This window comes from Dermochelys coriacea, chromosome 9 (assembly GCF_009764565.3).
Source record: "Dermochelys coriacea isolate rDerCor1 chromosome 9, rDerCor1.pri.v4, whole genome shotgun sequence".
Taxonomy (NCBI): Eukaryota; Metazoa; Chordata; order Testudines; family Dermochelyidae; genus Dermochelys; species Dermochelys coriacea.
Genome location: NC_050076.1, coordinates 80230705 through 80519062, shown reverse-complemented (window position 1 = coordinate 80519062; position 288358 = coordinate 80230705). Strand labels below are relative to the sequence as shown.

The 288358-nt window shown below is 43.1% G+C and overlaps 3 protein-coding genes and 1 long non-coding RNA gene across 9 annotated transcripts in view; 2 read left to right on the top strand and 2 right to left on the bottom strand.

Moving 5' to 3' along the window:
• The window catches only part of AR (androgen receptor), a 116056-nt gene extending 20250 nt beyond the window's left edge, over positions 1-95806 (top strand). The window contains exons 2-8 of the mRNA XM_038417556.2: positions 38786-38937; positions 59244-59360; positions 72405-72692; positions 82428-82572; positions 85497-85627; positions 86214-86371; positions 87821-95806. Coding sequence (XP_038273484.1) covers positions 38786-38937; positions 59244-59360; positions 72405-72692; positions 82428-82572; positions 85497-85627; positions 86214-86371; positions 87821-87976 — 1147 coding nt within the window. The 3' untranslated portion in view covers positions 87977-95806. The remainder of the gene's footprint in view (positions 1-38785; positions 38938-59243; positions 59361-72404; positions 72693-82427; positions 82573-85496; positions 85628-86213; positions 86372-87820) is intronic.
• A 9799-nt stretch (positions 95807-105605) lies between these two features.
• LOC122455739 lies at positions 105606-133531 on the bottom strand. Its single transcript, XR_006274190.1, has 4 exons — positions 133516-133531; positions 124362-124365; positions 123567-123570; positions 105606-105785 (listed from the first exon to the last, which is right to left on the bottom strand). It is a non-coding gene; the product is annotated as an uncharacterized LOC122455739 (long non-coding RNA).
• A 7252-nt stretch (positions 133532-140783) lies between these two features.
• Positions 140784-274004, bottom strand: OPHN1 (oligophrenin 1). Of its 6 annotated transcripts, none has more exons than XM_038416333.2 (26): positions 273542-274004; positions 272935-273032; positions 272676-272833; positions 221667-221762; positions 214816-214877; positions 209264-209335; positions 198533-198634; positions 197650-197760; positions 196455-196559; positions 195205-195334; positions 189278-189378; positions 179492-179583; positions 176979-177057; positions 173464-173497; positions 170710-170772; positions 167986-168060; positions 161873-161957; positions 161512-161570; positions 159509-159614; positions 157553-157712; positions 150712-150859; positions 148800-149111; positions 145824-145989; positions 144264-144314; positions 143277-143327; positions 140784-142744 (listed from the first exon to the last, which is right to left on the bottom strand). In XM_038416333.2, exons 3-25 carry the CDS (start codon positions 272827-272829, stop codon positions 143285-143287), a joined length of 2406 nt encoding a protein of 801 aa, XP_038272261.1. In that variant the 5' UTR covers positions 272830-272833; positions 272935-273032; positions 273542-274004; the 3' UTR covers positions 140784-142744; positions 143277-143284. The 6 variants fall into 6 exon arrangements, with proteins under 6 accessions (XP_038272261.1, XP_043347967.1, XP_043347969.1 ...); XM_043492032.1 differs by having other exon boundaries at positions 273612-273969; XM_043492034.1 differs by lacking the exons at positions 272935-273032; positions 273542-274004 and adding exons at positions 221310-221354; positions 250427-250494 and having other exon boundaries at positions 272676-272779.
• Positions 274005-276716: 2712 nt separating this feature from the next.
• Positions 276717-287821, top strand: YIPF6 (Yip1 domain family member 6). The gene is made up of 7 exons (XM_038417681.2): positions 276717-276916; positions 278055-278183; positions 278865-278943; positions 279359-279401; positions 282246-282371; positions 282489-282646; positions 283344-287821. Exons 1-7 carry the CDS (start codon positions 276791-276793, stop codon positions 283460-283462), a joined length of 780 nt encoding a protein of 259 aa, XP_038273609.1. The 5' UTR covers positions 276717-276790; the 3' UTR covers positions 283463-287821.
• The last annotated feature ends 537 nt before the right edge of the window (positions 287822-288358 follow it).

The window sequence follows — 288358 nt, the reverse complement described above, 5'->3', positions numbered from 1 at the left end:
ACAGAAATTCCAGATCCTCTGAACCAACAGTAGTGTACCCCAGTTTTACCTTAAACCGTACTTGTGAGCATTCACAACAAAACAAAAGGAGGGTTATTTAAAAAAGAATAAGGAATTAAGTAGAAATTAGAGTGTGGTGCAAACAAATACAAAACAAAATAATAAACAAAAACCTGGGTCTACACTTATCAATAGTTACCTTTCCTAGCTAGTAAAGTAGGTTCTCCCTCCCCCCAAAGTTCAACCTGTTGCAGAGCTGGCTGGTTTTGAAAAACCAGGAACCAAACATGGGTGAAAGCCCCTGTGCTCCACAGGGTGTTTGCTCAGTAAATGGATACAGAGTGCTTCCCCCTCCAATGTGTTACACTGAAAACAGCCTTTTGTTTCTAGTCAGACAGACTGTCTTGTAAAGTTTCTTTTTTTAATCTTTATGTTGTGTGACAAAGCTCTGTCCTTGCCTCCGTGGGTCCCGCGTTTCCTGGTGGATTTCGCTAGCCTCAGAGGCTCACTGTGACCCTCCACGTAACCCTTCTTGCTCTAGAGACAAGGGTCACAGTCTACTGAGCCATTTTCATCATAAGCCAGCAAGGGAGGTGAGGAGAAGTTATCCTTCCTTACACAGTCTCTGTTGTTTCCCAGTCTCAGTGATTAATCAGGGGGCAAAGGTGTGTGGGGGGGGAAGCCCGGCCCACCCTCTACTCCGGGCTCCAGCCCAGGGACACTAATAGTATCAACTATGGTAGCTGACCTTTTAGAAACATGACATATACAATTCCCTGAGCCACTTCTCCCACAGCAGCCTTACCTCAGGGCCTCCTTCCTTGTACCTGATATGGTGTGTACTACTCAGCCTTTCCAACCGCCCAACTTCTTCCCACAGCTCCTGACATGCCCTCCCACCTGACTAACTGGGAGGCTTTTAACTAGTTTCAGCCAGCCCCTGATTGGCTTCAGCTGTCCCAATCAACCTAGCCTTCTCCCTGCCTTCTGGAAAGTTCTTAATTGGCCCCAGGTGTCTTAATTGACCTGGAGCAGCTGCCATTTCACTTATCCTGGTACCAGGGATTTGTTTAGCCTGGAGCTAATATATCTATCTCCCACTACTCTTCCATCGCCATCTGGCCTTGCCCCGTCACATATCCCCCGCCTCTGCTCAATACCATAGAGTTGGGCAACTTGGGACGCCAGGCAGTATGCTCGTGACAGACCATCAGCGTTGCCATGGTGGCATCCAGCCCTGTGCCATATGCGGAACTGAATGGTTGGAGGGATAAGAACCACCTGGTGACTCTTGCATTCTTTTCCTTATTCCGCTGCATCCGCTGGAGGGGTGCATGGTCCGTCACAAGAGTAAATCGCTGGCCTAAGAGGTAATAACGCAGTGTCTCCATAGCCCATTTGACACCAAGGCATTCTCTCTCGACTACTGCATATTTCTGTTCTCTTGGGAGAAGCTTTCTGCTTAGACAGAGGATTGGGTGTTCCTCTTCTCCCACCATTTGCGACAGAACTGCTCCAACCCTACCTCAGAAGCGTCTGTTTGTAAACTAAATTCCCTGTTAAAGTCCGGGGCTATGAGTATGGGGTCATTACAGAGGGGTGTCCGAAGGTCGCTTTACCAATCCACTTTACCATGTCTGGACCTCAGGCCTTCACCAGGTCCGTTAAGGGACTTGCCCTAGTGGCGAAGTGGGGAATAAACTGTCGGTAGTAGCCTACCATGCCTAGGAACGCATGGACCTGCTTCTTTCGGGTTGGCCGGGGCCAGTTTTGAATTGCCTCTAGCTTATTCGTTTGGGGCTTCACTATGCCTCTTCCCACAATATATCCCAGGTACCTAGCCTCTGCTAGCCCTATGGTGCATTTAGCGGGATTAGCAGTAAGGCCAGCCCACCTTAAGGTGCGCAGTACTGCCTCAACTTTCTCCAAGTGGGTTCCCCAATCTGGCGTATGGATGATGATATCATCTATGTATGCAGCTGCATAACTAGTATGGGGGCGCAACAGCTTATCCATGAGGTGCTGGAATGTGGCTGGGGCCCCATGTAGCCCAAAAGGGAGGACGGTGCACTGGAATAGCTCATCCGGGGTAGAGAATGCTGTCTTTTCTTTAGCTTCTTTGGTCAGAGGAATCTTCCAATATCCTTTTGTCAGATCCAGTGTAGTCAAGTGTAGTCAAGAATCAGGTACTACCCAGTCGGTCAACCAGTTCGTCGATGCGTGGTATGGGGTATGTATCAAACTGGGATATTTCATTCAGTCAGCGAAAGTCATTACAGAATCTCATGGTACTGTCAGGTTTAGAGACTAGAACAATTGGACTGGACCACTGACTGTAAGATTCTTCAATAACCCCTAATTCTAACATTTTCTTTACTTTGGCCTTGATTTCCTCTCTTTTGGCTGCTGGGATTCGGTAGGGTCTCAATGTTACCTTGGCCCCGGGAATCGTGCGGATATGGTGATAGGTCTCAGTTGTCCGCCCTGGTTTTGTAGAGAACACATCTCTGTTGCGATTAATCATGTCGGCTGCCTTGATCTTTTGGATCGGCATCAAGTCGGATGATATCCTCACTTGCTCGTGTAAGTTATCCTCCTGGGGAAGGATCTCCTGCATGACTAAGCATGTCTCTCGATCGTGCCAAGGTTTTAGAAGATTGATGTGGTAAATTTGCTCCGATTTCCGGCGGCCTGGCTGCCGCACCTTATAGTTCACCTCTCTCATGGCTTTGATTATATCGTAGGGTCCCTGCCACTGGGCCAACAGTTTACTTTCTGCTGTGAGCACCAATACCATCACCTGATCCCCTGGTTGGAACCGTTGAAACTTCGCTTGGTGGTTATAATGGGCTCATTGGGTCTCCTGTGCTCTCTCCAAGTGTTCCCATGCAAAGGGCGTAACTCGGGCTATCCGATCTCTCATCTGCAGTACATGCTCAACTATGTTTCTTCCAGGATTTGGCTCCTCTTCCCAGGCTTCTCTGGCTATATCCAATATGCCCCGAGGGTGGCGCCCATATAGTAGTTCGAATGGAGAGAAACCCGTGGAGGCTTGCGGAACCTCCCGGATGGCGAACATGAGATAAGGTAATAGAGTATCCCAATCTTTCCTATCCTGGCTTACCACTTTCCTGATCATGGCCTTGAGTGTCCTATTGAAGCTTTCCACAAGGCCATCCGTTTGCGGGTGGTATACAGAGGTCCGTAGGGCTTGTACATGGAGCAATGAACAGAGATCTTTCATCAACTTGGACATGAAAGGTGTCCCTTGATCAGTCAATATCTTCTTGGGTAGCCCAACCCAGGCAAAGATCTATACTTGCTCCTTAGCTATTGTCTTGGAAACTGTGTTGCGCAGGGGAACAGCTTCTGGGTACCGGGTTGCATAATCCAGTACAACAAGCACGTTGGTGGCCCCGAGCTGTCTTCTCTAGTGGCCCTACCAGATCCATGGCTATCCGTTCAAAAGGAACCTCTATTATTGGAAGAGGTATCAAAGGAGCCCACAAGTGCGGGCGAGGGCTATGTAACTGACACTCCAGAGAAGAGGTGCAGTATCACCGGACATCTTCATGTACTCCTGGCCAGAAGAACCTCCGCAGGATCCGTGCCTGGGTTTTCTCTACCCTTAGGTGTCCTCCAAACAGGTGACTGTGGGCGAGACTCAATATGGCTTTTTGATGTTTTTGTGGCACCAGAAATTGTTGTATCTCTTGCTCCTGCATTTGCACTACGCGGTATAGGAGATCTTTCTTCACTATAAAGTAAGGTCCGGGACCCCGGACCTTCCCATCCACAGGTATCCCATCGATCTCGGCCACCTCTTTCTTATCATATCTGGGGTCCTCCGCCTGGTCCGCCCAAAAGTCTCTCTCCCGGGACTAACCTGCCCAAGCTCCCAGAGGCCGGCTTCTGCTTCATCCAATGGCTCGCTGCCGTCATGGCTGGGGGCAGCTTCTGGCTCACCTTCTGTGGTGGAAGTTTCTCTGTTGGCTGCTCGCATCCATCTGCCTACTAAGGAGGTCTTCTGGCCCTGGGTCAGGATCCGGGTTCCCAAGGCCTTCAGGGCCTTCCTCTCCTTTTTTTGTCTTCCGGCTCTTTCTGGGGGCTGAGAACAGATCCTGAGAAATCTCAGCGAACACCGGGGGTTGACATTCCCCCGGTGACGAGTCGCTGTCCTCAGGGTCTCCAGCCTCTCCGGGGGGAGTAAATTATCAAACCCTGGATAGTCCCTCCCAATGACTACAGGATATGGGAGTTTAGGAACTATGCCCATGGTCACCTCAATGGGGTTTTCCTGAACCTCTGTCTCCACTGGGATGGTGGGGTAATGGCTCACGGCCCCATGCACGCACGTCACTGCTACGCGTTTAGCTTGTAGCAGCTGACTATTTTTTACCCGATATGAGGGTGATAGCACTCCCAGAGTCCACAAGCGCTGTAGTCTCTGCTCCATTTATCCTCACTGGCCTGGTGTAATTATGCGGGGCTAATGCAACCCCTGCGAGGTGGATAAGGGAGCATGGGACCTCCCAATCCCCCAAGTTACATTGCAAAAGCTCCTTGATGCTGGGACACTGTGCTGCTATGTGTCCCCACTCCCCACATGCATAACATCTATAATTGCTTTTAATCACTCCCCTATCCCGGGGGCTTGGGGGTTTAGTCCCGGGGCTCCCCCCACTCAGGCCAATCCCTTCCTTCTGGGATCCCCGCTGGTTTTCGGCCCCCCCCTTCTTCCACCTAGGACTCCCCAGGGATTTGGCTGCCCAGCCTTCCAGGGTTGGGGTCGGGTGCTTGCTTCGAAAGGGGCCTTCATTGGGTAGTCAGGTCAGTCCCCTGGCTATCATCCATCTTTCTACCAGTGCGATCATCTCGTCGTACATGGATGGATCGTTCTGGCCTACCCATTTGCGGAGATCTGGCAGCAGTCCCCGCATGTAATGGTCTATGACCAGGGTTTCCAAAATCTCCTCCGGCCTGCACACCTTGGGCTGTAACCCCTTCTGTGCGAGGTGTATGAGGTCGAATAGCTGGGACCTCTGGGGTTTGTTCTCCTGGTATTTCCACTCATGGAACCTCTGGGCCCTTACCGCTGCCGTTACCCCTGCTCGTACTAGGATCTCTGCCTTCAGACGGGTATAGTCAGTGGCATCTGTGGCAGGGAAGTCAAAGTAGGCCTTCTGGGCCTCTCCACACAAAAAAGGGGCGAGGATGCTGGCCCACTGCTCCTGGGGCCACATCTCAGACTGAGCAGTCCTTTCGAATGAGGGGAGATATGCCTCTACGTCATCTCTTGACGTCATCTGTGGCAGACAACCAGTGGCCCTCAGGATTTGCATCCCATCGGACCTCTGGGCCTGGGTGGTGAGGATCTTCAGCTGGTCCACCACCTCTCTCAAGAGAGCATGATCTTGAGTCTCCTGGTTCATCAATAATTGATTGGTTTCCTGCTGTAGCCGCATAGACTATTGTTGTGCCATTGCCTGAACCCAGGTGGCCTCCTGCTGGGCTGCTGTGGCTTGTACCAGAGCTCTTACCACCTCCTCCATTGTGGTACAAAGCAAACAAACAAACAAACAAAAAATCCAAACCCCCAGTGCACTTTTTTTTAAACCTCTTTCTTCTGCCACGCTGTGAAAGAAATCCCACTGTTGACACCAGTTGTGACAAAGCTCTGTCCTTGCCTCCGTGGATCCCGCGATTCCTGGTGGATTTCGCTAGCCTCAGAGGCTCACTGTGAGCCTCCACGTAACCCTTCTTTCTCTAGAGACAAGGGTCACAGTCTACTGAGCCATTTTCATCATAAGCCAGCGAGGGAGGTGAGGAGAAGCTATCCTTCCTTACACAGTCTCTGTTGTCTCCCAGTCTCAGTGGTTAATCAGGGGGCAAAGGTGGGGGGTGCGGGGGAGCCCGGGCCCACCCTCTACTCTGGGCTCCAGCCCAGGGACCCTAATAGTATCACCTATGGTAGCTGACCTTTTAGAAACATGACATGTACAATTCCCTGAGCTACTTCCCCCACAGCAGCCCTCACTTCCTCAAGCTCCACTTCACCCTTACCTCAGGGCCTCCTTCCTTGTGCCTGATATGGTGTGTACTACTCAGCCTCTCCAACCGTGCAACTTCTTCCCACGGCTCCTGACATGCACACCCACCTGACTGACTGAGAGGCTTTCAACTAGTTTCAGCCAGCCCCTGATTGGCTTCAGGTGTCCCAATCAACCTAGCCTTCTCCCTGCCTTCTGGAAAGTTCTTAATTGGCCCCAGGTGTCATAATTGACCTGGAGCAGCTGCCATTTCACTTATCCTGGTACCAGGGATTTGTTTAGCCTGGAGCTCATATATCTATCTCCCACTACTCTTCCATAGCCATCTGGCCTTGCCCCATCACAGTTGTTAAAATATTTGTCATCTCTGATGGTTTCTCGTTCAAAGTCTTAGTATTTCACAAGGCTAAACTATTGCACCATATATTACATCACCAGCCAAACAGGGTGGGGCGACAACACTCCCTTGCCTAACTGGGCCATCACCAAGACACAATATCTCTTGGTGACTCCAAGTCCATAAAGAATGCTTTCAATAAAATACATCATTCCTTAAATATGATCTGTTCATATATCTCACAGTGATTATGAACCTTGACAAGTCATGAGCTTTCTGTAGGTACCTTACCTGCTACTCTTTATGGATAAATATCGTGTAAGACATGGGTTTGGTACAGTTAGTTTGTCAGGTCTGAGGTGAGAGATGTTTGCAAACAACAGAGACCACTTTGCCAACTGGTCTGTGTCACACTCTCAAATGGTTCCATAAAATCAATGAAGTTAAAAAGCATCTTCTGCTGGTATTCTAAGCCTTTCTCAATGTGCCTTCTCAGGGTGAAAATCTGGTCGGAATATGACCAACCATCTTGAAAGCCAACCTGTTCTTCCCTGACTGTTTTCTCAACATCAGATTTAATGCTATTCAGAATGGTAATGGGATTCACAGAATATTGTGCTTTATAAATAGAGCGAGTGTGCGAGCAGGCTTTTAAAGAGAGGACAGGTTTTTTTTATAACTATTCAAACTGCACTGGTCATTCCAAAACCCTTATTCCAGTAATGTGCTCTTATGAAATCCTCCCCAACGTTTACCATCCCAGGAAGAAAAATCTAATATCTTGCTCTACATATGCTGCTAAACTTTATGAGGCCTGTGAGGGATGGGTAGGGAATAGCAGGGAAAAGTTCTGGCTGAGGTGAGGGAAGAAAGAATGTGCTGCCTCTGGCTGTGTTGATGAGAGAGCTGGAGATATTAAAAGGAAGAGTCTGGCTGGTCTTCTTCACCTCCTCTGACCGGGATCGGACTGTAGGATGCTACTAGGTGGTCTCTCAAGTGTCCTCCTCTCTTGGTCTGCAGCTTCTTTTTGCATGACATGGCAAGATTACTAGAGGCATTCTAATGTGTCTCCAAAAGATGGCTGGGAGACTAGGGGTGTATTATCCTAGCAGCACCAGACTAAAAAGGTTAATTTCCATTCACCTTAGGAGCACCAGGGGTGTGGAAATTAGCAAGGCTGTAGTAATATTTAACAATGCTTAGAGTGAAAGAAAAGTGACAGCAATGTAGAAATCAACTCAATCTCTGTAGGTGTAAAAATTCAGTAAAGGCCAAATCTTGCCCTGTCTTTCACCTTGCTTAAGCCCAATGAATAAATGATCTTGCGCAGAGTCTACCAGTCATGGCACAGTTGGGTCTGACAGCTGCAAAATTAATAACAGAATGATTCTTCATTATAATGTTAAATATGAGAAATGCCTCCTTCTTACTGTGTCTGTTAATCTGTCTCTTTTGTGGTATAACTCTGTGTGTGTCACTGTGTGCGAATATATATGTTGTATCCATGTGCTAGTGGTTATTTTAGATGTTACACATATTTTTATTATCTATTTAAATGAACGCATGAGTTCAAACATTTTTTTTAAACCCTCTCATCCACTCCTGGATTTGATAATGGAATGACAGATAAAATAAAACCGCAGCAGTGTTTTCTTTTAGTCAAAGAAAACAATTACATTCGGGTTTAAAGTCAAAACCATAATTGACTTTGGCTTGAATAATTAGAAACACATTATGGAATTTAATTGTAGGTATTAGTTCTAATGATGACATGATTAAGCACATTAAAATAGGAGGAACCTGACAAGGCTGACATGGCAAAAGGCTTCTCTCAAGGGTTCTTGATATAAATTTTATTTCACCATATCCCTCTGCTACCTCTGTTTTAGCCTTTAGTACCACTCTGTGCTTGCTGTGTGACATGCCCATTCCGAACTCAACTTTCTCTCATCTAAGGACTCTTGATTTGGGACAGGTAAGTGTCAAAGAAAAGGGAGAGAGCCATTAAGGATCCACTTGTTTTTACTTCACTCATTTTATAAGGCATTTGTGACTCTTGCTGTTGGAGGAACCTATAAAGGTAGTGTTGGTTATAGCTACAGAATACGTTTATGTTTTGTTCCACTAACAAATAAACTCAAGTTCCTCTTGGTTAAAACTGCACATTTTTAAATGAAGTATTAGTTTCAACACAACATGTAATAAGTATAGTAATAATCCTTTGTATTTATACGGCATTTTTCTTTAAAGATTTCAAAACACTTAGCAAACATTCATTCATTTAGCATCAGAATATCACTGCAAAGTAGATATTCGCCTTTTTCCAGATGGAGGAAACGGAGGATTACAGAGAGTAGGTGACTTCCCCCTGGTTCCTGTAGTTCATCATTTAGAGTTCAGTCCTTACACATGTGCTTGACTTTAGGCACTGTGACTTCACAGTGTGTAAAATTAAGCATATGTGTATCGGTTTTGCAGGGTCAGGCCTTAGACTGAACAATGTTGGAGTAGCGAGACCTGTATTTTCTGTGAAGCACCTTGTGGGTGCTATAAAATAAATTATAGCAATTGTAATGCCTGAAGCCATGCGATATGGCAATGATAGAGCTGGGAACAGAGCCCATGAATCTTGAAGACTCTCTGCTCTAATGTTATATATGCACCTTTCCCACACTCCCTTACATAATCATTTCCCAATCACCTTTCATGAGACTAAAACTATTTCTGATCTTATTCGAGAATGAGTCAAAAGCCTATGTTTGAAAAGTTAAAAAAAAAACTTACAATGCTCCTGCTCCTGAAAATCCTGCCAGAACTAACTGAGATGTTTAAAAATGTCCAGACTTGCTCTGTTTTATTAGTAACAACTCAGGATACTTATGACATGAAAACGCTACACAACCAGTTCTTGACACTGTCCAGCCCTTGAACACCATTCCAGCAGTATATAAGGCCTAGAAAGGTGCCACAACCAGCTATGGGAGAATTACTCCACCACAGGAGTTGTCCTTCATTGTCTAGTGGAGGGTGTATGTGTGGAGTTGGGAAGGGGAGTGTCTGGATCCAAGGGCTGCTCTAATTTACACTGAGCACTTCATTGGCCCCAAGCTGGCCCAGAATCTGGGCAGCACAGAAGTGTCTTAAAGCCACCTTTGCCCTCTTTCCCCTTGGGCTGTGCCATCTGCCAGGTGGAGCACAGAGTATCTCCCCATATTATATCGAACATTCAGTTTTACCAAGTTTTCAGCCTGATGAGAAGAAACCTGCAAGAGCAGGCTTAGCCATATAGCTCCTGAATTGGTTAGAAATCACTGAACTTTCCATCTTGGAAAACATTGTTAAATAATGAGAGCCAGCAAGGTAGAGTTTTAACAAACCCTAATCAGCAGTAAAGATAAATCATCCAGAGAAAGCAAACCGAACGGAAGTAACATTTATGCCTAATTGCTCGTGTGTAAAAAAAAACAACCCCAAAACAAAACAAAAAAAACAAGAAAAAAAAGAGGCACAGTAGGGTATTTATTAATTGTTAACGCCCCACTGTACTCAGCAACCTCCCCTCCCACACAACAGGCACCAGTCCGATCCCGACTGAAGTTCTCATGTGGCTTGCCACATAAACCCACAGGATCAAATTCTGCCTTCCAGTGCATAAATATTGCACTCCCTGTGATTGCTGTGTGAGATCCCCATCTAAGGGCAGAATTAGGCCCGCTGCAGAAAATGAGTACTAGGGATCTAGTTTATGGCTCTTTTCCCAGGATGGGAGGGTCCCAGTTAGGTACCCAAAACTGACTGATCAAGTGCCGGGAGTGAGTAAGAGGGATCACACAGAGCAATGATATGAGGAGCCACAGTGCAGCCTATAGTGGGATGGCATCATAAAGAGGCAGCCTTGGGAGCCAAAATTATGTATTAATAAGCCCCTGAAAAACAGTCCAAAGGAGTAAGTGTCAGAGCATCATCCAAGACAAATGCCGAGGTCACCTCTGCTGAGCTCCTGCTCAGCCCTCTTGTGGGTTAGCCAGGGAGGACAGGCAGTCTATGTCTGTGAATATAAGACAACTCCAATGACTTCAGCAGAGTTACACCAAGCATGACTTTGCCCCTTTGAGCTGGATAAATACATCGTGTAATACAAATATGTATTCTGAATACACTGAAGATACCAGAACCCAGACTACACCACCTGTTATTGGTGTTGCACCTCGCACCCTCTGAACAGTGCCTGGTGCACCTATCATGTGCTGTATAAGTGTACTGGGAATTACATCTGTCTGCACCCTCTTTTAAATCAGGGGCATCTGTGGCAGAGGGGGATTCACCCCAGAGAGAGCGAGATTGACTGCACTAGTGGAATTCAGCTATAAATTCTGTCTGGGGTTCTGCAAGTGCTAGTGCATCCCTTTACCTGTCTGAGCTAGCCTCACCCACTGTATGGTCTCTGGCAGCCAACTGCAGCATCTCCAGTACTGCAGGGCTTGTGCTGTTGCACTCTCCCTTCCCCACAGACAGTCCGTTGTTGGGGGCTAAGTACATGGGTTCTTCCGGCTTGCACTGAGAGAATCCATGGGTGAATCCAGCCCTGGGATTATCTCCCCTCCCCCACTCAAACTGCCAGGCCACCAGTGCTGTCACATTTTCTGTAAAGTGGCCGTCATCAGCAGAACCTGATCAAAGCAATGCCAGTTGGGAAAATACAGTTTTCCATTCACACATTAGGTGCTCCTTGCTGGGGAACTTTTAGAACAAAAGGCTGGGGTGAGGAGCTTCCCAGGAAAATCATCAGCCTTTCACTTTCTTTTTTTCCCTTGTCAGAGTGAAATACCTTCCTCCTTAGAAGGCCTGGTGTTGTTATTGTCTTTTTAAAAATGATATTTTAATGTTATCTGGTGTTTTCTTGCAAACCCTTCAAGAGCCAGGCGTTACATATTTTAGCTGCATTGGCTGCTTTGCCAGGTCCAAATGCTAGAAAAAAAACATAGTGACCTTGGCACTTGTGCTGAGAACAGAGTACAGGAATGTTTTCTTGTATCAGTAATTTACCATTTAAGTTTCTCCCTGCCGCCACTCTGTATATGTGGAACGAAAGATCAGAATTTGCACACTTTCTAGAATGCTGCTGGGGAGGGGTTGAACTAAATATCTTTCCTGTTCTATTGTGCCTTTTTGAGAGAGAGAGAGAGAGAGAGAGAGAGAAGTAACCTGTAAAACTGTTCAGGTTAATTTCTTTCCTTTGGCCTACATGATTAGAAGGATTAACTAGAGAAATCTGACCACTTTTGCTGAGTTTTTTCAAACCATTAACAATATTTTCTTGAGTTGTGTGTGTGCATGCACAAACAATACATGTGTACACATATTTGTGTTCCTTTCCTGTACTAACAACATCTGCTAAATGTCTGACAGCCAAGGAAAGACATTGGACTCCCTCAGTTGCTGACTGCTAAAGTGGAAGGAGGAGACAATCCATGGGACACTGGCTCTTGAGGTATAATGGCAGACCTGTGTGGAAGTTAGAACTTTGAAGCAGAAACATATTTTGTTTGAGGTATAATTTGATGCAGAGCTAAGGTTTTAGGGGGCCATGATTAAAGGGATAGGAAGGTGTAAGGATTAGGGAGCCAAGGGTAGGGAGATCCTGCAGAGAAGCCAAAGGGAACTCCACGGAAGTCAGTGAAGAAGTTGGCCCTGTGTATTTAATTTTGAAAGGATATTGACAGGTCTGCTAAACTTTCAGAGGGAATGGCAATGTTTTGACACCCCCCACCCCTTTATGCAAAGTTCATATATTCCCCCCAGCGCCTCACCCAGCACACATAGCAACTGATCTTCCTCTCTTCTCCACCGCTCACAACCCAAACAATACCTTAACAATGGAAATTGAACCTCATTGTTACTGTAGAGGTATCTACTTTTTCAGAAAATGTTTCCAGAAGTTATACAATCCTGTTAAATATTAGCGGTCTCCTATCTAGTGGGTGGATTTGATGTATGTACATCCAGCACACTAACCCAGCTGCCATGCCAATTGGGACCTTGATGGTCACATACAGTGGTTACACCTTGTCAGAAAAAGGGAGTCTCCTCCAGGCCACTCTGATAGGGTCTGTTGTAAACTGGTCTATTGCATTTGATATTACCCTTCTTTTTTGGGGCTGGGGTGGATCAGGGAGATTGGGGGAGTGCAGTCCTTGTGTGGTCATAGCTCATGGACATTATTTAGTATCTCTACAGTGCTTTGAAAATGTGAAGTTCTGTATGAATGCAAAGCATTATCCTTACTGCCCTATTACCCAAGTAAATAAGTATATGAAGAGTATAAAAATATGAAGTTTTATTAAGTTTATGTAAAATGTGCTACTGTTCCATAAGGGATGTCATACTTGGGAGGGATTTATCAGTGATGGAAGATGGATCATTTCCCTCTGTGTGTATTTTCACCATATCCCTTGTGAATTGATTGGGAAAAGATGCTGTATTTTCAACAATTTTGTCCTTGATTGGTCTCTCCCGTGTCTTCCTTTCAGTTTAAAGGTGAAACCACCATTTTCTCCAGAGGCAGTGTCCCATAGATTGGTCACCATCTTTCTTTCTTTGGTGACAGGTTTCAGAGCGGTAGTCTTGTTAGTCTGTATCAGCAAAAAGAATGAGGAGTACTTGTCAGACCTTAGAGACTAACAAATTTATTTGAGCATAAGCTTAAGTGGGCTAAAACCCACTTCATCAGATGCATGCAATGGAAAATACAGTAGGAAGATATATATACACAGAGAACATGAAAAAATGGGTGTTACCATACCCACTATAACAAGAGTGATCTGTTAAGGTGAGCTATTATCAGCAGGAGGAAAAAAACCTTTTGTAGAGATAATCAGGATGGCCCATTTCCAACAGTTGACAAGCAGGTGAGAGTGATAGTAGGGGGAAAAAAATAAGCAAGGGGAAATAGTTTTACTTTGTGTAATGACCCATCCACTCCCAGTCTTTATTCAAGCCTAATTTAATGGTGTCCAGTTTGCAAATTAATTCCAATTCAGCAGTTTGTTTGTTTCAGGAGTTTGTTTTTGAAGTTTTTTTGTTGTACTATTGTGACTTTTAGGTCTGTAATCGAGAGACCAAAGAGACTGAAGTGTTCTCTAAGTGGTTTTTGAATGTTATAATTCTTGACATCTGATTTACGTCCATTTTTTCTTTTACTTAGAGACTGTCCAGTTTGGCCAATGTACATGGCAGAGGGGCATTGCTGGCAAATGATGGCATATATCACATTGGTAGATGTGCAGGTGAATGAGCCTCTGATAATGCGGCCGATGTGATTAGGTCCTATGATGGTGTCCCCTGAATAGATATGTGGACAGAGTTGTCAGTGGGCTTTGTTGCAAGGATAGGTTCCTGGGTTAGTATTTTTTGTTGTGTGGTGTGTGGTTGCTGGTGAGTATTTGCTTCAGGTTGGGGGACTGTCTGTAAGCAAGTCCTTCCATTCAATGCATTAGCTACTGTGGTCTTTTTTGAAAAAGTAAATACCCAGATCCTTATCGGTAGGCACAAGTCCAGGCTAGAATTAGCCTCCAAGTAAGCCATATAATCATCTTTTCTGTTGCATTTTGCAAAGTGTTTGTATCACACAGCATAGAAATTAGGTTTTATAGCGCACTTTACACATTTAGACCTGAATTTAAGGAAGTCTGAAATAATTTAGAGCTGTCTAAGTTGGTGTAATACACTTTTTTCCAGACCTCTCTATGTGTACATCACAGCAAATAAAGCTTCCATAGACTTATTTAGAACTCTTTAGTTAGACTCATACCTATTAACCAGTAGAGCTGGTTAGAAAATAGAATTTCCATCCCCTGGGAAATTCTGACATTTTGAAATTTGTTTTCATTCTGAATCAAAATGAAAAGCCAAAATGTCTGGCAGAATGAAAAATTTAGATTCAGAAACATCAGAATGTTTCCCGTTATATGGTAAAAGTGTTTAGGGGTTGTTTGTTTTTTTGATGATTTGAAACATTCTAATATAATATACTTTATATGTTATATAACCTATAACATTGAAATTAATAATTAATATGTCACAACAAAATGATGTAGATGACAAAGTCAAAACAAAACATTTTTACCTTATAGAAATGTTTCGATATTATTAAAATGAAACTAGAAAGTCAAAACTATTTGCTTTGGTAATTTACATGTTCCAATGGAAAGTTTCGATTTCAGTGAAGCTGCATTCTCTGATGCAAAACTGTTCTGTTGAAAAGTTTTTAACTAGCATGTAATTTACACCCCTTTTATCCTTATGTCTAATCTGGGGATTTGGCCCAGAGACTCTTCACACGCATACCAAGTGCCCAGAAGGAAGGAGTGTAGTGAGAGAAGCAGCTAAAAAGAGAGTGCAATGACGTAAGTATCCACCCCCTTCTGCAACAAAGCCCTTCTTCCTGCTTCTCAGCCTGTAAATTAAACCAGCTGAGACTGCTTAGCCCTCCCTATGAATAGTAACTATGGCTATGTCTACACTACAGCCGGGATCCATGCTCTGAGATCGATCCACCAGTGGTCGATTTAGCAGGTCTCGTGAAGACCCACCAAATGGATTGCAGATCGCTCTCCAGTTGACCCCTGTACTCTACCCCCCAACGAGAAGAGTAAGGTAAGTCGACGGGAGAGTTTCTCCCATTGACCCCCCGCGGTGTAGAGCCCGCGGTAACTCGACCTAAAGTACGTCGACTCCAGCTACGTTATTCACGTAGCTTGAGTTGCATAGCATAGGTCAACTTACCTCGGTAGTGTAGACATAGCCTCAGTGTTAGTAGATCTAAGGGAGTTCATCTGAAAGAGGAGGCTCTGATTTACACCACCTTACACATCACCTGTGGATTTGCTCCAGAGAATCTCCGAGCACTTAGCATGCTTGAGTTAGATATCAGCACTGTAGGTAACCATGGGATCTCTTTTGCATTCTGCATCAGTTCACAAGCAGCCTCCAATACTAGAATCTGCTTTACAGTCAGAGGGTATGTTGGCCAGGACCCCAGGTCACCCCTACTCTTTTTTTTTTTAAAAAGTGCTTGTGTATCTTAACTGCCCCTTGAGATGGGGAAGAAGCGCCTTAGTTTAACATGCTGTCTTTATGACAGCATCTTTGGCAGAGCATTAGGCTCCCCACCCATTCCTTCCATATGTCACCCCACTGTCTTCATTGGTTAGGAACCTATGTCCTTGGATAGAACTTCAGCCAACCTTCTGTAGTATCTGAACAAAAATGCAAATGTTTTCATCGTTGCTGGAGATGGTTTGAGTATGTTTTCAATATTTCACTTGACTGCTGTTGTTGTGTGTCCCTTGGGACAAAAGCAGAAAGTCTCTCACTCATGATTTTATCTCATACTTGTAAAGAAAATTCAGATTTCCAGGGCTGCCGGAAAATCCACACCAACATCTTAAAAGGACAGGATTGGACAAAAAAGAGCAATGAATGGATTTGCACTCTCTTGTTTATAGAAGAATTTGAGCCAAAACTCTGACTCTAATCTTTGGCTATAGCTGAGACCACCTGGCACAGCTCATAGGGAGGTGCAAAATTCACTTGATCCTGCGCTGGCTGTGTGTAGGCCTGGTCCTTCAGGCTGCTCTAGAATAGACCAACAGCTCAAAGGGGATGAAATGGCAGTCTGGGATTAGCAGGCTGGAGGGTCAACCCATCCATGTGCCTATTCCCATCTTAATTTAAGATGAGGGATGGCCAGTAGGTCAGCTCCATGCCACAGGAGAATTCCCCTGTGCTGGGAGGATCATCTGGGCACCAGCTATACCAGGTTTGCACCACAAATCCACTGGTGGGGTGGTGCAAAGCAGCTATACTGCAGCTGCAAAAGAGAATCGGGCTCAATATCTAAGGAACCTCAGGCTTTAAGAGGATTTGATTTGGGACAGAACTTTGTGGCTTTTGCCTAGCTCTACTTTTATTCTAAACTTTCAACAGGTGTGTCCTAAGATGACTATCTTGTTACTGTCTTAAAAGAGAATGAAGGGAACAGTCTCAGAGCTGGGAGGCCTAAAATTAGACCTAACAACTGTGTTTTGGTTTGCAGGCCAGCTTCAGAGAAAACAATTTCTGTCTGCTTCAGTTCTCTGCCTCTCATAAGAAGGAAGCAGACAGGCAGAGCAGGGGGATGGTGTGCCTATAAAGACATTCAAAGCCCATGGTCTCCTGCAGTGTTGCTACCCTGCAGAAATGAAGTGTATCAGAATGCCAGTATTTGTTTAAATACATGGGACTTGATTTACATCTCACACAGGTGTAAATCAGGAATGAGCCAGTTGAGATCAATGGAGTGAATCCATTGGTCCCATCCTATTTTTCACCAGGGCCTCTATCTGTCCTAATACCAAAGGCAAAATTACACACTACATGTGTGTCTGTACACCCACATTCATTATTCCAACATTTAAGTGTGAGCAAAGCATTAGAATTTGCATCCTACCAACCCCTCTTTATCCCAATGAGTTTTCCAAGTGCAACAATGTTGGATCACACACAGGTGTTAGAATTTTTAAATCGACCATGCAGACATTTACAGCTGTAAATTAAGGGCACACACATGTGCATGCATAGTATTGTGGGTTGATGACAGTTTTGCAAAGTTACAAGTCAGATAGTGATCTAGCTGAAAAGTTGGCAATAACTCTGAGATGCTTGGGTGTTTGCAACTGTGACCGCCACAGATAATGAAATGTGCTCATCATAATTGATAATACCCTCTTTTATAAATTAACTCAAAGAAAGTTGTGCCCCAAGAGCCTAAGTTCTTATTGCTGTATAAGTTGTCTATACTAGAGAGAATTTGCCAGCATTGCTATGCCAGTTGACAGGCCTAGTGAAGATGCAGTTTATAATGGCAAAAGAGTGCTTTGCAGGTATAGTTTATGCTAGTTCTCAGAGCAAAATAAACCATATGAGCAAAATAACTATACCAGCAAAAGTTTCTAATGTAAACCAGGTCTAAAATACTAATGGCAGGCTTGTGGCAGCTGTCTATTCCCTTCTTTTTTTGTTTTGAAGATTTGCAACATTGTAGCTGCAATGTTTTTGTTTGTAACTCCCAGTCTTGGACCTGCCTTAATTCCATCCCTTCAGTCTTCAAGTGTTGCAAGTGTTTTTCCTGATTTTCTTTACCACATTTCTCCAGCTTTTGATGACACGTGTTTAAACGGAGGCTTTGCTCCTACTCAGTCCACTTTCATCGTGTGCCTTACCCAGCAGTCAACATGCTGACGTGTTTGTGGCGTTTATTTCTTCACCAACAATTGAATTGTCCACTGAAATGGAGAAATCCTCCACGTTTGGAATTTTCAGGTCTATGTGTAAATCCTGGCATCCCCTCAAAGCTTTACAAACCCTCCAAACACATGCTATAGGCTCCAGTTCTCTCTTCTGTGGAAGTTTGTACATGTGCTTGAGGACAGAGTGTGGCACTGGGTGGCCCATTTCTGTAGCCCTTACTCATGCTGAGTAGATGTAAAGTACACATGTTGCAGAACTGGGGGTCTAAGGCCAGATTCTCAGGGAACTGACCAACTGAGAATTTCTGTGGTGGAGGGGTGGAGTTGCACTCAGCTGGTATAAATCTATCCCCCAGGAACTCAACAGAGGGTGCATGTTGGTGGGAGGAACGAGTGGGGCGGACTCATCACCCATGATTAGGACAGCAGAATGGGGGGAAACCCCTTTAACGGAAATATTCTGGGGGCTTCACCCCCACATAAACTTGCTTATCCCCTGGGAGGGGGGGAAGTATGCAGAGGTGAGAGCAGGATCCAGGGGGAATGGAGTGGCTGCTGCAAGACCCAGGATTGGGGCCGAGAGTGGGACCCAGAGGGGCTAGTGCAACCATCACAGCACCCAAGATTGAGCCAGGGAGCAAGGAGTGGGACTTGGAGAGGCTGGAATGGGCCCAGAATCAGGACCCTCTTTCCCAGCCAACAGCCAGCTGTCTTCCCAATCCCAAGGTTTCAGTACCTCCCCTTAACTCTCCCTCCTATCCCTCCACCCCTACATTTGCAGGGCACTTTTCTCCTTCCCCTCCTACTCCCTAACTGGCATATAGTCCCTTGGGGATCTTAGTGCTAGTGTAAATTTAGAGAGCCTTCGTAGGCTGTACTGGGTCTGGGGCCAGACCACACAGAAGCATGGAGCTCTAATGGGTCCCTGCTATCTCACACTCACTCTTGCAAGCTGAGCTTCACCTCTTGGAGCCTGCAGATCAAATGCCCTGTAATGTTTATCGTCTAGCTCTCTGGCCTTTCCAGTGACAGGCAACTAGCCAGCACTATTCTAATGTCATGCGTGAGGCTGGTTACAAACAAAGATGACCTGATAAGACATGCACTACCTGAATCAAAATGATCACAAACAGAAAACCAGCCACAGTAATTTCACTATGATTGAACCAACAGGGTAATAATCCGTGTTTGACACCTGGGGAGGACACTATCAGGAAAGAAAAACATCAATTAAACTAACCCCCCCCCCCAAAATCTAAACTGAAAACTATAGACCAGATCATCCACTGGGTAAATCAACCTAGCTTCATTGGTTTCAATGGAGGGTGTGGCTTTGTCTATGAAAAACAAATGACAGTCCTTTTAAAATCAAACTATCAATACCTGCAGCACGCTCTATAGCACCTATCATGGAGTTGTCAACTCTGTAAATGATACTGAACAACTGATTTTCTAAACTTACAATAATTGCTAATTTAAATACTGTACAAGCATTTAGCACCGTTGTGCTGTATGCGTGAATAATACTGCACTGAATTAAATTTCCAGTAGTCTGGATACTTATCAAGCATTTTGCTTGTCTGACAGGGAAGTCGTACCCGCGTCTGTATAGTAGCTGAATGTATTTGATTTTATACATAGACAAGGAAAAGAGTCTATAATAGTAGTAAGTCACTCAATATCATGCATTTCATGGTGATTTGTGCATTTTTTGTGTTGTTCACTCAATATTTGAACTAGGGCTGTCAAACGATTAAAAAAATTAATCGTGATTAATCGCAGTTTTAATCACATTGTTAAAACAATAATAGAATACCAATTGAAAATTATAATTTTTGGATGTTTTTCTACATTTTCAAATATGTTGATTTCAATTACAAGACAGAATACAAAGTGTACAGTGTTCACTTTATAGTATTATTTTGATTACAAATATTTACACGGTAAAAATGATAAACAAAATAGTATTTTTCAGTTCACCTCATACAAGCACTATAGCACGATCTCTATCATGAAAGTGCAACTTAAAAAAAATCTACGTGTGTTACATAACTGCACTCAAAAACAAAACGATTTCAAACTTTAGAGACCACAAGTCCATTCCACCTACTTATTTTTCAGCCAGTTGCTAAAGCAAACAAGTTTGTTCATATTTATGGGAGATAATGCTGCCCACTTCTTATTTACAATGTCTCCTGAAAGTGAAAACAGGAGTTCACATGACACTTTCGTAGCTGGCATTGCAAGGGATTTATGTGCCAGATATGCTAAACATCCATATGCCCCTTCATGGTATAGATACCAGTCAGAGGGCTTGTGGTCTCTAAAGGTTGACATTATGTTGTTTTTGAGTGCAGTGATACAACAACAACAAAAAAAATCTACATTTGTAAGTTGCACTTTCATGATACAGATGCTCCCCGGGTTATGCAAGACCTGACTAATGCAAATTCACACTTACGGAAAAAGTTCCGTAAGCTAGAAATAGGAGGGTTTTTTTTCCTCCATAATATTCGGGTATATATTTGAGTACAACTTATGCAAAAATTGAGTTACTCAAGGCTTTCCGAGACGGAATGATTGCGTAAGTCGGGGAGCATCTGTAAAGAGATCGCACTACAGTGCTTGTATGAGGTGAATTGAAAAATAGTATTTCTTTTGTTTATCATTTTTACAGTGCATATATTTGTAATCAAAATAATAAAGTGAGCACTGTACTTTTTGTATTCTGTCTTGTAATTGAAATCAATATATTTGAAAATGTAGAAAAAGATCCAAAAATGGATAATAAATTTCAGTTGGTATTCTATTATTGTTTAACAGGGCAATTAAAATGGTGATTATTCGCTCATTTTTTAAATCATGATTAATTTTTTTTAGTTAATCGCATGAGTTTGCTATTAATTGACAGCCCTAATTTGAACTTAAAACACCTCTGCAAACCATAATTGAATTTAACATTCTGTTAGGGGGGAAAATACCAAAGAAACTCAGCACAGAAGCATTTAACTTCAAAAAGGGGCACTGCACAAATGTGAGGAAACTAGTTATATGGAAATTAAAAGGAACAGTCACAGGAGCAAAATGCCTGCCAGCTGTATGGAAACTTTTTAAAAACACCATAATGGAGGCCCAAATTAAAACAAAAAACAAAACAGTAAGAGGACCAATAAAATGCCACTATGGCTAAACAGCAAACTAAAAAAGGCAATTAGAGGGAAAAAGGCATCCTTTAAAACTTGGAAGTCATATCCCAGTGAGGAAAATAGAAAGGAGCATACATTTTGGCAAATCAAGTGTAAAATATTAAAGGCAAGCCAAAAAAGAATTTGAAGAGAAAACTAGCAGAAGAAACAAAAAGTAATGCAATTTTTTTTTTAAAGTACATGAGAAGCAGGAAGCCTTCAAAACAATCAGTGGGGCCACTAAGGTGCGAAAGGAGTACTCAAAGACGACAAGACTATTAGAGAATCTAAATTAATTCTTTGCATTGGTCTTCACTGCCGATGATGTGAGGGAGATTCCAGCACGAGCCATACTTTTTAGATAACAAATCTGAAGAATTGTCTCAGACTGAGGGGTCAGTAGAGGAGGTTTTGGAACAAATTGATAAATTAAACAGTAAAAAGGCACCAGGACTGGATGATATTCACCCTAGAGTTCTAAAGGAACTCAAATATGAAATTGCAGAATTGCTAACTGTGGTATGTAACCTATCACTTAAATCATCCTCTGTACCAGATAATGGGAGGCTAGCTAATGTAATGCTAATTTTTAAAAAAGGCTTTAGAGGTGATCCTGGGAATTACAGGCCGGTAAACGTAACTTCAGTACCAGGTTGAAAACTATCGAAAAAAACAGAATTATCAGACACACAGAAGAACACAATATATTGGGGAAAGTCAACACAGCTTTTGTAAAGGGAAATCATGCCTCACCAATTAGAATTCTTTGAGGATGTCAAGAAACGTGGACAAGGTTGATACAGTGGATATAGTACACTTGGACGTTCAGAAAGCCTTGGACAAGGTACTTCACCAAAGACTCTTAAGCAAAATAAGCAGTCATGGGGTAGGAGGGAAGGTCCACTCAAGTAACAGTAACTTTTAACCGTGGATAAAAGGCAGGAAACAAAGGGTAGGAATAAATGGTTAATTTTCACAATGGAAAGAAATAAATAGCAGGGTCCCTCAGGGATCTACCAGGACCAGTGCTATTCAATGTATTCGTAAACAATCTGAAGAAGGGGGTAAACAATGTGGTGGCAAAGTTTGCAGATGCTACTAAATTACTCAAGATAATTAAGTCCAAAGTTGGCTGCAAAGAGTTACAAAGGGATCTCACAAAACTGGGTGACTGGGCAACAAAATCATCAATTAAATTCAGTGTTGATGAGCGCACATTAATGCACATTAGAAAACATAATCCCAGTTATACATACAAAATGATGAGGTCTAAATTAGCTGTTACCACTCAAGAAAGATCTTGGAATCATTGCGGATAGTTCTCTGAAAACATCCACTCGATGTACACCAGCAGTCAAAAAAGCTAACAGAATGTTAGGAACCATTATGAAAGGGATAGATAATAAGACAGAAAGTATCATAATGCCACTATGTAAATCCATGGAATGCCCACACCTTGAATACTGCATGCAGTTCTGATTGTCCCATCTCAGAAAAAGATATATTAGAATTGGGAAAGGTATCGAAAAGAGCAACAAAAATGATGAGGGTATGAAACAGCATCTATATGAGGAAAGATTTAAAAGACTGGGACTTTTCAGTTTAGAAAAGAGGCGAAAGTGTGTGGGGGGGTATGATAGAAGACAATAAAAACATGAATGGTGTGGAGAAAAAATGAATAAGGAAGAGGTATTTACCCCTTCATATTACACAAGAACCAAGGGTCAACCAATGAAATTAATAGGCAGCAGACTTAAAGCAAATATAGGGAAGTATTTCTTCACACAATGCACAGTCAACCTGCGGAACTCATTGTCAGGGGATGTTGTGAAGGCCAAAAGTATAACTGGGTTTTAAAAAGAATCAGATAAGTTCATGGAGGACAGGTCCATCAGTGTCTATTAGCAAGATGGTCAGGGACACAATCCTATGCTCGGGGTGTCCCTAAATCTATGACTGCCAGAAGATTGGACAGGACAATAGGGAATAGATCACTCAAGAATTGCCTTGTTCTATTCATTCCTTGTGAAGCATCTGGCAGGATCCTGGGTTAGATGGACCACTGGTCTGATCCAGTGTGTCGTTCTTATGACTAGGGCCCTACCAATTTCATGGCCATGAAAAACACATCACGGACTGTGAAATCTAGTCTCCCGCAATGAAATCTGGTCTTTTGTGTGCTTTTACCCTACACTATACAGATTTCATTGGGGAGACCAGTGTTTCTCAAACTGGGGATCCTGACCCAAAAGGGGTTTGCAGAGGGGTTCGCAAGGTTATTTTAGGATGGTATTGCCATCAGAGCTGGGCAGCCGGAAGTTAGCAGCAGTTGACTGGGCACCCAGCTCTGAAGGCAGCACCCCATCAGCAACAGTGCAGAAATAAGGGTGGCAATACCATGTCATGCCAGCCTCACTTCTGTGCTGCTGCTGGCAGTGGCTCTGCCTTCAGAGCTGGGCTCCTGGCCCGTAGCTGCCGCTCTCTGGCCGCCCAGCTCTGAAGGTAGCACCGCCACCAGCAGCAGCACAGAAGTGAGGGTAACAGTATTGCAACCTTGTGACCTTGTTGGGGTAGGACCCCTACAATTACAACAGTGTGAAAAATCAGATTTAAATTACTGACATCATGAAATTTATTATTTTTAAAATCCTATGACTATGAAATTGACCAAAATGGACCGTGAATTTAGTAGGGTCCTACTTATGACTTATTGCTAATTTGTATCCATTTTTGGAGTACACAAGGTTTTAAAGAGATACAACTAACCTAAAACATTTGAAATTAATTAATTTTGAAATCATCGCATTTCTGAGTGAGCACATTTTAAATCGTATATCCTGAAAATATTTTTTAGACAATTCTAATATTTTTATAAGGATTTTTAAAATTGCTCTGTGATAAGGGTTTTTTTTTCCAGCAAGAAAGAAACTGCTTAAATGCTTGCACAGAAAAAAAGAGCAAAATCGACAGTGCACAGAGTGTGTCCAATACACAAAGGTAACACATTGCAAAGGGAGATTGATTTTATTTTGCAGACTTTTTAACTGTTAATCACTTGGGTGACTTGTTTAGCTCTTAGTCACTTGGGTGTTACTTGTAACTATAATAATGTAACCTTTTCATACAGAAACATAATTTTTCAAGTTGACTGTGTCTTTTTAAGGAACTGTTTTTTGAAAAGTTTGGACCAATAGCTGAATCCATTTGGCTGGAATTGATTTGCTTTGGAGGGATAGGTTGGGGGGATGCCTTAGAGCTAAAAGGTATTTGACATTACACTTGGTTGTTGATCTGTCAGTCTGCATGCTTCCAAGTGGACTGTGAGCATCTATCCCTCTTGCTTGAAAACTGAAATACAGTTTGGAATAATTTTGCCAAAGTTAGCAATGACTGGTCATTTCAGTTTTCTGTCTCTTTCTTTCTACAGAACCCTAGCAAGTTTTTCCTGTGCTAGTTTTTCTGACCATATATCAGGGTATATCCCCCCAAATCTGAACTCTGGGGTACAGCTGTGGGGACCCACATGAAAGACCCCCTAAGCTTATCTTCTAGCAGTGTAGGTTAAAACTCTTCCAAGGCACAATCTTCTGTCTTGGACAGATATTGCTGCCACCATCAAGTGATTTTTCACCAATATTCAGGGAAGGGTCACTTGGACTTCCTATCCCCCCAAAGTATCCGCCCAAGCCTCTTCACCCCTTTTCCTGGGGAGGCTTGAGAATAAAATACCAACCAGTTGCCTTAGCAATGTGAGCACAGACCAATCCCTTGTCTAAGAACTTTGGAATCAAAGGATTCTTTTTAAAAAGGTACATTTTATTAAAAAAGAAAGAAACATCTGAAAACTCAGGCTTTAGGGACTAAACACCAAAAATAACTTTCTTGGGGTTCATCTTAAAGATTACAAGCAAAACAAAAGCACCTGGGATTAGCACAGAGGAATCCACAAACCAAAACAACCAAAAAGGTTCCTAATCACATCTGTCTTAACTTTTCCTGTGCTACTTACATAGCTGGGGTTCCAAATGAGGAGTTTCTAGGTATGATGCTGATGATTTCCCATACCTGGCTTAAAGCTTACAGCTTGCTGCTGCCTTCCCCTCTCTCCAGCCCGAGAGACAAAAAAAAGACCCCCACCCCCAGCAGTTTTTCCAATTTGAAAGGTTACAGCCTCCCTATTGGTTCCCTGGTCAGGCGCCAACTCAGGTTAAGCTTCTCCTAACCCTTTACAGTTAAGGCAGTTAGGGTACAGCTGCTAAGGAGTATTCTATAGCTACTGACTGGCTGGGTGTCCATAAAAGGGAGCTACTCCTCACTCCCTCATTTATCACACCATATGAGAGAGAGAAAGAGAAAGCTTTGTAAACATTAAATAGTATGTGTTCTGCATAGGGCTGCAACCTACAAGGAAATATTTATCCATCAAAAGGAGATCTCAGGAGAGAAATACAGAGGATTAAACTCCCAAAAGAACAAGGGCAGCCTTTAGACGGACAATTTATGACTAATTTGGCTGTTGCTTCTTCCAAAAAAATATGCCTTGCTTTCTCTACATGTAGGTTGTAAATACCAATAAGAATTTTAGTAGGGGCCCTTTTCCCCTTGGCAAACCTGACAGCAATTTAATCAGAAGATGGAACTCAGAGCACCTGTTTTCTACCAATTATCATTCAAGATTGCTATCTTTAATGTATTGTATTAGCAGCCCAAATTGAACTGAGTAGACTCCATCATTTTCACATTAATATGGTGTTTCAAGAAAGAGAGTCAGTGATTTAGTAAGGAGCATGCTCCTTGCAGAATAAAGGAGTTAGCACAGGGATTGGCAACCTTTGGCACGTGGCCCATCAGGAAAATCCGCTGGCAGGCCGGGACGGTTTGTTTACTTGCAGCATCTGCAGATTTGGCTGATCCCGGCTCCCACTGACTGCGGTTCGCTGTTCCAGGCCAATGGGGGCTGCGGGAAGTGGCGGCCCGCACATCCCTCAGCCCGCGCCACTCCCCACAGATCTCATTGGCCTGGAGCGGCGAACCGTGGCCTGTGGGAGCTGCGATCAGCCGAACCTGCAGATACTGCAGGTAAACAAACAATCCTAGCCTGCCAGTGGATTTCCCTGATGGGCTGCGTGCCAGAGGTTGCCCAACCCCAAGTTAGCATATTACCCCCTTCAGTTCCAAATTGGGTATGCTATTTATACCATTTTTCTTCACTTCTTGTTCTGAACTATTGGGTAATAATGCTGTTACTCCCTTAAACAGCTGCTGTGTTTCACCCAAGAGGTGGCTGCACTTCACTGGTTGGCAAAGTGAGTTGTGTACATACTTACAGTATTAATCTTCAGCTGATGTAAATTTGCCTTGCTCCGTTGAGGTCAATAAGATTAGACCAGTTTACAGCAGCTGAGGATCTGACCTATGGCATTTATAATGCTAAATGCTACTTTGTACTTCTGCTACATGGAAAAGGTCACATGGTGATAAGCATCTTACAGATACCTAAAGCAGACAGATGTGTGAAGTTATTGTCCATAATAATAATTATTCCTCTGGATCAGTTGAGTTTCTCCTATGAGATAATGTTGGATTAAACAGCAGAGTAGAGATGATCACTCAGCACATTACAGTCAGGATTCTGCTAATCACTTGGGCAGATTTTGATGGGAAAATATGAGCATAAGTAACAATATTTCACAATTGACACAATCTGCTCTGCAGCATGACAGGGGTTTGGCAGATACCTGCACCTTAAGCTGGAATCTTACCTTCACCTTACTGGCAGGGGCTGTTTTCCTGTTTGGCTCCACTGAGGTTCCTCCATCAAGCATATCTCCATTAACTTGGAGAACATGTCTGGTGCAAGCTTGCCCATTACCTAGAGTCCCAGCTGTTCCAGAACATAACTTTCCTGAGCTGGTATGACTGCTTCTCACTATTATGAACAGAGGCCATTTTGACTAATTTACGGGTGCAGCCATGCCCCAAGTCACATTTACATGCAGGTGGAATATATGTGCAGGGCAAGCTTTGGTCACAGGGTTATTTCCACACACACATCAGCCTGAATCACAGAGATCCTCCCTACAGCAAAACTAAGGTAATTATTGGCACAGCCAGCCAGCGAAAGTTTGCAAAATGCATTATAACACATCTAGTTGGTTTCAGAGTAGCAGCCGTGTTAGTCTGTATTCGCAAAAAGAAAAGCAGTACTTGTGGCACCTTAGAGACTAACAAATTTATTAGAGCATAAGCTTTCGTGAGCTACAGCTCACTTCATCGGATGCATTTCCGCCAAATGCTTCCGATGAAGTGAGCTGTAGCTCACGAAAGCTTATGCTCTAATAAATTTGTTAGTCTCTAAGGTGCCACAAGTACTGCTTTTCTTTTTACATCTAGTTGGAAGGCACTCGTTATATAAATGTAACATGCACAGATCAGTATTCCACTTCCAGCACTGCATTTCCTTTACATTTTTGGCATTCTTTTCTCCCTCCCTCAACCCCAGTTCTCTTGTGCACATTTTCCAATGTGGAATTTTCTTCTGTGCAATGTGTGATCAGGGAGGCTGGATGGTCACAGTGCTGAAAGTAACAAAATGCAGTGTGAGTCTGTTTTTTAGGGAGAGTTTTAAGTTTAAGAACAGTAGAAATCTGGGCCCCTATCATCAAGATGCAGGTAACACCTATTCAGCTCCACGCGTATCATTCATATCCTGCGAGGGAGCAAATCATGCTCATGCACTTGCTTAAAAGAAAAAAGAGCAATTCTGCAGGATGCTTGGGGCATAGGGTGAAAATTTGCTCCCAGTCATGCCCTTGCATTGCTATTGGCCCAAATGGACTGTGGAGATGGAACAAGAGTCAGAATTTGTCTCATTGAATGCAGTTTTCAGGGCTACTGATTACAGCTGAAATAAGATTGCCAAGTTCCCCATTAATTTGCTCACTGATATAAATTATATTTATTTTCCCAAGGTATATTTCAGGAAAGGACTCTCTTGTCTAGGAAGCATTTTGAGAATGTCTCTATATACATGTGCAAAGACAGCCCAAAAAAGGGAGTGGCACAGACTGTCACAGCATTCACTCACTGCTAGCAGCACCTCCTGCTGGCCATCCTGGGAATTAGCTCTGTGAGACATTGCACTTCCCCTCCAGCAGTGCCTTCTCCATGTCATCTCACCCTGCAGCCCGTCTTGCTCCGGGGCTGGAGTCTCCTCTTCCATGGCTAGGCCCTCCAGCCAGGTTGCTAAGGTCCTTCCTTTCTGGGGAATTCAGTTCCTTCCAGACCCGCCGGCTAGCTGGCATCTCCAACACCCTTGCGACTTCCCAGTGACTGGAAGGGGAACCCAGGCCCACCCTCTACACTAGGTTTCAGCCCAGGGACCCTATAACAAGCAACCAAAGTCTCTGCACGGTCCTGCCCCTGGTTGCTCTTTCCCTGGGCTTCTTTCCACTTTCTTCCTACATATCCTTCTCTCTCAGTTTGCCAGCCTCCCAACTCTCTCCACTCAGGGAGTGGCTGCAGTTTACTTCCCTACCTTCTTGCATCACCCTGTCTGTAGCGACCTTACTGGCTTTACAGGCCCCACCTGTTCCTGTACAGCTGAGCCAACTTGCAATCAGTTAGTTCCCTGCTCTCTGGCTCCTCCTCCAGGTGCAGCCTGGGGAATTAATTGGCCAGCCTGATGGTCTTAACCCCTTCAATCCTGTGTGGGGTGGACACCCCATCACACAGACATTCAGGTGGTGTTCTAAGCTAAATTGTTCCTTCCAAGCATGACTGTAGAACCTTGATTTCCCATCTACACACAGCAATGAAAACAGAATGTGTCATAACATCAGATGCCCTTACTCACGGCAGAGAGCCATAGGCTAGCACAGTTCTTGTAGTGTAGATGGGTCCTCAGAAGTGGCTGGGGTCCAGTAGAGGTTGGATAATAAATGGCCAAATGTTTGTAAATGGAGTATTAAGGGTAAAAGCAATACTCGAGTTAGGGTGTTTGATAATAGATGAATGCCAGTACTTCCTACAGAGTGCATTATAAAGAAACAAGACCAAACCAGGTAAGGAAGGGGGCTCTGAATCCAGTGATAGAAATGTATACCATGTGTAGACATGAGTGCCATGTCAGCTGCAAAGCCTGATGCTTCCACTGTTACTTAGAGGACCTTCATTAGGAAGTTGTGCTAGATCTGTTTGCCCTCTGTCTTCTTGCCAGAGCAGTTTGGAACTTCCTTAGTATCATACTGATGTTTAATAATATCAAAATGAAGATGGAGTTCTGTTTTGTGTTCACCACAGACATGAATCTATTGTTCGCCATACTTATTGCTCTCACAGGGATGCTATCTTCCACCTCCGCCCCCTGTAGCCACACATGAAAACAAGAGATGGTCAGTCTGGAAACAAACTCAAGGCTATTTAGAAAAGGGAAACAAAAGTCAGTGTTCAAGACTGTGTTTACAGATTAAACTACTCAAAGCAGTTTAAAGAATGGGATGCATTGAAGGTCCTAGGCAAAATTTGCAATTTAAATCAGTGCAGCTCAGACAATGACTACAAATTAAGGACTCAATTAATGTCAATCAAATATCAATGTACAAAAGTGCATAGATCATTCATGCTTGAAGTACATGGAATAGGCAAGAGGATTCAAAACTATGCATGTTCCTTGGATTTTGATTTGAATCATAATCCTTGCATGCCTTGCCTTATCCATGCATGAGCCTTGCACTTTCATTGACATGACATTGCTTATTCAAGTACTGTTTTTTTAAAGTGTAATGCACGGCGGTTACCATTTTAGAGCCAATGTTTACTACCAGTGACCACATCATGGTACCTCAGACACAGCAATACTTAAGCTGGGGCAGGAGCGCTGTGTCCTCTCACTTTGAGAATAAGTGCATTTTCAGTTCATGGCTTGGTTGCTAATCCAAAACAATCAGCCAGATTTTCAGAAGTGGCAGCGCAACGGGGCTAAAAAGCAGCCAAATTTCCCTAGGCATGTTGGGGCGAAAAGGTCTGTGACTAAAGTGCTACTGCACGCTGATGATCCCCTGCTGGTAAACCACCCAATGGTGTAGAGCACCCCTGAAATACGCAGTCAGAACCAGCTCAGCTGTGCCCACTGCAGACTTGGCACTGGTAAGAATCTGGCTCAGTGTGCTTTTCCACTGACATGATCCCTGTCATCCAGAAAGGCTTAATCTTTCAACAGGCACTTTTAAATAATATTACACTGCAGTTAGAGTGCTTGGCTGATGAAATAATGGGAAAATCAGCACGCGTTCATTACTTCTCATTTAAGATCCCTAGACAGTTATTGGTGGTGGTGGCTGTAGTGAAGGATTAAGCCACTTCCCCAAATGTGGGGGTCTGGAAGGTTTGTTCACTTGATAGAGCATGTTACTGAAGTGTGTAGTGTCTGATTAATATGCTGGTATGCTTAGTGATCAAACTGCTAGCAATAAAACAGTCATGAGACACTTTCTAATAAGGAGTGACCTGCAGGAGCCTAATAGTTATGGAAGAGAAGAAAATCTGCTATTTCCTGCTCCATTTTAATGATCACAAGATCCGGAGCATTGCAGGAAAGACAGTGTATGAGGAGTTTTGAAGTTACATAAGATGAAATGCAGAGTTTAGTGCCTTGGCTCTCTTGAAAAGGATATACATTTTATTACTCAGGTGGAAATTTAGTGTGAGCAATGGGAGAGTGGTTGGATGTTCTTCTTGTCAGACGTCAAGAATTATAACATTCAAAAACCAGTCGGAGAACACTTCAGTCTCTCCGGTCACATGATTACAGACCTCAAAGTGGCTATCCTTCAACAAAAAAATTTCAAAAACAGACTCCAAGGAGAGACTGCTGAATTGGAATTAATTTGCAAACTGGATACAATTAACTTAGGCTTGAATAGAGACTGGGAGTGAATGGGTCATTACATAAAGTAAAACTATTTCCCCATGTTATTTCTCCCCCCACCCCACCCCCTACTGTTCCTCAGATGTTCTTGTTAACTCCTGGAAATGGCCCACCTTGATTATCACCACAAAAGGTTTTCCTCCTTTCCCCCCCTCCTTCCTGCTGGTAATAGCTCATCTTAAGTGATCACTCTCCTTACAGTGTGTATGATAAAACCCATTGTTTCATGTTCTCTGTGTGTGTAGATAAATCTCCCCACTGCATTTTCCACCGAATGCATCCGATGAAGTGAGCTGTAGCTCATGAAAGCTTATGCTCAAATAAATTTGTTAGTCTCTAAGGTGCCACAAGTCCTCCTTTTCTTTTTTGCAAATGCAGACTAACACGGCTGCTACTCTGAAACTTCTTCTCTATGGTTGTGCTTGGCATTTTGAGTGTGCTATTAAAGTCAGGCTATTTGGAGAAATTAACTGTTGATAAACAGATGCTTACTATGAAAGATAAACAGCTCTCAATCGAGGAAGTTATCTATATGCTGAATGAGCGACAGCTTGATGTGTTATTCTTCCTACAGTGTCCTGCCAGCATCATACTAAAAGTCCTCCTCCTGTGCCAAGAAGCAAGAGAGAGGTTGTTTTTTTATTCCTCCTCTGAAAGCTGTTTTGCTCCCTTGTGAGCAGTTCTGACCTTGGCCTTCTAGTCATGAACCGAGTTTGGAATCTCTGTCCCACGTCATTACTACACAAGTTGTGTCTGCTTGCACGGCGCTATCTTCATTCTTTGAATTTGCAAGTTACTGTGACATTTGCCACACATTTTTTCAAACTCCATTTGTGTGCTTTGGAGTCCACAGCAAGGATCTCTTTGTTTATACCTGGAGGAGGACAGCAGTGTGCAGTGGGTGAAACCAGAGGACTTTAAAAAGAAGTGGAAATACCTATTTATATAGAGGAAAAGTCTTAAGTAACACAGCATGTACTTGCTGCTTGCCAATTCATTCTGTTCAGAGATTTAGGAACTACAACTGCTATTGGTTATTCATGGTCTTGCTAGTGGTAGGGTCCACTTAGAACAATGTCTAGCAGATCTGGGCTCACCACACTGCCTTCCATCCCAAGGTGCCAAGAGGGTGAGGCTCCCTTTTGGCACAGCTAGAATAGTTGCTACCTACATACCACAGAGCCTGTTTAAAGCATTGGCTGCAGTAATCTGAAGGTTCCATTTGCTCATGTGCATATAAAGGCACATACATCTTGCCTAGACGCTAGATGTGGTCTTGGCAGGTAGGTTAAGCCTAGTCTAGAGTCTGGCCCCAGCTGGCAGGAACAACACTAATTTCCACCTTTGCTATGGAGTTACAGATTTAAATATGTCCTTATAGCGTGCCAGCCTCATTTCTGAACTGGGCACTCATTGATGTTTGGCTCACAGTTAGACCCACTTTCTGTTGCACTGCTGTATAAAGTAACTCTTCAAAAGCAGCATGTTGTTATCCTAGTTCTGTCTCACTAACTCATTCATGTACATTTTATAATAACTTCATCTTACAAGTAAAAATAAAAAAACAACTGCTCTCCCTCTAAGATCAAGGGCGTACCAGAAAAATTAAGTAGAATTCATTCTGCTTCATAGCAGAATGGCTATTGACAATGGCTTCCAGCAATAAAGATCCTGGAATAGGAACTTGGTTAACAGTTTGGTTGATGATGCAGGACATAATCTTTTGAAGCTCTGTTGGCTTTGCAGATCTGATAGCAATAAGGCTGTATTGACGTTAAACTAAACAAATGGAGGAGCCATGGGGGCCAAATTCTTCCATGATATAAATTCATTGAAGGTAGTGGCATTACACCAGGGATGAATTTGGCCCAGTGAGCCTTACTATCTTTCTACATATGGCAAGACCTCTAATTCTGTATCTACAGTTGGAAATCTAACCCTCTGTTTGTGCCCGCAAATCAAGTGGTTAAGCATCTAAATGCTAGTATTTGTACAAAACTAGGTGTGCAAAATTAGAGACTGGACTGAGGCTCTTTTATCAATAGAGATACCCGTCTGCACATGCACACATACATGTACATACAAATTTGTTGCCAAGAATTATTTTAAAATCTGCCATGTCAGTGTTGGGCCTGACAAGCTTTAATTATTATCTTGCCTTGAAGCTTTAAGCAATTAAGCTACAAAAATTGCTCATTCCAGGGTTGCACATGCATGCTGATATCACCAAAACAGCTGCTGCAGAAATGGAGAGGTAAACAATAGGGAGGCATATTTACTTCTTTTCCATAATAAATAGATAGGATAAGGGGAGGAAGAATTTAAGATTTGCAATGTGGAAAGGAATAAATTAAGGAATTTTCAGATTTCAGAAAGAAAAATGTGGCAGACCATGAAAGGAGAGGTACGTAGTGTGTCTAGGACAGCAGCAAGTCCTGCAGTGTGAGGACATTTGCAACAAAACTGTTATTTTTTATTTATTATTTATTATTATGATCTGAGTTACGATAGTGTCTAGGAACCTCAGTTGAGGACCCTGTTGTGCTAGCTGCTATACAGACATGCTCCAAAGAAGACAATCTTTGCCCCCAGAGAGTTCACATCCCTATAACAGCTGGGATGCAAAGGGTGGACAAAACAGACAAGTTGGGGAAGGGCCAGAGGACAATGTAATAAAATGTTTATGGCATTAGCACATGCATAGTATATAGCAGTTATATTGCAGTAAGCATATATCTCCTTCCATTTAATCTACCTGTCAAATAAAATAGAACATAAATTTACAGCCTTGTAAATTTAGATCATCAGGAAAGGAGAGTTCAGTGTCCTATGACTGTGCAATGGAATATTCCCCAGAAGTGTGGCTCCTTATTCTTTAATAAAAAGGACATGGACAACCATTGTAGGCTCAAACTTTTCTCTAAAGGCAACTTCCAGTGTAACTTAGCATTTATTTTGACCACCACATCTAATTACAAAGAAGAGAAAATTGCTCCCAAAATACAGTCTACCTTTGGACTGTAGAATTAAATTGTTGGTCTTGATCTTCAGCTGCAGCTTGGCAGGACTCTGTATAGCTATGGGGTGAGGAGCATAAAGGTGGGAACATTACAGGATGATGCAGCTGATAGCTAGATCAGGTAGGTAAATGTAGAGACAATGCCAAGCCTGATTCTCATCTCACTTACACCCTCTAACTCCATTGACTTCATTGGAGTTGTCCCTGATTTACAGTAGTGCAAGTGAATGCAGAATTAGACCCTTGAACTATTAGGTGAAATCCTGCCCCCATTGAAGTGAATGGCAAACTCCCATTCACTTCAATAAGTCCAGGATTTTATCTTCTATCTTTAAAGGTGAAATTTTAAAAAGTGTGCACATGCTTCTGAAAATCTTGCCCTAAACTAGTTGAAAGGCAAACGACAGTGATACTATCCTTTAAGGAAGGTCTGTTTTGTGTCTGATAGTAAACGTCCTTTTTAGATTTTTGACTCTATGTTCACAGACTACGAGGCCTTGTCTACATGGGAAAGTTTTTTTCAGTATGAGCTAATATGTGAACTTAAACTGATATAGTTATATGGACCCATCCACCTCTCCCCGAAGTGGACACTCTTATTCTGGTATAAGAGTGGCCTTTTTTCAATTTAGCTTATGTCTTGGGAAGGGAGGGGTTTAAGCTAAACTAAAAAAATGTACTCATACCAGAGTAAGTGTGTCCAGAATAAGGGAAGTCTAGAGGTACGACTACATTGGTGCACCTGGTAAAACTTTCCTATGTAGACAAGGCCTAAGAGTTTGACCCTGCAGCCCTTATTCATGTGAGTAGTCTCACTGGGACTACTCGTGTGACTAGGGATGCAGGACCTAGCCCTACATTTTAAAGAAGCTTTTAATAACCTGCTTTGCCTAATTAATTGTGAAACTCACACAAAGAAAAGTACAACAGACAGCACTCCCGTTTCATGTGACAATGCTATCAGTTTGGAGTAGCAAAAATATAAATCCGTTGGAACTCAAGTGGGAAAAGTTGGGAACTGGGACCTGCAAATAATGCATGTGCATTTGTTTAATTAAGCCTGATTTTCACAGGCAGCTCCTCCTGAGTGCACAGGCTTCCTCTTGAATCATATGCCAGAGTGCAGAAATGCCTGTGATCCTGCAGAGCACACAGGCACACTGGGCAAAGGCTAACGGGAACCAGTCCAATGGCAGATAAATATAGACTGAATCCATGATAGATTACAGTTGTGGGTGGGGCCATAGGGAACCACCAGGAAGCGTCACTATGCTCTGAGGTCTATGTAAGTGACAGGAGCACTGGACAGTGAAAATAGAAAACTCAAGGAAGTTTTCAGAACATTTTCCTCACTGTTTGTAATCAGCTCCCTGGAAGCTTGAAACTGTCATCTGTTTTCTTGGTAATTTTGTTTGGTTTTCTCCATCATTTGTTCACATTAAGAGTGCAATCCTGCAACATTGCTTCTTGTGTGTAAGGATTATTCGACTGAGTAAGGATTGCAGGATTTGTTATTGCAGGGTTGCTCACTCCTAGTATAATTTGATTTTCAGAAGCACATCTATTAAAGTACGTGCAGGGTTAAACTAGATCTAGAGGTTATATGGATTTTGCAAACAGATACTAGAAGAAAGGCAGGTTAAAATTTGAGCCAAACAGATGTTAGTGTCCCTTTCCATATTACGTGATATTAAGCATTATTTGCCTAGCACTTTGTAGGTGTTACTGCAAACAAATCATAAATAACAACTAACAATAAAATATGATCAAAATTCCCAGTGTCACTGCCAGTACATGCATTATCTACTAACTCTGATAAACAGTCTTTGTGCCATGTCTTCTTGAAAATCAGCTGCTGAACATACGTGATTTAGTGAGCTACACAGCCGCACACAGTGTATATCAGAGATCAGGTTAAAGGTATAAGTTTTCATGTCAGAGAAAAGGCTCTGAATTGTAGATTTATAGGTATAAGATGACAGTTAAGTGGCTAGATAAGAAGAAAAACATTTACTGTGTATTACTGTTCTGAATGAATGCCATTTGGGTATACCCCATGGTGGGGTGGGGTGCAGTGCTACCCTGAGGAAACAGGAGGCATTCTGCTTTTGGGAGGTAATATGCTTTCCAGAGCTCCCCCTGCACACAGAGGCAGCTCATCTGCTACTACATCTTTATGCGGGGTGCAGACTGCTCCTCTCACTCCACACAGCCAGCTGGCTCTGCTGGCCAGTGCATTGGGAGGAGATGAGCTATTACTTTACCTCCTGCCCACTCCTCCATGCCACCTTAGTTCTGGGTTTCTGCTTGGCACTTACGTGGGCTGTATGGTGAACAGGGGAGGCTCTTATGCCCTGCATTGCACTCAGTGAGGGCCAGCAGATTCTGGCCCATATTGAGCAATGACATGACCCCTGCCCCAAAGAATTGATAGTCCAAAATGATTTCGACAGAACTGGCAATTGGAGCAAACAAATAAGGGGGTTACTGCATCATCCAAGTGCACACCCATGCTCTGTCCATCCCAGTCTCTGCTCTGTATTAGCGTGTTACAAACCCAGGTTTGATTCACCATCCCTGTCTCCTGCTTGCTGGGCTGACAGATGGTGACAATGCTGCGCGAGCAGCATACTCCCCCATGGCACGGGAATGTGCAATCCCCCTGGATGTTTAATAAGTATCACTGGTGGGCTGGACTGCAAAGAGCTTTCTGGCCGATTACAACATCTTGAAGGTGGTCATGCATTCCAAATGGGTTAGAGATATTGGGGGGCGCGGAGGAGAGATATTGTCCTCAGGGCTGCACTGGGGATATGAGAGAGTGCTCCTTTGGAGGAGGAAAGGTTCAGGCAAAATATCTGACTCGGTGGGGGTGGGTAGAGGGTCCCATCCCCACAGCCTGTTAGACAGTTTTGCATGAGTTGATAGACTTGTTTAAAAGAAGTCCTTCTGTCAGCCTGAGTGTTTTACCAGTCAGCACAGCACGTCTGCTCATAATCGAGTCCTGCTGTTTCACTGGCAGTTGTAATGGTGGCTAGCTCACCTATGGTTGGAATTAATTCAAAGGGAAGTCCTGTGGCAGGGCTTCGCACTCTGCTGTTTTCTTTATGCAGTTGAGGGCCGCGGGGCCTTGTCTGGGAGGAATTTGAGTGCTGGATTGACAGCTCTGGTGACTGAAGTCCAAGGGGGTACCACACACATGGGGTGCAGCAGCAGCATCATTCACTCTCTCTGCATGTCAGGGATCTTAGCCCTGACAGGTGGAACCATCTCTAGGTCTGAGAAAGGAGTTCATTCTCCTTGGCCTGGTCAGTCTTTGGCCTGTCAGCTGAACAGCCAGTGGTGGTGATTGTAGCTGAGGTTTTGAGGTGTGTTTTGTGATGCCTGCTAGGAATTAGATTGATTCCACAATGAACTTTGATCACTGCTGATACCAGTGACCTTGTAATGAAATGCTCTATAGCCCATTGCTGGTCACTGAGCTATCCAGTTCCCTCTTGGGCTATGTTTTTGATACACGACTGAAGAGAGTTGTGGAGCCAAATCTTTCCATTTCAGGTATCAGTGCAGTGGCATGGATGTTGTGCAGCTCTTGGGGTATGAATGGAAACATCACTCTTTCATAAAATATGATTATTATTATTATTTACGATTTGCATTGCCTGGTGCATAGGAGCCCCATTCACAGAACAGGACCCCCCTCCCCTTGTCTTAGGCACTGTACAAAGACAGAAAATGAAGATGGTCCCTGGCCCAGTTCTAGCTATTAGTCCTTATTGTTACTGCATGGGAGATCACAGGGTTAATTTTTGGATCTGGACTTTGGCTCTATAGGCCAGTAGATACAGGGAGCACAGCAGAGATTGCACTCTCGAACCTGGTGTGAGGGAAGCAAGTGCCTCCTGTTTTCAGCAGGGACTTCTCCATCTGCACTGGATCAGTGATAGAAGGAGTCCTTTCAGAGTAGCAGCCATGTTAGTCTGTATCCGTAAAAAGAAAAGGAGGACTTGTGGCACCTTAGAGACTAACATTTATTAGAGCATAAGCTTTCATGAGCTACAGCTCACTTCATCGGAAGGAGTCCTGCCTGCCCATCCTTCACTGAAAGAAGGTCTATGCAGTTGCCACTGGGTCTCCAGAGAGGGATGTGTTGGAAACCTGGCAGGGAGAAAGAGAGAGGAGAGGAGCAGCTTGCAAGAGGCTTGATGGTGTTGTAAAAATTAAATTGTTCAGATTAAAAATCAAACGGCCAAATTAATCCTCAGCGAAACAGCGCTGACTTCGATGCATTTGGCCCAAATAGCCGACTGAAAATGCGGGGTCTTTGCAGTGCTATACTGCATTTGGGCTTGAGTCTGATGCCACAGCGAAGTTGGCAGTACAATAGCCTCTTCCAAAGAGGCACCTTACAGATCTATCCCCAGTATGCCCTCAGCAAGACAGGACTGAGTTATGAATGCTGGGCCTGATGCTGCTCTCACTCATACTGTAAACTAAGATAATTACAGGTTTCAGAGTAGCAGCTGTGTTAGTCTGTATTCACAAAAAGAAAAGGAGTACTTGTGGCACCTTAGAGACTAACAAATTTATTTGAGCATAAGCTTTCGTGAGCTACAGCTCACTTCATCGGATGCACGTGCATTCCGATGAAGTGAGCTGTAGCTCACGAAAGCTTATGCTCAAATAAATTTGTTAGTCTCTAAGGTGCCACAAGTCTTCCTTTTCTTTTTGTAAACTAAGAGTAATCCCCCCGTCAAAGTCAACTGGGTGACACTGGTGTGAAACTAGTGTATTGTTAGAGTGGAGCCTCAGCTCTATTGTTTCCTGCCTTCATAAGTGTGACCCCTCCTGTTTCTCGAGTCCATTGTTTTAAAATGAGATGTCTCCCAAGCGCTGCACGCTGAGCTCGCCAACAGCTCACCTAGACCGTGTTAGTTGACTCTCTTTATCTTGCTCCTTTTCTCTTTTATCCCTTAAGGTTGGAGGCTGGCAGGGACCACGTTTTGCCCATTGACTATTACTTTCCACCGCAGAAGACTTGCCTGATTTGCGGCGATGAAGCTTCTGGGTGCCACTACGGAGCTCTTACCTGCGGCAGCTGCAAAGTCTTCTTCAAAAGGGCAGCTGAAGGTAATTCACCTCTGTTCAGATCACACACAGACACCAGAGAACAAGAAGATCTGACATCTCCTATTTCCCAGGGCAGGGCTGCCTGAGGGCCTTGTACTTCACTCACAGAACACATTTTTTCATTAGAAACAAATGCCTTAATTACATACAATGTCCATGGGCATTAGCAGCATCGTTAAATGTCTGACACCTTCTTAGGAATCAGATGTTTCAGAGTAGCAGCCGTGTTAGTCTGTATTCGCAAAAAGAAAAGGAGTACTTGTGGCACCTTAGAGACTAACAAATTTATTAGAGCATAAGCTTTCGTGAGCTACAGCTCACTTCATCGGATGCATTTGGTGGAAAAAACAGAGGAGAGATTTATGCTTCACTCCTGGCTCTGAGGAGCCTGTGGCACAGAGGGAAGCAGAGACCTGAGGGATGGGCAGAGAACGCTGAGGGACCCTGAACTCCTTAATGCAGAAAAGAAAATTGGTTTCCTTATTGTACTTCTGTCATTCCATATTACAGACCAGTCACAGAAAAAAATACCCATAACCAAAGCCTGGGCCAGCTCTCCGTCCTTTCCAACACGTGCTGCTGGGAGTGGGCTAAGGAGCAGAGTCAGTTAGTTCTCCCTCGCCCATCTGACTTTTACACACTGCCTTGGGGTCACCATATTGCCATATGCCCATCTGTGGTCTAAAATCCCACTATCATAATCCAGTATTTTCCCCCTATTCCCTTTCCTGTTTCCCATTTCCTAATATCCCCTCCATCAATATGGGCACTCATGACTGTCCCATTATCAGTCCCATTAACATCCTGAGAATGATAGTGCTTCCATGGTCCCCGTAACACTTGTTCAGGAGCAGTGCTTTGTCCTCCTCTGTGCCTTTCCCACTCCTCCCCAGCCTGAAGGTTCTATAACCAGCGCCGCCTTCATGCCCTAGGCCTCAGTCCAAGACCCTCCAGGATTAAATATGGACCCAGATGTTCCCATGCACTGGTCGAATTTTTACACTGTTGTCCTTTACATTTAAAATGAAAATAAACTAGTCAGGCAGGTTTTTAGGCTGGATGGTAAGAAATGCCAGGGTTTTAAAATTGCAGATCAAAAGCATGCTCTCTTGCCAGCAGTTCAAGGCTGTCTATAGACCAGGCCCATATATTTGGTACCATAAGCTCTCCTGTCAATTAGAGAAGGGTTAACTTTGACTTTTGGAGAGCATTTAACTGCATTGATCATGATTTTTCCTTAATGCTAACATCTATTCAATGCACCAGCTGATAATGGTAATAAATCAAATGCTGGTTTTTATAATATTATTGTAACAGGAAGGCATTTCAGTTTATCAGCTAGTAGTGCATGGTATTAGGAGTCAGTACTCTCTGGCTTCTGTCTTTGGCTGCATTCAGAGTGTGACCTTGGGCTTTCACCTCTCTGTACCTCAACTTTACCAATCTGTGAAATGGGAAAAGTAACTCTTAACAGAGGACATGATCAACTCACGCTGTGAAATGGAAGCCTTCATTGCACTGTCACATCGTCTGTCGCACGTGGGCTAATAGGAGCATGAAAAACAATGGACAGGTCTACACTACCGCTTACGTCGATCTAACTAACGTTGCTCAGAGGTATGAAAGAGACACCCTTCTGAGCAATGCAAGTTACAGAGATCTAAGCACTGTCGACACCTGTGCTATGTCTTGTGGAGGTGGAGTAATTGTGCCGCTGTCGGCATAGAGCGTCTTCACCAGACACACTACAGCAGCACAGCTATGCCAATGTAGCGCTTCCAATGTAGATCTGCCCCAATGTTATAATTATGTAGACTGGGAGAAGAAAGAGCAGTTTAGGTGGTGAATAGTACTCTTATAGTTCAGTTAATTCTTCACAGCACACGGATGGAAACTCATCCCATCTGCCACCCCTAACCCAGCCCCAGTTATACCAACTAGCCCATTGCCTTCATCCGCATAGAATAATCATAATGAACAATCTGTGCAATTACAGAGTCTGAGTCTCCTCTCACATGGTGCACATCAGAAATAACTCCATTTATTTCACTGCTGGGAGAGGCCAAATCATCTGCTCCCTTTCAGTCAAGGATCTCCAAATTCTTGTACTACAGCTGGTCAAGTAGTATTTTCACATAGCATATTTGACATTTGGGGGGACAAATTGTAGAATAAATCAGCTTCATATACATTTTTTCACTGTTTCACTTGATGTCTAGATGCTCAAATGCAATGGGTCAGATCCTCAGGTGATGTACATTGGCACATATCTATTGAAGTCAATGGAACTGTGTTGATTAACACCAGCTAACGATCTGGTCTAATTTTTCAGATGCATCATTCAGAATTTGTCCCATCACCAACTGGTGAATAATTCATTCAGGAGGAGAGTCTGGAATCATTTAACAAGCTCTGCTGTCACAAAGCTGGGCAGGTCCCATTTCTCTGCGTATGACAGAAGGGAAACTGAAGCATCGGGCACTAAACCTACTTGCCATTGTCAAACAGTGAGCAATTGCAGAGTGAGGTGTGGGATCTGGAGTCTGTAGATCCCCATTTTGGTATGCCTGTGTGTTTGGGCTGCTTGGTCCTTTCTGGTTGATTTTGTATTGCTTAGTTGCTTTGTGATAGGTGCCTTTCCAATGGGGTATGTAACAAAAATGAACAAATCAGTAGTATGGTACGTAATAGTTTAACATTTCAAAGCAACACCGAAGTTTTTTCTTACCATCAGGTATAACTACCATCTGGATATTTTATTTGAAATTTATCTGGATCATTATTTGAAAGAACATTTGAGAAATAGCTCAAGTAAAAGGGAACTAAAATGATCTGTTAATAGACACTGTCCCCATTCAGCATCTTCAGCCACAATGAAGGTGACTGACCTCGCTTCCTGGAGTGCCTCCCAATCTATTTGCTTCATCCTACAAGGCAAGTGATAAGGTCTCCTTCAGATCCAGGGGCTTTCTCAGTCTAACCCCCAGGTATCTTCATTGCAAAACCATCACGCAAGTTTGCACAATTGGACTTGTTTGCCAGAGTCAGAACAGAAATAGCAGAGTTGTTGTAACTTGGCATTGAGTTATGCTGGCAGAGCTGGGGGGGGAACCCAGGACTGGAATAACAGGGGGGTGCTGCACGTCAGGAGTGAGTTGCTTGGGAAGCCGATACCCTGGCCTATCTGCACTATGCTTTATAATAAACAGTGCTGTCATCCCTTCATGGAGTAAATTCACAGATTCCTTTAAAAAGGGATTTACTGTTGTTCCAAGGTCTGGGCTTAGGGTGTGTGTGGAGTGTCAGAAATATTTTATTGTTTTATTTATAAATTAGGATCATATGACATTTACCAGGGTCATAATTCTTCTTGCAACAGGTTCTTTCCTTTCCCTTGACAGAGTAATTAGAATAAAATATGTTTGCCTGATGCACTAAATTACAAGACAGGGGAGGGGGGAAGAGCAATGGTCTCCAACTGGAAAACCTCGTTGGTATGTTGTTCTATTTTCAGCTACCAAGCAATGTTGTCTCTATGTGTTAAGGATGAGAGTATAAATGAAAACTTTCTTTTGCTGTATCAGATTCTGATCCATTTTGTTTTGCAGGGCAAGGCTTTGTGTGCAATATCAATACTGCAGCCGTAATTAAAAGCCTGCTAACTCTTCCATTAGAACCCCCCTGCTCCTTTTACCTCCAGGAGTTAGTAACTTGAAACCTCCTATTCCCCTCTCATATGGACACTTTGGGCAAAGTTCTGTGCTGGTGTCAATTGGTAAAGCTCCATTGACCTTAATGGAGTTTCACCCAATTACACCAGCAGAGAACTTGGCTCCTTAAAATGCTTCATTTGAGCCCAGACAGATATTTATGGTTGTGACATAATCATGAAAATAGGGAACTTTTTCTAGTTGAGGATCAGAATTGGCAGGTATTTGCTGCCTCTTTACAAATGGGAAAACATGTGTAGATCCAACATTGGTGAGAATCATGCACCAGGAAGAAGGCCTGGTCCATTAACGTGGAGAATGAATGCAGGTCTGGCAAACACAGAGTTAATAGATTGGATTAGGGTTTTGTTTTTAGCTATCTAGATGAACACAGATGAAAACTCTTAATGGGGAAGAGAGGAAATGAGAAACCAAGTGCAGGTGAAAGCAAATAATCCCTGTTGATTTTGATTGGTCAAACGGAGAGACCAGAGGGCTAGAAAAGCCAAGAGGTGGTTGCACTAATCTAATGCTGTTTGGTTCTGTTCTCTAGTTTCTTTGCTATCTTAGACTAGGGCTTCTGTATGACTTTGTTTATACATGTTGCAGCCACTCTCTGTTCTCCCACTTGGGTGTGAGAGGTAGAGATTTTCCAACTGGAAAGTGATTTGAGGGTGTGTTACATAGGAACTAGTGGGAGGCAATTAGGTCACCTAAATCAAGATTTTTAACCTAGATAATCAGAAGTGAAAGTGTAAGGCAGAAATTCAGTGTGCTACTCAGCCCTTAAGTATATAAGCTATATAACTATAGCCCTTTATACTAAATCACACAGTAATGCATTTTATTTAACAAATAATTGAAACAAGGAGAACTTTGTGTTTTTGCTTTACCTTGCAGGGCACGGGTATAGTCTGAGGTGTCTTTATTTTGGGAAGGGGGTGGTAAATGAGGATTCTTATCACTTTCTACCCTTGATTCCATATTTGTAATGGTTTTTTGTATTCCCTTTGGGTAACTTTCCATGGACAGTCCCTTTGCTTCTTGGACAGATGTAAACTTGAAATCTGGGATTCCCCACCCTCCAATACATTTTTACTTCTTTAGATTTCTACAGGCACTTTTTTAGGACTATCTGAAAAGCTCTAGGCAGGTTCCTTTGGTATACTCTAAAAATACAGACCAACAAAACCAAACACAGCAGCTTTCCCAAACCAGAAAAATAATCTCTTTACCACTGATTCATACCAGCAGCTTGCAGCAAACTCCTCCCTCTCCAAAAACTAGAAGAAGTGGGTTGTTTAGTGTGCTGTGAAGATCAACACATTCAGGCTGTTTGGGGGTGGGGGGTACCTAGATGTCTAGGTACTTCTTTGGCCCTCATCACAGTATCTGGGTATCAATTAAGTATTGTACATACCTGCAAAGATTTCAAAACTGTAAGCAGGCGTTGGGGCAGAAAACTTCATAGAAATTCATTGCATTGGGAGAGACAGAAGGGCAAAAGATGTTTTTCCAAAGAACAATAATCAATACCTTGGGTCTGTCACTCCTTTATAAATAGGGCTAGTTGGTCTGCACAGTACTTTGTGCTTCAAGGAAAGAAGCTCACTCTCCTCTTAGTAAAAACCGTGACCAACTCTTTCCACCTAGGACTTGCGATCTTGACCACAAGATGCTGGAACAGTGGCAAAAAGGCATAAATCCTTCCTCCTCACTAGCCCATCAGCAGTCTGGATTTATGAACATTCTAAGGCACATGTAGGGCCAGGTTAAATACAGGCTGGTTCCAAAACTTGTGCATACAAATTCTTCAGCCCTGACGTGGGCTTCCTCATTGCAAGATGGACAGGCTGGGATTAATTAATTTTTTAATTCAAATCTGACATTTGTTTTGTTCAGAATGTGGTCCCATTCTGCATCCTGAATGCTAAGGAATCCAGATAGACTAGTTTTTATTTTTCCTCTTTCCTGGTGGAAGGTTCTGCTATAACTGTTCCACTTGGCATGTTCTCTGCTTCCAAAGAAAAATAATAATTCTTGCTTTTAATGCCTCCGCAATATGCAGAGAGGAAAAAAACAAGAAGCCCTTCCATCTGAGCAATTTTTTTATGCTTTCATTTTACGTGGCCAGAACGGATTCAGGCAATGAGTTATGGCTGCAGATCTTTGGCATTCACAGTAGCATTCTTGTACCTTGTCAGGGTAGTGATCAGAATAGCATGTTATTTTAAAAGTCATCTAATCCTGAGAGAAGATTCATGATCCTGATTGCTCCTTCCCACAGAAAAATCCGCAAAGGAACCAGAGTGTGTGCATGTGGAGGGATCTGTCAGGTTCTGTTCTATTTTGATCCCTTCCCTCTCCTGCTGTGTTCAACTCCCAAAACCTGCAGATCTCCTGAGATCTCATGAAAGCTTGGGGGCCCTCTGGGACAGTTCTGGGGCTCTCTGGGACAGTTCTGGGGCCCTCTGTCCCCAATGCTCCCTAGCAGAAGGGCACTGGAGCCACACTGCCAGAAAGTTCACTGCCTGCAATTGCCTCTGGACCCGTTCCTCAGAGGACTCTCATGGTGCAGAGGGTGCTCAATGGAAAAGTGAATGCAGCCTGAGACTGAGTTAACATTTTGGCAGATTCCCTTCAGGGTCCGTGTGTGGCCCTTTTGGCCCCCTCCCCACTTCTGGGACTAGGGTGATAGTGCATTGCAGGCTGCTGACTCCCATTTCTGAACTCAGGCAGTGTGCCCGATCCAGCCTGGCTTGATGATTTTTCCATCCGGCAAGTAAAAGCAGTTTATTTTCCATTACTTTTCTTGATGCTCCTGTGACATTCTATACCTTGGGGGAGCATGGTGTAACCCCCATATTCCTCATTTTCATATAATCGTGATCTTCCGTATAAAGCAGGCCTTGTAAGGTATCAGGGGAAAGGTTATGATCTGCTGAAAGTCACTTCTCTATCCATATATGTATGTCATTCATGCATATAAAGTTATGAGAATTGTGTGGTATGGTTGTCACTAAATCATGCTGTAAGTTGGGGGAATCAGCCAGATATTAGCTCCCCAGAGGCAACAGCAAGGAAAGTAACCAATGCCAAACAACCCATCAATAGCCATGGTCCAGCAAGGGAGCTACAATGCAATGATTCACCTGCATGAGGCCACACCTGGGCAGCAATGACCATGAGATGGTTGAGTTCAGGATCCTGACAAAAGAAAGACAGGAGAGTAGCAAAATATGGACCCTGCACTTCAGAAAAGCAGACTTTGATTTCCTTAGGGAACTGATGGGCAGGATCCCCTGGGAGGCTAATATGAGTGGGGAAAGGAGTCCAGGAAAGCTGGCTGTATTTTAAAGAAACCTTATTGAGAGCGCAGGAACAAACCATCCTGATGTGCAGAAAATATCAGAGGAGTAGCCATGTTAGTCTGCATCCACAAAAACAATAAGGAGTTCAGTGACACCTTAAAGACTAACAGATTTGACTAATCTGTTAGTCTTTAAGGTGCCACCGGACTCCTCGATGTGCAGAAAGAATAGCAAATATGGCAGGCGACCAGCTTGGCTTAACAGAGAAATCTTCGGTGAGCTTGAACACAAAAACGAAGCTTACAAGAAGTAGAAACTTGGTCAGATGACTAGGGAGGAGTATAAAAATATTGCTTGAGCATGCCGGGGTGTAATCAAGAAGGCCAAAAAACAACTGGAGTTGCAGCTAGCAAGGGATGTGAAGGGTAACAAGAAGGGTTTCTACAGGTGTGTTAGCAACAAGAAAAAGGTCAGGGAAAGTGTGGGACCCTTAGTAAATGGGGAAGGCTACCTAGTGACAGATGATGTAGAAAAAGCTGAAATACTCAATGCTTTTTTTTGCCTCAATCGTCACAGACAAGGTCAGCTCCTACACTGCTGTTCTGGGCAACACAGTATGGGGAGAAGGTGAGCAGCCCTCAGTGGTGAAAAAACAGGTTAAGGACTGTTTTGAAAAGCTCTACATACACAAGTCCACGGGTCCAGATCTAATGCATCCAAGGATGTTGAGGGAACTGGCTGATGTGGTTGCAGAGCCATTGGACATTATTTTTGAAAACTTGTGGTGATTGGGGGAGGTCCCAGATGATTGGAAAAAGGCAAATAGAGTGCCCATCTTTTAAAAAAGGGAAGAAGAAGAACCCGGGGAACTACACACCGGTCAGCCTCACCTCAGTCCCTGGAAAAATCATGGAGCAGGTCCTCAAGGAAACCATTTTGAAGCACTTGGAGGAGAGGAAAGTGATCAGGAACAGTCAACATGGATTCACCAAGGGAAAGTCATAGCTGACCAACCTGATTGCCTTCTATGATGATAAATGTGGCTCTGTGGATATGGGGAAAGTGGTGGATGTGATATATCTGGACTTCAACAAAGTTTTTGATATGGTCTCCCACAGTATTCTTGCCAGCAAGTTATAAAAGTATGGATTGAATGAGTGGACTATAAAGTGGATAGAAAGCTGGCTAGATTGCTGGGCTCAACAGGTAGTGATCAACAGCTTGATGTCTAGTTGACAGCCAGTATCAAGCGGAGTGCCCCAGGGGTCAGTTTTGTTCAACATCTTTATTAATGATCTGGATGATGGGATAGATTGCACCCTCAGCAAGATTGCAGATGACACTAAGCTGGGGGGAAAGGTAGATATGCTGGAGGGTAGGGATAGGGTCCAGAGTGTTCTAGACAAATTGAAGGATTTGGCCAAAAGAAATCTGATGAGGTTCAACAAGGATAAGTGCAGAGTCCTGCACTTAGGACGTAAGAATCCCATGCACTGCTACAGGCTGGGAACCGACTGGCTAAGCAGCAGTTCTTCAGAAAAGGACCTGGGGTTTACAGTGGATGAGAAGCTGGATATGAGTCAACAGTGTGCCCTTGTTGCCAAGTAAGCTAATGACATATTGGGCTGCATTAGTAGGAGCATTGCCAGAAGATCGAGGGAAGTGATTATTCCCGTCTATTTGGCACTGGTGAGGCCACATCTGGAGTATTGTGTCCAGTTTTGGGTCCCCCACTACAGAAAGGATGTGGAAAAATTGGAGAGAGTCCAGCGGAGGGCAACGGAAATGATCAGGGGGCTGGGGCACATGACTTATGAGGAGAGGCTGAGGGAACTGGGCTTGTTTAATCTGCAAAAAACAGGAGTGAGGGGGGATTTGATAGCAGCCTTCAACTACCTGACGGAGAGTTCCAAAGAGGATGGAGGTCAGCTGTTCTCAGTGGTGGCAGATGAAAGAACAAGAAGCAATGGTCTCAAGTTGCAGTGGGGGAGGTCTAGGTTGGATATTAGGAAAAACTATTTCACTAGGAGGGTAGTGAAGCACTGGAATGGGTTACCTAGGGAGGTGGTGGAATCTCCATCCTTAGAGGTTTTTAAGGCCCAGCTTGACAAAGCCCTGGCTGGGATGATTTAATTGGTGTTGGTCCTGCTTTGAGCAGGGGGTTGGACTAAATGACCTCCTGAGGTCTCTTCCAACCCTGATCTTCTATGATTCTATGAACCTTGCTTGGAGAGACTCAGCAATGCCCTCCAGACATGCCTGGACTTGTGCTTGCCAAGCACATGGACTGAGGGCATAAAACAGAGTGGACACATACTGGGCCCTTCTCCTGCCCCCACCTATGCTGCAAGCAACCAAGACACTGAGAAGAAGACAAGGCTCCAACATAGGAGATTGGCCCAGGTTTAAGGAACAAACCTGTATATTAAGGACTGCAATATCCAGTGGAGTGCAAAAAACTGCTTAATCTAGTTGCTGTCCAGTCTAATAGGGTTGAGAGTTTATACTGAGTGCTTATATTTTGTTTTATTTTGGTAACCACTCTGACTTGTTATGCTTAGATTTTAAGTGATTATAAGTCAATCTTTATAGTTAATAAATCGGTTTGTTTATTCTATCTGAAGCAGTGTGTTTGGTTTGAAGTGTGTCAGAGTCTTCCCTTGGGAGAACAAGCCTGGTGTATATCAATTTCTTTGTTAAATTGACAAAGCATATAAGCTTGCAGTGTCTAGCGGGCATAACTGGACACTGCAAGACGGAGGTTCCCAGGGTGTATCTGGGACCGGAGATATTGGCTAGTGTCATTCAGTTGCAAGTAGCTGGGAGCAGCTTACATGCCAGAGGCTGTGTGTGAACAGTCCAGGAGTGGGGGTTCTCACAGCAAAGCGGGGTAAGACTGTCTCCCAGAGTCAAGGATTGACTAGCAGATCACCGGTCAAGATAACTCCAGAGGGGAATGTCACAGCTCCTCATTCCCATCCTAGAGCAGGAGCCATGATATCATGGTCATCATGGGACCTTTCAAGGCTGCCATCTCACTGTGCAACTCCCATACCATTACCCATGAATAAAAAAAGGGACTAAAGTTTCCTGACTCCCTTTCCTAGGGTATATCAGAGAACAGATCTTTCTTTGGTCTACATTCTGATCTGCCAAGAGTTAGCTATTTGCCAGAAACAAAGTATTTGGGCTAGACTGCTGGTTGCTGCCAGCAATAATTTGAAATAAAGCATTTCCAGGTCCTGTCCCTGTGGTTTAAAATTCCACTCCCCTGTGTTGGGTGATCAGATGGTTGACTGAAGAACCTGCAAAAGATCCCTTCACAGAATTTCAAAATAAATTCATCTGCCCCCTCTACCACTTGGTTTCTCTTGTTCAGTTTTCTACCGTTGGACTTCTTTAGCAGACTCAGGGTTGAAATGACCGGGTGGCTTAATTGGGAGTGAAGATATGTTGACGGAGTCCTGGAAATTGCAGGATTGGAATAGTTGAGGGTGTTGCAGATCAAGAATGAAGTGCCATGGCAGAGCTGTACAGGCAGCTCAGGACTGAAATAGCAGCGATTGCTACAGGTGGGGTCCATTGAACTGTGTAGGAGAAGTTTGCACACTGCCTTGTCTGTATCATTCAGTATTGCTGTCCCCTTTTTGCTGCAGTCCTTACTCAGGCAGGGCACCCGCTGACTGCTATGTAGATACGGGAGGATCAGACATTACGTCATCTGAAGTTTGAAGCAGTCATTTTGATTTTAAGAAACCTAGCGAACTAAAACGTTATACAGTTTTTTACTATAAAAATGTAAAATGATTAAAGTGTTCCCATTCACTGGACTTGAACTTCTTTAAAAAACAACCTCTTAAACTTAACTGTTTCCATAGTTATTTGTGTTTATAGCTTGCCATGCAGGTTTTCTTGGCTTGCTCTGCCCCTCTAATAATTCTTTGTCCTCCCACACAGTGCTCTTCACCTGCATGTAGCACTGTTAGAACTCCAGTGTCTGGAGCCGCTTTATCATTTGCATGGCAGGGGGTGACACTGGGTAACATTCCATAGAATCATAGGACCGGAAGGGACCGCAAAAGGTCATCTAGTCCAGTTCCCTGCACTCACGGCAGGACTAAGTGTTATCTAGACCAGTGCTTCTCAAGCTATCTGATGTGGGGGATTGGCTATTTTTTTTCCCAATGTGCACGCAGACCGGCAGCTGATGGCTCACGGACCCGTGCCGGTCCACGGACCATCACTTTGAGTAGCACTGATCTAGACCATCCCTCAAAGGTGTTTTTCTAACCTGCTCTTAAACATCTCAAATGATGGCGATTCCACAACCTCCGTAGGCAGTTTATTCCAGTGCTTAACCACCCGTTTGCATTTGAGGTGAAACATTCTTGGTTCCCCTGATAGTTCCCCTTTTGTTCTCCCAACATCCAAGCTCCCGCATTGAGCTAAGCTCTCCTTCTAGCTCCAGCAGGCTGTTGCAATATTTGTCTCAAAGGAGCAGAAACGTAGTGGCCAGGGCTAACCCTGGGGTTGTGTGCCCCATGCTTGGGACAGGCTTTATTGAAAGATGTTCCTTCATTTCCATCACTTGCATTAAAATGGTGCCTCACGCACACATGGCAGTTACCAAAGTCGCTCTGCGAGATAATCAGCTGCCAATGACAGATTACTGGATCCTGAAAACTAATTTGTTGTGTCTTGCTGATAACTTTCTAATGGGAGTAATAGGTTAGGAACACAGAAGCATAGAAATTGCCAGACTGGATCAGACCAGTTGTCTCATCTAGTGCAGTATCTTGTCTCTAACAATAGTCAGTTCTGGATCTTTCAGAGGAAAGTGTGAGAAACCCTGTAGCAGGCAGTTATAGGATAACTGATCCCCAGGGAACGTTTTCTCCTTGTAATTAAAGATTGGTATATGCTCTGAAAGATGAGGATTTATATTCCATCCAAAATTGATTTAATGTTTTTTAGCATTTTCTATTATAAACAGTATTCCAGACGTACTTATAGATTGATTTGCTTCTGGAGGAAGCTGCTGCATCAGGCACAGCAATAAATGGTGATTGACAGGCTTTTAGTTGAATAATTTCTGCTGCTTGCATGGCTAGCCGGTTGACATTAATCTTTGTTCTCAGATGAGACTGGAGAATTGTTCTCTCTCTTTGCCCTTCATTTTTTATTTTAATTATAATCTTAGCTAATGAGCCAAGAGGAATCCAGTGATAGTGACAATTATATTATCATTCTCTCTGTGCCATGCTAAAGTGATATGGAGGAAACCCACTAGAAAGAGACGGTGTCTCACTAGCACCTAGAGGGGAGGCCCTGAGCTGAAAGATCTTTCCTCTGAAAGATCCCTTGCTGAAAGTAGGGAGGGCTAGAGGGAGATTCTGCATTGCACAAGAGGATGTCTATTAGGAAAAGAGGGGTTGGAATCTTCAGGTAAATTGAGCAATAAAGATGCCAGAACAGTCATAAGTGCCTTATAAGAGTTGTCCTCTTCTGATCATTTCTTACCTATACCTAAAACCAAACTGTGTGGAGCAGTTTCTTTTCTTAGGTCTACATTTAAGAGCACTATCTGTTGGCATTGTATCATTGCAGAAGGAACTGGAATCTCAAGACAGTCCACGCTTTTATGTCAGGGGGCTAAATGGAAAAATAGTCTTTCCAGTGCATTACTGCATCGGAAGTGCAGGGATATGTGGTACTACAGAGGAGTGTTACTCTAATAAATTATAAAATAGTATTTAGCAGAGGCTATGGAAACACTCAATTCTCCTACAGAGAGGAAAGGTGGTCTTGTGAAGTTACTGAGCTGTGACTCAGGAGACCTGGGTTAAAATCCTAGACTTGCTGTGTAACCTTGGGCAAGTCATTTAATCCCTCTGAACCTCAGTTCTCTACTGTAAAATTTGATGATGATAATTCTTCCTCCTCCCCCTCCTCCCCGTTTTGTCTCTTTTGGTTGTTTAGAGTTCTTCAGGGAAGGGACTGTCTCTTACTATGTGCACATACAGCACTTAGCACTATGGGACCTGATCTGGGTTGGAACCTCAAGGCATTACTTTAATACAAACAATAAACAATAGTTAACAGCTACTTATCACATGTATAATAGCAACAATAATTAACTCTTTGACATCCTCTAGCGCTTTCAAGCCAAAGATCTTAGAAAACTTTACAAACATTCATTCCTATAATGTCACGAAGTCCCCTAAATTGGGAAGAATCATTTTCTACATTTTACAGAAGGAGAGACGGCGAGACTTGCCTAAGACCATATACGGGATTATTGCCAGAACTTGGAAGTTAATATTGTGGTCTTATTACTTATGTTACCTATAAAATCCAACCTCAGGAAAGGGGTAAAGTATAGATGATAGATGGTGTCTTTCTACTCTGTTGAAACCCCAGTTGGGCACCATATGCCTTAATGTTAGCATACATTTTGTCTGGTGCAGTGTCTTCCTGTTTAATATTAAATTTCTTTTAGAATCCCTTATTCTATGACCTGTGTGAGTGTGTAACATGTTAAATGGCTATTATTGTGGGAATAACAAAAAATGGTGGGTGCTCCCTCTGCAGATATAGCTATTAAATGAAAACCATTGTTCGTAGGTCTTCAGTAACACCCTTGGTGAAGTCATTGCATCATCGAGAAGGTAAACAATGAGTTCCATAAATTCCAGGACTTAGAAGATACATTGTCATTTGCTAAATGGAAAAAAGACACAGCCATTCCAGAATGAAACCCTACCTTCAAGTTCTTGAGAAGTTTTACAAACAATGGAAAATAGAAAAAAAGAACAGTAAAAATTACACTATTTACAGTTTGTTTTGTTGTTTATTTTTTGTTACTTTTTAGTTGACTGCAAATTTGTCAATTTTTCTGAAACAGGGAAGGGAATGAATCACCCTGAAAAGAGTTAGATATAATGCAGAAGAAGAAAAGGAGTACTTGTGGCACCTTAGAGACTAACAAATTTATTTGAGCATAAGCTTTCGTGAGCTACAGTTCACTTCATCAGATGCATTCGGAAGCTCACGAAAGCTTATGCTCAAATAAATTTGTTAGTCTCTAAGGTGCCACAAGTACTCCTTTTCTTTTTGCGAATACAGACTAACACGGCTGCTACTCTGAAATGCAGAAGAAGGCACATAAAGCTGTGAGATCCTTTTTGTATTAAAACGTCTCTTCATTATTTCCTGTGCTTCATTCAAGGATATACTAACATCCCCACATATCAGATCAATGATCAGAATATCCAGAGATTCATGTCTAAGTCATCAATTACTTTATTTCTGTTCTCATCACTACTTGTGGGAGTAGGAAAAGAAAAACAAGTGCTGTTAGGACATTATTAATACACACACACAGGAGATTCCCCAGGTTGGCATCTATCTCAATAAGATCAACAAGTAAATACGTAATATCTCAGTTATCGCCATCCTCTATCCAGCCAAGGAGGACTGGACTGTAGTCAGTTCAGAACCTGCAAGGTTTGCTTTTAACTAGGCTGAGACGATGACATGAAACATGGTCTCTCTCCCACTGTCTGAGCTCAAAGTATAAGCAATAATCTTAGCCCCGGCACTCCCAGGTATGAGAAGTCTAGGCTGCCCCAGTAATTTAAAAAAAAAAAACCTTTTGCCTTCCAAAATGACACAGGCAGCTTATTTTCACAGTGAAAAGTAACAGGAGTGTGAACATCAATCCCTATTATTTGTTTAGTGATAAAGGCTAGAAATCAAAGCTCCATTGTGACATATACATAACAAAATGACAGCCACAGAGACCTTTACAATCCAAATAAAAAAGAGAGAACCTTCCCTGACTGGGAATTGAACCCAGTTGTCACAAGTTTCAGAGAAGCAGCCATGTTAGTCTGTATTTGCAAAAAGAAAAGGAGTACTTGTGGCACCTTAGAGACTAACAAATTTATTTGAGCATAAGCTTTCGTGAGCTACAGCTCACTTCATCAGATGCATTCAGTGGAAAATACAGTGGGGAGTTTTATATACACAGCTGTCACAGTGAGAGCACTACCTCCTGACCACTAGATCAACAATTGACTTGAGATTCAGAGCCCATGGGTCCACTTAAATCCACTGGCAGGAAAGCATACTCTAGTAGAGGTGCATTTTAAAAAGTGCACAGTTGTATATAATTATATAGCTAGATGAGAGACAGAACACTCCCAACTGTAGGTGGGAGAAGATTATTCAGTCTTTGAGACCCTTTAATGTTTTAGCCTTTCTACAGAGTCTGCCAGCAATGAGTGACCATTAGTGACAGCTGGTGATGTTAATATATTTTGAAGTGAAACTATTTCCCTAAGGGGCTGGGTTGATACCACTGATTCATTTCAAGTAGACCACTGAAACATCATCAGACTGCAGGTGGCCTGGAGGCAGAAAGCTCCGTATTCCACTTCCAGTCTCCTGAGCCCTCCTACCGCCCCCAGTGGTATTACCTCACACATACACGTAGAGCCCCACCGATGCTACGTGAGGAAAGCAAGAGCACTTGTAACAGAAAAAACTGCCTCGGAAGCTATTCATGTGTTTAGATTAAAGAAAGGGTAGTGCTGTGGTGGTGTCTGGTTAGCCTCAGAAAGTTCTGATAATGATATATTTGACCCTGGAACGTCCTTGTATGTCTTGAGCAGTTATCTTGTTGCATTTCTTTGCTTATGTCCCTCTTGGGAGCGGCAATTGGCTTTTCTATGGTTTTGAGCTGTTATTTTAGCAAAGACACTGTAGTTTAGACTAGGGAAACGAGATAGGGAAGGAGCAGGAGCCAAACCGTGAAGAGGTGGAGCCAGATAATGCTTTAGATGGAGCTGCCCAGCTGCCCTCAGGCGACTCCTTCAAGGCGACATCCCGCCTCTAGCAAACACAGGTAGGAAGTTCTGGGTTGGCCCTGAATATCTGTCATGTGGTTCCTGCCGCTCCCAGTTCCACCTTTCTTTCTGTCTATAGTAACATTGGTGAGTTCCAGGGGGGTCTTGTGTGCCCAGCTTCACCAGAGGAAAGGAATTGTACAATTGAAAATGAATGTGGCAGGGAAGAGAGCAAGATGTCCACATGGGCTGTTCTGTTACTCCCCACATCAATGCTTTGGGAAGCAAAGCGTCCATTCTTGTTTGATACACACTTATAAGCAGGTCCAGCAGAGAAAGTATGGACTCATGCCTGGTGCCCTTATCTCACACATACACATATAATGCTAACTAACCCATTTTCTACTGAGGCTGTATGTTATCCAGCCTTCTCAGTTAATTGCTAGAAAGGGGTTGGTATTGGAGTTCTGTGGGATTTTACATGGTCTCTGCTTCTGTGGGGTTTTTTTAGATGTCTTTTAAAGCTGATTGATGGGCAAGAGATAGAGAAGTGTGGGGAATGAGAGGGGGAGCTGATGAAAGTTTGTGGCGTTAAAAGGATTGAGTGAAATATCACATGCTGTAAGTAATGCACTCTAGCCCCATTATGTTTCCATTCTTGGCAGCCAAGCACATGGGGTGTTATAACCAAGTGCTAATAAGGGCAGTTACAAGGAGCTTAACCGTATGGTAGTTTTCAGCCCTGTGCTACAGACTCATGCCAGGCATCATGAGAGAGATTATTATTATTATAACAGAAAGCCTCATCATTACTCTTACGTGGCACCTTGATTACAGGTTGTTGGTGTGATTTTGCTGATGGGGGTCAACAATGTCAGACAAAGAGTACAGTTGTATAATGTTAGGAGGAGGCTCAGGCGGTGGGAAGAAGACTGAGAATTCTTAGCGTGAGCTCAGCAGTCACCTAGGACACAGAAGGCAAGTAATTGACTTGGAATTTGGAGGTTTCTGATGAAACCAGAGGTGTCGCAACCTGCAGTGTGACACCCTCACACCCATGCACTAACAAATTAGCCTGGCCTTTTGGGGGGTTTTCTGTGAAGAAATACCAATATACTGAAGTGTGTGTTGTTTTTTTTCATTCAGTGCAACGAAAGTGAATGCTTTGATAAAACTGTTAGGTTAGACTTATGCTTAGATGGATCAAAAGGTTGGTTCCTTGAGCAGTATTGAAAGCCGAAGCTTGTGGGATTTCAGGGAAAACCACTATAGGTAGAATTTGGACAGGTATAATTTTCCATGGCTTCACAACATCAGATTACATTGGGTGTGTGGCGTCTTCATTTGTTGAGGCTAGTCCGGGTTTGAGTGCTCAGAGTCTGATGTGTATAGGGTAAATCTTGATCTACTCAATGTGTCCAGACTTGACAAGAAAGCAAAATGTGAAGCAATAGATAATACACTGCAACTGAGGAAAAGTTGATTCTCGGTGTGTCTTGAGATTGAGACATCAAGGATGATAAGGTAAAAGCAGGCTAAATAATACCATTTGCAACTACTTTCCTTTCCTCTGAATTTGAAGAATTATGCTTTTAAGATGCTAGCTATAAATTACAATAAATAATGGCCTCTCAGCTCTGTGCAGGTGTACATAAACTCACTGCTTCACAGAAATCCTACATTAAGCAAGGCCAGTTAGAAGATGGGTTCAGGTAAAATACTGCATTGGGCTGCAAATGCTGCACAAACAACGTAATCAGCCCCTAGGGATGTGGGAGAACTTTGCATCACTGAGCAGTTACTTTCCTGACATCTTGCCCTCAGTCTCAAGATCAGTAGCTATGGCTCATGGACTGAAGGGCAGGTTAAAGTAAGTGGGTGGAACAAATCATTTCTAATATAAAATGCACTGTAAGCAGAAGGATATATATGTAGGGACAGGCAGTGCCTGGGGACATATTCCACAATCCATAGAATAGAGACATGCATTTATATCAAAGGAATTATATTGGCTTTAAGGGAGATGAATTGAATATCCTAATACTCCAATGAGAACACAGAATGTTGGAGCTGTGGGAATGAAAAGGTACATGATACTATATGGTATAGATGCCACAAAGTACTAGAGGAGTGTGGGGCAATTTGCTTGCACTGAGTCTCTCTTGCTTGTTGGTAGTTCCTCGCTATCTCTAAGAAGTATCTTTGTAGCCCTATAGTGTGTTTCCTATTACCTATTTCACATGCCTTTATAGACGTGTCATTTTATTAAGAGTCAAGAATAAACTTGAGAGACAAATTCTGCAGCCCTCACTCAAGCTGCATTTGGCACATAGTGATTAGAGATGGAAAGACCTATTAGATCTCATCCAGGTCATCCCCAGTTAGCGCAGACTTGTTCTCCACAATCTGTTTCCTAGTGTTCTGTTCAGTCTAGCTTTAAATGTGCTATTTTAAATGCAAAGTCTACCACGTGGGCGGTGCTGTTAATTCTGTCACTGAAAATCAACAGGCCCACAACACATCCAGGCTGAATCAGCTACATGTCTTCATCTGCACCAGGCTCCATAGCAATAAAGAGTTAATGGAAAAATGGAAGTGCCAAGTATTTGGTGTGTTGGTGGTGCTGAGGAACCACGGGAATGTGGTATAACTGTTACTCAACCCAAGGCTGCAGGGAGGAGACCCAGCCAGACCGTTTCCCCTTCCTATGACCACAGTATTTCACAGAGGCTGAGGAAGTAACACAGGAGCTGCACAGCTGTTGCCTCATTCTATCCCAGTTCTTTGGTTATCTTTTTTTTTTAACTTTCTTTTTATTCTTATTAATTTGCTGATTGCTAATGACATTCTGCACAAGACAAAATATGGACTCTCTGTGACCCAAAGAACTTACTGTCTAAAAGACAGCATTGAAAGTGGGTCTTTAGACAGATACTTGATGACAGGTATCTTCGGGTGGTACACCCAAAGAAAAGGGCTGTTTTAGGATAGCAAAATCAGTTTAGATCAGAGGTGGGCAAACTACAGCCCAAGGGCCACATCCGGCCCGCAGGACCGTACTGCCTGGCCCTTGAGCTCCCGGCCAGGGAGACTAGTCACCAGCCCCTCCCCTGTTGTCTCCCCTCCCCCGCAGCCACGCTGCCGCAGGGACAGCACTCTGGGCAGCATGGCGCGTGTCTGGCACCAGGTGGTGCGGCTGCCAGACATGCTGCTTTGAGCGGCATGGTAAGGGGGCGGGGAGTGAGGGGGTTGGATAAGGGGCAGGGAGTTCCAGGGAGCAGTCAGGGAGCGGGGAGGGGGAAAGGGGGCAGGGCAGTCAGAGGACAGGGAATGGGGGGGTTGGATAGGGAGTTTTTTAGGGATTCCAGGGGGAGTGGTTAGGGGTGGGGGTCCCAGGAGGGGGCAGTCAGGGGACAAGGAGCGGGGGGCGGGGTTGGATGGGTCGGAGGTTCTGAGGGGGGGCAGTCAGGGGGCAGGAAGTGGGAGGGGCGGATAGGAGGCAGTGGCCAGACTGTTTGGGGAGGCACAGCCTTCCCTACCCAGCCCTCCATACAGTTTTGCAACCCCGATGTGGCCCTCGGGCCAAAAAGTTTGCCCACCCCTGGTTTAGATATATATATAGAGAGAGAGAGAGAGATTGCCACTGGCCAATTCCCGTACAAAATTCCCATATCTAGCAATGGAGATTGCTAACATCGTAAGTGAAGAATCATGTTTAGAATTTTCAATAGCAAGTTAACAGAAAGCATCACTGCTTCACTGGGAGGAGATGAGGTCCACGCCAATCTGGTTTAGATTTTATCAGAAAGCAGCTCTATCTGTCCAGTGTCCTGATGGAGATACAGATTGTGTTTGCCTTGCCAGCAGCTCTCCTTTTATGTGGAGGAATGATCACAGTTCCCAAGGTCCTAGCGGGATGGCTAATGGGAGATAAAAGCACTGCCCTCTTGGGTTTCCTTTTCCAGATTTCATTCTCCAGATCAGAGATGTTTCATCCAGACAATATGGCATTTGGATCACGTAACGTTACATTGTGCTGGCCTCCAGACTATATTGCTGCTGCCACAACGTCTCATGCAACCTGCTTGCCAGATGAGGGAAAGACCCATTTAAATACAGAAACTGTCAGTGCTAGGAGCCCTTTCTTGCTCAAAATGGTATCCTTTCTGTTTAATATGCATCCTTCATATGCAGTGGCTTTCAGCCTCCAAAATGAGCTGCAATGCTCTGAAAACTGTATTCTTTTTGGAAGACCCACACTAAACTAAACTAGGAATGTGAATTTTCAAAACTCCCATTGACTTCAGTGGGAACAGCGTCAGGCCCATACAGCGATGCTATCGGAAAACATGAGAGCTAGTCCTGATTGTACCTTCTGTCTGATCTGTGGAAATGCAGGAACCATTGTCCATCTTCTTTTTCTTTAATGTTTCTAGGTAAACAGAAATATCTGTGTGCCAGCCGGAATGACTGCACCATCGATAAATTCAGAAGAAAAAACTGCCCTTCCTGTCGCCTGCGAAAGTGCTATGAAGCAGGGATGACCCTGGGAGGTAGTGTGTGCTCAGTAGCACCCTTTGATGCTTTCATATGCATCTGTATGATTTATATATGGAATGCACACCTGTGGCGCTTTTTTAGATCTCTCCCTAGATTAATCTATTGGCATCTCTGATGACAGAGTCTGTACATTGCCCTGTACTAAATTCTTGCAATTAACTGATAAGCGTATTATGGACACAATGCACTCTTTTTACAGATCTCTTCTTCCAGTTACCCCTGCAGGATCTCTGATGTGTGGGATACATGCCTCTGACACTACCTAGGCCCATCTGGCCCATTGGGAATAGCATGTAGCCCTACAGTTTAAAGATAACAAGTAGTTCCATGTCATGGCAGGCAACAGGTTAAGAGGACTCCCTTGTTTTATAAAGCTGGGCAGTAGGGCCTCTTTAATCCATGCTTTGCCAATCCCCACACTTGGTAACGCACACAAATAATGGTTCTCTCTATCCCCACCTCTCAGCAAAGATTTAACAGAAGAGCGCCATATCTTGTATCACTGAGCTTTCATTGTTTCCCCCCAAATTTCTGCAGCCCACACTTGTGGATTATAAAAGTTATCATAACACTCACATATTGTCAAAGTCAATGATCATTATTGCAGCTTGTAATTGCAGACCTCTCCCTCTTGTTTTTCTGTTGCATTTGTTTTCACTAATTTCCCAAGTTCAGTCCTCCCCAAAAGGGTTTTCCCCATTCCTATGCACTGTGTTGAAGTTGTACTGTGGTTCCCTTTGAATAACAGGAAATATTTTCACAGCCTTCTCTTGGAGGAACTTTGTCCCTACTGCCGTTTAACCTTTCTATACCAAAATATTTTTTATCTCCTGGTCTTTTAAAAGCTATTCATAATATGGGCATTTTATTGTTTGTCTGTGTGTGAAGTGGCTTGACATGCATTGCTTATGATCCTTTAATAGCTCTGGTCTTTTAAGTGGACTGATCCTTTAAAAGGTGCAGTAAATAGGGAAAGACTTTAGGCTCCAATTTAATTCTCTCTCATTTCACAGCTCTCCCCTTTGCAATCATATAATTCTCCAGCTATTTTGCTGACTCCCTAACATGCCTTCTTAAAACCTCTTTAAGTCCTGAGAAGCTCTAGCTAATTGGTGACCTTTCCTCCTTCTTTAAAATAACTGGGTGAGATGATTGTTATGTGTGAGCCGTAATTGTGGTGCTTGCACCTTATTATTAGTTATGTATTAGTTTGGAAAATAAAAGAACAAGTCACTAAAATATTGGCTTTTCCTTAACCCCATTGGGGCTGATTCACATTGGTCTGTGCTGTCCGCGGCTGTTGCGGAATTGTGTTGTTAATGCTTTCATTTGAGGTGTCAAATGTATTGTATGTCGATTGCATTTATTTTCTGGAACATGATGGATATGGATTAATCCCATCTAGAAAGCAACAGAGCTTAGTGCTTTTCATCTTCAGAGTGCTTTATAAACACGTCCATCGGGTCTACGCTACAGACCTATATCGGTATAACTACAGTGCTTAGGGGTGTGAAAAATCTACACCCCTGAGCGACGTAGTTATACTGACTAACCATTCCTCCCCACCCTGTGTAGACAGCACTCTGTTGGTGGTAGAGTTTCTCCTGGCAACATAGCTACTGCCTCTCAAGGAAGTGGATTCACTATGCCGATGAGAGAAGCTCTTGCGTCAGCATAGGAGTGTCTTCACTAAAGCACTACAACGGCACAGCTGTACCAGTGCAGCCATGGAAGTAGTAGCATCAGGATGCCATGGAAGTGGTAGCATCCTGATTTTACAGGTAGGAAAACAGGCACAGAGAAGTGAAGGGTCTCACAGTAAGTCAGCGTCAGAGCTAGCTGAGAACTCCCATATTACTGGTTCTCTGCTCTGTCCTTGACATCATCACTTGGTCAATAAGGGGAGAGCAAGGGTTTGGTTTTCAATAAACAGCTTGATCCCTGGCTTCCCCTGTGGCTGCATCATCAAATTTCACTTGAATATTTGTGGAAGGCCTTGAAGTTAATTAAAAGTGACAGGCCGTAGAGCTCTCTGTCCACATCAGCAGTTTTCTTTGCAGGCCTTTAAGCTTTTGTGTTCACTAGGGGAAAAAACTGTTGTGGTCTTATCTCAAGTTAGCTAACACAAGGTAAAATTCTAGTGAAAACAAGGCAGTTTGTAGCTTTCAGCTGAGTTAGCAGATCATGGTAAGCCCTAGACTCTCCTTTGGTCTCTAAGGGTATGTCTACAGGGCTGTGTGTCTCAGAGCCCAGGTCAACTGACTCAGGCACACTGTTCTCACTCTATGGGGCTAAAAATAGGAGTGTAGACGTTCTCGCTTGGGCTGGAGCCCAGGCTCTGAGATGCAGCCTGAGCAGGAACATCTCCATTGCTATTTTTAGCCCTGTAATATGAGCCTGAGTCAATTGACCCAGGCTCTGAGACTTGCTACCACTGGGCTTTTTTTTTTTTCAGTGTAGATGTATCCTAATTTGACCTGCTCACCCTCGTGAAAGCTACAGACTGCCTTGTCTTCACTAGGATTCTATTACATGTTAGTTAACTCGAGCTGAGAACACACCTCTTTCCTAGAAGAGAACACTTTTTTGTTTTTCCTGTGTGGGCTGATGGAAACAACAGATCAGAAAAAAAGGGGGTCAGAATAGTTACAGTCCACTCTCCCTGGTGAGCACCAGCTCCAGTGTGTCCCTCGGCATTCCTGACGTTCCATTGGGTTGTTAGCACTTCAGAGGGGGCCATGCTGGATCCAAGTGTCACCTGACGTACCAGGTATGTCAGTTAGTAGTGAAGCCATTACTACAAATCCCCACCAAAACTTCCAAGTACACTGAAATGTGCAGCTCTGCGTGGACAACCAAAATGTCCTTAGAATATCACAGAAGAGACATTGTATTAGGCAGATGTTTTTAAAACTCAAGCTGATGCCCCGTAGCTAGCTGGGAATAAGATTCTGGGGGCATCACAGGAAACACGAAGGTTTCTTTTGCTGCAGTTGGCTTGTTTCCAGGTCACCATGCTCCTCTTTTAGTGTGCAAGCAGCTATCGTTCAATGAAGGAATGAAGCACAACAGACAGGCCATTTGGGTCAATTTAACCCCCATTGGGTGGTGTTTTAGGGCATGAGGCTAACAAATCAGCCATTTTGACCATTTGAGAAGTATTGTACAAATGGGTTTGTAAGTGAGGGAGTCAGGCTTGCCCATTTACTGGATCAGCTGCTGAAGTTTTCTGATTGGTTGGCAGCTCTGCACTCCCCATTGTATTTGAGTCCTAATGCCATTTCATTATCTATATTAATAAAAGCTTTTCTGGCATTGTCTTCCTGGGATTTTAAGGTGCTTTCATTAACTGGTTGGGCAATTCCAAGGACCTTGAACCTCAGGTTTTAGCCCAAATATTCCCTGAGAGCAGTTGGGAATGCCAGAAAAAGATGCATCAGAGCCCTAATAAAAGTATCTGAAAGGTCTTAAATGAATCCGCATGTTCCATAGAATCGCTATGGATAGTAATTCCATGCTCTAATAAGAATATAACAGTAGGGATCTATTATCGACCACCTGACCAGGACCGTGATAGTGACAATGAAATGCAAATGGAGAGGCTATCAAAATAAAGAACTCAATAATAGTGGGGGATTTCAGTTATCCCCATATTGACTGGGTACGTGTCACCTCAGGACGAAATGCAGAGACAAAATTTCTCGGTACTTTAAATGACTGCTTCTTGGAGTAGCTGGTACAGGAATCCACAAGGGGAGAGGCAACTCTCGATTTAGTCCTGAATGGAGCGCAGGATTTGGTCCAAGAGGTAACTATAACAGGACCATTTGGAAAGAGTGACCATAATATAACAACATTTAACATTCCTGTGGTGGAAAGAACACCTCAACAGCCCAACACTGTGGCATTTAATTTCAGAAAGGGAACTATGAAAAAATGAGGAGGTTAGTTAAGCAGAAATTAAAAGGTAGAGTGACTAGAGTGAAATCCCTGCAAGCTGCATGGACACTTTTACTTAAATGTACACCCCAAATTAAAAAACACAATAAAAGAACTAAAAAAGAACCACTATGGCTTAACAACCATGTAAAAGAAGCAGTGAGAGATAAAAAGGCATCTTTTAAAAAGTGGAAGTCAAATCCTAGTGAGGTAAATAGAAAGGAGCATAAACACTGCCAAATCAAGTGTAAAAATGTAATAAGAAAAGCCAAAAAGTAGTTTGAAGAACAGCTAGCCAAAAACTCAAAAGGTAATAACAAAATGTTTTTTAAGTATATCAGAAGCAGGAAGCCTGCTAAACAACCAGTGGGGGCCCTGGACGATCGAGATACAAAAGAAGCACTTAAAGACTATAAAGTCATTGCAGAGAAACTAAATTAATTCTGGCATTAGAAAAGGTTCATAAAAGAGCAACTAAAATGATGAGGGGTTTGGAACTGATCCCATATGAGGAGAGATTAAAGAGGCTAGAACTTTTCAGCTTGGAAAAGAGGAGACTAAGGGGGGATATGATAGAGGTATATAAAATCATGAGTGGTGTGGAGAAAGTGAATAAGGAAAAGTAATTTACTTGTTCCCATAATATAAGAACTAGGGGCCACCAAATTAAATTAATGGGCAGCAGGTTTAAAACAAATAAAAGGAAGTTCTTCTTCACAAAGTGCACAGTCAACCTGTGGAACTCCTTGCCTGAAGAGGTTATGAAGGCTAGGACTATAACAGGGTTTAAAAGAGAACTGAATAAATTCCTGGAGGCTAAGTCCATTAATGGCTATTAGCCAGGATGCATAAGGAATGGTGTCCCTAGCCTCTGTTTGTCAGAGGGTGGAGATGGATGGCAGGAGAGAGATCACTGATCGTTATCTGTTAGGTTCACTTTCTCTCTGGGGCACCTGGCATTCGCCACTGTTGGTAGACAGGATACTGGGCTGTTTGGACCTTTGGTCTGACCCAGTATGGCCATTCTTATGTCTGAAACACAGACACACATGTGACTTGAGATAAACGTATCTCTGTGAACATGGACGAAGAGAGAGCCTCAGCACCTAGATATTATTGGTGCTCAGTAAATACCAGGAAAAGAGAGAGAGAAGTCCTACTTCCTCTGCCTTTTCTGTCATATGAAATTTCTGGAGCATGTGACAACAGATTTCTGGAGACAAAGACATGCCTTATCTTCCGCTGTGACCTGCAGGATGGGCTTTTCTATTTTATGCTCTAGTTATGAGAACAGCCTTAGGGCTTGTCATCACTAGAAAATTAGGTTGATGTTAGCAGTCAGCAGACAAGGGCCATTGTGTTTAACATCCAGTTAGCTGGTCATGGTTATCCTTCTAGTTCCAGTAAGAGTAGCCCACTACCAGCTGACACAACATTAAACATAGTTTGGCCCTGTCTGCTCTGATTGCTGAGTTGTTAGTTAATATATCTCTTCAAGGCTGCGTTGTTAAACTAACCACTTAATTTTCTGGTTCTGCCTGAAAGCGCCATATGGGACGTCTACATCAGTTTTTGGAGTAGCTAATGTTGATCATGTAGCCAGTTAACCAAGTCATTGTACCAGTTAGTAACCAGTAAATGGGTAAGTGGGCCTCATGGGAACCCAGGTCATGTTGAGTTTCATGAAATATCTGGAATGTTTTAATTTAAGTTCTGAGATTTATTGAGCCTTTTGTTAGAGTTTCAAGAAACATTCCTTCCCTTAATTTAAACTCTTGTTAATCCAGGGAAATTTAATAAAAACTGTGGGGGCCAGATTTTCAGTTATACCAAAGCACCTTTACACCACTCACTCCCACTTTCGGGTGACTTTACACTACCTGAGTGATGTAAAAGGCTTAGTGTAAAGGAATATCTGGTCCTGTCTTTTAGACTAACTAGAAGCCTGTGCTGTTTTGATCCATGTTTGAAAGTCATTTTTGCCAGGTCTCCAGGTCAACTACCGTAGAAGAATAAAAGATGCAAAACATGCGATGCAGTTTTGTCAAAACCAACTTGAACCCAAACTTTCAAAGTCTGAGGTTTGAAATCTAGAAACAATAGCTTAATTGGCCAAACCTACTCTTTTGTCCCTACAAGCAGGCACTTTACCAACCTCAACTACCACATCTCCATGTACAAGTATCAACATGCCCAAGAGCTGCCAAGTTTCCTCTCAGATTCATACTCTTTATATGTTAAAATACTGTTATTTAAAAGTACCATTGGTGACTCATCTATGGTGAACTTTGATGTTTATTTGACGTGAGCACGGGGCAGAAAATACCCAGAAAACTGGGCTGATGGAATATCTAACAGCCAGAGCAAAGGAGTTGCCAGTTAGGCTACCTATGGTATAGTATAATGAAAATGAAAGAGACTGGCAGCATTAAACACAGCACAAAATGAGGTGTAGGAGCCTTCATTAATGATTGTTAGCAACACAAACATGCTAATTTTGCAATGTTTTCCATTGCTGAGCTGGATAATATGTGATGGGGATTGTTAGGCTGCTGTGAAATACTCAAGGAACTTCTCAGTGAAACGGCTGCGTTTTGTTGGTCTCTGGGGAGTAAGGGTTGAGATTAGTTTTTTTCCCCATCCCCAAGATTATTCTCACCACTCCCCTTTCCCCATCATGCCCACACACTCAGTAGAGCAGCAAGTGCACTGCCTGACTCTTCCACTTTTGTACCAGAAATTTCTATCCTTTCCTTTCACCACCATCCATTCCTTCCAGACAAGAAGTAGGGAAAATAAATTTCCGAATGTAAACGTGCTTTCTCGCTCTCATGCTCGCTCCCTGCTGGATTAGTGCACAAGGTCTGGATAGCTGATCAATCACACTGTGCCAGGTGGGGGAGAGGCGGGCTGCATAACCTGAAAGCTGCCTCTTTCATAGATTAAGATGTCCAATCGACACTGCCTCTCATTCACAATCAAGCATCACTGCATGAGCAAGATGTGGGAGAGACCCAAAGTGCAGGAAGCAAAAATGGATGGGTTCTGCCTCACCTGATATAAGGAAATCAACAGTCCTTGTAAGGTGAAAACATACCTCAGTGGGTTCACAAATGAATGTTCAGAACATTCAGTTGATTTGAATTTGTCATTCAAAGCTCAGTTCTGCTCTAAAATGTGATTGTAAAAATGGAATAGTGGGGCTCTCTTTTTTGTCTCTATGAGTCCAGATCAGATTTGTTCTTTTACAAGTAGAAGACGGGGGCTGTTCTTACTGTCTACCAGCTCTGGAAACTCACTTTGGCGCCTGTGAGTCAAGTTGAGGTTTTTCCTGCTCGCTCTTTGGCAACAAGGAACATTTCATAGTCAGAACTTCACTATCAATTTCGGTTGATAGTGCATAGTTCAGAATGGAATGTTGCTTGTTCCTCCAGAGTTTAGTTGACCATGAAGGTCTAGCAGAAGTAAGACCGACCAGAGAAAGATTTAGCCAGCAAATTGAGCAAATCTGACTGAATCCATATGGGGAGAAGATCAGTAGAGTTAAGAAGACACCATTTGGAGCACGTTTCAGAGCAGAAATGCATCATGAAAGAAAACCCTACAAGCCCTGATGGGTCGTGACGTTTGAACAATCCTTTTTTTACTGCTGAACATGGCCAACCCACTGTAAAAAAAGACACAGGACGTTTTGAATAATTCTGCCATCCGATGGGCTGAAATTTCTGTGGCACTTGATAATACAGGGCAGGAGGAAGTTCATAGCTTCACCCTCCAGTCTTGTGATATCTCCTACCACCAGTGTAAAGGATGTGCTTGGGAGGAACTCCATTACATTCCGAAGGCTTGCATTGTTTCCTGCTTTATAGCCTTGACTGTCACTGAAGTTAACGGCAAAACTCCCATTGATTATAATAGTGCAGGATCAATACATATATCCCCTGGAGGCTCATCATAGCCACCTTTGGAATGAGGAATACTAGAGTGGGACTCCTTTGGGAATGGATCTGCACTTCCCTACTTGGCCAGAGGGGTCGCTGTTCAACAGGGCACTGTCTGTATTACTTCTGGCCCTTGCCAGCCTGGGAAGGACAGAGACAAGGAATCAAACCTAGATCTCCAGCACAACAGTGTGGAGCGCTAAGCCCGTGACCAACAGAGCAGCCTTTTGTTATGTTTGCAAAAGCTAACATGCCTTTATTTTTAAGCTCTTTTTCTTTTTACTTGAAGATTCATAGTGAAGTTTCCTTGAATAAAAGCAGCCATACATCATTGCTACGTTCTCACATAGGACAGACTGACAATTAATGCTACTAACGATGGGGCGTAGTTTTCACTCTCCTGGTCACCCTGACCTGTTCTGCCTCGTCTGTTTTACATTACTTTTTAATGCTGGTTTAAAAGTAATTCTAAAGCTTGTATGCTGTGAATTCACGCACTGCTATTTTTCCCCCCAGTAGAAAGACAAAGCATTCAAGAATGCTTCCAGGCTCAAAGTGTTTGTATTAACTGTTTATTAATCACCAGTCACTTCTGGGTAGAGAGCTGTGTGTGACCGTGAACCTGCAGCTTTAAGTATTTATAGTGCTATAAGGAAGAGACCAAGCAAATGTCTTATTTTAAACTCTCTCTTCTTTGGCACAGAATGGCAGTTTTGAAGCCTTCATTATTGATTTAGTTCACTCTGACACAAGAGCTGAAATCCATTAAACAGGATCTTCTCATGACCCATACCATCAAACCAAAAAAAGGGGACAATGGAAGAAGTGAAGCAGTTATAGCACTTGGTAATGTTCATAATTTTTCAGCAAGAGTCTCCAATGCACTTCACTCCTGCCCTATAGTCTCCCTTGTTATTGCAGACTTGGACACCTATACACCTGTGCTGATGCATCTCAGTCCTGACCTGTAGTAACCCTTCTGTTCCACTCGTAAGCAACCAAACATCTCTGCTAATGCACCTTACACAGCCCTCTTCCGGTTTTGGCCATGCACCAATCTATTAGAATTCTTTGATGGTGTCAACAAACATGTGGACAAGGGAGATGCAGTAGATTTAGTGAACTTGGACATTCAGAAAGCCTTGGACAAGGTCCCTCATCAAAGGCTCTTAAGCAAAGTAGGCAGTCAGGATAAGAGGGAAGGTCCTCTCATGGATCTTTACCTTTATCTTTACCTTTACCAACCACATTTGTTATCAAAAATGATATTAAGGTAGTTTGACTTATATTACCTTATTTTTGCAGTCATTCCATTATTTATCCTAGGTTTGAAATCAGGCAGACAGATCTGTAATTACTTTAGTGATCCCATTGACCCTTTTTAAGTATTGGCACATTAGCTTTCTTCTGGTGCTCTAGAACTTCCCCAGTGTTCCAAGACTTATTAAAAATCAAAATTAGTGGTCCACAGAGCTCTTCGGCAAACTCTTTTAAAACTCTTGGAAGCATCTTATCCAGACCTGCTCATTTAAAGATGCCTCTCTTTAGTAGCTGGTGTTTAACATCCTCCTTAGTTACTGTTGGAATGAAAAGTATTTCATCATTATCATCATCATATGATGTGAATACATTATCTGGCTTGTCCCCAAACTCAACAGAAATGTTTATTGAATAAAGAGTAAAGTTAGAATATCAAACTCATCTCACTTGTAATTTATGGTAAATAGGTGGAAGACCAGTGCATTTAACCCAGCATATTGTGAGGTTCCCAGATTTTTCATATTTCAATCAACAGCAAAAGAAGTTAATATATTTTTCATTATCATTATTCATCTAATTATTTTGCCAGGGTGTTTGTAATGATGGCAGTGCATTATTTACAGATTGAGGGAGGGGAGCCAAAAACCTCCTCTTCTATCTTCACAGTAGATCTTGACTCTAATTATTTTTGTTCCTCTGTATGTGCAGAGTGACAGTTGCCATCAGTGGGAATGCTGTGCACATAAGCAAAGCAAAATACCAGTCAAGAGGAGCTGTGCTAATTTGAAGGGGGTGGGGAGGAAGGTTAGGTGTTTCCCTCGATGCTGTGTTTGTCCAAATGTCTGAATGCTTCACCCGTGCTTTCACTGAAACAACCTCTCATGTTTTTAGATTAAAAAATAAAAAAAGTAAAACACTGAAAAGGACCAGATAGGTAACATGATATGGATGGGGGTATATACAGTCCTGGAGAAGTACCCACCCAATGCCATAGAAATAACAATACCTTTGAGAAAGCTGCTCGTTTTTCAGGCTGAATACAATATAATTCCTCCACTGAGAAAAAATCTGAAATTCTTCTGGATCTAATAAATCAGATTTTCATTGGGAAGAATCAAACTTCTCCATCCCTGGCAATAAAAATAAAGACAAATGCTTATATTTTCCTTCTCTGTGAAATGGGAATTATTCATATCACTGACACTCCTTTTGAACAGAAACATATATAACCTATATATTCTCATGAGAGTTGGGGTGATTATTTCAACTTGTTTTCTTTCTTCACATTGATCTTTTTCACCACTAGTAATTCAATTTTTTTAAATTAATATAGCACTTACTGTAGGTCTCAGATCCATGCACATATATGTTATATCATACAATAACACATACCTCTTTGTAGATGCAGGACCTATAATGGATGACACTTTTCTTGGTTTATTTGTCCTCATTATTCAACTCTGAAAGCACTGATTTAAAATTTCTCTCTCTCATTAAAGTGGAAGGACCTTGTTCCCTATAAGCACATAGATTTTTAAAAGTACAGCAAGGGGCTGAACTGAAGGACATCAGCAGTCACCATGACATTGACTGCTCAATCATGCCTCCAGCCTTGCCAGATTTTTTATTGATTATGGTGGGATTTCTAGTAACCTGGAATCGGCACTTTGTACTCATGTCTCTCCTTGTTTGTCCAAAATCCAATCACCTATTGACTTAAAGTGTACAGTTCTCCTGTTCTGCCCTGATGATAGATTGTTTTAGGGAAGGTATCTCAAGGTTACTAACTGGGGGCGAGCTACATCACTCTGAGTCCTGATGGTATGGCTGCCATCAGAGTTGTGGAGGAGTTTGAGAGGAGTGATTTCTTGGTTTTTGTTTTGCTTGTGACCCACACAAATAATTGCAGGACTATGTCATGCTGCACTTTGGTCTTGTTTTCCATGCTACTTTCTGATTTTTATTTCCATGTTCTCATTTTCTCAAAGCAGCCTCCCTTAATTGCTATTACTGTAGATCATCCAGAGTATATTATTTAAAGATCAGCCTTTGCATTGATTTACACAGCTGCACTTTGCCTTGACATTTTTACGTTTCAGGGCTTATTTTTCTAATTACAGCCAAAAGGAAGTTTCAGATGAGTATCATATAATGTAGGAGCCAGAACCCCAAGGACAACAGTTTTTGTGTTATTTTCTGTGCTTGAACTAAGCAATCAGCTTTTTATCATGATTGATTAATTTTCATTGGTACTGTTGGGGATAAAAGATTTACCATCTAGAGTAACATGCTCAGCTCAGTAGATTTCATACATATGAACCAGTCAGCCATTGATGTAAACATCAGAACATTATAAATTAAACTGAACACTAAATACCCAATCTCAAAGCATTTCTAAATTTTACACATGAAGTTCCTGGTATTTTGTTCATGGACTGTATAATTTGTATGTGAGATCTAACCATCTGTCAATCTATCTAATGCAGTAGTTCTCAACCAGAGGTACGGTATCCCTTGGGGTATGCAGAGGTCTTCCAGGGGGTACATCAACTCATCTAGATATTTACCTAGTTTTACAACAGGTACATAAAAAGCACTAGCAAAGTCAGTACAAACTAAAATTTCATACAGACATACTTGTTTGTACTGCTCTATGTACTGTACACTGAAATTTAAGTACAATATTTATATTCCAGTTGATTAATTTTATAATTATTTGGTAAAAATGAGAGTGAGAAATTTTTCAGTAATAGTGTGCTGTGACACTTGTAGTTTATGTCTGATTTTGTAAGCAAGTCGTTTTTAAGTAAGATGTAACATGGGGGTATGCAAGACAAATCAGACTCCTGAAATGGGTACAGTAGTCTGGAAGGGTTGAGAGCCACTGATCTAATGTATCTGTCTGTCTAATCTATGAGGTCTGTCACTGTAGTGTGTAGGTGTTGGCTTCTAGGATATCGTCATTGTGGCATCCTGTGCACTGCAATTTGCCAACAGTATGCTAACATCACACATCCACAAGGTTGCAGCTCCACCTGATCCCGGCTAATTGCCATCTTGTCTTGAGTGTTGCCTGTTTTGAACTGAGATGGTTGTGGTGAAGCAGCTCTGGTGCCATCTAGTCTTTTGATTTCCTTGATCCATTTTTAGAGGGAATGCTTGAGTAGGAATGCTTGAGTCCTCCAATGTTTGGCTTAGATTCGACCTGCTGTTCATGGCTTATTTTCTCCCTCTGGTTAATCCTGTAATAAAGTTACAGTATTGGATTTATGATGTCACAATAATTTGCATGGCAATAGTGCCTAGATACCACAGTGATGGGTGTAATATAAATTTCCAGCAAGATAACTACTATGTAGAGATTGTGCTATGTTGTGGTGCCAGAGGGTGATGGGCTTCTGTGCTTCAGAGTCGCATGGTGCAGTGATTTATTTGCTGTTGGTCGTATGTTAGGTTATCTATGTATTTTACTTGAACAGTTGTTTGGATCAATACATGCTCCCCCCCCTTCCTCAACACACACATGCAGTCATATTCTTCTTCTCTCCCCAATCCTTCCAAAATAAATGTATCTGAAAGTAACACCATGCAGATGGGACTGATCGCTCTTGAGGTCAAGCAGCCTCGTCCTTGTCTCAGTAACACTGCTTGCCATGTATGAATGAATGGGTTGAACACTTTCTCTGTATAATAGACCTCCATCCTTATTCTTACACAGTGCCCCCATCACCATGGCACCTGGATAACTTTCCAGGCTGCGGCTGTTGCTAGACTAAATGTTAGGATGCAGCTCTCTTTCAGCTTCACCCTCCTTGTGGGTGGTGGGGCTGGAATTGTAAGAAGCCTTGAGATTGTTTTATATTTAACCATCATGCCAAGCTGTGTCATTCTCCACAGCCCGCAAGCTGAAGAAACTGGGCAACCTGAAGCTGCAAGAGGATGGCGAGGGAGCCAGCTCATCCAGCCCAACAGATGAGCAGGCCTCCAAGATGGTGATGACATGCATCGATGGGTTTGAGTGCCAGCCCATTTTCCTCAATGTCCTGGAAGCCATTGAGCCTGGTGTGGTGTGTGCAGGCCATGACAACAACCAGGCCGACTCCTTTGCTGCCCTGCTGACCAGCCTGAATGAGCTTGGGGAGAGGCAGCTGGTGCACGTGGTGAAGTGGGCAAAGGCCTTGCCAGGTGAGGAGAAAAATGACAAATTCCAGCACCTTCCCCCACCTCCCTAAAACCATCACACTCAAATCATGGCAAGGACATGTTTCAGTAGGAGAATCGTAATAATCTAGGCCCCAAAACCACAGCATTTGTAGGGGTGCATTTTCAGAATGTTTTCTTCTGTGAGCACAAATTACATCCACAAAAATCTGAGTGTAACCCACATTGCCGTAGTGTGGCATTTGTGCCCCTCTAATGGCTGGTACATGAGAGGTTAATGAGTCTGCTGCAGCTGCAGGTGTTTACTCCTTTAGCTCGAGCAGAAGAGACTTGTGCTTTTAAAATGAAAACTCTTGGGTTCAGTCCCTTGGCAGGTGGTTGTCACATGGGTATGGTATTGGCCACAATTGAATAGCTTCTGCAAATCTAAACACATCTAAATATCTGAATGTTTTCTAGACCAGCAAGGATGGAAGTTGCTGTAAAGAAGAGAAGCTTCTCTATTTTTCTCTGTGCAATGATCTCTGTCTGCTTTAGGAGGAATGTTAAGTTCAGGCAGGAGCTACAGTATTCCTTCTTAAAATGAAGGACCAACACCGTTTCACACTCCTGTGAGAGGGTGGAAGGAGTGAATCCTCTGAGGGAAAGAATGAAAACAATGCTGTTCGATAATGTAGGAGGTGGAAGATGGACAAAACCAGGCTGAAAGTAGCTGGGGAAAAGAACACATTGGCATGAAAGAATCTACGCCCTCCCAGCCTTTTTCACACTGTATCTCCTCCAAGTGCTGGAATTTCATCTTAATATAATTTGTCAAAGAATTTTAAATGCAGAAGTCCCTCTGTGTCTCTCTCTGTCACATAAAACTACAGGACAATCATGCCCGGAAGTGTAAGTGTGCCAAAAATTGATTGGAGTTTGGATTATTTAGCACAAATTATAATTATTTAGCACAAATTAATGCAATGTTATCATAAGTAACAATATTAAATTAATTTGTTATTAGCAGATTAACACTATTTCACAGTTTATCGCATACTGCAAGAGAGAGCTACAGGAGAGGAGTAAGCTTCAGAAAGGGTTATCCTGTGGCAAACATCAACCAAACCTACATTCTAGACATGCTCTCTGACTTCATTAACCCTCTGGCTTCCAAAGATGCCTGAAGATGTCCTATTTCATGCATTTGATTCTTAGAGTGCACAACTGCTAACAGGCTAATGGCCAGTGATTGTATTCCTGTGTGCCCAGAGCAGAGGACAGGCTGATGGTGACACCTATAAAATGTGGTATTTATTATGGAAGCACCTGGTAATGACTCCATAGTTAGGGTTGCATTCTAAAATGGGCTTAAAATGAGGCATTTATTCTTGTTTTCTCCTAAAGTAAGTGGCCAGTCAATGTGGCCCAGTTTCACATCAGGTAGGTTTTCTGCCCTTTGAATTTTCTGTATCATATTTGTTTGGTTTCCCTTCATATATGTTTAATAAGAACCCTTTGAAATTGGGCTCTAGTTAAAATTTTACCTTGGCAGCCCTACTTCTCACTGTCTGTTTTTAAAAAAAGTCTATCTACACGACACTTGGTAAAGAGATTGATCCTGTATAGAATGGTTTCAATAGGTCGGTTTTATTTTTTCTCCAGGGGTTTTCAGGTTGGATTTTGGGTCACTTTTAGCCATGGACAAGGAGGATGAGCATGCCTCATTCTCTCCGCAGTGACAGAGTGTTCATGCACCCACATCAGAGGCACCTGTCAAATTGATGGTTTCTAAAATAGATACTTACATGTTAAAAAGAAAAGGAGTACTTGTGGCACCTTAGAGACTAACAAATTTATTAGAGCATAAGCTTTCGTGAGCTACAGCTCACTTTTGCTGTAGCTCACGAAAGCTTATGCTCTAATAAATTTGTTAGTCTCTAAGGTGCCACAAGTACTCCTTTTCTTTTTGCGAATACACACTAACACGGCTGCTACTCTGTTACATGTTAAAGTATTGCAAGATTTCTGCACATTGGCCCTTTGAGTTAAAACTCTATGGCTACTCCAGTGTTTGTTATTTGGAGTTTATTAGAAATCTTTTATCTAATAATGTATTTATACAAGGTCATTCATTTGCTGTAGGGGTGCTAACTTAATTGGGAGTGTTTACCATTGTCAGGGTTCCTTCCCCACTCTGAACTCTGGGGTACAGATGTGGGGACCCGCATGAAAGACCCTCTAAGCTTATTTCTACCAGCTTAGGTTAAAAACTTCCCCAAAGCACAAATCCTTCCTTGTCCTTGGATGGGTACTGCTGCCACCATCAAGTGAGTTAGACAGAGATTCAGGAAAAGGACCACTTGAAGTTCCTGTTTCCCCAAAATATCTCCCCAAGACCCTTCACCCCCTTTCCTGGGGAGGCTTGAGAATAATCTACCAACCAACTAGGTAAACCAGGTGAGCACAGACCAGACCCTTGGGTTTTAGGATACTAAAAACCAATCAGATTCTTTAAAAAAAAACACAGAAACTTTATAATAAAGAAAACAAAGTAAAAGAAGCACTTTTGTAAAATCAGGATGGAAGGTAATGTACAGGGTAATAAGATTCAAAACAGAGGATTCCCTTCTACGCAAAACTTCAAAGTTACAAAAACAGGGATAAACCTCCCTCTTAGCACAGGGAAAATTCACAAGCTAAAACAAAAGATAGTCTAACGCATTTCCTTGCTATTACTTACTATTTCTGTAATTTTAGATGTATCATTCAGTAGGAGCTGGATTACTTGCTTGGTCTCTCTCTCTGTCTCCCGAGAGAGCAACAACAGCCCAAAACAAAAACCTTCCCACACAGATTTGAAAGTATCTTCTCCCCTTATTGGTCCTTTTGGTCAGATGCCAACCAGGTTATCTGAGCTTCTTAACCCTTTACAGGTAGGAGGGATTTTAGGCTACCCTTACCTGTATGTTTATGACACCCCCCCCCAAATCATAAACTGTGCTGGACAGCCTGCTCCATGCTGTCTGTGATTTCTTCCTGGAGCTCTAGGATAAATTTTGCTTTCCACTTTCTGAGTAGACATTGTTTTCCACTGTCTAGACAATATGGCTTCCAGAATAGAAAGTGGGTATTCAGTTATATTAGAAACCTCAATTTAATATAATGTGTCAGTAATCAGTGATGGAATGTAAACACTAAAATTTAATAAATTAAAATAACTGATTTTCATGAGAAGGGAACTAAAATTTCCAATTTTTGTTATTAAGGAAACTCATAAGCTGCCAATCTTGTAAAAATAAAAATGTCTAGTAGACAAATAAAAATGTTTATTAAGAGAAGCAAAAAGCATCTCTCCATAAAACTGTATTGTGTTCACATTAATTGCAAGAAACTGTCTATGCTTTCAGCTCTTTAAAATTAAAATGAACAATGACTTGAATCTTATTAAGATTTAACTTTGCAGGTGTTGGGCTAGATTCACAAAAGGACTTAGGTATCGAAGTACCACTTTAGGCCCCTAAATCCCAGAATCAGGCCCCACTGGGATTCACAAAACTCCTGTTCAGCTGCCCTCAAAACTTGTAGGTACCTAAAATCATTTTGTGCTTACATTTTTGCAGTAAAAGTTCACTTATGAGCACTGTAGTGTCCAGGAAGTGGATTTCTTATATGGACTGGTCCAGGCTGAGGTTGATGGTGGGATAGAAATTGTTGAAATCATGGTGGAATTTCTCAAGGGCTTCTTTTCCCTGGGTCCAGATCAAGAAGATGTCATCAATGTAGCGCAAGTAGAGTAGGGGCATTAGGGGACAAGAGCTGAGGAAGCGTTGTTCTAAGTCAGCCATAAAAATGTTGGCATACTGTGAGGCCATGCGGGTACCCATAGCAGTGCCGCTGATTTGAAGGTAAACATTGTCCCCAAATGTGAAATAGTTATGGGTGAGGACAAAGTCACAAAGTTCAGCCACCAGGTTTGCCGTGACATTATCAGGGATACTGTTCCTGACAGCTTGTAGTCCATCTTTGTGTGGAATGTTGGTATAGAGGGCTTCTACATCCATAGTGGCTAGGACAGCGTTTTCAAGAAGATCACGGATGGATTGTAGTTTCCTCAGGAAGTCAGTGGTGTCTCGAAGATAGCTGGGAGTGCCCACCTTGATTATCACTACAAAAGGTCCCCTCCCCCGCCCCTGCTCCCTGCTGGTAAAAGCTCACCTTACCTGATCACTCTAGTTACAGTGTGTATGGTAACACCCATTGTTTCATTTTATCTGTGTATACAAATCTCCCCACTGTATTTTCCACTGAATGAATCCGATGAAGTGAGCTCACGAAAGCTTATGCTCAAATAAATTTGTTAGTCTCTAAGGTGCCACAAGTCCTCCTTTTCTTTTTGCGGATACAGGCTAACACGGCTGCTACTCTGAAACCTATTAAATTAATGGTCATGAATCATCTGATGAACAGAGAAAACCTCTGTTCACATCTGAATGAACTCTCATTCATATGAATAAGAGCCAAGAATTGAAATAAACAGAATAGGTTTTTTAAATGAAATCCAAATCAGATTGAATATGTCCTTCACATTTTGTATTCGGGAACAAAATCTAGTCTAATCTTACAAGAAGTGAGAAACTGCCAAAGTATTACTCAGATTATATTAGTGTAAATATGCTTAAAAATGTGGGAGGAAATACTGAATCTGATGCTTTTAAAAGTAAGGGGCAGTATGTTGAACATTATTTAAACAATTAGCAATACGTATTGGCCTAGATTTTCAAAAATGACTATGGATTTGGTGCATCTAGATTTTGAGATACCTTAAAGGGGCTTCATTTTCAGAAAAATCAGGCCTCTTGAAGGTGTCTTGAGTTGGATATCCAAAATCATTAGTTACTTTTGAAATATAGGCCACTGTGTTCATTGAAACACAGTAAAGCTGTCTTTTAGGCTAAAAGGCATTGAGAAATTTTATTTTAAAGAATGTTCTTTAAGTTTTAATCATAAAGATAATAGTAACAGAAGCAGAAGCCATATAGTTTCAGAGAACATACTCAATAGATAATGAACAAAGGTGGCAGAGAAAATGTTATATTAAAGATCGGGTGAAACATTTAATTAGAACGTTGAAAAGCTAATATTAAATCTTTAAGGGAAATCTGAGCAAAGTATGTGATGAGAACTGAAAACTACATAGGTCCATTAACTCTTTGATTCACGCGCAAACAACACAGCTCCAAAGCACACACAAGTGATTCCAACCTCAGAACTGAATTAAGGAGAATAAACAGGTCCTGATGTAGAGGATGAAGTTTTAGACTGCTGTTTCTTCCTCCTGGTCCTGAACCAAGTGAAGGAAAGCGATGATTGAAGTGATTTGGAGCCTAATTCAGAGCCTTTCCATTTAATTCATTGGTCTTTGGATTAGATCTGTATATTGCTGGGAATGGATTGAATGAGTTCATTTATCACCCCAAAACATGCAGAGATTTTAGGTATAGGCTAGAAAACTTCAAAGTGGACATCTCTTCAAGAAATAAAGTTACATGAAGAGAAATGTCAACCTGGAAAGAAAGACAGAGTTGTGCACAGCTGACCTAAACTATACCACCCCACGCTCAGGAGTCACATGGACACTTTGCAAAGATTGCAGAGATATGCATGGCAAAACAGGAGGCCCCAGAAAAGAATGTTCCCAGGAGGTATCTATCAATTGCTTAAACCCTTGAAATTCCAAAATTAAACCAGGATGTCCCAAGATGTATGGCCCTTGGTTCTGGGAACAAAACCCACAAGTAACAGCATGCAGTTACAAATATAAATCCACAAAAGTCAACTTGTTTTCTCACTGGTTCGTAAGAAGGTGATGCATGAACATCCATCTGATGTTCTGCATGGACCACCTCAGCTCTTCATAGAAAGCGAGGATTGTATCCTGTTTGGTCCATATCAGCTTTTAAAGGGAATCAGTCACTGGACCACTCATCAAAAATGAATAAAAGAACTATAATGCCTCTCTCTCCTGGCTGTCCATCTTACATGTGTCAATGGTCTGCCTTCCAGATTCAAAGCAGCACCCCTTTTTAAATATCTCTCTATCTTTTTGACATGTGCCCTGGCTCAGAAGCTTCAGATCTATCAGCCACTGCTGGTGCCCTGTCTAGAAGATCCATTGTTCCAAGGGGTCAGGCTAGCATTTGAGAAACAATCCAAGCTGATGGCTTCAGTTTGCACTGAGACGGCTTCTCAGTGGTGGTCCTTCAATGAGGTGTTAGTCCCAATCCCCGGGGAAGGTGCTTATCTGGAATGCAATTCAATAACCTTGCCTTGGGCAAGGTTAAACATGTATTCAGCACAGAATACAAAATGGAGGTCCTAATACAAAATGGAAGTTACAGTACCAAATGGAGTTCATTATTTGATCCAGACATGCCGCTGTCTGTCCTGGGAGTTATGAAGAGAAAGGTGCTTTAACAAGGTTTCATCCTCTGTCGTGTCCCCCTCAACAGAAGGGGGGCCTGCCCACTTATTGTAAAGACACTTCACAGCTTCCGAGTCCTTTTGAGCTCCTCAATGCATGTGGATGCCCAAATTGCCATGTGTTGCAGTGGCTTTCATGGAGATGCAGCCAGGCCTCTGTTTCCTTTTAGCTGGTAAGGAACTGAGCCTTCTGGCTAAGCCAAAAGTTCCTCCCCTTCCATGGTAACACAAGTTGAAAATAAAGAAATGGAACGACAGGCCCAGTGATAGTCCAGTCCTTGTCCCAGCCATTGGCTCTCTCCTGAGACGCCACTCACTGTTGTCCCTTGATCCTGAGATATGGAAAGGAATCTTCATCCCAGCCTCTGCCAGGCCATTAATAGCTGCAAAAAATGCTCTTTTCCACTTGTGACTCAACAGGAGACTGTGCCCCATCCTATTAGAGAAAGATCTGATTACAGCAATCCACATATTCATGTCCTTCAGGTTCAAGTCAGGCTATTCATTATATCTAGGAATGAAGCCTAGTAGCCCATGAAATCTTCGTCTGGTATAGATCTAGGGTGATCACCCTTCCCTTATTTGTAGGGACCATCCCTTGTTTCACTGATTTGCCCCTTGGGGTGACCATGCAGCCCTTATTTTAAGATGTATTTAAAAGTATTAAAACTGATAATAAGTACCATTTTAAACATTAAATTGAAGCTTATGATGATTGCATGGTATACTGGAGGGCAGTAGAAATGTACCCATGAGAAAAAAATAAATACTATGCTAAGGGAAATGGTGTTTCCCTAAAATTTCCCTTAAAATAAAGCAATGTCCCTTATTTTTCATGTGCCCTTCCCTTATTTCCATCCAACAAAGGCAGTCACCCTATATAGAAAAACTATCTGCACCGAAGCACAGGCTGCCATGAACAGGTCACCTGTGCACTTCTTTCTACTCTGCTTTCCCATGGAATACAGAGTGAAATTCAAAGTCTGTTTTTTAATATACAAAGCCCTCTATGGGAAACCTGAGACATTGCCTCTCACTCCATGACCATGCCCTGCCAAGATTGCTACTTTCCACTGCAGCCATTAATCTGCCGACCAGCTTGGGGCTGGTGAGAGCAGGAGTCATCCTTCACCAAACCTGCCCCTAGACCATTTAAGTGACTCCCGCAAGAGATCAGAATGACCACAGACAGGCCTCCCAACATGCAGAACTAAATGCAACCACACACACAACACACACACACACCAAGTACATGTAATTGTATGTATATTCTGCTAGCTTTCAGGCTACCACTCCTGGCAAAGAATGGCAAAGAGAATTTGTTGTTTTTCTTTTTCACTCAGGAAATACAAGGATACTATGACAGGTTTCAGAGTGGTAGCCGCTTTAGTCTGTATCAGCAAAAAAAAAAAAAAAAAAACGAGGAGTACTTGTGGCACCTTAGAGACTAACAAATGTATTTGGGCATAAGCTTTCGTGGGCTAAAACGCACTTCATCGGATGCATGCAGTGGAAAATACAGTAGGAAGATATATATACACAGAGAACCTGAAAAAATGGGTGTTACCATACCAACTGTAACGAGACCAATCAATTAAGGTGGGCTATTATCAGGAGGAGAAAAAAAACCTTTTGTAGTGATAATCAGGATGGCCCATTTCAAACAGTTGACAAGAAGGTGTGAGTAACAGTAGGGGGAAAAATTAGCATGGGGAAATAGTTTTTACTTTGTGAAATGACCCATCTACTCCCAGTGTTTATTCAAGCCTAATTTAACGGTGTCCAGTTTGCAAATTAATTCCAATTCTGCAGTTTCTCATTGGAATCTGTTTTTGAAGTTTATTTGTTGGAGAACTGCGACTTCTAAGTCTGAAATTGAGTGACCAGAGAGGTTGAAGTGTTCTCCGACTGATTTTTGAATGTTATAATTCTTGATGTCTGATTTGTGTCCATTTATTCTTTTGCATAGAGATTGTTCGGTTTGGCCAATGAACATGGCAGAGGGGCATTTTTGGCACATGATGGCATATATCACGTTGGTAGATGTGCAGATGAATGAGTCTCTATGGTAATAAGGGCCACGTAGATAGAGCTAAAACCACCTTTAACTGAATTGAGCTTTCTTCCTATTTCAAGAGACAGCCATTGTAAACTGTCAAACTAGACTGGAGAATTCATCTACACACCAAATTCATTGGATAAGTAGGAAACGTTTTTTATACAGGTATTACCTAACTGAAAAGAGAACTTGGTTCTAAGTTAAATACTTCTCAGAAAGCACATACCTGAGTTTATAAAGCATGGAAATGATTTTAATGTATAATGTTTACTTGTATCTTGCTAACAAGATTCACTCTAGGTGCCTATTAGTAATATTGAGTCCATCAGTACTTAAAAGTCCTGACAATGGAAAATCCCTTATACTAGTTCCATATAGCACTATTTAAACACGTGTGCTTTTGTGCAGTGAAATAAAACGGAAAGAACGCATTCATAAAGCAATTACAGCATAGCAGTAACACAAGGTTTGTGCTCACTTGAAATTGACAGCTTCTCAGACAAGAGACAGAAGTTTGAATTGATGGCTCATAATTATATGCTTAAAACTTTACCATTGTTTTAATGTTTGGTCAAAGTAATGTAAAAATGTATAGAAAGCTAAGATCAGGATTGCAGGTTATCTATGGCTACATGTACTGGTAAACATCCAGAGAAATTAGAAATAGCTTTGAATTATTGACTGCATATTCTGTGTGTATGTCTCTCTATGAATTGCAAATGTGCCTGTGGCATGACTATGAATCATCCTGAGAACACTATTTTATTGTTTATAAAGTTCTTTGAGACTCTCGGAAAAAGATACTATATAAGTGCAACTTACTGTCCTATTTTAACACCCCAAGCTGTTTGTGTTTTCACCTTTCTTTCTCTTCTTCCTACACTGAGTCACAACCCATCAATTCCAGCTTCTGGCTTGGAGGCTTCCAGTTTACTATCAGCATGTCAGTGCCATGACTCCAAGGTTGCAATACAGCAAGGTTGAAATTTTGTCAGGTAGTAGAAGGAAGAGACTGAATTAGTTTGTGTATGCAGACATCCCATACACACTGGCTCAGAGCTGAACACACTGGTAACCTGGGACATGTGGAGATTAGGCTGAGGGCCATCTTGTCCTAACTTTCTAAAGTCTCCAGGAGCACAGATTGGGAATTAAAGTGCTATATTAAAAAACAGAAATTCTGGTGAATTGTTTGAATCCAGATTGAACTTGTGATCTCTGTTTACGGCCTTTTGTAGGATTCCGTAACCTGCACGTGGATGACCAAATGGCACTAATCCAGTATTCCTGGATGGGTCTTATGATTTTCGCCATGGGATGGAGATCTTTCACCAATGTTAACTCCAGGATGCTTTACTTTGCTCCCGACTTGGTCTTCAATGAGTAAGTGTTTAAATAGCAACAATTTGATATTTTGTATTGTTCATGTCACAAAGGTTGCAGACAGAGAGTGAAAGAGGGACAGCTATCTAACAGGCTCCCTATGAGGACAAGTCAGAAAACCTCACACCAAGAGCTGCTCACAACATTTCAAAATTCAAGAATGTTGCTGATTTTCTGCGAGTTAGTCTGCCGAAATCTCCTTGAGGTGATCCAGGAACAGTAGATGGTGCTACTGAGCCTCTCCTATCCTTCTTCACCAGGCCCAGATAGACTCCTCATTCAGAGAAAGACAGTGCTGACTGTAAGAGACTAATCCCTGAGATCCTGCTGTGTTTCAGAGAGTCAGTGCAGCTCCCCCTTAATGGGCAGGCAGGTCAGGGCATTATCAGACGTAGTATGACCTAAAGTGCACAGCGAAGAGGTGCTTCCAACTGCTGGGAGTGTTCACACGCTGGTTGTTCTTTCCCAGACACGCTCACTACTGCTAGAAATTAATAGACCAGACTAAGAATAGCAGCTCTTTTATGACACCTTTCTGTTGTGCCCAGCAACCAGACTGTATTGCTCTGACAAGGCTTTTTAAAGGGTGGTTCAGAATGCTCTGTACCATGGAGTTCATTCTGAAACCAACAGCTCTCTCCTTTGTCTTCCTCTCTGCCTGGTCTCTTACACCAGACCCATTGCCAGGGTATCCAAGCACCTAATTCAATACATAGTTAAAACACCTGTCTTTGCTTGAGTTGCGTTAAATGAAAAAAGAAAAGGAGTACTTGTGGCACCTTAGAGACTAACAAATTTATTAGAGCATAAGCTTTCGTGAGCTACAGCTCACTTCATTATGCTCTAATAAATTTGTTAGTCTCTAAGGTGCCACAAGTACTCCTTTTCTTTTTGCAAATACAGACTAACACGGCTGCTACTCTGAAACCTGTTAAATGAAAAGGCGTCTCCTTTAAATCAACAGTTTGGTAGGTTTCTCCTACAGGCCTGCTGAGTTCTTAGCCCCACAGCACAGTTGTATAAATGGAGACATAATTAACTTGTTAGCTGGCTTTACTGACAGCACGATAATCCTTGCAGAGCCAATAGTGACTTGTGTAATGCACCTCACAAAGTGCAAGATACGTTTATAAATGGAAGCTTTGCATAGCTGACGGCGACCTGATTATTATGGCAAATGGCTTGGATGAGTAACGACCTGTCCTGGTAATATATTAGGGATTAGTATGTCAGGATATAAACCGATTTCAGAGTAGCAGCCGTGTTAGTCTGTATTCGCAAAAAGAAAAGGAGTACTTGTGGCACCTTAGAGACTAACAAATTTATTGGAGCATAAACCATCGGTATACTACATGTTCTCAGGCTGTGATGTGACAACTGCAGGTATTTTTATAGCATGAGGCATCTGTGACCTTTCCACACAGAATTGTCCCATTTCCTTTCACATTGTTTGGAAACCCCTGAACACCAAATCTCACTTGTCTGGAGTGTTGGGCCTCATTGTCCATGGCGGTGTCAGGGACACCAATCCCAGTGTCTGATCTCTCTTCATCAAGATCCCCAGAAGGAGGAGGGTTGGCAAAGCCTGGCTCATTGCCCTTGCTTTAGTAGAGGGTGAAAGCTGAGGAGGCTGGGAATATCTCATTATTGATACCCTATGAGGCAGGGCTCAGTATCAATCTCCAGACAATTCCCCCTCTTCTTCCTTCTGATATTTTATTATTTTCTCTCTCTTTTTCCTCCTTCTTATCTTCCTTCCCTGTCAGGAACCACCCCTTGGTTTCTCTCTTTCTTCCCTGTTTTGCCCCCTCCCCAGCCATCCATACTGCTTCCCCTCCCCATGTCCCCCTCTTTCGTACCCCTGTCTCTCACTTCTCCCATGCAGCTCATTTCTAGAGCCCTTGCTCTCATAGGCTATCTGACTGATAACAGTAAGCATTAGGCATGCTCGAATGGTACAGGATGAGGCATCATGCCTGGTGTCCCATCCCCCTCTCCCGCCACACACACAATACACATCTTCAGCCAGCACTGGTGCTGTCTCCGGCACCTGACTACCGAGTCCTAACTTCAGCTGGTGTTCTGGATAACTGCCCACTTGGAGCATTGCTTTTTCAGCTGGTAATGACCTCTCCAGCTGCCCATACATTGGCATGTGCACCAGGAGTCCCTGGTTTTCATGTTGTAACTGCAGTGCTAGAAGTTTTAAGCCTCTCTGTGTGATGGGACATTTGCAGCTGATTCACCTCTGTGCTTATACAGTGAAGAAATCCATAGAAAAGGTACATGTAGTTCACAGAATGATCAAAGTAGTGTGTGGTGGAGGATTAGAGATTTAACAAGAGAATCTTCTTCCTGTCAAAGGAGCCGCAATGGAACTGTTGCTTCAGCATTAATTTACCAGTTTGGAATGGTGGCAACAGAGTTCAGGAGTTCCTGCAGTGTTACTGTCTGATTGGCCCTCAGCTAAGTTGTGGCAAAAAAAAAATAGTGATCTTGAGGTTTCCCTTGTGTCGTCACTGAGACCAAAGACAGAGTGTGAGCATTGCACTCAGCACACAGCCTGATTCTTCTTCCAAGCGCTCGCATAAGGATACACATCTGTGGTTTGTTAAATATGGTACATTGTTGCTGTCACTTTTCAGCAAGTGAGCAGGTCAGGTGAACCTTAAAATCCCACTTGATCATTCCATTCCCCATCAAGCAGATGCTAGGTGGTATTTTGGAAAACTTTCTTTTCCTGAATTCAGGCCATGCTGCTGTTGAGATCCCACAAGAGATAAAGACTAGCTCCTTTTCAGATGGAACATGCTAGGGTAAATGCAAAGTTGTTGGGTCTTTGTCTTTTTTTAAAATAAATATCTCAGTCAGCCTGCCTATCAGACCAGCAGTGCTTTAACCTTCTCACCAATGCATCTTGCCAGGTACCGAATGCACAAATCCAGAATGTACAGCCAGTGTCTCAGGATGCGACATCTTTCTCAGGAGTTCGGGTGGCTTCAAATCACGCCCCAGGAGTTTCTCTGCATGAAGGCGCTACTCCTCTTCAGTATTAGTGAGTGGCAGCATCCTTCTCTAAGAAGATTAATAGTTGATATGCTCTGTGGGACCCTGTATGTAGTTGGTTTCCCCACATGTCCCTGCTGTGAATGTTTGCCTCAGCTGTTGTGCTGAGAGACAGAGAGATGGCTTCAGAACTAGAAATTAGATGCCATTATGGAGCCAGCAAAGACCACTACAGCCATCCATCCTGCCCTCTGCATTTTGCAGGAGTCCTCCTGATGTAATGCCCTTATCTAACCTGCTCTTGAGTCCTACTCATGATGGGGGCTTGGCCAACTCCCTTGCTTTTAAGAAATGGACCTGTGAGTGGCTGAGCAGGAAAATCGGACTTCAGCTTGTGACGGGTCTGATGTGCTACCTTTGTTTTGTGATAATGACAGCACCAGACAAAGGCTATGTTAGTAGAGGTACAGCCCCCTCCCCTGCCCCCATCCCTAGACAGTGAGCCTTAATCATCCACAGTGGGAGCGAAGATGAGGTGAATGACTGGGAATGTGGAGGGTTTTCAGTCTTCCTGTTGCTCTTGTTTTCTTTTCTCTATGCATGATGATTGTTTCCTCTCCTTGTCTCCATGCCAGTTCCAGTGGATGGCCTGAAGAATCAGAAGTTCTTTGATGAACTTCGAATGAACTACATAAAGGAACTTGATCGTATCATCGCTTGCAAGAGAAAGAATCCCACATCCTGCTCTCGGCGCTTCTACCAGCTCACCAAGCTCCTGGACTCCGTGCAGCCTGTAAGAGGGGATGAAATGACCATAAACCTGGAAGCAGTAATAACTTTAGCTGGGGTCTAGCAGATTCAGGGCTCTGAGATTTTTCAGGGGTGAGGCAGGAATCTTGCCGATACAAACAAGGCGCATAAGGAGATAGCTTCATAAGTGGTGGCTGTAATGTCAGAAAAGAGGATTTTGACCTGAGATTATTTCTTTATTTACTTCTCTCTTTTATTGGTGTTTCTATAGGCGAAAGCTCAGAGGCAGACAAACTCTTGAGAAAGATCTTGATTCTATGCCGGTATCACTGGTAATAAAGAACAAAGGAGAAAAACTTTCAGGAAACAATATGATCTATAACACTGGTTACCCACAAACCTGTCCATTGCCTAAGATAACTAAACCAGATTAGCAGTTAGCTAGCCTCAGTATCTGCAATCTTGAAGGTATTTCTGGCAGTAAGTAAGGGAATACTGCAGAGAAACTAAAATGAGTGTATGTATTTATTTTAGGTAGAACTTGCACATTTTTGAGCACTGCCACTGTGGAAGGTAGTTTTGATGTTTTTCAAACATCCTGTGGGTTATTAACTGCTCTTTAACTCTCCACTGCATATGCATGGAGGGCTTTTGGAAAAAGATATTGCAGTGTACCTGAAGATCATAGAACTCAATCAGACACATAAGCTACACTCAGTCAGTCAAAGCCAACTGCCATGCCAAAGTGTGGTTCCTCTCTGAAAAGTGACTGTATAAGTGGCAATTACTCCAGGTCAAACCGGCTCATTTAGAGATTTTTTTCCCCCAAATTGCCAGCTCAGCAGGCTCCTCCTGAGATCTGAACATCAAGCTGGGTCTTATCTGAGGCAATAACAAAAATTCTGCAATCAGAATTTAGTTAACAATTCTGTTGGTGATGCACAAGGCAGTACAGAATCCATCTGCTTCCATACAGCTGAATCTCTGCATGGAAACAATAAGAGAAACAGATTTTACTTAGTAAAGCCAGCAGCCCTGACCCTGAACATGCACAAGGCGCTGATCTCTGTTTGAATAAGATGCCATTTGCACAGTCACTTTTCTGAGAAGAACCACAATCTAGTTAGTACCTTCTGAACTTAGAGCCGGAGCACCACAGTGCTCTAATAAATTTGTTAGTCTCTAAAGTGCCACAAGTACTCCTGTTCTTTTTGCGGATACAGACTAACACGGCTGCTACTCTGAAAACTGCCTGGATTGCTCACTTGCTCATTCTTGGGATGAATAATGGCCCCCTAGTGGCTATTCCCAACTGCAGAAAAGTTTGTAGCATCCAAACAGCAGAAACTCACGTCTCACTGCACTGCTGCCTATCCTGTAGTGTAGTACCTGCTAATACTTTCCTCTGTAGTCACCAGAGTGTTAGCAGGAGCCACTTGTCAGAGAAGTTAAATCATTCATTTAACCTTCCAACTTTCTCTCTGTTTCTTAGATTGCCAGGGAGCTACATCAATTTACATTTGACCTTTTAATTACATCGCACATGGTCAGCGTGGACTACCCCGAAATGATGGCTGAGATCATCTCTGTCCAGGTTCCCAAGATCTTGTCTGGGAAAGTCAAACCCATTTACTTCCACGTGCAGTGATGTCCTGGAAGGAATCTCCTTCCCCTGCTGCTCCCTTTCAGCCATCTCCTGCCTGTTCTCTCTGCACGACTGTACTGCAGTGCCTTGGGGAGTCCCCTCTAAAGATACTGTATGGTGTGAAGATGTACAGTGCCAAATGACAACCTGCTGGGATTCCTTTGATTTTGACTTTTTCTGGGGTACCTCTGAACTGAAGTCCCCACCACAGCTTCTCCGTACGTCTGGATGGCTCTGCATCTCTCTAAATGTTGTGGCATGGTGACTTTGTGGCACTTGTTTACACCCTTGTGCTTGCGTATTTCCCACAGTGACGTTTAGTGGCGCAGTGCCATGGGAAGTTTCAGATTGGGAGAAATTCCACCATTTGTTTTCTCTTTAAAACAAAGCAAGAAGTAGGTTAAACGTGCAAGTTTGGAGGGTGGATTATTTTTCTGACTAACCTGGGCTATTTTCCTTTTTATTTGCATCATGTCTTCAAGAGGCATGTGAATTAAAAATGCAGTAGTAGTGAGACAGGAAGGGGACAGGGAAAGAGACCAGAGCTTGGTGAAATTAGAAAGTCTATTTCAAAATCAGACGTCCGGTTGTGGAAAAAATCCTTCTTACCGTCTGCTCTTGTCATGCACACAGACCCAAACACCACACCACTCCAGCCATATGTCCAGACCCATATACCTTGCCACTCTGGCTATACATGCTGACCCATATGCCAAACCGCTTTGGTCTTGTGCCCAGACCCATGCACCCCTGTACTTTCAGCAGCTTAGAGCAGCATTAAGAATTTACTCACCAAAGAAATGCCCAATTCACAAGCGTATTTGGAGTGTTGTCATGTCAGTAAAGAGGGCAAGTGAGGATTATGACCTTTGGAACCCCCGAAGATTGCAGAGGGCTAACTTCCATCCAGGGCATTTTTCCTGTGGACTGTGAGCCAAACTGGATCTAAGACTGTCCAAAGACTGTCCAGAACCTAGTGATCACATTCCAGTTTTGAACATTTTTTTTCCTCCACACCAGCAAACAAAGAAATTAGTCACTGGCGTCCATCTCTCACCCGTGCACCATGAGTGCCTGAAGTTTCCTCTCACCTCTGCCTCTAGCCTGCTCCCCTTGGATGTCTGAGGTCTCCACTTGTTTCTGCCTGTCACCATGGGTGTCTGAAGGTCTAGATTTTCCAGTGGTGCTTCTCATTTGCCCTTTACCCGACCGTTTTGCAGATTCGTTCAGAAGCCAACACAGAAAAGAATCCCAGAAGCAAAGCAGTGAGAGCTTTGACTCATTGGGCTCTGTGAGGCCCAGTGATTTTGGGATTATCCCACTCTTTTGGAAACAGTTGTATGTGGCCTGAGACCAGAGGCAACGTACGTGGGGGAGCATGCGAGGTCACATTCCCCACCCCCCAGATTTGCTGCTTGACTTATATTGAGCATGCTCACATGGACTGAGCATGCTCAGTAACACTGCTGAAGCCGGCTGCCCTCACTCTGCCCCCCCACTATTGGTAGGCACAGGTTGTCTTTGCCTGAAATTCCCAGGTATTTCAGGGAATGGTAAAGAAAACATTTAAGAGGCCTGTTCTCTTACTTAGGGGTTCCCATAGCTCCCATTAATGTTAGTAGTTGATCTCCACCAAGGAAAGAACACAAGCCCTCTCAATGTCCCTAAAATTCCTACATTGTAAAATTAGAACCCAAACAAAGCCCAGAGCCAAACCCCATGGAGATGACTGTGTGTCATCAGACTGCAGCACACTCAGTGAGATGCCAGCTGGAGAACTCTGCCTAACACACACGCTGTCATTCAAAATGAGAACAATCAAAGGTTCGTCATCTTTGTTTACTGGCAACTTTCAGAGTCAGGAGTATTTCAGAGAGGAATGCTCTCGTGTTTCTTCAAGGCAGATTAATGTTGGCTTGAATCATCCCCCTGGCATTCCTAAGGACACATTAGCCCACCTAGGAATTTTATTCAGATTTGTTTTTTTCCTGATGTTGTACTGCACATGCAGGATCTGACCCTTAGTCCCCTGGTGGCTCTGAATTCCCTCCTGAGCCCTTGCCCTCATCTCGTGAGCCCAACACAGCAACAAGAGCCCTGTTGGCGGGACTGGCTTGTGAACCAGATTTTTGAAGAGGTGGATCTGAGTACATCTCATGTAATATGGCATCCCACTATGCCTGTGTAGTAACAGCAGATTAAATTTGCCATAAGCCTCCTTTATACACTAGGAAAGTCAGAGGTTTAAGCCTGTGGATCCCTACCAGTTTTACTCTCCTCAAGTATCTGAACCTTTTCCAGCCTAACACCCCCACCCCAGCCCTTCCTCCCTCATGCAAAAGAATTGTGGCAATTCTGCTTCTATTGGCGCCTTTCATGGTTTGGGGGCCGCCATCAGCCTCAGAGTGAAACAGTAGCTTGTCGAGCTTCGTGGTGCTGCACCTGGGGTTCTGTGCTTGTCGGCACAGAAAGTGACCACACGGTTTCGCTGATACTTCTCAATCATACTGTAGGGGTTGCATTTTTTTTAAATACCTTTCAACAATTGTCAATGAGTTTTAATCCCCTACAGGCATGGCTCTGATCACAGCGTTCCTATGCTCCTCCTTGTGAGTGACAGAATAATAATACGCTCTTTTTGATATCAGCCAGTTGTTACTCTGGTATTATGAATATCTTTTTCTCTTTAAAAATATTGAAATCTTGGTGTGATTAAAAGCAGCTGGTGCAAGGCTCCACTGACTTTGAAAATGTAGGTAAAAAGATCAGTTTACACACCAAAGCCTGCTTCTTTGCATTGTGGTTTTTCAGTTAGTTAGCAGATGAATACATTGACCGGCTGGCTTGGCACAGCACAACTCACTCCATTATGAAATGGGAGGATGCCTGGAGTATGCCGGAAGGCATGCATTTTGCATTTGCTCAAGTCCATGCAAGGGTTTCACCTTTGTATACTTAGGGAGCTGGGTTGCTTGGTACCATTCTAGAATGTCAATGGAAGGCTGGTCAGAGATCTAAAGTAAATGTACTGCTTGCCTACAAACACTCCTGTTTGATGGACAGAAACACGTAGTGAACAAGAGAGGGGGAGAGAGAGCGAAGCTCCTGGCTGTGACAGGCACTATAAACACCAGTTGCACACATTCTGTAGATGATACAAAGTGTGAATCCTTTAGGAAAGGAGTATGTGCCTCACTTGAAGTACATGCCACCCATCCAATACTGTACATCACAGCTAAGTTGACTTTACTGACCTGCCTGCACCAGTAGTTTCTGTGCCAGACCAGCTGTAATGGGAAGTTAGGGTTTTGTTTGGAAGCTGTTCGAAATCACTTCTTGTTTCATTTGAAAGCTGGCTTTGTACGACATTGTTAGAGGAATTACCAGTCGCAATAGCTAGGATCAGTGACACATTTATTGGTCTGTGTATTCACCAGGGTTTTTAAACACTGTCTTCTTCAGTTTACTTTCAGTGGCTGCAGCAGAATGGAAGAAGGCTTGAGAAATGCCAAAGCGCTGACTTGGCAATGTTCTTCTGTACTTTGTTTTATTTAAGCACATAGAAATAAACAATGGTAAATAAAAAACAAAGAGAACCCCACAACCCACACGATAATGTAGAAATTGTCCTTAATACTACTACACAGTTTGCTTAGCTTTTTTGTTTATGTTGCTCCAGGAACTTGGCAATGCTTTCCAGAGCATGGGTGCAAATAGCTTGCAAGTACCCCTCCAATTATATAGGGCTAAATTCTTCCTTCAGATACAAGAGTGCAATTTCTCCTGGAGTTACAGGCATGGGGAGGCAGAATTCTTAACTTAACAAGGACCTGGTAATTACTGCATATTACTAGGGAATTACATGCAGAGAGAGTAAAAACCATGTAACCTGCAGTCTGGTTGGGGAAAAAGAAGAATGGATGGGGTCTTCAGTGTTCAATATTGATCTAACTCCTCTCTCATTAAAATCAATGGGAGTTTTGCTATTGACTTCAAAAGGAACAAGAGTTAGGCCAATGCTAAAATGCATTTGAAGATCCCACCCAATATGTGTTTGCTTTGAGCCATATCTGGAGGGTCCAACTCACATTATACTTAGTGCTTACTCAGGGAAGACTCCCATTGAATTTGCCTAGGTAAAGATTGACTAGAGTCTCCTCTCATTTACACTAGTGTAAGCCAAGAATACAATGGCTAACAAACATTGAAGCCAGTGTAAGTTAGAGGTGAATCAGGCCCCAGGAGCTGGATCTCAGGATTTGTCCCCTACTTACTACACATTGTAGGAACTTCTTGTCAATCACCCTTATGATGAAATGGCATTTCCCCAGGAGAGCCCTGCCACTGGAGGTACGTCTACACTTTATGCAGGGGTGTGAATCCCAGCTCAAGGAGACATCCTTGCTCTAGCTTTCATCAAGCCAGAGGCCTACATGCTGGAACACTACCTCCCCATCTCCGAGCCCTGCCTCCCCTCCACAACACACCTGGCTTTTTTGACAAAAGAGAGCATTTGTCCCATTTGCTTTTGCCAACTGATTAAATCAACATGAACAAATGGGACAAATGCCTCCTTTAGAAAAAAAATTCGGGATGGCTTAAAAAAGGGACTGTCCCAGCCAAAACGGGACATATGGTCACCCTAGTTAGCCACATGGTGTACATGACCATTTGAGACCCGTGGCATGTAGTTAGAGTGGCTAGCCCATTCTGCCACTCATGCTGCCACGCCTGCCCTCTGTTTTAGCACACCAGTGCGAGTATGTCTCCTCACTCTGGGAATCACGCCCCAGCTCCAAGGGTAGACATACCCTAAAATGATATTAATTTTATAAATAGGTAGGCTCCATGATCCATATGTAAATGAAGGTGACTTACATGGTATTTATCGCCTGTGATGTAAAGTGTTACCTGCCTCCTAGCAGAATAGGAGTGACCCTTCACCACTGCAGAAGTTCTGACCTGATCTACCACACATCCCGCATCTTGTAGCAGATGTCTCCCCAGCCGTTTGTCACATGCAGCTGCAGCTTCCAATGTTGTTGTCTCCCTTAACATTTAAAACTGAAAAGAACAAGAGCTATATCCTTTTATATTACCAAAGATTTCTCTATAAAGTAATGACTTCAAAGGCATTTTTCACAAAGTATACGCTGAGCGAGATTAACTATCCTTCATAAAATGGGTCCTTAAGTGTGTGCCTGTGTTAGTAGAAGCTTTTATTTAACCTTTTTTTCTGGTACTATTGACCAGGTTTTGAAAGGTCCATCTTTGCGTTGTGCAAATGGAGTATATACTGGCATGCCATATAGTTTGCTGAGGAGCTGTATATTTCAGGGACAATATTTGCACTGGAAGGACAACAGAGAGAGAAACCCATGTTGCTCCCCTGTTTGACAGCACAAAACTTCTCTTCGAGCTAAGGTAGAGAGTTGAAACATGTTGTAAACTGGTATTCGTTTCATAATCATATTTCAAAGTAGATCTGTAGAGTGAGAGACGTATGTGCCTAGAACTGTTCACCTAGACTGGTCTCCACACCTTCACATTTTGGTTCCATTTCAGAACTGTTATTGCATGTGGGAAGCAAAATTGGTAATTGCAGCTTGATCTTATATGAGAACTGGGCTGGCTCCACTGGCCTCATGCTCTCACCTAGGAAGCAGTGACCTTGGCACACTCTGCAGGCCACAGGGCGAGAGGTTGTGGAACCTTCCAAAGTGTGGGGAGGTGGGTGGCCTTTGGAGACAGTGTGCCATGTCATGTCCTACATTTTATGAGCCCAGAGCTGATGCACGTGCAGATTATTGCTGCAAACTCTTTGGACACTAGCTTCCCAGCTGCAGGGTATCTCATTTTAGTGGCATTTACTGTGGAGGACAGATTGACATCTGGAAAGGGGGGCCTTAAAATCCAAATCCCCCCAATCAGCTCCATCTGTGCACTATTCACTGCCTTGGGGAAGTGAGGAGGAACCTCCCTTTTGAAAGGACTGTGCGGAGCCTGGATTTAAATGCCTAGGACCCGTAGCTGTATCATGCACAGAACCACAAGAGCCGTATGCTGAGTGGCTCTCCTTGCTGGCTGTTTTGTGTTAAAACACTGGGTTTGGGAGATGGTCTGGAAAGTTGACGGCAAATTAAAATGTGGGTTTTGTTAACATGTCTGTAATTAAAAGTGCTCTATATAGATATATTTTTCTTTTGTAATAAAGCTAAAAGCTCATTACTGGGGCGGTCTCCCACCCCACAGCTATTTGTGTGAAAGCTAGAAAGAATAATGTCATTATGGTCACTCATCTTACTACATCTGAACCGGATCATGAGGCAAACAGCTATAGATCAGTGGGGCTCCAGAAAGGAAAAGCCTGGCAGCCCACAGATTGATCGGATGGGTTTTTCAGGTAGAAGAATGCAGCTAGTTCACTAGATCTGTTTCCACATGATGTGATTCAAAAGTGATAGCTAGGCTTTGGGCAGAGTATTCAAGCAGCCTTCTGCCCAGTTGCAGTATGGCCCTTCTACTGTTTTTGTTAACGCTTTCTTGTCCTTGCAAGATTTGCAATCATGTAAAATGTATAATCGTCTTTAATTACTTATGCAGAATTGTGGCTTTCTTTCTTTTAGACAATCTGCTTTAAAAAATGGTATCATAGTGCCCCAAAACTGACAGCTACTAAGAGCTAAACTCTGTTCCTGTGGAAGCCAAGTGGGAATTTTGCCATTAATATCAATGGAGCCAAGATTTGGCCCTAAATGTATTAATAAGGAAAACTGAGACCCACAATGTTAACTGTCATTGAGGCTTAACATTAACTGACATCCGGCTGCTTCAGTCCACAAAGATGGACAAATATCTCCCCAACAGGGATTGGTGAGTAAGAAATTACCATGCTAGTGTGAACTTCATTTATTTTTGCTTGTAATGAACCAGAAAGAAGCATTTCTGCTATTAAGGAAAAAACAACCAACTGACCCTCGTACAAGGGAAAATAAACAGAAACATTCATTTTGCTTTTGACTTCTTTAGTCCATGCTCTAGTTCAGTGTGGGCACCCAGCCGATGCTAGACAGCAGGACAAACTTCATGCAGTAGCATTCAGCTCTCTTTGTAACCTTGGAATCTATTGTTGTTCTCAGTTTAATAAAAGGCAGAACCTTGTTTGTTGGAAAAATCAGTGTATGTGTGTGTTTGTCATTTGTTTATTTCAGACATGAGTTTGGAAAATGTCATCCAGTGAGAAAAATATTTGCTAGTGGGCCTGCCAAAGTAAGTAAATAAATGAATAATTGGCACATTTCTGAGTGTCAAAGTTGTATGCTTGGGTTATTCGTAACAAAAGCTGACTGTGGGAAATTGTCTAATAGTCCCTTATCTTGATAGTTAATTCATTTATACATAAAATAATTAATCTTTTCATCTCAGCCTCTGGATTGTTTAAAAATTGGCTTTTATTTTATTAATATATTTATTGGAGTCAGTGTCCTCCTTTTCTCTCTGTTTCTGTTGTTGTTTAATATTTACCAGCAACTGTAAACCAGTCTGCTCTGACTTCATTATAAAATTGACAACTTGACCTGTGATCTCCAGTAATACAAAATACTGTGTTTCTTCGTTCAAAGCACAGACGGGCATTTTGTTACGATTTACTCAGTCTTCAATTGGCCAAACTGAAGTGCTCAAAAACAAAACCACCACCCATTTTTATATGAGTAACAACATGTTTAATGTGTAACGATGCGGTAATTATATATGTACTCATGCCCTTAAAACTGAAATCAAAGTGTACACATGGCTTTTAACAATACAAAAAACAATAAAAGGCTGCAAACATGGAGCAGTGGGATCGCATTGTTTTAGTCCTCTCTGGAGCGTCTAGTTCCAAACCTTCGCTCGAGTCACAGCTGAAAATGAGTTTCTAAGTTTCAACTTTTAACTGCAGCTGCCCTGCTAATCAACAGCCTAAGCTGTCACTACTGAGTAAAGCCCAAGATCCGAATAGTGGCAGGATTGAGTGTTGGTAGAGCTGTATGGGGAATGCAAGAGCAACAGGGGCTGCAGTTTGAATTGAGGTGCATTGGGGTGAACCTAGGACTAGAACAGCAGCCGGGCAGGTCATGGCAGGACAGGCCTGAAGTCAATTGACCCAGCTTTTAGGGAGCCCAGAAGTTGGGTGGCTGGGGGGTTCTGTAAGTCAGATGAGGGGCATTGTCAGAGCTGGAGGGGAGTGCTTGACTGGTGGAGTTGGGTGTGCAGCGCACTGGAAGAGTTATAGAGATGAAGCTTGCATCAGGCTTGCCCATATAACACCAGATTGTTGGCCACTGTTCCGAGGCTTTCATTCCCATAGTGAAATTCATGCCCCCAATCACTGCCAAGTCAACCATTACCAAAACCCAGCAATTTGTTCCTACATTTTGAACTTGTGCCAGATGAGAGGGATGGACATGCAGCCTTGCACCAGCCCACAGCTCCTCCTCGGGTGCATAACGGGGCATCCCCCTTCCACTCCCTATGGCCAGACCCAGCTGGCCCAGTCTTGGCATGAGCTCAACCACTTGGCCAGGAAAAAACAGAGCCATGCAGGGCAGTAGCCCACTCAGCACATGCCCCGACAGGGCCTAAGGCTTAGTGGGGCCCTGAGGCCTTGCTGAGCCTGTGAAGCCTGAGACGAGGCTGCCCGGGGGATTCTCCTAGGACTTCATTTCCCACCCTCACATTATTTTCCCTCTCTTTCTGTGGCCCCTCCCTCCCTACTCAGCAGCACAAATTTGCTTTTTACCACCCATATGGAAAAAGCAACCATATTAATCAAAAGTTACATATTTCCAGGTATAACATAACCTTTCCAAGGAAATTCCTGAGTGACAGTCTAATTTATTAGCCTTAGTGCAGCATCTACCCACAATGCAGCAGCTTGCAAATTCTGTTGCATGATGGTTGAAGCACAGAGACACTAAAACTCTTGTGATATTTTTTCCTCTTTAAAAAAAAAATATCACAGCTACGAACAATGCATCCCAGGATATTATGCTTGGGGTGAACCCCACCTTTTGCTGCTGCAGTTAAAATCAGCCACAGCTATCTTACCTAGTAACGTGCCAGCCTCACAAAGCTTTTGAGCTTCCATCTTGATTATCACCTCCATGTCCAAACCATCTGACCCACTTGGATTTACAAATGTGGCCTGGCAAATTCACAAGCAATGGTTATTGAGACAAATGGCAATTTCCATTAATTCCTGCCTCCAGTCCAGCAGGAAATGCCACAAGAACCACCTCTCTCATGATGTTTTTGGTCTTTCCAATCCTGGTTGCAGAATCAGGGCTCACACAGGCTGCTGATGCAAAAGTACAACAAATGTTGCAAAATGCAGATGAGCTTTCTTGAACATTTGCAAAAGTTTGGGTTTGATCAAATGTGCAGGCCAGGCCTTATTTTATCTGAACTAGTTTGTCTTTAGTCTCATCTCACCATTAGTACTGTGCAACATTGCTGTTTCCTCCCCATCACTGTATAGGGCTCTTTCCTTTTGCCTTAGCTAGAGAAAAATTATACACAAATCATACCTGAATTGCAGATACACCAATGCAACATTTCTGACCACCTGCTTGCCAAGAACAAGAAACCCTCTCTTGGGGTGTCATGGGACAGCCATGTGTTCCTACCTTTGTATCCTTCCATGCATGAAGCCAGGATTTGTTCTTTGTAAAAAGGTTCCTGTGTGATTCCAGAACTACTGCCTTATAAAATCCTGTCCTTTTTTTTTTTTTTGAGTAGGGGGCAGATGCCTCCAAACACTGTCCCATTTCCTGTTCAGAAGCTTTAAAGAAGAAAATGATTACACCAAATAATCAAGTTCAGAAATAATTCCCCCAAAAAACAAACAGCAGCAGAACTGATGGGATGCAATTACTGCATATTTGGCAGGCACAATCTCCCATATTAATCATTAAAAGCTTGTCCAGCTCCCTGCTCTTATGTTGAATATAGAACCCAGGGACTCTGGATCAAGGCTGTAGGTCCCAAATTTGGCCTACCTTTTATTTTTCTTTTATGGGTTCGAAAAGTTCATGCAATTGTTTATAGGTTGCTCTTTTTGATTTTGTATTTTTAAATCAAAGCCAGGAGGCTCAGTTATAATCAAACCTACAATGACAAACCAACGTGTAGCTTGATATTCACAAGCAACCCTACAATAACAAGTGGCTTTGCTTGTTAAATCCACACAAGCATTTTCCCTGTCAGGAGAGGAATGGAGAAGGTTTAATATGTGATATATGGCATCCACATCACTTAATGCATCTCTGAAAGTCCTCAGATACTAGGGTGATGGGGATATGGTCCAAGCGCTCACAAGCATCCCTTCAATAACAAACCAATATGTATGTGTATGGTGCCTCTGAAGCAATGTTGTTAAGTTTTATCTTTCGCAGAAGTTACTGTAAAAAATAAATAGAGAAGAAGAAATACTATGATACAGACTCCTTTTAAAATATAAAAACTTGGAAGGGTAGTAAAGTAATTTCAGAAAGACAGCTTGCCTGCTTTTTGCTCTCTAAAGTTCACTACAAGATACAGTTCCCAATTCTCGCTACAATTTACAAGCCACACAGTCTGTGTTTTAAACCTAATGGAAGGAGCCAAAATCAACATTGAAAACAATCAATCAAGTACTAAGGAGCGGGAGGTTATAGGCCCTCAAACCACAGTATGCTGCCTGGACCTTGTTTGAACAAGGACAGCAACCTCCTGGAGCTTGCAGTTCTATCCTATCTTGACAAAGGGTGGGTGAAATCTCTGCCTTTCTTCTAGCTCTCCCCAGACTTCAAGGTGTTGTTTTTAGCCAATTCCAAGATGTTCCATGTCAGCACAAGAGAACCGAAGAACAAATCTGTGCATCACCTCTGTTATTATTGGTCCTCTGGGGACTATGGGTTACATTTGTTTGAAGTCTCTGTCATGACTTCTGTGGTCCTGTCCATGCAAGTTGGAAAGAATCTTCTGTCAGATTCTCCGTGGTTCAGGAGAGCCAAAACAAATGCTGAGAAATATCTTCAGAGGCCACTGTGAGCAACACAGGGATAGAGATAGTTGCAGAGCCAAAAAGCAATTTTCAAAGGGAGAAAGTTTCAAGTCGACTGGGCCCAAATCTGAGCATCCTGTAAATAGTTTCCAGACTTCGCTCCTCATATCTCCTAATTATTAGCACAGTGACCTATGTTAGCCCTGAGCTTCCACCCCCCCCCCCCCCGCCTGCCTTCTCCTGCTCTTTGATCCTGCCATGAATTTGTTGTTTCTGCAAGCAGGTCCATGGCACCAGACTGCATTATCATAAACGGGATTAGAGCCTCAGAGCAGTAGCCTGCAGAAGGATAGGCTACACTGGGTAGGAATGAAGCTCTCAAGTAAGGTCTGCCCTCTGCAGAAGGAAGTGAGACCCATTAAAGCCAAGTGCTTTGTTTTTTGCAAATGTTATTGTCTTCACATTTGCCCTGAAGGGAAATCCCACTTTGTGCCAAACAGGACCCAGATGATATCGAAATAGGCAAAAATTGTTTGAGCAACAGCAATTTCGCATCACCAATCTGTATATTTTCTTATTCCATTCCGCTGTGTATTGTGGAGCAAATTCATCTCTGTAACTCTGTGGAGGGCAGTGGACACACAGGAAGAGCCACCTTGGCAGATCAGATTCATGGCTGATCTGTTCTTGTATCCAGTGTCCAACTGAGACCAATTTTACTAGCTACTTCAGTAGAATTTACAAAAAAAAATATATCCATGATGGACAATTATGCACGAAGTGCTTTACAGAAACCAGCAAGCTAAGTGAAGAGTCGCCTGACCTTGCCGGCTGGAAATGCTGAGGCAGCCCCAATAAGATGGGCCCCACCCCTTAAGCAACTGGGCAGCTGACTGCACAGGGAGGCACCTCCCTCTGCTTGGCATTCTCAGTTTGCAGCCTAAGCCAGGCCAGCCTTCAAGGCAAACCAGATAGTGAGAGATCCGCCCACCCCTAGTAGAAATAGCTCAGTGCTAGGGCACTTTCCTGGACTGTGGCAAGGCTGGGTTCAAGTAACAACTCCAAACTAGCTAGAGCAGGGATTCAAACATGGGTCTCCCCAATTCCAGGGGAGCGCTCTGGGCTCTTTGGTATAACAACACATACAGCCCAAACGTTTTCCAACTAGCTCCCTCCTGGCTTTGTTTTAGGGCCCAGCCTGATCGGCATGCTCTGCCCACACCTACACCAGGATCGGGCCCTTCAGGCAGGTTCGATGGGGAACTCCTAGTCTGAGAATTCTGCAGGGGCTTAGCCATGACCTAGGGCAACGGAGCGGCTTGGCAACATCAAGATTCAGCAGTTTTGCATATGTCCAGGGGTGGAAACGTTGGGTTAGGCAGCAGCTGAGTAGGGGGATTCGAGGATCTCAGTGGCACCAACATACCTAACATGGCAGTTAAGCACCTAGGTCCCCTTGTGGATCTAGTCAGCCTTATTGAAAGCCATCAGTGGACTGACGCCCCTTGAGTTCAGTGGCTTCGGATCATGCCATAGGCTGGCCATGGTGGAGGATACATCCTAACCTCTTAGGGAGCAGCTTAGGGCCTGAAGTCTGAAGATTGATAGGACTTTATAAAAGTTTATCCCCATTAGAGCCTCTGAGCAGCCTTTTTAAAAAAATCCTTAAAACTGGCTAATGAGGGCACTCCAGGAATTGAGCCCCACACTCCCTCCTCAAGCCATCAGACACCACAGACTTGGGGGAGGGAGAAATGGTTCTAGCCCCCTTTGGAAGTGCAGCTGTCACTCTGAAAAGGCCAGGAGTAGTTTTCTCCAATATAATGTGGACTTTAAAGGGAAGAGTCAGACTTGTGCCTTCTCTGGGAACTCCACACACCACCTCGGTCAGCCCCAGTTTGGCTCAAAGATTCAAAGTCACTTGCCAATATTCATCTTCAAAGCAGCCTGCCCAGGGCTCATAAACCAGAAAATCTTTGCAGCTCATAAAATGATAATGACTAACTCTAATGTACATTTCACTAGTATTTTTCCTGTAACTCTTCCAGGTGCTGTACACATTCACAGAGACAGCTGCTTAGTACAGATTCCAGCTTTCTCTAGATTTTTATTTTATTTTATTTTTGGATTCTAATAATCACCTCAAAGTCTATCGTGTGCAATCAGATGGCATAAGATATATCCCAGATGAGAAATAGCCCACAGTTCCTGCACCCTGTGTAGATTCATCTCATGCACATGGCTCCAGTCCAACAGTATAACTACAGTTCATTCATGCTGCTCAAAGAACTCCAAAGTAAGACTGATCAGAGATCTTCCCAGGGAAAAAGCATCCACTGCTGAAGTGTCCCCAGATAAATGAGGCAAACTGAGAGATCCCCCTCCCCATCTGACACCAGCATGGATTCAGTCAGTGAGCTCTGCAGTCCTGGGGAATTCCTCACAGAAGACAAGCTCGCCGCCCCCTCTCCCTTGAATAGGCACTAGCTTCTCTGGTTAGCAAATGTTTCTAAAATGGGACAGTTACAGGCACATCTGCAACTGACATTTCTGTTTTGAGGAGTAAGTGCCCCCTTGTCTGACAGGTGCAGGTCACTTTGGCTAAGTAGCCAATGTATCTTGCTGTGTCCCCGATAGACAGGAAAAGTATTTACAAGCATAGCAGTGGGTTCCAGATAGTATTTCACATTCGCACACTTGGACATGCACAAATACAATTTGAGTGTCACCAAACCTTTGTGCAAAGGTTAGGGCATCCAGTCAAGGACTAGAAAGCCCATGTGACTGAGGTGACCAATCTATCATGCAGCTTGAATGTCAAACCTATCACACAGCTCAACACGTGACTATTGAATACTCAAAGGGAAGAGTCACAGTGAACAGTTTGGAACCTCCCAGGGAAAGGTGATGGTACAAACGTGTGTCAAACAATTTCCAGTAGTGAACAGATTGATAAGAACTTGTGACCAGGAAAATGGGTTAAATTCCCCCAAATAAATTGTGTGTTGCAAACTGTCCACTCAGTTTCAGTTCAGACGTTCCTCCAGTTTGTTTAAGGAAGTGGTCAGAGTTCCTTTCAAGACAAACTGACATCATTTCCAATACAACCTCTGGAAATCTGGGCCCCAGGAAGGTGCTGTGAATCTGCAAGTCCAGTTGACTTCTTCCATAGGTGCATGGTGTGTGTTCAGCATTTCTCAAGATTAGGCCCCTTATGGCACAATGCTCAAAATGTGTTGATGGGTACCAAGATAATGTTTTACATAGAATCCTGCTTCTACATCATAGGTTTTCAGCAAGTTAAAGGTGCAGCTGTATTAGCCAGAGGAAATTAAACAATTTAAATGTAAGACTTTGATTCTTGTTGACCTGAATTTATGGACTAGTTTATTATGGCTTGCCACTGATCTGATCAGAAGATAGTTTAGGTTCTTGTCCCAGTTCAGGCTACAGGGATAGAGAACACAGAAAGTTCAATATCATGACAGGACTCTCGGGGTATATGGCAAGGACATTGTATTGAGAACAATACCAACTTGTTAAGATCTTTATTAAAATGAATGAAAGAAGAATAAACATTACCAAACACAGAGTGGATATGTGGAAACAGGTTCCACATTACTTTCCACCTCTCAGGGTGGAGGCAGGATATCATAATGTTCTACCTCCTGATATCTCTCTCTACCATAGGCATTATGGATACATATTCACCAGCCTCGATGTCTGCTGGCTGTATGGGCAATTGCTCTTTTTTCTTTAACTTCTTCCCAGGCAGCATCTATTGCTTGATCTCCCCCATCTAATAATTGGACAATAGCTTGTTTAGCCTTATCCATATCATTTGTAATTTGAATGAGGTGGGTTTCCTTTTGAATTAATAATGGTTTTCATTGTAGTCCCAGAGCGGGAATATATATCAAAAACATTGGAGTGTTTTGGACAGTCAAGTCCTGATAAAAGGGATCAGATAAAATAACGACAGTGTTTTCCAAGGCAGGAATAGGGGAAATCACTTGGTTCCCAATTGAAGTAAACTACTTTGGAATAAAACAGAAATTTGGATCTTTGACCTGACACTCTAAAGAACCATTTAGGAACCTTTCCTGGTTAGTCACTATGCAAAATCGGCCATTTCCAGCACAGATGACCCTCTCCATAGGAGTCCTCCATCTGATCAGCCAAACCATGAACACTGATGATTGATTCCAGAGCTCTCCCTACAGTCCACACAAGACAGTATCTGCCTCAGACACATTGCACCTACAGATATACTGAGGCCTCTTTACAGAGCAACAGGCCATCTGCAGAACTTTCCAGGTTTGGATTGGTGTGTGATAGACTACCCAGGATGGCACATTCACACATTCCTTATAGATGCCATCTTCAAGATGACCTATGGATTGGACTGCAGCCAATTGCTTATACACATCCTTGTCTGAGTCAAACATGGGTAAAGAGACCCTGAATGAAACATACAAGAATCGTGTTACCACACAATTTTTAGAAAAAGAACAACTGTCTCGGTTGGGATGTGGTGTCACAGACTCCTTTTGTCTCATAATTCCTATGGATATATGTGCACATGTGGATCACTCCCTTTCAGGCCTTTGAAAACATTTTGGACAGTACCAATTTAATAATTGCTCATCTTTGATTAGCTTTGGGATCCTTCCCAATTTTAGGGATTGCAACACTTCAGTAATAGTATTGATGACATATTCCCCATATATAGAGCAGATAATTTCCATTCCCAAAGATAGGTCTTTCTGCTCATCATTATTTTGGGCCATTAGCTGATTAATTTTCAATTGCATATCATTAAACAATTGGGCTATGTCATGCATGTTACAGATGGTAAAACGTTCTTCACGTGATAGCCCTCTTATCCCTTGCAACATTAGATTCATTACTTGATGAGCTTCCTCCGGCAACACATAATTCCAAACATCTACTCGGTTCCAAACTGACATACATGAGCCAAATAGTTCTGATAAGGATCCTAGAATCCCAAGGGGATTCAAGCTATGTTTTCATCTGGGGGTAAATAATTTTGTTTTTTTTTAATCTACCCCTAACATTGAAAGAACTCATATTTGTTGTTGATAAGTTGTGATTTTATCCACAAGGAGTACCGAGAAGGAGGAAGCTACTTCGGTGTGTTTGCAGAAACTGAACTTTCCCAGCTGACAGTTAGACAAGTTTAACACCACAGGAATATGCACAAAGCAAACTTGGTTAATTAATACACCCGACTGGTCTCAGGTCCGTTACTGGACAAGTCACTACATGACTATTGGAATTGTCATAGTCATATTCTATTTTTGGGTCATGAACCTTGAGCTCAAAAGTCACATTCACTATATACTTCTTATTCCTAATTTAGTCTGAAAGGTAGCTATAATACATACTTCATACAGCCTTTCATCCTCATATTCCACCTTTGTAATGTTAAACTACCTCCAGTTATGAAGTTGTCACAATTGGCCTTATTTCTCCAATCCCCATAAGGGATTCCGTGTATGAGGGGCGTGGAATGGTTGGTGAGGAGACATCAGTTTTATATCCTCCTGTGACGTTGTTCCCCATAATGCTTTATAGAAATATGCTTATGAGTGTAAATATGACATAACTGGAATATGTTTTATGCTAGATATGCCATGTAACATATCTCTGCAAAGGTTATGATCTACTGAATATATTCATCCTATTTGTATGCATGTATCATTTTTGTATTCAAAGATATGAATATTGGCTATGTACTTGTTTGATTTTAAGTAGCCTCAGAGAAGCATTTGGTCAGCTTCTTGAGAAAAGACTATTCTCAGTAAGTGCCCAATCAAGAAACACTTAAGCTGACAATGGACTTTGAGAGATGCCAATCCACATCTGAGCTTTCCTGGGAACATTCAAACTAACATGTAAGCAATGGCGTCAGCCTGTAAGGAACTGAGTCATGCATGGACATGTGACTTGCCCATGTGACTCCAAAACTCCATCTTGTAGCTGTGATTCTACACAGGAGGAGAGAGGGGTTTCAACCCACAAGAGAGAGACTACATAAGCCCCTGGAAACCCCTCCATTTTGGTCTTCAGCTAGCTCAAGAGATAGCCTCTCCACCCCAAAGAGATGCCTGAAAAAAACTGGAACACAGGACAGAAACTACAGGGGTGTGAGTGATTGCTGGACCCAGATGAGGAGGAAGTCTAGTCTGTAAAAGAAGCTTATTGGAACACCTCTGAGGGTGAGATTTACCCGCATTTAGTTTCTTACTGTATTAGGCTTAGACTTGTCTGTGTTGTTTTATTTTGCTTGGTAATTTACTTTGTTCTGTCTGTTATTACTTGGAACCACTTAAATCCTACTTTTTTATATTTAATAAAATCACTTTTTACTTATTAATTAACCCAGAGCAAGTATTAATATCTGGGGGAGCAAACAGCTGTGCATATCTCTCTTTCAGAGTTATAGAGGGCAAACAATTTATGAGTTTACCCTGTATAAGCTTTATACAGAGTAAAATGGATTAATTTGGGGTTTGGATCCCATTGGGAACTGGGTAGCTGGGTGTTGGAGACAGGAGCACTTCTTAAGCTGTTTTCAGTTAATCCTGCAGCTTTTGGGGGACGTGGTTCAGACCTGGGTCTGTGTTTGTAGCAGGCTAGCATGTCTGGCACAACCAGGCAGGGCACTGAAGTCCCAAGCTGCCAAGGAAAACAGGTTCCAGGTAGTCCCAGCACAGCAGGTGGCAGTTCCCAAGGGGGTTTCTGTGACCCAACCCATCACACCTCCCCCCCTTTGAATTTTCATCCAAGGGCTTAATCCATTTCCAGCCACTTGATGGCAGTGATATCACCCCTGCCAATTAAAGGTGACCGCTTCCTTTCTAATTCCCTTAACATATTGGATTGGATGGTGAATGAATTCAGGATTAGGACCTAAATTCACCATTTCTAAGGGATTGTCTGTGTTTGATGGTTGAACAATTAACCTAATATATTTCCACCAGATACAATTATCAGGGAATTGACAGGAGGCTGTACATACCCCTGCTCTATACCTGCCAGTCATATGTGGGAGTAAATCATGCATTCTCAATGTTGTTTCATTAGTCCAGGCAGTTAGTTTGGTCCGCCATTTTATTGTTCTTACCAATTTTCCCTGTTTCAGTATATATCTCCAACTCATAATTATCTCATACTCTTCTAACCTTGGATCAAGTGAAGGTTTGGCTTTTGCTTCTTCCTTCCAACCCCAAACAATATTCACCATCACATTAACACTTAAAATATTTACAAGATATGGAAATGAGTCCACAGAACCATTTGCCAATGAATCAGCATATAGTTCTAAAGTAAGTTCATTGCCTTGATTGATGATGATGGTTTGCTCCACTCTTTTGGACGTGCATTGTGTTTTAAATGTTCAAACACCTGGTCCTGTGCAGCTTGCTCTATCCTTTGCAAAATTCGAGTCCCAAATTCTGATTTTGGCTCCATCCTACCCTCAGAGCAAAGATGAGGGAATAGTAGATCAGCAATCTCAATGTCCATTTTATGGTTTTGATCCGCTGGACTCCAATTGTAGCAATTCCACAGCGGGCAGTTCACCTAGCTCCTGGGAAGCAAGCTGCTCCTGGGACTTGGATGATCGATACAGATTTAACTGATTAGCCTGTTAGATTTTATTTCTATTTTGCTTGACTCCTGTTACTCTAATCTTGTACACTGCTGAACTGAGTTTATCGATGATTCGGAAAGGTCCAATTCATCGATTATATAACCCATGCTCTGGCTCTTTGACAAAAAACAAAGAGAGAATACTTGGGAGGTTGGAGTTCAAATGATGTTGTTATCTTACAAAATAGGCCTTAGCCGTAGGCCGGGATTTCCCCAATTTCACGGCTACCTGCAGATGGACCTGAATTAAATATTCTTACAGATAGGTATCCATTTTGATTCCCTCCAATTGAGTGCCACTGGTGTGCCAGATCAGGTGTTCTGGAAATCTCATATTTCTGCTTGTCATAACCTCAAAGGGTGTTTTATCAGTGGATGCAGCAGGAGTTGCCCTTAATCCCATAAGAATCAGAGGCATGAGGGAATCCCATTTGCATCCATTGGCATCAGCTAGTTTCCTCAACATCACCTTTATGGTCCGAATAGCTCATTCACCATCCCAGATGACTGTGGTCTGTATGGGATGTGTAGTCTCTGCGGGACTCCCATCAATTTAAGACAGCTTTTGAACAACTGTCCTGTAAAATGTGATCCCTGGTCTGATTCCACTTTCGCAGGGATCCCCCAATGAAAGAAGACTTGTTCTACCAGAACCTTGGCTGTGGCTTTTGCAGTATTGGCTTTCAGGGGAAAGGCCTCCACCCATTTTGAGAAAGGATTGACAATCACCAAGAGGTATTAGTTGCCTCTTTGGACCTCGGTAAAGGGCCTATGAAATCAATCTGCAAAGCCATCCAGGGTCCTTCATACACCCAAATTGCAATGGTGCATTCCTTTTGGATGGAGTTGGGTTGGCTTGGGCACAAGCCAAACAATTGTCACAGTACTGTTGTACATCCAATCTAAGGAGCAGCCACCATCCCACAGTTAAGAGACATTGGACCATTTTGTCCACCCCCGATGTCTTCCTGTTGGAGTATCATGGACCACGTATATCATTTTCTTTCGCAAGGGAATTGGAACCACCCACACAGGAAAAGGACCTCCTGTGTACATGAGGATTCCATCTACCAACTGTAGATACTGTCTATATCTCCCATATAAAGGGTTTAATGAGGATGGCCATTCTCCTTCTGCTTTAGAAAGTTCTTGGGTTATGTCCACTATAGCCTTGTCTAATGTTTGCATCTCCTTTATGTCAGGAATGTCAGTTCCTACTGCTTTGGTGGCAGAAATGGGGCACTTAGGACCAAGGGTTATGATAAAATGTTCTAGGGCCTTCTCCCTCCAGAACTCCCCTGATCAGCCTCCCTCTCGGGCTAATCTATCAGCCTTTCCATTCTCAGTTGCATAGGGTTCTGATTTTGAGTGAGCCATGATCTTTTTCACTGTAACTGGCCATCCTGGGGCAGTGATTTTTAATGCCAGGTCATGGATGTACCTCAACAGTGATGCATATTTGATTGGCAACCCATCAGAGGACATAAACCCATTGGTTACCCAACAGGGAAAGAACTCTGTGAGTCTGAAAACAGATCAATGTTTTAGTATGAGGTCTTGATGGAGGCCTGGACACAGTACTCCAATACACAAGCCACCACTGCTAATACAGCATATTGGGCTGAATATGGGGTTCATGAGTATGTTTTCTTGCAAGGTTTTCCTCTTCCTTTGGGAGGAATGACATAGAATCTGAACCCTATGTATGGTTTCCCCTGATCAAAATAACTAGACCCATCCACAAAGAAGTGGTATCCTTTGAAGGAATCTTTCTCCTGAATCAAATGTAGGAAAAACTTCTCTCTATTATCTCCCTTGGAATCTGTTCATCCATGTCTGGACAAACATGGAGCTCGCCTTGATACAATAAGGCAGTTGGTAGCAGAGATGGTGTCCTAATAGGTTTCACTGAAATATCCTTCCCTTGTAATAACAAAGCCCAATAGGCCAAGCAGGCATTGGAGACCTGCCCACCTTTGATCTGAATGGATAGTAAGAACTGAAGGGGGTGTGCAATGAGTGCAATATGATTGGGCTGAGGCCAATTAGAAAATCAAAATGTTGTATGGCCCAACTAGTGGCCAATAAGTATTTTTCACATTTGTCATATTTGAGCTCTACTGGAGACATTAAACGTGAGGTATAGGCCATGGTCTGATTTTCCCATGCCTTTCTTGAGAGGCGACAGCCACTAACATATTGGCATTCACCGCCACCTCCAGGTGATAGGATTTGGATTGATCAACACCGGAGCCTTGACAATGGCCCATTTCAGCTGGGACACTGCTTCCATGTATTGCTCAGTCCATTCCCATTGAACACTCTTCTTTAGCAGTTAATACAAAGGACCTGCAATGGAAGCAAAATTGGGAATGAAATCCTTGTGGAATCCAGTAAAACCCAAAAAGAATCTTAGCACAGCCGGGTTCTCTGATAATAGCAACTTTTGGATTGCCTCCATGTTTTGCTGCGATGGGATTCAACCCAATTTTGTCAAGGTGAGACCCAGGAAAGAGATACAGGTGCACATTAGCCCCACCTTCACAGGATTACACTTTAAGCCTGCTTCTTTAAGAATTTGTAGGACCTTGTCCCTCTTCTCCAAATGTTCTTCCAGCCTGCCCCGGATGCTGATTATTCTTTAGCAATGCTACTATCTCTGGGAAAGACTTTCCACCCATCGTAAACTCTGGGACAAGGTGCTCCATAACACTCGATTCACTGTGAACTGTAAGATTTTAACCCAGTCATCATCTGGCAAACCAAATATCTTCACTGTTTCCAGAACACATTGTGCGTGCACTGCAACCGAGGAATCCTCCATCATCCCTACTTGTTTGGCCACCAAGTCCAGGGTCTAATATCTGTGACCATTGCCACGGGGCAATTGGAATCTAAAATCTGGGGAGACTGAGCTGCTTCCATTGGAATCAGTGTCTGAAATCTCCCCTTCTAAATCAGGGCCTAGGGTCCTTCTCCTACCCAACTCAGCACTTCCTTCATCAGAACTATCAGATGTTTCCCCTGGGTGGAAGCTAGGATATAAATGGTTAGTATAGCATTCCTCAAAGTTCTCATGCCTCCTGTTAAAGGCACTTTCATACTGGGATGAAACATCACTTATACCATGGAAAGGTGTGAGTGGGAGTTCCACTGGCATGTGTGATGACACTAACACATACCAAGGGGCTATAGGAAGTCCCCAGAATTCAAGGGATCTAGGCTATGCTGGCAATTGATCTGATTGCCATGGTTGCAGGGGATCACCCTCTCGGGGGACCCCGAGGAGGCTGCACATCCTGAATTGGATGATACTACCATGTTAGGTGGGGGTGCTGGAATAGCATCTCTGGGTTGCATTCTCTCTCTCCTGATTCCTAGTGATGATTGTATCTGTGACATCCTGTACTTTGGGGGAGCACCATGTAACCCCCATATTGCTCATTTATATATGATTGGGATTGTGCATATAAAGCATGCCTTCTAAGGTATCAGGGGAAAGGTTATGATCTGCTGAAAGTCACTTCTCTATCCATATATGTATGTCATTAATGCACATGAAGTTATGAGAATTATGTTGTATGGCTGTCACTAAACCATGCTGTAAATTGGGGATTCAGCCAGATATTAGCTCCCCAGAGGCAACAGCAAGGAAAGTAACCAACGCCTGGGCGGGATGTGAAACAACCCATCAACAGCCATTGTCCAGCAAGGGAGCTACAATGCAATGACTCACCTGCATGAGGCCACACCAGGTGAATTGCTCAACCTTGCCTGGAGACTCAGCAATGCTCACCCGGACATGCCTGGACTTGTGTTCTCCAAGCATATGGGACTGAGGTTATAAAACAGAACACAGTGGCCACATGCTGGGCCTGTCTCCTTAACCCACCTACACTGCAAGCAACAAGGACACTCTGAAGATTCTAACTGAGGAGACTGACCCAGATTTCAAGGGTGAAATCTGTGTACTATGAACTGCAATATCCAGTGGGGGTGAGAAAAACTTGCTTTATCAAGATGTTGCCCAGTCTAATAGGATTGGGGGGGGGAGAGTGGCACTATATGTAAAGAAAATGTAGAATCAAATGAAATAAAATATTAAACAAATCTACATGTTCCATAGAATCGCTATGGATAGTAATTCCATGCTCTAATAAGAATATAACAGTAGGGATCTATTATCGACCACCTGACCAGGACAGTGATAGTGACGATGAAATGCTAATGGAGAGTGGAGAGGCTATCAAAATAAAGAACTTAATAATAGTGGGGGATTTCAGTTATCCCTATATTGACTGGGTACATGTCAGCTCAGGACAAAATACAGAGACAAAATTTCTCGATATTTTAAATGACTGCTTCTTGGAGCAGCTGGTACAGGAACCCACAAGGGAAGAGGCAACTCTCGACCTAGTCCTGAGTGGAGCGCAGGATCTGGTCCAAGAGGTAACTATAACAGGACTGCTTGGAAATAATGACCATAATATAACAACTTTTAACACTCCTTGGTGGGAAGAACACCTCAACAGCCCAACACTGTGACATTTAATTTCAGAAAGGGGAACTAGGCAAAAATGAGGAGGTTAGTTAAATAGAAATTAAAACATACAGTGACTAGAGTGAAATCCCTGCAAGCTGCATGCACACTTTTCAAAGACACCATAATAGAGGCTCAACTTAAATGTATACCCCAAATTAAAAAACATAGTAAAAGAACTAAAAAAGAACCACTGTGGCTTAACAACCGTGTAAAAGAAGCAGTGAGAGATAAAAAGGCATCTTTTAAAAAGTGGAAGTCAAATCCCAGTGAGGTAAATAGAAAGGAGCACAAACACTGCCAAATTAAGTGTAAAAATGTAATAAGAAGAGGCATATAGGAGTTTGAAGAACAGCTAGCCAAAAACTCAAAAGGTAATAACAAAATATTTTTTAAGTACATCAGAAGCAGGAAGCCTGTTGTACAACCAGTGGGGCCCCTGGATGATCGAGAAACAAAAGGAGCACTTAAAGACGATAAAGTCATTGCAGAGAAACTAAATGAATTCTTTGCTTCAGTCTTCACGGCTGAGGATGTTAGGGAGATTCCCATATAGCCATCTTTTGTAGGTGACAAATCTGAGGAATTGACACTAGAGGAGGTTTTGGAATTAATTGAGAAACTTCACAGTTACAAATCACTGGGACCAGATGGCATTCACCCAAGAGTTCTGAAAGAACTCAAATGTGAAATTGTGGAACTATTAACTATGGTTTGTAACCTGTCCTATAAATCAGCTATTGTACCCAATGACTGGAAGATAGCTAATGTAATGCCAATATTTAAGAAGGGCTCTAGAGGTGATCTGGGCAATTACAGACTGGTAAGTCTAACGTCAGTACCGGGCAAATTAGTTGAAACGATAGTAAAGAATAAAATTGTCAGACACACAGAAGAACATAAATTGTTGTGCATAAGTCAACATGGTTTCTGTAAAGGGAGATCGTGTCTTACCAATCTATTAGAGTTCTTTGAGGGGGTCAACAAACATGTGGACAAGGGGGATCCAGTGGACATAGTGTACTTAGATTTCCAGAAAGCCGTTGACAAGGTCGCTCACCAAAGTCTCTTATGTAAATTAGGTTGTCATGAGATAAGAGGGAAGATCCTTTCATGGATTGAGAACTGGTTAAAAGACCGGGAACAAAGGATAGGAATAAATGGTAAATTTTCAGAATGAAGAGGGGTAACTAGTGATGTTCTCCAAGGGTCCGTCCTAGGACCTATCCTATTCAACCTATTCATAAAAGATCTGGAGAAAGGGGTAAACAGCGAGGGAGCAAAGTCTGCAGATGATACTAAATTGCTCAAGATAGTTAAGACCAAAGCAGACTGTGAAGAACTTAAAAAAGATCTCACAAAACTAAGTGATTGGGCAACAAAATGGCAAATGAAATTTAATGTGGATAAATGTAAAGTAATGCACATTGGAAAAAATAACCCCAAACTATAGATACAATATGATGGGGGCTAATTTAGCTACAACAAATCAGGAGAAAGATCTTGGAGTCATTGTGGATAGTTCTCTGAAGACGTCCATGCAGTGTGCAGTGGCAGTCAAAAAAGTAAACGGGATGTTAGGAATCATTAAAAAAGGGATAAGACAGAGAATATCTTATTGCCCTTATATAAATCCATGGTATGCCCACATCTTGAATACTGCGTACAGATGTGGTCCTCTCATCTCAAAAAAGATATACTGGCATTAGAAAAGTTTCAGAGTAGCAGCCATGTTAGTCTGTATTCGCAAAAAGAAAAGGAGTACTTGTGGCACCTTAGAGACTAATAAATTTATTAGAGCATAAGCTTTCGTGAGCTACAGCTCACTTCATCGGATGCATTTGGTGGAAAAAACAGAGGAGAGATTTATATAGAGACTGGGAATGGATAAGTCATTACACAAAGCTCCTCTGTTTTTTCCACCAAATGCATCCGATGAAGTGAGCTGTAGCTCACGAAAGCTTATGCTCTAATAAATTTGTTAGTCTCTAAGGTGCCACAAGTATTCCTTTTCTTATTTCCCCATGGTATTTCTCCCCCCCCACCCCACCCCCCACTGTTCCTCTGATATTCTTGTTAACTGCTGGAATTAGCCTACCTTGCTTGTCACCATGAAAGGTTTTCCTCCTTTCCCCCGCCTGCTGCTGGTGATGGCTTATCTTAAGTGATCACTCTCCTTACAGTAAAAAGAAAAGGAGTACTTGTGGCACCTTAGAGACTAACAAATTTATTAGAGCATAAGCTTTCGTGAGCTACAGCTCACTTCATCGGATGCATTTGGTGGAAAAAACAGAGGAGAGATTTATATACACACACACAGAGAACATGAAACAATGGGTTTATCATACACACTGTAAGGAGAGTGATCACTTAAGATAAGCCATCACCAACAGCAGGGGGGGGAAGGAGGAAAACCTTTCATGGTGACAAGCAGGTAGGCTAATTCCAGCAGTTAACAAGAATATCAGAGGAACAGTGGGGGGTGGGGTGGGAGGGAGAAATACTATGGGGAAATAGTTTTACTTTGTGTAATGACTCATCCATTCCCAGTCTCTATTCAAGCCTAAGTTAATTGTATCCAGTTTGCAAATTAATTCCAATTCAGCAGTCTCTCGTTGGAGTCTGTTTTTGAAGCTTTTTTGTTGAAGTATAGCCACTCTTAGGTCTGTGATCGAGTGACCAGAGAGATTGAAGTGTTCTCCAACTGGTTTTTGAATGTTATAATTCTTGACGTCTGATTTGTGTCCATTCATTCTTTTACGTAGAGACTGTCCAGTTTGGCCAATGTACATGGCAGAGGGGCATTGCTGGCACATGATGGCATATATCACATTGGTAGATGCGCAGGTGAAGGAGCCTCTGATAGTGTGGCTGATGTGATTAGGCCCTATGATGGTATCCCCTGAATAGATATGTGGACAGAGTTGACAACGGGCTTTGTTGCAAGGATAGGTTCCTGGGTTAGTGGTTCTGTTGTGTGGTGTGTGGTTGCTGGTGAGTATTTGCTTCAGATTGGGGGGCTGTCTGTAAGCAAGGACTGGTCTGTCTCCCAAGATCTGAGAGAGCGATGGCTCGTCCTTCAGGATAGGTTGTAGATCCTTGATGATGCGTTGGAGGGGTTTTAGTTGGGGGCTGAAGGTGATGGCTAGTGGCGTTCTGTTGTTTTCTTTGTTGGGCCTGTCCTGTAGTAGGTGACTTCTGGGTACTCTTCTGGCTCTGTCAATCTGTTTCTTCACTTCAGCAGGTGGGTACTGTAGTTGTAGGAATGCATGATAGAGATCTTGTAGGTGTTTGTCTCTGTCTGAGGGGTTGGAGCAAATGCGGTTATATCGTAGCGCTTGGCTGTAGACAATGGATCGAGTGGTATGATCTGGATGAAAGCTAGAGGCATGTAGGTAGGAATAGCGGTCAGTAGGTTTCCGATATAGGGTGGTGTTTATGTGACCATCGCTTATTAGCACCGTAGTGTCCAGGAAGTGGATCTCTTGTGTGGACTGGTCCAGGCTGAGGTTGATGGTGGGATGGAAATTGTTGAAATCATGGTGGAATTCCTCAAGAGCTTCTTTTCCATGGGTCCAGATGATGAAGATGTCATCAATGTAGCGCAAGTAGAGTAGGGGCATTAGGGAACGAGAGCTGAGGAAGCGTTGTTCTAAGTCAGCCATAAAAATGTTGGCATACTGTGGGGCCATGCGGGTACCCATCGCAGTGCCGCTGATTTGAAGGTATACATTGTCACCAAATGTGAAATAGTTATGGGTCAGGACAAAGTCACAAAGTTCTGCCACCAGGTTAGCCGTGACAGTATCGGGGATACTGTTCCTGACGGCTTGTAGTCCATCTTTGTGTGGAATGTTGGTGTAGAGGGCTTCTACATCCATAGTGGCTAGGATGGTGTTTTTAGGAAGATCACCAATGGACTGTAGTTTCCTCAGGAAATCGGTGGTGTCTCGAAGATAGCTGGGAGTGCTGGTAACGAAGGGCCTGAGGAGGGAGTCTACATAGCCAGACAATCCTGCTGTCAGGGTGCCAATGCCTGAGATGATGGGGCGTCCAGGATTTCCAGGTTTATGGATCTTGGGTAGCAGATAGAATACCCCAGGTCCTGGCTCCAGGGGTGTGTCTGTGCGGATTTGTTCTTGTGCTTTTTCAGGGAGTTTCTTGAGCAAATGCTGTAGTTTCTTTTGGTAACTCTCAGTGGGATCAGAGGGTAATGGCTTGTAGAAAGTGGTGTTGGAGAGCTGCCTAGTAGCCTCTTGTTCATACTCCGACCTATTCATGATGACGACAGCACCTCCTTTGTCAGCCTTTTTGATTATGATGTCAGAGTTGTTTCTGAGGCTGTGGATGGCACTGTGTTCTGCATGGCTGAGGTTATGGGGTAAGCGATGCTGCTTTTCCACAATTTCAGCTCGTGCACGTCGGCGGAAGCAGTCTATGTAGAAATCCAGGCTGCTGTTTCGACCTTCAGGAGGAGTCCACCTAGAATCCTTCTTTTTGTAGTGTTGGCAGGAAGGTCTCTGTGGGTTAATATGTTGGTCAGAGGTGTGTTGGAAATATTCCTTGAGTCTGAGACGTCGAAAATAGGATTCTAGGTCACCACAGAACTGTATCATGTTCGTGGGGGTCCAACGCATCATCAAGGATCTACAACCTATCCTGAAGGACGAGCCATCGCTCTCTCAGATCTTGGGAGACAGACCAGTCCTTGCTTACAGACAGCCCCCCAATCTGAAGCAAATACTCACCAGCAACCACACACCACACAACAGAACCACTAACCCAGGAACCTATCCTTGCAACAAAGCCCGTTGTCAACTCTGTCCACATATCTATTCAGGGGATACCATCATAGGGCCTAATCACATCAGCCACACTATCAGAGGCTCCTTCACCTGCGCATCTACCAATGTGATATATGCCATCATGTGCCAGCAATGCCCCTCTGCCATGTACATTGGCCAAACTGGACAGTCTCTACGTAAAAGAATGAATGGACACAAATCAGACGTCAAGAATTATAACATTCAAAAACCAGTTGGAGAACACTTCAATCTCTCTGGTCACTCGATCACAGACCTAAGAGTGGCTATACTTCAACAAAAAAGCTTCAAAAACAGACTCCAACGAGAGACTGCTGAATTGGAATTAATTTGCAAACTGGATACAATTAACTTAGGCTTGAATAGAGACTGGGAATGGATGAGTCATTACACAAAGTAAAACTATTTCCCCATAGTATTTCTCCCTCCCACCCCACCCCCCACTGTTCCTCTGATATTCTTGTTAACTGCTGGAATTAGCCTACCTGCTTGTCACCATGAAAGGTTTTCCTCCTTCCCCCCCCTGCTGTTGGTGATGGCTTATCTTAAGTGATCACTCTCCTTACAGTGTGTATGATAAACCCATTGTTTCATGTTCTCTGTGTGTGTGTATATAAATCTCTCCTCTGTTTTTTCCACCAAATGCATCCGATGAAGTGAGCTGTAGCTCACGAAAGCTTATGCTCTAATAAATTTGTTAGTCTCTAAGGTGCCACAAGTACTCCTTTTCTTTTTGCGAATACAGACTAACACGGCTGCTACTCTGAAACCTGTGATTATGCAAGGCACTGAATTTAGCCGTATAGAGTGGAAATCTGTCAACTTCATGAAAAAACTCGCACAGATACAGACAGACATCATCTTCCTCTCCAAATGCAAACAGATGGACATCATACCGAAAGGACTGAAGGTAAAAAATCCATTACAATCTACATACCACACAGACTATGCTGACAGCTTGTGCCACACACTCTCAAGGAAACTGCGGAACCACCTGATCAACATCCTCTACAGCAAACAGGGAAAGATTAAGAATGAGCTCTCAAAACTGGATACTCTCATAAAGAACCAACCTTCCACACAAACTTCCTCGTGGCTGGACTTTACAAAAACTAGACAAGCCATTTACAAAACACACTTTGATTCTCTACAAAAGAAAAAGGACACTAAGCTATCTAAACTACTATATGCCACAAGGGGCCACAACAATGGTTCCCGTAACCCACCCAGCAATATTGTTAATCTATCCAACTATACTCTTAGCCCAGCGGAAGAATCTGTCCTATCTCGGGGCCTCTCCTTTTGCCCCTCCACCCCCACGAACATGATACAGTTCTGTGGTGACCTAGAATCCTATTTTCGACGTCTCAGACTCAAGGAATATTTCCAACACACCTCTGACCAACATATTAACCCACAGAGACCTTCCTGCCAACACTACAAAAAGAAGGATTCTAGGTGGACTCCTCCTGAAGGTCGAAACAGCAGCCTGGATTTCTACATAGACTGCTTCCGCCGACGTGCACGAGCTGAAATTGTGGAAAAGCAGCATCGCTTACCCCATAACCTCAGCCATGCAGAACACAGTGCCATCCACAGCCTCAGAAACAACTCTGACATCATAATCAAAAAGGCTGACAAAGGAGGTGCTGTCGTCATCATGAATAGGTCGGAGTATGAACAAGAGGCTACTAGGCAGCTCTCCAACACCACTTTCTACAAGCCATTACCCTCTGATCCCACTGAGAGTTACCAAAAGAAACTACAGCATTTGCTCAAGAAACTCCCTGAAAAAGCACAAGAACAAATCCGCACAGACACACCCCTGGAGCCAGGACCTGGGGTATTCTATCTGCTACCCAAGATCCATAAACCTGGAAATCCTGGACGCCCCATCATCTCAGGCATTGGCACCCTGACAGCAGGATTGTCTGGCTATGTAGACTCCCTCCTCAGGCCCTTCGTTACCAGCACTCCCAGCTATCTTCGAGACACCACCGATTTCCTGAGGAAACTACAGTCCATTGGTGATCTTCCTAAAAACACCATCCTAGCCACTATGGATGTAGAAGCCCTCTACACCAACATTCCACACAAAGATGGACTACAAGCCGTCAGGAACAGTATCCCCGATACTGTCACGGCTAACCTGGTGGCAGAACTTTGTGACTTTGTCCTGACCCATAACTATTTCACATTTGGTGACAATGTATACCTTCAAATCAGCGGCACTGCGATGGGTACCCGCATGGCCCCACAGTATGCCAACATTTTTATGGCTGACTTAGAACAACGCTTCCTCAGCTCTCGTTCCCTAATGCCCCTACTCTACTTGCGCTACATTGATGACATCTTCATCATCTGGACCCATGGAAAAGAAGCTCTTGAGGAATTCCACCATGATTTCAACAATTTCCATCCCACCATCAACCTCAGCCTGGACCAGTCCACACAAGAGATCCACTTCCTGGACACTACGGTGCTAATAAGCGATGGTCACATAAACACCACCCTATATCGGAAACCTACTGACCGCTATTCCTACCTACATGCCTCTAGCTTTCATCCAGATCATACCACTCGATCCATTGTCTACAGCCAAGCGCTACGATATAACCGCATTTGCTCCAACCCCTCAGACAGAGACAAACACCTACAAGATCTCTATCATGCATTCCTACAACTACAGTACCCACCTGCTGAAGTGAAGAAACAGATTGACAGAGCCAGAAGAGTACCCAGAAGTCACCTACTACAGGACAGGCCCAACAAAGAAAACAACAGAACGCCACTAGCCATCACCTTCAGCCCCCAACTAAAACCCCTCCAACGCATCATCAAGGATCTACAACCTATCCTGAAGGACGAGCCATCGCTCTCTCAGATCTTGGGAGACAGACCAGTCCTTGCTTACAGACAGCCCCCCAATCTGAAGCAAATACTCACCAGCAACCACACACCACACAACAGAACCACTAACCCAGGAACCTATCCTTGCAACAAAGCCCGTTGTCAACTCTGTCCACATATCTATTCAGGGGATACCATCATAGGGCCTAATCACATCAGCCACACTATCAGAGGCTCCTTCACCTGCGCATCTACCAATGTGATATATGCCATCATGTGCCAGCAATGCCCCTCTGCCATGTACATTGGCCAAACTGGACAGTCTCTACGTAAAAGAATGAATGGACACAAATCAGACGTCAAGAATTATAACATTCAAAAACCAGTTGGAGAACACTTCAATCTCTCTGGTCACTCGATCACAGACCTAAGAGTGGCTATACTTCAACAAAAAAGCTTCAAAAACAGACTCCAACGAGAGACTGCTGAATTGGAATTAATTTGCAAACTGGATACAATTAACTTAGGCTTGAATAGAGACTGGGAATGGATGAGTCATTACACAAAGTAAAACTATTTCCCCATAGTATTTCTCCCTCCCACCCCACCCCCCACTGTTCCTCTGATATTCTTGTTAACTGCTGGAATTAGCCTACCTGCTTGTCACCATGAAAGGTTTTCCTCCTTCCCCCCCCTGCTGTTGGTGATGGCTTATCTTAAGTGATCACTCTCCTTACAGTGTGTATGATAAACCCATTGTTTCATGTTCTCTGTGTGTGTGTATATAAATCTCTCCTCTGTTTTTTCCACCAAATGCATCCGATGAAGTGAGCTGTAGCTCACGAAAGCTTATGCTCTAATAAATTTGTTAGTCTCTAAGGTGCCACAAGTACTCCTTTTCTTTTTGCGAATACAGACTAACACGGCTGCTACTCTGATCTCCTTACAGTGTGTATGATAAACCCATTGTTTCATGTTCTCTGTGTGTGTATATAAATCGCTCCTCTGTTTTTTCCACCAAATGCATCCGATGAAGTGAGCTGTAGCTCACGAAAGCTTATGCTCTAATAAATTTGTTAGTCTCTAAGGTGCCACAAATACTCCTTTTCTTTTGGCATTAGAAAAGGTTCATAAAAGGGTAACTAAAATGATTAGGGGTTTGGAACAGGTCCCATATGAGGAGAGATTAAAGAGGCTAGGACTTTGTGGCTTGGAAAAGAGAAGACTAAAGGGGGATATGATAGAGGTATATAAAATCATGAGTGGTGTGGAGAAAGTGAATAAGGAAAAGTTATTTACTTGTTCCCATCATATAAGAACTAGGGGCCACCAAATGAAATTAATGGGCAGCAGGTTTAAAACAAATAAAAGGAAGTTCTTCTTCACACAGTGCACAGTCAACCTGTGGAACTCCTTGCCTGAGGAGGTTGTGAAGGCTAGGACTATAACAGGGTTTAAAAGAGAACTGAATAAATTCCTGGAGGCTAAATCCATTAATGGCTATTAGCCAGGATGCGTAAGGAATGGTGTCCCTAGCCTCTGTTTGTCAGAGGGTGGAGATGGATGGCAGGAGAGAGATCACTGATCGTTACCTGTTAGGTTCACTTTCTCTCTGGGGCACCTGGCATTCGCCACTGTTGGTAGACAGGATACTGGGCTGGATGGACCTTTGGCCTGACCCAGTATGTCCATTCTTATGTTCTTATATTTTATTTCTTTTGGTACCTAACTCTGACTTTTTGCCTATCACTTAAAATTTATCTTTTATAATCAGTACAGTTGTTTTACTGTTTATCTTTACCAGTTAGTTTGTACGAAGTTTGTAGTTGTGTGGCAAATCTGCTCAGGTTTTGCAAAGGCTTGTGTAGATCCATTTTCCATTGATGAATTGGTGAACCAATTACTAAATCTGCATTGCTCATCTTGAGCAGTGGAAGATGGTATATTCCTGAGGTACAGTGCTAAGAGCTGGGGGGAATTTGGTTCTGGTGCCTTTCTCTGTGTGATTTATGAGTGGCTCTGGGAACATTCATGCAACCTAGCTGGGTGTTGGATCTCCACATGTGGTTGTGTTGACTGATAAAAGCACCTGGAGGAGTTTGCTGCTGCTCACTAGCAAGAAATTGTGAGAGACAGCGCAGGGTGGAGAGAATTAAGGGGGCACAGTGGTCCCATGGTCCCAGGCTGTATCATGGGGATCCCATCACAGTGTCACAAGCATTAGATGCCCGTACTATTTCTGAAAGAGCACGCTCCATTTCCCATGCAATTTGAAACTCCAAAGGCATTCCCCTCCTGCTCCATTGATAGCGGAGGCTGACGGAGAAGGGAGGGGTACCCCTCCCTCATAATCTCCCTTACACTTTTCCTCTGCATCGTTAGATTCCTCCCCTAGGATGACAGAATTAGTCTCACACAACTCCTCCTCCTCTGGCACTGCCATAGTAGGACTTCTTCTTTCTGCTGGCAGACTGGCTGCTGCTGCTCCACTGCCAATCTCTTTTTCTGACTCACCAGGTTATTCCTGAGTCTCTGCCTTTGCATCTGCAGGGACCATATCTGTCTAGACTAACCCTCTCATTCTACTTCAAGTAACTGCCCCACAGGTTGATCAGTCTCTGTTGGTTCCACCAGTCTGACGGGAAGGGGACCGACACTAACTCATCTCCTATCTCTCCTATCTCTTTTGCAATAATCTGTGGGGTCAGGGTCAACCCACAACATTTTAGTACCTGAGGCGGGGAGCTCATATGATGCCCCCATACCCCCTGACTTGGGCCAAAACTTTGAAAGGTCTCAATTCTCCCTTCTTCCTGTTCTACCCCTCTCATGGTACTGATCTGCTACCTACCCCAATAAAGGAGAACTAACAACTTAAAATGCCTTGTTCAAAAATTTTAAGCAACACTTAACATTCAAACACCTGAACAGCAAATGTAACTTTTCTTGTCTGCATAGTAAACACTGGTATTTTTATCTGTTTGAATAATTAAAGTGGTGCTTTCCATGCCTTCTTGGTTGCAAAGGTTTGAACTGCTTCCTGAAGGTCCACAGTCTGGGCGAGCTCATGCTCTATTGAGATGGTTGCAAGGCCAACCAGCCTCTCCTGTGTCATTGTGGAGTGTAGATGTGTTTTTATTAACTTCAGCTTGGAGAAGCTGTGTTCTCCACTGGCAACTGCTACAGGAAGTGCTAGACGTATGTGCAGAGCAACAAAAGCATTTGGAAAGAGGGTGGTCATCTTATTTGTGCACAAATATTCCAGAACAGCCTTTGGAGTTGATCCTGCTGAAATGTATCTTGAAAGGGCTTTCAGTTCATCACCTAAATTACTCGCATCAATATTGTGCATGTCATCATGTGTCAACACTGTCTCTAGTGCCCTGCATTGCTGGTGTAGGTCTTCTTCAGGTATAGTGAGGAGTTTTGGAATATCATACAACATCCCAAATATACTGCTGTGTTCCTTGAGCTGTATGAAACATTCTTCAACTGACAGTATTGCATTGTTTGGCACATACAGCTGATCTGAAGTGCCATGCAGTGCTAGGTTTTGGGTAGCAAGCATTCTCACAATGGCAATGAGCCTTTCCAGAACATTTTGCCAGGAAAGGGACTCTGATGTAATCTTCTCTTGATGCTGATCATCTATGGTGGCCTTTAACCTTAGTCTCATCTCTCACTCTTTCCACCTATGGAATGCTCTCTGGTGATTTGCTGCCTTCTCATGGCATGCCAGATTTCTAGCCAGGTTTTTCCAGTCCTTTGTTCCTGTAGGACCCAATATGACTGGAACATTAGGCTGGAAGAGTTTGCAACAAAAACAGAAAAGGAGTACGTGTGGCACCTTAGAGACTAACAAATTTATTAGAGCATAAGCTTTCGTGAGCTACAGCTCACTTCATCGGATGCATTTGGTGGAAAAAGCAGAGGAGAGATTTATATACACACACACACAGAGAACATGAAACAATGGGTTTATCATACACACTGTAAGGAGAGTGATCACTTAAGATGAGCCATCACCAGCAGCAGGGGGGGGAAGGAGGAAAACCTTTCATGGTGACAAGCAGGTAGGCTAATTCCAGCAGTTAACAAGAATATCAGAGGAACAGTGGGGGGTGGGGTGGGAGGGAGAAATACCATGGGGAAATAGTTTTACTTTGTGTAATGACTCATCCATTCCCAGTCTCTATTCAAGCCTAAGTTAATTGTATCCAGTTTGCAAATTAATTCCAATTCAGCAGTCTCTCGTTGGAGTCTGTTTTTGAAGCTTTTTTGTTGAAGTATAGCCACTCTTAGGTCTGTGATCGAGTGACCAGAGAGATTGAAGTGTTCTCCAACTGGTTTTTGAATGTTATAATTCTTGACGTCTGATTTGTGTCCATTCATTCTTTTACGTAGAGACTGTCCAGTTTGGCCAATGTACATGGCAGAGGGGCATTGCTGGCACATGATGGCATATATCACATTGGTAGATGCGCAGGTGAACGAGCCTCTGATGGTGTGGCTGATGTGATTAGGCCCTATGATGGTATCCCCTGAATAGATATGTGGACAGAGTTGGCAACGGGCTTTGTTGCAAGGATAGGTTCCTGGGTTAGTGGTTCTGTTGTGTGGTGTGTGGTTGCTGGTGAGTATTTGCTTCAGATTGGGGGGCTGTCTGTAAGCAAGGACTGGTCTGTCTCCCAAGATCTGAGAGAGCGATGGCTCGTCCTTCAGGATAGGTTGTAGATCCTTGATGATGCGTTGGAGGGGTTTTAGTTGGGGGCTGAAGGTGATGGCTAGTGGCGTTCTGTTGTTTTCTTTGTTGGGCCTGTCCTGTAGTAGGTGACTTCTGGGTACTCTTCTGGCTCTGTCAATCTGTTTCTTCACTTCAGCAGGTGGGTACTGTAGTTGTAGGAATGCATGATAGAGATCTTGTAGGTGTTTGTCTCTGTCTGAGGGGTTGGAGCAAATGCGGTTATATCGTAGCGCTTGGCTGTAGACAATGGATCGAGTGGTATGATCTGGATGAAAGCTAGAGGCATGTAGGTAGGAATAGCGGTCAGTAGGTTTCCGATATAGGGTGGTGTTTATGTGACCATCGCTTATTAGCACCGTAGTGTCCAGGAAGTGGATCTCTTGTGTGGACTGGTCCAGGCTGAGGTTGATGGTGGGATGGAAATTGTTGAAATCATGGTGGAATGCCTCAAGAGCTTCTTTTCCATGGGTCCAGATGATGAAGATGTCATCAATGTAGCGCAAGTAGAGTAGGGGCATTAGGGGCAACAAAAACAGTATGCAGCATTCTGGGGTTTTGAGTACATAAGCCATGGCCTCTCCACTTTGTCACCATTGAGGATTTCACACCAGTAATGTGTTGGATGGAAACTTCTGTTTTCATTGTCTTTGGGGAACATGAAGTTTTTCACTTGCTGTGGTCCATGCAATACAAGCAAGTCCCTCAGGCTACTGCTCAAGTGGATCCACAGTCCTGGGTCATCTAGACTTAAGGAGCAGCTGTTTCTTGCGCCTCCACCACACTCTTCTCTGATCTACACTTTTCTTCAGGAATGTGCATGGTTACATCCATTTGAGATGGAGATATGGATGCTGCAGTAGCTGCCAGGTCACCTGCACTCTGACTATCTGGAAGTTCAGGCATCTCCTCACCACTCACATCCTCACTGGGGATGGAAGGCTCACCGTGAACATTTGTGTCTGTGTATCTCAGGAGAACTCTTTCCTGCTTAGATAGAAAAGCTTCCTTTGCTTTCTTTCTTTTTCTGAATGCTGCCCAGAGGGGCGTTTTCTTCTTTCACTCATGACTGCTGTTCTGTGCCAGCTATAGTGGCTCTCAACACTCAGTTGAGGGGGACAAATAAGCAGGCTGGTAGCAGGGCCTGAGTGAGGGAAGATATCACTGTCTTAAGGGCCTAACTGGCTCCTACTACTTCAGTTGACTGCCTGTTCTCCTCAAGTGGGTTCAGGGAAGCAGCAGGAAACAGAAAGCTCCCTGAGAAGCTGGTGATAATCAGTCCAGGCTCCTGGGGGTGCTAGAGAGGTACATAAGAAACTCCTCCTCCTCTCTCTCCCTACAGCTCCCGCTGCTTTCTGTTATTCCCTCTCACCTTTTCTCCTGCCTGCCTATTATGTCTCTTGTGCCCCCCTTCATCCAGCACAGCACTCCACCATCTCTGTGCATCTAGAGCAGAGACCCTACATATGCACCAGCAGCAGACACAATTTTCTACACGCTGGGTCCTAGTGGCGCCCCCCCACAGTCTGGCACTTGAGGCAGCCACCTCAGTTCACCTCATGGTAAGGCCAGCCCTGTGTGGGGTCATCTCTTCATCTGCTCTCTCTGTCGTGACCAAGGAGGTCGCCATTACAGACACTCCTGTGGTCTCTCCCCTACATTCCAATACTGTGAGCCTCACCTTATCTCTCTCTAATAAATCACAACTGACTTCTAACTCTTTGATGCAATCCAACAACTGACCATGGTCTAATTTATAGCCATCCAGCGATTTTAAGCTAGCAGTTCCTCATTTCTGCCATCCATAAGCTTCCTCATGTGCCTTCTGGGCACGATACTGGCTCTGTTCTAACTTCTTTTCCAAATCCTTTCGCTTATGGAAAAGCACTATCTGCTCCTCCTAAACAGTGTGTAACAGATCTTTTAACTCCTTAATTGCCTTTTCCTTTACAGCCTTATGTGTTTTCCTAAGTAAACTCCACTCTCACATTCAACTTCCACCCTATAACGCTACATGCCATTAACAGACACTCCATAACAATCCCTTTCACTTCCCTAGCCTTTATTTTCTTCCTCTCTGCTTTGATCTCAAACATCTGGCTCACAAGACCCCATGGGTTACAATGCTCAGAGAGAGCTTCTCTGTTTTTCAATTGCTCTAAACCTCCTCCGTGTTCCTTAATATACTTCTTGGCAAAGTTCTCTAAAGCCATCCTGTGGGCAGCCTCTACAGGCTCTGCCGCCTCTGTCTCACTCATTTTTACACTGAATAAAATTACTTAACCTCTAAAATAGAAAAAAAGTAATCCTTAACACTATAACAACAAACTATTTCTTAACTCTAAATCTGAAGGCGTCCCTTCATTACAAAATAATACTACCACAGACAATAAGTTCCAGAAACAGAGAGGTGGGGGCAAGATCCCTATCTTCCCTCGATGGCTAAGGTACATTAGCCGATACAGAGGCAAAACCCTGTCAGGACCTACCGAACAGTGGGACGGATCAGGGAGCAGCCCGGGGGAGTCGAGGGAGACAAAAGGGTAACTCAAACCATATAAGTTCTGACCTACTACGGCCAATCAGGGCAAATAAATCGACTCCACTGCCACCATTTCACATGGGTCATTGGGCCCAATGCTGCTGCTTTATCAATAATCAACCCCAAAAGCCTCTTACTGCACATATAACCACTAAAATCACTTGCAATTATCTTGCAAGATTCCACTCCCACTATCTGGCCACTAAGACGGACATTTAACAGTTAAACACACACTCAAGCTGCAAGAGAAGAAAAGGAGGAAGCATCACCAGGACCACTGCCAAGAAACATTCAGTCAAGAGAGAACTAGCATACTGTTCCCTGTGACTGGGTCACATAGAGTCTTTGCTCTGTGACTTTTATTACTTCAGGTGAGCTTTTAAAGTTTTTGCAACACACACCTCAAGACTCCTGGCTGGCTCACCAACTGTTTTTATGGGCTAGTTTATTATGGCTCGCCACTGATCTGATCAGAAGATATTTTAGGTTCTTGTCCCAATTCAGGCTACAGGGATAGTGAACACAGACAGTTTAATATCATGAGAGGACTCTCAGGGCATATGGCAAGGACACTTATACTGAGGACAATACCAACTTGTTAAGATCTTTATTAAAATGAATGAAAGAAGAATAAATGTTACAAAACACAGAGACACAGAGAAGTAATACAATTCTATCCCCTGGTGGTAACATTTCTATTCTAAAAGACTACTTAAGCTAGCATATTCACACCCTTCCCTGAAGACCTGGTAGTAGGAGACAGAGGACCAGCCTTGTCTCTGGCAAGCCTGATGAATTCGATGGTCCAGGCTTCTCAAATTGGTAGGGATTAGGTTCAAGCTGTGTTGCAAAGCTGAGCTGATAGCTTGATAGAAGATAGGAAAAAGCGACCTTCCTGCATGGTTGTTTGCCTTCTTATAGGGTCCTGGTACTGCCCACTGCCAGAATCTAGGCCCAACCTACCATGCACAAATCTTATTACCTCACCCACATAAATCTTCGGTTTCAGAGTAGCAGCCATGTTAGTCTGTATCCGCAAAAAGAAAAGGAGGACTCGTGGAACCTTAGAGACTAACAAATTTATTTGAGCATAAGCTTTCGTGAGCTACACTTACTCTATAGGTTAACACATATTATGACATATACTCATACGTATTAGTATCGATTATCTCATTCCCGAAACCATTACCCTTGGCCTAACTCATGACTTCCATGTCCTGCGGTGTGCCCTGCGGTTACCGGTCTGCTCCAGACCTAAGGTAAACAGATTTGATTCTTTGTTCAGTTCCCCATTCAGTTCCCCAAAGTAAAAGGGGGTGACCAGTAAGCCATTTACCTATGCCAAAGGTTGCAAACGCTCATACTGATTTGCTCTAGCTAATCGTACAGGATATAGGCCTGTAGGTTACTTGCATTTACAGTAAACTATTATGGATAACTCTTATGAATACCATAAGCTGGCATTCAACATAAACAAAGCCTAAGAAAATACTATGATTCACTAATAATAAGATATGATAATAAAATAACATGAATCAAACCAAAAGAAAACATACTGTGCAATATAGCAAGCTAGCAAATTGGCCTTATGGGCTACATACTGCAATGAGCTCCGTGTGGATACACCTAATAAACATTTACTAAACTTAGGCCAATAACTACTGCCTCCCTCCCCAAATACACACACACAGAAAGAAAAAACACAAATAACTCCTACAAGAGTACAAATAATTCAGGCAGAAATCCAGCAGCAGAGTGGGGGCTATCCAGTTTATTGCACTGAATGCAACATATCTGATTACCTGGTTTGTAGGCAAGTGGCATATGTGCATTCAGTACAAGCACCTCCCAGCTCTCAGAGACCAAGAACAGGCTCTTGAGACAAGAGTGGCTGAACTGGAGCAGCTAAGGGAGACAGAGGGATACACAGATGAGACTTTCCTGGACACAGCACAGCAGTCCCACCCCAAGTCTGACAGCCTCTGTGCTGTTGAGGAGGATGAAAGTCTCGGGAAGGAGAACATCAAGCTTGAATGGAGGGAAACACTCCTGTACTTGGGACCATCCTTCCAGATGATGTCATGGTATCCTCTGCACTGAGGCTACTTCCCCAGGGATGGGAAACCCTGTTATTAGGAAGAGACAGGTAATAGTAATCTTAGAATCAGAGAAGTGTAGGACTAGAAGGGATCTCAAGAGGTCATCTAGTCCAGTCCCCTGCACTCATGGCAGGACTAAGTATTATCTAGACTATTCCTGACAGGTGTTTGACTAACCTGTTCTTAAACATTTCCAGTGATGGGGATTCCACAAGCTCCCTAGGCAATTTATTCTAGTGCTTAACCACTCTGACAGTTTTCCTAATGTTCAACTTAAGCCTTCCTTGCTGCAATTTAAGCCCATTGCTCCTTGTCCTATCCTCAGAGGTTAACAAGAACAATTTTTCTCTCTCCTCCTTGGAGCAACCTTTTATGTGCTTGAAAACTGTTATCATGTCCCCTCTCAGTCTTCTCTTCTTCATACTAAACAATCCAAATTTTTTCAATCTTCCTTCATAGGTCATCTTTTCTAGACCTTTAATCATTTTTGTTGCTCTTCTGTGGACTTTCTCCAATTTGTCCACATCTTTCCTGAAATGTGGCGCCCAGAACTGGATACAATACTCCAGATGAGGCCTAATCAGCTAAGAGTAGAACAGAAGAATTACTTCTCACATCTTGCTTACAACACTCCTGCTAATACTTCCCAGAATGATGTTTGCTTTTTTAGCAACAATGTTGCACTACTGACTCATATTTAGCTTCTGATCCACTATGACTACCAGATCCCTTTCCGCAGTACTCCTTTCTAGGCAGTCATTTCCCATTTTGTATATGTGCAACTGATTGTTCCTTCCTAATTGGAGTACTTTGCATTTGTCCTTATTGACTTTCATGGGGATTTAATTATTAGAAATATAGATAGCTGGGTTTGTGATGATTGGAAGAACTTCATGGTGAAATGCCTGCTGGATGCAAAGATTGTGGGCCTCTTGAGACATCTAGACAGGCTTATGTGGAGAGTTGGAAAGGAGTCGGTGATCATGGTACATGTGGGTACTAATGACTTAGGCAAAGGTAGGCAAGAGGTCATGGAGGCCAAATTTAGGCTGCTAGGTAAAAGATTAAAGTCCAGGACCCCCATGGTAGCATTCTATGAAATGCTTCCAGTTCCACATGCACGGCCAGTTAGACAGGCACAACCACAGGATCTTAATGTGTGGATGAGACAATGGTGTTGGAAAGAGGGCATTAGGTTTATTAGCAATAGGAGAGCCTTTGGGGAAAGTAGAAACCTATACAGGAAGGATGGGCTCCATCTAAACCAAAACAGAACCAGATTGCTAGCATTTAAAGATAAAAAGGTTATTGAGGAGTTTTTAAACTAAGATCTGAAGAAAAGCCAACAGGTGTGGAACAGCACACTGTCTGGACAGACAAATCCCTAGGGGATGATTTATTACAAGAGATACTCTATATCCTAGTAAAAAGGAGAAGATAGACGTTGATAAAATACAACTAGGAACTGAAGAGAAACAATCAAACAAACAAAAGAGTCCCATTCAATTACCTCACATTAAGGCAGGCAGCTAAATATTGAAAATTTTTACATGCTTGTATACAAATGCAAGAAGACAAATACTAAAGTGGGTGAACTTTAGTGCCTGGTATTAAATGAGGCTATTGCTATAATAGGCATCATAGAAACTTGGTGGAGCAACAATAATCAATGGGATACAGTAACACCAGGGTACAAAATACACAGGAATTACTGAGTCGGTTGCATTGGTGGGGAAGTGGCACTACAGATGAAAGAAAGCATGGAATTAAATATAGTAAAAATCTTAAATGAATCAAACAGTTCCATAGAGACTCTATGGATAGAAGTTCCATGCTCGAATAATAAGAGTATAGGAGTGGGAATATACTACCAACCACCTGCCCAGGATGATGACAGTGTTTGTGAAATGCTCAGGAGATTACAAAGTCTATAAAAACAGAAAACACAATAATAATGGGGGATTTCAACTATCCCCTTATTGACTGGGAACATGTCACCTCAGAGCATGATACAGAGATAAAAATTTTATACACTATTAATTACTTTTTCTTGGAGCAGCTAGCCCTGGAACCCACAAGAAGAGAGGGAATTCTTGATTTAGATCCTGTCCAAGAGGTGAATATAGCTGAACTGCTTGGTAATAGCAACTACCATGTAATTAAATTTAACATCCTTGCAGGGGAGAAATACCCAAGAAACCCTCTACAGTAGCATTTAACTTCAAAAAGCTGAACTACACAAAAATGAGGTAGGCTAGTTAAATTGAAATTAAAAGGAACAGTCTGAAGAGTGAAATCCCTGCAAGTTGCATGTACACTTTTTAAAGACACCATAATAGAGGTAAAACTAAATGTGTACCCCAAATAAAAAAGAAGTAAGAGATCCAAATAAATGCCACCATGGCTAAACAACAGAGTAAAGGAAGCAGTTAGATACAAAAAGACATCTTTTAAAGATTGGATCAATTTTTTTTTAAGTATATCAGAAGCCACTGGACGATCAAAATACTAAATGAGCACTCAAGGAAGACAGGACCATTGCCGAGAAGCTAAATTAATATTTTGCAACTGTCCCAGGCTGAGGTGACAGTAAGAGGAGGTTTTGGAATAAATTGATAAATTTAATGGAATAAGTCAATAGGACCTGATGATATTCAACCAAGTGTTCTTAAGGAACTCAAATATGAAATTGCTGAACTACTAACTGTGGTATGTAAACTATTGCTTAAATCAGCCTCTGTACCAGATGACTGGAGGATAGCTAATGTGACACCAATTTTTAAAAAAGGCTCCAGAGGTTATCCTGGCAATTATAGGCCAGTAAGTCTAATACGATAACAGGCACGTTGGTTGAAACTAGGGCTGTCAAGCGACTAAAAAAATTAATTGTGATTAATCACGCAATTAATCACACTGTTAAACAATAATAGAATACCATCATTTAAATATTTTGGATGTTTTCTACATTTTCAAATATATTGATTTCAATTACAATACAGAATACAAAGTGCACAGTGCTCACTTTACTTACAAGTATTTGCACTGTAAAAAAAAACAAAAGAAATAGCATTTTTCAATTCACCTAATACAAATACTTTAGTGCAATCTCTTTATCATGAAAGTTGATTTTATACATTTAGAATTATGTACAAAAAAACCCCCTCCATTCAAAATAAAACAATGTAAAATTTTGGAGCCTGCAAGTCCACTCAGTCCTACTTCTTGTTCAGCCAATCATTCAGACAAACAAGTTTGTTTACATTTGCAGGAGATAATAGTGCCCGCTTCTTGTTTACAATATAACCTGAAAGTGAGAACAGGTGTTCACATGGCACTGTTGTAGCTGGCTTTGCAAGATATATATGTGCCAAATGCACTAAAGATTCATATGTCCCTTCATGCTTCAAGCACCATTCCAGGAGACATTCGTCCATGCTGATGATGGGTTCTGCTCGATAACAATCCAAAGCACTGTGGACCGATGCATATTGATTAGCATAATCTGGGTCAGATGCCACCAGCAGAAGGTTGAATTTTTTTTTTGGTGATCCAGGTTCTATAGTTTCTGCATCAGAGTGTTGCTCTTTTAAGACTTCTGAAAGCATGCTCCACACCTTCTCCTCTCAGATTTTGGAAGGAACTTCAGATTCTTAAACCTTGGGTTGAGTGCTGTAGCTATCTTTAGAAATCTCACATTGGTACCTTCTTTGCATTTTGTCAAATCTGCAGTGAAAGTGTTCTTAAAACAAACAACATTTGCTGGGTCATCATCCGAGACTGCTATAACATGAAATATATGGCAGAAGTGGGTAAAACAGAGCAGGGGACATACAATTGTCCCCGAAGGAGTTCAGTCACAAATTTAGTTAACGCATTATCTTTTTAACAAGTGTCATCAGCATGGAAGCATGTCCTCTGGAATGGTGGCCGAAGTATGAAGGAGCATATGAATGTTTAGCATATCTGGCACGTAAATACCTTGCAATGCCTGCTACAAAAGTTCCATGCAAATGCCTGTTCTCACTTTCAGTTGACATTGTAAATAAGAAGCGGGCAGCATTATCTCCTGTAAATGTAAACAAACTTGTTTGTCTTAGTGATTGGCTGAACAAGAAGTAGGACTGAGTGGACTTGTAGGTTCTGAAGTTTTACATTGTTTTGTTTTTGAGTGCAGTTATATAACAAAAAAAATTTACATTTGTAAGTTGCACTTTCATGATAAAGAGATCACACTACAATACTTGTATGAGGTGAACTGAAAAATATTATTTCTTTTGTTTATCATTTTTACAGTGTAAATATACACTTTGATTTCAATTACAACATAGAATACAATATATATGAAAATGTAGAAAACATCCAAATATTTAATAAATTTCAATTGGTATTCTATTGTTTAACAATGGGATTAAAACACAATTTTTGGTGATTAATTTTTTTTATTGCAATAAATGTTTTTGTGTTAATCATGTGAGTTAACTGCAATTAATCGACAGCCCTAGTTGAAACTATAGTAAAGAACAGAATTATCAGACACATAGATGAACACAATTTGCTGGGGAAGAGTCAACCTGGTTTTTGTAAAGGGAAATCATGCCTCACCAATATAATGGAATTCTTTGAATTTTATGTCAACAAACGTGTGATCCAGTGATAGTGTGTGCTTGGACTTTCAGAGAGCTTGTGAGTAGGTCCCTCACCAAAGGCTTTTAAGCAAAGTAGGCAGTTCTGGAATAAGAAAGCAGATCCTCTCACGGATCAGTAACTGGTTAAAAGATAGGAAACAAAGGGTAGGAATAAATGGTCAGTTTTCGAAATCGAGATAGGTAAATAGTGGTGCCCCCCAAGGGTATGTACTGGAACCAGTACTGTTCAACATATTCATAAGTTATCTGGAAAAAAAGAGTAAACAGTAAGGCAGCAAAATTTGCAGATAATACAAAATTACTCAAGATAGTGAAGTCCAAAGCTGACTGTGAAGTCCAAAGAGATCTCATTAAACTTGGCGACTGGGTGACAAAATGGGAGATGAAATTCAGTGTTGATAAATGCAAAGTAATGCACACTGGAAAACATAATCCCAACTATACATACAAAATGACATACTAAATTAGCTATTACCACTCAAGAAAGAGATCTAGGAGCCATTGTGGATAGTTCTCTGAAAACATCCCTCAATGTGCAGCAGCAGTTAAAAAAGCGAACAGAATGTTAGGAATCATTAGGAAAGGGATAGATAATAACACAGAAAATATCATAATGCCATGACATAAATCCGTGATATGCCCACATCTTGAATACTGTGTGAAGTTCTGGTCACCCCAGCTCAAAAAAGATATATTTGAATTGGAAAAGGTACAGAGAAGGGCAACAGAAATTATCAGAGGTATTGAACAGCTTCCATATGAGGACGTATTTTAAAAGATTTGGATTGATCTGTTTAGAAAAGAGATGACTAAAGGGGAATATGATGGAGGTCTATAAAATCAAGAATGGTGTGGAGAAGGTGAATAAGGGAGTGTTATTTATAGCTTCACAAAACACAAGAACTAGGGATCACCCAATGAAATTGATAGGTGGCAGGTTAAAAACAAACATAAGGAAGTACTTCTTTACACAACGCGCTGTCAACCTGTAGAACTCATAGCCAGGCAATGCTGTGAAGGCCAAAAGGATAACAGGGTTGAAAAAAAGAATTAGATAAGTTCATGGAGGATAGGTCTATCAATGGCTACTAGCCAAGATTGTCAGAGATGCAACCCCATGCTCTGGGTGTCCCTATACCTCTGACTGCTAGAAGCTGGGAGTGGATGCCAAGGATGGATCACTTGATAAATTGTCCTGTTCTGTTCATTCCCTCTGAAGCATCTGGCATTAGCCAAGGTTAGAAGACAGGGCTATATGGACCATTGGTCTGACCCAGCATGGCCATTCTTATGTTATGGTCTTATGTGAGTGGATTCTCATGCCAGTCTTAAACACTGTTACAGCACATATGTAAACCCCATTTTTGATTATTTATAGTTATCTTTTTAAATGTCCCTTTGCCCACTCCTGGCTCAATCACTAGATATGCCTCTCTGAGGCCTAGTCACATGTGAAGCATGAACTTTAAACATTTATCTTTTTAAAGAGTTATTATACAAAGATAAATAAAATCATCTTTGTAGTCTGCAAAGCACTTGCCTACTCAGACACTCAAAACACAGCTGAACACATTTACCTCAAACTTTTAAAAAACGAATACATTCCCCCATTGTTTGAGATCCCCGCACTATTGCTAATTATGTACAGTGCTCTAGGTGCTACATGGTATAGCTCAGTCGGGAGGCTAGAGGAAAGAAAAAAATAGGTTTCCTTCCCTGAAACACTTAAGGTCTCAGGACATAAATGGAAAAATCCCAGCCCCAAAAGAGTTTTTTTCAGAATATTATGAACAAGGGAAAATGGAAGGTTAGAACGAAAGCCTTCCTGCATCTTAATGAAAGGCTTTTCTACTTTGATACCAATAATGCATGCGACTCATAAAAAGATTATTTTTCAACATTTTCCACAGACGTAAGGGGCTCATAAAAAGTGAAAATGTAAGAATGCTAATGACTGTGAGGCAGGTCTCAGGCGAGTGAAAGTAAAGCAGCTGATTTGTGTCATTCTAAATGCTCCCTCTGCTTGCTGGGAAGTTGTGTCTGTCTTTGTGTGTACGTGCGTGTGTCTGTATTTTGGGGATAATGTCGCAGAGTCTAGCTGCATTACAACCCCACATAAACCTAACAGGGTGTGGCTTTGTTTTTCCTGGGGTATTTTTGGGGGGTTTTTGTTCAAGAACTTTCATTAGTTCAGAATTCAAACTATTTGTGCTTTACAGACTTCCAGCTGAATCACAAGACAAAATTCACTGCCAAGCTCAAGTGCGTATCCATGGCAGCTGTGGTTACAAATGGATTGTTTTGTAAAAAGAGATGGTAAAATAGAACGTGATAAAAAACCCAGAGAAATATATCAAGAGCCATTTTAGCTTCTCATCTTACCAGGGAAATTTCATCTGGATAAGTGGCAAAATCTGCTCTCTCACTCCTGCACTCTATCTCAGTCCTAACCACCAGCATTATCCTGCTGCCTATAGGTTTTTGCCAAAGCACCTTTCTCCTGACTTGCAACATCCTCTTTAAATTCCAGTCCCTAGATTCCCAGCTGCAATTCTATCTAATCCTGACTGCAGTACCCTTGCTATTGCAGCGTTGGTGACCAGTTTACTCCATACCTCCATGCCCCCGAAGAAACTATTGCCTATAAACCTTCCTCTTGAGCTTCAATACTCCATGTTATTACGGTCCAAAATAGTTCCACCGATGCATTTCAATGATGCCCTGCAGCACCCACTGCTCGTTTAGCCTTAGGCTACTCCATATCAAATAATGCTAATCTCAACCAGACCAGTAGCATGCCCATTATTTATTTGGCTGAGACTGCTTATGACCTAACCAAGGATTTGAACCCTTTCTTCAAAGGGAAGGTTTTGTGCATTGACTAAGTGTCTGCTCCATATACACCTTCAGTTATAATCAATGACTCAGCAGGGCTGGGAAGGGCTAGGAGTTTTCTACAATATTCCCCATAGGGTGCCATTTGCAGTATTCGTTTGATCAAAGTGGCAGGGTACAGTGCAGTACTACATCACATTACTAAGCCAGGCTGTCTTGACCGGAAGGCAGAAAACCATTCCATTTGAAACGTATCAAGAGTAAAGCAAAGGAAACATTGAACATAATGTGCTGAGAGCTGAATACAAGAATTCAGGGAGAAAATATCTATTTGTATGTGCCTACAGGCCATTGCCACGTGAGGGAGTTCAGTTGGGAAAAGACCAAAGCTTCAGCGCAGACTTGGTAGCCGCAAAATCATTTTCCTCTTGTACTAACTCTCTGAGAGGCTGTCACGAGGAGCGCCACAGTAAATCCTTCTACTGGCGGAAAAGGCCCAGGCAGACATTTTGGAATCATATTTGCGGCCTTGGATGTTGCAGGCTCTTTAAAAGGACCATAGAATTCTGTGGCCATAGAACAATAGTTGGTGCTTTGTTATCATAGGGTACAGGAAATATAAAATATCCAAATGCAGACATGCCATCTGAGGCATAAAAAAGAAGCACAAGACACGTAATCTGGCATGTAAAATGCTCAAACAAGGCATTCAGTATGTCTTGAACCATCCTTTAGTCAGTATAAGGCCAGCCCATTTGACAGCGCATACCTTTGGGCTGGAAAATCATGGGTTCAAGTTGCACACCAGGCCTGGTAGTTATCCAGTGTCTGGTGGCATTTGATGACTTCTGAGTCAAGGATGCCACTTTCAGCTGAGACACTGAACTGAGGTCACATCTGCCTCCAGTCACTGGTTAGGTGGAAGAACCAAGGGCACAATTCATAAGAGTGTTGGGGATAACTTTGATATCCCAGCCAACAATCCCTACCACAATAAGCAGATTATAATGTCCCAGGCTGCATGTGAGCTAATGCAGGATGGAGAATAGCTAATACCATCACCCCCAACCGCATCTTCACTTGCTGCACTCAACTGTTGTGGATTGTTCTTGCATGCTCTTAAAAAAAGACATTGTGTTCTGCCCTAGAAATGGCTGCACTTTAGTGGTGGCTGCATGTATAGTTACACAAAACTTATGAGCCATTTGTGGCTCTGTTAAGCTGCCAGGCACAGCAGAAATGCCAGATACTATTAAAGGAACTAGAGGCAGTGGTTTAAAAAGACTGCCATGAGCTCTGACCAAGCTAATTCTCTGCAGCTGCATGGGGCAGAAACGTGTTTTGGCAAAGCCTTCCCCGGATGCTGTTTGAAGTTTCCCTGCCGCCATCTCAGAGTGCCCTTTCTGTACACGCAGATGAAAGAGCCGATGGAAATTATTTATGGGTTTGTCTAGATAAAAATCAGAGAACCGATTGAACACCCAGGGGCTGTTGGAGACCCGAGCCCCTCCTTTCACACTGGCCTCAGATATATGTTTCCTAATAAGGATGATTAAGAAAGAACATGAATTTGCAAGTCTGAGACAAGTTTGGCCAGAATCTGGCCCTGCTGTCTAACCAGAAGGCATGAGTAAAACTTGCCAATAAGCTAGACAGGGCTGGCTGAGCCTTGTTTGTGCCCTAAAGGAGGTCTGGCAGCATGGGAAGGATTCAGATTGAGAGGAGTAACCCTCCTGTGAAATGAGCGCACACACCAAGGCGAGCAGCCAAGGACACCTCCCCAGCAGCAACCCCATGGGCTGAGCCTTTCAAAGGAACGACTGCTCCATTTGGCTCCTTGCCAATCACACTTGTTTTTTTAGCTATTTCCCTCTCCTTTCTTACCTTCCCAGCACTGAGCCTTCCCAAGCCATCAATAGGAGAGACACCGAGAGACTTAAGAGGTCACCTTCTTTGTCTTCTTCAGCCATTTGATAGTGCAGGCGCCATATAGTGTTGGGTAAAAGCCTTCACAATCAGTGGTCTGTGGGTTTGGGAGACTTTACAGAACCTTAAAGCCAAATGACATTAACGACAGAGTCAGGAGGCAGAAACAGTGATAGACATTAGTGTTCATGGTAGCTATAGGATCAAACAGTTCTTGCTGCTCCATCCATTCTTTCATAAAAGTCCCTCTGCCAGAGACACTCTTTGCCCACTGTCACCTGAGCTTCCTCATTTTAGTAGCTGTTGTGCCCCATCCCTTATTCTCCCAACCATTAGGCTGGTCTCTGGGCCTTTCAGGCTGCCATCTGCTTTTTCTGCTCCTCAGTCATGGCTCTACAAGTGGTGTCAGGCCTCTTTTTGAAAGTGGAAGGGTGCTTTGTCTTCAGGAGGGGCCATTCGAGAAAAACAAACCAAAATTCCCAGAACCGGGAAAAAATGTTTGTAATAGTGCAAAATTAGCATCAATCCAAACAGGGTAACGGACATAAAAGAAAATAATTGAACAACAGTTGCAGGCCAGAGGGGAAAAGGAGCTAGAACAAGACTCAGTGGTCTGAGGTTAAACAAGGCAAACTTAGTTTAAATACTAGGCAACATAAAGACTGTCGCTCAGTAATAATCCTCCACACAGGGTGTGGCTTCACCAGCCCATAAGTACTTGCCTTGAGTGTGCTGGACCCCAGCATTAAGAACCCCAGAGCAAGCATGTACTTGCTAACAACTGCACAGACCCCCACTAGACAAATGAGCTCATTGTAAAAATTAACAACGATGGAACATTTAAGTATTAAAAGGTGAAATCCAGTGAAATCACACAGCTGTGACCAAGAGCAAAATTGGACTCCAGCTATGTATTCATTTGTTATCCAACAAAGGAAATAGTTCTGTTTTCCCTTATTACTAGCCACAACTACAAATTAAACTACTATAAAAACCCAGTCTCCAGAAGTCTTCTTTCTTCTTAGTGTAACAATTTTGGATCTTATTTCCTTTTATTTAATCATTGTGTTGGCAAGTACTGACTGTGGGTCTAATGATGATGATGATAGAGGTTTTATAGCTCTATATATTTTCAGCTATTGGCCCATTATCACACAGCGTTTAAATATACCCCGTGAGTCCTGTGGCACTTCCTGCGAATGATGCACCCTTGGGTGGTCACCCTGACTCTTAGCCTTTGTACCAAAAAGGAGATGTTTGAAGATGGGTATTTGGCTGTGGCCCATTTTCTCATTCTGCCATCTCCCTTCATACAAGTCAGCTTCTTGGAGTCTGCCCACAGCTTCCCTGCCTGAGGCATGTGAAGCAATGGTATCTGGCAACTCTGAGTGAATAAATAAAGGAGAAACGTGCTGTAAGTCAGCTCAAAGAGGAGCAGTGGGTGGAAACTAGCTCCTTGTTGCAATTGGCTAATTCTAATGTTCTAGTGGTTTTCCTTAGCAAGATGAAGCCTCACTTGGTGCATCCCCTTGCAGGGCTCAATGGGGCAAATTATGTCTGAAGGACACCAGGGCCAACTGCGGCTGCCCGCTGTAACCAGAGAAAGGAAAAACGAGCACAGCATAAGAAAAAGGCTGCAAGTAGGGAGGAGCGTGCGGCTCCCAGTTAAAAGCAGGATCCAAAGTTCATACACAAGCAGATCTGCAGTTTTTGGTTCAGGCCCATCTCTAGTTATAAACTTTCCTGGATGAAATGAAAAGCCCTTTGCTAAGGAAAACCTGCCCCTAGCAGTGGAGGTTCCACTGTGTGTTAGCTGTGGGAGGGGAGTAGTTTCATATATACAAAAATCACCCTTGTGTCTTTGCTCCTCTGTTTCTGGGAGCTATTTGAACCTATTGCCCCCTTACCAGTTCACAGCTATTAAAGGGCCTATAGTAGAGCATTATAGTAGAGCATTATAGAGCATATAGTAGAGTAGATTCATTTTTCTCTGCTGTAGCTTTTGCTGCATGGAGAGTGGCACTGGAATTTGGTCATCTTACAAAATTAACAGTCAATGCTATTGATCTTGGCTGGGTTCTAGGTGAGTACTAACACCACTCCTCTCCCCTAGCATGCACTGTGGTGACCTGTACATCTCCCTCCCGGCTTGGTCTGCATGTGAAATGGGAGCACAGAATTCACAGGTGGCTTCTGCCACATTCAGTTAAAGGTCAAACCACTCAGTTGTTTTCATCCAGTTGTATTATAGCCACTCTAGAAGGAAGAGGAATTATTTATGGCTTGATTTAGGAATTATGTCCAAGGTGGTAATGGGATGAAATTAAGGAAAGAATTCATAGGAAATAACAGGGAAAAACCAAACCAAACCCTTCTGAACTGTAGAACGTTTTCCTATTGGACTTGGGAAAATCAGCATTTGGGACTTCTCTACTAGACTGGACACTGCATTAGAAAAGGGACAAATAGGGACCAACACTGTAGGAAGATGGACTAGATGGGGCTTGTTAGGTCTGCTCCATTTCCACTTTCTGTGATCCACATCAGAATGTGTAAAGCCATTCGGTGTCTGATGGGGCCTGGCTCACATACCATCTGGAGGGCTAAAGGGTTTTAAATAAAATTCATATAATTAAAAAAAGGGAGAGCACTGACACTTTGAAGGACATGTGTCCTGGGTTTTTACTTCATGGAAACTTGAACATCACAGCTAATCTAACCTTTGTACAAGAAAAAATAGATCAGATGGTTGATGTCACATGGCACCTAAAAAATTCAGAACAGCTGTGCCAAATCCCCAGCTTTCTTCCAGTTGCTTTGCTCATGGTCACAGACATGAGGGAATGTCCCTCAAACCCTCATACTGCAGGACCTTACATATTAAAGCCATGTCACACTCATCCCAACATACAACTGTGCTTATGGAGAAAAACAGCACAGAAATGAGAGAAGTTAGGTTCAGTCACTGCTACCTACCATTGTGTAGAATTAAACAGAAATTTAAAAAACAAACCTCTTCTGGTGGGTTGTGTTCTTTTTCTCATTGATAAATAGCAATTCCTCCCCCAAAACCACCCCACAGATATCTTCTGCAAGACAAATGAATCTGGCTCTGTTTCTTTATTTCCTTCTGCATACAGAAGATTTATCAGTACAGCTGCGGTGGTGGGGAGAATGATTAAATAGTACATTTTCACCCTCCAATTCTGGGTGTGTCTGTTTTTGAGTGACTAATATTTAGATACTTAAGAGGCTGGGTTTTAATGCTGCTGAACATTTGTTGCTCTCTTCGACTTCAGGAATTTTGGGTGCTCGGCTCTTTTGATAATCCAGGCCCACGGTGTCTCAAAACTGGGCATCCAAAATTAGAAGGCATGTTTGGAAATGTTGTCTGATCACACACACAACTTTTGAGAGTTGTGACCAAAATGGTGGCTAAAATTCTTAGTGGCAGAATGGTGGTTTTGTGTCCTCCACTCCTTGGAGACAGAGTCAGGGCCAAATTCAGAACTGGATTAAAAAGGTGCAGCTCCACTGATACCAGATGAAATTGGTCCATAGACTCTGGAGAAGATTCCCCACAAGATCAGTGTAATTCTGATGCAGGTGAAAGCACTGTACCACTAGCTCTCAGTTTCCATTATGCACACTTGCAGTTGGGCCATCTTATCTTTGTGCATTTTTAACAACTTCACCTGAAGAGAATGTTACTTTTTTGGTGTTGGTAGTGATTTTCTAATCACAAAAGTGTGTCATGGAGGAACGGGACTGGTTGATCACACACTCTGAAAGCCCAGAGACGCTGATGTGCATGATGTAATATTGATGTTTACATCACTTTTTTAAAAGCCACCTTTATCTGCCTCTGCTACAAGCACGTCAGGGATTGCCAGCTGTGAGCACAGGACTGCAGACAAGGGACCAGGCATACCATTCACAAACCACTGTCATTTCCCACAAAAACCAGAAGTACATTCATTAATAAAGCAGGATTTCACATTAGCTGCACACAGACAGGCGATGAGGACAGCTCTGAAAGCATCAGCAAACTGCATGCTCTGCAGTGGTCCTTTGGCAAGTCAGTATTTGTGCACAAGGCACAGCTGGAATACATGGCGTGGAGGTTTACTTTGGTTTCAGACCCACTAACTTTATAGAAGGGTGTTTGTAATAACATGTAACCTCTTCTTCCAAGCAATGGGAAATCGGGGAGCAGCTCCACAAAGGCACCTGACTAACAGAACACTGGCCCCTGGGAATGGCTTGGGGACAATTGCAGCATGTAAGGAAGATCAGAAATGGGCAAGGTACTGACTTAGGTCTGTGGGGAAAGGTAGGGAGACTGAACATTGTACAGCTATATGTATGCTGGGCTGAACACTGGCCTTCAATGGAACCAGGACATGGACCCATATGGTTAACAGAGTTTTCTCGTAATGCACACTGATCCTTAACCACCGAAACAACACAATATGGTTTACTTAGCACTCAAACCAGTTTTTTTAAAACAGCATGTCAATAGCAAGAACTTTCCAACAGCAAAAGGATGTCAGCTCGTCATACCCAGCTCTGGGTATTGGTTGCTTGCATTTTGACTGCACATCCATCCAAGCTCAATGTCTTTCCAGAGTGGAATTTCAAAGGGTTGGAGGGCAGATTGCTTTCAGTGCTCTCTGCTATTCCTTCCATGGCCTGCCTGCTGCTCAGTTCTGTAGATTAGGTCGGCTCTCACCACTCTGTCAGCCCCACGGTTTATTACCCTCCTTAGATATGACAAGCGTCCTTTACATGTTGCCCAAGGCAGGAGCAAGGGGAGCTGTGGCAAAATGGCCCAAACCAAACATTTAATTTAACAGGGACAAGGGCTGGGTCTTCCTCCTATTTCATCCCCCTCTCTTTTAACAGCACGAGCTATTCACAATGGTATGCTCCACAGTTAGTGTCCAACAGGAAAGCTGCACTCCAGGATCACATCACACAGATTGAAACAGTCTGGGGAGCAGGGGAATCCATTTCAGAAGCAGGGAAAATCTCCTGGAGCCAGCCAGGGTTAGGTGGATAGAAGCCTGAAAGAAGAAAACAATCAGGTGAACAGCGTGAGACAGTCAATGGTGGCAAATACACATTGATCATTTAACCCTTAGAAACAGGCCTGAACCAAGCATGCCCTATTTCTGGGGTTGTTCACACCTGGCCATGAACTTTGTAGGTGGCCCCTCACAACAAGGACTCAAACACACACTTATCTACTTTAAAGCCCAGTAGGACAAAGTAGTAGTGACCATAGCCAGGGTTCACAGAGAATTGGTAGCAGCTTCTGCAGCAGGTGCCAGTGGAATCCATACCATGGAATAACAGATTTCATGGCAACCACGGAACACTGGTTTACCCTGCCCTGCTACACTGCAACAGGAGAGAGAAAATGGGCCACTTCTGACGACCTCTCCTCCCCAGTCTTCTGCTGGAGAAGGCGAGAGGAGGCCGCTATCAGTCTCTCCTTACAAATTCCCAGCTACTTCCACCGGCCTCCCTTCCACCCAGTCAGCTGAAGCCAGGTTAAAATTATGCAGTTGGTTGCTTTCTGTGACAGACACATACCTTTATCCTCAGCTCTCATCACTTGGGAGTCTGCCTTGCGGTGATGAGGAGCTATGAGTGAGGGAATAGGAGAAGGGAGAGAAAGAAAATTAATTTAATAAACAAGCCTAAAATCAGGGCCATGAATCTACAAGGAGGAATGGGATGGCAGGCAAGGTTAATGTATATTGATCAGTACACTAGGCAAGGAAATTGTAGGCATCGCTAAGAGAGACATCTTCCCCTTCCCCCCATCTGTCACTTTCTAAAAGATCTACACAGAGCCATGATTGTGCTTTTGGTACATGCCAAAAAACAAACAGGGGTGCTGGTAATCTATATTGGGAATGGGAAGATGAAGCCTGCATGTATCGGTACTGCTCAGAACTAAATTTACAGCAGCAAGAAAGAGTGAACTGTATCTAATTCAAAACACTGACACCCTGCCCAGAAGATCTGACATGGACTTTAAAACCATCATATTCATTAACAGTGGAGTTCCAACTGGAAACCGATTATGTGTAGTGTCAGTTTAATGTCTAATCCGGTATAAGGAGGTTATACTCTGCACTTCCAAGGGGACAGATTCAAGGGAGCAATCAGTCTCATCTTTTTGCTGATCCTAAGCTTTTCATGTACTGGATATTGTGAAATACAACACAACACCCAATACACTGGCTAGAGCTGAACTCACATCAACACAATGATCCAAAGAAATATTTATTACCTAGCAGATGTGAGCTCAAACTACAAAATTCAGATCCAGCTCTAGATTGTTATTCAGATCTAGCTTGTGAAGGCCTCAAAATCTGGTTTGTTTTGATGCAGTATTCTGGTTGGAAACCATCTCTTTACCCAGGAATACTGAAGTCCAGGAAAGAACCAGATGGGGGCCTCCTACCTGCGCTGCCCACTTGTAATTAGAGGGTCACTTCTGTGCTGAGGTGCAGGCTTTTTTGTTTGTGTGTGTTTTTGTGTGAAAGCACCTTAGTTCCTGGCATCTCTTACCTGCTTGTCCTCTGGGAAGCTGTCTCGAAGAACTTTGTTCTGGAGGCCACTCTGCAAACAAAACCAGCAAGATTCTTTGAGTTCTCCCATGATAAGGCAGTTATGTGATGAGACACTATTTGTGTCAAAGAGCAATTATTTGGTGAGGGGAGGGAGACAGGCTGCCATTGGAAAGCACTGAGGATGGTCAACAATAGCCTCCTACCAATATCCTTCTCTGGTCTGACCAGAGATGCTACTCCTGCTCTCACACCTCTTGTTTTGCTCTTGTCTGACACAGTTCTGACCGCTTGCTGCCAGAGATGATGTCTTACTGCCTGCAGTCCAACGGCCTAAACCCCTCCGCACTGGCTTGAGAACCTTTAATCCCTGTATCCTTAATTTTATGACCTATGATCTCCATCGGACTTACCACAGACGTGACTTCAAATTGTAATTGTAACAAAAAGGAATCACAGCAAACGATTAACAGTAACAGGCCAACCTTTGCCCATCCTTCTTCAGGCATAAGGCCCACTGAAACCAATAGGAATTTGACCTGAGTAAGGAGTGCAAATTGCAGGATTTGGATCAGCTACATAACCCTGCTTAACTGAAAGTTATTCACCAAATCAAGCAGGGCTATACCAGAGACACTATATGTCGGGAGCACAACACATGGGGACCTCAGACTCTGCTCCTCTCCGAACAAAGGACACTGCTTTCCCCACACTGTGCTGTGACAACTGCATATTGCACCTCTTGTTCCATTGAGGGCATGACACTTCATTGGCTTTTAGGTACTTAAATGGATGAATGTGGTCACAAAGGATGTTTCATCACAGCAAGTCATCTGCAATGGGGTATGTGAGGGCTTGGGGGAGGGAACAGGTAGAAATCTTAACCCTATGACCTTGTGATCTATAGGAGAGTGGGAAGAAATGCCAGCATAGAGGTCCACGATAAAGTATCAGGTAGCCAGTGTCAATGTCAGACCCTGACAGGATGACAGAGCAATGAAAAATATAAGCTCGGTTATGGTATTACAGCACTAGTAGCACACAGTGAATTCTTTGCTGATGACACTTAGAAGTCCTTCTTCAAGCCAAACTGCCACTGAAGTCAGTGGTGAAATCTTGAGATCTTTAGTCATTCTTTATGTAAGAACACTCCCATTGAGTCCAATGGGATTGATGTCAGCTATAATGTAAGTGAAATTGGAGCACAGAGCTCAGTTTAATTAGTGGTCAGCTTCCCCCTCATTTTGCTGAGAACAAATCCAAGCAGCACCAACTCTTTCTTGGAAAGTTTGTTCTTTTGTGTGGCTTGTTCACCCAGAAGTGAATAGAAGTTTCTCATACCATTGTTACTGGACACAACAGAGGGCCCTGGGGAGGAAATGGAGTCCCCATGACTAAACTACAAAAGGCTCATGGTTTCATTTGACTAGTGCCATTGTATGGCTTTTATCACCTTGCCTTTTCCTTCTGCATATTTTCCACATCCCTTGACTGCTAGGAATTGCCTACTGTTGGGCTTTTAAGTCAGGACACACAGCCCTGATGGGGATTTCCTACTTACACAGATGAAGGCATTTCCTCCGTTCCTCCTGCTATTGGCTCAGGCTTCTGCTCCAGCTTCTGGGATGGGGGAGCTCTGCACGGAGGGTCTGGAGGTCTCACTGGGGGCCGCGTTATCACTGGCTTATCTCCAGGGGATCGAGCTTTAGTGAAGGTATCGTACTCACCTGAAAGGTTGAAGATAACAAACACTGTCAACAATGCTTTGGAGTGAGAGCAAAAGAGTGTGAAGAGGCAGAAGTTTCAGGCTGGTTGGAGAGAGGGCACTATGGGAATCTAACTGCACAAACAGAGGCAGACATTACTGTTTCACGGCAAACTGATCCTGTTCAATGTCTCTGAGGCTATTATTGCATTATTTGAGATAAAAAATAACTAACCACAAGGTTTTCCAATGGAAAACATGTTCAGTACTTCTCTATAGAATCAGGGAGAGATTGATTAAAATCTAATTATGAGTCATAGCTGAGATTACTGCAGTTCCCTCTTAGGACCTTCCCGAGCGTCTGCTTCAACCAAACTTCACACTAGGTCTTTATTCCAGGAAGCTGGACTATATTTACCCTGCTCCATGCATCTTCCTTCCCCTTCCCTGGATTTCTATCCATTCCCTTCACCACCTTCCTATTCCTCCCACCCTGAGTTCCTTGACCTGGCTTCCTATCCATCTCAGAATCTAGCTGAACATTGCAATCATACTTTTCAAAACTCTCCATGGCTCTGCTGCACCCAAACTCTTTGACCTGTTATCGACCCAGGCCCTGCTCAGTCACTGCACTCCATCTACTTTGACCTCCTGCATCCTTTACCGTGTCTTGCCACCACTGGCAGAAGGTTGTGGGTAAAATGCTCTTTCATCTGTGCCACTCAATCTCTCCAAATCCTTTCTCCCTCCTTCCTCTGAGACACTAAATCATTCTTCCTCTTCCCATTTCACCTTCCAAGCCACTACCCAACTTCTTTAGGAAGCATTTTGACTGATTCATAGATTATGAAACCAGAAGAAACATTGTGATCATCTAGTCTGACCTCCTGCATAACACAGGCCATAAATTAATTCCTGTTAGAACTTGACTATATCTATACCTCTTTTAAATCAAAATTGGATTGTTTTCTAAAAGTTTCCAGTGATGGAGAATGCACCCCAATCCTTGGTAAGATATTACAGTTAAAAATGTATTACAATGTTAAAAATCGGTGACTTATTTCTAATCTGAATTTGTTTAGCTTCAACTTCCAGCCACTCAATCTTGTTGTATGGTAGACTGAGGAGCCGTCTTTTATCCAATTTCTGTTCCCCATGTAAGTACTTGTAGATTGTGATCACGTTACCTCCCCAACCTTCTCTTTGATAAGTACACTGAGCTCCTGAACTCCTTGAGTCTCTCACCATAAGGCATGCTTTCCAGTCCTTTAATCATTCTCGTGAATTTCTTTGAATCCTCTCCAATTTTTCAGTACCCTTCTTGAATTATGGACACCAAAACTGGACACAGTATTCCAGTGGCTGCATCAGTGCCAAATACAGATGTTATATAAACTCCCTACTCCTACTCGAGATTCACTGTTTATACATCCCAAAATCGCATTAGCCTATTTTGTCAATGTGTGTACTTCAGACACACTATAGAGATGTAATGTGTTACATTATAATAACATGATAACTTCAAATGCAAAATAGCAGTTAATGTTCACCCACTTCCATCTGTAAAAACCATCCTATTATACCAAAAGCAGATTTCTGTCCAATACTTATAGGTCAGATTTATATGAGATCAGTAATATTATTCAAATTAACTTTACGGTTGTGCTACCAAGCCAAACCTTGTTATTCTTTCTTTTTATTATATCCAGGAGTCAACATAAGTGTGTAGTTTCTACTGTTTCCTTTCTAAATGCGAGACTGTGAAGGCTATTAGGTTATGAAAGCATCTAACAAATAGAGAGATGAACACAGGAAGAGCTGTCAATGCACAAAACAATCATCTTTCTTTTTTATAAACAACCCACATCTGTGTCATTGGAGTGATCTGTACATTTTGGCAAAGTACCACACCTTCCTTTACCTACTTTAAATGCAAAATGCCAAGTTAAATTTGGTCCCAAATTGAGTTTTTTAAATTACCAAAAGTTTTTTATCACATTTGTGCTAAATAGAAATGCTTCCTTGATTTTTTAAAATTCCAGTGGAAACAGATGAAATAAATCTTTCCCCGTCAGTGTGTGCAATCCAGCCATTGCAGCATCAAGAACCTAAAAGGGAAACTGACTATAAGCAAAAGTAAAAGTGACTTAATTGATTTTGTTTGTCTGCACTGAGAGAAATACAAAATGCAAGTGCACTGCCTAAACAGCTAAAAGCATTTTGTATTTTTCAAATTACTCAAATTTTCAATATCTGAAGCACTCATCTTAAATGGTTCTGAATCATTTCTATTCAGATTTGAATTCTGATTTTACAGAGTCCACTGGGCCACTATGTGATCTCCGAATCTAAAGGCCGAACCCTTGCATGAGTTCCCACCATGTCTTGTGCCCATGCCAACTCTAATGCTTCAGAGGACTAGTCTACCGTATCAGCATTGCTACATAAAGCTCTGAAATAGCACAGGCCAATGTATGCCCTTTCCTCCATCAGTAAGCAACAGGCTGAGCTTACAAACCCATCTGTAATAAAAATGGGCTGAATGCATGATGATTGGATCTGGATCAGAACATCCTCAGAAGGAGGAGGGTCCGGCTCCAGTGGTCCATGTGAGGGTTTTGATCTCAGGTCCCCTACTGTTGAACTGCATGAAAAGAGACACAGGTTGCAAAAATAGCACTTCCTTCTGCAAACCCCCTCCCCCTCCAGTCTGACAAAACGCAAAACATTTGGGGTGCTTGTCACAAAGTTTGTTGCGATTTCTGCAGTGCAACAAGATGGGCGAGAGTTCCATCCAAGGTCAGCTGAGACCTCCCAAAGCAGAAAACTTACCCTCCTTGCTGTATATCATGGGCTTCAGAGTAGGCCTCTTAGCATGGACAATGGAGGTCTTTAGAGCAGTGGTGCCAGTCACCACTCCATTTGCGGCCTTGTTGGCTAGCTTAGCTCCCCCATCCTGCAGCCTGGACACCAGCTTTCCCACAACCACCTCAGAGTACTGTTCATGCTTGCTCTCTGAGTCAGGCCTCCCAGGATCAGCCTCCCCTGCTCTCTGTGTAGGCAGTCTACTGCGATGTAGCGGCTTGGGGGCTTCTGTACTATTAGAGATGATGGTGCCATTAGGAGTCTGATCACGGGTGTCACCTGTGAACCGAAGGAAAAGGGAATAAATACGATGCACAGGTCCTGATTTTCACAAGTGCTCACTCAGCACTCGCTGCTCTCAACGACTTTGAAAAATCAGGCTCAGAGTGTCTGTGATAGTAACTAGAAATTAGCAAAACTGTATGGTCTGCTTTCATGATTCACACTGAGTGCAGTGCAAAAGGTAAACAGCTTGCACTGGTGGTGAGAAATACGTGATTGTGAAACATTATTTCAGTTTCACTAATCTAAGGTGAGAAAAGGAAATCTACTGATGTACTTTTAAAATCTATGATTTTTAGAGGGACACTGTTGACTTCAATTTCCTAGTCAATTTAAAAAAAATATAAAATAAAAGTAGTTTCTGGTAATACACTTGCCCATGAATCCCCCTGACAGTTTTTGTGGTTTTACTACCATGTTTTCACAGTTTCGCAAATGTTTTTATTTTCCCTGTTGCTGTGTGAAAGATCCATACAAACAACAGAGTGCACCATAGCGAAAGTGACTGCACTACAGTCCCTGACCTGCAAGGTGTGAACACCCTGGTCCTGAGTCAGCAAACATTTAAGCACAAGCTTAATCTTAAGTACTTGAGTAGGTCCACCAACTTTAAGGGACTACTCTAGTGCTTAAAGTTAAGCGTGTGCTTAAATGAATTGGTAGATTGGGCCAAATGCTCAAACTTGCAAGTTCAAGTCCAAAAGCACAAAGTAAACAAACTGAAAACAAAACAGAGAATTATTTTTTTCCTAATTTCTTTCAGCGACAGGAGTAACAAGTAATGATCTTAGGAGTAACTTGTAACCACAACTGGTAAAACATCTGCAGACAGAAGCATGATTAGAAATGGACTGTGCCCCTTCAACATGACAGCAGTGTGCCTCTGTATTAGTAAATACTTACCAACAAAATAAATTCAACAGGGGAAATGCTTTAATCAGGGCTTGTTAAGCAATGACTCAATTCCTTGCTCTTATTTTTCTTGCGGTGCCTCACTTGATTCACCCAGAATTGCCAGTGGCTCAGGCTCATCACGAGCTCTCTCAGTTTCGAGCTCTGTTCAGTACAAGGTAAGTCAATCCTAGGGCTTAAAGGAAGCACTGATCTGCTTCGCTTGACTGCACTCCATGGCTCAGCACTGCTGGAATTGATGCTAGATCTGCATCTCATATGCTGTGCTAGAGAAGATACTTTTATTTTTCAAAACTATGAACTTATTTACATTACGCTGCACTTTATCTGTGGAACTGTGAGGCCCTTTCCAATGGAAGAGCACGGTGTTTAATTTAGATCTCTGAAGTATCAAGCTATGAGAAAACCCTGCTTCAAAATAGTTTAAGAGCTGTTAGATCAGAAGCAGTCTAAATGCAGATATTTACTCTCCTTCCACTTTCTACAAGGGGACAAAACCCCCGAACAACCCCTCTTCCCCACCCCACACGTTAATGCCCTTGGAAATGTGATGCTGTTGCTGCAGTTTCAAATCCATCCCTCCCCCAGTGAGTGGGAAGCTGGGATCCAGCGTACAGTGCCAACAAAAGAACTGTAAGAGCTGGAGACTGAGGTGGTAGCGGTATCAGTGAACAGCTGAACTGACCTTGATTTTCTTCCAGGGAAGCACCATAGAAGACAGGTCTTTCCCTCAGCGGGCGCTTGGAGATTGTGATGGGTTTGTGCCTTCGGGCAGCTACCCTGGGAGGAGGCACTGGGGGGGCAGCACTGTCCTCAGGTGGGCTGGAGTAGATCTGTAGGGAAGAGTGATTTAGAAGGATATGATTTCAGTTGATCCTCTGCTCTGCTGTTACTTGACACTCACTATATTGGGCCAATCAGGCCAGACTCCTGGGGTTTTCCCATAGCCCCTTAATCAAACAGATTTTTAACTAGAAGTCGTCCTCCAATGGATTACATTTGACATCAAGATTCAAAGCTCTGAACAGGAAGGAAGAATGGTCTTGGATTAAAAGCACAGATCTAGGAACCAAGAGACTAGGGTTTTATTCTTGACTCTGACCCCGACATGTATCTGTGATGCTGGGAAATTCAGTTGGCTTCTCTGTGCCTCAGTTTCCCCCTATAAAATTGGAATTACGTTATTTCCTTCCCTCACTGAGGTATTGTGAGGATCTATTTATTCCTATTTGTAAAGGACTGGAAGGTGTTATAGAAGGACAACCTCTTATTACTGTTATCATTGGATAGGCAATGTTAATCATTTAAATCCGAAGAGTCGACTTTGGATTTTTTGCAAAGCTCCTGCTATGTTTTGAGATCTGCTGATCACAATTCATGCACTCCCTTTCCAAAGGACAGACTCCCACCCCAAAGCCATGTGACTCAAGAGCAGGGTAATAAGGGAAATGCAGCTCACTGAGATAAAGTATATACCTAGATATCAGTCCTAAACTATGTCCAATAAGCTCTGGGTGCATTTGACTGGGGGAGCTGCAGAGGAGCCATGTGCAGCTCAGCAATCCTGGAGTTAAGTTTACATGTCACCCAGCTTAGTTTAGAGCTGTTTTAGGGTTGCTCTAAACTATGCTGGCTGAATACCTGTCTCCCCTGTCCCCATGGGGCTGGTAGGAGAGCCAGGGATCACTAGAGTGCAGCAATGTTCTAGTCACACTCCCTTTCTTCCCAGCAGCTGCCAACAGCCTCTCTACACCATGGCTAGGAGAGGGGATAACATTAGGATTGCCAACTTGGTAATATTTAAAAACCAGACACTGCAGCAGGAGTGCTGGAACCTCCCCTGCCCCCTTACTTCCCCCGAGACCCCACCTCTGCCCCGCCTCTTCCCCCCATAGGTCCCACTTGTGCTCTGCCTCTTCCTCCCAAAGCCCTGCCCCTGCCTGCCCCTTCCCCTCGAGGCCCCGCCCCATCCACTCCTCTTCCCTGTCGCTTGCTGCTTTTCCCCTCCCGGCATCCCCCAGCCCAGGTCAGGAGGGACTCGCATGCAGAGCCGGGGCTGGGAACGGCAGCCACCCGACACAGGCAGGAGGCAGCCCCGGCTGAGCAGGGGCTGGTGCAGGTGATGACCTGCCGCCTCCCCTCCTCCCTTGCCTGCAGTAACCAGACTTTAGGTGTCTGGTCAGTAGACCTGACCGGACACTGTCAGGTCCCCTTTTCGATTGGACTTTTTAGTCAAAAACCAGGCACCTGGCCACCCTAGATCACATATGAGCTGGCTATGACAGTCCTACAGCACCTAGAAATTCTCCTGTGCTGAACAAATCCCTAGCTGTCTGCTTATACCAGCTTTTTCGTCTGTTTGCAGCATCGGAGCAGCACAAATGTGGTGGAGCAAGATTCAGTACAACCACTGAGCTTTGGGGAAAGCTGTGCATTACTAACTGTGTTCACTAGGCTGCTATGTCTCTTGGTGTGGGCTTTTTTCTAGACAGATTTCCTGTTATGCAGCTTTGCACGCACCCACTTCAAAAACTGAAATGCTAAACTAGACAATACTATAAAAAAACCCCCTAATAAAACATGCCTTTGCACATGATGGCAGGGCATATTAACCAGGCTTCAAAGCAGACAGTTGATGAGAAGAGCAAATTTAATCTTCTGCATAAATCATTCAAACAACCCCCAACAACACATTAGCATCAAAAGAAACCATCAGACCCATGGCTGCTCAGTTACTAATTTGTCTTAAACAATCGTTGATTAATAAATCTGGTTCCCTGTCATACTGGTCATCCAGCCCTTACTTCTGACTTGTGTGGTTTTAATTTAGTTGCTCTCATTTATTCAGGTGCTTTCTTCACAGTTGAAGAAGCATTGATTAACCTTTGGACAGGCTTTTGAAGACATAAAATACTATATGAAGGCCGCAATCCAACTGCTATTGAATTCTTTCCACTGACATTACAGGGGATTAGATTGGGCGCTAAATGCTCGGTTATTGTATAGGCCGGGAATGGATGGCCCAGGGCAACTGTAATGGGATACAGAGATGTTCCCTTTTAGATCACTGATCTAAACTTGGCCTGGGTTGATAGCGACCAAAAATCATGACAATCTGACAGTTAAGTGGCCTGTGTGGAATGGATTGCTAGTCACGGACAAGAATCCCAATCATAAAAAATTTCATAACTGACATCTTTGCTAGCAGCATTGGCAGAAAGAACAGAAAATGAATGAAGCCTGGAGACTAAACCACTTTGTCACTGGAGAGGGGACTCTCACTGCATGGGGAAGCATGCTCGGCCACTGCCCGTTCTGCACCTGTTTTTGGTTCAGGGATTTTTGGGGTGTCATTCACGCATGTTTTCAATGTAATAATCACTTTTCCCCCTGTATAAAACAATGTCTTTGTTAGAAAACTGATTTCCTTCCTCTTTCAAATCAAGAGAAATTCTGTGAGGTCAAGCAAGTGGGATGAGACAGTGTAACACTCTCCAGCTTCTTTTTCCTGAATCTTCTTGGGTCATGAAGACCTGGCAGAATGTATAAAAGTGATGAGAGGTCCCAGGCATCTCTGCAATCAGATTCCCCAAGGGTCTAACTTAAAATACCAACATGTGAGCAGTAGGGAGCATGATCTCTCTCTACTGACCAAGCAAGTACAGGGATGTAATAATGTAATGGCATTAACCATTTCTCAAACTCTCCAGTCAGTTTGGTACAAATGCTGTTTGTTAGGATTGGGCGTGTGCTGCTTTTTCCCATCTCTCTTTGTATTCAGCCTGAGCGATATTCCATGCTCTGCAGCTGTATGCACACAGCTGCCTCTCTGAATTCAGGGCAAGAATTCAGAAATCTCTTCCAAACTCCAGTCTCTTGGGTTTGGATCTTTTGCTTTGAGATCCTGTGACATAAAGCAGCTGTCGACATTTAATAGACTCTGACTCGAGTGGTTCTGTTCTTTGCAGATGGTGATACTTTTTCTCCATCCTAGAATATAAAGGTCCAGCATGTTCCCTTTGCCTTGATACCAAGGAGGTTTCTTTGGCATTATTAGCCCATGATTTAAAAGCACAACTTTGGGAGTCATTAAAATAGCAGAATAAGGATCAATGAATCAATACTAAGGCAAGTTTCACAAAACCTGTCGAAACGCCAACCTCTTTCCTGTCTGCAATGTGCTAAGGAAAGTCACCTCATGGCTCTTAAAGGAGGAGTACTTCCAGCATCAACTCTTACACCATTACCACAGAGAGACAAATGCAGGAGATGCTTTCTAGCTTGATATGTAGGTGCTGCTGAAATATGCAGCCATCCACAGCTTTCCAAGATGCTGACACAAGCCCTGCTTTCTTTGTGTATTTTGAAATGAAAATCAAATTTAAATAATTCAGAAGTATAATGATATTGACCCAACCTCAGCATTAGACACTAAAGTTCATACAGCAACAGGAGTTATTTCCAGAGGAATCAATTTTTTAATTTAGCTGTGGCATGGAAATTTAAGCTGTTGAAGCAATAATTACCCAAACTGACTTAGTGAATTTCCTTGTCCTTAGAGTCTTCAAACTGCGCTATATAAATAATATATCTATTTTACTTCAAACTCATTTGAAGTATTTGCTTATATGTCAGTTGAAGATATTTTAGACACTGAAGCTGTGTTTATAAGCTCAGTGTAATAAAACATTACTAGCTTAACCTTATCATTGCAGAAATTAAAGGCAAGGAAGCAGAAGTCTGTCTTAATTAAAATTTCATTCTAGAGCTTGGAGATGGCAGAGTAATCATACATTTTCCCTGGCTCCCCTCTGCAGGCCATTATCTGGACTGCAAACTCTATAACACAGAAGAGAGAGAGGCCATACTGTAGTGCATAATGTGAGCATTTAACTTATAATCAACTAGCTGTTCAGCTGCAAGAGCTTGCTACAGAATGGTTTCAATGAACTGTAGTGAGACCAAGGTGTGTTATTTTCACTGTCTTCTTGTCAATTTCTAAATCCAACTAAAATTGTCCAGCAGGTACTCAAATCTCCATGGATTCATCCATTCATCCATCCATCCAAACCCCAGCACCACAATCTATGACTCACTCTTCTCTTCTGATCTCTGCTCTACCTCTGACCATATGCCCACCTTCTCAACTACTGTGCTCCTTCACATTTGACCTACTCTCCCCTCCCCTCCCTTCCCCTCCCCAGTGTGTGTGTGTGTGTGTGTGTGGGGTCACTTTTCACTTGTGCTGATCTGTCTCACGGGAACTCTTTCTCCATCCTCCTCAAAGGCAGGTAACTACCTCTCCTTAAAGCATGCTTTACAGCTTTCCTCTTCTCGTATGATGGACTTTCTCTGTGAAGTATTCTGTGATCAAGGGCACTAAGTAAAGATAAAGGGCCAAATTCATCCCTGGTAAGTTGTGCTGTTATTCAGGAATGAATCTGACCCTAATACCTTGTACTGAATGCTGCAGCTGATCAGTTTTCACATTTTATTATAAAACTCAATTATATTCTTCCAAACCACCCCCCAAAAATACCAAATGATTAAATTTATACCAGATATTATTAGTGACAAATCACTAATACATTAGGTAGCGGAATACTCTACATTCCAACACAACAGAGACAGCCATGATTGACATCGGCTTGCTGGTGGGAGTGTGTGTGTGTGTACACGTTTTTGTATAGCACCAGGAATAAGCATAGAATATCAGGGTTGGAAGGGACCTCAGGAGGTCATCTAGTCCAACCCCCTGCTCAAAGCAGGATCTATCCCCAGCTAAACCATCCCAGCCATGATTTTGTCAAGCCTGACCTTAAAAACCTCAAAGGAAGGAGATTCCACCACCTCCCTAGGTAACACATTCTAGTGCTTCACGACCTTCCTAGTGAAAAAGTTTTTCCTAATATCCAACCTAAACCTCCCCCACTGCAACTTGAGACCATTACTCCTTGTTCTATCATCTGCTACCACTGAGAACAGTCTAGATCCATCCTCTTTGGAACCCCCTTTCAGATAGTGAAAGCAGCTATTGAATCCCCCCCCTCATTCTTCTCTTCTGCAGACTAAATAATCCCAGTTCCCTCAGCCTCTCCTCATAAATCACGTGCTCCAGCCCCCTAATCATTTTTGTTGCCCTCCACTCGACTCTTTCCAATTTTTCCACATCCTTCTTGTAGTGTGGGGCCCAAAACTGGACACAGTACTCCAGACGAGACCTCAGCAATGCCGAATAGAGGGGAATGATCACATCCCTCGATCTGCTGGCAATGATTCTACTTATACAGCCCAAAATGCCATTAGCCTTCTTGGCAACAAGGGCACACTGTTGACTCATATCCAGCTTCTCATCCACTGTAACCCCTAAGTGCTTTTCTGCAGATCTGCTGCCTAGCCACTCGGTCCCTAGTCTGTAGCAGTGCATGGAAGTCTTCCGTCAAAAGTGCAGGACTCTGCACTTATCCTGGTTGAACCTCAGCAGATTTCTTTTGGCCCAATCCTCTAATTTGTCTAGGTCCCTCTGCATCCTATCTCTATCCTCCAGCATATCTACCACTCCTCCCAGTTTAGTGTCATCTGCAAACTTGCTGAGGGTGCAATCCATGCCATCCTCCAGATCATTAATGAAGATATTGAACAAAACTGACCCCAGGACCGACCCCTGGGACAATAATGAGGCTCCAATAATGAGGCTCCAATCCTAATTGAGGCTTCTGGTGACTACTGTAATACAAATATTAAATAAAGGTCCCATGAAAATGAAAACCTTGGTGCAACTTTAAATATGGAGCTGCTATCAATACCTCCATAATTAAATAATAATAGCGTGAACTCTTTCAAAACTCTGTATCAGCAGCTGGTTCTTTCCGCCAGTTCCACTGTCTAGAGCTTTATGGGCAAAGTATTACTCTATACAGAACTCAAAAATGTTAAGTGTATGCTGAAACTTGCACTAAAGACTCACCCTCCAATTGGCAGCTCCTCTCTCAAGAGATCACTTTGAAGTGCTGCCACATGTGGCTTTCTTCAATTTTTAGTTAAAAAAATCCCTATCCAAAAGGCAACTTGTTTTATTGATCCTTTAGGAAGTCACTGAAGAGAGACTTCACTTAAGAGTAGTTCTACAGTTACCTATTTTGGACCATATCAGCTGAGACCTATTGTCCATACAGTTTGGTTTTCTGTCCCCGGTCAACACCAGTTACTTCAGAGGAAGATGTAGAACTCCCATAGTGTACAGCTATATAGCAAGTATCCCAGTGGGGAATTTCTTCTGTTAAAGCCGTGAGTGCGGCCCCTTAAGAAAGCCAAGACTTTATGAAGTAACCAAAGGAAATTGTGAAGAACATGTATTGTTACAGCTTTTCTTCCACTTTGTGCATCTCTGAATAGTACAATTAAAACCATAAGGGGAATCCAGCAAAACAAGCCAGTGCTCCAGACCACACAGCGCAATGATTCACAAGGACTTGATAGAGCACTAGTGAGCTTTTGAGGCAAGCTCTTGAGGGCTGGCCCCATACCTTGTCAAAGTGCTCGATGAGGATCTCAACCACAATGTTTTGGAACTTGATATTCATCATGGCAGCGACCGTGTCCTCCTGTGCCCGCATAAGGGTGGGGCCGAATATAACCCCCATGTTGGATGGGGACATCAGATTCTCTTTGCTGTGCTCACACACGCTGTTGGCATGGGTGGAGGAAAAGAAAAGAAAAAGATGAGATTAGAAGACAATGTGAAAGGCCATTTAAAAATTGCAAGATTAATTAATTCAATTTCCTCCAAATTGTAAAGCAGAACTAGTTTTCCTGTGCCCGTGAAGCTGGTCATAAAACATATCTGGCTGCGACAAGCACATTCTTCGGCTGTGCAGAAAGCTTGAGAGTGCGATGTACTGGTATTGGTATTTGATCCCTTCAAATGTCTGGCTCCTCTTTTAGGAGGATCACTACCCCAGGAATCACTAGCTGTCCGTGCTACATGCATGTTAAGTGAACCAAAGAAGAAGAACTGCATACAAGGATGGAATCTCTGAAAGATTTCAGAGAGATCTCTACGGTATCGTTTTTCTAAAAGTGTCATGGCTTTCAAGAAACAGAGTGCTATTTATGTAGCTGTGTTTAGATTTCAGTGCCATATGCAGCCCCACTGAATAGCACCAACTATGGAATAATTTATAGGCTAATCTAGGAAGAGACCACACAGTATTCAGGTATAGAATTGGAGTCTGAACTTCAAGGGCTGGAAGCAGAGATATTCTGATGCTGAGCTCTGAGTTTTACTTCTGCCACCTACCTCCTATTGGCATTTATGAGATTTCTGCCACCATAGACAAGGTGGGGAATAGGGCCCTCAATGCAAAACTCTGTGCAGGCAACAACAGAGATACTATTAATAATGGGTCAGCCTGACTGTAAATGGTGCCTAAAAAATGGGAAACCTTGCCCCTTCTGCAGAGAGGTTTTTAAAAAACATCCTGTCTGCCAAAGGCTAGCGACGAGTCCATGTACCAGGACCATGTATCCAGCCTTCTTACCCCTGAAATAGAGGGGTTACGACCAAATAGCACCAAGATCCAAATCCCCATTTGGAGCTGCAAAATAAATCCCTGTCCAGTGTGGTTTTACCAACCCAAACCAGCCCTGTAAATGTCGCATTTTGAAAGTGGCTCTTCCAATTTGGCCAAAGCACATCCTTTCAATCTGCCGGCTTGTCCCTCCCCAAACCATGTCTGTTACTGAGCAGAACTCCAGCATCTTTCCCTCCCCATGAGCTTCAGCATGGCTGGCACAATGAGCACTGCCAAGAGATGACTCTCTATATGATTCCCATGTGAGATGAGGATACTAGGTTCTGCACCTTGCATCCTCACATTCACTGTGAAAGGAGGGCAGGAAAACAGCAACTCCAGTGCCTTCACCATCAATGGACCGATTTTCATTGGTGCTGAGTGCTCATGGCACCAGCTGAAGTCAAACAGCAACAGGTGCCCAGCACCTCAGAAAGATCAGCTCCTAACTGGACATTAGGGAGGGCTTGAAGGCTAATGTGCCTAGCACCAATGCTCCTCAAAGGACAAAGCACATTGAATCCATAGTACAAGAAGTGCATTCAGTATATGCTTAATCTCCAATCCCAGGGAACAGGGGTCTTAAAACTGCTCCAAAATTCCAGACATAATGTTGTTGCTAATTGGGCTGGCCAGACACTAGGTTTATAGCTCTGGTCTGTTAGACCATATTATCATATAAAAATTATTTTCTACTTGGTGCTTCTCATAAAGCAGCCATTGAATGTAAGTGGCAGGTGGACAGGGGAATATCAAATACAGGGATAGCCACACAATTTGGGCAGTATATTCCCAGCTGTACAATAGTTGTCAAGGCTTAATTAATTTGCCAGAGAAACAGGCTGGCTTTTCTGACTCCCTTTTTTTATTTCTCTGGTTTAACAGGAATATTTACTGGATTCTGCTTACTTGACCAGGTGTCGTATGAGGAGTTCCAACATCTCTCTATTCTTTTCAGGTAGTTTATAAACAAGAGAGTGAATGGCTCCCAGCCTGTAATCCAGGTTCTCAGACTCTGGAAAGAAACAAGAGAGAAGTTTTTGCCTACTGCTTAAAAAAATAATCTGTGTTATTCCCTGAGGTGTGGGGCTAGCCTGCCAAGAGCAAATGAGAGCAACCTGGAAGAGATTACACAGCAGCAAGGTTATCATCAGGAGAAATGAAGTGACGTGGAAAGAGGTGAAATCAAGCTTAAAAGGAGCTCAGAGTGGGATTTTTCAACTGAAATGTAGTGCTGGTGAAATGTGCTGCATGAACAGAACCGATACAGCATGAGCAGCCGCTTTCCTCGCACACCAACCCTAGGTACCTCAGCCCAGATCTAGCAAAAGCAGTTCTAGGGCCAAGCGAGTAATTCAGGCCCCTCTGATGAGACTGTTATTAGCATAGGTACTTAGTACTGTACATGGGGGTAAAATGCACAGGATTAATAAGCATCCAGTCAAGAGGCACAAACCAGCCTGGAACAATAAAATACACAATGAACACAGAACAGAGTGTGATCTTTATAGTTGGAAAACTGCATGGACATTTCTGAAGGAGGGTAAGGGAGGGGGTTAATATTTCCATCTACCCAACTATAATCGGTATAATAAGATAGAAATCTAGTAACTCTTGGGTTTGAGCACAGTCATCTGGAAGAGGAGAATTTTTCTTTAGCAGAACGAGAAGCAACATTAATAATTTTCCAAGGGCCAAGGAGGTGCCAAGCTGCAGTTCCATGGAGCTGCAGGTGCTCACCACCTCAGGTTTGAGCCCAATGTGTTTTCCCCAGATATAGGACATTTTAAGACACCATCCTCTCTTTTATTAAGAAAGTTGCTTAAGTAACTGCATACCCAGGCTCTCTATTTCTGCACTTCTGCTCTAGATGTAATTAGGAGGGTGCAGCTACTTTAAAATTATGAAAGATAATTTGCAAAGAGACATTTTAGCAGGATTGAAGATGACCCAGGTTTTAAATGAGTCTTAGCTCAGATTCTGCCCTGTTAACATACTCATGCTATTTGCCTGACCTTTGTCAGTTTGGTCTGTTACTTAGCACTAGCTGCTCCATCAGAAAAATGCATTTTGCATACTTGAAGGTATTATGGGTTCAGCATTCCAGGACAAAACTCAGTGCCAAAGAGGGACATCTGAGACACTGCATGGCCACTGGGGCCTGTCACCGTATGTCTCTATTTACAATTTAAAAAAACATAAAGCTGTCAGGAAATAATTCTGCTAGCACAACTGGGCCAATTCCCTTTTGATACATATGATATAGACACACCCACGTATATTTTAAAAGATCCCCTTACTCCATGCCCCACCTTAAGTGTCTCTGAAGGGATCCAGACCCAGGCACACACAAGTACACTGTAATATAAAGGACAATGGGGACGAAATGGAGTCATCCTTTTAGAATGATCCCTTCAAACAAACTAAGAAACCGGAAGCAGGAGTGAGGCTCTATTATAAGTACAATGGGTCAGATCCTCATCTGGTGTAAATCTATTGAAGCTCTGCCAATTTACTCCCACTGAGAATATGGCCCAAATGGGTCAGGGACATGATCCTGAAAATGCTGAGTACCCTCAAATCCCATGGCAGGATTGATCATCATTCAGTGATGCACAGAGACTCTCTTATGACTTAGCATCCCAGCAAGTGAATCATCTGATTTTCCTTCTCTACCAGGTCCCACATGGATGTGGCTGGCTGCCATGACAGCAGCCCCTGTTGGATCCCATACACCGCAAGGCCAAGATGCTTGTCATCAGGGATCTGTAACCTGGCTACAACATGTCTCACTTGATCGGGAACTCCACACGTGCAACATACTCAGCATTGTGTTGAGCTAGTGGAGTAATGCCATTCTTATGCAGGAGGGGGGTATGGGGCCTATCAGTAGTGAAGCTGTTGGGACTTACTCGCTGCTGAGACCAGCTCTTTATGGAGTCGGTACGTCATGACAGGTTCAGCTAGATTCCTGAAACAAACAGAAACAACACTGAATTTCTCAAAGAGCAGAGGAGCGGCTACGACTCTGTTCTCAATTACATTGGAAGACGAATGGAAAGGAAAGTCATATTTTCCACTCCAACTCCCATGGATTCTTGAGGCTGCCCAATTGGCACTCCATCCTCATTTCTTTTATTTACATAGCGCTCTAAGTGCACGTGAGCTTTTTACAACAGACACGTTTTTTCAAACAAAAGACACCATCTTCGCCCAAAGAGTTCCAGCCCTGCCTGGGAGAGTCAAAAATAAGACAACAAGTAGAGAAGTTACCTGAGGTAGAATTTCAATGAGCTGGTAATTGTCTTGATGTCCCAGTCGCTGTTTTGGAGATCTACATCCCCTGGACATTTTGGATCTGGAAGAGGAAAAAAAAAAAAGTGGCAAATACTACAAAATAAATGAGCTTTCAAACAAACCCTGATTTTTTAAAACGAATAACAAAATTTATGCTGGCAGGATATGCCTTAGTGGCAGAGGAAGATACAGCAATGTGTAAGGGACACTGGTGACTCCTCTTGGACAGGTAAAGCATAGTGACAGTGCCAACACTGAGGCTTTGTCTTCACTGACACAAAGGTATGCTTGTTTGGTTTTTTACAATGAGACAGCTAACTTGCAATGTTTATTGCACTGTAGAGTCCTAAGTGGAGATAAGCACTGACAGTGTTTCCCCAGATGTAGCAAGGTATGGCCCAGCCCTGTACCTGTCGTAAAATTCAGGGTGAATTTGATTTAAATCAAATTGATTTAAATCATGATTTAAATCACTAGTCAGGTAGACTCGATTTAATCATGGATTTCTATATAAAGGTACATTCTTGCTGATTGTTATAACCTTAATACATGTTCACAACTCAGAGAGGGATGTAGGTTTTGTTTTTAGAAGGTACACACTATACATTTTTAAAGTGATTTATTTTGAAAACTTTTCAGATTAGTTTTACAGATATATCAGAAAATGAATGATTGTTTATTTCCTTTACCAAAGGTAATTGAAGCAGATATTTATGAAGTCATTGGGAGGTGAATATCTCCAATTCAACAGGTTAATCATTAATAGTTGGAGGATTTTCTTGACATGCTGTATTAGGAGGAGAACATCACCAGACAGACATTTAAATTGTTTTAATTAACTAAAACAACAATGTTACGTATTCTGGATTTCTTTCTTCAACAGCAAACATATAATATTTTAACAAAACAAGCATATGAATTTTTGAATTTAGCTAAACATTCAAGTTTTTTAAAATCAGGTTTGTTTTTGTTAAAATTGTTTTTAACTAAAATAGTTAAATTAATTTTTTTAAAAACAAACAAACAAACATTAAATTGACTATGTCAGCCAGGTCAACATGAGAAATTTAAAAGATTGGCTTCTGCAGCTAACTCAGTAGTCTTCACCTTCATTTTCCTGTTCATAATCTGGAAAAGAAAAACAAGCTTTCCTGCTTTTTCAGGTCCCAAACGATTTCTCAATTTGGAATGAATTAGGCCAAAGGAAGAAAATATTCTTTCTTCACTGGCAGAAGAAGCTCTTGCTGTTAAAAGTGAGATGATCACTTCAACAGTCTCTGAATCCAAGTGCTTAAGTGATTTCCACCAGTTCACTGGTGTGACTTTCTTTAAAACATCATCAGCAAACAAATATTTCTTGAGTGGTTCACCCTTAGCTCTGAAGTATATTATAGTTGGCATTATGGAGGGATGATTGCTGGATGTGCATGCCATAGCCATGCACTCCTCCTCTTTGGCAGTTAAGGTTTGACCCTGGTACCGAGTACTGAGAATATCTGCAAGAAAATGAACTGGAGGTAGTGCTTGTCCCATTCGTTTTTTTAATGCTTGTAATTTAACTCTGTCAATGCATATTTCTCTTTTAAGATCTCATTCAGTTCCTTCCAAATTTCAAGAGCATCAGCAATAAAACAGCTATTTCCCTGCATTTTGTTTAAGGCTACAGAAATTGGCTTCAGGGTACTCAGCATGTATTCAACATTTCTCTTAAGCCCAATGTTGAGAACATTGGCTGTGACAGTACCATCTATTTTTTCACAATTTTGTTCACAAACTGTCATCAGATTAGGCCAGTTCTTGATCTAGTGCTCAAAATAGTTCACTACCGAATTCCATCGCACGTCTTGTGGGAGAGTTAGCTTAGTTCCTCCCACTTTTTTCAGAGCAGATGCTGCAAAGTGGTTGTTACGGAAGTATTTTGCAATTTCAACAATATTATCCTTTATTTCTGGAACACTGAAGTCTTTGGCTAGGAGGTGCATCAAATGAGCACTGCAACCGTATGTTGTTAGCTTGGGACTTTCTTCACTGTCTTCTAAATAATTTCTTCTCATCTTGAATACATTTGCAGCATTGTCTGTGACCAAGCTGCATACTAGACATTTGAATTTTTTCCCCAAAGTTTGTTATAGCTTTTACTGCTACTTCTTGTAAGTATTCTGCTGTGTGTGCATTTCCTGATGTATCAGTTGTTTCTGTAAGGAAGACAATCCCTTCTTCTGTTGTCACACAAGCACATACAACAGGATCATTGTGGACATTGCTCCACCCATCAAGACTCAGGTTAACAGTTTTACCCTCTAGACCTTTTGCACTCTGCTCAATTTCTCTTTCATACACTTTATCCAGCAATTTACCTACGAAATCTGCTCTGTTGGGTGGACTGTATCCTGGTCTTAATAACTGAACCATGTTAAAGAAGTGTGGGTTCTCAATCATATGGAAAGGAGAGTCTGTTGCATAAACAAACTGGGAAATTTTTTCATCAATTACCTCTTTTTGTAATCTGCTGGTTCTTATCACAAACTTATCTATGGTTGTTTCTGGATGATGGAGTTTTTTTTTCTTTTTGCTACAAGTGATATACTGTGGCTACATGACATACATGATGTGACTGAAACATTATCATTGGCAGATAACTCTGAAACTATAGAAAATGACGGTGATCTTGAAGGTGGATAGTCTTCAGAATCCTGTATGTTGAGGATGGATTCTCCTAAACAAAGTAAGTCAATGCAGTTATTTAATTATTATTACCATACTGCTCATTTAGTATTACTCACTGCATTCACTGAAACTCAGTACTACTTTGAAGGTGAAATTGTAAAAGGAAGATCTGCCTATTTTAGCTATTTATTTTTTTATCACAACTGCATCTAAAATGATAGTACCATAGAGTAACAACTATATTTTTTGCTCAAACATGAGAATTCAAGAATAGTCCAGAAGGAAGACAGGCAGTCCTTAAGAAAGAAGTATGAAATAAAAAAGTTTACCAACCTGAAGATCCTGCAGGTTCAGACATGTTCCTTTCATCATCTTCAACACAGCTTCCTCCTGAGAAGGAACACTTCTCATGATGTTGTTTCATTCGGGCAACCAGGCCTTGCATTTCTTGGTTGCATTGTTTGCATTTTGCACGCATGCCTGTCTTACTCACAGGTAGAGGAACTTCATTAAAAATGTTTTCAAACTGGGTCTCTTTTACGGCCTGCTGCAATTATAGGTTTTCCTTTCTAGCGAGAGAATGGTATGGTAGATCTCAAATCAATGAAAGCTACACTCAGAAAGACCTCAAGACTTTTGGAATATGCTGCTCAAACGATTTCACTTTTGTTCAGACTTCTTCTCTTTGTCCAGATCTATTCTGCCCCCAACAACCTTCTATTCATTGCACTTTTTGTAACTTTGCACTTTTAGAGAGAGGTAAGGGATTGACAGTGTAAACAAATTTGCAGAGGGACAATAGGGTTGAGGTCTGTTATTTCCTACCTCTCTATATTACTTATTTATTTTAAAATATTTTTGCTGTTAACGAGCATGTTATCTCTGGAGATACAAATCCAGTTTGAGAACTGCAAAACTAAGCATCTCTGATGGTATCTTCTAGACTGAGTCCTATTGGGTAGATAGAAAAATTAACCTAAATAATCTATACAGAAGCCCCTGGAACCTCATAAAATTGGGTCCCTAATCCATGAACTATTGGAACTAATTTACAAAACTTTTCTTAAACATTACATGAATATATTGTCTTATACTTTAGAATTAGAATTTATAATCCCTATTCCATGATGAGATATCTTTGAGCTATAATGTATCTTAATTAAAACTACCTTTAGACAGGTTTTTTCCTCAAAAAGCATTTTATCAAAAAAATCTGATTTAAATTAAAAATCCGATTTAAATTTTAAAAAATATCAGATTTTTTTGATTTTTTTAAATCATTGATTTTTATCCACCCTTGTAAAACTACAATGGGATAGCTAACACACATTAGTTATCTCGTTTCTTGAGTTGAGCAGGAGGATGGTGTACTTAAAATTAGAGAGGGAGGAGGAGGAAGGATAAGAATGTGGTGTTAGAATGGTCAAAACCATCATGAAACTAACAAAGATAATCACTTCTAGTAGGAGTCTCCAAGATCAAAGGTGAAAAAGCCTTAATTATTGCATCCTAGGTCCATTCCCCCAGCCAATGAAGGATTATTCTTTACTGTGTGTTCTCCACAGCTTTGTGGTCTATCCTTTAAAGCAGTGGTGGGCAACCTGTGGCCCGCAAGGATAATCCGCTGGCGGGCCACCAGACCACTTGTTTACATTTGCATGGCCACCCGCAGCTCCCAGTGGCCATGGTTCACCGTTCCCAGCCAATGGGAGCTGTGGGAAGCAGCGCAGGCCTGGCGCAGGCCACAGGTTGCCCACCATTGCTCTAAAGGGAAGTGGTGGAAGCCCCATTGCTTAAGTCCTTTAAAACTAAACATTCTACCAAACTTCAGTGTTAGGATAAATTTCCTCATGTTCTACTTAAAATTTCATTTGCTCAGTTTCACCCCATTACTTCTAGTTACTTCCCCTTTGGGCTTCCCTGAAAAATTCCTCTGCATGGAATCTACATGTAGGCAGAAACATGTAGGGTAATGAAGAGCAGAAAGGACTAAAGTACACTTTGCTCATGCCAAGGTTAACTGGACACCCACAACACTTTTCTGGCACCATAAGATTAGGGATTTGGTTTTGGGGAAGGCAGGGAAGGAGATACGAGTTACATGACTTATGTTAAACAAGAAACAGGGCTGGGTGAGAAATTCAAAATGGCTCGCCACTCTTAGTTATTGCTGCTGGATTTTCCACTCTGACCAAAATGAGGATTTCTGTACAAAGATTGAGAACAAAGTGGTCAATCAAACCAATGTAAATTTACAAATGAGAAACCACCACCAGAGTTTGGAATGAAAAAGCATGGAACTATTTATTGGGATGCCGGAAATCATGAGATATTTAAAAGTTTCATCCTACCTCATAAATTATCAGGAAAGTGTGACTAGATGTATCTGATGTTCCAACTGTATGGAAATCCAGTATGACCAGGTGAGGATATAACAAACAGTCCATTGTTTCAATAAAAATAAAAATAATACCAGCCTTTGAATAGTGCATTTATTTTAGGTACCTACTCAGGGGGCAGCGGTCAGAGGCTTACATGCTGGTCAGGTGGATATTCATCAGGAACACTCCCCTTGTCTTGTGCTCCAGCTTTATCTAGTCTTTCCTGCCAGACAAGCCATCCAGAATGGTTTGGATCTTGGCTATCTTATCTCCACATCTGTCCTACAATGCTTGAACTGACTGTCCACCAGTTTGTACATCAGGGTCAGGAACCAGGACATCCCCAGAGCTGAGCCCTTGACTCTGGAGTGCATTCTCCATTTCCAGCCAAACACAGCCCCGTGTTGTTGACTTTCACGGCATGCTGCGAGTATTCTCTGTTTACTCAGATTTGTCTGAGGATGTGGAGGATGTTTTGGGGTGGCGTTCTGTGGGAGGGGCAGTTATTTTGTTTGTGCTAACAATGGTTAGTGGATGTATAAAACTGATGTAAAGAGCGGGAGACTCAGCCCTTTGATCTAATTCTCATTTCCTCTAAGGCCCATTTACACTGCCAGAGAGGAGTAAAGGGACCTTCATGTAAATGAGAATCAGGACTTATCATCTATGGGGGAAGAGAGTCTGTTTGGCAATTAGCAATGGTCTCTCTGTTTTGGGATCTATTTGCACTCTACAGGACTCCACTTCCACGTTACTGTTATCTCGATACCCTTTGCTTCTTAGTTTGAAAACGCAGATAAAATTGGCAATGTTTTAGCTTAAGGGGAGAGACGAGAAACTAGGTTGAAGAAGAAAGTCAGAAAAGAAGGGAAAGAACACATCAGAAAGACTGGTGGAGAAGACCAGCAGCCTGGAAAGAAGGGCAAGAGCAGAGGGGATGCTAAATATGACAGCATTTCACTGTGGAATCCAGTCCTCCTTGTCTTGCCTTACAGTACAAAAAAATTACAGTCCAGTCATCCAAGAACTGGTTATTCTTACCAAAGAAGGCATTCAGCAACTTCTGCACCTGAATATTACTGCCAACGGTTCGGTACACTCCCTCAGTAGTGATCCCTGCGCAGAAGAACGAAGAAAAGAATTAATCAAGTGTCCTTTCACAGTTGTAGATGTTAAACAGTGCCACCTAGTGTAGTAAAAATATCACAGGCTGTCCCCAGGCCTGCAACAGATTGACAGCACTTCGGTGAAGAGCCGAGTGAACAATGAAGAAGAAATCATTTTTTAAAAATTATCCATGAATACCTCATGTTAACCTGGACTTTGTTAGGCAAAATGATTCACCAAATAACTTCTGCACACAGTTCTTGTTCAGTAGCTAATAACTGAACAATTGATTGCAAATATTCAGTATTCTAAATGGGAGCTGTTCTGACTGGACACAAAAAGTATATTTCTGTTCTTTGACTAGATCAGTGCCACTGTGAGAATTAGATTTCAGGGATGATCACTCTCAATCACAAATCTGAAATTCTCTTTTGGAAAATTCTGCAATAATTTGCTTAAAATCTGCTATTTCTGGAAACATTAAGAACATAAAAACGGCCATACTGGGTCAGACCAATAGTCCATCTAGCCCAGTATCCTGTCTTCTGACAGTGGCTGGTGCCAGATGTTTCAGAGGTTAATGAACAGAACAGGCCAATTTATTGAATGATCCATCCCCTGTTGTCCAGTCCTAGTTTCTGGCAGCCAGAGGTTTAGGGACAACCAAAGCATAGGCTTGCAACCCTGACCATCTTGGCTAACATCCACTGATGGATCTATCCTCCATGACTTTATGTAATTCTTTTTCTTTAACTTAGTTATGCTTTTGGTGTTCACATCCCCTGGCAAGGAGCTCCACAAGTTGACTGTGTATTGTGTAAAGTAGTACTTCCTTACGTTTGTTTTTAACCTGCTGCCTATTAATTTCATTGGATGACCTTTGGTTCTTGTGTTATGTGAAGGTATAAATAACACCTCCTTATTCACTTTCTCCACACCACTCATGATTTTATAGAGCTCTATCTTTTTCCTCCCATCTCTTTCCTAAATTGAACAATCCCAGTCTTTTTAATCTCTCCTCATATGAAGCGGTTCCTAATCATTTTTGTGGCCCTTCTCTGTGCTTTTGCCAATTCTAATATATCTTTTTTGAGATGGGGTGACCAGAACTGCACACAGTATTCAAGGTGTGGGAATATCACAGATTTATACAGTGGCATTATGATGTTATCTGCCATATTATCTATCCCTTTTCTAATTGTTCTAACATTGCTAGCTTTTTCGACTGCTGCTGCACATTGAGCAGATGTTTTCAGAGAACTTCCCATGAGGACTCCAAGATCTCTTTCATGAGTGGCAACAGATAAATTAGACTCCATAATTTTATGTATAGTTGGGATTATGTTTTCCAATGTGCATTATTTTGCATTCATCAACAATGAATTTCATCTGCCATTTTGTTGCCCAGTCACCCAGTTTTGTGAGATCTCTTTGGAACTCTTTGCAGTCAGCTTTGGACTTAACTATCTTGAGTAGTTTTGTATCATCTGCAAACTTTGCCACCTCATTGCTTACCCCTTTTTCCAGATCATTTATGGAGTATGTTGAACAGCATCGGGACCCTGCTATTTACCTCTCTCAACATTTTTTATCAGTAAACTAGTTTGCTAGAAAAGTCACAGAAAGTGACTACAGTCAAAGCAAATTCTTTTAAAGTCTGGACTAATATTTGGAAATGTGTTTACATTATTTGCACAGCTCTACTTATGCTTTTAAGGAAGTTGGCGGTTATTTAGCATGGCTGGAATTTTCAGAGCAGCGTGGAAGATCTATCATGACTCTCATTCATTGTAGAGGGAGTTGTGTGGTTAAAATCCTACAGAATGCTTTGAAAATCTCACCCCACATAGTATGCTTTTCACAAAACAAATCTGAATAATTCTTTAAGATAGTCCCCAAACTCAAAATTGCCTGAAATATTTTGTAACCTATTCACCTTTGGCCTGCTTCCAAACATGTGAATTTCTCAGAAATTTTCTTTTGGGGCTGAAACATCACAAGTGAGTGAAAACAAAATGAAAGTTAGAACTCAACCTTGACTAGAATTTGCTCCTGCAAATCTTCTAATAGGGTGTAAGGTTTCTATTGTATTTGTAGGCACATTCTTTATCCTGTGACGCGAGTCTCTGATAAAAGGTTTAGAAAATATAACCTATGAGGAAAGGTTAAAAAACTAGGCATGTTTAGTCTTGAGAAAAGAAGACTGAGGAGGAACTTGATAACAGTTTTCAAATATGTTAATGGCTGTTACAAAAAGGACTGTGATCAATTGTTCTCCATATCTATCCAAGGTAGGACAAGAAGTAATGGGCTTAATCTGCAGCAAGAGAGATTTAGATTGGATATTAGGAAAAACTTTCTAACTATAAGAGTAGTTAAGCTCTGGAATAGGCTTCCAAAAGAAGGTTGTGGAATCCCATTCACTGGAGGTTTGTAAGAACAGATTGGACAAACATCTGTCAGGGATGGTCCTGCCTCAGCAAAGGGGGCTGGCCTTGTTGACTTCTTAATGTCTCTTCCAGCCCTACATTTCTATGATTCTATGATTTTTAGATCCCGTTGCTATGTATTAGCAAAATCACAGCGTAATCAAATGCCATTCAAGAAAGTAAATACCAAAAAAGCAAATAGTTTCCAGATGCAGTACTGAGATCTTACCTTTGGTCTCTACTGCATTGATGCATTTCCTTACAAACTTGAAGCCAACCTCATTCAACTCCACTATTTCAAACAAAGGGAAGCAAAGTTAGGTGCCAGAATGTCAACATGCAATTACTGATGGAAAGCCCAAAGAGGTGTCAAGTCACTGCAGGCATTACACCTTGCAACAAGTTTGCTACATTTTTAGGGGCTGCATTTTCAAATCCACACACAAATAAGTGCACAGGCACAATTTAGTATGCAAACACCTTGCTGTGTGGGTGCAAGTCAGGGTCTGTGTATGCATGTAGCCTACCTGCTGCATATACATTCAGGGATTTGCATGTATACATTGTGAGGGTACTTGTGCAAAAGCACATCTAGATTTTTAAGAATCTGGTCAGGAATTGTTCATCTCCACTTGTTGTCCTTTTTTCCCCTCTTGAAATTGCTTTAACAGTAGGCTTTTGAATTTTTTAATAAAACTGTAATTTGGAGAGTTCAACCACACATGAATTTCTGCCTGTCAAGAGCTGATCTGTGGCTTCTGGAGTACAGCAAAATCTGCAGTCCAACCTCTGTCACATCAAAGGAACACAAACTTCCACGTATTCTTTATCTACTTTGTTAGATTGCAGAAATTGACAGGATTCTACTTAGATACCATATAGATTAAGGAGAAGGCAGGTTTTTCTCCCCACTGATTAACCAATAGGATATCACAGGGTCTTCCTTGGAGACTTCTAAACAGCAGACAGGTGGAAAACTAGTTTGCTTTGGGCTAATCCAAACCCCACTGAAGTGAACCAGACTCTTTCCATTTACTTCAATGGGCACTGAATCAGGCCCCTTAGTTCCTTACAGGACTTAGTCCTGCAACTTTACTCAAATGGATGACCTTTACTCACTAATTCTTCCCCTGACTTCAGTAGGATTACTTGTGTAATTAAGGGTCACAGGATAAGGCCACATACGTGTTTATGTGAGTGATCAATGGCTTCTTACAGTGAATTAGCTTTCTGTCTGTGGCAAACAGATATTTTGAACTTCTCTCAAATGTTAGTGTTTACTGTGCTTTTATTAGGCAGAGGAATGGGGCTCTGCATATCACCCTTCAGATCAGAAGCAGAATTTGTCCTGAGGAATGGTTAGAGCTAGTCAGGAAACCAAGCTTTTCTGGCAAGAAATAATAATACAAATAAAATCTGCATTCAATTATTTTTAAAGCTGCAGGCGTTTTTGAACCAAATTCCAATTACAAATTTTGGTTTTGACTCAACACTTAGAAATGAAACAAAAAATTTTGTTTCAACTTAAAATGGTTTTTCATTTTCAAAAGCAAACATCTGAAGACTCTTGTTTCAAAATGTTCATGCAGGAAAACCAAAATATTTCCTGAGAAGCTACATTTTGATGTGAAGAAAATTGGTTTTGACAAATTTGTATTGTTCTCTGGGAAAAATTTCCACACCCAAAATTTGAATCAGCTCTAATCCTGGCATAAACTCTCTAGGGAGAACTTGGGTGAATCAGTTAACTGCAGACACCCCATGCCTGCCAGCAGGTCAGTCATAAGGAGCCTCCCTGCTCAGAGCATTCTTACGGGAAACTTCAGATAGACCAGCTTCCAGGTAGGGCCAAAACAAATGTTAGCAGCGATTCAGTGCCTAGATTGCAGTGAGCTGTTTAGTATAAATTGATAATATCCCTGATTCCAAATTATTAAAAACATAGGGTTTATCCAACTGCATTTGTATTACAGATCTAGAAGGAATGGGCCTCAGCATTGCCCAATGATAACTGATCGGTTTGAGGTGTATGTATGAAGGAGATTCTTCAATCCTAACTGCACACTAATTAAGATAAAGCAGTTTAAGAAAGTGCTCCCCAGCTCTGAGTAACTGACTGGTCTAGTCAGCCCCCAGAGGCAGAATGCAGATTTTTCAGTACTCATTGAGGGTACCTGAGTAATAAATCCACATAGTTTTCCAGTCCAATGTACTGAGATATTGGAGGCAGCTGTCTTGAGCTGTGGACACGTGCAGATTCAACTTATTAAACGTGCAGCATCAGAGACAGCACTCACAACCTAGCTCTGATAAGGAGAGATGGGAGAACCTAATGGGTGTGGAGTTTCAAGAAACCCCTAAAACTTTTTATTCTTTTGTTTTACATTTTTGACACTTTTTCATGTTTCATGGAACTCTTTTCTCTAGTTAACTGAAACCATATTTTAAGCAGAAATTTAATGTTAATGTTGTGTAGTTTTCACTAAATGAATGCCTGTGCTTTACAAACAAATATTCTTGTTTGAAAGCCATTCTTGTCTGACTTCAATCGCAACTAAGAGGATAAAATCAAAGAAGTTGCACAGCAGCCCAGAACTCAAGTTTTGGTGAGAGCCAACTAGAACTTGAACCTCAAAGATTTAGAACTCCATTCTAAATTTGGAACCTGAATTTTATTAGGTGGGTTGAAATTTAGTGCAAATTCCTCCTCTACTTAGGGAGCTATGGGCCTTATCTTGCACAGTGCTGATCACCCTCAACTCTTACTGAGACCTGAGGCCATCACCTCCCCGAGCAGAGCCAAGAGATCTTTGGTCCACTTGTTCACTGAGTGGAGGGAACCAAGGAGCACGTGAGCAGGTGTGAGATACAGTCCATCCACCATACAGCAGTGATGTGCACACTTGCAAACGAATATATTATACAACAACAATACAAATCAGATCTTTAATATTTCAGAAGAATAGAACCATGAATTACTCACTTTCTTCCTGTTTTGTGATGGGACTGTGGTAGATCTAAAGAAGAGGAGAGGGAAATGAAAGTAAAACCAGGAGTGAGTTGAGAATTACTGTCCCAGGAGAATACAGCCAGGGAAAACACACACCAGGGAAAGCAAGTCACAGACACACAGTATTGTTTAATACTTTTCTCTCAGAAACAAAGTACTAAACAATATACAACTCTATATTCAAGAAGGGTGTAGTAGGCATCCATTAGTTTCACTGGGGCACCTGTTTCTCTTGGACATACCCTCCTACACTAAACACAAAGATCCTTTGTTTGTCTCTTAGTAAAAATTAGGTCTGGAAGCTATGCAGCTAGGTACAATTATACTTACACAGAATATCAATAAATTGCTTTCTTCACCATTATACTAATCACATGATGTATGTACTTTAATAACAATACCATGCACTTCTGTAGCACCTTCCCTCACAGAAGATCAAAACTCCTTTATGTACAATAACAAATTACACTGTAATCCTGGACATTGCTTGAATTCTGAACGACTGTCCAATATGACCATGGTCATACTCCTTATTATTCAATATGTGCATATATTCACACAAATGGCTTTCTCTTTGTCCACAGGAAGGGTAAAGAAACTGCTATTCTTCACATGGACACCCTGTGACAAGGTGTCCAGGGCCCTTTGAGGCCTCGCAGTCCTACCATACCCCACTGCAGAAAAGGAGCAGTAAAGGTGGGTCCTGCAGGGCTGCCTGAAAAGGCTGCAGAGAAGCAGCCAATCAGAGCTCAACAGGCTCAGATAAAAGGAGCTGCAGGGCCTAAGCAGATCAGTTCCTGGTGGGGACCAGAGGAGCAAGGAGGGTGTTCTTTGCTGGAGTTCAAGGGAGACCCAGAAAATGGGTTCTGTTGACACTGATATTCCATGAAGAAGAACTTCAGACCTGAGGTAAGGGTGAAGAGGAAGGGGCTACATGGGAAGTGGCCCAGAAAAAGGCAGCAGCAACTGTTACAGGAAGCAGCATGTGGCTGCTATTTATAGGGTCCCTGGGTTGGGATTTGAAGTAATGGGTTGGCCTGCGTCCCCCCACCGGCCACTGGCAGGGTGGCCTAAGCCCCAAGGAGGGGATAAGATTTGTTTAGAGGACCAAGTGAAGGGCAGGACTTAAAGAGTCTCCAGGGAGAAAGCCCTGGGGGCATTACTCTAGACCAAAGCAGACAGGGACTTAAAACCTAGCCCAGAAGGGATTGAGGACTGAGCCCAGAGACAGGGCTAAAAAGATTGTCAAAGGCACAGGGACAGGCTCTCTTGGACCTTTTGCCCCGGAAGGGGTTTGTTTGTTCACAGGTTACAGCATGAGCCTTGACTGGAGGCCTGAGACACTGAAGACCTGCCTGATAAGGGCAACAGCCGACGGGGCACCACGCAAAGAGAGTGCGCAGATTCACACCCATCTGACAGGGGGCGCTCACGAGAGGTGAGTGCACACAGTCACACACCCATATTCACACAGGAAACACAAGCTTTTGCTGCTCACTACCTGTTTCACATTACTTATTATTTGTTATTCTCCTGTTTCAGAAAATTTCAGTCAGCCCATCATGTCATACAGTGGTTCTCAACCAGGGTTATGCATACCCTGGGGTACGCAGAGATCTCTCAGGGGGTACATCAACTCATCTAGATATTTGCCTAGTTTTACAACAGGCTACATAAAAAGCATGAGCGAAGTCAGTAGTAAAATTTCATACAGACAACTTGTTCATACTGCTCTATATACTGTACACTGAAATGTAAGTACAATATTTATATTCCAATTTATTTATTTTATAATTGTATAGTACAAATGATAAAGTGAGCAATTTTTCAGTAATAGTGTGCTGTGACACTTTTGTATTTTTATGTCTGATTGTGTGAGCAAGTAGTTTTTAAGTGAGGGGAAATTTAGGGTGTGCAAGACAAATCTGACTCCTGAAAGGGTACAGTAGTCTGGAAAGGATGAGAACCATTGATGTGGTAGAACCAATATCATGTGACATAGGCGATCAACCACACAGCACAAACAGTTGATGAGAATAGTTTGCAAATAAACAATTGTGTAGATTAAAACTTGTTCATATGAATTATTTTGAGAACAACAACTAAATTCACAAAAATTGGGATTGGTTAATGAGTGATATATGATCCAGAAAAATGTATAAATTCAGAGGATAATTAAAGAACAATTAATTATTCAACCACCTATAGAATTAGGCCTCACAACCTTGCTGGGGGGCTGGTGGGGTGGTATTTAGAGATGGAAAAACAGAAGCACAGAGAAGTAAAATGATTTGCCCAAACAGTTAATGGCAGAGTCGGAAAGAACCACTTTCTTTCGACTTCCAGTCTGGTGCTTTAACAATAAGACTAGCCATTTTTTCAGAAGGATGGAAAGAGGCAATGGGCATTTAGAACAGTGCAGGTCTGGGACTCTGGATTATTTTTTAACAAAGCCCTTGATATAACCAGAGATGCTCCTGAATTTGCCAGGACAAAGTTCTAATTATTACTGCTAGCTTGTCATTCCTTTGGGTATGTATTTCCAGCCTATGCAATTCAATGTGTGGGATCCAGGCAAATGCCATTACAGGCATTTCACATTAAACGCCCACATGCATCACTTCTTTACAGCAGTGAGCAGGTTCTGTAAGCGGCACCTAGCAGCCCATCTGATATGCTCCAATTTCCACACAATCAGCCCCATCAATACAGCTCTGAGTTACTCTGTCCAACACCAGGTCTCTGAGCACAGTGTTAGGTGCCAGTCTTTTTACAGAGATATTGGATAACTCCAGGCTGCTTAGGGAAAAGGAGCAGTCAATGAGCATGGAGAAATGGCAAGAAATGTATTTTGCTATATTGCACATAGCGTTCTGTTTACAGGCAATTCTGTCTAACAGAAATGTTTATGCTGGGCTTGGATTAAAGTAAGGAAATCAATGAAGGAACACAGAAAGTATAGGAACATCTCTGGTGTGTGTGTCTGTCTCTCTCTCTCTCTCTCTCACACACACTTGCCACAACTTCAGCCAAGAGATTTACAAGCAAGTATATTATGCAGCCAAAACCAAAATTATTTCATACAGGCCTGAAAGCTATTTGTTTGAGCAACAGAAAAACTGGAAGACTCAGCTCTAGTTCCCCATGCCTGCAAGTCACATTTTTATGGGGTCCAACTGATGCCAATATAAACAGCAGAACTGAAACATCAAAGGATACAAGTGGACAGGGCAATATGGTAACAGTCCCTGGAATGACCCTGTGAAATCTATTTGTACATACCTACTTGCTAAATTGATACCTCTGTTATGGACTACACAATAATAGTGATGTTGATCATTACATACCCAATCATGAGAACACCCAAAAAAGTGAGTTCTCCAAAACCGACCTATCAATACACTCTTCATCTGTGTGAAATTACACCACTAAAGGACACTGCTAAAAAGCACATCTATAAATCAGACAACAATTCTTTGAATACTCACTGGCTCCTTTCCATCCATGGCCTCCATCCATAATCGTCTATTAGCTTCTGAAAGTGCTTGCAATGTGATAGTCCCGGCCCTGTCCAGAGAATTAAAGCAAAGGATATTTTTTTAAAAGACACAAAGGAATTTCATCCAAAATTTACAGAGTTTTATGTTTCTGGAGACCATTTAAAGACTCAGCAAGAGTGAGTGCAGGTGGCACTTTAAGGAAGGCAGAACACACGCATCATTCCAATTATCTATCTACGTATAGTATTTCTAAAGCATATGTCTATCATAAAAAATGGAAGTTATACACGTACTGATCACACTGGCAAAACAGGTCCCTAAATAATCTAATTCACACTATGAATTTGTGCATTTATCTGCAGTGACTGAATCATGTATCCTAAGGGGTCCAGACATACTCTCTCCCATCTAGTTTTCATAGCTACTAGCCTAGCATATTTTCTGATGTTTTTTCAGTTGTTAACACTGCAAAGTCATGTGGCTTCTGAAAAATTATTTGTCTGAGTCAGGTTAACTGTTCTCCCTTTCTCCAAGCACTTCAGAGAGATCCCTCTCAGCTTCAGGTGAGAAATTCCTATGTCCTTATTCACCACTCACTAGCACCATACTGCAGAAAAAGACACAAGTTAAATGGGCAGGGGAGAAATAGGTACTGGCACTGTTAGTATGACTGAACATGCTATAGATACAGAGGTCCCTGTGCAGAGTTCACCGAAGAGAAAAATCCAGTGAGCCAAATGGTAAAAGACTCTGGTGCATGACACAGTGGGTCAAATTCTGCCCAGCTACACCCTAGTAGCCCACTGGAGTCAATGTAACGGAAGGTAGATTTTGGTCCATGTGTTCGTATCTAATTGCCATCTTATTTGTAGATTTCTTAGGCAGAAGACAAATGATTCTAACATGGTGAGATGTTAGCTGATATATCAGGAAACAGGTTCCTAAGGAAAATCTGAGTGTGCAACTTTATTTCATGTCATGCTATACTGTCAAACGCAGCATTGTACTGTACAGTCTATCCATTAACATATGATGCTGGCTCAGTGTCCTGTGCTGGGGGAAACCTCCCCAACACATCTCTCATCACTGTGGTAAGGAACTGGCCAGAGGTTCGAGAAGTGTGGCTGCTACAAACTGCTGAGGATATGACACAGTCACTAAGCATGTCCCTATGTTAACTTCGGCACTGTCATTAAATCAAACTATGTATTATTATTAGTGGGCTAAACTCCTTCAGTCTTCCTCCACCTTTATGCAGGTAAGACACCCTACCATACCGAGTAAGGATGGAAAGGCTTGGCACATTGCTATACATTTGAAAACACTGCATAGTATTACACCCCACATTTTTCCAATATGCACAAACTACGGAAACACCAGGCTTGCCACAACCTCAGAAACTCACAATCCCTGAAATTTACTTGAGTTAGTCTCACCCTACTCATGTCACTTCTTTTCAAAGTTCAAGATAATTTGCAGTCTACTGCTCCAAATGCCGAAATTAACAACATTCAACATTAGTGCAGGCACAAGAGAATTGATTTAGGAAAGGGAGAAATAAATCTGAATTTTGGAATTAAGTGGGAATGTCAAAGGCTGAAAGAGTGACAAATGTTTGCTTTTTGTTTTATATTTTTGAGCAGGATGTCCTTCCCTGCTAAAATAGGATCTGATAGCGCTAAACTGAAGATTACTTTTTCTCCTTTGTTGTGGCTTAAGTACATACGAAGGCTTCCACAGCACTTGTGTGACATCCCAGCATTCATTCGTCTACGGCCTGATTCTGCTCCCATGGAAATGAATTAGCACTCCCAGAGTGTTCAGTGGGAACAGGATCAGACTCCCAAGGAGTAAAGTGAAAAATAACCCATGCAGAGAATCTCCAGCTGTACGACTGGCAATATATATATATATATATTAGGGGGAAAGATACATGGAAAAATACGAGGGCCTGATGCTAGTTGAAGACAATGGGAGTTCAGGGTCCTCAAGTTCTCTCCTCTGTTTTTTTCCACCAAATGCATCCGATGAAGTGAGCTGTAGCTCACGAAAGCTTATGCTCTAATAAATTTGTTAGTCTCTAAGGTGCCACAAGTACTCCTTTTCTTTTTGCAAGTTCTCACAGAAGGTGCTCATCCTTTCACCCTATTAGAAGGCCCCATAGAAAGCCCACTGAATTTAATAGAAAGATGTCCATTGATTTCAATGGACTTCAGATCAGGCATGAAGATTGTAGCAAGGAAGAAGAACAGGAGTACTTATGGCACCTTAGAGACTAACGAATCACTCCTGCTCTTTTTGCGGCTACAGACTAACATGGCTGCTACTCTGAAACCTGTAGCAAGGAAGGACAGCACTGCCCCCTGGTGCATAATCTTCCTGCCCATACAAAACAGATTTTAGGATATTCAGAACAAACACACCCTCATCAAACGCCAAAAAAGTGGCAAATTATTTTCAAAACTGCAATAACAGAGAAAGTAGCAGTCACTCTGGCTCACCTTTCATTCGTCTCAATATCAAAACAAAACCTCTTGTCTATAGAATCAGTCTTTCTCCTTACGCAGTACTTCAGTGTCAAGTCTGAAGTGCCCTAGAAAGAGAGAGACATTTAAAGTCAAGATTTTAAAAATGCATATAATAGGGGTGAGACTTCTCGGGTTCCTTGGATGGAAAGCAATGCCACACGGTCTGTTGAAACATCGGGGTGACTGTGTAATCCCAAAGTGAGCCTTGCTAATCCGACAGCACTTGTAACATGATAGCAGGTGGTCCCTCTCAACATTCCACAAATCACCAACCAAGATAGAGATCAACAGCTTCCTAAAACAGGCTTCCTTCTGTGACGGGGCAAGGCCAGATGGCTATGGAAGAATAGTCTTATTGGGATCCGGGAAGTGGGCGGGCAAAGCCCGTCCACCGCTAAAGGATCCCCCCCAGCCTAAAGGATCCCCCGCTAAAGGATCCCCCCCAGATCTAGGGGGATCCACAGGACCTAGATACCCAAAATATTCCGGGGGACAACTAATAAAATAACAGGGACAGGAGTGCGGTCAAAGGGTCAAACGAAGGGAACCGGACGGGGACACCGAGCAGAGAACCCCGGACAGCGCCCACTGCTCCTCAAAGGCGTCAAGGGAGTCAGAGGACGCCGCCCAGAGGAACTCTGCCCGGATACGTGAACGGACCGAGGATCGGAAATAGGCCCCACACTCACAGGAGATTCCATCAGCCAACCTCCTCACTCTGGTTTTGTAGATGGCCATTTTAGCTAGGGCCAGGAGGAGGTTGACCAGGAGATCCCGTGACTTTGTGGGGCCACGGATAGGGAGTGCATAAATGAGAAGGTGAGGGGAGAAGTGCAACCAAAAACATAATAAAATACTGGTGAGGAGCCGAAATAGGGGCTGCAGCCTGGCACACTCCAGGTAGACATGTGCCAGGGTATCCCTCACGCCGCAAAAGGGGCAGGTGTCTGGGATTGAAGTGAACCGTGCCAAGTACACGCCCGTGCTCACGGCTCTGTGAAGGAGCCGCCAACTGACATCCCCGGCGGGCCTTGGGACTAAGGTGGAATATAGGCTGGCCCACCGGGGCTCCTCACCCTCCAAAGGTGGCAGGAGGTCCCGCCATTTTGTATCGGGGCGGGCCACGAGGGTGCGGGCTTGAAGGGTGTGGAGCACGAGCGTGTACAGATGTTTTCTTGGCGCGGTTTGAAAGCAGACCGGGGTCCAATTAAAAGGTCCGGTGGGCCTGGGGTAACGGGTGGGCGGGGCGTGCTCTCGTGCAGGACCCGGTCGAGATGAACCCGAGCAGCGGGCGGCAAAGCGGCCTTCACCTCCTGAAGTATGTGCCGGGGAGTACAAGGTCTGGAAAGCCCCATGCGCTGAGCGAAGGTTAGGGGATCCAGCCAGTCTCCCCGGTCATAGTCCAGGAGGTCTCCGACTCTTGTGACCTCTGCCAGGATCAACCTCTGGCACACCGAGCGGGACTCCGCCACCTGCACACGGAGTTGGGGGTTGTGTAGCAGGGGCTCCGCGAGGAGATCTGCCCCCTCAGTGGCCGCCACGGACCTGGTCGTTGAAAAGAGTTTCCAGGTCTGGAGGAAGTCCTGGTAGAAGACCGGCAGCCCGGAGAGGTCTCGCGGAAGACCTCTCGGATGGAGATAAAGGAGCTGCCAGTCGTATTGGAGCCCTCGGAAGCGGTGCAGGAAGGCGTGCGCCAGTATGCTCCACGCCGGACTACCTGCACCATAAAGGAGCCTCTGCAGGGTCTGGAGGCGGAAGACATGGACCTGAGTGAGCAGACATTTTAGGCCCTGCCCTCCCTCCTCCAGAGGTAGATGAAGAACCCCTGCAGGGACCCAGTTGATTAAGCACTAGCGCTCTCCCTCGAAGGGAGAGGCACCGGAGTAGTACTGTCCATTTCTGGAGCCACTCTATCACCCCGCCCTCTAAATTCTGCCAGTTCTCCGGCGGAGAGGGATGTGTGGCAGAAAGGTAAACGCCCAGATAGAGCAGCGGACTCGTGCTCCACCGGATGGCCTGAAGCGCGGGTGGGAGGGAGCTTGCCTACCGCCAGTCCCCTACCACCAAGCCAGAGCTCTTGACCCAGTTGACCCGTGTGGAGGAGGCTGCCGAATAGATGGCCTGGCAAGCCTCCACCCGCACCAAGTCGCCCGGGTCCTGGACCACGAGGAGCACATCATCAGCATACGCCGACAGGACCAGCCGCAGCTCCGGCTCCCGCAGCACCAACCCTGTCAATCTCCTTCGGAGGAGACAGAGGAAGGGCTCGATCACCAGAGCATAAAGCTGGCCCGAGAGGGGGCACCCCTGCCGTACACCTCGCCCGAAGCTGACCGGATCGGTCAGGGTCCAGTTGAGCCTGACCAAACACTCTGCGGAGGCGTACAGCACCCGGAGAAAACTCACAAACCTGGGTCCGAAGCCAAACGCTTGCAGAGTGCTCAGGAGATACCCGTGATCCACCCTGTCGAACGCCTTCTCCTGATCTAAGGACAGGAGGGCGAACGACAGATCATTCCTACACCCAAGTTCCAATAGGTCCCGGACCAGATATAGGTTGTCGAAGATGCTGTGGCCCGGGACGGTGTAGGTCTGGTCTGAGTGGACCACGTCCGCCAGCACGGACCCTAGCCGCAGCGAGATGGCTTTTGCCACGACTTTGTAGTCCGTGCTGAGGAGCGAGACGGGACGCCAATTTCGTAAATCGCGGAGGTCCCCCTTCTTCGGCAATAAGGCCAGCACGGCTCGCCGTAGGTCGGGGGAGAACAGGGTCACCACTCCAGCCGTACGAACTGTGAGGTGGCTAAAGTAGACCCTGTCCCCCCAGTCCAGCCGCCAGCTGTCTTCGGCGGTCGGATCCGTATGGGTCTCCTGCAGGAAAACCACAGAGTACCTCCTCTCCCGAAGGAAGGAGAGCACCTGGGACTGCGGAGACCCATCCTACAGCCACGGGTGTTCAATGTTGCGATGGTAAAGGGTGCCATGAGGAGGGCTGGGGGGGATCCTCGCTGGCAGGGATGCTCGCGGCTCCCGGCGGGCCGCGCAGCAGTGCGTGACCCACCCCGTAGGTAAGGAGTCACGGAAGAGGCGGACCCGCTGGTAGGCCGTGGCGCCCTGCCTCCTGGTCCTTTTACCCTCCCCCATGAGGGCCCTTGCGGCCCAGAGGATTTGATTAAAGTCCCCCCATCACTAGAGGGCAAGCTGTACTTTGTTGCGGGAGCCACGGACGTCTTCTAGAAACTCCCGCAACTCCTCTCACAGCGCATGGGGGGCTGGGGTTATGGACTGGTTACTCCCCGACGGGGCCCTTGGTACAGCCCCATGGCCCACCGAGACGGGCAGACAGGGTGCGGACCCCCGACGGGGCTCCTGATGGGTTGACCTGAATGCTGGGGCGATAGGGGGCAGCGGAGGGAGGATAGCAGCCCCTGGTCGGTCAGGACGGGTAAACACAAAGGCCACTCCCTGGGAGTCATCTGTTGGAAAGGGGAAGGAGACAGTCCCAGGGGTGGCAATAACATCTCGAGAGGTGGACGGGATAAGGGCAGGGGCAGGGGTAGAGGTGAGAGTCTGGGCGGGGAGAGGGCTCTCAGTGATGCCGGGCGCAAGCTCTCTGGTGGATTTGGCAGCCACGGCATCAGGAGGTGGAATCTCTTTTGTAGGACCCTCTCCCGGGAAGGAGGTCGAATGCTCCTCACCAGCGAGGGATGCCCCTGGTGGCTCAGGTTCCAGCCGCGTGGCACTGGCCGTCGCCTCAACTGGCTCGGCGGCTCTCAGCGGGGTGCTCTCTGCAGCTGGGTTGATGGAGGAGTCCAGGGGCTCCTCGGAGGTGGGAGCGGAAGCAGCGGTTAGGGGGAGGGAACATGGGGAAAGGGGGGCTGGAGTGAAGTCGCCCAGATCGAGGCCCACTGGCATAGGATCGTCCTCCCCCTGGGTGACCGGGGTCAGACCCAGGGCCTCGATCTCCTCATATATAGACGGGAAATTGTTTTCTGCTACCCCGGGATTCTCTCCGCCGGCACCTGACGCGACGGTTACTTCGGGGCACACTGGGGTTTCAGATGGTGCCTCGGGGGTCTTGGAGGGGAGGGACTCCTGTGGAGGGGAGATACTGCCTCCCAGTGCTGCCACGTCTTCCCCAGCCGGCTCTAGTGGATGGAACACACCCATGGGTAAAGCGGAAGGCTCGGCATCGGTGCCCCCCTTCCTGGTCTTCCGGGGGGCCTCCGCGTCAGATGGGAGGAGCGGAGCTCGAGCCTTCCGCTTGCCCCGCTTCCCCTGGACTAGGGCCCAGCCCTCCATGTCATCATCCAGGAGCTGGCTAGTAGGAGTTGTGTCAGGGGGCAGAGGCGATGGCTCAGGGACTCGAGGGGGTAACGGTGGGGCAGCACAAGGGAGAGAAGATTCCCCTTGGGGCGGGCCCTCTCCCATGCTTGGCGGTGTCCCTGCCGCACCCTCCTCCACAGGCCCTGCCAGATTGCAAACAGCGGGGGCGGGGCTCTCCCGCTCGTCTGGGCATAGTGGGGAGGTGCCCCTTGGGCCCAAGCGGGAGCAATGGTGGACTGGGAAGGAGGAGGGGCGGTTTCGGGCGCCGGGCAGCCAGGGGCGTCGGCAATGACGGGGCCGGTGCCCTGCCGGGGCTCGGGGGTCCCGGATGCTCCTCCTTCCCGGGCCAGGGGGCAGTCCCTCCGGACGTGCCCCATCGCCCGGCAGAGGTAGCACCGGGCCTCCCCCGTGGATTAATGCACCCGGTAACGGGCCCCCTGGTAGGGGACTAGGAAGAACCCCTCCAGTGCCTCTCCGTCATGCGCCGCCGGCGGCAGTTGAAGCTGCACTTGCCGGCGGAACGAGAGGATGTGACGGAGGGCGGGATCTTTGCAGCCCAATGGGAGAGGGCTGATGATAGAGATGGGCTTTCCCAAGGTAGAAAGGGCGGGTAACAGGGCGGCATTGGGGAGAAAGGGAGGGACGGAGGTCAGGACCAGGCGGACGCCTAGGTCCTCTAGTGGCTCTAGGGGGACAAAAACGCCCCCTACCGCCAGGCCCTTCTCCACCGCCTACTGGGCGGCGGCCTCCGATGTTAAGAAGAAGACGACCTTGCCATACATTTTGGAGGCCGCCACAATGGCCGGGGGCCCCACCAACCTCGCCAACGCCCGCACATAGGTCTCCACGTGGGGTGAGGCGGGCACCAAGAGGCAACGAATGCCATGCTTCCTGGTCATGGTGGGAAAGGGGCCCCGACCGCTATAGATGGTAGCGGAGGCGGTGGGCTGGAGAGATGACGTAGCGGCAGGCGGGGGGGCTGCCGCTACCTGGGCGTATGCTCTGGGGGCCGGGGGAGGGACACCTGCAGAGCTGGTGGAGGGAACAGCGGGGAGGGGTGCCCCAACTGGAGATGGGGCCAGGGCATTCGGGGCAGCCCCTGCCATGGAGCACCTGGTCTTTTTAACGGGGCCCTTCCCCTTCTTCTTCCCCTGGCCCTTCCCGCCGGCTGGGGGGACTCCCCCCGAGTCTGAGGAGGTGAGAGTCGTGGCAGCAGTGGAGGTCACCCCGGTGCCCGTCGCTGCTTGTGCCCCAGCGGGGGTGGTGGCAGATAGTTCGGAAGCGGAGGTAGAAGCTTGGGGTGGTGACGGAAGGGTAGGCGGGGGAGGGGGAGCTCAGGCTGCTGGAGGAGCCCCACCCATCTCATCCCCCTCCATCATGAGCAGGGAGGGAAGGGGAGACACCAGAAGGAGGAGAGAAAAGGGGAAACAGGTCAACCACTCCTCCCCGCTAGGCTGCGGGCAGGGGAGGAGGGCGCCAAAAGGGGTGGGATGGACGGGGGCAATCAGGGGTTGGGGTCAGTCACCGACACAAGGTGGATTTCCGGCTCCTCTTGATGCACTAGGGTAATGGGGGATACATCAACATTGGGGGTGCAGTGAAGAGGGTTGCAACTAAAATGGGGAATTGCACAAGCACATGGGAGGGGGCATGGGCACACGGAACGAGGGGCTAAGCGGTCTGGGGGTAGAACAGGGAAACCAAGGGGCTAGCTTCAGAGGCTGGGGCGGGGCAAACAAACAAAGGCTGCAGAAGGAAATGGGTGGGGCAGGCAAACACACGGAAGCTAGTAAGGGGGGCTGGAGCAAAAGAGGAGGCAAAGCAAGTGGCAAATGGGGCAGGTAGTAAAGGGCAAAGCTGGGGGGTAGGCAGTCCGGGGGGGGGGGCACATGTGCCCATGTGCACTTGCACAAGTCTTTTTTTAGCTGGCTGCTGCTTCTGGCCCAAAGGGTGGAAATAGGGCGTGGCAAGCCAAGCAAGCAGCTGAGTCCAGAGGCAGGAGCTGAGGCCGATGGTATACAGCCAGTGGGGGTGGTGGAGGGGGCAGTGGTGGTGGTAGTAGTGGTGGGGGTTGGGGGGACACACAGATGGATTGGGGGGCAGCTCCACGCCACACCCCCTGTGTCCCTGGTAACACAGTCAAGACCCCCACCACAAGAGCACAGTTTGAAAATTACTCAGTCTTAGGCCCCCTCCATGGTGGTCTGTAAAGTCTCTAGGTGCTCCCGCACTGGCAGATGATCCTCTTCTTCTCCTCCTCGGGCTTCAGCAGCTCCAGGTAGCAGACTCCACAGCAGCAGCAGCAGCTCCAGGAACTCCCGGTGGTATTCCAGGCAAGCAGAAAGGACCCCTCTCAGGTGGTGGTGGTGGTGGTATCCACAACAGCAGTGGCTGGGGTCCCTCACTCCTGCTCTCTGGGGAGTGGGCTAGCAGCCCCCCCCCAGGGCTGCAGTTGGAGCAGTAGCAGCACCTGAGAGCGGGGGGTCCAGCAGCCAAGTAGCAGAGAAGGGGGGGTGTTTGGCTCAGCCAGGGGAGCAGCTGGAGCAGCAGGGAAAGCTTAGGGCCTAGTAGCAGCAGGAGTAGCAGCTTCCCACCTCCCTCCAAGCTAGAAGGCTATGGGAGAGCAGTGGGGGAGAGAGGGATTCGCTCCAGGCTAAACAAATCCCTAGTACCAGGTTTAGTGAAATGGAAGCTGCTCCAGATCAATTAAGAAACCTGCGGCCAATTAAGAACTTTCCAGAAGGCAGGGAGAAGGCTAGGTTGATTGGGACACCTGAAGCCAATCAGGGGCTGGCTGAAACTAGTTAAAAGCCTCCCAGTCAGTCAGGTGGGTGTGCATGTCAGGAGCTGTGGGAAGAAGTTGTGTGGTTGGAGAGGCTGAGTAGTACACACCATATCAGGCACAAGGAAGGAGGCCCTGAGGTAACGGTGAACTGGAGCTTGAGGAAGTGAGGGCTGCTATGGGGGAAGTAGCCCAGGGAATTGTACATGTCATGTTTCTAAAAGGTCAGCTACCATAGCTGATACTATTAGGGTCCCTGGGCTGGAGCCTGGAGTAGAGGGTGGGCTCCCCCCCCAAGCTTTGCCCCCTGATTAATCACTGAGGCTGGGAGACAACAGAGACTGTGCAAGGAAGGATAACTTCTCCTCACCTCCCTCGCTGGCTTATGATGAAAATGGCTCAGTAGACTGTGACCCTTGTCTCTAGAGCAAGAAGGGTTACGTGGAGGGTCACGGTGAGCCAGGAAACGCGGGACCCATAGCGGCAAGGACAGAGCTTTGTCACACTTCATACAATATCAATTAATTATGGGGCTCATGGGATTACAGTGTGAATTGGTGCTAAAAATCCTAGCAAGTATTCTTTCAATATGCCTTGTGACAGACAGATTGCTCAAAATAGTCACTCTTAGAGGAGAACTGCTGTGGCCGTGTTGGTCCCAGGATAGTAGAGAGACAAGGTGGATGAGGTAATATCTTCTATTGGACCAACTTCTGTTGGTGAGAGAGATAAACACAGGGCTCTTCTTCATCACCTGACTGGGGTTCATGGGTGCTACCATTACAAAGTATCACATTACTAACAGCAGCAGTAATGGCCCAGATAGCTTTTTGAAGCACCTTTGAAAACAATTTAAGTGAATAAAACTTCATGGGTAAATTTCACCTTCATTTACAGCAGTGCAATTCTATTGAAATCAATTGTGTTGTAGGGGGCAGACCTTGGCCCTAGGTTTTAATTACTAGCTGGCAAAAGCAAACTGCAGCCTATTTATAGCCCCATTCCGGGGTTTTTATGACTTTACAGAAACCATGAAGTGAAGCTTCAGTAGCTTTTGCAAACTCATGAGAAGCTAGCCACTGATGCACAAACCTGGAATGAATTCTCCATCAATGGCTGGCATCTGTATTATACAGTCTGAATAAACAATGAAAAGAACCAAAGGGATCGGCACTATTGATAACCTTTCACAGCCTTTTCCTTCTCCCTCGTTATCGCAATGTGTCTACTGTAGGTCTTTTGGTGGGTTTTTAAGAGTGCTCACTATATGGTTTCCTTTGAAGTTGTGTTGATCTGTTATGTTACATAGGATATATCAACAGTTCCACCTAGTCAATGTGTTTGGATGACTTCACACTCCTAGGGGTTTCCAGAAAAGGTTTTATTTTATTGCTGCAACAGACAATCAGTTGCCAAAGAGCAGGAATTATGAAGTCTTAAATTGGAGAATTTCATGCTATGATTTGAAGTCTCAATGGGCTGCAACCCCATGCAAAGATGAGGATGGATAGGAGCTGTACTGCAGAAGAATTCCATAGATTTTGTTGGACTCATTGCCTGCATTTTGACCAGCCATTGTCTATCAAGCCTTGCATCCTACACCCTCTATTTCACAGTGAGCAACAGTAGAAGGCTGACAGACAGCAGCTGAAGCACCTACTGAAAAATCTGTGAGAAGGATGAAAAAAGATCCCCAAATTGTTGTTTTATAATGTGGTGTAAAGATGCTAAACCCCAACCCCTGACTGCTCCCATCACTGTACATCTTCAATTTACTTAGTAACTAATTCCTGAAGAGAGGAATCCATAACCCTGAACCAAAGGGTCCTTTAACTGGAGCAGACAGAGAGTGAGGCATTATGGAGCCATTCAAATAACCTTGCTAATTCAAGTACTGTAAACAATAGTCAGAGGCATCAGTGCAAGTCAGGTTGTCTCTTCAAAAGAAAGTGCCATGTGTTCACAACTGGTTTGCCAGAGAAAACATGCAAGCCTGCCTGTGCCACAAAGCCCAGGGAACTCTAGGTATGATGCACACACTGCCCAAATTCACTGATGAGGAACAAAGTGGTTTAAGTTCTATGACTGATCAACATGTAAATTACACACAGAAGGGAATAGCTAAGAGAGTATGTAGGAAGGCGAGCAATGAATGAGAAAGGCTTGAGACGGGAGCATCAGCTCCCTTTTTGATGGGCAGATGTAGTGGCTTTATGAAGTGAACCACCACTGGAATTCACTGGCACCGATGCTGATGATCTCAGCAGAGGAGCCATGTCCAATCCAAGCCATGGAAAATGAACTACTTTTCCCTAGCAGGGGTGCTTCCTGCAGATCAGCAGTGCTCAAGGAATTGTGTGTGTGTGGCTGGGGAAAGCTTTCCTTGTATGTCCATGGTATATCTGTTCTGAGACAACAAAGAGGCCTTCCGTCTCCAGATGTGTCAATCCAGCACTTAAATACCAATACTTTTTATGAACTGGAATTGTGTACATCACTGCTTCATACAACGGGGATGGAATGTACCTGCTATATAGATATTTATACTTGTACTTTCTCATAGAAGAAACACGTCAGAATAGAAGGAAATGAGGCAGCACCTGCTGACTCTCAGTGTTTGCAGAGATATCACCTATAAGGAATCAACTCACTTGCTTAGCTCCAGGCTTCTGCTCCATGGGAGTCATCCTTAGCATCTTTGACTCCTTCTCATACTGGCAATAATATTTCACCCAAGATATGCCCAGTGCCCCTGCAAAAACACAAAGATAGTCAAGAGTCAATAGAGAGCATGCATTAGTTTGACTGTCAACTCTCTGGGGCAAGAACTATGCTTATACAGCATCAGGCACAAGTGCATCATTGTATCCTGCTGCCTGATATAGTGATACCCTTGACCATTGTTATTACTCTTTATTATTTATATTGAGATAGGCCTGTAAGCCCCAATCAGGATCAGAGCCCTGTTGTCAGGGCTGGCCTTACCATGAGGCGAACTGAGGCGGCCGTCTCAGGTGCCAGACTCTAGAGGAAATAGGGGGCTCCACTAGGACCCAGCGTGTAGAAAATTGTGTCTGCTGCTGGTGCATATGTATGCCCTCTGCTCTTGATGCACAAAGATGGTGGAGTGCTGTGCTGGATGAAGGGGGGCACAAGAGACATAACAGGCAGGCAGGAGAAAAGGTGAGAGGGAATAACAGAAAGCAGCAGGAGCTGCAGGGAGAGAAAGGAGGAGTAGCCTCTTATGTACCTCTCTAGCACCCCCAGGAGCCTGGACTGATTAACACCAGCTTCTCAGGGAGCTTCCTGTTTCCTACTGCTTCCCTGAACCCACTTGAGGAGAACAGGCAGTCAACTGAAGTAGCAGGAGCCAGTTAGGCCCTTAAGATGCTGAGATCTTCCCTCACTCAGGTCCTGCTACCAGCCTGCTTATTTGTCCCCTTCAACTGAATGTTGAGAGCCACTATAGCTGGCACAGAACAGCAGTCATGAGTGAAAGAAGAAAACGCCCCTCTGGGCAGCATTCAGAAAAAGAAAGAAAAGCTTCCTTTGCGTTCTACCTAAGCAGGAAGGAGCGCTCCTGAGATACATAGACACAAATATTCACGTTGAGCCTTCCGACCCCAGTGAGGATATGAGTGGTGAGGAGATGCCTGATCTTAGTCAGTCAGAGTGCAGGTGACCTGGCAGCTACTGCAGCATCCATATCTCCAGCACAAATGGATGTAACCATGCACATTCCTGAAGAAAAGTGTAGATCAGAGAAGAGTGTGGTGGAGGTGCAAGAAACAGCTGCTGCTGAGTTTAGTTCCTTAAGTCTAGATGATCCAGGACTGTAGACCTACTTGAGCAGTAGCCTGAGGGACTTCCTTGTACTGCATGGGCCACAGCATGTGAAAAACTTCATGCTCCCCAAAGATAATCAAATAGACGTTTCCATCCACACATTACTGGTGTGAAATCCATAATGGTGACTAAGTGGAGAGGCCATGGCTTATGTACTCAAAACCCCAGAATGCTGCATACTGTTTTTGTTGCAAACTCTTCCAGTCTAATGTTCCAGCCACATTGGGTTCTACAGGAACAAAGGACTGGAAAAATCTGGCTAGAAATCTGGCATGCCATGAGAAGGCAGCAAATCACCAGAGAGCATTCCATAGGTGGAAAGAGCGTGAGATGAGACTAAGGTTAAAGGCCACCATAGATGATCAACATCAAGAGAAGATTGCATCAAAGTCTCTTTACTGGCAAAATGTTCTGAAAAGGCTCATTGCCATTGTGAGAATGCTTGCTACCCAAAACCTAGCACTGCGTGGCCTTTCAGATCAGCTGTATGTGCCAAACAATGGAAACTTCTTTAAAATTGTGGAGCTGATGGCTGAGTTTGATGCTGTACTCCAGGAGCATCTAAGAAGAGTCACCACCAAAGAAATGTACACACACCACTACTTTGGAAAAACAATTCAAAATGAGATCATACAGTTACTTTTGGCAACAAAAGTCAAACAGAAGATTGTGGCAGATCTGAAGTCAGCTAGATATTACTCTATTATTCTGGACTGTACACCTAACATCAGCCATATGGAACAAATGACTTTAATGGTGCATTTTATAACAACAGAACCTGGTGAAAATGTCCCTGCAATGGTGACTGTCAGAGAGCATTTTCTAGAATGTATTGACATTGATGATACTACAAGAGCTGGTATGACAAATGTGCTTCTTGAAAAGCTGGAAGATACAGGAATTGCAATAGCTGACATGAGAGGTCAGGGCTATGATAATGGCGCCAAAATGAGAGGAAAGAACAGAGGAGTGCAGACATGGATCCGACAGTTAAACCCTCGAGCTTTTTTTGTCTCATGCAGTTCTCATTCATTGAACTTGGTGGTCAGCGATGCTTCTAGTGAGACTGCTGAATTTTTAAATGCAATTCAAAGCATCTATGTATTTTTCTCTGCATCAACTCATTGATGCAAATTTTGAAGCAACATCTGGGAACATCCTCTCTGACACTGAAACCACTGAGTGCCACACGATGGGAAAGTCGAGTGGAGGCGATAAAGCCTATCAAACACCAAACTGGGAAGATAGATGATGCCATAGTTACCATTAGGGAGGATAATGTATGACAGGAACTCTTCATGGGAGAACAGTGGTAGAGGGAAATGGAATCACCAGAAACATACATAACTTCAAATTTCTGTGTGGCTTAGTGTTGTGGCATGACATACTGTTTGAAATGTTGTAAGCAAGAGACTCCAAAGTGTTTACCTTGATATATCTGGAGCAATGGGACAACTGGATAAAATAAAGTCATACCCACAGCCTTACCAGTCAGATGAGAGATTTCAAAACGTTCTGAAGAGTGCACAGAAGTTGGCAGAGGAACTTCACACTGAAGCTATTTTCCTACCCATTCAAGAATACAAGAGTCATCGAAGAAGAAGACATTTTGATTACAAGGCGTGGGACAATCCCATAAGAGACCCCAAACAACAATTCAAAGTTGAATTCTTTAACCAGGTGCTAGATGGTGCAATACAGTCAGTTGAAGAATGTTTCATGCAGTTCAAGGAACACAGCAGTATATTTGAGATGTGGTATGATATTCCAAAACTCTTCACTATACTTGAAGACTACCTACACCAGCAATGCAGGGCACTAGAGACAGTGTTGACACATGAGGACATGCACGATATTGATGCGAGTGATTTAGATAATGAACTGAAAGCCCTTTCCAGATACATTTCAGCAGGATCAACTCCAAAGGCTGTTCTGGAATATATGTGCACAAATAAGATGACCATCCTCTTTCCAAATGCTTTTGTTGCTCTGCGCAGACTTCTAGCACTTCTTGTAACAGTTTAAAAAAATTAAAAAGCTCGAGGGTTTAACTCCAAGCCGAAGTTAATAAAAACACATCTACGCTCCACAATGACACAGGAGAGGCAACCATCTCAATAGAGCATGAGCTGATCCAGACTGTGGACCTTCAGGAAGCAGTTCAAATCTTTGCAGCCAAGAAGGCATGGAAAGCACCACTTTGATTATTCAAACAGATAAAAATGCCAGTGTTTACTATGCAGACAAGAAATGTTACATTTGCTGTTCAGGAGTTTGAAAGTTAAGTGTTACTTAAAATTTTTGAACAAAGCATTTTAAGTTGTTAGTTCTCCTTTATTGGGATAGGTAGCAGAGCAGTACCATGAGAGGGGTAGAACAGGAAGAAGGGAGAATTGAGACCTTTCAAAGTTTTGGCCCAAGCAAGGAGGAATGGGGACGTCATTTGAGCTCCCTGCCTCAGATGCCAAAATGTTGTGGGCCGGCCTTGCCTGTTGTGCTAGGGGCTGTTCAGACACACAGGAAAACATGGAGCTCTATTTGCAGCATTGCCAGTGTCAGAAGCAGCAGTAACAAGGGAGGAAAGTAAGCACTGGATAAAAGTTAGCACCAGCCTCCTCAGAAGGAAAAGCTGATGAAAGGGCATTTGTGTGACTCTGACATGGCAAACCAAACAGGACTGGCAAATCTAGGCCAAGAAGTACACAGGCAACATCCCGGGGGTTGGGAGGTGAGCTGGGGGTTGGGGTAGGGGTGGGGGAGGTATATGTTTATTTGTTTTTAAATGGACACTACTGTTTTTTCCTGATAACTTTTTGATGACAGAATAAAGACAACAGCGCATTAAAATATCCTCTTCCATTGACATTTATGTTACCCTGCAATTTGTTTTCCACTCTTCTTCCATTGTCTTAATTGAACCATTCTATTCCTGACGTGCCTCAACTTTTTTCCCCCCAAAAGAACCAATTGAACTATTTCAAACATCTTGTTTTTTCTTTAACCAATTCATAGGAAACTAATTTAAAGGCAGTAAATATAGTTCATTATCATGCAGGAATGTATAAAATTTCCTTGTGGTCTAAAATGACTGTGTATTCATGTGTGTGGTTTCTTTTTACACAAGACTAGTTGATAGTCTTCTATGAGCAGCCAATATTTGCCCTGTTTACATAAATATATCAAATGGGCCATTTAGCGAATGGGCAGCCCCAACCCAATATCCTGCTTAGTGGCTTCCCTTGTAGGAATCTGACCTGGGAGTGCAGAGTTGTCAATGTTTGTGCTTATATAACTAATCCACTGCCACATGCACATACAGACACAGTGATGAAGGCTGGGGTTCAATCCCCTGCTGATAAACACTGGCCCCTGTCAACTTCTAGCGGGCAGTAAGTAATAGGCTTTTATCCTAGCAACTAGAGACCAGATCTCAGGCAATAGTTTGGAGTATTACAACTCGTGCAACAAGTGGAGTCACTGTATGAACTGTCTGGAAGAAAGGCATTTGAGATGGAAGGGGCCAGAAAAATTTGACACTCTAAATATTGGTGCATAACCTACATACTTGCAGGTTGTGAATATGAACATCTATAAGAACAAAGGAACAGACGGTGCTTTGGCCAACATGCTACATGTAACAGCTCTTCTGTCTTTCAGAGTACAAGAACTACTGTGTTTCAGACACCAAGTGCCATGTTTCCACAGGAGCAGAGACTAAATAACAGCTGATCTGTCCCAGTTATTTCTGAAACTGAATTGTCATTCTCTTTCTCACAACTCCAAAAAGATACACCTAGGCCTTTTCATCTCTATGTCTGCCCCCGACATCTGCTCTTGCAACCCTTTTAATATATCAGATTATTTATTTGGACAAGTCCAAATACTAACGCTCACTCAAACCCTTGACACTGCCAAAAATGGGGTGAAAGAACATCTGGAGGGAATGGGAGGGATTCAGCACCCACAGTGTCTCTATCAAATTATCATCAGGAACCTGATATGGGCTTTCTCTGCAAAATATAATTTACAGCCTCAGGTGCACTATTATTGGATATAGTATAATCTTGATAAAAAAGGAAAGAATAGACTAGATTTGGACTCCAGCACTTCAGACTCAAGCTTTAGACGCCAGGCACGGGATGAAGCAGGGAGTGGTACTGCAGCCGCTCTGTAGCTCACACTGAGATAGATGGGCACTGAAACCTTTCTTATTAAGCAAGAGAATATTGGTCAGGATACCAAGTTTATTCTGGTAAAGAATGGCTAAAACTCATTCCTCCAAGCCTCAGTCTCCCCATCTGTAAAATGGATTATTAAATCTTACCCAGACAGTCACCAGAGAAAAGGCAATTAGCATCTTGCATACATGTCTCAGCCAAAAGATGGCATCAGTAACAGTGCCTGCCACACCCACACCAAGACTGCACTGCATTTACAGCTAGCTCTGGATGATCAGGTATGTAAGGCATGATCAGATCATGATCAGGTATGTAAGGCAGTAGGTACAAGATGGATGGGAGATATGAACCCACTTGCTTCTGGCTCAGTGACTAGCACACCCAACAGCTAAGGCACACCCATACAAACATCCCCATGGCTATAATAGCTATACAGACTCCTGTCTGCAAGCTGAATGAAGCTTAGAGTTGGATGCATAACTAGGCAAGCTGTACAACCTATGGCTGGACCCTACACTTGTTTAACATATACAGATGTGTACACAGGCCATTACATTTCTCCTGAGTGTACAGATAACCCTCTATGGTTGGCTTCCCGGGTAGCTTGCAAGTCAGGGGAGCTTCTTTCATCCTTTTCTTCAGGTCTTCCAACTCCTCTCGCGTGCTGGAAAAATGATTCCTCGTCTGGTGAGAGAACAAAAGAATGATGCTTGAACACGGGCAAACAAATCTGGTAGCTGGCCCCCAAGTTTCCAATGGGCACTCACAAATGCATTGTCAGCATACACAAAATGCCACACGCTCACTTTTGTGGGAATGATCAGTGGCAGATTGAAAATATGGCATCAAAAAACCCCAAGTCCTGAAGCTAGCAGAAAAGCTGGCCCATAATGGTCAGTGGACCGACAGGGTTGAACATCATATGCATGGAGCTGGGGACACAGTGGCTGAGGAACAAAATGTGTTATGATCGAGGGTAGCTTTTTGTTCTTTAATAATGAAGAGATCACAACAGAAAATTTTAATGCCAGAAGGATGAGGCACCTAAACTCCTGCTTTGAGTTATCATTACAGAGTACACATAGTTTGCAACAAACACATTAACTTGGGCACTGGCTCAAGCCCTATGATAAGAATAGTCATGCACATAGAGAATGTTTGCAACGTTTTCATTTGCATTTCTACCATTTTGTTAATACAGAATCATGTCACCTCTCCAAATAAAATAAAAATCAATTATTTTTAAACACACATTCAGCAATTCAAAAGGATTTAGCAGCACACTGGGTTTGGCACAACCTTACAGCTCTTGTTCCTGAGGCTATGAATGTTGGCCATGTAAGGATACAAATCTTTTTACAGTTAATTAACCATTGTCACAGCTTACAAAGGCTGTGGTGGATTCTCCATCACATGAAATCTTTAAAATCAGGATTGGATGCCTTTCTAAAAAACATACCCTACCGCAACCACAAGTCAATGGGTTTGATACAGAAATTACTGAGTGAAATTCTATGGACTGTGTTATGCAGATGGTCAGAGTACATGATCACAGGAGTCCCTTCTGGCCTTAAATCTATGAAATATGCCGTAGTAGCACCTGTAGTCTGTTCTTTCTAGGAAGAAAGGAATTTATGGACAGAAGGCATTTTTATGAAGGAAAGAGCACTTTTGTGCCCCTTCCAGAAAGCAAACAAGGGTTGTCCACCCTGCATGGGAAGGTTTTTATGCCAGAGGTATTTAGATGCATGGCAGGACAGAGAGCATGATAAGAGACTGTGTGTGCAGCTGGACAGGAACTTACATTCTGCAGGCTGAGCTGAAGCTGCTGTTTATAAGGGAGGAAGTCCTGTGTGAGTTCAACTGTCAGATTGTTGTATGTAAAGAGGCTGTGAAGAAAGGCCAACACCTGCGCAGGAAAGAAAGATGATGGATTAGCCTTTGCGTCAAAGACAATAGTATAAAATCAGGCAAAAGGTGGACAGAGAACAGATTTAATTAAATCAAACATGTTGTGATCTTTACAGTCAAACAGAATTAATAACAGCCATAAAATAAAATATAGTCATGTGAGATTGGATTTGTACCCAGTGCTTTGACAGTTAAAGTATTCACAATTGCTCAAGTAATGATTTTTTTAAAAAGTGTAATCTATGCATATGCCTCATAGTGTCAACTGATCATACTATGCTCATATTAGTTCAGACATGGGCCAGATCCACAAATCCTACCCAGTTATGCTGTAAGCAGGATCGCAGAAAGAGAGGCATTGGTGCTGTTACACACTTTCATTCTCCCACAATCCTGGGGGCAGATGGAGATGTAGTTCACTGGCCACAAAAGCCCCCAGAGCCATGAGAAGTCTGTGCCACCACAAATGACAGCTATGATCCTTTGGATGTGTATTGCGTGTCACAGTAAAACACTACCAGAAATGAAAGATTTCATTGGAAGAACAATGAAAGACTTAAGGATAGAATACACCAAGAGCCCCTCCTTATGTACACTTAGCCAGAGGAGGTCCTGCTCCAGGGTACAGTTATTCATTCAACCAGCATAATGAGCTGTGATCCACAGGCTCCCTGTTAAAGTGATGAGCCTGCACCAGACAGGCCTGTACCACAGCAGGCAGCTGGGCCAGCAGGCATCTCTCCCTTTAGTGTCACTCTTCAACCTTCAAGGGCTATACATCTCACCACACGCAAGGTGAATGGGACAATCCTTAGCAAAATGTGTAGCAATCTCCAGAGTCTGGCTCGTTAGGCACATTTCACTTTTAGAGATAAAAAAAGACCTCACTATTCTTTATCTTCATGAAGCAGCAGCAGAGGTAGTGAAACAACAGATCGCTAATGCTGTACATTTGGCTTTGCCTCATCATAGGGGCCTACGTGGAATCGTTAGTAGGACAGGATCCAATTTGACATTTCCCATCCTTCCTTGCTCACCTAGGCAAGTCAATAAATGTGAGAGTGTGATGATAAAAAGGAGGCACTCACCGGCTCCACAATACTGAACTTCTTGCTCTCCTGCACTTCCTGGATCTGGTACACATACTCCAGGGATGACTCAAAGAAATTGTGTCTCTCTTTATTAACCTGCAAGTCAGCCTGCGTGAGGGGGGTGGGAAAAAAATCACATAAAAGAATAATAATTCTTTAGTGGTGTCTGTATATTTCGCTGCAAGTGATAGCTACTACTTCTCAAGCCACAAAAGAAGCCAACCCAGGTTTTGAATGCTCTATGGGGACCATATCTGACTGGAACATTGGTCACATTTCCCATTACAATGTCTCCTAGCTGCATCCCATATGCTCATATTAATTCAGAACTTAGTGCCACTCTGCAAGGAATAAGGCTTTTTTTTAAAGTGCGTTAGTTTTTGTGAAAGGTGCCAGACTGAGACACCTGCAAATGGCAGTTCCCTATCTAACCACAGAACCAGTACAGCACAAGCACAGAGAATGCAAGTGTAAGAGAGTGTCCCTGCCTCACACACCCTTGGAGGATTGACACCAGGACTTCTGGGTACAAAAGCAGGGTCTCTTCAGCTTGAGCTCAAGGACCAAGTTTGTTAGCTGAGGTGGCAGCAGACTCAAATCTAGGCAGTAGAGGGCCAGAGAGACATCTGTGTAAGCATGGATTATACCAGCTTCCCTAGACTGCCTTGTCAATGTGCTTCAAACTTGATCTGAAATGATTACCCCCTGGAGTTAGAGACAAGCTCAGTCTGGATGGACCATTCCCATCAAAAGGAACTTTCCATAGATTTAATCTTTCATTATTGAAAGAGACGTGCACTGGCCAGGAGTCCAATGTACCTGCTATTACTTCTTCTAGACTGCAAGAAACAGAAACTTCTAAAGAAAATTTCACACTTGCCTCCTGTAACTGGGACTCTTTCTTCTTAGACGATAAATGCAAATGGCGATCCAGCATGGAATAAAACTTCTCACCATCCTTCTCAAACTTTTTCTTCCTTTCCTAGAGATTGAAGAGTTGACACAGAACTGGATAGTCAGAGTTAGTTTGGCCTCTTTAGGTAGGAACAACACAACAGTGTCAAAATTCATTGTACAATATAATACTACCATGAAGAAAAATGATGGGCCCATCAAAGTCGGGGGCCACCTTATATTTTCCATGTCTGTTTCTTCTTTCTCCAGCCAGTTCCATACACTGCTCTCAAATACACACAGTGACAGCTCGGGCATACTTCACAGTACAGACACATTCAATATTTTCTATTATCATCAACACAGCATAAGGCGGCCCGGCTGGAGAGGTTTCTTTCAACAAGCTTCCAACTTGTCGACTTCTTTACTTTTAACTGAACTTGAAACTTATTAATGAGAGAAAACAAATATACCTTGTTTGCTGATATTTTACTCATCTCAGATTAAACAAAAACTGGCTAAATGCTTTAATACCAAAGACACACCCAAGACAATTAGAGATTTATTAGGATTTCAGTGTTTTCCAGGTTTTGAAGCTTTTTGTAAGTATTTGCATTCTAAGCTGTACCAAAGCTGAAGCAAAAGATTAAATAAAGTTTTGAAAGGGCTACACATGGCTTTTTATTGATCGCTATTATATATTTAAAACACACACACATTGGTCAGGGAGAAAGAAAGAAAGAAAGAAAGAAAGAAAGAAAGAAAGAAAGAAAGAAAGAAAGAAAAACCTTGACAGTACATGAACTTAACAAAGCAACTAATAATTTGACTGGTGCCACCATAAAAAAAAGATCCAGATGAGGCCAGAAAAGAGACACTGGTATCAGGAGGGTGAATGCAGCAACACTCAGAGAAAAGTTCAGCTGAGAAGCTGTGCCTCCACCACACAATAGTTGTGAAATCATTGAAGAGGGTGGTTTCCCCAAGATGCTAGTCTTTTGATTGTCAAACAGGCAAACATTCACTCCAAACTGAAAAATGAACCATTCTGTGGCTGGTGACTGCTGGTAGAACTCATCAGTAAAAATCAAGCAAGACACTAGCCTCAATTATAGCTCCAAGCAGACAAGAGGAGGCTTATGCATATCAAAGGACAGGTCCTCGAATGCCAAAAAACCTTCTCTCTCTCTCCCTGTCAAGCTGTTTGCTCTATTTGTCAATTCAGGTATTTGAAAATCTAGGCAAGGAAAGCAGGGCTGGAAAATCCAAAACCCAGGAGGACTTACTGATCCCCCTACACACATCCACACAAAGCCTTGCCATTCTCAATCTCCTGCTCCTGCTACGCCCAGTCCAAATGCCTGTCTCTCTACTTGTTTTAAAAGAACATTTTACACTAGGCCAAGCTTGACAAAAGTGACCATTCATATAAACAACACAACACATTGCTGGGGAGGGGGATCGGGGTTCGGGGTCCTGGCAGCGCTTACCACGGCTCCCAGGAAGCGGCCACCAGGTCCCTGAGGCTCCTAGACCAGGGGTGGGCAAACTTTTTGGCCTGAGGGCCGCATCGGGTTTCTGAAATTGTATGGAGTGCTGGTTAGGGGAGGCTGTGCCTCCCCAAACAGCCACACATGGCCCGGCCCCCGCCCCCTATCCAAGACCCCCTGCTTCTCGCCCCCAACTGCCCCCCTGTGACCCCTGCCCCATCCACCCCTCCCACCCCACTCTTTGTCCCCTGACCGCCGCAGGGACCCCTGCCCCATCCAAACACCCCTTCTCTCTGACCGCCCCCGGACCCAGCACCCCTAACTGCCCCCTGCCGCCCCATCCAACCCCTCTCTCCTTCCTGACTGCCCCCCGGAACCCCTGCCCCATTCAACCCCCTGTTCCCCGCCCTCTGACCACCCCGACCCCTATCCACATCCCCGGCCCCTGAACACCCCCAGAACGCTCCTGCTCTGTATTCAACGCCCCCTGCTCCCTTACCACGCCTCCTGGAGCACCGGTGGCTGGCAGTGTGGTTGCACCAGGACAGGCAGTTGCGTCATGCAGCACAAAGCACCGGGTCAGGCCATGGCTCTGCAGCTGCGCTGCCCCAGGAGCTCACAGCCCAGAGCATTGTGCTGGTGGTGCAGTGAGCTGAGGCTGCGGGGGAGGGGGAACAGCAGGGGAGGGGCCATGGGTGAGCCTCCCGGGACAGGAACTCAGGGGCCAGGCAGGACGATGCTGTGGGCCAGATGCGGCCTGCCGGCTGTAGTTTGCCCACCTCTGTCCTAGACACATGGGCGGCCAGGAAGGTTCTGTGCGCTGCCCTTGCACCCGCAGGTGCCTCTCCTGCAGCTCCTATTGGTTGTGGTTCCTGGCCAATGGGAGCTGCAGAGCTGGCACTAGGTGCAGGGGCAGAGTGCTGAGCCTCCCTAGCTGCCCATGTGCCTAGGGGCTGCAAGGACCTGGCAGCCACTTCCGGGATCTGCACGGAGCTAGGGCAGGCAGAGAACCTGCCTTAGCCCCAGGGCCCCATTGCGCCACGGACTGGAGCCGCCAGGGTCCCTTTTCGACCAGGTGTTCTAGTCGAAAACGAGACGCCTGGCAACCCTAATCAGGCCCAGCTGCTGAGTACAAAAGCAGAAGGAGGTAAGTGATGAGAATCTGTTAGAGGAGAGACCAGGCCCAAGAGAAGAGCAAATGGTGCACTCCTGCTTGAGTCCGAGAAGGGAATAGATTTTCTTTTTAATAATCCTGGGAAGAGAAGCACATTTATGGGGACTATTATTGGATTGTTACTGAATCCTGAAAAAAGAAAGGCCATGTTGTGTTCGACAGACAGAAAGACCTGGAGTCTGTTTATTTGCTCAGATGCAGACAGTTCACATTCCTGAGGACAGACAGGCCATATCACTACAGTCTGTTACCAACCTCAGTGCCCACCTCAATCAAGCAAAAGTTAAAAATATAAACTCCCACAGCAACTACTCTTCCTCCCGCTGTAAAAGGCAGTGACTATTCAAGTCTATGTCACAGGGAGCAGAGATAGTACTTGCTGCCATTCTGAGAAAAATACTTCTGGCCCCCTACAAAGTTCCCTTTCCCACATCTTCTTCCACCACTGTTGTCAACGCAATAACTATGAGAAAATGACACCATCCTTGCGGAGGCACCAACTGTTGCAATCTTTGAGCTTGGCAACTGTGATAGGCTCTCACCTGCAAAGATATTTGAATGGACATTTGCAGCATAGGGACCCACTGAAGCCGAAAGACCTCTATATTGTACTTCCAAATGTCACCAGTTGCAAGGTCAGGACATAATAATTTGGAGTCAGCAAATTCATGTCTCAAAATAAAGAAAAGCTCAATCGTCAAGTCTAGTGGATGACAGCAAAAGGAAGAACTAGTTACAGTGAGATCTGAATAGAAAAGCACTTCTGCTGAAGAACTGGTACAAGATACTGGCAAAACAAAAGCAAAACCCGGCTGCTAAAACCCAATCCAAAACCACAAAGACTAAGGGGGGGAGGGGTTAATCTCAATTATTATTTAAACAAACATGCTCCCAAACCATCCATTCATACCCTGAGTCACCACACCAACAAAGCTAAGAGCCTAAGTGGTATTTTATTTTTAAAACAATGATCCACAAAAATGTGCTAGGCTTTTAAAACAATTTTTCATAGAAGTGTTTTAAAATAAAGCTACATGGAAGTCTGATTACTGCTGAACCACTGCAGTTGGATTACAGCTTCCATCCTTCCCTTCTATTTACTGTATCAGGCATTAGGGCTTGGCAAAGATATTTTGGTACATGTACAGTACAATACAAATATGAGGTCATGTACAAATTTACACCCCACATACAAGCTTTAAAGCAGTTTGGCAAATACCTTTCTCCAAAAACACTGTGGAATACTGAAAATGTGTAAAGAATGGCATGAAATATTTGTGGGACACTGTTTGTTCTAACCAGGCTAGAGAACTCCTGCCCTATTTCTAAGAAGTAATAAAAATAAAATGGCTGAAAAAAATCAATTCAACCTGTTGATTCCGGCTTGAGTTCTGTGCTCAAGAGGCAGTTCCCGGAACATTCACGCCTGTCTGTGCTGGCAAGAATCGTATGTTAAAAACAACAAATACTCTCTGCTCCACCCACTTGCAGTGAAACTCCCACTTTAGTCAGTATTTTTCATCCATGTGGAATGGGTCACTTGGGATCTCAGAAGTATTAGTAATGGTCAGAATAAGATTTAACTATGTTTTATGCTTGAAATAAGTAAAAAAAAATCACAGTCAATATAAAACAAAGGAAGGCACACTACTGTGGGGTGATACTACCAGAAAATACAACTTAAATGCTGCCGACAGACTTCAGTCAATGGAATCTTGGAAGAGGAAGAACATGGGTTCATATGTAAACGGAAGACATGACAACCAAAGGAGGTCCAATTTTGCATGACAGGATAGAATGTTCTGGAACACCATGTCCTCCTTTTCCATGACTCCCAACAAGCGAAGACTCTCGTGAAGAAACAAAAGCAGAACATGTTTCTGGATTATTGTAGTATGCGCAGAGTCAAGTGATACTGTAGTAGATGAGTGAAGGCACCAGTCAGTGAAAAAACATTACTATGTATACGCACAATTGAGTTAAGGATTCTCATGACTTGTTGCATTAGCTCAGATTGGGCAGTTCTCTCCAGGCAAATGCAATCCGCCTTTATGGTGGTGGAAGATTACTTCCATATAAAAGCCTGCAGGAGTGAGAGAAGAATCTTTTGTATATCAGGAATGGAAATGCCATTGCCAGCTATAGTCAGTCAATTCTTTCAGAAACTGCTCTTTTCTTCCATAATTTACCAGCCATCTAGTATAGTGGACACTCCACACCACAACACGCAAAGGGAAACAAAAGGAACGGAGGTTTTCCCCATGATTTGAGGAGATCGAGCTGACACACAATGAGTTAAGATCTCTCGTAGAAAGCAATTGCTGCCATGTGAAAATATGAATAGCATAAAACTGAATTTTTGGCAAACAGAAACAGAGGATGCCAATCATTTTGCACTCAGGCTACTTAACATGGAATTAAAAACCAGGAGGACACACTAAAAACCCCTCCCTAATTTGCAGCCAAGGCTTCCAGGAACTCACTCCATTCAGCAGCCAAGAAAAATGACTGAAGCCCAATCTGCAAACACAAGCACAAATTAGTTGCTCATGAATATTCAGTGAGAGGCAGCATTACCTTCCCATTAGTATGTGCCAATATTCAGAGCCAAGAACCACCCAACTTCCATGTACTCGCTTACCAACAGAAACTACTTATTGTAATTGAATGCAAGACAGAGTAGCACAGTCAGCATACAAGTTAACAAAGAAAACTGCTCTTCGAAAGTGCTTTGAAAGCCCAGCTCTCTAAGCTTCGGAGGATGCCTGTTTAATCAGAAACTAATGAGAATCCTAGAAGTAGCATGAGATGCTGGGGTAAGCCCAACAGCAGCTAGTGATAACGGTACAATGGAAGGGTTACAATTCCTTTGGCATTCTCTCTCATATCATTTGCTGCTGATAAACTGTGGCACAAAGGCCTATGCCTCCTGGAAACTGTCTCAGTTCCAAGCTTGAGTTGAGCAATAGAGCAGTCAAGGGGAAAAATAAAAAGCTTGACTTGCAAAACTTTCCCTTAACCATTTCAGTGCTAATTAGGATCCTCTGAAACTGCCATCCAGCAGGAGGCAGAGGAATTATTGTGTAGCATCTTGCCCGTCTGATTATTTCAACTCACTGTAAGGACAACATATAGCTTGTCTGCAAGGATCACTTTCACCCTCCTAAAGCATTTTCATGGGACCCATCAGAATGCCAGCACCGTGTGCTATGGATGGGAGGCTAGCACACTCGACAGCACTGCGGGACAAAGTCTGTATGGCCAGCCAGGTTGGGGTGAGGGCAGAGGTCCTCCTCCCTGCGAGCATCTGTCGGCAGCTCTGGAGGCAGTGGGGACACACAGAGCAAGATTTACTAGCAGGTGTAAGAGAAGCTGCTCTGCACATTCCCCGTTGTGCATTTCCTGAAGCCTCCTGCCTGCCCTTGTTTTGTCCCTCAACTTGGTCCCTTCAGGTTTCATCCCCACAGCCTCAGAGAAGCAAGGCCACAACGTAGCTCTAAACAGATTTGGGGGAATACTGCACAAATAAATGACCATGAATATTCACTTGGATTTTTAAATTAACCAGCTTTTGCTGAGTTTATCCCCTAATGTGGCTGGTTTCTTTTGGTGAACATGCAAGTCATGTTTACTGTCCAGCTGGTCTGCAGAGAGTGAATTTCAAACTCACTCTGCAGGTACATGCACGTTTATCCAGTCAGGGATCAAAAACAGTGTTATGTGACTTATCTCATTAAACTTAGCTTGACAACACAACTCAAGATATTGTATATCAAATACATCCACTGATTTTTTTTAGAATCAATGAAGTATAAAAAAGTGTTGAATAAATTCAGACAATGAGTCAGCGTGAGGAAATCACAATCCACTGGCAGATAATCTGATAGCAGCACAGGTACTAAATTCACAAAATGAATGATTTGAAAATTATATACTCTGCTCTAGCCCTAGCTAACAATCCTCTGTCTCATTTTCATATTAACAAAAAGGCTGAGAGAGGAGGAATCAAAGGAAATAACAAGAAAACTCTGATGCAGAAAAAAATGTTTGATGGCTGTGTTTTCAAGTGATTTTTGTGGCATATCATGAGTGACTTAAAATAAAAGTTGTGTGAAATATAAAAATGTTCATGCAGTTGAAAGATGCAGTGTGAGCATTTCTGTAAAAATATTCTAGCATAGTTGAGGGTTTTTCCCCCCCACTTAGTTCCCCAAAATTCTCCTGATTTGCCTCAAATTGAGATCTAAGAACAAGAAAACTTTTCTTCTTCCTCTTTTTGTTGTTGTTAATAATAATTTCTGAACTACATGCTAAGTACTGATACCAGCAAGTATGACTACTGGGCTGGTGCACATTTGAACACTGAAAAAGTGTGTATGAAGATGACAAACTGTAGGCCAATCCTACTAACATTTCTTATGGCTTCCGTGGAACAGCTCACAGTAATAGGCAATATACCCACTAGTAGATCTTTGCAAGATTGGGTCCTATGTCTTCATAACACACATACACTTCCTATTGCGTCTACAGACCATTAAGTGCCCTTTGAATACACACTACCAACCATTTTTTAAACTTCGATGTATAGCATGCACAGAATCCCACGCAGTAGTCAATATTCATCGGGCTAACCAGAATTATCCAAAATAGATTTTCAAAAAAGTCAGACAAAGAAAACAAAAAATCCCCAGATTTGTGTCTATCCAGTAGAACCAGCACCTCTGAGTGGATTTCAAACTCTCATAATCTGAATGAATTCAGTGAGGCTGTTAACAAAGATGTCCTGAACTCAACACACAGCTTGTCCACTTCTTATATTTAGAAATGACAAAGAGGTTAGCTGGATGGACATGAAAGCAGGAGGAGGGGAAGGGAACAGACAAATTCTTTTAATGTGAAAAAGCTTTCAGCTTTCCTATGTGTCACTAGTTCAGCATCATTCTTTAGAAATGTTCTGAAGTGATTTCTGCTGCTCCACGAAGATCAGAAGCGTTTCTTGACCCTGGTATAAAGTGGTTTCTGCTACGCTGTGCATTTGTTTCTCTGAAAAAAAGACTTGTAGATCAGGAGTAACCTAAGACTTCTAAACAGCATCTTCTCACGTGGCCTGGTTGCTGGATGCCAGACCCAAATGTTCACTTTCCTTCTTTCAAATCCTATATGGTATTTGACACCTCTCTCTCTCTCCCCAAAACACTAGTGACTTCCTCAGTTTCCTTCCTTTTGCTTTTTGAAGGCTACTGCAATCCAGAAATACCAGGATTAATGGCACAATCTCACTAAATTTTCAAATGCCATGGTCATCATATCCAGACACCGTGCTTCACCTGACATACGGTTAGAATATGCCTGGGGTACAGAGTAAATGACATGGGGATCGCTCCAAAATCCAGCGAAGTCTATGGCAATATTCTTAACTCCACTGTGATTTGGATCAAGCCCATGACCTGGCCACAGTGAATTTGGTTAGCTATAGATTTAAAAATATATAAAACCATCATGCTTGTTTCTCTCATAGATGGAGTTGATAGAGGATTAGAGCTCTGGGTTTTCTTCTCCTAGATCTCACCTGAACCCATCCAATGATCCTCAACAAGTTATTTTTGCTTTCTCACTTGAAACCCCAACAAATCCATAATCCAACATCTGCATCTGATCTTTCACTAACTATCTCATTTTAGATGGATGATGCTTCCAGGCCATGGTTGAGAGACCAAAGTCAGTTCAAGAATCCATTGGGATCCTCTGACATGAGACGAACTTGTAGAGAAACGCAATGCAGGTGTTCCTTGTACTGCCACTCTCCCGGCATTCACGCAAACTAACATTTATCTGTAATTCATGAAAACAGCAATAATCCCAGGCCTTGCTGCTGGCAAAGGAGGGTAACTGAAGAAAAACCCTTGTGCTGTATCCCAGTGAAAGCCTGCAGAGGCATCTGTGTTGGAATACACCATTTCAGAGAGACTCCATTCATCTCCCAGGAAAAGCGGGTTAGTAGAGACTCAGATGTCTTAGACTATCTGGCCGTTTCCCAACCACAGACATCAGAAAGGCCCAATTCAAATGCCCTTCCTATCTGCATCAGTGTCCTTGAAAGAGAAGGGAAAACATCTTACAGAAGGCGACTGACAAAACACAGAAAACAGTAATCAAAGGGTACGAATAATTTCGGCCATGCCTCTGCTCAGCATGACTAAAGACCTCTCTTTCTGATCTCACTCACACTGGTACAAGTCAAGAGGAACTCTACTGAAGTCAATGGAGTTACAGGAGCGAGGGCAGGAATCAGGCCTTTATATCCCTTCATCTTTTATGGTAGCCCAGTGCTGTGATCTCCAATGGAAGACTAATAACTGTGCTGACTCTCATCTGTACTTCACACTGTCTAATACCAGGAGCGCAGACGTTGTGGGGCAATTCTATAAGTAGCACAAAGGATAAACGTCTGTCCTGAGCTAGTGTAGATGGAGCCTCAAAGCACTCTGAGCTAGGGTGTGATTCCAAGGTCAAATATGCATATTCATGCTAGCTCTCATCAAGCTAGAGTGCTAACCACAGCAGTGTAGCCATGGCAGCACGGGCGAGCTGCCCCAAGTACAAACTCGCCTGATGCTCTTGGGTATATACTTGGGGTGGCTAGCCCATGCAGCCACTGCCTGTGCTACCACAGCAACACTGCTATTGTTAGAGTACTAGTTGAGATCAGAACTGGCATGAGTATATGCATGCCAGCTGGGAATCAGTCACTTGTAGTGTAGATGTAACCGGAGTTAACGCTCAGAGAACTCTCCCCTGTTTGGTAGTGCTTTGGAGGTGGTGTGATTTCAGGCTTTGATAGGCTCATCTTCACAGGCATGGGGAGAGGGTCTGGAAACTGGGGCAAGAATGGAGCAGGAGACTCATCCATTACTTTCATTTGAGGTCTCCACTTCTTCCTCCACTCACATGCACTGTGGCACCCAATGGCACCCCACATGGACATCTATCCCCTTCAGAAACTCACGTCCGTTGTGCTCTTCTCCACTTCAGGGCATCGCAACAACATTCAGGATAAAGAGAGTCACACTGAACATGTAATTTCCTAGCTTATGTTGACGTTTTGTCTCTACACAGCATGTGTGGACTGTGTTTGTACAGCAGGTGTTTGCTCACAGGCAGGGATGCTTTCATTTTGTCTGATATAGAGCCATGCACATTGTCAGTGTCTAGCACATGTAAATCACAGTTGTATGTGTTTGGTTGGTTTTGGTGTTTGTTTTTTGGGGGGAGCATGGTGCGGGGGGGGTTACATATCATTTTCTCCAATGTATTATTTATTAAATGTCAAAGGCTCCTGATGGGTTGGGCTGAATCCAAGCTCTAAGCATGTCTCCATTTTGGAGCTGTTTCAGAGCCAGCCTCATTTCAAACTGCCGCTGAATAACGTGGAACCTGAGTCCCTGATGGCAGACAAGGAAGAAATAATCTTTTCTGGTCCACATGTGCAGGACTCACTTTTCATGATGTGTTGCTTTAAAAACTTGGTCCTTATGAAAGAGCCATGAGAAGCCTTATTTAAATATGTCTTAAACTGAGCCCTATGGCCATATTCAAGTCCTGATTACTGGTCTCTACAGATTTTTTCTCTCTGATCTATTTTGAGGGGGGCAGGGAAGGAGGGAGGGTTATTTTATTCTGAACTGAATTTAGAATAAAATAAGATCCAACATAGACCTTGCAAACAAGGGGGAGGGTAAGTAGTAAGGCAAAAGAGGACTTTCATGATCTCTGGTGAAAGAGGGCACAGCTTTCTCAGGAAGGTCTGTTTTGGGATTATGCCAGAGCTGAACCCCATGAGTTCAGGAAGTACCCTTGCAACAGCTCAGGAAGTCAGACTAAAGCCCAGGTGGACTTCCTCGTTCCGGCATGCCTGCACCGGGGAGGAGAAATGTCTTTAATGCTCCTGTTGCACTTGAACAGTACGCATGAAATCTCTGTCTTTAATCTCTTCAGTACCATCCTACTTCTTTAAAAAAACCAACTAATGCATAAACAAATGTATAAAACCTACCTTGGTGAAGCCTATTTGTTCCTTACGAAAATTTTCCAGTGGTTTGATCAACAAATCACTCGCATTTTGGACCTGCAGAACACAGAACAAAACAACAGCTTTGTTACACGGCACATATTTGTGTTACACTAAAGAGAGACGGGGTAGGGGGGCAAACTGAAATGCCCAAATTGTAATCCCAGTTCTAATATGTCCTGAGACCAAGTCATTTAACCCATGTGCCTTCTTGCCCCTCTATACAATGTAGGTCAATATTATCCCCATCTCATGGAGCTGTGAAGAAGCACTATGACAACAGTAGTGTTCAGTATTATTATTATTAGACTTCTACAGGCCTCAAATCTACTAATACCACAGGATGGCGAGTTAGCACTCTTCCTTAAACTATCTTTTACTACCCTCCAGAGTAAATTTCTAATCATTTCTAGTGTGGCACTTTCTATTGGATTACAGGAATCAAAGTGGCAGACTTTTGAAAGTAAGAGGATTGGGAGATTATTCTATTGGATCTTTGGTGCAGGGACCCTTGTTATAATTGTCCTATTGTTGCAATCAGGAATACATAATTTGCTTTATATGAGGGGAACGTTTGCCCCAGCACATCTTCTGGATCTTTCTAGCCCAAGTACCAGACAACCCCCACAATAACCTATAACAAAAACAGCACTTTGCCATGAATAAGATCTTAATTGATGTCCAACTACTATAATTCACACGCAGGAGTTGGCACTATGTCTACAGATGGGAGAACTCCATCTTTAAAAAGGGGAACAAAGGAGACCCGAGGAAATTCAGACCTGTCAGCCTAACTCTGATACCTGAAAAGATACTGGAACAAATTATTAAACAATGAATTTGAAAGTACCTGGAGGATAATAGGATAATTAGTAATAGCCAACATGGATTTATCAAGAACAAAATCACACCAAACCAACCTAATTTCCTTTGTTGACTGGGCTATTGGCCTAGTGCAGGGGTCAGCAACCTTTGGCACCCAGCCTGTCAGGGTAAAGCCACTGGTGTGCTGGGTCGGTTTGTTTAGCTGGAGCGTCCGCAAGCACGGAGCCCTGCAGCTCCCACTGGCTGCAGTTCGCCGTTCCCGGCCCATGGGAGCTATGGGAAGCCGCGGCTAGCACTTCCCTTGGCCCGCGCCACTTCCCGCAGCTCCCATTGGCCGGGAACGGCGAACCACAGCCAGTGGGAGCTGCGGGGCTCCAAGTCTGCGGACGCTCCAGATAAACAAACCGGCCCGGCCCGCCAGCAGCTTTACCCTGATGGGCCGGATGCCAAAGGTTGCCGACCCTTGGCCTAGTGGATAGGGAGAAAGCAACAGACATGTTATCTTGATTTCAGTAAGGGTTTTGACACAGTCCCAAATGACAGTCTTTTAAGTGAACGAGGGAAATTACTATAAGGAGGATCCATAACTGGTTGAAAGACTATACTCAAAGAGTAGGTTTAGGTTAGATATTTGAAAAAAATTCTAATTATAAGGATACTTAAGCTCTGGAATAGGTTTCCAAAGGAGGTTGTGGAATCCTCATCACTGGAGGTGTTTAAGAACAGGTTGGACAAACACAGGTCAGGGATGGTCTAGGTTTACTTGGTCCTACCTCAGTGCAGGGGGCTGGACTTGATGACTTCTCAAGGTCCCTCCCAGCCCTACATTTCAATGATTCTTTGTTTCCCATAAACAACCCCTCTCTGATCACTGCTCTGCTAGACACCCAGGCTCCTTGGCTGGAAGGAAAATCCCCTCAATTCAGAGTAGGGTGTCCAGACGTCCTGATATTATTGGGACCATCCCAATATTAGGGGCTTTGTCTGACATATGCAACTATCCCCCCCCCCCAAAAAAAGTGTCCTAGTTTTTCACACTTGCTAATTCAGGGTCTTTGAAAAAGTATGGGGCTCAAAAAATAATGACATGACCTCTTGCATATGGCACTAGCTGCTGACCACAACTCACGCAGGATGGGCTGAAAAGAATGCCCGCTGCTCTGCAAACATAAACTAGAAGCATCCTGCAGAAGGTAATGCTGTTTGTTTACTTTTCTCAGGGAAAAAGAAAACACCAAAAGCAGGAAGCAGATTATATGTATTTTAAATATGGTGCATGAATCATCCATGCTGGTGTCTGCAACCTGCTTTTAACTCAGATTGCTCACTGTCTGCAGGGTCAGGACAGGTTGGCTCCATCTTTGGAATTATACAATTATATTGATTCCTGCCCAATCTAACAGGGAGAAACAGGGTAGAGGAAGCACAACTCTGCAGCAGCTTTTCCCCGGCCTCTGCTCTTGGCCAGTCTGTTTGGTACCAAGTGAAACCTCTGTCATCCTCACTGCAACACCACTCAGCACAGCTGTTGCTCCAGCCCTGCTTTTCCATTACAGCATCTAACCCTTTTGCAGTGGAAGCATTGAATGATGATCCCAGAATATGATGGACATGTGAACCGGTGAACACAATCCCTGAGCCAAGAGCATGGCTTGTTGCCAACATTTCTAAGTGAACAGGAAAGTTGGTGAATGCATTCCTAGGGAGTAACTGAATCAGACCCAAAATGAACCGTTTTTCAAACCTAGCCACCCACAGCAACTTGTGCCCAAGATCTCACCCACAGGAAGGCCCACATATGTGAGAATTGCTCCCCACAGACACAACATTAGCTGGGAGCTCAAAATAAGATGTAGAAAGGGCTGTGGGAAGAGCAGAAGGCTATTGTCACATCCTTGGCGTAACACTTTCCAAAACACTCAGTTTCCAGATCCAGCCTTTCTGATCGCAATAAGCACATGTGGGCAGAAGAGCAGATTTAAAATGTGTCTCTTAAAAGAAATAAATTAGGGAAATTCCTTTTGATGAGGCATAATCCAAAGAAGCATGAAAGCAGGTGACTGTGCAGCAAGGCTACTACCAATGTCTGTCCCGAAGGAACCTGTGACAAAAGGCATGATGAGTATCAAACTTCCTGATCCATTATGTTCATGGAAGGATGTCTTCTTCAGACATGCCCTGTGACTCTTCTCTAGCAGTTTTGGAGGGGAAATTATATTCTACCATGTGTCACTGTTCCCAGCTCAACTCTAACCATTGAGAGGTACCTCCGTCCCCTGCTTTCAAAAGGTGGGGGAGGCAGGGAGACGCACCCAGAACTGTTAGAGCTTTGCCAGGACACCAGTTAGTTGGTAACTGAGGGCACAGAATACAGTATGAGAGGGCAGTGTGCTATATAGTTTACAGATTTTTTTTAAAAATAAATGGGATATTGTAAAAAGGCTGGCCCTAATAAATAATGCACCAAGGGTAGAAAAAGATCAAGAAAACTTCTCAGATGGCATCCCTAAGCCTCCGAAAACCTTCAAGTTGATGGGGTCTTGGCAGTTCTCAGGATCCCACCCCTTCATCCTCCCACATAAGCTAAAGGTGGCTGCCATACCTGGGATGCAATGCAAGACATTCTTGTTGCCTTCTTTCAGTCTGTTGCTGGTTCTCTCTCATCTGTTACCCAGACCCTTGCCAGCCTCTAGAGTCACAGAAAGCAGAGTCCTGGCATCCCTTGAGGTATAGCTGTCCCTAACCCTTTAGTTCAGCCAGATGGCATAGGAGGAGTTCTTTCATCATTGTATTGGGGCACGGGGGAGCAGAGCCAAACAGTGAATTTCTGGCATGCTGTGAAAGGCTTCCACTGATTCTAACATTCATGTTTTTCCTGGAATAAGTGTGAAATAGGGAGCCAACCTGCAATAAATGATCGAGGAGTTCTGGAGACAAAGGGGTACAATGTAATGAGGGACAGAAGGGAGTGAATCACACTGCTGGAGCTGCATGCCAGGAGAGGCAGGAGCACAGGGGGATAACTGCTCCCTTACGAAAAAATAGGAATGTAAGTTACTTCATATTTTACAACCTATTTGACTAAGTGGAGCTTGAAACAGTTCGTTCCCAGACATGGCCCAGCTGACTCCATCAGAAATTAACTGCCTTCTGAGTGAAGAGGGAACCCTTCATGGACTTTAGGGTTCCTTCAATATGCCCTTGGCTGCTCAGTGACCAAATCTTGCTGGTGGAAGGATTGCCTGGCACCTGGGACAGGTGCTGGCAAAATGAAGGGGAACCGTCTCCCTTCCCCCAAAACTCCTTTATATTGTAGAAATGGAAAAGTTTATCCTTCTCCCTCACCCCTTGGTTGGCTTTGGAGCATTCAGAGGGGAAGGTCAATACTCAAGTACGGCTGGTCAAAAGATAGTCCTTGAGGGGGTTATTCCACAATCCTTGTAAGCCCTACAGGGCCTCCAGTTTCCTTTGTCTTTCAATGTCCAGCACAGTAGAAATGGTGGAGACTATGGCATCCCACTCAGAGACCATCACCTCTCTTTTACAGATCAGAAGATGTCAGGTACCATCCTTTCAGCACTCCCAGCCCATAGCCTCGAGACATTAGGAATCTTGGTATATATGGTCACTTGCTATTTTTCTTGGATAGTTTGGCAGTTACACATTGTAACTAGACTCATTAACTGCCAAAGCACAACTGAGCTAGCTGAGACTGGGCTGTGAAATCTGAAGACCGAGTCACATGATCACAGAACCTAAAACAGGGGGATCTCAACTGATACTATACTGCAGGACAGGCTGGATAAATTGGAGACACATTTAGCCTTATTCTGCACTATGCAGTATTGGGGTGCTGTTCCTATCTCTGGTGGAGTTACACTGCCAGAAAAGTGGCGTGCAGAGTGGTGTACAGTACAGAAAAGTGCAGTACAGAAAAGTGGTGTACAGTACAGAGTCAGGCCCCAAGAGTGGTAGATTTCTGCCAATAGATTGCAAAAGAGAAGCATCCATGAGATAAGCTTATTATTCCATCAGCCCTCTGGAGCCTTTAGTATGTGCAAAAATTAAAAATAAAAAGCTTTCCAGCCCTGTTTTAGTATCAAACGCCAGTGAGAGGCATTTGAGATAGGTAGACTCTCAGTCTAGGTCTGATACACAGTCATGTAAAAGCAAGAGCAGGTCATAGGTCCTTCATGTCTGGAATTGTTTGATGACAGCTTTGTCATATCTATACCCTATATAATGTAATGAACCAGTATGTGTTTGGCTATATAAGATGTACACACCATTACTCTTTACTGAATGGAATAATAGAGCAGCTGTGTCATAGGCCTTATACTTCAAACAGCTAAGAGAGATCCCCCTTGAGCTCAAGGGTGAAAGCCAGTGCTTTTTTGGAACAGGACGATACAAATTCTATTCCTCACTATTATAGTGAATTTCTGCGTGGCCCCAATGTGCGGCATTATGACAATAATGTGGTCCTACCTGACCACTGATTTGCTACAGTAATTTCAATCCTTTTGTGTAATACACTTATGCCTAGGGTACAAATACGCATAATCACTGTCATACTCCTGGGCTCGAGGAGGGATTTGTTAACAAAATCAAGTTTTGCAGTTAAACAGAAAATAACAAAGAAGCCACGCGTTTGCTATGAGCAGCTTTGTGAGTTCTAGCCCACAGCAGGTGTTCGGCGGAGGTCACCTTACCATCATTGATCTCTCCAGTTCTACCTCCTGGAGCAATTCTGCAAATTCCTTAAAAGATTCAGCTATAAAGAGAGAGAAAAATGAAACAATTAATTAGTGCAGATCCTGGTCAGATTAGTGTTGAATTTAGCCTCTTGATTGCCACATTAAGTACAACACGCCAAGCAGGGCCAGAGAAACAGCTGGGGTTTATTGGCTGACACTCCATCTAGGCAGGCTGTTTCCAGATCCTATATAACACAGACTTTCCTTTTCTCTCACAACTGTCCACACCAAAGCCATGCCCAAAATCTGCCTCTTAGGCTTAAGTAGCAGGTTGAAAGCTTTACTCTTCAACTTTAATGAAGGCCTTTGAACAAGCTCAAAAATCTTACTGCATCTTTGTCACTTTGAAGGCTGTCCACCCATTCTCTCAGCATTACCCAATTGTATGAGAGTGTGATCACAACTGATATTAATGCTGCTCCATGGGTTGGCTGGAAGAGTGGAACAAGTGATTTCCTTTGGCTGACATGCTGCCTGAGGCAGAAAGCACTGCCTCCATCAGCCACGGACGACGGAACAGGACACTTCTCCCTGTTGTCAGACTCTGGTCCACTATGGCAGGAACAACATGGAGGTTTGTCCTTCATGTAGCTTTGTTTATTTGATCAAAAGGAAAGAAAATTCAGTCCAAGAAAGCTCTCTTCCCCTCCCTCTCCACAATCTTGGGCCTTGAGGAAGAGGAGGTGAAATCTCCCACCATTTCTTGTGGCTAACACTGATGAGGCTACATCCTCATATTGCACAGATCTGATCATTTTAACATCTGCATTCTGGGGCAAAGAGACAGCGTTTATTCTCTCTGTGTGAGAGGTCACAAAGGTGACGTAACAGAAGTAATTGGAGCATATTAGCTCTGTCTCAGAGGAACTGAAAAAATTGCTCCTGCAGGTTAGATTTGGTTCATTATAGAATAACGAGGAAACTAAAGAGTGAACAGGGAAATTAAGTAGAAATATTTCATGCCCAGTTGCAGCTGAACATATGGAATAAGTTACCAAGCAAGGTCAGCAAGACAAATAATGCAAGGGAGGGAAAGGGGTGGGAAAAGTGAGAGAAAAGTTCAAATGTCCATTTCTACTATTGAGGGAAGTGGCAGTTAGAAGGCAGCCATACTTCACTCCACCAGTTCCTAAACCTACGCAGCATAAAACACACCCCTCTCCCTGCCAGCAGTATGAACACTGCACAGTCAGGACCCGTGACATTTTGAGGAGGGGGATACAGCCAGGTGGAGAGATTGGAGATTAGCTCCAGAGGTGCCAAGCTTCCTTTTTCAACTACTGCAATTGCTTGTAGAAATGACTTTGGAACGTCTGTTCCATGCCTTCTCCCCAAGTCTGTGTCAAAAATCTGGCACTTCTGGAGAGGGAAAGCATTGCAGGGGAGCACATGAAGCACTTTGGCAGCAAAGCTAAGGAGCAAGCCATGCTACTGGGGAAGATTATGACGGTGATTAAAGTAAAGGAATCGGAACTGTGTACCAATGCCTTGAAATCCTGGTGGTTTGGTCTTATCTGCCCTGCAGCTGGATTCCTTTGTCTAGGGTACTAGAGCAACACAGTGGAAGGATTTGAGAAAAACCTTACATGCAGACACTGCCTTAGTGCCCGCAGGAAATGGTCAAGCACACCATGCTAGGTGTGGAGTACTTCACAGAGCCCCGTGGAGCGGACTTCTCCATAAACTCTGCAGGAATTCCTACCGCCCTCTATTTACACTCACTCCTGGTTTGTTTACAGTCCAAGCCCTTTAATTCCAGAAGAGACTATATGTAGCCAATTAGTCCTAGCAGAGGAGACTGGAAAATTAACTCACTAAAGAAATTTTGAAAAAAACTTTGGCTTGTCACAAAACAAAAAGTCAGAGTTCCTAGAAGGGAGAGCATCAAGAACAACAGCTCTAAAAACTGATCTGTGTTAACAGGGACTTAGAACATCCTCAGCAATGTGCCAAGTAATGAAGAATGGAAGCATCCATGTGTACAGGGCAAATTGTACACCAGCATCTTGTTTTGCAGGTAATGGCTGCAGTATCCAGTCCTTGTCCTAGCTGCAGGCTAAGTGCTCTATGCACCATTCAGAGGAACATAGATATCTTAGTGGTAGCTCAGGAACTCTGTCCCGTCTTTTGTTAAAAAAACATCGCTGTAGCAACTACTGCACAACAAATGAATGGTTGTTAGGTATTGTAGTGGCATTTACTGTACAATTGCTGAGATGGGCAGAAAAAGAAAAACCACCAACTTGCGATATGATAATTCCACTGTCATCATCAAAATAGCATCTTCTCGTTATTAGTCAGTGATTCCGAGTTTCCCCCACAAAAGAGAGAACTTTAAATTCCCAAACACCTAGCTTCAAGCTAGCTGTGCTGGTCATCATATTCTACTACTGGCCCAGGAGCTGAGGCATGCTCACGGCCAGTGTGGTCACCGATGGCTATATGAAATCTGAAGCATCCACAGGTTCCAAGAGGTTAGGTTCAGGGAAAATGAGCGTGAGGGCCAGGGCCGGAGCTGTCATCACTCCAGAAAAATGCCATAAATCCCTAAAGTGATGGGCACAACATGAGGGTCTAAAAAACTCAAGGAGTTGTTCTTCCCTTGCTGCACAGGGAGGATTTATGCATACATCTCCTGAGGCAGTAACTGGAGTTACCCATACAATTTACTCATGTGTCAATGGAAGACTAAGCCCACTTAAACTGTTTAAAAGCAACCTGCAAATGATTTTTAAAATGAGATTTGTACCCTTTTTGCTGATATATAGCATGTAAAGAAGGATTGAAAAGTTTTGTTGTTGTTCTTTTTATTGATTTGTTTGCCATTTTCCCTCCCTCTTAAGTTATTTAAGAATTTCAAGTCAGGTCCTCCCCAGTTTTGCTGGAGAACTTCTTGAGGATTCCAGTGATGTCTGTGTGTGAGCTCTCATTCCCTAGATAAAAGGATTTCTGAATCTTCAGCAAAGACATCCTTTCTCCCAAATGTTCATCAGGTAGTGCAGTTAATAGGGTATTTGTTAACTCCCTCTAAGTGATGCCAGTTCTCCTGATTTTATCTTCAGTCTCATAATATGTGATATTTTGAAGCCCCAGTTCTTAGAGGCACATGAATGCATGAGAATCTCAGCTTTCATTTAAAAAAAGTAAATTTTCAGGTCTTAGATTTGGGAGAAAAAGTGGAAAACATGAACCCTAAAAAGCTCAAAACAAAACAAAAGGCAAATAAAACCCCCAACATGTGTTACTTCAAAAATTTCATGATTTTTAATCAACTCATGATTCTGGGGGGCCTGACTCCTGATTTTTGAACAAACGTGGTTGGCTGTGCTCCAGTCTCAAAACAGCCTCACTAAAAATTAATCATATTCAGTGTCTTGTAAAGCTGTAATTTCATTACGTTCCCCAATCACCTTAGAGTTTCCCAGAGTAGACAAGATCTAAGTGTCTAATGAGGAATAAAAAGAAACAGGACCAAGAAAAAACAACCCTTCCAGTACCTCCGCTCCCCAGTGCCTGGTACAATGGGACCCTCAATTCCTGACTGGGATCTCTATATGCTGCTGGAATACAAATAATAAAATAAAAAGTGGGGAAACAAAAAGTACAAGCCTAATTTGGTTTTCTTTGCAGTTAACCTTTAAGTAACTCTTGAAAGTTTCCCATGCTCGTTTAGACACAGCACATATGACCAAAGGACCAATCACAATCTGCTGTTTAAACAGACATGGGTCTTCCAATAAGGGTGGAGTCAATTTGTGCTCAATACATTTGGGGCACTCTCTTAAGATGGGAGGTTGACAATTAAGGGTTGTGTCTTGAGAAAATTCCACACCTATGGTGGTGTTTTCAGCAACAGAGTTGCTTACACCACTGGGGGGTTTCCAGTGAACTATGCCTATTGCCTCGACTACATATGTATGTGAAATTCTATATTGCTGAAGCTGTTCAGTGACACAGTAATGTAAGTCATACAAAGCTATGTAATAAAGACATGTCAAAAGCAATTAAGTCACCTCACGGGAAAGCTCCATCTACAAGAGACAACACCAGTGAGGTGTCTTTCTCCTGAGTCACATTTGAAACATTCAACTTCATTATTTTATAACAACGCATTTTAGCTTTGCCCAAATCTGCTTGAGTTTGTAAAGAGCGCAGGCCTTGCCGTCTGCCTCCATAACAAATACAACACTGCTCACATTTACAGATCAAACACACTCTCCTAGAGTTTGATTAAAAAATGTTCTATGGATTTGTATGCTCCACCCCTCGTTCTGCGCAGCACACATCTGAGCTATCAGACCCTATGCCCGGGGAGAATCTTGACACTGATTACAAACCACCATGTCGTACGAATTTTAAAAGTAGAATAATTAAAGTCACTACTGGGATGTCAATGGCATGTTCCCATTTTCAGACAAAAGGGAGACTTTCAAGAAGGCTTTTTTTGTCTCACCGTCAGGGAGAGACTGCAGGAACTGGTGTGGAAAAAGAAATACAAACCACATTTCTTCATTCTGAGTGATCAGAGAGGATCGCCTTAAAAGGGAACTTCCTTGGTTCACAAAACTGAAGAACTATTTGGTGTCATTTAAATTTGCAAAAAGAAAAGGAGTACTTGTGGCACCTTAGAGACTAACAAATTTATTAGAGCATAAGCTTTCGTGAGCTACAGCTCACTTCATCGGATGCCGATGAAGTGAGCTGTAGCTCACGAAAGCTTATGCTCTAATAAATTTGTTAGTCTCTAAGGTGCCACAAGTACTCCTTTTCTTTTTGCGAATACAGACTAACACGGCTGCTACTCTGAAACCTGTTTAAATTTGCGTGGCTCAAGATCTGACCCTGTTATCTTCCTTCTTCGACCTGTTTGCAAACACCTTATACAGAATCTGTAATGCTTGATAGTCCTCCTCACCCTCCCAAACCATCCAGAACAAATGCTTTACTGTCACAGGGCACCTAGTGCTGGGGAGAGGTGCCAGCCTGACAACTCTGGAGACTGAAGCTCTCTTTATCCATGGACAGGTGCTCCACTGAGCAGATGCAGCAGCAGTGCAAACATCCGCAAGCTAACTGATGAAGAGGCTCTGTTTTCTTTCCCCCATAACCACTTCAGAGTGGTGGGCAGACAGGCTACACATTCAGACTGAGCTGATGAGCTGGAAATTTCTTTTGGATTAACAGGAAAGAGACACTTGCTTCTTGGATTGCTCTTTGCCTCAGATCCTTCCGTTCCCAGTAATGCACTGTTTTCCTCTCCATTATCCAGCATCACATGAGTTTGGAAATTCAATACCTCTTTTTCCATTATAATTGGTCTCTGACTCTTTTTCAGCAGATTTCACCTATGAGCTTTATGCAGAAGGAAATCAGATTCTGAAGGGCAAACCACAATTTGCTCCAAAATGCTTACAAAAAGCCAGCCTTTGCTTTCCTTCCTTCCTTCCCCCTCTGCTGCAGGCTCATAGAGTCTCTCTCAACATTGACACTGTCACACTTCCGGGCACAGTTAAACAATAATGTGAATCTGCATTAGTAGGCTATCTATTTTCCTCTCTATGCACCCAATCCTGCAAGTGCTGAACACCCTCCCCTACCCTTGACACCACTGGGAGTGGAGGCTCTCGGTATTTTGCAGGATCAGGCTCTATGACATTTCCCTGGGATCAGAAACAGTTCTCCTGTATAACTCATGCACATTAGGCACTGCTATCCTATTTTCCACTGAATGCATCCGATGAAGGGAGCTGTAGCTCAAATAAATTTGTTAGTCTCTAAGATGCCACAAGTCCTTTTCTTTTTGCGAATACAGACTAACACGGCTGCTACTCTGAAACCTATTTCCTGTAGTTTGCTGAGCTTTCCAGCACGGCTAAGGAATTCCTGCACATTTTACGGAGCCCTCGCGTATTGATGTCACCACAACAACAGTTCCCAGACTTCAAAACTGCTAGTTCAACAGTGATGGTTAATCCTAGGGCAGATGAATTCTAAAAATGCCTTTTTTAGGAAGTTTAGTCCATTACTTTTAGCTCCCTGGATACAGTGGGCAAATGTTTAACCAATAAAGAATTCACTGGGTTGGCAGGAAAGTAGTAAAATACATGGAAGCCAAATCAGAAATGGAGACGTTGAGCCCAGGGAAGCTCTGCATGCTGCTGGCTGTCCACAACGAAGCTGCAGCTTCCGAGGCACATTGGGTGTCTTTTTCAACGTAATGGAGCATGTTAATTTTCTTCCCAAGGGGTCACAGGCTGGTGCTGATTCTAGGTCACCATGGGGATTGCACATAGCATTTCAAACCACAGCAAGTTTAGATCAAGAAGTACTGTTAGCTGGTTCAGAACACACAGCCAAGTGCTCTGAATCACACTATCTGGCCCAGGTAAAGAGCGGGGGTAAGACAACATGCAATAACACTCCAAAGAAGTCACCTACAGGGTACTTACTGCAATGGAGAGCCTCACTCTGGATTACTGCAATTCATTTCCAATCTTTGGCAATAAGGAGGAGGATTAGAGCTGTAAAAGCTATCAGGTCAAAATTAACCTACAGCACTGTGAGTCAGATTCTAAACATTAATGCTTGAAGACTTATTAGATGTGCTCTAAACTACATTTGTGACTGCAACTATGAGAGACCCACGCACTATGAACCAAATGGCATCTTAGAAACTTGGCTCCTGGTTCTGTGTAAGGACCAGAACAGAGTTATCAGTGCTGGACTCTACTATGCAGCCTCGCAGTAAAAAGGAGATAAACTTTTCTAAATAGCTGCAAATGTACATTGAAAGGAAAAGCACTTACCAATATTAATCTCGTCATCAGTTAGTGTGTCCCCAATAAAGTCAAACTGAAAGGACTGTAGAGTCTGAGAGAATTTCTGCACGGCATAAGAATAACCTGGAAAAAGAAGAACTGAAGGTTGAATATTTATGTAATTGATACATGGGGTGGTGAGTAAAGTTTTAGGAAATAAATGTTGGAAGAGGAGATTTATAGTGGAGGGGTTAAAAAAAAACAGAACTGATCTCTGTGCACTCCATGGAGTTCAAGCTCTCTTGAAAAATAAAAAAGATAAATGTGTATTTTATGTGCTGATATTAGGGAATACACTTTCAAAGGGTCTCTGAAAGTACACCGGCAGTATTGGCAGATGCAACAAATTCCACAAGCAATTGATCATATGTGTCCAAATATCCTGGTGATGAGTGTAGAAATAATTTTCATCTGCGGAAACGTACAATCTCAAATATACTGTTCACTATTTTGGGTACACCCAGAGAATTTGACACTATGAATATTGTTTATGGGGACCAAGAGAGGTTAGCCATTTGTGGATGGCACGTTGGACCTTTTCTTTCCATCCCCTGTATATAAATAAAATGTAAGTTGAACATTACAGGTCAGATCTTCAGCTAGTGTAGATCAGTGTAGCTCTATTCAAATCAGTGGAGTTATTCTGATTTACATCAGCTGAGGATTTGCCCATACTAGGTGCCAAATTTGTCATCCAGGGCGTACCTCAAAATAGGCCTCAAGTTTGCTCAAGACATGCTATCGAACACTGACGCACTACCCATCCTGACGTTTTAAACCAAGACATTTAAAAATGTAAGTTAGGCTATTTATATAGCTGCGTTATTTTCCAAAGCACTAAGCACCCAACAGCTCCCACTGGAGTGAATAGATACTCAGCGCTTTTCAAAATCAGGTAATTTAGACCATATTTACACTACCACTCATGTCGGCAAAACGTATGCTGCCTGGGGTGAAAAACACCCCCCCAAGCGACATAAGTTTTGCTGGTATAAGTGGTAGTGTGCAAAGTGCTATAACGGCAGGAGAGCTGCTACCGCCATTCATTGGGGGTGGTTTAATTATGTTGACAGGAGAGCTCTCTCCCAACAGCATGGAGCAGCTATGTGAGAGATCTTACAGCGGCGCAGCTGCATTGGTACAGCTGTGCCGCTGTAAGGTATCTAGTGTAGACATCATGTAGACAGCCCTTAAGCTTGACTAAGGCAAACATTTAGTTTGCGGCAAGCTAGAGTGTTAATCTACCCCACACTAGCCCCGCAGATGTGCATCCTGCTGACGTGTATTAACAGTTCATTAATGCACTTTGAGCCTTGCTAATTGTTAATGAAGACCAGCAGGTGCACACGGACTGTTAGTCCAGGACAGGCTAGTGCAGGATAGATTCATACTCCAGTTTGCCATAAACTAACTGTTTGTGTGGACAAGCCCTAAGTTTAGGCTCCTATATGTGAAAATTGTTGCCTTATACTTAAGATAGTATTTGCATGTTTTGTATTTGATGAGAAGAAGAAAATCAACAGAACAAATGCTTTTGGGCGGGTGGATGCATTATTGTGAGGACATGTATATTACCATTTGTGGCAGTATTTCCACAAGTTTGCCCACTTGGAAAATAAAATAGAAAATCACCTTTCAAAATGATAGCTGCTTTCTCAGGGCATCACAAACACATAAACGAACAGTTCTATAGACAAGCAAGGTAGCGAAACAGCTGGGCTTGATAAGCCAGGGGTTGGTTGTCTGTGCTCTGCAGAGCACTTCCAGGTAGCCCTTGGATCAGTTTCTGTCCCAGTAATGAAGAAACTGCTAGTCTTTAGGATGCTTCCTGATGGCAGTTTGTGGCCTGGTCCAGAAATATTTTTAGGCTTTCCAGAGATGTTTCTGCCCAAGAGAATCGTTTCTCAGTATCCTGTGTGGCTGCTTTGTGTCTTTGTCAGCAACACCATTGCTTTAAAATCAACTGATCATGTAGGCAGAGGAACGGGGGGGGGGGGGGGAGGGGGGAGGAGCGACTGCAATTTCACTAATGCAGGGCTTGGAATCAGGGCCCCAGGACCCTGCAGGGCTGGAAGGTCTGAGATAGAGTTAAGCTGGGACCCAAGGTATGAGCCCTATTGCTTTGCAGGGTGGATGCAGCCCTGCTTGACTCGGGTCCCAGGAGTCAGATGGAATTATCCCACAATTCTATGGGACAACTTCCTTGGTTCTCTCTAGCCCAACAATCTGTAATCCTCTCTATTGAAAACGGAAGCCCCCCCCACCGCCCTTGGTGAATGGCAGCAGATCAGGTCAGCATTAAACCATTTTCTTCTGATCACCGATCTGCAAGCACACTATCATAGAACCTCTGGGGTTTGCAATGCAGTGCAAACTGATCAAGTCTTTTGCAAAGTGAGCTGCTTCCAACTTCCTGTAATGTGCAGAGCAGGCAGTAAAATTTTCCCACAGTCCACCACAGTCCTAGGGCTAGAGTGGCCACACTTTGCGGGGTGGTGCTAGGGACTCTGGGATATGGTTACTTTGACTCGGATCTGCACACTGCAGTGTGGATATCAGAGCTCAAGGTTCAAGCATTGGTTGGAAAAGTCCAAATGTAGAGTTAAAATACAATGTAGATGCTCAAGCCCAGGTTCCCTAACATGGCTCAGCTGACTCGAGTAGCACTAACTCTGGGTTTACATTGCACATAGGCATACCCTTAGGGCTTGTCTATGCAGGGACACTCAAGAAAAGTAATCCAAATTAACTAAAGGTGTGAATTTAAAATTGAGTAGTTAAACTGCATTAAACCCATATGCTGACAGACACTCTCATTCAGAATTAAAGGGCTTGGCTACACTTGCGAGTTAGAGAGCATTAAAGAAGCCCCAGGCGCCCTAGCTTACTACTTGTTCACACTGGCAAGGCATGCAGAGTGCTCTGACTCCATGGCTACAACGCTCCTGGTACTCCAACTTGGTGAGAAGATTAACACTTGTTGCGCCTTGGCTGAAACGCCTGGGCATTAGTGTGAACGAGGTGTTGTATTACTGCGCTCTGATCAGCCTCCGGAAACGTCCCACAATCCCCTTAAGTCAAGTTGCCATTCTTCTCATTGTTTTGGAATCGCTGTAGGAATGCGGAAATGCCCTTTGAAAGCTCTGTTTCTGATAAGCCGGCTGCTTATCTGCTCCGAGATAAAGCAACCATTAGTGTGGAATGCTGTGTGTGAGAGAGAGAGGTGGGGGGGGTCTGCTGCTGTCTGAACTTACAAGACAGCATGCTGACATGCTCTCAGCCCCGCCAAAAACCCACTCTCTCTCCCTGCACATAGACACAACACACTCCCTGTCACACTCCACCCCAGTCATCCCCATTTGAAAAGCACGTTGCAGCCACTTGCATGCTGGTATAGCTACCACAATGCACTGCTCTCTGTGGCCGTTGCAAGAGCTGCTTATGTGGCCATGCCAGTTCACTTGTAGCTGTCAGCAGTGATGAGCTGGAGCCGGTTTGAACCGGTTCGCTAGAACCGGTTGTTAAATTTAGAAGCCCCTTTAGAACTGGTTGTTTCGCGAGGGACAACCGGTTCTAAAAGGGCTTCCAAATTTAGCCGGCCAAAAGTGGCGCCTTAGACGCCGACTCCATGGGTGCTCCAGCCCTGGAGCACCCAAGGGGAAAATTTGGTGGGTGCAGAGCACCCACCAGCAGCTCCCCGCCCCACCCCCAGCCCCAGCTCACCTCCGCTCTGCCTCCGCTGCCTCCCCTGAACACGCCGCCCCACTCCGCAAATCAGCTGTTCGCGCGGGAAGCCGGGGAGGGCTGAGAAGCAGGCGGCAGCTTCTCACTCAGACCCGGGGAAGTGGAGGTGAGCTGGGGGAGGGGAGGGAGCGCGAGGCAGGCCGCCCGCGCCGCAGCAGGTAACCCGGGGGGATGGGGATGCGCAGGCGAACCGCTCCCCGCCCCAGCCCACCTCCGCCACCCTCAGCCTGAGCGGGAAGCTGCGGCCTGCTCCTCAGCCCTCCCCGGCTTCCCGCCGAACAGCTGATCCGCGGGAAGCCGGGGACAGGACGCGGAGAACCAGAGCGGGGCGGTGTGTTCAGGGGAGGAGGTGGAGCGAAGGTGAACTGGGACCGGGCGCGGGGTGGGGAGTTGCCGGTGGGTGCTCTGCACCCACCAAATTTTCCCCGTGGGCGCTCCAACCCCGGAGCACACAGGGAGTCGGCGCCAAAGGTGCCACTTTTGATGTGATCAGTGGGGGAGCGACTGCTCCCCCTGCTCCCCCCCAGCTATGCTCCCCTGCCCCTAGGAGCCAGAGGGACCTGCTGGATGCTTCCTGGGAGCTACCCCAGGTAAGCACCGCCGGGACTCCCCACCTTGCCCCCTGGCAGGTACCTCTGGCTCTTAAGGGTGGGTTGGGCACCCATTACAGTGGCCCATGAGATCCTCCTGCCCGGTTCTGGGGGCAGTCAGGGGACAGGGGAGGGGGGTGGATGGGGCAGGGGTCCTGGGGGGGGGCGTCAAGGAACGCAGGGGGATTGGATGGGGCAGGAGTCCCGGGGGGCGGGGATGTGCCATGACCCCCTCGTGGGGTTAGGAGGAAACCTGTTGTTAAAATTTTGGCAGCTCATCACCGGATGTCAGTGTGGACAGACTGCAGCGCTTTCCCTACTATGCTCCATGAAGGCTGCTTTAATTCAAAGTGCTCTACATCTGCAAGTGTAGCCATGTGAAGTGACCGAACAAAGGCCACTTTCATTCTGAATAGAGTATCCATACAGGGCTTTAATGCAGTTTAATCAATCCACTTTAAAGCCACACCTTTAGTTAACTTGGATCAATTTTCCTGAGAGTGTCCACATGTAGACAAGCCCTCAGATGCTTAGGCCACAATTTCAAAAGCACCCTCTGATTTGGGGTCCCTCCATCTGTGGGTGCTCAACTTTAGACACCTTGGCCCTGTAGCAAAATCTCCTGCTGACACCTTATCTTCCTATGCTGGGCTTTCAAAAACTGAGAAACCCAACATTGGAGGCCACTTTTTAAAATCTGGGCTGTTATCCCCATAAGAAAGTGCGGCCACAAATGAGGGACTTTCATATTAAAGTGGCCTACAATGCATTAAAACAACACACACCCCTACCTACCTGCAAAAATACAGGCTACTGTTTGCAAAAAGAAAAGGAGTACTTGTGGCACCTTAGAGACTAACAAATTTATTAGAGCATAAGCTTTTGTGAGCTACAGCTCACTTCATCGGATGCATTGTAACTGTTATTTTTAGGGTTCCTTTTTCCTATATATTTTTCTTTGCATAAACAGCAGTGGTTCTAGATGCATTCTTTAGCTTAGATGGAATGTTGGCTTTGATGAAATTACTACTTTTGGTTGGTGTTTGGGACACCTTAACAAAAAAAAATCTAAGGTGTTTGCCAGGTGCCTATCATCTTAGTATATAAGCATTGACAGTGCATTTAGAAAGTACAGTACAAAGACCAAATCCTTATTCTCACAGGACCTCAAGATTGATGGGCAAAATCTTTCCCTCCACTTGAGATGGGTTAGATTGAGATCAGAGCTCGACTACTAATAGATCAGTCAAGAACACTCTTAAAACTGGGTTTGTGTGTTCTAAAAGGAAGAAAAGGAACATGGTGGCAGTGTTTGTGATTCCCTGGCTACATGCTATGAAATTCATTTTTTCCCCTTACTTCAAGCAGCCTTGTACCTTCGTGATACAGAAAGTGACTTTAAATCTTGACCTTGATCCAGGTGACCACAAACAGTTTTGAAAAAAAATCTTTTACAACAGCAGCAGGGAGTGAAAAAATATGCAGCTCATGCTGTCCCACTAAGCTTCAGCAAAGAGTAAGGCTTCTCCAGACACATTTCCCTCTCCAAACGAGAGACAAAAATTGGACAGAGATTTGCACACACTCTTTATCGCTACTTTCCGTCTGTGCGTCATCAGAAAACAGAAGGCAAAAACACTGGTTGTATGGTGGGGGGGTGGGGGTGGGAAAGGATATCTATACATTTCCATTCCAGGGAAGATTGGAATGGAGGGCCACAGTTCATCAGATGCCCTCTGTTCCACTTCAGGCTGCTTCACCCTTGCTCATTTTCTGAAAACTCTGTGTCAGAGGAGGGGTGTAGTAATTAAAGCAGAGTCCAGCTCTTCCTTTGTCTCATGCTGAGCTGGGCTGTTAACACAGTGATGTCATGCACAGCCTAAATCCTACTTGTCAGGGATCCAAGTCAACATAAATAATCAACTTTCCATCTCCAAAGGCCCCATGACATCTGGTCCCTTATGCCGCTGGAAGAGATGGGATCATTCGTGTTCTGCTCGCTTGACAGCAACTAGGAAATGGGGCAAGCTGCATCTCAGCTGTGCAGGGATTTCAGCTGGGGGTTGGACAGTACCTGCCAAGTCCTTCCCTCTGCGCCATCTGACAAAGCAGCTAACCATCTGCTGATTTGATCTTGGTTCAGTTATTTTTCCTGCTGCTGCTCCTGTTTTGCTAATGCAAAATTCTAGACCAAAATCAAGCAATTCCTCTTTAATACACACTATTCAGAGGTTTTTAGTGCAGCCATCACTGGAATAAGTTGGTCCCCACTGCCTACAGCACAGCCTTATAGTCAAGGTCCTTCATGATCATCACAGCAAGGTTGCTCTCCTGCACCCAGCATGGCCTGTGTTCTTTTCAACGCCAGAAAGCACACAATGACACTGCTTTCCTGGCTATGCTCATCGACTTCAACAATTGGGACTGCAATATTATTAGCTGAAATCCTGATCTTACTGGGACGAGTTGGTGACTACAATGGGACTGCTGGGTGCGAGTTCCAGCTCTGTCGCAGTCGTGCAGAAGTCAGATAACCCCTCTATGCCTCAGTTTCTCTACCTGTAAAATGGAGAGTACAACCCAGACCAATTTCAGACAAAGATGTAAGGCCTGGTTTGTCAACGCTGGGGAAAAATGCTTCCGGGGGCCAAGGTGACTGGTGCTAAAGAAGAACTGGGTATTATTGAGAGTTCTGTGGTTTGATTGCTGTAAAATTTGCTTTATGAGAGGAGGAAGGGGAAAAGGTTCCAAGGACAGCCTCCCCAATAGCTTCCCATTTCCCATTCAGACTCTCAAAGCCTGGGAACAAGACCAACCATTCTGCTGCTAGCTGAGGAGAGAACGGTCTGGTTTCCTCTGGGATCAGTTCAACACCCTTCTTTGGGCATTCACTAGAGCTTCCCCCTCCAACCTAGAGGATAGGATGGGGACTCTGCAGTGGTCTGATCCTGTTGTTCTGGAGCACATTTGGCAACAGTGCGTGGTTATCAACTAACGAAGAACTGACAGCTCTGTCACTTTTAGGGGGCCCTAGCCATTTTCGTACACAGGACATCTTGGTAAGTCACCCAGTTACATTTCTGAATTCTCCTCCCTACCGTTATGCTGGGGGCATAAGAATTAATCACCATGGCTGCAAATGGAACATGACAGACATAGGATTATCTGAAAGAACACAGCTGCTTGTAAAGGTCAGAGAAAAAAAAATCTGGAATTACATGGAGTTTGGATGAAAATACTGTTGAAACCAGCCTTTGCAAAGAATTCAGAGGACTAATTGGGGAAGCTAGCCAGCACGCTCTTCATTTCATTCTAGTCTCTGCAGTACAGCTCCCTCACACAGTGCAGTCGCTCTTAAAGAAACTGGACAGCGTTTGCTCCGCATAAGCAGGCTGGCTTTGAGGAAGCTGGTCAGCAGCTCTTCACTCTTGTTATGTTTCCATACATACAGTAAACCATGTCCTTTAAACCTGAACCAACTCATTTTAGTGACAAAAAACAACAAAAGGAAAGAACAAAAGTAAAGTCTCCACGACAGAGCCCAGTGTGTTTCTCTCTTTAATAGCCTGCAGTAATGGATACTCTCTTTGCAGACAGGCAGAGTTCTTAGAAATGTAAGCAGGCAGCCGACAAAACAACGGTATTGCAGTTCGAGTCGTATACACCACAGCTGCATGCTGGGCTTGGGGAACCTCAAGCACAACACAGGGTACATAGGTAAACACCATATTAGTCATGGTGCCACAGTGCGGCTGGCCCAGGAAATTACGTAAGTCCAACTCCCTTTGCCAGGAAATGTGTGCCTATTTAGCCAATTAAAGAAGGGAGGGCAATGCATGAGGGTTATAAAGGATCAGAGGGAGACCCAGTGAGAGAAAGAGAGACCTGGTCAATCCGAACCAGTCAGAAAAGCGCAGGGGAGAGCTGCCTGGAAGTGAGGCAGAGTGCAGGTAAGAGCTGTCAGAGCCTGTATGTTTGGGACCTGGGAGAAGGCTGAAGACAAGGAGAACAGCAAGAGGTGTTTGCTGGACTGGCATCCCTAAGCCAGAGAGCCAAAACAAGAGGACTGAAGGCAGGAGATGCATCAGAGAGAGGTGCCTGCTGGCTCCAAGCCAGACACCCAGAGCGAAGGGCTGGAGAGGGCTGAAGGCAGGAGAGCAGTGGAGAAACCTATCCGTTGATGTCTCCAGGGCTGGAGAGTTGGACCCAGAGGAAACATGAGAAGGCCAGGGGGAAATGAGGGATACTCACCTGATAAGGTGGCTCCCCAGCAGAGAGCAATGGGGGTTCCTGCTGGGCAGAGCAGGGTTACACTCCAGTTGGAAGGGCTGAGGTAGCTGTCCCGGTACAGGGACAGGGGAGGACTGACAGAATCCAGAAATGGTCAAAGGCACTGAGCGGTGATATGTGGGGCATTATGGGACAAGACATTGGGTGAGCTTAATGACTGTTTGCATTGGGGTGAGAAACGGATGAAATGTTTGGGACTCTTATTATGGATTGTTTTGAACTATGTTCAAGGATAAGCTTGCATGGAGTTACTGGGGTGTCTGAAAGGGGAAACTGAGGCAGATGTGCCTGTCATGCTGTGGCCTGCGACAAGAGGGTGCTCCAGCAAGGGCAGCCTTATTACATGTGGGTTTTGGCTAATTCAAATTAAGTTGCAGTGAAAGCGATTTTACTGTATGAAATTAGGGGATAAAAAATTGAGCACTATAAGGAAAAAAGTTAATATAGATACATGTGCAGTCACCAGTGGTGCAGAACACAGATGCTCTTGGTACTTTAACATGGTTTTCATGAGCCTTCTGATGCTTAGGATCTTTAACTGGGTTACTTACTTGTTCTCCTTCTTCTTGACTTCTAGCTAAAGCCCCTAGGGCTACAAGAGGCTCATGGATAATAACAGCACAAGAACTTGTACTTCACTGGAAAATTCCCACCCTTTCAAATCAAAACAAGAAGGCAAAGGCCAGTGAATTAACCATTTACAAAAGGGTGTTGCTGCTGTAACAGCCTCTCAGGGTTTCTTAAGTTATGAAAGGAGAAAATGACCTGATTGGATTCTCTGGCTTTTCTGACAGGATTCTGAGCATGCCTATGTTTCACCAGTCCCCAGGCTACACAAGCTATGGCACCAAGCCGAGCCACTCTAGAAATCTGTGGGCAATCAGCAGACCTTGGGGACAATAGCAAAATCCCATCCCAAGCCATGAGAAGAAAGGCTTCTTCATACGAGAAAGGCTTCTTCTAAGACACGAGAAGGATGGAAACTAAAAAAAAGCATAAAACCCCTTCCTTCCAATCAAAAGCCTCATTCAGCAGTTTCCTCCGAGGGGCCAACCCTTAGGTCTTGAATGGAGAGATTCAAAGCCTGAATATAGCTATTTAATGACCACTGCTGGAATGCCTGGAGAGAGAATATGAACTGGTGAACTCTAGCACAAAGTGATGTAATTGACTCAATGGAAAGTCTGGGCAACTAACTCACTTTCAGCCCTAGGAAATCAGTTTTTTTGCTCCGAGAGGCCCTTATTCAGTTTTTACTCAGGCAACCAACCCCCTTTTCTCCCCCACATCAAATTCTCTTCTTTGCCTTTAAATTTAACTGCATTTAGATGCAGATATCCAATTTTTCATCTCTCTCAATACCTTTAGCCACCTCCCTGTAATTCTCTTTTCCGGCCTTGGATCAAGTTAACTTGGGGCTGTGTTCCAGCCAAATATCTCTTAACCAACAAGTGTATCCTTGAATAACTCCATCTGGAAACCAATAGGCAGGCTGTACAGATCCTGCAATACTGACACCATCTGCTCCCAGACAGAAACATTGCTTAGCAAGCAAGCCACTACACTCTGCTGCAGTTTCTTGACACATTTGAAGATGTAGCTTCAAGGATGGTGTATTGCAGCCACAAAACCTGAGGCGATACTGCTGAAGATGACGGCAGTTCAGCTCACACCTGAACGAAACAGTTGCATTCATCTGGCCAGATAGATAGTAGAAAAACTCTCCTGGCCATCACAGCTTCCTGATCATCTACTAGCATCTGGGAAATTCAACTGACGTCTAGATTGCAAACTTAAACAACCAAAGGCGGGCATACACCCTTAATACAAAAAGCAACTCTTATCCTCACCATGTCTTCCCAAAAATCAAACAGATGTCCCCAGTCCTATCCAGATTGAGTCTCAACCAGCTAGCTCTCATTTATATGTATTATGGAATGAACTACAGTGCAGGATACCAAGGCCTCAAACTACTGTGTCTCCAACCGCCTAAACTAAAAGAAGCGGGGATGTTGTCTTGGCTACCCACATTCCAAAGACTCCTGTTGACGCAGAGCAGAATTTGACACAGCTGGCCAGCTCAATGGTTTTTGGGCCAGCCCACCCTCTTTTATAAGAAAGCAACATCCTTCCAGTCATGACGTGTGTCCTGGCACATGAGCCACGTACATCTTCCAGCACATTCATGGGAGCCATGGAGGGAATCTGGCTGGCCACTCAAGACAGCTTGGCAAGGATTGAAAGCCGACTGCTGCACCCTTTTCCCAGCTCATGTGCCAGTGCAGGATTGAACCCTAAAGATCATTTGAAAAATTGCTGCTGCACTTGCCATTTTTAGGTTGACAGTTGGGGCAGAGGGGACTTGAAAATCCAAAACCAATAACTCAGCTGGAAAACACAATGTAACTGGTTTAAATTACATTTTCCTTTTGTAAAAATTGGCCTGTGCTGAAACCTTATTTGCCAAGTTTCAAGCTGAAGTAAATACAAGTGGACACGTAATAAACCAACTCAGAAATGAGCTTAAAGATCATAAAAAGATAATAGCCCTTTTAACACAGCACCCCTGGTTGACAGTTGTTTTGCTTGGTGCAGGAAAAGAGGGAAGACACATATCCTTCTCTTTAAGGAGATGCATTTCCATCTTTAACTTTAACAGAGTCTGTGCCTGTGATGGCTTTAACAGTGATTGGCTTAGGTGAGTATGCACTGCCACCATCCTGCCTTGCAACTCCAGTCTGCTTTTGTCATTTGAACAAGTTCTGTGCCTATTCTCTCAAGTAAGACAGACAGAGTCCCCTTCCTCCTTAGTTTGCGGTGGACCCCCAAGACTATATCCATGGCAGAGAGAGCAAGGAAGATTTCACAGGACAGCAGTTCCTTTTTCATAAGTGAAAAACTGGACAAAAGAAAAATGATGGCAAAGGTTAAGAAAAAGCTGTAGTAAAAGTAACCATCAGTTCCAAACCACAGTAACTCTCTAGAATAGCTCCCTGACAGTTCTCCATCCTAGGCTCGTCACAATGGACTATGCCAGGTTTCCATCTTGGCAGACTCATTCTTGAGCCTCTCTGAAACATAATGGAGCGGGAACTTTGCCTTCTTGTGAATCATTTTGACTGAACAATTAAAGTTATGGCAACGTAGCACTGCTACATTCCAATGATCCATTCTGAAACACTGAAAGCTGGCAACTCTGTGTAATCTTCATACAGGTCACCTCCTCATCAGCCTTATAGCAGTCTGGAATCCCCAGTGTTCCAAAGCCATCTTTTGTTTGTTGAGTGTTAGAACACTGGACTGGAAAAGGAGTTAGTTCTTCTCGTTGTGGAACAGTGTGGGTGCTACCAGAAGATAAATACAACAACATAATAGGACAGATTTTAAAGGGGCCTCAACTTAGTTTCAATTTTGTGAATACATATAATAGCATATATGTGTAAAGCCACCTACAATGTGAATGAAGTCAGAGTTCTAGATGTCTAATGCTAACATTTGCCCCTAGAGTTAGTTGTGATGGCATATTATTGATGGTTGTATGGATAGGATCTTATGCGCTAGGTAGTTGTGGAAGTAAGGATAGCATCGTATGCATTACAGGCCTGACGCAAAGCTCACTGAAGTCAAATGGGAGGCTTTGGATTAGACCCCATGTTTGTGTCATAGCCACGTAGCCTACCAGGTCTCCCTCACACCCCACTCAAAAGTTAACATGCTTCAAGGAAATAATGTTGACTTTAATTAAAATTGATGCACAAAGTTCACCCAACAGGCATTTTCATTCTGTAATTCCATGCATTTCACTGAATATATACTAGAGATGAAGGTGACTCCTGGAATTTTGATTGTACCTGAACTGAAACTTCTAGTGACACTGCAGCTTTTTTTCATAATAGGAGCTCCAGCAAATTCTGATGGATTAGGGATACCTGGGAGCCTCACCTACTTGGAAGTGTCTCTTAAGACCAGATGGAAAAGACAATTAAAAAATTGCGTCATTTGGAACAAACAATGCCAGGGGAGAGTCTACACTGCCTTAAAAATGTACATTATGTTGCTAGGATACAGCAAGGTCTCACACATGCCTGAGCTACAGACACACACACACAGAGATGGAGAAGAGTGATGAGTATTTTAAAGCAAGGGGCTTGATGTCTGAAACAGTCTGCTTGTTATTTCCTCATTAAACCCAAATCTCAGAGCGATAAATTGTATATTTGAATCTTACATAGCAACTCAGGGGGAATTATTTACTAAAGTGAGAATATTGCTAGCAGACGCCATTCCAAGACAAAAATGACAGGTTTAGAGTACTGATAATCAATTTTCTTCTACAGAAAAACATTCTCCATTTTTTTATGAGGCAGTGTGTCCTAGAGGACACAGCAGTGGACTGGGACTCAGTAGACTTGGGTTCTACTCCCAGCACTACTGCTGGGTGACATTAGGCAAGTCACTTTACTGCCCTGTGCCTCAGTTTTACCATCTGTAAAATGGAGATAATGATAATCCTCTGTAAAATGCTTTGAGATCCAACAATGAAATGTGCTGAGCTAGATACTGCTATTTATACAACACCCAAAAGCTTAGTAGATGACTTATGCACATATAAAGACAGGCCACTGCCCCAGAGTACTCATAATCTAAATAGACAATAGGAAGTAATATGCGGCATTTAAATTATGTTCCACCGGCAGTTCCATGGTGAAAAGGAGAGGGAAAAACTGGAGAGAATCCCCCCATTCCCTACCCTCTCCCCAAATATGGCAACAAACAGTATTAAGTTTTGGAAAATAGGACTTAATAAGGAGAGGTTAAGAGAACCAAAAGGCAGAGCTGAGAGAAAAGTTCCTTGAAGGGGGGAAATAGTTGTCTATACAAAAGGAGAATGGATGGTTTCTGTGATTATGACCCTGATTTTGCCATGAGCTCCACAGTTAAAAGAGATGGTATGTAGAATCTAATGTTTTAAAACTAGATCCCTGTTAAACATTTATATAAGAAATAGATTTAGAAAAGAAATAAACCAAGCTGGAAAAATAAACTGTTGTTAATGTCTGTAATGTCTCTTGAAGATAGAGATCATTTAATGGAAACCACATTCCGAGCAGACCAACGTTATTGGACTCCACATGTACAGAACCTTGGCTGAGCACACATTTCTGACATATTATACATGCACAGAAAGAACAGTACTGGGCATATTATTGTGAGATAAATGTTTAATGACAAATAAAAGAGGAATGACTTTGGCAGTTTACTCTGCTATAGAAATGATAGCTTGTTAAAGTCAGCACAAACAAAAGAGTAAAAAGACATTTATCTGAGACGGGCCAGAACCTTGAGGGAACTTTGCAGTCCAAGCCTGTATCTGTGGATTATACAACAACCTTCATGCAGCGCATTGCCAAATTCTTTTCAGAGGGGCTCAGTGGCAAGATGAAGAGGGAATGAAAGGTTATAAGGAGAGATGCAAATCTGGTGGCTCCTAAACAGAGGTGAGATTACACAAGTGAGAGAGTGACCTCACTGTGGGGAGTGAATGGCAAGCAGCTGGAGGGAGGGAATGGATGAGACTGAAACTGAGGGCATAAAGTGACCAAGCTGAGGAACAGGTGGCTAAGAGATCAGAGAGGCAGGAAAGGGCAAGTCAATGGAAAGCTTTAATTCAAGATGGAGCCATTCTCAATTGGGTTTGGAACCAGCTAGAAGTGTAGAGATGCAGGAGAGTGGGACTGCACAGAAAATGACCGTGCATTTTTCGTCTTTTAAATGGAAAGTCCCTCATTTTTTTTTGATGCAAATTTATCATTCCTAGGTTTATTGTTCTTTATCGTCCCCCATTTCACTTAGCCCAGACAGTGAGGCTAAATAAAAATTATAGAGCCTGGAATGGAGATTCCTGCATCTCTTCTATTCTCACATGATCCCATACAATATGTAGAAAGATGGAAGAATTTTCTGTTTTCAAGCCAAGGATATTGCCTCAAAAAGCATGCAAAATTTAATTACTATTCTAATGCAGGAAATGCACTGTCTTTGTTTCAGTCTTAAAGGGCTCCAATTAATCCTGGCACAACTCCACTGGTTTCAATTGAGTTATACTGTACCAAAGACTAGTTTGGTCAGAAATACTTTAGGCCTATTTTTCCTTACAGTGTGTGGTGAATCATGAGATTTGTTTCACAATTTGCCATCATAATATTTTTTGTTCCTTTTTCAGTAAGAGGTCTAATCCCTGTGCCTTAAAAAACTGGCATACGCTAACACTGTTACATCACAGGGAAATGGGGATTGGGTAATGAATATCAGACAGTTACAAATAATTTGATTGATTTGACATGCAACAGAGCAAAAGCTGCAAACACACTAAAAATCTTCATAAGGCACTATCCACCTCTTGTGGACACAATTGGAATTACACAAATGTGTGTCATAGGCCCTATATTTCAATCTAACTGTTAATGAAGATTCTTTTTAAAAATCAAGTGGTAGTGACCCGGGCTTTTGAAAAAGGAGAATGGGAGTTCTCTGCTGGATCCATGAGTTTCAGAGAAGGCACAGAGTATAACTTAGTGACAACCAAGAAGCTCTAACACGGTCATAGATTTTTCATACCAATAATTAGAAATAGCATTAAACCACAAAATTCTAATGCAGATTTCAACATCTCCCCTATTAAAATTTGAGGGTGCTTAGATCTGGGAGTGTGATTAGGGTCAAACTCTACTGATAAACTTCACATCAGAATAAAACAGATTAGTGGATGTGTTGATTATACCAGTGCAGCTTTTAGAGACCAGACAATGGTAGTGGAGTCTTGTGAAATAAAATGCTTATTAATATAAATTACTTTTAAAAAGCTTTAACTTTGCATTGCACTAGTGAACAAGCTGAAGTAAGTGAATGCAAATTAGAATCACAGAAAAAAGCTGCTATCACAGATGACTAAAATGTCATCCATAAAACAAGAGGGTAGAGTTTAATTTTCATATTTCCTGGCTATTGAGTGCTTTATTATGCAACCTGAATGTTCTCTTACCATCATATTGGTATAAAATATATTCTATATGTGGCAGGGCATAAATATTAAAATAACTAAACAATAATGCAAAATGTGTGCAATGTAACCAATTTTCTGTAACTTTATGATTTCCTGACTTTTTGGGCATCTAAACTGTCAGTCATAATGGACTTCATTTCTTGAAGGATCAGTGCCAGATCCTTCAGAGAGAATGAACAGAACAGGGCAATTTCAAGGCAAATTCCCTGTCATCCAGTCTCAGCTTCTGGCAGTTGGAACAAAGAACTCATGACCAAGCAGTTCCTCAGACTGCATCTTGCATTGTGGGAAGAATCACTGGGCAGGCTCCAGGGGAACCTCAGCTGCTTTTAGAACAAAATTTCTTTCTATTTCTGGAAAGGTGCATGCTAGAAGCTTTCAGATTCACTTTGGAGCTACTGGGTCAGATCAGCATTCTTGTGGCAGACTCAAATCAGAAATCCTCTTGTAATCCTAAGCGTGGGGCACTACAGAGAGATTCCCCAATTGCACGTGATGCTTGAGATTCAACAGCTGCTGCTTTTAATTTAATTTGCCATTCCTCAAATGAAGGGGACACTTGGTAAGTTTCTCTCTAAGTACTTATATGGTCCTCAATTACTCTACTAGTCCAGCAACTCCCATGTATGTAAAAATAGAATAATAATGATAACCTGCTAATTAAAGCTAGGAATCATTAGTAGCTCTTTATCAATTAACTGGGAAACAGAAGCCCATGTTTGATCTGCATCATTTAATACTGTATAGAGATATAGATAGAAAGAAACATTATATTTCAGACAATTTTAAGAAGTCCAATGTGCAAAATAATCATTGCAGAGCATATGCTTCAAATCTGTTGAGACCCGACTGTCCATACAATCATCTAGCTTTAATAATGCCTATATATTCAAAAAAAGAAAAGGAGTAATTGTGGCACCTTAGGGACTAACAAATTTATTAGAGCATAAGCTTTCGAGCTGTAGCTCACGAAAGCTTATGCTCTAATAAATTTGTTAGTCTCTAAGGTGCCACAAGTACTCCTTTTCTTTTTGCGAATACAGACTAACACGGCTGCTACTCTGAAACCTATATATTCAAAGGAGATCAAACAACTCTACATGATTTAGCCTCAGTATTCCTGAAAGGTCATGGTTATCATATTATCTTCATTTTACAACTGGGAAATGGAAGTACAGAGAGTTGCCCGCATTCCAACCGCAACTCAGTAGCAGACATGGCAATAAAATCCAGGAGCCCTAATTGCCAGTCCCCTGTTCTAACCACTGACTATACTCTTTCCAATACACTAGAATTTCAGCCACTGCATGAAAAAAATCACACACAGGGTAAGTAACAGCCAATGGCAGATGTCACTTGCATATGCCAAGCAATAAAGCCTGAATGCACACAAGGAGTGAGGTGCCTAGGTCCTTGTTTAGGGGCTAGTTTTGGAACCACTGCAATGTACAGAACTCCTGCTGAACCCCGTAGATGCCTAAACTCACTTGGCACCTAAGTTTTTGCACAAAAAGTTCCCCAGGCACCTATGTTTCTGCCTGTGGGCATGCTCTATGCATTCAGATGCCTGTCTCCCACCTATGCCCCAGAGTGATTCTCAAATGAGGGGAAGATAGGCGTTCATCCACCTTACTCACATGAGGGTCCCAATCCCATAGGCATGTTCAGAAGGCACCTATTTCACAAAAAGCAGCTCATGACCTTTAGCCCACTATTTAGGATACTCACCTGCGATGTAGGGAGACTGGATGCTGGGTCTCCCAACTCCCAGGTCGGTGCTCTAACCAACATGCTACAGAGCACCATGCTTGTGTTCTCGCTTTTAAAGAGTCATTTTGGATCGGCTCACACAATGACTCTATAGGTCAGAGCACTCACCTGGAAGATGACAGATCCTTGTTCAAATCCTTCCTCTCCACTCAGGTGGGGGGGGCTTGAACTGGGGAGTGGTCTCCCCCATCCCAGGTGAGTACCCTAACCATCAGGTTAAAAGTTACTAGGGATCCCCTCCTCCTCTCCCCACCCCAGCTCCTTGCCAAGAGAGAGGATGCAGCTGAGAATCTCAAGCAGAGATGGCACCTGCCTGGACTTAGGGACCTATCTCCAAGACAGAGGCAGGCCTTAGCACACACCCCTCTAGTTGGCATTTCCCACTGGCTAGCTTAAGCAGCTCCCGGCATAGTGTTCTGGCTTTTGTGAATCAGTCTAAAAGTGCCTCTCTCTCCCCATTCAGTGGACAGGAGCATAGGCTCCTAACTCAGACTTTGCAAACGGCATTGATTTTCTAGATGCCGACCTCCTTTGGTGCCTCCAGACCTATAGTACTTATCTTAAATTCAATCAAGCGCAAAGTCAGTATGAAAAGACAAGAATAATACCCTAAAAATATAACTTATTCAGAAAACAGCCTCACCAATTTAGCAAGCTTGAAGAAAGACAGCAGTTGTAGACACAAATCAAATATGATCTCAAGAAAAGTCCATTCCTGCCCAAACTGACATTCCATATGAGCTAAAAGCCCATACCTCTCTTAGTTAACACCAACTTTAAAAAAGTGGGGAAAAAAGTTTGAAATACCACTTTGCTGCCTTCTGACAGGAGCAATAAACATGGTTTGTGGAGCAAAACAGGCAGTTTCCTGATCCAGCTCACCCACATCTCGCCTTCTTCAACAGCTTTCCTTTTAGACAGAGTTATAAATGTTCAACAAAAAGAGAAAATCGGGTGGGGAAGAGAGAGACCTGGAACATTTCTTCCTTTACACCAGTAGAAAGGAAGACTAAACAGATGGGGACAATGTGTCATGACTTTGGGAAAACATTTCTCTTTAAACACCACACGATAAAATAAAAAGGTTGCTAGAGTTGGTAAGGGCTGAGTATACACTACACTTAAGTAACCCAAATGGCATTAAAGGGGCTTGAAATCATTGAGCCATCTATACTGAACCCTTTCAATCCAATGAGGACTAAGGCTGGCTTGGACTCCATTTAAGAGGAAGGCACTGATCTACTGCAGCAGTTTTCAAACTTTTTCTAGACCAGACTGCATTTTATTTCAGGGCCTATGTAGCAGACACCTGCTCTCCCAGTCTTAATTTCCTGTGGCATCTACAACAATTGTTTATATGGTAAATGTTAGAATAGTATTTATGTGTTTCTGAGTTGATTTATAATGTAATTTAGCAGCTGGAAATGAGGAGAAGCCAGCACTATATGACTAGCCAGCTCCCTGAAGACCATCAGCAAACGCTAGTCTGTGGGCAACTGGGGCGGATTTACATCTTACGTGCCCCTAGGCACAGCATCTTCAGTGTCCCCCCTACCTACAGCTGACCTTCGTGTTTTCCATAAAAAATGAAGCTTTTAACCCACTTTTAAGTGCCCCTAGAACGCTGGCGCCCCTAGACACATGCCTACTATGTCTAATTGGAAATCCAGCCTTGTGGGCAACCTGTGGTTGCTGGTCCAAAACTGGGAACTTCTGGTCTAGTGAATTAGGCATGGGTTGAGCTCTCAAGAGAATCTGGATTCTAATTCCACTAATTTTCTGTGAGATCTGAGTCAACCTGCTTAACTTCATGCCTCAGTTTCCACACCTGTAAAGCTTGCCCACCTTTCTATATGCTTTGAGGTCTACAAAAGAAAATCTGTTATGTCATACATGTTATTACTACAAAGCTAGTTACAGGATATGACCAGTACAAGCAGCATGTGATGTACTGGAGAGTTACTATGTACATCCAATTACTGTTCTTATTAAATAGTGAGCAAACATTGTAATGTTAACCTGCCTAACAAGTTGGTGCGCTTGTCACAAGGCTGCCTAAGAGGGAGGAGGGAAAAATATGAGGCTGGAAACTTAGTTTCAGTGCATGGAAACTAAACAATGACACGTAGCACATGGTGGAAGAGTCAGGTGTATGAAACAGAATGCTAGCACCTAAGCCTGTGAACCATATGTTCGTTCTGTAGGGGTTGCTATTTAAAACTGCAGTGGGGTAACTGGAAGAGCTGCAGCGCTGTGGTTCTCCAAGCAGCATGGATAAATCTTTGATCCTGGGAAAGACTACAATTTTGTGATACACAGAAGCACTGGGTGAAACAAACCTAATGAGAGGGGATATGGAGGGCAATTAACTATTTCAATTTCCCAGTCATTCTCCAACCCCTTTAAAGGTAAATGGTCTATTCCTGTCACTGGCAGGTAATTCAATGGACTTTCAGCATAACATAAAAACAGAGAAAGAATCTTATCACAGTTCTCAAAAAAAACCAGTGTATGTGAATTAAAGAAAGCAGTTATTTATTAAAGCAAATGAAGCAAATACAATTTTTCCTTACAGATTTCATGGTCAAAAGGCAACCCGGTCAGATGTCCTTCCTGTACACATTGAACTTGTCTGCACTGCAAGCCACGATAAAGATCACTTCAGCAATCTATTCAACAGCCAGAGCTTGAAATTAAAAACTCTAGGATGGAGGAGTGTGGGTTGAATCAGCTTTTAAGGACCCACTGTCCTTCCCCTGCACATAGAGGTGTTAGATCTCACTGCTGCCAAAAAAAAAAAAAGGAAGTTGCATTGGAGCAGCTTACACATCCTACAGTGCCCAAAGACTTACAGTGTGAAGGTGAAAGAAATCCACGAGTGGACATTCGTGGACAATCAATCACAGACTTACATCTGTCTGTCTCCAGGGAGGTGTTCGCTAAAGAATCATTCCCAGGGAAAGAGCAAAACGAGGTAGCACTCTGAGTGACCACTTTTAACAACTGTAAATCCCACACTGGACATTGATTCTAGTTACTCTTCTGGGTGTGAGGGAGCACCTTTGGGAATAAAGAAAAAGGGGACTCTTGGCAACTGGATTACATCTTTTCCTTCTACCTTGAACTCAGCTTCAGGAATGTCTTTTTGGAGGTTGGGACAGTTATGTCTAGCCTGTAAGGAGACTTTTGTAGACACCTTATATGCTATGATGGTGGCAACCCAATCCTTGCAGCCACTCAAGTAGAACTATTGGAAGTCTTTCTTCTTACAACCGTTTAAAAAAAATTCAGATGGCACAAAATATTCTACAACAAGACATCACCCACACATGCATAACATGATTCATTCTCATTTTATCTAAGACTAGAAAAATGAGAAGGATTCAAAAATGAATTACCAGAGATGGGTCTCAGAACATCCCCATTTTACAAATCACTGAAATATTTCGTCCTCTATCCTTATCTATGGCTATAATTCTGATATTTCAAGGAAAGGCAATAAAACCTCAAGAATTAATAGCAAATTGGAAGTTGGTTTAAAAAAATGGAAAGAAGGTACAGCATCAAGAACAGTGTATTCAAAAACTTCATTTTCAAGGGATATTTAATGTAACAAGCCTTGTGGATGGGGTGATGCAGCAGATGTGATATATCTCAGCTTTAGTAAGGCTTTTGATACTATTTCATATGACCCTCTCAAAAACAAACTAGGGAAATATAGCCTAGATGAACATACTATAAAGTGTGTGCACAAACTAGTTGGGAAACTGTACTCAGAGTAGTTATAAATGGTTCAGTCAAGCTGGAAGGGCATATTGAGTTGGGGTCCCGCCATTCTATTCAATGTCTTCATAAATGATTTGGATATTGGCATAGAAAGAGTGCACTGGTAAAGTTTGCAGATGATACCACCCTGGGAGGGGTTGTAAGCACTTTGGAGGACAGGATTAGAATTCAAAATGATCTTGACAAATTGGAGAAATGTTCTGAAATAAGTAGGGTCCAGGGGTTATAGCAGATCACAAACTAAATATGAGTCAGTAATGTAATATTGCTGCAAAAAAAGCAAACATCATCATGGCATGTATTAACAGAAGTGTTGTAAGCAAGACAGGAGAATTCTTCAACTCTACTCAGCACTGAAAGGCCTCAAGTGGAGTACAGTGTCCAATGCTGGGCACCAAACTTCCAGAAAGATGTGGACAACATGGAAAAAGTCAAGAGGAGAGCAATAATAATGATTAAAGGTCTAGAAAACATGATCTACGAGGAAAGACTGAAAAACAGGGTTTGTTATTCTGGAAAAGAGAAGACTGAGGGGGGGACATAACAGTCTTCAAGTACGTAAAAGGTTGTTATAAAGAGGAGGGTGATAAATTGTTCTCCTTAACCACTGAGGACAGGACAAACAGTAATGGGCTTAAATTTCAGCAAGGGAGATTTAGGTTAGACATTAGGAAAAATTTATAACTGTAATAGCAGTAAGCAATGGAACAAATTACCAAAGGAGGTTGTGCAATCTCCGTCATTGGAGGTTTTTAAGAACAGGTTAGTCAAACAGCTGTCAGGCCGGGTCTAGATAATACTGAGTCCTGCCTCAGTGCAGGGGACTAGACGACCTATCAAAGTCCCTTCCAGTCCTACAATTCCATGAATACATATATAATTTTACTACATTTAAAAAAAAATAGTAACAGTTTTTGAAAAATAGTTTAAAAACCCACATTATCATAGCAGAAGTGGCTTTTTATAGAATATTCCTGAAATTATATTTTTGGATCTCCAGAATGTGCTTTTTTAGGTATAAAAGACTTTGTAAAGCATTAACTTGTCTATTCACAACCATGTAACCAGGTGTTAATGCAAAATAACATAACATATTGTTTACTATTGCTTAATCACTACGTGACATATAGCACTGATCTGTAGAGCCACAGAAGTGCTTTTTTTATTACCATATGCTGTTACAGACCTGGAATTACCTATGAAGATAACCTGAAGATTTTCTTTTCCTCATCTAAAAGGATCAACATGATTTTGTCTTTAGCAACTGTAAACTATTTAGTACTTTGTTCTAAATAGTCAGGGTCTATTACTTGCTTTCTTGATGACACATGTAAATTCAGAGTAACTCCATTGATTTCAGAGTTGAGGCATTTTGGTGGGACAATGTTTAGGGACTTCGGTTGAGTCACTGTATTTACACCAATGCAATACATGTCAGAATCTTTGGCCAACAGGGTGTAATTCTTCCTTCAATTTACACCCATAAAGCTTCACTGCAACCACCATAGAATCCCACCGAAATCATTAGTGTTGGATGGACGTAGGGCCAAATTCACCCCATGGATAGGAACCATCTGTAAATCAGTCCCTTTCACAATACATCTCATTGTAAAATTCTTAAGTGGGTGTCACTAACAACAAACACATTCTTTTACAATTGAGGGTTGCACCCATTCCATGTTGGAGAGAAAAACACTATTTCTCATGTTCTGTATATCCCATTGCACAGCAGTCTACAAGTAAGTAGAAAACAGAGTGGATTCTTTGAAAGCAAATAAGCCAGGCTTCATAAGTAGTAGGAAAGACAGCTGCTCCCACAACACTGCTGTAGATCAGGGTCTCATAGTATTTCTATTAGAAACCAGGATTTCCGGAGCTCAGCTCTTAGCTATAAAAATGTTCCCTCTGGCTAAAACCTGTGCTGCAAGAAGAATAAGTCTCAGGAGAGAAGCCTCAGTTTTGTAGTTTTTCCACAAGCTGTCCTACAGTGGCTCAAGAGCATGGTTGCCAACCTCAGGGCAGACCGTTAAGAAACAATGCCCAAATCCCAAAGTGGTTGTGAGTTCTATACTTAGATGTTACCAACCAGTTATCAAGTATAAACTCCTCAGGTACTATAATAGCCTCAATATGGAGTCACAGAGAGTCCCACGGGATACTCTCATCTGTCTTACCATCCAGGTAAGCTTACCTTTGTGATAAATAGTCCCTTATACCAATGATCACAGCAATAATCAGGGCTGTGGGAAGCGGTGCAGGCTGAGGGATGTGCTGGCTGCCACTTCCCGCAGCCCCTTTTGGCCTGGAACAGCGAACCGCAGCCAGTGGGAGCTGCGATCGGCTGAACCTGTGGATGCTGCAGGTAAACAAACCACCCCGGCCTGCCAGCAGATTTCCCTGACGGGCTGCGTGCCAACAGTTGCCGATCCCTGCCTTACAATATGGGATACAGATGTTATAAGTGAGATGAATGCATGCAGCTACTTACAAGCATTAAGTAAAAAATCTAAACACTAAGCTCATTTTAATAACTCTTAATACCTATTTTAACAATATTTTACTACACAGGTGTGCCAGACTGATTCCAGCTATGAATCTGTCAGTGTTCAAGTGAAGCCTGGGGACCCTGGCATAAGCTGGCACCTGGTTTGCCAGTGTCAGATCTCCGTATTGTAACTTTTGCAAATGGAAATCCATTTGGTTCTTTTCAAATCAGCGGAGAGCAAAACAAAAACAAACCCACATACCCACTTGAAATCCTTATATTTCATTGTTTAGTTGCTTTCTAGTACCTCAAAATTGCCTTTTTGTTTTAAAATGATATTTTAGAGGCTATAAATCTTAATATGGGTGGAGTTCTTCTAGTGGTTTGTTTTAACTGCTTCAGTCCTGATTAATATGCTGGTACATTGGACAAAATGCACCTCAGTAGTCACTAGGGAATCTGATATGGCCTTATTAGGTCCCCTCTGTCCATTGCAAAGATTAGGGGCATTACCAGAATGTTGGGAGGACCCAGCACTGGAATGGCAAAGGGTGCTACAGTTCAGGATGGAGAACTCTTAAAGGGGATCTTGGACAGCATCTGTCTGCACTATTCTTGGCGTTGGACAAAATCTGCCCATATTATTGCGGCCTCCAACCAGCACCTGCCCACCATGCTCTGCCGGACTCTTGCCAGCACTCTCGGTCCCTCATGTCCATGAATACAATATGCATTTACACATTTAAATACATTCCATATAAAATAACCCAAGGAGAGGGGGAGGGGGAAGAGAATGTAAATCAAGTGTTAGGGTACTGTTCTCAGCACGGATAGTGTTTATGTACAGGAAAGGTTTGGCCAGGTCAGACCACCTGAAAACAAATGACGTTACTGGATTTCCCCACACACACCTAGATAAACATTTCCTTTTTCTTCCTGTTTTCAGGCCAAAGGCCCACTCAGCTAGACTTGTACTCCTCACAGAGTGTGGGGCCAACAGCAGCTGCCTGAAAAAGCTATAGTTGCCACAAAGAGCAGCAGTTTCAAGAGGCCATGGGACAGGAAAAGAGTGCACTAGTGCCCTTACTTCCTATAACTAAGGGTGGGGGATTCTGGAGAACAGATCCACCCCAAGAGAGGCAGGGCTAGAGGGGACTGAACAGGAGAACCTGTGTCACCCTGCTCCCTGGGAAGCTGGAGCACTAGGGGAGTGGTGGAGAAACATCCTCTCCCTCCCTAGTCAATGACCCAAGAATAGAAGAGACAGATGGCAGGGATCTGGGAAGGAACACCTGATCCTTCCTCTCTCCCCTTAGTGCAGTTACTGACCCTGAGCTTCCACTTCTGCTGCAGAACTGTCAGCGCCTCCATTGGCCTCCCTTCCTGCTACTGGAAGAGGAGATGACAAGGCCTGCAAGCGCCTCCCATGCCTAAGACCCTTCTCTCTAGGCTAGGTGAATGCATTCACTCTGAAAAAGCACCTAGGAGTGGTTAGAGGCAGCCACAGTTGCTCCTTGCTTGAGCATGCCTCACTCCACCCTAATCTCTCTCTCCCAAGCTCCCATTCTTTGGAAGGCAGCTTTCCCCCTTCCTCATCCCCATCCTCTAACTGTTCCAAGATCAGGCCAAGGGCCTCACATTTCAACATAGCCTCATTCTTGTTTAGGCCAAATTCTACATAAAAACATGGGAGTGCTAAAGACACACCAAGATACATGTCCGTTTCCCGCAAAAATAACAGAATTGTTGGCACCAACGCACAGCTTTGTGTTTTTCTCGAAAAACTGGAAGTAATTCTGAACTGAAACTACATGCAACATTGAAAACCACCAAAACCAAAAAATACCTGCTGAAACAAACATGTTAGGAAGTGGTTATTATGGAAATAATATTTATTCCAGTTGTATTGTCATGACATATTTATCTATTAGCCAATGAGGAAGGGGCTTGGTTTTCTCCATGAATTTTAGACCTATCTTCACTTGAAACAAATTTTATTTAAGAAAGCAGCATGTGGCCCACGAGCATCTGAATCTGGGCCCATCTGTGGAAGGACTCCCATGACAAGACTCTGCTTTCAAGTTTCATTTCAAAACCAAAACCTGATGCTGGCCTATGCTGTAGTTTTGGGTGGAAATCAGGCAAAGCTTGGCAACTTGGGAGATGTGTTTATTTGTTACCACAAGTTAAATTAGGGTGGTGTGAACCAAAACGAGGCATACACAAACCCCGAGGACTAACTTCTCCCCTTTTTCTCCTCAACTTTCTTTGCCACAGGAGCAAGACTGTGGGAACAAGAGGTGGGAGGAGGCTGCACCTTATACTGCATCTGACTCGAGTAACTAACTAATCCATCAGGGGCCCCAACAGGTTCTCAAGGGAGCCATATTCACCCGGAACTGAGTGGAGAAATGGGCTGGTTCCTTTGGTGGAGGAGGAAATGAAAACTGGGGGGTTGGACTCCAGAAGATTCCACTCCCTTAAAAGAGAAAGTATCATAACTTACAACAGCAGCAGAGTTTTTTCACTCTTGATCAGAGACTTTGAGACTTTCCAGACAGATTCTATTCTCCGCGAGACCCAAACATTATACAAAAGAGGTGCAAGAGGAGAGTTAACCCTTTGGCTATACTGGTATTTTAGCCCAGAATCACAGGCAACTTTTAGTTTTGCTTCTGTTTACATCTTATACTTGGTTCAACTAGATAAAAAGCAAGCGTTGAATTTCCCTATTTAATCAGATTACTTGGCCTGAAATGAGAAAGGAACGGAATTTGTGTCCCTACCTCTCAGCCCGATTTCATTTAGTTCATCAAATCCCTCACAGATATGATCTCACTTAGAGTAATGCAATGATTAGTTACATTTCTGTATCACTATATTATATTTTGTGTGTGTGTGTACACACACCTTATTATGACTGTCCATTTATATTGATGTGCATGGTGCTTTACAGAAAAAATAAAAGATTCTGACCCTGCTTCTTTATCATTGAAATTATAATTCCCCTACTTTATTTATGCAATGGCCCCTACTACCAAGGGCAGAGCTCTCATGTTGCACATTTCTGCATTATTAATGTAGCCAGCAAGCAATGATATTTCCACTTTCAGGCCACATCTGTTGGCTGGCTCCTACATCCACTCCTTCCTAATGTGCAGTACTATCAGACAGTTACAAATATGCTGCTAAGTGCTAGTGTGAGTTAAAAATTTACCACACAAGAGGTATCAGTACTTGAATCGGGGGACTAACAGACCACAGCATTGTTCTGTTGAGAATGAATAAAGAGAACATGACCTTTTTAAGGCTCTCCCCATTTCTCCTCCACCCCATTCCTGATTCTCGTTCTAAGAAGTCCCAATACTGAGGTCTTCTTACTTGAAATTTGCCTCACTCCATGTGAATTCAGCACTTAAAGGCAACCAAAAAGGTGATACACTTCTTGGCATGCTGTTCGGCACAAGTCTAGTGACCACATAGTGCATCAAATGGTGCAATGGGCCTCATGATATGTAGCCATATATATATCATATATATAGGACATATGTATATAACCATATATATAAGACATTTTGCTATTCTGAGGAAGCACAGTCCATTGGTTAGAGCAAAGGGCCAGACTCAGGATTTGATTCCTGACTCAGCAATGACTCACTGAACAACCTTGTGCAAGACTCAGGTAAATGTCCCTCTACCAGACTTTAATCCTCTTTCAAATGATAAAAAAATATTGCTCAGTTCACAGGCGTGCTGCAAAGCCTAAATAATGTTTGTAGAGTATTTCAAGATACTCAAGTGAAAGCAATACTTCACAGTATTATTAATCTGCAAGCTGTTCGTGTGAGATGAAGATAGGGGCCAGCACCCTTGCTCTAAGGCTGTCTCTGAATTCCAGGCATATTTAGCGGAGGTTCCTAGAATGACTGCATACCTATAGCAGCAGTTGGATTCCCTTGTTTCGTTCAGCCTTACAATCAAAGGATTCCATTCGGTCCATTCTTGTGGCAGCTTATAACAACACAGCAAAAAAAAATCGGTATGCGAGGTCAGCAATTTCCACTGAAGGAAAATACTGGCTTTGGTGACCTGTGTTCTAATTAAAACAAGCAACCCGACAGAAGCGATTAGGATGGATTGGCAGGTGGATGAGTCTGGCATGTCTTGGACTATCATGCTGAGGACATTCCTGTTCTCTAGTGGGAAGCAGTCTTCATTCATCCCAAAGGCAGAATTTGTGTGTGCTTTGGAAGTGGAGCATCTCCTACTTGGAGAACTGATGCCACCATGGAAATTATCTGAATCAAAGGTTCTCACAAAGCTATATTATGTACCCACTCACTGGTGTGTGCTGTTCAGTGTCCCTTGTCAGCTGATCCATGGACTATTACTATTGCCAACCCAACTAGGAGGATGTAAGGGTGATAGGTGTGTGAGGAGCTGATCAGCTTATCCTGTTGGGCACAAAAAAGGTCTGCCATGAAATGAGGAGAGGGGATGAGAAGGAACTTTCAGGCCCCGAATGACAGAGTCACGAAGTCTTACATCCCACCTCAGATCAGCCGCAGATTTTCCGTCTTTAGGGGAGGAAAGAAAGCTTTTGATATGATTAATTTGAAGTAAGTGGTTACAGGGAGGGTGTGTTCCAAGGACTGGAACTCCCTGCTACACAAACAACATTAATAATACAGCGGAAAACAAATGGAAAACAGACTCCTATTCAGAGCAGAGCATCAGCAGTCCCTGCAGAGGGCTCCAATGGGTGTGCAGATAATGAAAGGCACATCTCTTTTTAGCGTTTAATGAGTCAAATAAATCACCTAAGGCAAAGATGATGTCCAAGGGTGTTTTGCAGAGTAGCTGCTCCTATGTCTCCCAACCATACGCAGAGAGAGCAGCACTGATTCCTCCTCGTGGCTGCCTGACGTGCAGTGATTTCAGAATTTCCTTTCGATAGCACCACAGAGAAGCCCAGGCAGGAAGCCAGATTAGTCACACATGATACTAGGGGAAAACTTACAAGCAATTTATGAGTGATCCAAAGCAGTTCAGCATTGGAAAGGAACACAGCCAAGTCTTGTATCTTTCCTGCAAAAAAAAAAAAAAAAAAAAAAAATCTGCAGAGCAGGAGCCAAGTTTTAGAACTTATGCAACTGCTGGCCTCAGCACAGTCAGAACCTCTGCTGGCCCCTAGTTGTGTCTCAACGGAATTAGTCGTAAGGAAGCATCCATCTGTGCCCCTTCCCAGGGACCAAGTATTAACTCCATGACACCCGCTCATTTTTGCACTCATCGTGCTGTTAAACGAGCATCGTGAAGCAATAGGCCAATCAGCAAACCATGTCTTTCCCAAAAATAATGGGACATGTTTGAAAATTAATTCCCTAACTGATTAGTCCAAGGCTAAACAAGTGAGTCAGTGATGGAACCATAATGAGAACCCAGAAGCTCCCAAATCCATGTCTGATATTATATATTTAATCCAGTAAATAAATCAGCCTCTCTTAACCCAGGAGGATTGAGAATTAAAACTGAGGCTAATGACAGAGACTACCTTTTTCTCCATCTAGAGAGCAAACCCATGACAGAAGGCAACAGAAGCCACTACACACCACTGACATCAGAAAACGGTTGCTAAGCATCGTAATGAACATAGCTCAATATGACAGCATCTAAGACTACACCTATGCTTAAACTGCTACAGCGGCACAGCTGTGACAGGAGGAGTTCTCCCGCTGCTGTACTTAACCCAACTCCCCAAGACGCAGTAGCTAGGTCGACAAAAGAATTCTTCCATTAACCTTGCTTTGTCTATACTGGGGCTTAACTACGTCACTCAGGGGCATGCATTTTTCAGAGCCGAGTGATGTAGCCGGATTGACTTCACTTTATGTTTTTAGCATAGACCAGGTCTAAATTTGGCAACAGATCTTGCAGTGGAGACATTACAAGAAAGAGGAATTAGAGGCCATGGCCAGATGTTCCCCAACAGCAGTTTGTTTATAAGTGCTGATTCCACAGCGATAGTTGCATTAGGAAGGGTGGATGAGGGAGTTAGAAAGCAAAGGTTAAAACTGAGATCATAGAAGGGAAAGTTGCTCTGGAGGTCTCATTTCTGTTCTGTATAAGATCTTGGCTATTCAACACTTTTTAAGCCCCCCAATTATTTTAGGTAGGAAAGGGGAGGAAGAGCCTGCATATAAACCATCACAATTAGGAGTTTAACAAAACATCAAAGGCTGCACAGTGGAGGCAGACAGCTGCCAAAAGATTTAAATCCAGATTCCAAGTCTTTGTAGAACAGGATTTGAGAGAAATGAGAGCATCAGTTTATTTCTAATAGCCAAATTAAAATAGCTCTACCCATATGTATATTAATAACCCTTGGCTATAGTTTATTACCCAGCTATAAAGAAAAGCAATTTTCCTTTCGGGGGGTATTTCAATGGCATTTGAGAATTTCAAAGGCAGTTGAGAATTTCCTGAAAGCATCAACAGTGGTCTCCATTTTTCAAGATTTCCAGGCATCTATGCTATACCTAATACTCTGGATCAAAATACTGGTTATGCTTATTGATTCAGTAGTAGTGCCCACATTGGCAACAGCCAATACTTTCATCATTATTAGTTTTCATAGCTGCAAAATTAATTAAGCAATAAAATTATCCACTTTTTTAAAAAAAATGAGCCTCAACAATTGATAATCGATCTTGCCTGCTGGAACAGAAACCTGCTTTGAAAAAGTAACACTGTTGACAAAGCCTAGTTGGATTAAATGGTCTGACTTCTATTTTTACATAAAAACATCTGATCCTTAACTCACATTTACCAGGAGAATTTGGTGACTCAAAAGACACTTCTCAATTACAATGAAGATCTTGGACATATCATGACAGCAAAATCAGCACTCTATGGAGAATTATAGTTTACCTAATAAGGATCCAATCTGATAAAGAAATGAGGATTGTACAAGATACTCAAGTCAGAAACACCCACCCTCACCAAAATTAAGCTCTGAATTTTCAGAAAGCTCTTGCTACTCGATAAGTTGGAACATTTTATCAATGCACAGAGAGCAAAAATAATTTGAACTGGAACTGGTTGAAAAATGGAAAATTAATTTCATAAAGAAATTCAAAGGTTTTGAAACTGATATTTTCAATTTTTTTCTAGAAATGTTATCAGTTGTTTTCCTGTAATGATCAAAATGTTGTCTAAATGGTTATAGAAATGTTTAGTTTGTCAAAACTACAGTCTGCAGATTTTTGGTAAATGAAAAATGTCAATAATGTTTTCCATTGGATTCTGAAACAGATGGTATTATGGTTCAGAGATGAGCTGTATCTTTACCTTCTCCCTCTGTCGCTCTGAGGGCACCCTTTCCAAGTGACAGGTATGGACAGGACTGGTATGCCTCTCAGAATAAAATCCTGGGATTAAGCCCACTTTTAGACTTGACTGACTAGGCTACAGCACCCCATTTACCAACCCCATTACCTTGGCAGGCCTAACTGGATTTAGACCCTGTTACAGACTTCTCTCCATTCTCTCCAGGAATTGTGACCAGTATGAAATTGTAGTGTCTCAGGACAGCTTCTTCAAAATAGTATTATTTGTCCAAAGGAACAGAACAAACAGAGAAAAAAGGGTTAAAACAACAACAAACCTACAGGCACAGTCTTACCTAACTTAGCCTTTCTTTGCCAGTTTAAGTAGGTCCCACTTGATCCAAGCACCTCTTCATATTCAGGATGAGTGAAACAGGCTGTACCCTAAAGCTTCTGCCTCTCTGACAGTTTGACCACCCAGTCTGTGTCTGAGTATAGACTACAGGAGCTCTTTATGGCCCATAGCACTTTTGGTTCATGCAGTCCTAAGCTAGCTCTGATGGATTTAACTCCCTAGTTTACCCATTAGCCAGCAACACAATAACTACCAAGCCCACAGAGATACAGATAACTCTTTATGGATGGGATGCCAGTAAAGGTGACAGAAGATGCGAAAGGAAGGCGTATGTGAAGGCACAGCACAGAGAGTCAGAAGGTGTCCATTCTATTCCTGAGTCTGCCAAGAACTTCATGCGCGACTTTGGGCAAACGATGTAGGGCCCCTGTCCTGCAGGATGCGGAGTTCCCACAACTCATATTGACTTTCATAGGATATGAGTTTGCCATTTCTTCGTCACTCTTTGCTTCAGTTTCCTCTTCTATAAAATGGGTATAATATTACTATCCTACCTCATGGCAATGTTTGTAAAGTGTGTTCAGTTCCTTGGATGGAAGGCACTACATAAGTGCAAAGTATTACTATTATATTGAATTCTACTGCAGGCATCTCTGATGTCCATGACAAAGGAGTATCATGAAACACAACAAACATAATTTAAAACACCCAACCTGGATCTTTGTGATAAGATGGGAAAACAAGTTTTCAGAGCTTTCTTCATATTAAGGGGTGCCAAGGGGTGTTTGTACAGGTTGTGGAGACAGCAAGAATGTAAGCTACAGCACAGTATATTCAGTTAAACCATCAACTCCCTCGGAGGAGGCTACAATTCCCACAATTCCATCTGGTTAGGGGTCACCACTAAATAGTGGACAATTCCTGAGGCTTCCGTGAATGTGAGCAACAGAGAGAGAGGGGGCACAAATACTTCAGCATTTCCGAAGTCAGGAGACTCTAGTAGGATGTAATTTATGCAGGAATCCATGACCTCAGACACTTGCCTTGGAAGCTGACCTAATACTTGCCTGAACAATAATGAGCTTTTAACTCTAGCCACAAGGCAGGTCAAGCACTACAGTGACTAGGTGCTGAAAGAGTGAATCTTATCTGGTGAAAAGCTCAGTCTAACAAGCACGTATTAGAGAGAAGAACAGCCTTAAAACTGGAATATAAAATATTGTGTCTGCATTTTATGACTGTTTCCAGTCTCTCTTGTCTAGATCTGAACACCACACTTTTTTTGAGGCACATCTGTTTCAGATCTGCAACAACCTGGGGCCTCGGAGTCTCTCTATCTGCATCAAAGAGCTATTGTGGCCAACAGCTTTTGAAAACAAACTTGCCCGCCCATTGCCTGAGGCATTCACTGGCTCAAAGCTGGTTGGCGGCTTCCTCTTACGTGTCCTGAATACGATCCACTAGAACTCAAATGCCAAACAAGGAGACTAGACCTAATTGGCGCCTTATCTGAAATCCACACATTCATACACAGTATTTGTTTTCTGAAACTCAAATACTGCTTCAGAGCTTTGGGATGTTGAATCTGAATTCCAGACTGCTCTTGGAAAAGCACAAGAAACCATACGGGAAACCACAGCACCTTACTAAAACAAAAGAAATGTGGGAATACCTTATACAAATATATTACAGCAATGGCCCCACACAATGCAGAATCACTACTGTATGTTTTAGGGTTTGGCACCAGTACTGTAGAATACTGCAGTATTTTTATAGGATTAGTCCAATGTCACAAGGCCATGAGTTAGCATCGCAGGGCAAAAGAGGGTGCCACAAACCACAAGCTTTATCCCTGTAGAGCAGTATCAGAGCCCCACAGGCCTCTGCAAGTCTTTAACAAGCAGTCTATCACTAGGGCTTCTTTCTCTTGCTTGCAAAGGACGGGTTCCTAACTGAATCAGCATATGGTGAATTGCATCCTGAATGTTAGGCTTGTGGTTCTGCAACTGTAGAGGTGGTCTGAGCAACAATGCCTTACTAAATTGTATCAAAAGAGTTAAGGGGAAATGGCTACCATTCGTGCCTTTGAAAATGTCCCCCATAAACTCTGGGGGAGGGTTCCAGAGTAGTGTATGTACATCAGTGAAGAGTATGTAAATTGGATATGTGCTCCTTATCAGCATTAAAACCTAATTTGGTTAGGGTGGGGTCAGTGGGAGAACAGGAAGTAGGTGACAGATGCAAGGTGGTGATCTTGCCAAAGGGAGGTGAACTGTTTGACCTCCCCCAAAGGCAAGATATATCTTTTATTTGTTTCCAGCTCAGGGCCAGTCTAATACCCAAAGCAAATTATGCTGGTAGTTAAGGTAGGAAGGAAGGAAGGAGGTCATTTCAATGTTATATGCAGCAGGTTTTTGAGTCAGACAGGAAAATTGGGAGGGTTTTTAGTAATGTTTAAGAAAATAAATAGAAGAGAGGGAAGATGAAAGAAGTAGGGAGAAAAAGGATAAAATAAAGTGAAGGAAGAGTCATGTTTTGCTTCTCCTTATAAACCTGTCCAGGAGTCCCATAAGTGAAAAGCTTAATGAACGGATGGAGGTGCTAGAGTCACCATGTAAAAGATGATGGACTGACCTCTTACAATACCTCTTATGGGCAGGATTGTTCAAACTGTCTTTCTTCTGGATTTGTACCCTAATTATGGCTCCTAATGCTACATTAATAATACTATTTTGAAAAAATAATAAACAATAGTTTATTTTAGTCTGATGCATGCAAATTTTACAGTGGGAATGTCACCCACTGATATAATGAGAAATTCAGAGTCTTCAGACACACTCTGGACAGAAAAGGCAGGATTACCAAGGAAAACAAGACCATGCAGACCAATTACTAATCTTTTGTTTTACCGGCTGTGTTATTAGTCAGGTACCTGATCCTGTGCCCATTAAAGCCAATGAGAGTTTTGTTATTGTCTTATATGAAAGCAGGATATGGCTCCAAGTCATTCACTGACACCAGCTGAGACACATGACTGATAAAGTGCAGAAATTATGGAGTGTACAGGGGCAGAGAAGGAAACAAAGAAAAGGAATGTTTTTTTTTTTAAAGCCAGATCGATATAATAGCAGCTGTATTACAGACGCTAGATGCAAAGTTAGTCCTTTCACATTTGTTTGGACTTGGGGTATCAGAGGAGCTATGCATACTTTTTGCAGGATTCCTTTTCAGTGTACTGGGAAATTAAATGTGTGGCTTTTCAGGAGATAGTAAGCTTCTGTGTATCTGCAAGGAGGATTTCCATAAACTTCTTCATTAATGTATCATATGCTGGTTCTGAACTGTAGCTCTCTTTGTAGGATGGGATAACTTAATGCGACTCGATGCCAAGTCTCTTATGTGTGCAGAGCTTATATCTGTGGGAAGATTTTTCAGTCTTTACTGCAGTGGCAGGGAGATGGTGCATGTGATGGAAGACACTCCTTCCCATCTTCATAATAATGTTCTGTTCTGTTTAAATGCTGGATGCATTACTGCAAAAAATACAAAGTGGTCTATGCACTCAGTAACAGCCTCAAATCCCTTAGAGAGATACAACTTAATGTTATAAGCCAAGTCTGCATCCCTACATGCCAAGCCTCTGTAAAATGGCTTGGCACATGGGGCTTCTGCAGTAGTTAGAGAGAACAGAATTTTCCCCTCAGGTCGCTCCATGACTGCTACTGCTGCTTCAATGAAGTAACAGCCCATGGCTGCTATGCCTTCAGCACTGCAGGCCACTGCAGCCCTATAGTACCAAATCCTCCAGTCCCAAAACCATCATCTTTTGGGACAGTAAATTAGGATAGCTCATGGAGAGAAGATCTATGATACACAGGCCCTGCAGACCATTGAATAGGATCCTCAACATCCACTCCCCCACACTTCCATGCACCAGCACTAAACCAGTTCATTCTCTATTGTGAGTTCTACACCCAGTTCAGGGTGGATACGCAGGATCTGCCCTGTAAACATGTGCTTTATAGGCAGAGAAGAGGCCTGAATATTCTGCTAAGAGGAACTGCTGACAAAAGGAATCAGGGATGCACAATACATTGCTACCTGCCAAGTCAAGCACAGGATCAGCAGGTCTCTTTCACTACAGGACCTTCTGACCTTTGAGAGACTAATACCTTCAAGGGCCCCCATCACAGATGTTAAACCCGCTCTCCCCAAAATGAGCTGTTTGGCTCATTGCATTTTTCTCATCACTAGTCATGCCCTCACCCTGGTAGGGATTTTACCCTTGTGCTGCAGAGAGAATTGGAAACTGAACAGTTTGTTATGTGTAGGCAAATTCAGAAATAAAAAAGTGATGTACAAAATTACATACAAAATTTCATTTCAAGAGTAAGGTTTAGCACACATGCAAACTCTCTCTCTCGTGCACACGCGCGCACACACACACACACACAATTTAGCAATCAAACCCCATTTTATATCAGATTGTGAGAGAAGAGCAGAGACTAGAAGAGAACATAAAGTCTACAGCCAGAATGTTACATTACTCTCTATACCAAACATCATCCAACAAAATAATGGGACAGATTCCAATACAATTAACCACATGGAGGGAAAAACAATACAATACCTAGGCTAGCCAATAGGAAATGCCAAGGAGAGGGCTGTGGCCTAAACCCTGTCCCTCTCAGGGAATTAGGCACCTAAAGTTTGGGCCAGAAGGTGGCCCCAATCTCTGCTTGGGATTCTCAGCCATGAACCTGGCCCTGGAGTTGACTGCCTACACTGTATTTTGCAAGAAACATGTATGTGTGTGTCAGGGCAGAGGTATTCTGGATTACGGGATATTCTGTTGTGGGAATCTCAAACTCTCCTGTTGAAGTTATTTGACTATGTGCAAATAAATAAATATACCTTGGGCGAGAGGGAGAGAGAAAGAAAGAGAATGTCCAGTGGTACTCACCTGAGAGGTGGGAAACTCGCGCTTAAATCCCTGCTCCATATCAAGCAGAGGCAGGGAATTAAACCCAGGTCTCCACGTGAGTGCCCTAGTCCCTGGGCTAAAGGTTATAAGGGAGGCCTCCTCCTGCTCCCCCCACCCCGGCCGTTTTGTGTGGGTTTAGGCATGTTCTGAAAACACCTACCAAAACAGGCCCCACAGTTCGGATAGGCAGGGGAACACCTAGTCTGAGGATCCTGCTGGGGTTTAGGTGTGAGATAGGTGCCCAGGCACCTAGACAGAGGTGGCTGTGCATATGCTTACTTGCAGGAACTCAGGCACCTAAGGATTTTAGGCACCTCCAGGGCTAGGCGGCATCTGATCCAGGATTTTGAAGATCCCAGTAGCATCCAAATGTTGGACTTGGACACCTAAGAGTGGCCATTAGGTACTTAAGTCCATTTCTGCATTCAGCTAATATACTACTGCACATCGGACTTCCTGACGTGCTGCATCAAAATATATTACCTACTTCAAACCTGGCAAGGCTCTTACATTTATATAATCCTGTCAAAAAGGCTATTGTATCATCAGACCTTAAGTGTTAAGACATGTTTGATGTACAAATCACCCAATTTCATGAGTCATCCTGATGTCTCCTACCATTGCACATAGTTAGGGCCCTACCAATTCATGCTCCATTTCAGTCAATTTCACAGTCATACATTTCATGATTTCAGCTATTTAACTCTGAAATTTCTCGGTGTTGTAAATGTAGGGATCCAGACCCACAAAGGAGTTGTGAGGGGTCACAAGGTTATTGTAGGAGGCTGCTAATCTTACTTCTGCACTGTTGCTAGCAGCGGTGCTGCCTCCAGAGCTGGGTAGCTGGACAGCAGCGGCTGCTGGCTGGAAGCCCAACTCTGAAGGCAGAGCCGCCTCCAGCAGCAGCACTGTAGAAGTAAGTACGGTATGGTATTGCCACCCTTCTGTGCTGCTGCTGGTGTGGCGCTGCCTTCACAGCTGGGCACCCAGCCATGAACAGCCACCACTCTCAAGTCACCACTCTTCAAGCTCTGAAGGCAGCACAGAAGTAAGGGTGGCAATACTGCAATGCCCCTATAATAACCTTGCCACCCCCCTGCAACTCCCTTTTGGGTCACGACCCCCAATTTGAGAAATGCTGTCTTTCTCCTGAAAGCTGTATGGTATAGGGTAAAAGCACACAAAGACCAGATTTCATGGTCCATGATGCGTTTTTCATGGCTGGGAATTTGGTAGGGCCCTTCACATAGTGCTGTACCCAGGTCACCCCAGAAGCATATGAATCTTAGTAATGTATGTACACTGGTCCAGATTCTCTGCTGCTACAAAGTAGCGAAGCCCCATCAAAGTCAAAGTCAATGGGACCACAATGACTTTCAACAAATGCACCAGATCCTCCCACTGATGTAAGGAAGGGGGTGGTAAGACCACCCAGCTTGCATTGAGAAAAATCTGATGCTGGGACATCAGAGCAAGCTGAAGAATTCAGAAAAGAATTGATACAATTTTCTAGCATTTAGCTATCACAGGGATTGGTGCTATCTTGTGGTAACAGCAAAGATAGATAAGTGAATGTGGTGCTGCTGTGCAGCAAGTGAGCTGAGAGAAGAGACCATCACAACCCTGTCCTGAAGAGCTTACAGTAAAGTCACAGGTGGGAGCAATACAGATCAAGGTCCATATAGTAATTATAGTTTGAATGTTTCATGGATAAGCGGGTTTGGAGACTTTTCTGCGGGAGGAAACTTAGCACACATTAACCAGCAGGCTTTTCCAACCAAAAGATATTGAAAGTGACAAAGGGAGAGGCCAGAGACACCTAGATGAGGCGCAGAGGATGTAGGAGAAGAAGAGCGCAGGACAACAGCTGTGTTGAACCTTAAGCAAAAAAATTAACGTTTAGTTTTAGGGTAAGGATGGATTCGAATAATATATATTTTTTTTTTTTGCTAATCATAACAAAAAATGATGACTCTCCCCTAGGAGCCAAGTTTTCCCAGAAAACTTGATCCGACCTCTACATTTTTACCTGTCCTAAAGGCATGAATGATATGCTGGATTTACAGGCACAGTTAGGCAGTTAGATGTCTACATTCAGAAATTTGTGTCCCAAGTTAATTTGTATTGGCTCCACTGTTCCTGCAATTGATTGCAAGCATAACATGAGGTTTTTTGTTTTTTTTAAATTAGCCCAGTGTGTTCATTCTTTCAATTCAGCAAGATATTTAAATGGAGTTTTAAAAGTTCAGAGAGTAAGTAAGAAGAATGGGGTGGGGGAAGAGTGTACATATGTAGCAGTGGGTGGGGAGAGAAGGAGAATGAGGAAGACAATATGAGGGTTAGTGTAAGTGTGGTTTGGTGACTTGGCAGGGCATTTCATGTGCAGGGGGCAGTGTCGTGAGATGCACAGAGATGAGATTGCAAATAGGAACTAAACGGAATAACAAGACCTGCATCACTGCTTAAATGGAAGGGCTGGAGGTGGACTTGCGAAGAAGCCATTTCAAGATGTGGACTTTGGCAGAGTCCCTGTCACATCCTGAGGATGAAGAATAGGAAGTTTACCCTGTCTGGAAAACAACTACAAATACTCTCCTCCTACAGCAGTGCTGTAACAGAAGGAAGTTACAGTGTTGGGAGAATTTGTATTAAGGAGCAACACTACATTTCACTAATTATTTTTTTCACCTACCTGCTCTGAGCATTTAGCCATGACTGTGATCAGCTTTCTGTTAATTACCAGAGTAGAGTTCAATCAGAGGATGCATATTATTTTAATCATATGTCCAGGCTTTTCCATTGAATGATTTACTCCACAATGAGACTCTGAAGCACAGAAATGGTCCATTTATTTCCTGAAAGCCTTAATCTAAAGCCTCTTGCTAAGAGAGTTCTCCAGATCTCTGAGCTTTTTTGTCATTTATGAAAAATCTCTTCATTATTTGTTTTAGTACAGGATTCCTGTGAATAGAATTGGCTGCCACAGCTTAGTTTGTTCGTGCAAAGCCCAATGCTGCCATAGAAAGAGAGTCTCCATCTTGTGAGGTGCAAGCAAGAATGATGCCCATGATAATATGAAGAGCAGGAATTTCAGCTAGTTTCCCAATGATTTTGTAGCTCTCTCTGTACCTGCACAGAAGAGAAAGAGGGCAGGTACATATAATAAAAGAGAAAAAGTCAAGCTCTGAAGCATTTTTGCTTTAAAGGGAGAAAGGAAAATCGCACAGAAAATGATAATGCTAGCCATATGGCTCCATAGTGCCGCTGGTAGAACATCTATGCCATGGTCTTGGAGAGAGAGAGGACAGGGGTTCGGAAGAGGAAAGGAAATAACCTAAGTTACTTCTTCTCTCTCTGATCAACAGTATTGCGTGTATGTTGCACCATGAATGTTATACTGACATCACTAAAACACATACCGGGCTAAAAATAAAAATCTGATATTTCCAGTGGTGCTGATTGCTCTCAGCTCTAATTTAAAAGGGATATAGCCAACAACAACAAACATTATTGAGACAGAAACATGTTCTCTACTTCAGTTGCACTTTATACCTGAGATTATTATAACTGAACCAGATTAGAGAAAAACCATTTTTCTCTGTTTTCAGTTAGTTTAGAGTTAGCATATGACAGCACTTTGGGTCTAGTCAGTTTCACAGTGAATCCTGTATATCAGTTTGTGTGGATTTTTCCACACAGCAGCAGAAAAGAGAAAAATAATAGACAAAGAGAGCAAAATGTAGTTGTAAAACTACAACACTTTTATCAGGTCTCAGGGGCAAGTGTGGTATCCAACACAATTTTTAGCATTCTTTCCTGTTTTAAACTGACATGATTTGACAATCATAGGTCTTTGTAACAGTTAATGGGAGTTGAACGCATTCTGCATCCCATAAAAGCAGTCCCATGTATTACTTTGCATCCAAAGATCTTATAGTGCTTTTAAAAAAAAAAAAGAAGGGGTGAAGCATTATCTGTGTTTTACAGATGAAGGAGCTGAGTCACAGAGTGATCATCTCAAGACCGCAGAGGAAGTCCCTGTCAGCTTTTCCTTCTGTAGCACAGAAAAGGGACCAACATTTATTTCTCGATACAAATTACTATATAACATAAATGTTTTATTTTTTCCAAGTTGAGATATTTGAAATAAGTGAGAAATAACTCTTTCTAATGTCCAAGCAATCCAGCTCTGCAAAGAGGTCACAGCCACACTATCAATAACAGCCTTTTTTACTATCATTCACTTCATAACTAGTAACGTTAGCTACAAAGTCATCAAAGCAAACATGTGCAATTTATATGGGAGTTTCTTCTCACTCTACCTCCTTTTCTTTAACTGGGGAAATACTCCATTGGATCAGCATTCCCACATTCAAATTTAGCAAGAGATTGCCAATGCCTTGCCTATGCAGAGGTCTGTAGTGCTGGCCAAAACTCAACAGTGCTGGATTTTAAATTCTCTTCTGCATCCCACTGAAAGGGGTGTGAAGCAAGGGAGGAGCTTTGACAGCCTGGAAAAGCGTTTGTCATTCCAGACTCTTTTAAGTTTGCAGAGTCTCTCTTGAGGGGTAGACTGGAGAAACAGATGCATAGAGAGAAGGGAAAGGGAGCTCTGCTTTTCATTACAAAAATTAAGGACATTGAAACCTACATTCATATCCCTGCTTTGTTACTTTCAGGTCTGACTTAGAGAGCCCACTCTACATAGCTTATGACCTACCTATCTCTGAATAAATACTCCAGACCAGATCTGACCCCCATGGATCCATACATGGAAGAAAATCTGGAGTGAGGAGTTCCCTCTGTCAAAGTGTCACCTCCATGGCACATTCCCTAACCTGCTGTTCTGATCCAGATGCTCCTTCACTGTGGCTCCAAGGGGATGGAGTTCTGCAACCTGCAGGACAAAGCAAGCCCAAAGGGATAGGCATGTCTTTCTTCTCTTCCCCTCCACCGTCCTATCACCATTACAGCACCCCCCAGCCCCATGATCCAATGAATAATCAGTACAAAAATTAATACAATCTGAAGTTGTCTGAACTTTTCTGCCAAAGCCCTCCACTATAGGGGTGTGCTATAGACCTCCGGGATCTAATTTGGATATGGATAGAGCCCTTTTTAATGTCTTTAATAAAGTAAATACTAATGGAAACTGCGTGATCATGGGAGACTTTAACTTCCCAGATATAGACTGGAGGACCAGTGCCAGTAATAATAATAGGGCTCAGATTTTCAGATGCGATAGCTGATGGATTCCTTCATCAAGTAGTTGCTGAACCGACTAGAGGGGATGCCATTTTAGATTTAATTTTGGTGAGTAGCGAGGACCTCATAGAAGAAATGGTTGTAGGGGACAATCTTGGCTCAAGTGATCATGAGCTAATTCAGTTCAAACTAAATGGAAGGATTAACAAAAATAAATCTGCAACTAGTGTTTTTGATTTCAAAAGGGCTGACTTTCAAAAATTAAGGAAATTAGTTAGGGAAGTGGATTGGACTGAAGAACTTATGGATCTAAAGGTAGAGGAGGCCTGGGATTACTTTAAATCAAAGCTGCAGAAGCTATCAGAAGCCTGTATCCCAAGAAAGGGGGAAAAATTCATAGGAAAGAGTTGTAGACCAAGCTGGATGAGCAAGCATCTTAGAGAGGTGATTAAGAAGAAGCAGAAAGCATACAGGGAGTGGAAGATGGGAGGGATCAGCAAGGAAAGCTACCTAATTGAGGTCAGAACATGTAGGGATAAAGTGAGACAGGCTAAAAGTCGAGTAGAGTTGGACCTTGCAAAGGGAATTAAAACCAATAGTAAAAGGTTCTATAGCCATATAAATAAGAAGAAAACTAAGAAAGAAGAAGTGGGGCCGCTTAACACTGAGGATGGAGTGGAGGTTAAAGATAATCTAGGCATGGCCCAATATCTAAACAAATACTTTGCCTCAGTCTTTAATAAGGCTAAAGAGGATCTTAGGGATAATGGTAGCATGACAAATGGGAATGAGGATATGGAGGTAGATATTACCATATCTGAGGTAGAAGCGAAACTCAAACAGCTTAATGGGACTAAATCGGGGGGCCCAGATAATCTTCATCCAAGAATATTAAAGGAATTGGCACCTGAAATTGCAAGCCCATTAGCAAGAATTTTTAATTAATCTGTAAACTCAGGAGCAGTAGCGAATGATTGGAGAATTGCTAATAAAGTTCCTATTTTTAAGGAAGGAAAAAAAAGTGATCCGGGTAACTACAGGCCAGTTAGTTTGACATCTGTAGTATGCAAGGTCCTGGAAAAAATTTTGAAGGAGAAATTAGTTAAGGACATTGAAGTCAATGGTAAATGGGACAAAATACAACATGGTTTTACAAAAGGTAGATCGTGCCAAACCAACCTAATCTCCTTTTTTGAAAAAGTAACAGATTTTTTAGATAAAGGAAATGCAGTGGATCTCATTTACCTAGATTTCAGTAAGGCATTTGATACCGTGCCACATGGGGAATTATTAGTTAAATTGGAGAAGATGGGGATCAATATGAACATCAAAAGGTGGATATGGAATTGGTTAAAGGGGAGACTGCAACGGGTCCTACTGAAAGGTGAACTGTCAGGTTGGAGGGAGGTTACCAGTGGAGTTCCTCAGGGATCGGTTTTGGGACCAATCTTATTTAATCTTTTTATTACTGACCTTGGCACAAAAAGTGGGAGTGTGCTAATAAAGTTTGCAGATGATACAAAGCTGGGAGGTATTGCCAATTCAGAGAAGGATCGGGATATTATACAGGAGGATCTGGATGACCTTGTAAACTGGAGTAATAGTAATAGGATGAAATTTAATAGTGAGAAGTGTAAGGTTATGCATTTAGGGATTAATAACAAGAATTTTAGTTATAAACTGGGGACACATCAATTAGAAGTAATGGAAGAGGAGAAGGACCTTGGAGTATTGGTTGATCATAAGATGACTATGAGCTGCCAATGTGATATGGCTGTGAAAAAAGCTAATGCGGTTTTGGGATGCATCAGGAGAGGCATTTCCAGTAGGGATAAGGAGGTTTTAGTACCATTATACAAGGCACTGGTGAGACCTCACCTAGAATACTGTGTGCAGTTCTGGTCTCCCATGTTTAAAAAGGATGAATTCAAACTGGAGCAGGTACAGAGAAGGGCTACTAGGATGATCCGAGGAATGGAAAACTTGTCTTATGAAAGGAGACTTAAGGAGCTTGGCTTGTTTAGCCTAACTAAAAGAAGGTTGAGGGGAGATATGATTGCTCTCTATAAAAAAAATCAGAGGGATAAATACAGGAGAGGGAGAGGAATTATTTCAGCTCAGCACCAATGTGGACACAAGAACAAATGGATATAAACTGGCCACCAGGAAGTTTAGACTTGAAATCAGACGAAGGTTTTTAACCATCAGAGGAGTGAAGTTTTGGAATAGCCTTCCAAGGGAAGCAGTGGGGGCAAAAGATCTATCTGGTTTTAAGATTCTACTTGATAAATTTATGGAGGAGATGGTATGATGGGATAATGGGATTTTGGTAATTGATCTTTAAATATTCAGGGTAAATAGGACTAATCCCCTGAGATGGGATATTAGATGGATGCGATCTGAGTTACCCAGGAAAGAATTTTCTGTAGTATCTGGCTGGTGAATCTTGCCCATATGCTCAAGGTTTAGCTGATTGCCATATTTGGGGTCGGGAAGGAATTTTCCTCCAGGGCAGATTGGAGAGGCCCTGGAGGTTTTTCGCCTTCCTCTGTAGCATGGGGCATGGTTGACTTGAGGGAGGCTTCTCTGCTCCTTGAAGTCTTTAAACCATGATTTGAGGACTTCAATAGCTCAGACATAGGTGAGGTTTTTCATAGGAGTGGGTGGGTGAGATTCTGTGGCCTGCGTTGTGCAGGAGGTCGGACTAGATGATCGGAATGGTCCCTTCTGACCATAGTATCTATAAAACTCTGTGGATTACCCCACACCCTCACCCTTTCGGCAGGCAGTTCAGGAACAGCAGTCAGGAGAAGTACTATCAGCTCAGCTCAGTCCAAGCTGAGCTGATGGGAGTGGGCCAGGGTGATGTTACTGAGCTAGTGTCAATATACAGAACATCCAAGGGGATAATTCTAACCTCTGACAGATCCCCCAAGTCCGGTCATTTTGGGGTGGGGAAGGTGGACCAGGTCTCTCCTCCCCACTCCTTGCAAACCATCTGAGGGACACTATGAGTGGAATCTTACTTAGATTTCCTCCCTCCTGACCCTCTACTTTTTTCTCAGGGAAAATCCAGGGTGCATGCGCACGCACATACAAAGAATTAATTTAAAGAAACAGACAACGTTGAAATCTATACAGACTTTAGAGATTCTAACAGGAAAGGGTATAATGTGGTCTGGAAATTGAGACTACTCTACCATGGGTGGGGGGAAAGACTCACGTGAACATATGGAAAATAATTAACAAGGCCGCTTTGAGAATACATTCATTAGAGCAGGTAAAACAAATTAATATTATTGACAGTGAAGCACTGCCAATCTGATGACATAAAAAAAGAGTTCCTTTCAGGCCCCTCAGAGTTTAGTGCTTGTCTTTCAGCTGACTTGGGAAATAGGCTTAAAGATGGGATGAAAAAAGTGCATTTTTTCCGCCACAAAGTAAGCCAGCAACCCACTCAATCTCAGAAAAATATCCACCTCCTGAAACTACATTACAGCATTTAATACAGGAAATCTACAATGTGATGCATTTCAATAATTTTTTAAAGGGTGCACTAAAATTTATCCGCTAAATTACCTCAGATATTCAGTTTAGCAATGGATAGTAGTACATCATTATGTATTGGTCCATAATTCTTAAATATTTTAGCCTCTTCATTTGCGTTTCTCATAAAAGTGTCTCCAAACCACTTACAAAGGGCACCTAACCATAACAGGGCAGATTTTCAAAGGTACAAATTAGGGCTATTGATTAATTGCAGTTAATTCACGCAATTAACTCAAAAAATTAATCGCGATTAATCGCAACTTTAATTTCACTGCTAAACAACAGAATACCAATTGAAATTTATTACATATTTTTGGATGTTTTTCTACATTTTCAAATAGATTCATTTCAATTACAACACAGAATACAAAGTGCACAGTGCTCACTTTATATTATTTTGATTACAAATATTTGAACTGTAAAAATGATAAAAGAAATAGTATTTTTCAGTTCACCTCATACAAGTACTGTAGTGAAATCTCTATTGTGAAAGTGCATCTTACAAATGTTGTTAAATAACTGCACTCAAAAACAAAACAATGTAAAACTTTAGAGCCTACATGTCCACTCAGTACTACTGCTTGTTCAGCCAATCGCTAAGACAAACAAGTTTGTTTACATTTACAGGAGCTAATGCTGCCCGCTTCTTATTTATAATGTCACCTGAAAGTGAGAATAGGCATCCACATGGCACTTTTGTAGCCGGCATCGCAAGGTATTTTCATGCCAGATAGGCTAAATATTTGTATGCCCTTTCATGCTTCGGCCACCATTCCAGAGAACATGCTTTCACATTGATGACGCTAGTTAAAAAAATGTGTTAATTACATTTGTGACTGAACTTCTTGGGGGAGAATTGTATGTCTCCTGCTTTGTTTTACCCACATTCTGCCATATATTTCATGTTATAGCAATCTCAGATGATGACCCAGCACATATTGTTTGTTTTAAGAATACTTTCACCACAGATTTGACAAAACACAAAGAAGGTACCAATGTGAGATTTCTAAAGATCGCTACTGCACTCGACCCAAGGTTTAAGAATCTGAAGTGCCTTCCAAAATCTGAGAGGGATGAGATGTGGACATGCTTTCAGAAGTCTTAAAAGAGCAACACTCCAATGTGGAAACTACAGAACCCGAACCACCAAAAAAAGAAAATCAATCTTCTGCTGGTGGCATCTGACTCAGATGATGAAAATGAACATGTCAGTCTGCACTGCTTTGGAACATTATCGAGCAGAACCTGTCATCAGCATGGACGCATGTCTTCTGGAAGGGTGGTTGAAGCATGAAAACATATGAATCTTTAGCACATCTGGCACGTAAATATCTTGCGATGCCAGCTACAACAGTGCCATGTGAATGCCTGTTCTCAGTTTTAGGTGACACTGTAAACAAGAAATGGGGAGCATTATCTTCTGTAAATGTAAACAAACATGTTTGAGCGATTGGCTGAACAAGAAGTAGGACTGAGTGGACTTCTGGTTGTAAAGCTTTACATTGTTTTATTTTTGAATGCAGTTATTTTTGTACATAATTCTACATTTGTAAGTTGAACTTTCATGATAAAAAGATTTCACTACAGTACTTGTATTAAGTGAATTGAAAAATATTATTTGTTTTTTACAGTGCAAATATTTGTAATCAAAAATATAAAGTGAGCAATTTACACTTTGTCTTCTGTTGTAATTGAAATCAATATATTTGAAAATGTAGAAAATATCCAAAAATATTTAAATAAAATGCTATTCTATTATTGTTTAACAGTGTGATTAATCATGCGATTAATCATGATTTTTTTTAATTGCACAATTAATTTTTTTAATTGCTTGACAGCCATAGTACAAATGGAATTCATTCAAATGACTTTCAATAGGTGTAAGAAACCTAACTGCCCTTTGTGCCTCTGAAAACCTTTTCTTTTTTTTATTTAATGTACCACCAAATATTAGATGTTGGTTTGTTTGTTTGTTTGAAAAACCTCTAGAGATTCAGCTAGAATTTTCTGCAGATTTTTTTAGCTAATAATCATTCTTTGACAACCTTTACTTGCTAGACAACGTAATAAGTTATTTAATATTTTCCTACTTTAGATCATGCAATAACAACTGGCATTCAAAAAAAATCCTCAAGACAAGTAGATAAACAAAACAAAAGGCAAAAAAAATCCTGCATACATCTGAAAGTTCTTGCATAGAATTCAGAAGATATTCCTCACTACGGAATCCACGCATGTCCTCTGTTTATGCACGAGTGTTGATTCCTGTAATACTTACCAAAATTCTGGAGAAGTGAGACCCCACTCCGCTTTCACACTAGTGTAATTTAAGAAATGCTCCATTGACATCTTTAGAGTTACATGAACATAAGTGAGAGAAGAATCAAACTTCAGTCTTATTTTACGGTAGATCTTGAGAGCAGCTTGATATTGTTCTGCACACACACAAGCTGGAAGTTATGCATATTAAAGGTAATTTCAAATTTTTAGTCTTAATCTGGGACCGATTCTACATCCTTGTCATAAATCTTAGCAGATCCTATTTTCCAATAGTAAGAGAACTGTACTTTTTCCTTGGTAGCTTAGAGTTTGCATAATTTAAAAGGTTGTGCATAGTTTACATATAGACACACAATGCTGCATCCAGCCTTCTAGACTGCAGTCTCTAGTCACTCTAGCAGACTGCACAGCCTGTTATTTTGAGACAGCAGGTGTTTGGTATTTTAGAAGCCTGTTGGCAGACAATGAATTTAATTAATTTGCTTTAAATCTTACATTTCAGTTTTTACACTAATTATTTACAGCACCACAAAATGAAGCCAACACATAAATAAATCAAACTTTAAAACTGAGTACTGTACTTAATTAAAGAAATTAATGACCCGGACCATTTAACCAAACCAAAGTCTTAGACACAAGGTTGATCAACACAGTATCAGGATGTCTACCTATACATTTCTAATATCCTCATTAGTGTAGTAAATTGGCTTCAACATCTATCTGCTAAACACACAATTCCCACTCACTTTTAGAGCCAAATTCTCTTTTCAGCATAGAGCCCAAGTAGGCAGGCAAGTATCTAAATATCACTGTAATGGGTGCATTAGAAACAGAGGGATGGAAGAGCACTGCTCTTACATTTTTATCTCTTCTTAGGTAAGGTTAGTAGTACATATTGTCCTGTCTGGATCCAATAGGGTAACCAGTTGTCCCGATTTTATAGGGACAGTCCCGATATTTAGGGCTTTTTCTTACATAGGCTCCTATTACCCCACACCCCCGTCACTATTTTTCACACTTGCTATCTGGTCACCCTAGTATCCAATGAGTCTATCCTCCAAGCCCTTCCTGGATACCAAACTCCCACTTATTTCAATGGGAGTTCAACATACCAAAGACTTGGGAGAATCAATCCCAACTTTGGTAAAATTGTAAGGATGCAGGCTCTGATTCTCCACGGCCTTTCACCTTCTGCCATTATTTATACCTGCACAAAGTCATGTAAAATGCTACCTCACCAGAGGCAACATTTTACAATCACTTTGTATAGGTTAAAGGATGACAGAAAATGCAAGGCAGAGGAGAATGGAGCCCTTGGAGACCCAGGCAACAATTTCTACAGAACTGCATCATTAAGCTAATGCTGGGAAACTCTTGGTTTCCAAAAATTACATTAGTCGAAGTCCAGTTTATGAACAAATAATTGCAGCAACCAAAGTTTTCCATCTCTTTGTCCCTTGAATTAATTACATCTTGCATTGGGCTTTCCTGTTGAAATCTTGCATTTCTTTCCTCTCCCAATTAAATAAATTAGGCAAACTGCAGAACATACAGAGCCAGATTCACAACTGCACCCAGTGGGTTTGATTCACTGACCATACTCCAGTTTTATACCTGCAAAAGTCCATTCATGTAATGAAGTAATGTGGTAGTAAATCATTCCAATATCCACTGCATGCAACTAGAATCAAGGGGGGCACAATGGGGACAGTTGTGGCTCCAAGATTTTGGTCCTAATTCTATGCTGGCCCCATGCAGACCAGCCTCAAGATCTGTTCAAAACTACTCTAACTAGTTATGGCCTTAAGAGGTCAATACACCAGCAGAGAATAGGCAGAGGGCACTAGCACTCTGGATATTACCCTTCCCATTCCCGATAGGGAGTCGCAGAGTATCACAGATGCTAGCTAGGCCAACTGTATGCCAGCTTGGGATTGTCCTGAAGATGAAGACTCCCTCACACCAGGGAATTCCCAGTTGAGGGGATTTGATGGTTTCCTAGTCCCTTTGTGCCAACAGAGCTGAATCGCAGAACAGTATCTAGCCCCTCCACCTCTCTCCTTCTCATCCTTACAGCAGGCTATTGAGCTGCTTAAATAAATATCCATTTATTGACACTGTATGAACTAACTGAAGCTTTTCATTTTCCAAATAAGAAAACCAATGGCCTAGTAGCTACTGAGTTCGTTGACCTCAGCTGTAGCAGGCAAAACCAAAGAGAGAAAAGGAAAAGTGATAGATACAAGAACTTCCTGTAGTACAATCACCACAATGGATAACCCCACCCCCTATTGTTTTATAGCCAAGGATTGAAACTTTTATCTTAGGTACTTATCTGGCCCCCACACTGTAGCATCTGAACACCTAATAATTTTTGATGTATATATCCTCACAATACCCCCAGTCCGGTAGGGAAGTACTATTATTCCTGTGTTATACAGAGGTACAGAGAGACTAAGGGTGGGATTCACAAAAGCATTTAGGCACCTACCTCCCACTGAAGTCATTGAAGATGATTTAAATAGACTCCCTCTGCTTTAGACTTATTCCATCAAGGAACATTTCAACGTGGGGGGAAATGCTGCCTTCATTGGTATTATTTTAACTATTGTTCATGGTCTTCTCCCTTTGAATCAGAGTGCTAATCTCCTCTGAAGAGATTCTGGCCTCTATAACCATCAATGGAGGCAAAGTAAAATATGTGCATTGATCTTTGTTCTAGTCTCAGGTCCTACACTACAGAAACCAGAATGGAAGGTTGCATTTAACCTTACTGTATTTGAACTGTTCTTCATTACATGGGGTAATAATTATATTGGAAAATGTTGGTACTTCCTGTTAGGAAAACAAACAAACACACTTCATCATGTTTCAGAGTAGCAGCCGTTTTTCTTTTTACTTCATCATGTTGTGTCTGTACTTACGTTGTATCACACTTACCTGCATTATACCATAAATAAGTAAGCTGATAAAACTGTTGCTCATCAACAAAAGTTATTGTCTGTTTCAATGAAGCACACTAACTTGTCACTGGGGTGTACTATGCACTTATATTGACAATATACACATAACATACCCCGGTGCACTCACCCTACAACATCTGTTCAAAGGGCCATCAATAAGAACAGTAACATTCAGAAAAAACTGCATGAAGAGAAAAGAGCTCTGCACACTAACTACAGAAAGTTTAATTTTAAATAGAGAATTTTATACTGACAGATATGTAAAATATCTCACATATTGCAGAGACAAGGTGGGTGAAATAATATCTTTTATTGTAAGAGAGGCAATATTTGGAGCTTCCTTACATGCTGCAGTCAGAAAATTGTCCAAATGCACAATAGGAAATTATGATTATTGTATATTTGTTGCATCTATTATTAAAAAGACAAGAGTTTGGTTATGCACAGATATATTTAAGTAAGTATCCTTACATAGTAGCACATGATCAGTGTATAATATGGTAATAATGCACAGATATTATTAGCATTGTTGGAAAGCTATAGACCATGTATGTATTGCACAGGTATAAATGAATGTTTAAACAAAGCCACGTCATGTTACTTACTTTTTATAGCACTGATAAGTGCATTCCCATCTTTAATCACATCCTTTATGAATTTGTTGGTTCTCTCCAGCTCCTGCTCATAACATTTCAGCCTGTCTCGAAAATCCGGACTGTCCAGGTAGCAGTCGCTGAATTCTAACGCAGGATGCCCCATGTTCCTTGGAGAAAAAATTAAAATCGAAATGAAAAAAGAATTCTCCAATTTAAAAAAAATGTCAAAATTCCTGAAAAGCAAACAAGCTCTTAGTGCCCAACTCACTCCTAAAACGGCAGAGATCCTTGTCGTTGTCTCCGGAGGATACCAGCTTTGATTTGTATATCACAGAAGGAAGGGGCAGGCTGCTTGGTTGCTCTCTACTGAAAACATAAAACAAATGTGTACGACCTCTGAAGCATTCTAGGTATGACTTGGTACTGGATCCTCCTATTCACTACTGTCCTCGTCTTACTCCTCAGCAAGTCGCCGGTGTCCTTTCCATTCCTTACTGAAAATCCACCCAAACAGCCGCGCTCGGGGGTCCCGGCTCTCTCACTCCCCTTCTCTGATCTGCAAAGGTGACCTCCACTCAAACCTCTCCCCATCTACAAACGCATCTGGCTGCTCTGAATGAACGCAGGGGCTGGCGCGGCTGGGTGGCGTCCGGCCAGCTCCGCTCCCGCTCCGCTTTGTGCGAGGATTTCCTTCCTTGTGTTCCTCAAGCCCTCACAGCCTCCAGAGGCTGGCACCTCCCCTTTCCTCCTGCGCTCTTAAAGAAACAGCAGGGAGAGCTGTTTGTTCCCTCAAGGAAAAGGGACCTCTGGGTCTGTGGCAACAGTAGTTTCCGCCCCGATCCGCCTGCAGAGCAACACATAACCCTGAGCATTACGTTTAAACCAGACTTCCACGGGGACGCTGTCCTATTTCAGCTCCTTGAGCCCCTTCCGTTTCTTGCTCACTGGTTAGCAGCAGCTCCCCTTCCCCCACATCTCCCCGCAGTCTATTCAGAGAGGATTGTCCGGGGACCTGCTCATGAGCGCCACAAGCTTCTCCTACGCAACCGTATTGCTCTCAGATGGGATAGTTCCCAGGGAATGCCTTGGTGCTGCTGGAGGATCTCTCTTCCGCTTGATGAGCTAGCATCTCTTCCTCGCTCTAGCTGTCTGCACTTGGCTGAGCCCTCAAGGGTTAACACGTTGTTGTTAATGTAGCCTCACTCTCTGCAGGCAGCATCCAGGGAGGCAGGAGGGAGGAGACACAACAGAGGCACGGCAGCTGCTGCAAACGCGTTCCCTGCGGAAACAGAACCACAATGAATCCCGCTGGAGCACCACTCCCTCCTCCGGATGGCGTAGGCAAGGCTGCCTGGGAGGTGTAGTTTTTCTTTCCGCAGGATCTGTGTTGTGTTTGTGAGTGAGTGACAGGTTTCAGAGTAGCAGCCGTGTTAGTCTGTATTCGCAAAAAGAAAAGGAGGACTTGTGCCACCTTAGAGACTAACAGATTTATTTGCGCATAAGCTTTCATGAGCAACATCGCTTCATCGGATGAGTGAGAGGTTCCAAGCGCCACCCAGTAGCTCCGAGGGGCTGTTCTTCCAGAGAATCCGGCACTGAAGGGACAAAGTAGCATGGACTGAGCAAAAACTCAGATTGAGTGATCAGTGTTGGCTGCTCTGATTTACCTTGGCCCCTAGTAATGTACCCTAAAGTGGGGCTGTGTGACTGCTAAGCCACACCTGGGACCCTCACAAAATGACCATTTTGTGGAGATTTATGCATATGCTAAGCATAAACTTTATGTTCTGTGAGTGATCTCAATGAAGTTAGGCACAATGCATAAAATTAAGCATGCAAGTTAAATCTTTGCAGGACTGGAGCCACAAACTCTATTTTCAGTCACAGCTTTTTCTTTTATTATTGGCTTGAGCATTTAAGTTTAAAAAAGCATGTCCCTTTAAATCAGCAAGCTAGCAGGGCTAAAACCTTTGTCCTAAATTCCTGTAATCTGTACACTTTTATTAGCAACTGTAAATAGGGGTTTTGGTTTTGCTCATATAATCTGCAAGTCATTTTATACATGATTTTCTGTTTAGAAAAATTAACAATTTAATCCTCATTGTTTCATTTAAATGTCTTGTTTAGAACAAGATAAAACATGAGAACTTTTATTTTATACTGATAAAATCTCCATACTATGTCTACTGCGCACACTTGTTCATGAGGACCAACAGGAATAGAAAATTTCCAATTTATACAAATATGTGATTATGTGTCTTCTTATTCATTCCTCTTTTTTGTTTTTTATTAATGCAGAACACGTTTATCCCCTTAAAAAGTAAGGAAACTTATTAATTGGTAAAACTAAATCTTCCTTCTTTTCCACCAACATGCTCTGAACAGAACAGAATAATAAAATCATATTAGAGTCTGAATGTACTTAAATACTATTAAAGCTGCTTAATAAAATCTCACTTATTCTTTCATGTTGATCTGTACAGTTCTTTAATATTTTGCAGGTTATATTAACAAGAGAAGATGATCTACGAGCACATTGGCCCTCGAGACTTATCTCAAGGTCAAAATGTTGATGTTTTCATCTTCTTTTTGTCAATGTAGCCTGGAACTTCAAACAAACACTCTTTACAGTAATATGGAAGAATGTTTGTTTACATATTAAACAATAAGGTTCCTCTTCTAACTGTTGTGCTATTACTAAAATAGGAAGGAAACTGGTTAATAACATCTCATTTAAAAACTGTGACTGAATTTATTGCTGCTGACACTGAGGAACTGATAGCATGGATTTTAGCCAAGGACACTGATGCAAATTCAGTCCTGACCTGCCACCTTGCTATTCCAGTCATAGGCCCCCACATGCAGCTCTTCCAAGGCACCTCCATCCAGACATGCAGATTTCCTGATGTTCTTGTGCCAATCTTGCACTTCACAGAGACTATTGATCAAGACAAATTCTGTTTTAGTAATATGCATGAACTGGGACTAGACAAATGACACATCTTCACTAGCCAAAATGTGAGCACAAATCTCTCAACCCACTCTTTGAGCATGATGATTTGATTCTAGAGGATAAAGCAATGTGGAAACTGATTTTTATTGACAGGGTTTGTCCATTTACGTATTTTAAACATCCAACCAACTTTAAAATCTCTGTAATTTTTTTGATTGGTCTGAGTCCAAATCCTAGGGAACAGGTGTCCACATCACAAACAACCACCACCATAACTGGTACTAATTGATCTGATTGAGGGCTGACACAGAACAGAGGTCAAGGTCAAAGGATTGTGGAACCTGAATGTCTCTTATCCCTAGAGACGGAGGCCTTCCAGATCAGCTTTCGAGAAAGAGCCGCCATTAGGGAATTCTCTGTAACTAATATAAAGACTTAGGAAGCCAGAGACACTTATGAGGTTCGGACAAAATCACTTATGTGGGTGGGATGCTGTGGTGATGGGCACTCCAGATAGCTGGATGGATAATACAAGGCATGAATCTTTCCACTATGTCCTTCTCAACCCCAGCTCTCGCTGATGTGTGGGTCATTTCATCCTGACACACCTCATCCAGCACAGAGTAGGGCATTGCTGTAGCGTGCCAGGCTGCCTGCCCCGATTCCAAGGCTCTGCTCTCCTCTGGGGGCCACTCAGACCCCAGGTAGATTGCAGTCCCCCCAGTGCTGTATCCCAAGTGGGAAGAGTGTGCACAGGGAAGAGTGAGCTGCCTTCCCCTCTCGGGCAGGCAGGACATCCAGCTGGCTTGTGAGCTGCAAAGGGCCCCATAGAGGTAGGGCCCTGAGTATCGCGGATTAGAGTGGGGGACCCAAGGGTACCTTGCATTGCATGTGCCTATAGACAGCTTCCCTGCAGAGCCTCCATGCGGGGATCGTGCCCCTGAATATGTATATGTGTGTGTGGGGGGGGGGAGGTTAATGCCAGAGACTGAGAACTCTCCTTTGTGAGGGTGCGTGTGGCCCTTTAAGAGGCTCGGCTCGGCGCTGTGTCCCCTTCCCCCACTGGAGTCGGCGGCGTCTCTCCTTTTAAATCTCGGCTGTTACGCCAGCCGCCCCTCCGGGGGCTGGGTCCGGCGTTGCCACGGCTACTCGGGCGAGTGACGCAATCTCTATGCGCGCCGCGCGGGCCGATGAGGCAGTGGATCCGTCTCCACGTCGCATCAACAGCCGCCCGGGGAGCGGGGCCAAGATGGCGGAGGCAGAGGAGAGCAGGGCTGGGGGACCCGCGAAACCGTTGGTAAGAAAAGAGTCGGGGCGTGGCCCGGCCCCTCCCGGCGGTGAGAGGTATGGGGGAGACCCAGCACCGCCACGCCGGGGTGGAGGGGCCAGAGCTGGGAAGGGGGGGGGGGGGGCGCGCCCGGACTCCTGGGTTCTGTTCCTGGCTGCGGTGTGGGGTTCAGCTCAGCGGTTGAGCTGAGGGGGAGGGTCTAGAGGTTGTGGGTGGCTCATGGATTCCTGGGGTTTGTCCTGGGCTTGGGGGAAAGAGGAGTCTAGTGGTTCGAATGGGGCCGGTGTGTTTCCCATTTCTGCCACGGACTTTCTGAGAGACCTTGGGAAAACTACTCTGCTTTTCCGTGCCTCAGTTTTCTTCACCTGTAACTTGGAGACAGTCGCACTAACTCATGGGCATAGGGCGGATAAGGGGGAAGGCTTAAATAATTGCCACTCTTCTCTCTCCCTCCCGTCCACCCCCCCATGATAGCTGCTAGAGTCAAGCACAGCAATAGTATTATTTTAGAAACTTTCCTCTGGCACTTTATAGGCCCTCCTGAACAGGGTTCCCTTCAGAGCAGACCAGGCTACTCCTTATTTGCTTGCATCAACAATAGGTGTAAAAATCCTGTTATGGCTGTTGGTGGTGGAGAAATGTATTATTCACCACATACACTTCATTTGGTGCTTCATCTGTGTAATATATGCTAGGGATATGGATATGTGTATATTGTTCACTTCATAGTGATCCCTGCTTTCATGCTGTGCAAAATGCATTGCTGTCATTATTATAAATTATATAGCACCATCAATGTACACAGCTCTTTACAGGACACACAAATCTTGTACCCTGACCCAGAGAGCTTACAATGTAAATAAGGACAAACGAAAGTCATAAGGTGACAGGGGAGGGAGTACTTGGGGTTTATTGATGGGAGAAGAAAATAACCTTTGATTGTAATTATGGTCCCTCCTGCTCACATATTGTGGCTTGCCTCTTAGTTGTGAATTGTTTGAAATAGGGAGGCTGCTACTAGAATACTTTTTTAAATATTCTCTTTGTAATGTAGATTGCTCATTACTCTCTTTATACTCTGCACAAAAATTCCTAGGCAAACATCAGCTATTTTCTATATTAAAAAAAATGTTAAAAAATCAATTAGTTTGCAGGTCTCTCAGATGTGTCAATATCAGAAGATATTCCAGTGGAAGGGGAGATCAGGGTTCCTGTTGGATCTCACTCCCCTGATGAAGATTACTCCACATTGGATGAACCTGTTAAAGATACTATTGTGAGTTTATATCCCTTACTGCAGTGGTTTTCAGCCTGTGGTCTGTGGACCCTTGGGGGTCCACAGCCTATGTCTAAAATTTCCAAAGGGGTCCGCACCTCCATTTGAAATGTTTTGGGGTTTGCAAATGAAAAAAGGTTGAAAACAACTGCTTTACTGTATCTGTGATAACACATGAAGTTTTTCTGATCTCTTGGCCAAATACCACAAGGAATGTTGGTTTTTTGCTTTGTAATTGGTTAAAATTCAAAATTTTACAAAACAAACTCTTTTGGGCAAGGAATCTGAATTATAAACATAAAAATCCTCAAATTTGTTCTGTGACTCACTGAAAATTTCTGTAGTTGCCAGGGCATCAAGCGGGGGATGAGGAATTAGCCAGATAACGAAATCTCCTCTTCTTGGAGCAGCAAACAAATAACATTATTAGCTTGATGTTATGAAAAGAGGAATCTAGCTGATTTCAAGCACTGGGACTATTATCCAGTTACCGGTTGCTGTGAATCTAATTTTTATACTATTATAAGGCATGCTATAGAAAGTATTTGACCCAAATATCACTTGATTTAATATCAGTGCTGTGTTATGATATATAGCTTACAAAAGTATTTCCCCCTTCATTTTGTTAACACCTTAATACCTGTGAAATGGTGTACTAGAGATGTCATTTGTGTATTTCAGATGCGAGATCTAAAGGCAGTTGGAAAGAAATTTGTGCATGTCATGTATCCCAAAAAGAGCAGCGCGCTCCTTAGAGACTGTACGTATCAGATTTTCTAAATCTTGGGAAGACCAACATTACAAGACAAATATTCCTGAAAGTCACTGCATGGGTTGGACGAAGTCTTTGCTTTAATGAAATATCTGGAAAATAGAATAGCCATATGTTATTTCTCTGCAAGATACAGAATAACAAAAGCAAATGAGGCAGTTGTGTGAAGAGGCAGAACAACACTGACATCTCTTTAAAGTGAACTGTTTATCAGAATGAGTCCAGATGTTCTTAATTTGAATGCATCTTTATATACAGTATATGACACCACATGTTAGCTATGACAATTACGGGATTGGGAACTGGAAAAGGGATACACTGGGCTGCTTTAATACCATTTTTTCCTGGAGAGATACTGTTCTGAACATTGGTATCTGATGTCATTCTGTTTCTTTCTCTACAGGGGATCTTTGGGGACCTTTGGTGCTGTGTGTGTCACTTGCACTGTAAGTACCTGTTATCTTTCTATGTGTGAATGGTGGAGGGAATTTCTGACATGTCATGGTCATGTTACTCTAGTGCTTAGGCTGGTGTGCTACAGATATTAATGGTGAAACTTGTGAGCAATTGACTGTCTAAAACCCTAAACTTATTAAGGGCATCTCTTTTTATTTGGGATTTTAGGGTATATGTAGGTAATAAATTATTCCTGTCTAGCCCTGCTGTCTTGGGGATAAATTATATTGAATACTACAGAGGTTCTGGTAATTCTTGATTTTAGTGTGTACAGCAAGTATTCTTTGGGCTAAATGTTCCGCATTTTATATGCATTATCCAGAAAGAGAAATGCAAGCTTTGTTGCTCATCCACAGTGAGACACTCATGTGATATGAAAACTCTGGATTTATTGTTTTTTTGTTACCCATTTGTCATTTCAAAATACAACTGAGGGCAGCTTCCAAAGCAAACTTACGCTACTGAAAGTCTGCTAAATTGTTTTTATTTTGCTTCATAATTGTAAAGCACGAAAGCCTTACTCTCTTCTTTTGACTTTTAAAATGCTGTTAGCATGGTTGGATCAGGAGGCAATATCCCATGGGGCAAGTTTATATATTTGAATAAGTTTCTATTTGCACCTTGCACAACATGATTGAGTTATAGATCCCACAGGCAGTCTGTTTTAAATCTGTATGGGGATATGAAAAAACAAACAAGAGCAAGGCTTTGATTCTCCTGGTTAAAATAACACCATCCTTAACTTTTGCAGCAATGAGTGATGGTCCATAATGCATAACTGTTGGATACTATTCTAAAAAAAACCTAGTTACTATATCACTTTTCCTTTTATATGTACAGCTGCAATACTAAGTCATCCATGAGTTGTACTAATGGTCTGGAAGCTATAGCTATCGACTGTTCCCTTTTTCACCTGACCAATGTTGTATGTTGGAAAAAACAAACCCACCATGGGGATAATTTACTTTTTATCTATGGTAAAATAAATGTGCATGTACATAAAAATTGTATATAGTTGACTGTCTTCCTCCATCCATTTAACTTGTCATCTTGGCTGTAATTTTTTCAGGGCATGGACCATGTATGTGCTAGGCATACAACACAGTGTGACCCCAATCTGGATTAGGCCTTCTGGGTCCTACTGCAGAATACATGTTTAATGTAGCAATACTCTAAGAATACATCACTTAGCATTTCATATTTGCAAAGTATTGTGAACACTACTTACTTTCTTCATTCCAATGAGGTAGGAATTAATTTACCCCCAAAAGTAGGTTACTTTAAATGATCTGAAGGCATATGGAACTAAAAGGTGTGTATCAGATACTGTCTTCAGTATATTCCCTATCAGATTCTAACTACCTTGAAAGAGCATAATCTACTTGACATCTAGTAATATTGAAAGTAGTTTTGACATTATCATTTATATTGCAGTGGCACCTAGAAGCCTCAACCAGATTAGGGCCCCCTTGTGATGGGCACTGTACAAACATAGTAAAAGGCGTGTCCAGAACAAGACTGCAGATTTTTCAGAAATCCATGGTTCAATCCCTGGCGACAGCCAAAATGGTGGCGGTTACCTGTCTTCCATCTCTGACCTCTCCTTTTTATCTTTAGATCCAGGTTCAGTTCCTTGCTTTGCTTGTGTGACCTTAGGCATGTCACTTAGTCTCTGTGTTTCATTTCTCCACCTTAAGATAGTTAATAGTATTTCACTACTTGCAGGAACGTTGTGAGGATAAATACATTAAAGATTGTAAGGTGTTTGGATACTAAAGTAATAGGGGCCATATATGTATTTTAGATTCTCATTTACACTAAGGCATTCTTACGCTGCCAGAACAGTGTAATAAAATCTTTGTGATCCTCATTCCCATTACACTAGTTATACCTGCTCCTGAGTCTCCCTGGCCAATTTGTTGTTTTTTTTTTTTTAAGTTGCACTTTCCTATTTTTTTTAAAAGTGATAATGCAAAAGATCTACATCAACAAAACAGAGAAATTGATTAGACATAAAGTACTGTCGACTGCACAAAGTAAAGAACCTGTGGCGCAAATTAACTAATTTTTCTCATCTTTCAGTTGTAGTAATCTTGGGTATTACACGTAAGAGTTGTAGGTAAAATCTTTTAGAGAAATGATTTATTTTTTTAAGTGGCATACCTTTCAGTTCGGTCACATTTGTTTCATCTGTCCAAGCCTCACTTTTAGTCCCTCATATTGTGGTTCAGTGGATAGAACTCAGGATTCCAAATCAGGAGACTTGAGTTCTGTTGCTTGTCACTCTACTGACTCATTGTTTCTCCTTGGGTAAATCACTTGTAAAATGGGAATAAAACCCACCTTTGGAAAGTGCTTGTTGATCTATGGGACAAAGTCCATTACTACCTCATTCTTCTGTGCTGCTCTTCTGACTTTCCTTAGCTTTGTGCATCAGTTCTGTCTCATTCAAAACCTTTCTTAATGTGTCTGTTGATAATCTTTCAACATAAGCAGTGCATCCAAATCTGTTTAAAAATAAACAACCCTCCATACCACTTTAAGATATGACCTTCCTTTGACCATCCACTGTTGTATGGCCTCCATCATTGTATTACTGAAGTATCTTTGTCTGTCTAACTTGCACTATAAACTCCATGGGGCATGAGTTGTCTTCTTTTTTGTACAGAACTGATCATGCTATAAACATGATAAATAATAAACAAAGAGAAAGTTGCCTCCAACCTACCTGAGAGTCATCATCTCTTAGGCTTAATACAGATGTTAGAAATAAAACATGAAATAAAGTTACTGCCCTGTGTTCATCTAGTATTTTGCTCTATTCTCTGCCTCAGGATGCTTCAGGGAGGGTCAGCAGACAGTAAAGAAGATGGAGGTCCCCAGTTTGCTGAGGTCTTTGTTATCATCTGGTTTGGATCAGTTGTCATTACACTAAACTCAAAACTGCTGGGAGGAACCATGTGAGTATACATATGAACAATAGCAATGAAAATGCTCCAGTGTGTGGAATAACATTTTTGTTACTCAGACACAACTTCCTTGTCTGTCTTCCTCCATCTCCCTTTGCCCCTTTCTAGTTCTTTTTTTCAGAGCCTTTGTGTCCTGGGTTACTGTGTCCTGCCTCTGACAGTGGCTATGCTCGTGTGCAGGCTGGTACTACTAGCAAGCTCGGGGACTGTCAGCTTCATTGTGCGACTTGTTGTAGTGATGGCTATGTTTGGCTGGTCAATCCTAGGTAAGGAAGTTTTAGCAACAGAACTGTATCATGGATGCAAAGGAATTAAGAGTTTAATGATTTTTTTGTTAAGAAAGGTGGGCCTGCCGGGCAGTCTGCTGGTAGCATAGGTCAAGAAGAGATCATGGTTTGGGCTCTCCAAGTTGGTGAGGTTTTGTGGAAGCAGCACTCTCAGCCCTTGAGGTGAAAGGGAGTCTGCCCTTCCCAATGCACCAGCTGATGCTCATGGTCATAGCCATGTTGACAGACTCACATTTGCTCTGCAGTTAGCATTTCTTGCCTGGAGGAAGGGTTGCTATAATATGTTGCTTTTGAAGAAGAGAAGAACAGTATATTACACCAACATAGGAGTATTAAGCCAGGAAATAAAGTCCCCATGTTAAATACCACTGGAAAACACTTATTTAATGTAAACATTTTTGCAGTATTTGTGCTAGTCTTATTTTGAAAATATGTTGCGTGGCATGTAACATCCTCTAAATATTTCCTTTCCAACTGATAAAGGAAGACATACAAGTGGTGAAGGGGAGAAATGTCTTCAGCACAAAATGTGGGAGTCTTCTCTTTATTATAGCTTTTCCCTACACCTTTAAATGTACAGGAGATCCTAATTTAGCAGCATTTACTGGTTTCTGATTCAGTTTGAAAATCTTTTAGCTTTGTGCACATTTCAAGTGTGTTCTCTCTTTGTCACCAGCATCCACAGCTTTTCTGGCAGACAGCCAGCCTCCAAATCGCAAAGCTCTTGTTGTTTATCCCATCTTCCTCTTCTACTTTGTTATCAGCTGGATGATTCTCACCTTTACACATCAGTGATGAAGGATCAACAGAGACAGCACAGAGAACTGGAAGTTTCATAAATACTGCTGTTAATTTGTGGGCTTTATCTCCAATGCATAGATCTTGCATATTGTAAAAAAAATAGGCTATGGGATAAAGCCAGAGAGCTGAAGCATTCATCATTTCTAAGAATGAGATATACAAGGAGCCAGTTGCTCGAAAGATACTGAAATCCAGCTACTGAATTTTATTTAATCCTGCTGTTTAGTATAATTAAAAAAATGCCCAGTCTGAGAAGAGAGAAATGCAGATGAAGGAAGGCAGTCTCTGTGAGAATGGAGAGGATAAAATCCTATCTTGGAACTTCAAGAAGATTGATAACTGAAGACTAGGTAATAACTGTCTGACTTAGCAGAATTCCAGTTCATGCTTGGAGTTCTCTTTTTAAAATTGAATATTGCCCTATGAATAATAGAACACATTTGCTGACCCACGGGAAGAAGGGTATCTAAATCCTGTCTCTTTCCTAGATGTGCAAAGAGGTGAAATCTAAACAAAGTGCATCACGGGCAATAATTTTTCCTTTTCGGATCAAATTTCAGGTCTCAGCAAAAATACGCATGTTTGTTCCATTCTTTTCTTTGTCAGAGCATGTCTGAAGGGAGCTGTTTCTGTTCACACTGATGCAAACTGCTTTTGTGCACGTATGCACTTCAGTCATTTCATGCGTGTTGGGAACAGTTCACAAACTAAATGTCTCAAATACTAGTGTGACACTAACTGATCCATATATATTCACAAGGAGATGGTGTTTACACTGGACACTTACAAATTCCCCTTTGGTAACCCAAGATCAGAATGTCAAAGTCCAGAGGAAGGCTTCAGATTCTTTACTTTGAAGGTGATGGCACTGATTGCCCAGCTATCACTATACAACTTTTGAACAGAGAATTGGGCAGTTGGAGAGCAGTGTACCATCGCTGCAATGCATTCCTACTGAGTGAACTGAATTTTTGGTACTTGAGACATTTGCCCATTAGCATACAAAACAAGGACTCAGACCTGTTATATTTAGGATGGAGGAATGAATTAAATGGTCCATAAGTGAAGGTGTTGGCTGCTCTGAACGAGTATGGGGATCTGGTGCTTAATTGCTTAGAGTAATTTATTGGTTGTTTAGAGGAGTGGTATTTCCATGTAAATGTTACCATTTTGTGCATATGGCTCCTGCTTTTGGTAGGGGGAAATATGAAACTTCTGTATATTTAGACTGAATATTTATAAAAGGGGATGGAATCTTCCTTCAAATATGTGCTACGTGTACATGCCTGTTCAGCAGCTGCAGAAGCTGATACAGCTACACAAAGATAACATCTGGCATAGGTACTCTTTGAGAGTCACACAGAGGTTATTTGCGTTGCATAGTAAGCAACACATGAGGAGAGCTGCAAAACATCAAAACTTGGGGTGGAGGTAGGGGGGAGAAAGTTGCTGTTCAAATATATAGTTAATTCTAAAGATGAACATCATTTCATGCTTTCTTATGTAATAGATGCAAAATAGTCCTGAAATTGACTAGTCAGATCCTATTTGATGTAAATATACTTAGTTTTATTTTTAAATATAAAGTGCAGATCTTTCTAAACACTCTTATACACACGTTTAGGATCCCAAATCTCTGACTGACTGTAGATTGTAAGAAATTAAATCAGTTTTCTCCCCACCCTTTGTGCCCGCCAAACATGAATCAGTTACTCCCTGCGAAGACCTGGGGCTCTTGCTTCTTCCTGTCTGCAATAGTTGACATCCGTGAGTTTGTGGAGCAGACAGCTTCATTTACTGGCTTTCTTATGCTATATTCATTTGCTGCTGAGGGAGCTGTAAGTATTCAGATTAAAGTATGCATTTCAAGTGTGCAATGGTGCATTTTTAAGTTCATACTCAAATTGTTACTGATATGGGATGTGAAATGGCTTTGTATATTTTTTTTTAAAGCTGTGCAGTTCACCTTTTCAGTCCCGCTTAAATCAAGTGCACTTTATAAGTTGTTAAAAACTAATATCTTAGGCAAGTGAAAAAGATAGCAAATCTGTTAGATTATTAAAATTAGACTCTTTGGGTCCAGTTACTCATTCCTACTCAAATGAGTACTCTCATCAAGATCAGTGGCATTGTTCATAAGAGTAAGAATTACATAATCAAAGCATAGTTGTGCACGCTTTCTAGAAAGTCAATTTTTTCTGAAATTTTTTTTTCAGTGTCTCTTATGATTTAAACTTAGGTCTGAATTTCTTTAAAATAAATAACACTGTAATTTATCAATATCTCCTTGAGAGGGGACAGTTTTCAGGAAAGAGGAGTTTTTAATTTAAACTACAAATGTTGAGAAGCATGATTTAAAATACTCCATTCATGCTTTATTTTGTTTACTTCTGAGCTTCAAGGTGGCTTGTTCTATGAGAATTAATATATTGCTCTTAGGTTATGACTGGAGGAGGAGGGTTATTTTTGTTGATTTAATCATTTAAAAGTAGCCATTAGAGGGTTTTTATTCTACAGAGTTTTTAATGTGAAAAGGGGTAGGGGAAAATGTTCTGGTTATACAGTGAAGGTGTAACTTTTGGCTTGTAGCAGCAATTCCGTTAGCATGTAACTACTCCCTTTCAAAGCAGTAAAGTCAATAAATGCATATACACCTGCTTAGAAAGCATAACTCCTTAAAGCCTATAACAGCGTACAACAGGATGCAGGTGAGGAACTGTATATATTCTGAAGTTTCATGATTCCAGTTGAATAAACCAACATTTTTTTAAAAAACCATCACTGCTTCTAGTTGCTACAGTTCATTGTTACAGTAAATTCACCTAACTGCACTAAAATTTCCCTGTTGATACAGTGTATTTCAAGTATGCAAAAAAACCCTTTTAAAAACAATTCTCTATACAGCATTATCATCTGTTCTGAAGAAGCGTGTCTATATATTTGTCTTGGTCTATTAGTTGAAGGAGGAAGGGAAATGTTTGTATTTTTGAAAGTCTAACCCTTTTTGTAAACAAAGCTGTATCTTATGAAAAAAATATGCTGAGAAGGCAAGCAGCCCTGAATATGGGCATCAAGTTGTATGGCTTCACAGTTGTTCCTTTCTGTTGATTTTATTTCAATTCATAAAAGCTAGAAGCTAAAATTAGTCTAATTTTCTATGATTCTTGTGAACAGGAAGTTGACTGACTATAGATCAAAGATATTACTATAGCCTGAGGACTCTCCATCTTAAGAGTTTGATTGTGATGTCGGAAATGCATGTGTTCTGGAGTGACTTATCCAAGATGCACACATTGCTCATGTTTGCTGTAGTTATAATACACCTAAAATAGTTATGGGTAACCTGAAGTACCTATTGATAAAATGTTTCCATACTAATATGTGGACAGGTAAAGCACCTGGCTACAGATGTTCATCTGTCAGATGGAGAGACAAGTTTTGCACTCTTCATGTATTGTTTACAACATGGTATGGTTGAAATTTTATGTGTGTGCAGCAATTCTTCCCTTTGTGAGGTTTGGGGACACACTTAAAGGGATACCAGCAACTGAAAAAAATCACACTTCTGTCTGAAGCCTTTTCTGTTATTAACAGCAGGTACAAATATGACTATAGCTGAATAAAATTTGACAGCATTTTGTGCACAGTTAGCTTACCGCTGTTTAAGTTGATTGTTCCCACAGCATTTGGGTGGAGGTCAAGGATTTTAAAATAGGAAAAGGTAACTCTAAAATCACAAACGTGGGCAGGTGTAACACCTGCCCCTACTTCTAATTTATCTTTAGAAACTGATCAATTCCAATTGACTATGTTCCTTCAGAATTGCAGCATTGTATGAGTAGTCTGGGGTAACATATATTGAGTGGTTCTAAATCTACTCTGAACATGCTGATCTGATTGTAAATCGTATACCCATTGTATCTGGCTTATATCTTTGTAGTCCTCCAAAAGAATGTGTACAGTTAATCCATAAAAGCACAATATTTATTTGTTTATGGTTTGAGGATGCATATGGTCATTTGCTGTCTTACTTACCAAGGGGAACAGTGTTTCTCTTTCCATTTTAACGCTGGTGATGGGGAGAGGGGAAGGTCAGGATGTGGGGAGTAGAGTAGACTTTTTGCCTTAATGAAATGTATAATTTTTCTATAGTGAAAGCAGATGCTCTTCTGATGCATAAACTGGTATTCTTTCCCACTCAAACTTTGACATTTTCACTTGTACGTTTTGAAAACCCCTTTGAATCTGAATTAAGTTCAATCTTCTTCCCTTATACCTCCTGAACCTGTGAAAAAGAGAACATGTAAATTATTTGTTAAATTTTAAAGTAATACATTAAAATACTGAAAGGGACACAGTGTGTATGGTTTGAAAGTAGTGTATGTGCTGTACTGTTGACTGCACTCTAGGATCTATGTTAGCTGGAAGTTCTCTATAATGTTAATATTTTCTTAAATGCCAACTTGGACAGTCTTTATGGTAAGCATTATGCAACCTGAGCTACCAGGACCTGGGAGGGAACACAGCAGCTACCTATGGGGCCGAGAGCATTCTTGTGACCGGCTCTAAAGGAAATCCTATCCAGCCTTTGTCCAAAGGAACATGAGTTTTATGTGGTCTTCAGGGAAGATGGTCTGAATTAAGGAAGGATGGGGAAAGAAGCATTTCTTCTTTCTCCATTGGCTTGGGTTTTAAAATGCTTGTAAAATTCCCCCTGGGTACAAGTAACTTGTGAATTCTGACATGGTAGTATTTTGCACCCCGTTTTCACATGTGTGCACGCCAAGGTGCAAAGCAGGGGAGAAAAAGTCCTAGTAGGACTTACCCTATTCACTGTACTAAAAACCTCCTATATTAGGGTAGGAACACAGCTCCCATTAGGGCACTCTG

What these genes read in the sequence shown, in the direction of transcription:
- OPHN1 (XM_038416333.2), bottom strand. Translation starts at nt 272,829, where the DNA reads ATGGGGCATCCTGCGTTAGAATTCAGCGACTGCTACCTGGACAGTCCG. An exon ending in TTCAGCTCAGCCTGCAGAAT is followed by an intron (nt 195,335 to 196,454) that starts GTAAGTTCCTGT and finishes TTCTCTCACCAG; the next exon opens with ACGAGGAATCATTTTTCCAG. An exon ending in CTCATACGACACCTGGTCAA is followed by an intron (nt 157,713 to 159,508) that starts GTAAGCAGAATC and finishes CCATGCCAACAG; the next exon opens with CGTGTGTGAGCACAGCAAAG.
- YIPF6 (XM_038417681.2), top strand. Translation starts at nt 276,791, where the DNA reads ATGCGCGCCGCGCGGGCCGATGAGGCAGTGGATCCGTCTCCACGTCGC. An exon ending in AACCTGTTAAAGATACTATT is followed by an intron (nt 278,184 to 278,864) that starts GTGAGTTTATAT and finishes TGTGTATTTCAG; the next exon opens with ATGCGAGATCTAAAGGCAGT. An exon ending in GTTTGGCTGGTCAATCCTAG is followed by an intron (nt 282,647 to 283,343) that starts GTAAGGAAGTTT and finishes CTTTGTCACCAG; the next exon opens with CATCCACAGCTTTTCTGGCA.